Source organism: Paramisgurnus dabryanus, chromosome 5 (assembly GCF_030506205.2).
Source record: "Paramisgurnus dabryanus chromosome 5, PD_genome_1.1, whole genome shotgun sequence".
Taxonomy (NCBI): domain Eukaryota; kingdom Metazoa; phylum Chordata; class Actinopteri; order Cypriniformes; family Cobitidae; genus Paramisgurnus; species Paramisgurnus dabryanus.
In genome coordinates this window covers 25,282,148-25,498,330 of record NC_133341.1, presented here as the reverse complement: position 1 = coordinate 25,498,330, position 216,183 = coordinate 25,282,148, and the positions used below count along the sequence as shown (strand labels likewise).

Sequence of the window (216,183 nt, the reverse complement as noted above, 5' to 3'; positions counted from 1 at the left end):
GAGAAGCCTTTGATTTTTCTGACTCCTATTCATTTTGGTCTCTGCTGATGAAATGTCCTGTAGTGTGATGTGGCGCTCTGATCTAGGACCAGCTGTTCGGTCTAAACACTATCAGAGAAACCACATGTCCGCTCCTAGACCAGCAGACACGGGTAGTCACTAAAAACAATGCAGTAGGTGGGGAGAAAGAGGACCACAGAATTTTCTGTATCAAAGGTAAGTATCGAACTGCCAGAAAAGGTATGCAAAAAAGAAAGAAAGAAAGAAAAAGACCTGAGTCACTCTTAAAAAAGTTTTTTATAATATATAATATAATATAATAATAATTTGAATAATAATGTAAGTACACACCCATCTCTCCATGATATATATTTGAATAACTCTTCCTACTGTACAATAGGCCTACAATAGCATTACATTGCAGTGTAAAAACAGCTTAATTTAGGCAAATCTTACCAGATTTTTTACTGGCTCAGAATTCAAAGGCAGCTGTGTGGGTGATGCATACGGCCTTATCAGGTTTGTCTTGGGAGACTTGTGTGGTTTCACTCGCTCTTTCCTGCAATCCATCTGTGGGACCGCTGATTTATCGATCATCTGTGCAGGACCAGACAACTCTACAAAGAAAATGTCGAACAAACTTCTCAAGAAAAGTTTCCAACAAGTGATTTACAGCAAACGATTCTTAGTGAGCGCTTGACAAAAACTGAATAAAAACATATTCACTATTCATTTCAATTCAGTCATAGGAAGTAAGCTGCATCCATGGCAACCGACTAAAATATGTGTTCGGTCCGCTCATTCTGCTTAGAGAGACGTTGTGTTCCTGTGGCACGCCTGTGTTTTTATTTGTACAGCTGGATAAACAAATTACTCCAGGCCAATTAGCACGATTTGTTAACAGTGGCGGTTCTACAGTAGGTCGTGTTACATTAGCTGTATTGCAAAATTAATACTTACTATCAGCATGAATGACCTTAAAGTGTTTTTACACAAAAATAACTAATGTTGTATGATAATTTTAAGGAAAGGCATGTTGGGAAGCGGGCAAACCTGATGATCTCCCCCTAGTGACTGTGGCTGGAAATGCAGTGTCAGCGCTTGAGTAATGATCGGAAAATGCAACCGTTCTGTTCATCTAATCAGTTTTTTTTTCTGTGAAATAATCAGTACTATTTCTCTTTGCTAATAAAAGCTTACAATTACTTTTTAGGTTTGTGTGTACAGGTTTTTAGACATTGTTGGTTCTGCATGCACCTGTGTATATAGCATACCAGAGCAAAAAAACAAATAGAAAAGCAGCATCATTAAATTAGCATACAATTACAAAAAATTGTGGCTATAGAGTGCCGCAGGAATTATCTAATATTGTAGACCAATCCGGAATTTAGTGGGACATTGGTTCCCTCGCAAAAAAAAAAAAACATAATACAAAAGTATATGGGGAAAATAAAGGGGCTTTTTTAGTAATGGAACCAGTATCCTGCTTACTTCCAGGTTAGCCTACAAAAATATGTCATCCCTGCGGCACTCTTTAATTTCCAGGACATGGGTATTCAACAGGGGGTCCAGGGAGCTATTGGGGAGTCTGTGGTGGAGCTAGATTCCTTCAAATATTATTTGAATTCATTTTTTTTTTTTTTTAGAAAAAAAGGAAATTAGGCATCAAACAAAAATGCATTAATAGATTAATAATACAAAATTAAACCTGATTTGAAAGTTCCCATGTTAAATCTATTTAGTAAATGTAAAATGTTATGAAGTATATGTTAACAATATGTGACTGAGCTTTGTAAGATCATAAAGTATGTAACTTAAATCCAGTCTTAATATGATACATGTACTGGGAGTCCCTGCTACTCCTCTCTACTCATTAACTCATTCCCTTCCAGACATTTTTTTTAAGTTGCCGGCCAGCTTTTTTTTGATTTTCACAAAAGTTTCACAAAATGCCCTTCAGAAAAATGTTCTTCTAAAAATATATAAACATATAAATATATCAAATGAAAGAACAGATCATCTGCTTTCAAACAAACAATAAACAAACAAACGTGACATTTTTTTCATCCTATCGACATTTTTTCTCTGCTTATAAACTCTTAAATATGGGTATTTTTCTTTAAAAATATTTCTTTAGCAAAAAGCTGAAATAATTGCATTTTTCTGAAGGAATTTTGTTAAAGATCAGATTCAGAACGATTATCAAAACATAGACAAAGTTTAAAATGATTAAATAACGTTTTTGCTTCAGATTTTTAATACATTTTATAAATCTAGTGGACAATCGCGGTATTGCAGATTAAATTAATCAGGAACATGTTTTTTATTCAAATGTTTTCTCGTCAATGGCAGGAAAAGAGTTAAAGGTATGGTGCACAATCTCTGAAAGCCAATAGGTGTGTTTGAGATCATCCGGCGCTGCGCAGACCGAAACCTTTTCGAGGTTTGCCGCTTGCAGTCGAGGGAGGAGCTGAAGACAGAGCCGTTAAGCCGGACACCTGCTGCTTGCCGTAGTTACGTGTATGCTTGTTTCCTTTTTTTATTGCGAATGAAGTGAATTAGATGGTGAATTTTTGTTAAAAGAAACATTTTAATAAAAAGTTGCAATCAGAAACATTTAATATTTAATATTTTAATTGCCGTTTATACTGTATGCCCGAAAATAACGGGAAACAAGCCTATATTATTTCAATACCAATAGAGCTTGGTATTTTCATTTTTATTTTATTACACGACACAATAAAACATATGTATGCATATTAACATGTTTTACCTGTTAGAAAAACTTGAATTTATAATGTTTATTAGTGGAACAATTTTTTTTGGATTAAAATTGAAACGCACCTGATCGTTGTCATCAGTGATTTACTAACCGGCACGCACTGCTTCAAGTCAGCCGCCGATCGGTCTGCGCAGCAACGAACACACCTAATGTTGACATTTGAAATAACCTAAACAAACATGCCAATAGAATCTTGCCCTTCTTTTAGACCCGCCTCACACATATGCAACCCAGGCAACAATGCCGTAAATAAGTGAAAGCATTACTACGGTAATCCAAGTCGAATGTGTTTTGATAAAACTGCATGTTTTAACATGAATAGTTTTGCTTCGTTTCACACGGAAGGTGACGTTAAATGCTTGGCACAAGGCGAAGGTCAGAATTTTGCCATGGACCAACAGCTGCAGGAGACATAGATTGCATTCACATGCTGCAGGCTCAAAGACTTCCATAACACAAGTAAGTGTACCAGCTTGACTCAATTTTTTCAACAGTATTTGCTTAAACCCCCTAGAGGTTTGATAGAACTGAGCGCTCTATCTTCCGTGTCATTAGTAGACATGCCGCTTACTGCCGATTGGCCACAAGTTTGTTTTGGTAGTCGGCAAGACTCCCTCTTCCAAATCGTTTTTCAAAAGTCGTGCACCCCGCCTTTAAGAGTTTCTTGGCCTGAAAAAGGTTGAAGACCTCTGTTCTAGGCCAAGACCTCTGTTCTAGGTCTGAGTAAAAACAAGACATATTTATAATCTCACTTGAGCTACAAACAAGTTGTTTTCAAACTTGCCACTCCAGTTACTAAATGCATGAACCCATGTCTTATGGCTTCATAGATGTCAAACTTGGTATACAAGTGATATAAAAACAGCACTACATGACACTACATGAAATGACAGATTTTTGTCATTTCATGTAGTGTCAGTGGCAGTAGCTAATAAAATTTTGCTCTAGGCCAAACTAGCAGCAGTCGGTAAAAAACTATACAGCTCTTGTCAGTATGGGGCTGCAAAATCTTGTGGTAAACAGTCTCTATTAAACTTCTAAACGCTAATTTCTATCGTCTCATATTATCTTGTGAAGATTAAGACATTATGTTCACATTTACAATTTTATTTTGTCCCCAGTGAAACAGAGTTAATATTTCAGTCAGTGTACACCCCCCCCCCACCCCTTCTGAGCAGCATATGTTTTATGTAGTGTGTTTGGTTGAGAGAGATAAGGCACAAAACACATTAACACCTGCATTCAGATGCGCTTACACACACACGCAGAGATGGATGATGGGGGAGATTGGATTTCTGGGCCAGTGAGCAGGAAGCAGAAAGCAAGAGTGTGACTGCAGTTCTGTCACAGCAGGTCATTTGGGTACTAATGACTGTGTGTGAATGCTTGCGTGTGCCCTGCATAAACCCTATAGGTGTGATTGAGATGTGCGTGCGCGCACACCTACCAGCTGCAAATTTAATTTAGCAAACCCCAATTTCTATATAAAGCAATTTAAAACCTGCAAGCGGAAAGTGAAAATGGCAGAGAGACCTGCCCTTCGTCCCAATTCGTATCCTATCCATCCTTAATAGTATTCAAAATTAGAATTAGCATGTCTCAAACAGTATGTTGAAGTTTTCCTAAAGTACCGAGGTGGTATACTCCCCCTGCATCCCAATTTACATACTATCCATTCTAAACATCGTACGAAATTGGAATTAGTATCTCGTTCATTGTAGTGTGACTGAAATGAGTATCTCGGTGGTCTGTTGTTTCCGGTTAAAACTGGAAGTGCAGATCCATGAACATCTTAATGGCTGATATTCCCCACAACTCATTAAAAGAGGGAGGAGTTTAGTGATGCTACACTGAATAAATAAATGAAATAAGTGATGCTTCACTGAATTGATAAATTAAATGATATAGTAAGCCTTACATAAAAATAATGAATAAAGAAAAGCGTTGTATTCTGACTTTGTTTTGCCACTTATTCAAATGTTCATACTTTTCCATGACAAAAACAGCACATACTTTTATGATTTTACCCATAAGTCATTGCGAGGGGGGATTAGTAACGCCTTACGAATTAATACATTGAAATATACAATTGACATTACATATGTCCATACCAAATATTTAAGAAGCTGTTGTTGTATTTTCATGTGTGTGATTGTTAACGACCACAGCCTTCATCTAGGTAGGCAGCAACGGTCTCTTCTGTTCCATGCAAGTTTTTCTTAGTTCTTGCAAACTTATTTACTACACACTTAAATGTGTTTATCTTTTTAATACATACTTTTACGGCATATAAGGCGAATTGAAACGCAGCAATAGTGTTGTTTGGTGCTGTCTCACCAAACCTCTCCCCAGATTGTACAGACCTCTTTTCTTGTCATCTGTCGTCGCGCTTTAATAAGATGTCATCAGTGTTCCGCGGTAACGGTTGTCACAAGAACTGATGATGTGCTCAGAGCAAAACCTTAGTCAGACACCGGCTAGGAGCTCATCTCTACTACTTGTTCAAGTGTTTCTTCGTGCCTTTAAGACAACCGGTGTCTGTACTCACGTTGTCTGATTGTGTGAGGTATACATTAAACGGCGAAAGAGAACGGACTGTGCCAGTCAGAGTAAAAGCGCAACAGCGACCCCGTGTGGCTGAACACGCGATACATACTGAACCTGAGGTATGGGCTACTGTTGCCGTGGGTTAACATATTGCATAAATTACATTACATTTATTATAACAATGGTAAGACTGTTACGAGAAAGTGAACACATTTTTGTGAGGGAGGGGAACTGTTTGGAAGCCTGTAATTCGACACCAGGATTTTATTCATCAACTGTCAGATTAAGGGTAAAATTATTTGTATTGCTATTAGACAGTGATCTTCATGAGTAAATGGTTTGCAATGAATAACAGTGAATTAGTTAATTATTTATTAATGTATGGTATAGCACTTTTTTGTCATTGAGTTTTGATTGGCTATTGTTACGCATATCTGGCAACCCTAACCATTAACGCCACGCGGACGTTTAAAGAGCACCAATGGTCCGTTTCACAATTTTACATTTCCTTTGGTGTGTAAGTGTGTATTAGCACATGTTAACGATATGCAAAAGGTACATAGGCCTAGTAAACTCTTTTCTTGGACTACAACAAACACAGATTGTAGGCAACTGATTACTTTCTGGGATTTGTGATGTAGACAAGACCGACTATCATAATTCCTCACGCTTCGGACTCACATCCTGTAAGGTAACTTCTGTCAGCACTGCATTGTGCGCGAATCTTTCAAACATGGTAAGGAACATCACATTTCCGGCTGATGTTAGATGTATTCAGGTCAATCACAACATACAGATTAGCTGCCCAATCAGGGACACAGAGCTTTCAAATCCATGGCTGCGTCCGAAACCGCATACTGTATAGTAGGTACTGAATAAGACGAAGTACCTACTTACTTTCCGTTAAAACAGTAGGTACTGTACAGTATGAATTCTGGTAATATGAATGAGATTCGGACGTACTACATCCGCCATGTTGCTACTTCACGTGACATACGTCGTCATCACGTCATGTCATTCCAGTGCGAAAACAGCCGCATGCCTTTCTTCTTCGTTGGATAACTCCTATGCCTGGGCATCATGGGATGGTGAAGTGTCTATCGTATGCACACTGCAAAATCTAACCGGAAGTAGTAGGTCATCCGGGTACTTTTCGCATACTGTTTTTCAAATACTATGTATTCGGACATACTACTCGCCTCACCTACTGCATTTCACCATATATATAGTATGAAGTAGGCGGTTTCGGACGCAGCACATGTGTTTCATCAAGAGAGTGAAATCTGGAGCTACAAAAATGTACGGTATGTGCAAAATTATGTGTTTTTTAACCATTAACCCTCAACAACACATTGTATTATACCAAATACACAAAATAACATTGTTTTTCAGCAATGAAATAAGTGCTCTTTAAAGTCGGCATGAAACTGAAGTAGTGATTGTCTTATTTTCACCGTGGTCACGAGAGAAACGGCTTCTGAAATTTAAAAAAGGTAGGGCGGGACTTCTATTGATTGGAACGTTTGAAGTTGGATCATGTTGCTAATTGCTGCGATCATTTCTTTAATCCCGCCCACCTGAATACTATGGCTGTGTTCAAAACCGCATACTGTGACAGTACGTACTGAATAAGATGAAGTACCTACTTACTGAACGTTAAAACAGTAGGTACTGTATACAAGTACCTACAAGCAATTTACAAGTGGGTAATTAATAAAAAGAAATTAAAAGCCACAACACTATCGTCGTGGTCTTTCTTGCAAAATCTAAAATGCTTCCATAACTCTGACTTTTTATGTGAAGGTGGCATCAACGTCAATGAAGCACCTGAAACCGCCATTTTAAGCACTGAATGAATGAATGACAGGCTCACCTCTTGCTCCTTGGTAACAACGTGCAAGGCAAAAAAAGAAGGTGACATCTAGTGAAGAAAACTAGAAATTAGATTAACGTTAATCTTACGTTCAATTTTTGCGAAAATAAATATGAAAAAAAAAAAATTCTGCTCTTTGAGAATCGATTTTGAGTCGACCATGTAAAAAAACGATTAATCGAAAAATCTTTTTTTGCACAACCCTATACATCACGTGACATACGTCGTCATCATGTCATACCAGCGCGAATACAGCCGCATCGCCACTTTCTGCCATTTCCTAATATGATAAAGCCTCTTCTTCGTTGGATAACACCTCTCCCGTGGCATCATGGGATAGTGAAGTGTCCGTTGTATGCACACTTCAAAATCTAACCGAAAGTAGTAGGTTATCCGGGTACTTTTCACCTACTGTTTTTGGAATACTATGAATTCGGACATACGGCTCGCCTACTGCTATTCGCTTACTATAAAGTATGGAAGCTTAATTATAAAAAAAAAACTACAATATTCCCCCCAAAAATTACTAATTATTTTCATTTTAATTTCATTTAGACTTTAAAACCAACAGTCTCAATTTGTTTGAGCAAATAAATACTGAAAGTTATGTTTCTGTCATTGGCTAGGCTTTATGGTTCAGTCTTTTGTCAACCGGCACAAGTTTGACCAATTTCGATAAATCTTTCTTTTTGTCGGCCATGACATTAATACTTCACACAGTACAGCAGATTGTAATATCACCACACTGACAAGACATTTGTCACAGTGTTCATTTTTTCTCAATACAAGGGATTTGTTATTTCTAACTGAAATAAGTGTCACCACACTTGAGTTCGGTTTGGTTTATAGTTTAGTAGACCTATTACTGCCCTCGATTTAGTCATATTCTTGCCCCTAAGTTACTAAACTAAATCAAGTCCTGCTATGTTCTGTCGTAACCGTAGCCTCAAATCCTATCAACAAGTAATCTGTCAACCCACACTTAACCAATTTTATAAAAACTGGAGAGACATGGTTTGTGACATGCTATTCATCTCAGTCGCAGTTGACTCCTATTGAAGAATGTGATTTAAATTTTTTACATCTTTGCTTGTGAACGTTCAGATTGACAAACACCAATATTAAAGTGTTAAAGAAATAGTTACACTAAAATTAAAATAAGCCTATATTTTACTTACATTGAAGCCACCCTAGGTGTATATGACTTTCTTTTTCAGCTAAACACAGTATGAGTTATGTTCAATAATACCGTCTCAGCTGGCCCCGTTTTTAAAGCTACAATAAGCTTTAAAAACCATCCATCCATCAAAAACTAATCCATAAGGTTATTAGATGTCTTCCAAAGTGAAGCAATGGCCTTTTGTAATTTTAGGTCAAAGGTCAGCTTTCCACCTGATCTCAATTCTCTCATGAATGCGCGTAGAGCAAAAGTTAATAAAGTCTGAAATAAAAATGATTCCTTACAAAAACCCATCCCTTAACGTCAGAAGACATTTAAAAATCATATTGATTAGTTTTTGATGAATACATTTTTGGTGCTTTAAAAATGGGGCACTATCCAGTGCCATTATAAAGCTCAAAAGAGACATTATAACTCAGCCTGTTTGGCTGACAGAAGAAAGTCACACACACCTAGAATGAAATGAGGCTGATGATTTGAGCTGCTTTGCAAAATTATGAGAGGAGCTACAGCAGCACATTTAAAATGAATAAAAAGAAACCGGAATAAACATGCCCACTTCATATCGCCATGTAATTCAATAGATTTTGGGACACTTTATATAGAAAAAACAACTGACAAAACATACATTTTAACATAATTAACTATTTTTGATTAATGTCGGATACAAATAATAGTGATGATAAATTTGTCCCAATACACAGCTAATTTTGATTGACCCTTAATGGCGAAATGTGCTTTTTTGCCTAAGAAGGGTGTAATTATACAGCATCAGTACAAAACTGGACCATGCTTACTAGTCAAACCCTGTCATGTTGGTCTGCAAAATACATTTCTGTGTAAACCATTCAGGCATAAATTGTCAATTTACTTTAGAACAGTTTTTAGAAAAATAATTTATACAAAAACTCAGTCTGCTTGGGTTTCATTAATAGCAAAACCCTGCAGCACAACCCAATAATAGCCAATCAGAACATACTTGAGTTTGAGTCAAAGTGCAAGAAGGAAAATCCACACAGCAAGCAGAAGAAGAACAATGTAAACAACCAGCCAATTTTCTTTTTTAATATCAATGGACTTGTACATATAAAGATCAAAAACGGGTTTAAAAGTTCAAACGAGAATCTTTAAAACAGCTTAAATGCAACATTAAATGCCACATGACTGTAGAAAAGAGCTTAAGAAGACTGGATGTGCAAAGCTACAGATCACATGGATTAAGGTGCAGATCACAGAGACCTTTACTGAACAATAACAGAGTCTCAGGCAAAAAGCTTTTCATTTATAAAACACACAGATGAGATCAGAACAGTCTAGAGCTGTCCCTTTCGGCATGCTAAATAAATGGCACTTACTCAAAAAATGTTTTGGAAAGAAAAATGTAGCTGCCAATCTGGATGCAGCCCATGGGATGAGACTTACGGCGGAGAAGTGTTTGTATGCTCAAACCGCTTTTGTTTTATTATTATTTACATGTTTATTTTTTTTTAAATCTGGCATTGACTTGCAGATAAAACCGAACGATTCAGTAGAGAGGCGTATGACTATCGTAGTGCTTTGTAATATAAAATGAAAACCAGCAGGCAAAGCCCTCAGGTTCGAGATTTCTTCTCTTTCCTGTCCGAGGTCACCTCAGCTTTCCGCTTTTGAGCCTGCAACACATAACACAGAAAACATCAGGTTCATAATTCATTTAATGTTGAAAGACAAAAAAATTACCATATGTACCACTGCATCGCCATAGCTCACATCACTCAAAAGTTAAGTTTTTGCAGGGTGGGAATGTCGGAGTAACCCAGTACTTTCCACACTACATCTTCTATTTAATGTCACTGCTGAGTAAACTGAGGTTATAATTAAACCGCTCTCCTGAAATGTCTACTCCTTTGAATATGACCATATTATCTAAAGCGGTTTGAAAAACCAATTCACCAATTTGTCCTTGTGCAGAGGCTTGTCTGGAATGTTATATTAAGTGCTGCTGTTTATTGTTTATTATGACCTGTCTCCAATGTTTTAGTCTATTAATGTTGATATTTAGTGTAAACCAATCTGATCAAATCATGTTCGATGCTTTCCTCATTGTTTTTGCAGCAGATGTAATGTTTAGGAATAACAGTTTTCCCCTTGTATTGTAGTTAAACACTTTTTAGCGTCTCCAACACTGATAAATAGTCGGACAAACAGACAATTTTGAATCATCAGTATGATATACTATTCTTGACTGCAAACAATAAATCAGAAGGGAATTTTGATCATTTGCATGTTTTTCCTGTTCAGTTGTTCGAGCGTAAGTCTAAACTAGAGGGAACGTCTCTGGGGAGGAAGAGCGTGGAGCACAACAACAGATGGAGTGAAAAGAAAGAAGACAGGAGGTATTACTGATTGTCCTTTGGGTGTTCGTTTCTTCTTTTCAGCTCGTTCTTTCTCCTCTATCTCCATGTTTTCTTTCTCAATGAGAGAAATTAGCGTGTTGCAGCGACGCTGCAGTTCCTGAAAGCCACACGAAACACATGGATGAACACCTTTTATCATTTCTGAAAAACAGCTACACATCAGATGGTTGTGCGTCATACATGCATCCACACCCACACGCTTTCAAACATGCACACTAATGCGAGCTGATGTAGGATGAGAAGAGAAATTTTGTATTACTGTGTGTAATTGTGTAATAATAGTGTGTATTTTTGCAGAATAACCCTAAAGATAACAGCTTGCATTTTTAGTATAATAATTTTTTTTTATTTCACTTACAAATTGGTTTCTTGTTTTAAAGAGCCCCTATTTCCATTTCATGATATTACATATTTTCTGCTGTGTAAGTGTAGGTTTTTTAGGAGCGACCCTAATTTAAAAAAATAAAAATTATGCGACCCACACTCTACCCCCCCCCCCCCCCTTAGTAGCATGAAGCAGGGCGGGGCCGAAAGCCGGAGTGAGCCCGGTGAAATGTGCACGCGCGCATCTGTATGTATATAACTTACCTAATGAGCAGACCCGAAGCCAGACACAAATTCACGGACAGGCATTTCATTTTTTAAGGTGGCACAAATGAGATCAACCTCACTGCAATTTATAATATCATTAATTATGATAATGGACAAAAAACGAGGAAGAAGTTGACATACGCAACACAACGGAGGAGTCGTAAAGATTGGACCTAGCCTATACTGAAGCAGTCTTATCAGGGACAAGTAACGTTAGATTAAAACGCCAATAACAATCACCAAAACACGATAATGATTCTGCATCTGTTAGTCTCAATGGCAACCAAAAGTGTATAATCTAATAAAGCTAAGTTAAACAAATAAGCGCAGCAAACACAAAGTGAGCTAACAGTGGGTTAAACATACTGCGGTAAAAATGTGAAGTTTTTAATAACATGATACAGCAGTGTTTCCCATACATAGGCTCTACTTGGGCGCTGCGCCCAGGTAAATTGCGACCCGCCCAGGTAAAAAAAATCACTTTACGAATTTCCGTATTTTCTGAACTCGACTGGATGACCCGTGTTTTGGAGAGAGAGAGAGAGAGAGAGAGAGAGAGAGAGAGAGCGCGAAAGAGAGAGCGCGAGAGAGAGGTGGGGGTCGGGTGACCGTGAAGATGATGCACGCGTCATAAACTCATCATCCAGCGCGGCAAACTGGATCAACTGCAGCAGCACATACGGAGCAGCCAGGGAACACACTGCGACCAAAATGGTCGCGTATGCTTATGTGCATATGTGTTTATAGCATCTAAGTTGGCTTCATTTTGCGTGCAAGCACGTTGTGTCTCTCCGGTTGAGTGTCCGTTCACGTGCTCTCTGTTTATCAATGAATTGGGCGCGACGCGAAGCAACCTCAGTGTCACATTGTATCCTTTCATGTTTCTGAACTTGAGCAGAGTTTTACCATTAGAGGTCTTTCTTCACTGAGGACGCGGGACCCGTACGGTTCCGGGTTTATATTGTATATTGTATCCTTTCATGTTTCTGAACTTGAGCAGAGTTTTACCATTAGAGGTCTTTCTTCACTGAGGACGCGGCGGCGGGACCCGTACGGTTCCGGGTTTATATTTTAAATGGTCAGATGGGTCCGGGTCGGTCCTAGTTCATTACTTCGGGTCCCAAGTCTGATTAATATTATGTGTAAAACCCGAGTCGATCGGAGAACGGCCGTGAGCGCTACCGTGCTAAAGCTCGAGTGCTGTTTTAGCGTGCCTCCGGTTTCTATGGCGATAGCAACTGGCTCTTGTCACGACCACGCGCCGCTTCATTTTCTTTATCCCATTTTTTAATCTTACTATTAATAGACAATATCTTTACTAAAATCTAAACAGTTAGCACAGAGATTGTAGCAAAAAGCAGTGCTAATACTGAATGAGCAAAGCTCTAGCTGACTCAGGATATAAAAAACGCAAAGCTGTAATGTAAAGTCTGTCATCGGGACAGCAAGTAGACTTTTTTAAATCTGAAATAATGAGTGGATTAAGCTTTTTTTAATTGGCAAAAGAGAAATAGAAAGCAGAAGCAGTAAAAGTGCCTATATAGAAGTTATTAACATTATAACATCAGTCACATTTATAATCTATAGACCTGCACTGTCTATATAGGCTATAGTATACATAGTATTGTATATAATTGAGTTTGATAAAAGGGGTCATCAAATTGCTTCATATATCAGTGCAAAAACAAAGTGTTTTCGTGGTGCTTTGACAAACAGTGTCAGCTTTGTTTATGGCAAAAAAAGTTTGGGGTGGTTAGATTAATGAACTATAATGTGAAATTAATATGAATGTTTTATAAATCAAAGTATTGTGTTGTGTCACACATTATTAGTTCTTTGTTACATGTATAGTAGACCATTTTTTGTCGGTGGATAATAATGATCGCCCTTTTCACCAGCTACCACCACAAGTAAATTTCAGATCTGTGGGAAACACTGTACAGTTAAGCAGCATCACATCATGGTTGAAAATTTACGTTTCATATGACAGTTCACTAAACAAGTAATTAATATTTAGTCACATACATTATAGATGCAATGTTGACTGTTTTTGTTGTTTCAGCAGCGAAAATAGTTCAAAGATAACAGCAGAACCATAACGTGTCAGTCTTACTGCAACACTCAACCATGTCTTAACGGTAGCGCTATGCTTAGCAAACAACTAAACACTATCGACAAACCAATCAAACACATTTAAAATATATATTTTTTTAAATCAGACCAAACACATTTTTATTTTTATTTAGGAGTTTTTATTTCCCCTTGCATCATTTAAAAAATGGCTGTGACGCCACGCGCAATTTAATCTACTGTCTATAAATTTAATACAGTAAGCTGCACACGCACATGGGTCATGTGACACAGTGGTTGAGTATTTTTTTTATTTCGTGTATTTAAAAGATTTTACTGTGTTTTTATTCAAGTATGTTGTAATTATTATAGTTTTTATAATAAAATTGAATACATTTTTTTAGTTAAATTTTTAAATCTTTCTGGCGACCCAGTTTTTAGTTTCCAGGGTTTGAAAACCACTGGTGTAGGTTATTACATATTATATCAAAGATCTGCAAAGTTACAAATTTCAAAGTCTACGATTTTACCGTTTTGGAATCCATTCAGCCGATCTCCGGGTCTGGCGGTACCACTTTTAGCATAGCTTAGCATAATCTATTGAATCTGATTAGACCATTAGCATCACGCTCAAAAATTACCAGAGTTTCGATATTTTTCCTATTTAAAACTTGACTCTTCTGTGGTTACATTGTGTATTAAAGGAGCATTTCACCCATAGAAACATTGATATTCATTGAAAGTGTGTCCTATATGTAGCCAAAATGTAACATACATTTCGAATTTAGTGCCTATTTGACCGAGAAAAGGGGTGTTTGTAGTCTCACCCCCTCAACAAAGATATTGGACTTCCTGCTTTCAATGATGCAAAATGATGATTTTTACATCATTGAAAGAAGGAAGTGCAACACTGAAATCTATATTTCTCCTGTCTCAGGGGAAACTGAGGGAATGATGCACGACCATTAAAAAACATGACTGGGGTTCTAACTATACAAAGCTTAATGCAAATGGGTGAAGTGTCCCTTTAAGACAGACAGAAAATTAAAGTTGTGATTTTCTAGGCCGATATGGCTAGGAACTATACTCTCATTTTGGCGTAATAATCAAGGACTTTGCTGCCGTATCATGGCTGCAGCAGGCGCAATGATATTAAGCAGCGCATGAAAATAGTCCCCTTGGTAACTTTCAATAGCAGGGAACTATTTTCGGGCACTGGGTCATATCATCGCTAGAAAATCGCAAGTCTAAATGTTCCGTCTGTCTTAGTACACGATGTAACTACAGAGGGGTCAAGATTTAAATAGGAAAAAATACTGATACTCTTTGGTCATTTTTTAGCGCGATGCTAATGGTCTAATCAGATTCAATGGATTATGCTAAGCTATGTTAAAAGTGGTACCGCCTGACCCAGAGATCGGCTGAATGGATTCCAACGCACTGGATAGCTGGCCAATCGGAACACACCACTTTTGTGTAAATAATGTGTTTTTTTATCCATAAATCACGTTGTTTTACACCAAATATACCAAATAACGTTCATTTGAGCAATGTAATAGGGGCTCTTTAGGTTAAGGATATCCCCAGATGATTTTCTGTCAGATTATGTTCTAGGGGATAATTTTGTCTCTAAGGTACAGCTAAGTAAACCAACACATGCTCACACACAACTATGTAAATATCTCAATATAGCATCTTGCCATTCACATGTAATTGAAGCTAATTAAAATTGACAGACTAATCCTAAAATGATTTATAAGGCACAACTAATCCCTTCATCAGTCTTTTCCCCCTGTGGGGACGTCTCTGAAAGGTCGCATGGACATGCTTTGCTTTTGTTTAAGGGCTAATATGTTTTCCTCATGAGAAATACACACACACACACAGTCTTACCATTGCAGTCCTGGACTTGATGAACCAGTCAAATCTGAACTGTGGGGCATTTCGTACACACTGTCGAAGTTCTTCATATACATACTCTTTATCAAATCCCATTTTATGAAGCATACAGATCAGAAACCTGTCCTCCTCCTGCAAACACGCATGAAGACAGACACAGATGTGAAAAGTGATTCTGCTTTAATAAGTTAACACACTACACTCATAAAATTAACGATTTTATCTATCACACAAATACACTAAACTCAAAGACTAACAACACACAACCTTTTGTTTATTTCTGTCCGACACACACAAACCCACCTCTGTGTAGTTTTTTCCTTTGTTGGTGCCATACTGGATGCGGAGCTGGTGGAATGGAGCCTTGTAACGTGCTATCTACAAGTACACAAACCATCAAACAAGAAATATTTATTAATTATTATTGCATCAAAAAATGAAATTTTCTCTGAAATATATTCACTTTGTATGATAAGGCTGTGACTTCACTGCATGAATATTGAGGGTGTGAAACATCAAAAGCGAGAAAAATTAAAACTGCCACACAATCATTATTCAGCAGCCATTAAATAGACTCTCAGTCGTCAACAATGTAATTCAATTTTATTTCATTCGCACGCTAATAACTCCTGAAGCTTCGTAATTAGTTCTAACACAAGATGTAAGGCGCTTTCACACAACAACCTTTTCCATGTATATTTTGCAGTTTAAATGCATATGTGAACGAAGCCATTGTTGCATGTGAACAAAGTCATGAGATTCATGAGAATGTGCAAGGTTTAGATGCTCGGATGTAAGGAGGCTGCTGTCAAAGCGACTGAGCTCATTAAAAGAAACTAATTAACCCATGGCTTTGACACAGGTAAAAAAAATCATGATTATCTACTTTGTGAAAAGAAATGAAAAACTTCTCTCATTCGAGCAAGATGAAAAAATTAGTCGACAGATTACTGTACCCGTTAGAGATTTTCTTATAACTAGCTCACTGGGAAAGGAAACGGTGCAGCTGTTTAAAGGTCACATCAGGCAATTTGCATTTAGGTGCTAATGTTGTAATGGTAGCAATACGGATAAAAAACGGACACATTTTCTGTAAAAGGTAATCTGGCAACTTTGTTTCGATTTAACAGGTTTAATGTGTGAAAGTGGCCATAGAGAGGTTTAATGTGTAAGTATTGAACATTTGACCTTAGCGTCCAGGGCTTTTTTGATGCTGATGCGCCTCTGGATACGAGCTTCCCCTCGCTCTATCTGAGCCATGATCTTCTCAATGTCCTGCAGCTCATTACATCGTTCCCAAAACACAGCTGTAAGAATACAACAAACAAGCAGTATAGTAAGGAAGGGTTTGTTTTGTAAGTCTGCGGCTTGAAAAGCAAAGTGTATTTGTGTAAGTGAGACAAGTACAAGGTGGTTCAAGTATTTTGTGTCAGCTTTGTTCATAATAGTGTTTGTGTGTACTGTAGTAATGAGTAAATATGGGTGTGTGCAGGTATAAGGTGTTTTATGTCTACTGGGGCTGTCAAATTAATGTGTTAATTTACCAAACTAATTGACGCATTTAATTATTCTGCCAGAGCCATATGTAAATTCTCTAACTCCGTGAGGGATTTTTCCAGTATCAGAGCAATTCAAGTTTGATTTACCACCTTCACGGTGTTGCAGTCATCAGTACACCCAGCCGTAGCTGCTATTGTTAGTAATGCACCTCCCTAAACTGCAGGAACCAAAAGCCTGCAGAGTCGTTCAGAGGGGACACTTTCTTGCATTTGAAAACAGCTTGTATGAAACAGAAATCAGAGGTCTTGAGCGATCAAAAGTAAAATGTTGTAAATTTTCTTCTTAGCAATTTCAGACAAACAGCAACAAACACCGAGATCGGTGTGAATTAGCCTCTAAATATATGGTGCTTATGGTGTAAACCGGGGCTAATCAACTGGCAGCCCGCGGGCCAAATGCGGCCCTACAGTCATGTTTATCTGGCCCTCAGGTCATCTTTGTCTGATTTAAAATCAGCGTGGTTACTTTAAAGCCTCCTTTCATGACAAATGACGGCCAATAAACTGGAAGGAGAGTCGAAAAGGGGCTGCGTGGGGTGCCAACCATCTGCGGATGCATAATTTTCGGATCCAATTTGAGCTTTGGATGCATTCAAATAAATAAACTTGTTTGACTACACCGTTTGCATGTGACATGCCGACCGGAAGTGATGTATTTCAGTGTGTTCCAATCAAAACATTGTGTCCAAGGTGAAAATTATTAATCCTTTTTTGTTTAACTTTATCAGTAACACTTGAATTAGTGATAGACCGATATATCGGCCGGCCGATATATGCGAGTTGTATGTGTACCAACCAGCCAACCTTTCCATGACAACATCAAAACATGGTTCCATAGCACCCTCACCTGTTTTTACTATTTGTTAAATATAGTTTTTTAACTTCAATAAATGTTACTTTTTTAAAATTGAGACTTGTAACATTTGGCATCATCATTGTGTCATTTTTATGATGTAAAATGAGTGAGAAAAAGCAGTATCGGCTCCAAATATCGGCTCAAGAACATCGGCAGCCTGTATCGGTCATCGGCTAAGGCTGATTAAACAAAAATCGGCATCGGCACTGAAAAATCCATATTGGTCGATCCCTAACTTGAATCCTTTTAAAAGATTACATTTAAATGCGACAAGCATAAATATATTCGTAGATTGAAGGCTATTGCGCTGGAATTAGCTTCTTTCCTATGTTGACATGAATTTACGGTTAAACGGAGATTTCATTATGACTGCAACTATGGAGCAAACTAGGGGGAGTTCACCCCCTGGTGGCAATCATAATGAAATCTCAGTTTAAGCCTATCTTTACAATTTAAATATTATATATATATATATATATATATATATATATATATATATATATATATATATATATATATATATATATATATATATATATATATATATATATATATATATATATATATATATATATATATATATATATATATATATATATATATATATATATATATATATATATATATAAATAGGGGTGTGTGTGTGTATATATATATACACACACACACACCCCTATTGTATATATAAACATCCCTATTTTATAATTTCTATATATTTATATACATTTTATATATATTTAGCCCTATTTTTTTACCTTTTATATATTTCTTACCTATTATATATGTAATAGGTAAGAAATATATAAAAGGTAAAAAATAGCGGTAAAAGTTTGGCTCGCATCATATTTACATCTTTTAATTTGGCCCTCGAAGAAGAGTAGTTAAAGACCCCTGGTGTAAACAAATGTGACTCTGAACCACAAAAAATTTGCTATTTGAACTTTGCAGAAATTAAGGGTAAGTTTTTGTGATGTTTGGCTGAGATAAACTATTTGAAAATCTGGACTCTGAGGGTGTAACATTTTTTTAAATACCGGTATTAAGAAAAATCACCTTTAAATTTGTCCAAATTAATTCCTAAGCAATACATATTAGTAATGATAAATATTTTTTTATATATTAACGTAGGAAATTTACAAAACATCTTCGTGAAGCATAATCTTTACTTAATATACTAATGATGTTCGACATAAAAAATACCATTTTGACCCATTCAATGTATTGTTGGCAAATAGACCCATACCCCTTATGACTGGTTTTGTGGTCCAGGGTCACAAATCAGGTAAATAATAAATAAAATGTTTACGGGTGTGCATCATACCAGAGTACTCCATGACCTCTTCAGGGGTCTTGCCCTCCACCTCTCTGGCGATGTTGTCAATATCATCACGACCGTACTTCTCATTGGCTTTAATAAACTGATTGAAATCACGCTTGTTCCAGTTCGTGAAACCCTGTAAACGAAACAGATGAATTTTGTTGCATCATTGCAGCTAATTAGCACATTTAGTTTGTGTGAATGTGTGAGTGAAGGAAAGCTGATAAAGTGTGTGCACTTGTGTGAGTAGCTTCTCTTTCTCCTCTGTTTCTTCGGGTGACAGGGGCTCAGCCTCGTCTATCTTTGCTTGTTCCTCTTTCTGGGCCTGTGCTGAATTTGGAATTTCAGGATTACGTGGAACCTACAATACACATAAACCAGATGCTCTTGCGAGTGAACACTTGAGTGCATCAAAATAGAAATATTTTAAAGAAAACAAACCTTTAAAAATATATTTTTAAGAGTCCAGAAACCAGTTTTATCTCAAACCATCTATCTAAGCTTTTCTTAACCTTTTTATATTTTTATGCTCCCCCAAAGTCCCATCAGTAAGGCTCAAGTATCTCTTCATCTCCATTAAACCAGAAATGTGCTCATATAATTTCACATTAAACCAAATAAAAATGATCATTATCTTAAATATTATTAAATGTGAATTATTATACAGAGATTGACTTTTTAACTATTTAAATATAATATTATACACTGTAATACAGGTTTGAACAACAGAAACACAGATTGGCTTGCATTATTACATTTTCTTTCTTTAACATAAGTAACAAATGTTTTATCACCTGCTCATGCATCAGGATGGAGATCACTGATCTAGGCTACATATCATCCTCACCTTGTATCCAATGGTTTTCCTGTAGTAAAGAATCTCCATCTCCAAAAGCTCAAAGAGCCGTGGAGGAAAAAACTGAAAGTCCTGGATGTTGGGCTGCTTTGGAGGCCGTGGTGCCTAAATCACACACACACAAACTCTCTTAATGACTTAAATCCATGTGCATATTTCTATGCAAATGTGTTTGATAGTTGATGTATATAATGACAAAGCATTGTAATGCTCCTGGCATTTTTTTTAATCTGTTATGAACTTTCTGTCTTAAAGGTCCACTGTGTAGATTTTTAGTGGTTAGATTGTGAATTGCAACCAACGGCTCAGTCCACAGCTCACCCCTTCCTTTTGAAACACATCGAGAAGCTACAGTAGCCGCCACAGGACAAGCACGTCATTGTCTGAGACAATGTAGTCACAAAATGTGCCCCGGGTATATCAAATTCAACCAATGGTGAGGCTTAACGACAAAGACAGGGTGACGCGGGAGCCAGGAAGTATATCGCTATCTTAACTATTAGCGGTGTTACAGGGATGCAGGAAGTATGGCAAGGGAGACGCAGCGTCTCGTTCCCTTCTCAAGGAACAACAGTTACATACGTAACACAAGACGTTTTCATTTGTCAAACACAACTATGCAAAAAGCATTTTGGTATGAATCAACATTCGCATACAGAAGATATAAGCATTTAAAGTGAACAGTTTAGCACGTGTGCTTAAAAGTCTAGAATTTTTATGATATCCTATACTACACAGGGAATAATATGGATTTTTTTTCAGAAAACTTCATGCATAAAATGGATTTAAGCACTTTCAATGACCTGTATCTATGTATGTATATTTTCAAAAATTTCCCAGGGCCTTGAATTTTCCGATTGTTATTCAGATTCACAAACTTTCAAGGATTTTAAGGACCCGTGGGAACCCTGCATATGGCATCTGATACAGCGTCTAAGCTTTTCTCAGCATTAAACAGCATTTACTCCTTATTTAGCAGCATTTTTTCATTATTACTGAAGTTTTTATGACTTGCATTGGACTATTTGATCAAACCGTCACACTGGAGCGATCGAGTGTTAAGTGTCTCTCAAGGGCACGGCATTGACAGGACAGGAGAAGAAGAATGTCCAGTTCATGAGGTCATTTCCTGAGTCAGCGTTTGAACCTGCAACCTTTGTGTTTCAAGCCTAACTCTTTATCCATTACACAACCCCCAATATCTGATGATACAGCACCCTTCAGCTGAGTTACTCTATTCACTGACTCCAATGCGACTGTCAGTCTGCTGAAAACAGCGATGCAAGTGCATTATTTATTGTGTAGTAGGTTGTGTACACACTTGCATTATGGTGCGCTTATGCGCTCTTGAGTAGCGTTGGCAAATATAATTTCAGTGTTTATACTGTGTGAGCTACCTTTGGGGCTCTTGGCTCGCTGACTCGCAGCGCTTCTCTGAAGTAAGCATCTACAGCATAATTGGCCTTCCTTTCTCTCTTCGGAGGCTCAATCCATTCGATCAAACTCAGCTGCAGAAAATAGATAGCAAATACACACACATTTCAGCTACAAACCTCTCATAAACATTGCTAATCTATGGCTTATACAGTACAAGTACACAACTTTGGGGAAAAACCTCACAAAAGCATGCATGCATATTTTATCTCTTTAAAACTATGAACAACTATGAAAAAATCTATTTGACTCACTTTCTGTTTCTCTCTGTAATCTTCTCCCTCAAAGTTGTAAAGGCTGGTCTCCGTTGCGGCCGTGTCCATTGTGAAGTTTCTCAGCGAGCTCTCGCCAAGATTTTGCATGCGTTCGTTCATCTCGGCCGTCTGAGAGAAACAGGAATCAATCAGACTTAAATGAAATCACAAAGCGAAATCTCACTTTTAGAGTTTTCTAGTGAATGTCAGCACATGTGTTGGTTGTGATCACCTTCTTGGCACCTCTTTCCAGAATGGTGTTGATATCTTCATCTGTGAGTTCACTGTCTTTAGAGGCAAACACGTGCGTGGCTCCATGTCGGATCATTTGTAGCATTTCATCCTTCCCCAATTTATTCTGCTGGTCGATCAGTCGTCCTATGAACAAAGCACAAATAACAGCATGTGATAAACACAAAGCAGATGTACATAAACACTTATGTTGTAGCCTAAATGCTGTTCTTAAAGGAATATTCCATTTTCTTAAAAGAAAAATCCAGATAATTTACAAAGTGAGTTTGTGGGCGGATCTTGGGCGCTGTTGCTATTTTCCCGGCGTGAGAAATAACTCTTGCACCGGGCGCAAATCAATAAGGGGTTGGTCTGAAGTAGGTTCATTATTCATAGGTCTGGTTTGGGCGTAACGTCAAATAAACCAATCAGAACGCTATCCAACATTCCCTTTAAACGCAAGGGCGCAAGTTCCATGGCGGGTTGCTATTATTATGACGGATTTACCAGGCGCACGCCAGGAGCGGTTCACAGCCGAGGAGACCCACGTTCTTGTAAGAGCAGTCAAAGACAGAGAAGTTATTTTGTATGGGGATAGGAGAAACCCGCCCAAATCAGCGTAGGTTAAACAGGCGTTAGAGGAAATAGCCACAATTGTCTCATCAGCTGGCATATCGTTGCGCCAAGCGCTACAATGATGTCAGGAGACGGGGGAATCCCAAGCTTGCCAGCATAAATCGGGCACGCCGTGTAACGGGAGGTGGATCTGCCTCTACACAGACGCCAGCAGAGGACATCGCTGCGTCCACCCTCACCGCTGAAAGGGTTTGGGGGCTTTGAAATCGGACCCAAGAAACGCAAGCAAGGTCCAACCCCAAAGTACACTTACAAATCAAGTTCACATACATTAAGGTTTCTTGTGAAAACATTTTAATTATTATTTACATAAAATAAACGTAATACAGCCACACAACAAACTTATTATATTAACTTATGAAAATATTTTAATCGTTATTTACATGATAATTTTTTAACGCAGCCACACAATAAATAAAAACTATCACCACAATGCTCACCACTATGATTCCCCATATCTCGTGTATTAATATTTTTTTGTGTAACAATTTATGATTTGCAAAAATAACTGTGTAGATTACATGCAAAGTGTATGCGCGTTGTGCAGGCTATACATTATGGTCAAGCATGCGCCCTTAAAATAGCATAATGAACCAAGCGCAACGCGCCACTGACTTTAAACTTTTTTTTTCTGGTCAGTGGCGCAATTGTTTTTTGAAACTGCAAAATAGCACCAGGGATGGTTTGCGCCGGAACACGCCTCTCTTTTTGCGCTGAACCGCCCAGGGAGCGCAAGTTCATTCCCTAGTTTGCCGACGTGCGTTTGTGGAGGGAAAAACCAGCTGTGCACCGGTGCAAAATACAAATGATACATGCGTCACTGACAAAGTCAATTGCGCTGGGTGCAAGATAGGGCCCTTTGTGTCAGTTTATTGTTTACAATGGTCCGCAAATGTGCGTTTTATATATGTAACACGTGACCTCCCTACGTCACTACGCATTTACGTTAGGTCACGCTGGACCGGACCTAGACGAAAAGTTGTGGTTTAAAAGAGCATATTTTTTATTTTTCTTGTCAAAAATGACAATCATTTCGCTAGATAAGACCCTTATGCCTCGTTTGGGATCGTTTATAGTCCTTTGAAACTCCGTTGAAAAAAACTGTTAAGTGTTGAGTTAAGTATTAAATGTTGGGCTCTATTAAAGTCCATTAAAATGAGAAAAATCCTGCAATGTTTTCCTCAAAAAACATAATTTCTTCTCGACTGAACAAAGAAAGACAACAACATTTTGGATGACATGGTGGTGAGTAAATTATCTGGATTTTTCTTTTAAGACAATGGACTATTCCTTTAAGGTCTCTGTAAAGTCAATCTTGAAAAGTGTATATATATAGTAGAAAAGTTAGATCGTTCAAAAGTTTTTCACAATTCGAGTATCCAAAAATGTGAGCACCTCTCATAATTAATATATGCCTATATTTATATTTTATCCACATCCGAAAGCAGATAACAGGTATAGTGTTTTGTCTCCGGCTGCGAGCTCTGAGGTGATTATACACGAAATGGTAAAATACAATGGCTTTACGCTTTTCTTACTGATATTTAGCTCCAGTTTGACATGAAGTGATGATTTTGCTCTCTTCAATTCTCTTTAACGCATGCTTTATTCGCAAAAGTTTAATGCGATATTCCAGTTATGTGCATAAGTTTAATACTTATGGATGGAAACATAGCTAATGTTGCTTTATCACATCATGTCACACACTGTGTTACCTATGCTTGTGTGCACACACCTTGCTGAATGACTATGGAGTCCAGGCGTAGTTTCATCTCAGCTCTCTCCACGATTCGTTCCTCTACTGTGTTTTCTGTTATCAATCTGAACACTTTAACTGGTTTCCTTTGTCCAATTCGATGGGCGCGGTCCTAAAACACAACATATGTGTACCAATAAGCCTCACTTTTTTATTTGAATACTATAAGCTCAGTTGTGTGATTTTGGTGATGCTGTTTCTCACCATGGCCTGTAAGTCCACCTGTGGGTTCCAGTCCGAGTCGTACAGAATCACCACATCAGCTGTAGCCAAATTAATCCCCAGCCCACCAGCCCTTGTGCTCAGCATGAAGATAAACTTGCTGCTGTTTGGGGCGTTAAAACCATCTATGGCTATCTGTTGCACAACAACAGATAAAGAAGGAAAGAGGCATAAATGAAGACTTTTCATGTCATGTTAATGGTTAAATGAGAAGTTCCCTTTAAGAAAGAAAATACAGTTAATAATGAAAAATAAGGCATGAACAAAATAGCTGAAATAAACAAACACTTATGTTACACAATGAGATTAACTAATTGCCCATCAAATGTCATTAATTGATCTGCAGATATTGATTCGCTTATAATTCAGGTTACAGTATGTGACGCTCATAATCTAATTATGAGGTTAGGAGCATCCAAGTTTGATTTCAATCAATAATTTCAAATTGATTTCAATGACTTTGAAACCTTACTCAGTCCATGTTTTCACAGAATGTTCTTTACAGACAGTGTCACATATTATATAAGCTTATATTGTAAGCTTTTGTGTGTGCCTAACATAAAACCACCAGAGTTTGCTTTCACCCCAGGCCTGATCAGCAGTTTCAGGCTGGTTAATCAGTGTCTTTATATAAACTCTGCTGAGACTTCATGAGCAGCATCTGTATTAGTCTAATAATTTTTCAAAGCCTAGTAATTTTGTTTTATTCCCAAGTGAACTTGTTTATTTCTTTGCATGTCCCTCAACTGTTCTTTTTCATTTTGTTTATTGGATTTGTATTTACTAAATTACTTTTGTTGTAATATTTTTAATCATGCACTAAATATGTTAAAAACTGAAAACAGATAGATGTACTACAGCTTGATGTGTATGCCTGTGGGTGTGCATTTAATGGGTACCCCGACTACAAACATGATGAACACTGGGATTGCCTATATGAATGTGAAATTAAAACAGTAGAAATGTCATCGTTTTAATAATATCGGTTTTGTTTACAGCACAACAACAACGTCTTCTGTTCAGCCCTTTCAATATGAACCAGAGAGTAACATAAATGATGAACAATACAGAAAACATATAAATGAAAGATGATGAAAATAAAGAGGATCTGAGAGGAAAGAAGGAAGTGGGGAGTAAACATTCTCACATGAAAAACTTTAGTAGACACCATAGTATTTACTACACTAAACTTTAGTAATATTTCACGACAACCTTTACACATAATTGATCCAGAATGCACTATGCAGAATTTTTTGAAGTAGTGAACATATTTAATGTGTCTGATGCTCCGATATATCGGTCAATAATTGGTATCGATCAATAAAAGCAATTTTTCACACTATCGGCTGATCGTTTAAAGGAAAAATAAAAATTCTGTCATCAATTACTAAGCCTCAAGTTTGGTACAAATCTGTATACATTTTGTTGTTTTGATGAACACAAAGGAATATATTTGTATATCAAACCGTTTGTGGACCCCATTCACATCTAGGAAAAAAGACTACTATGGAAGTAAGTAGGGTCCACAAATTGTTTGGTTACAAACATTTCATAAATGATCTTCCTTTGTGTTCACCAAAACAACAAAATGTATACAGGTTTGTAACAACGTTTTTTTGGGTGAATTATCCCTTTAAAAACAGACGATAGTCATGGCTGACATATACTGTCAATCAAAAGAGAACAGGAAAATGCAATAAATTCTGTGTATAGAAAGTGTAAAGAAACATTACCAGTTCAATATTAATGATCATTATATAAATAAATAAAATTCAGAATCGGTATCTGTGGAAAAATTTAATATCTGTGCTTCTCTATCAATGGATTTTATTAGCAGAATGCAAATATAAAAATGTTAAAGCATAAGTAAGTAAATGTACCTCTCTGTCCTCATGTGGTGTGTTGCCATCGAGTCTGCAGTACTCGAACCCTCTCCACATACAGTAATCTTCCAGAATATCCAAAACACGTGTCATCTGGCTGAATATTAATACTCTGGAACCTATCCCAAAACAAACAAACATTGTCAAAATCATTCAGTTAAATGGACACAAAAATATGCACATTTTTCAGCTCCCCTAGAGTTAAAAATTAGATTTTTATCCATTCAGTTGATCTCCGGGTCTGGCAGTACCACTTTTAGCCTAGCTTAGCATAATCCATTGAATCTAATAAGATCATTAGCATCGCGCAAAAATAACCAAAGCGTTTCAATATTTTTCCTATTTAAAACCTGACTTCTCTGTAGTTACGCAATGATATTACGCAGGGCCTGAAAATAGTCCCCTGCCATTGAAAGTTACTAAGGGGACTATTTTCTGCTGCTCCGTAATATCATTCCGCCTCCTGCAGTCACGTACGGCAGCAAAGTCCTTGATTATAATGCCAGAATGAGAGTATAGTTCCTAGCCATATCTGCCTAGAAAATCGCAACTTTTAATTTTCTGTCAGTCTTAGTACACAATGTAACTACAGAAGAGTCAAGTTTTAAATAGGAAAATTATCGAAACTCTTTGATTATTTTTTAACGCAATGCTAATGGTCTATTTAGATTCAATGGATTATGCTAAGCTATGCTAAAAGTTGTAGCGCCAGACCCGCCCGGAGATCAGCTGAATGGATTCCAAAACTGTAAAAATCCAATTTTTAACTCTAGGGGAGCTGGAAAATGAGCATATTTTCAAAAAGTGGAGTGTCCCTTTAAAGATGATTAAATTCTAATTTAAAGCAAGACAGAATAACTGCTTTATCAGATGCCGTCAACCTTGTTCTTGTACTTTAGGAAGAAGTTTATCAAGCGCAACCATCTTGCCACTGTTGGTGACCAGGTGTGTGTCCGTGGTGTACGGGGGACCAGGCTCTGCCCCATCAAATAGGTACGGATGGTTACAGCACTTCCGAAGCTGCATCAAAATATTCAGAAGGCGCATCTTATCCATCTTCCCAGCGGAGTTTAGTATGTCAATATCCTTCATCAGGATACGTGTGTACCTGTTAACATAAAACAAACTCATTTACTTCCTCTTGCTGGTCATCAGTCACCATCATCATAATTTTTTAGGAAGGACTGTCATACACAGCAATGAGTAACAGTCTCTGTGATTTTTCAAATCTCTTCTTTGCACAGTGCATACAGTACCATGAATAATCATCGAAAGCGTTTTTCAAACCAGATGGCTCTACTTGATTCAAAATTCAACACAGTTTAACTCACTCATCAAACTCAAGTGAACACAAACAAACAATTCATTATAGTCTCTGTTTAGACAAATGTGCTTTATTATCCTTGTTTTATATGAATTATATTAGTTTTGAGTTTGATCTTACCATTCTCTCTGCATTTTACTGAGTCCCAGGTAAATCTTAACCTCTTTCTTGGGCGGAAGACTCTTTTCCACATCCGCTTTAATACGACGCAGCAGGAACGGCCGCAGAACCTGTAAACAGCCACTTCATACTGTAGCTCAATAGCCTCCATATTCAACATCAACAAAAGCTATTTCAATTCCTAACAAAAATGTTAAATATGCTCAAAATCTGTTGAGTGAATAAGAGAGAGAATCAGACTTACAGCATGAAGTCTCTCAACAAGCTTTTGGTCACCCAGACAGTTATTTGTGTCGAACCATGAATCAAAATCCTAAAAATTCACACACACAAAGAAAGGACTTAGGAATCTCAAGGACTCAGGGCTCCAGACAGAAAATAAAATGGTTTCGAAAAGTAGGTTTGAGATTAATGGTGATATGCAGTACGATAAATTAATATCTCTGCATTTTCTACCAAGGGATATAAACGTTTACATGCACGATTACCTTTGTTACAACCGGCATATGATTAAAATGTCCTCCCTGTTTGAAAATATACAGCTGCACAACATGTTTGACCTCAGGGTACATTTTTGGCTTCTGTTGCAAATGAGGGTCATATCAGACCATACCAATATACAGTAGACAGTATTGTGTCATCCCATATCTTGCTGGGGAAAAATACCAATATACTGTATTTCCAAAACTCAATATACTGTCCAGTCCTACATACCACAGTCTACGGCAACTGTATATGCTTGCAAATAGTATTTTTTGTAAACTGTGTTCTCCAATCACAGCAGCTCTTTATGATGGAAATTGAGCATTGGCGACAGCCATCTGGCTATATCAAAACTAAAAAAGTCATCTGGCTTCAAAGTGTTCGATTTAAAAGCCAATGGTTCTTTGTGATTTGTTTCATAGGCTTGGGACGTCTTACTCGTCCTTGGATTTATGATGAACTTCAACTTCAAAAGCGCAACCGTGCCAACACACACATAGCCAGTCAAAACTTTGGCTTATAATCTAGAATGCAGACTTCCAACAGTATTCTGACAGATACAGCTGGGAAACACGTGTGTGAGTGGAAAGAGATAAAACCGGATGCAATATCTGAAAAATTGTGACTCACACTGGCAGAGTTGAACACATCAGGCAGCAGGAAGTTCAAAAGCGACCAGAGTTCATGTAAATTATTCTGCAGTGGGGTGCCAGTCAACAGCAGACGATTGGTTGTCTTAAACTCTCGCACAATCTCTGACAACTGAGAGCCACAAACAGATAAAAGAGAGAAAGAGCAAAGGGTAGTTTAAAGATAGTTGTTTTATCGTTATCACATCATAAAGTGTAAAATGACAGATTTTTTGCTTTATAGTCACTTTTTCATTAATTCACCCTTAGTGGTTTTATCTGGGTTGCGATACCTTTGATTTCTCGTTTTTGATGCGGTGGGCCTCGTCAATAACCAGATACCGCCAGTTAAACTTCTTAAAGACGGATTTCTCCCGAATCACCATTTCGTAGGACGTCACGCACACATCCCACTCCCCGGGCATCATCACGTCGCGTATAAACGCTGCCTATAATAAACACAAACAAAATAATTAGGGTTGATTCATTATCTTGCAAGCGTTATGAAAGACCTCCTGGTAAGATTAAAGTAGGGAAACGGGCAGGAAGAACAGAAAAAGAGAAAAACAACAGAAGGACGAATGCAGGGTCTCACTCTTTCATCTTTATCCCCGATGAGACAGACAGCCTTTAGGGTGGGTACCCAGCGCTTGAATTCATTCATCCAGTTGTGGAGGGTGGATTTTGGCACTAGGACCATGTGGGGGCCTGGAATGTTCCTGTAGTGTTTCAGGTAGCCTAGCAACGCGATTGTCTGCAAGGTTTTGCCCAGACCCTGAACCAATCAGAACACACAAATCCAATGCGTCACAGTCAAGACATCAACAAGACAGACTCAGAAAAAAAACAGTCGAATTAAACCAATGAATAGATGATGGTCATGAGTCTATGTGGTTCCACAATGACGTATTTTCATTACTAATGATTATTTCTGAAAATGTAGATGTTCCATTATCTATAAATTAAAAAACGAGGACAAAACCTTTTTAAATGTTTTCAAATTTTTACTGTTGTGAGATTGTGAAGGACAGAACACCATAAAAGGGGACTTTCCCCAAAAAATGGCGACATTTGGTCACCTTAATCTATAGAAAATAAAGTATATATATTTTTTAATTATCAATCATTTATTACAGCTGAGATTCTTAAAAATAAGGATTCATGTTCCTACAATATTTCTATTACTGTTGTATGTTTGACATGCATCAAATAATTGTGTTTGCACTGCGTCACCCTGCTTTTTCTGCATGCCATGAGTGTTGCATCTTTAAGACTTTGTATTACATAAATGCCTGGACCACAAAACCATAAGGGGTGATTTCTTTGAAATTATGATTTATACATCATCTGAAAGATTAATAAATAAGCTTTCCATTGATGTATGGTTTGTTAGGATAGGACAATATTTGGCAGAAACTGACTATTTGAAAATGTGAAATCTAAGGGTGCAAAAAAATTGAAATATTGAGTAAATCTCCTTTAAAGTTGTCCAAATTAAGTCATTAGCAACACATATTATTACTAATGATAAATACATGTTTTAATATATTTACTGGAGGAAATAATTACATTTTGACACATCCAATATATTGTTGGCTATTGCTATAAATATACCTGTGCGACTTATGACGGTCCAGGGTCACAAATGTTTTTGAATGCAAAAATACAAAGTGTTCACCACCCCCTTGCCCTTTTCCCTTTTTGCTGTCTTATGGTTATCCTTAACTTGCTCAGTCTGAAGATATTGCATAAATGCAACACTGGCAATGATGTGTTTTTGAAGTAATGTTAAGCATAATTGATTTGCATTACCATTTCATCAGCCAGGATACCATTGATGCCGTTCTCATATAGAGAAATCATCCAGTTCAAACCTCTGATCTGATAATCTCTCAGGGCTCCGTTCTTAACATCTATGAATCAAAAAACAACAATCAGTCAATAATATCACATCATTACTAATGACTTTTTATTTAGACAGGTAAATGGACTATAAATTGGAGAAGGGACATGGTGAAAGTGATTTAATATAACTGAATTACATGGACACATTTTCCTAAAAATCAATAAATAATGATTGTTTTCAAACACACTAAAGCCCACAGAGGACATAAATGCAAAAGCAATAAAATACTGACACAGAAGAATAATAACAATATCGCATGTGAACTTGCCCATGTTTGGAAATTACCATTATTTTTGTAATACTGTTTGGTGCCACTAGTGGCCAACAAATTACACACTTCACACCTTTAGATTTTCAATTTTACAACATAATTATAAATGTGTTTAACAATCACTTTAGTGTACATAAAAATACACAGACTGTTCATAAGCTCAATAAACATTGATTCATACATGAAGGGGACTCCTCAAATCGAACAAGAACATTAGACGCCTTCCTGCTCTCAGATAAGAGCTCCTCATCTTCCTCCTGCTCCGTTCGACGATGGCGGTTACTAAAACACACAACCACGAGCAGAAATAAATCAAACCAGATCACCATGACGACCCGGGTCTGACCGACAGCTTAGGGACTAATCGCTAACTTCATGCATCTTAAGTGTGATGTGTGTGTGTGTGTGCGTGTGTGTGACTTACTCTCCAACAGAGAGCAGGTTCTGTTTTTCATCCTGTTTGATTCGGGGTCTCCCCACTTTCACCTTTAGGGGTGAGGTAGGGGATTTCTGACTGGAAGGCTGAATGAAATGAGCAAAAAGTTCTGTTTGCTTCAGCAGGAACTCGAACCGGTTTGCACGGTCCGTTTTCTGTAGACGAGAAATAAAGTTTCTGATTAAATTACAACAAGCTGAAGAAAAACCAATCATTGTACACTACATTTGGTGTGCAATGCTAAAAAACTCCATGTTGGTTGAGAGAAAAAGACACTTAAATTCTGTGTATTATGTATTTTTGTGACATTTTCATACTTAATAATAACTGGTTGATTAACTGATTGGTATATTACACATCATTATTTCTAAAAAAAAATATTTGTCTAAAGTACCCTTTTCGAAAATGTAGTCCATATATTGCTGCCTGTGTCATTCCTCACAAATGTGCACATAAGCCTCTGTGTAGAATTTTTAATACGTGTTGCACGCATTGATTATTTTCTATTTATGACACATTTAGTTACACATTCAGTAACTACCTAAAACCCTAAAGCACACCTACCCTTTTCTCCTCATACTCCACCAAGCTCTCCTTTGCTGCCGCTTTGGGAGGGGGGGCCAGAAGGAAAGGTGGATCCTCAAAGAAACATACACAGATTAGACATTAAAACTTACAGACAAACCTTCTATACAGCATATAGTACCTACTAAATTATATAAACAGTACACATCAAAAGTTAAGAAATTAAAACATAAAATAATAATAAAAAGGAAAGTGTTGACCAGCATAGAAAAACTTAATAGAATGAAGCGGATACAATAGTTTTTTAATACTTACTGCGCAATTTAATACTTCCAACTGTGTTATTATTACATAGTCATAATAACTTTAATACTATTCTACAACATGAAAAAATATTAACACTAAAAAAGAATGATATGTGTGTGCAAATTGCAAATAAGTGCTGGGCATAGATTAATCTAGATTAATCTCATACAAAATAAAATTACTTTTTTGCATAACATGAGTTTGTGCTGTGTGTTACGTATATTTAAACACATACACATACACATACACATACACATACACACACACACACACACACACACACACACACACACACACACACACACATATATATATATACATACATACATTTAAGACATTTTTATTAGAAATCATTTGTATTTATAAAAATGTAAATAAATATATATACACATCACATGTAAATGTTTCTTAAATACATACATGAATGCTTTTGTATTTATTTATACATAATAATTACAGATAGCACAAACGTAATACTTTTATATGGTATGAGATTAATCTAGATTAATCTATGCCAAGCACTAGTACTTTTGCCTGGTAGGCCTGGTAAGGTCACACAATAACGTTATTAAACTATAATTGCTCAGTTTTACTCAATTACATAATAAAAGTGTAAACGCACAGTGACGTAGAAAAACGTCACCTCTAAGCAAATCCAATTTCTAACTTACATATGTTGTTAACACTACGTTATATTGCTGCGTAAAACTTATTGACTTTCCTTAACAAATAAAGTACCTTTATTAAATGATTTAGACCGCAGCTTTGAACACATTATACATTACAAACCAAACTTCCCACTAACACACAATATGGCTCTTATTAGGTTACAGTAACATGACATAAGGCATTTCAGATGACAGTAATAGTAAGCATGTGATTATTTGTTAGGTAGTTGCTGTTGTGTTAAAAAGACTTGCACGCGGTTCCTTCTTTTCAAAAAAGTGGCGCAGCCAACGCAAACCTCTCACATCTACGTAACGTTAAGTAAATAAGTGGCCATGCAACGCAGTAGTAAATATCTAAGGCTCTGCAGATGTTAAGTAAACGCCTTCCCGCCATGTTTCGTTGCAGATAAACTACAAACTTCTGCATCCTGTTTTTCATGCCAGTCTGTAAACAAATTATGTACAGTTCTTCTGTATGTCTCTCTTTACCTCATCTTTCTCCGTGTGCGCCTCACGCGAAGTGGACGGCAGCTCTTCGTCGGACATGTTGGTCAGTGTACCAAGCTTTTCATGAGTTAGTTATTGGTGACCAGACAGTAAGTTGTAATGCATAGATTTGTCGTATGCGTCATGACAGGACTGTACACAGCGCGCGCACACGCCCCTTTTAGTGGTTCATACCAGATCTCGCGATGTTAGAGCGATCAGTAGCCCCTGTCAGGGCTTCGCTTCACATCTCGCGATGGTAGAGCGCCGAAAAGCAAACTGTCAAACGTAGCATGAAATTGAGACATATGCTACTAAACTGTTTTATTTTTAACCCTCCGAGACACAAAAGTTAGATAAGTTAAATTATATACTATTTATATCACTATTTAAACTAAATGTTCAAACGGTGTTATGGCTTAACGTAATTGTTGTACTAAACACTGAAAGTACCATGTGTGTTGTATTCGTTATATATTTCTTGCGCAAATGGTTATACTGCGCCATATTTTGATAGGTAAGTGATTAATGTTATGTTTAAAATGCTTTTTTAAAAAGCGCACTGGTCATTTTAAAGTCAGACAAAACTAAACTTGTTGTTGTGTTTTGGTCAAAAACAGACGCTAGATGGCGCTTAAATACTACAGGGTTTCTTAATGCAGCACAACCTGCTATGTCTAGATAAGAAAAAATTGTGCTTTTTGTTTACTGATCAATATTTTTAAGACAGATTAGGACATAAATAATCAAAATCATAAACTAAATGAACAAACATTTGATATGGACATTTTTATATTTATCAAATTAAATTTCCCTGGCTTTGGTACAGAAATAGCCAATCAAAACAACTTATAACACTGAATATTTTGTTAAAAAATTTAAATATGTTAAAAAAATTCAAGACACTATTTCTCTTTCGAATTCTCTTTGAGAATTCAACGACAGATGGCCAAGTAAACCCGTTAAAATTCCCTTCACAGCATTTTTCTAACTGACCTTGGGTTTCTCACACACACACACAAACATACACACACACACACACACACAAGGTCATGTGCTGGTTTGCTACGAGATACTGGAGGGAGGAACATCTTCCTCCACCCAGAACACACAAACACACACCACAGATGTACACTTGTACATACATGTCCTCTCTAAAATTACATACAAATACAAAACACACACGCTTTCCCCTCCCTCCTCTCTCTCTCTCTCTCTCTCTCTCTCTCTCTCTCTCTCTCTCTCTCTCTCTCTCTCTCTCTCTCTCTCTCTCTCTCTCTCTCTCTCTCTCTCTCTCTCTCTCTCTCTCTCTCTCTCTCTCTCTCTCTCTGATGCTGTGAGTTCCTCCTCTCTATGGTTGGGGGGGTTGAACACAGGATTCTCGCTGCTTTCCTTTCAGTCTGCATTCAGACACACACACATAGACGCAGCCATGAGCGCAGGCGATGTGGTGTGCACAGGATGGCTCATAAAATCCCCTCCGGAGAAGAAGCTAAAAAGATTTGTGAGTAAAAGTCCCGTCTCTTTCTCTCTGTGTACATGTGATGTATTGAGCATTAGAAGGAGGTACTGCAGTATGAGGATCGGCTGTCATTTCAGTGGTGGAGTATCTATGTTGTTATAACACAGGGTTTCCTTGCATCTCCATGCTGTGTTTTTCTGTGCTGCAGATCTTAAATGCTACATCTCTGTGCACAACTGTGCCTTAAATTGTGTGTTTCTGTGCTATATTGTTTACACTTGCGTGCCCTGTGCTGGTCTCCATCTCTGTCAGTGTTTAATACTATTTAACTACTCTATAAAGCTCTGCTTGGCTGTTTTTTAATTTCTGTCACCTGTGGACTTTGGATTTTTGTAATGTGATGCTTTACACTTTAATGCTCAGCTGTGTTTGTGCAGCATTTGTTTGCCTTTCTGCACGTGGCTGTGCTGTTTTGCATTCCCTCATGCCTGTGTCAGATTCAATGCTGTGCTCTGTGACATAGTAATTTGCCTGTGCTATATTGCTTGCACAGCGTGTTACTCTTTTAGTGTAAATTAAATCCTATATGTTTTTTGCACTGTATGACAACTCTATAACTGCAGGATATTTGTTATTTGTTTGTTGCAGAAATGCAAAGCACTCAGTTGACCTGTGCTGTACCCATTTCTTAGTTCACCGCTACAGTGTATCTGCACTTTTGACACTTGCTTCTGCATTCACTGAGTTGGTGTTTTTGTTTAGCTGTTTTTTGACTAATGCTGTGTTAAGATATATGTGTAACCTGTATGTAAAACCCAGGTTAAGTCATAATCTTTTTTTTCAATCTTTGACATGACCTTAGTCAATATTAATTATCAAGGTTATATTTTCACAGCGTTTTTCTTTTTCATTATGTAGGATGATTTTATGTAGAAAACAGCAAATCACTCACAATGACTTGAGCTGGGTTTTCACATACAGGTTGACATATTTGGCAAATTTCTTTCTTAGATAAAACGCAAGTATATAATACTTGTTTAAAGTTGCTTTACATACTGAAGCACACTGTTTACTTTAATAACTGTACAACCGGATTACTCGCGCTACATGTTTTTTTGCATGAATGTAGAGGTCTCGGTTGTTTGGCCGAGAAAATTTAGGGCAGGGAGGACCACCCGTCATAAGATGGGTGTACAAAGTGTTAGCCTGACACCACAAACATGTTTTCTCCCACACCTCTCTTTCTCTCTAGCCCGCTTTCTGTTTCTGTGAAATTTGGGTGTGTTGCAAAACATGGGAAGCCAGGGTGCCAGGCAGTTGAAAGTGACCCTGCATTCAGAAATGGGTTGTGCTATCAGAGACCACACAGGCAAAAATGGGAGGACTACTATTAGGACTTGACTGACAAGCCAGTGCACATGTGTAAACAACAAGTGTGTCTGGAGGCTAAGAGAAGTAGGCCAGTGTTTGTCCATAGTCTATATGTTTTAATAGTTAAAGAGGCATGTGCATGACATGAAGAACAAGCATTTGCTTTCTCCGTCTGCATTGCTGGTTTTGTGGTTTTAACTGGTAGTAAAATGTCAGACAGTGGGAAGAAGTGTTTGTTGTGTGCTACCAGGGTGATCTTTCTTTTTTTTTTTTTTTTTTGAAAAAGAATGCCTCTTTTTTATTCTTCCTTTTTTATTTATTTTGTTCAAAAGGAGGAAGTGCTGGGTCACTTAGTTTAAATAATAATGATGGCAAAGCATAAACTGTTTGGTGAAAACACACAGACGCACAAACTTATGCATGTTCCACAGATGTATATTGTGTCTGTTTCTTTTTAGTTTAAAAGTGTACAGTTGTAGGTCTGTGTGTAATAGCACTAAAGCATACAGTTTGTTGTTGGTCTAATAGAGACACACGTTGTTGAACATTAGCTTATATTTACATATAGAGGACACTGTTATTATCCTGCTTCCCCTTCTAAGAGGAACTATTGACCAAACAGGCCAAGCCAGCATAGCTGCAAAGAGCTGTGCACTTTTAGGAACGCAAATTCAGAACACAGTTTACATGCAGATTAACACATATAAACACATACATATAAACAGAACATTTGTATAGTTCTTTGTCGCAGACAAACTTTAGGCCAGTTTCAGACTTCCCTTCTGTGAAGAGTTCTGGGAAAATATGGCGCTAGTTCCTCTCTTTGAACCAGAACACACACACACAAACACATGCATAAGGGGAACAAATGTATCTATCCAAAAGAAAGAATAGAGAGAAGGTCTTTGTTTGAGAGAGAGAGAGGTAAATCAAGGTTAAGCTTTGACCCTGCAGCTCTGAGCATGCTCAGAACATGTGGTCACAATGGCAAATTCTGCAGAAAACAATTTAGATAGGAAAGGGTAACACGTGTTGCTAGTTATGTGAAATGTACATGTTGTAACAGTTGAAAAAAAAATAATGTACCCTATCAAAAGTTCGTTAGCACTTACTCATTATTTATTACACATTATAGAGTAATAGTTATGGAATAACATAAATGTTACTATGTTGTGACTAAAAGCATCCAAAATGAACCAAAATTATGTTATATTTTATCATCTGAAGTGTAGTTAGATTTCCTAGAATTTGCTAATTTGAACTTGTGACATTTTATAAAAATATTTTTTGAGGACTCACCCCGAGATGCATTTGAAACAATATTGAAGTTGTTAACATTTATTCTGGGCTCATATTTGCAGTTTAATGTATTTTTTTAGAGTCAATCATCATTAAAAAAATTTTTTTTAAGTTTTCTAATGAAAGAAAGAAATATGCAGGCACAATTATATTTTGTCTTCAAAAGTATTTTCAAACATTAGAAAAAAAATTTCAACCCCGGGAGTCAGACGACATTGGCTTAACTTAGCACCCTCTTCTATACGTTACATCATTAACACGCTCGCTTGTAAAGTTTATTCATAGGCCGCTGTATTTTGCTACTTATGTTGTCTGTCGATTTTTCTGTGTTTTCCCATGCTTCTTTTAATGTAAAGCTGCTTTGAAACACTTACCAATTGTGAAAAGCGCAGTATAAATAAAATTTGATTGAATTGAATTTAAACTTCCATCTTCAGATTAAAGACTTTTAAGAAACATTTCATTCATGTGTTTACAAACTTTTTGACTGGTACTAAAACAGCAAAACAAATCTTATACAGATATATAGTTTTGTGTCCTTTCAGAAAAAAAGGTACAAAAGTTCCTTTAAAAAGGTCATATTTGATACAGATATGTACCTGTGAGGTACCAGTATGCACCTTTAGGTACAAAAGTACTTTTTGAAAATGCACCGCCGTAGACAACTTTTGTACCTTCTTGTACCTTTATTCTAAGAGTATACCTGATTTCATAATAATCTAAATTCATGTTACCCTTTACAATGAAGGTTAGGGAGATTTTTTCCTCTGAGTGGTATTTGTTCTATTTAACAAAATATTAAAATGTTGCATATAAACTTTATCAGTTAAGATGACATTTTTAGGAAGTTTTTTTGCACATTTCCCCTCTTTAACTGTAATTCTATTTTTGTAAGTGTAACATGATACCAAACACATGATGGTATTTCGTGCAGTTCCTTTCTGTTTACTTTAAACTCCCATAAATATAGAAAACTATTTTGCATGTACTTCACAAATTTACTGTAGGGTGAAACCACCAGAAAATCTGTAAAATGGATTTAAATTGTACAATGTTTAAATTAAGCTGATAGTACTAGCTGCTAACAGCATGATTTTGTTAGATGAACTCTTTTTTAAACAAATATGCCAATGTAGCTTTTTTGTTTACAGTAGACAATGCATGCACAGATTCAATTTAGGCAGATGTCATATGTACCTACTGTACAATAAAGAACCTTATCTTGATCTAAAGTTTGCCTATTCAACATCTAAGATTGCTCTAGAGAAATTTTAGTTCTGTAGAAGGTGTCTTTTTTGATAGTTACTGATGAACAAAATATCATCTGATAAATGACCATTTATGTAAATTGAGAAGTTTCGAGACTTCTCTGATCTCATCTTGCTTAATCTGGCTCTCAGGGCTCATGTTTTAGTACTTGGTCTTAGCCTACAAGAAGAGGAAGAAACTTTGGCTTGTGACGCCACAGGGACAGAAATCATGCAGCTTTGTGGCTTTCTTACCCACAATGCATTTGTTGAGCTCATTTGTGACATCTGTAAAACGACCTCAAGGGAGGAACTTGTCGGATGATACAAGTGAGACAGTATGACCTTTTATTCAATATTACTGAACGTCCTGTGAAATCTTGCTTACGAAAATAAAGAAAATAACAGCCAGTTAAGCAAAGACAGTTTTCCTCGAAATGAGTGAACTGAATGATCTCAAATAAGCAAAATACACAAAGACATTCAGGGTTGTGGTCATTATGTTTTAAATGTGTGCATGTTCAAGGACAAGTTAAAATAGAAAAGCTTATCTTCTTTATTCACTGCAATTACATATTCTTATAGCAGTACATTACTACTAAATGTAAGCAGGACATAGCTAAAGTTAATGGAAGTGATGGCTGATATTTGTTTGAATTGTAAGTTTTATTGGAGTATATATGGTCAGTTGGACAGTAGTGTCTCCTTTACAGTACTGTATGTGACCCTGCCTGTGTTTTACTGGTTTTTACATAAAATCTTATATTCATATTTGAAAAATAAAAAACAAGTTATCTCGCTTTGAACTCTAAAACTTTTCATACATTTCTTCCACAAATTGTGCCATATTTTGATATGTAAGTGATTAATGTTGTTATAATGTGCAAAAACGTGTACTTGCCGCCAGACAAAACTAAACTTGTTGTTGTGTTTAGTAACAGTCAAATCATCCTACATAAAGAACATTCAAAGAAAATCTAACCTTGATATCTTTAATATTAACTCAGACCATGTCAAAGATTGAAAATGTTACTTTATAGCCTACTTAAAATTCTTGTACTTTTGTGTTGCCGTTTCTGTTATCTGCAATGCAATTATTGTTATTTGCAATGCACAACCTGAAGAAGGAATAAAGTAATTTTGGTTCTGAAAAAGAGAAACTAAGTTAACCTGGGACTGAAGGAACTGCTTCTCTCACAATCTCATTTAGCTGAGAAAAGTATTTTTGCCCTGTAGTTTCTGTAACAGTAATTAACTTCTTAACTTCTTTGTGAGAATTTATTAGATAAAAATGTACAAATTTCCTAAGGCAGGTACAGCATGCACCTTTAAGTGCAGAGAAAATAGAATATAATGCATAAAATCTAATAATAATAATTACCTAAGAGTAATGCAGTAACTCTGTAAACTAACATTAACTTAATTACTTAAGACCATAATAACCTCTTAATAACCTATAATAATCTAAAACAACTAACAGACATATTTTAGCAGAAGATTACACTGTCGAAATGGAATTAAAGGAGTCAAAGATGAAACCAAAGGATTTGTACTGATTGACCGCTGTGTGTTGATTATTTACTTTTGGTAACAATATGTGCAACCTGTTTATGCTCTTAAGATTTTTTTTTTTTTTTTTTGAGAAGTTAGTTTGCAAGTCATCTTTGACTGTCTCTGTTTCATTATCAGGCCCTATTTTTTTGTATCTGCATACAAGTAATTCACAAGGGCAGGTCACAAAATATTTCAAACCCAAAAAGTGATGCAAATCAAAAGTCATTTGTTAAAAACAGACTTGAACCTTGCTTGAAGAATCTTGAGGGACGGTAGCAGACCCTGTATACTGTAACAGGTCCTTTAACAAACACATTTACTGCCTCTACCTCCTTTTTGTCCCTTAAAGGGATAGTTTACCCAAAGAATGAAAATTGTGTTAATTTTTACTCATTGCCATTTTGTTCCAAACCCATGTGATTTTTCTTTGTTATAATACAGGGTTTCCTTTTCCTTTGGTTCCCATATTTTTTTTGGAACACAAAGTAATAATTTTCAAGAAACTTTCTAATCTTCAGATTTTTTTTCAATACAACACAAAGGAAAATCCATATGTCTGTTAAACTTCAAAAAGAATGAACCAGCACTATAAATTAACCGTAGGTTATTTCACGTAAAGTTTCTATATTTCTATTCCTGAAAGGTTTCATTTAATGTTTCTGTGTCACAGGACGAGTAAATTGTTGTTTATTGAAATCAAATAGATCCAATAAGACATTTAACTTTATTGCTCAATCCTCATTGAGTGTATTTGTCTCTCCAGAGCCATAATGCTAATAAAATTTTCTTCTAATCTCATTACTGTGTTTTCTCTTTTATTTCTTAGTCATGGCGAAAGAGATGGTTTGTTCTGCGGAGGGGTCGGATGAGCGGGAATCCCGACGTTTTGGAATACTATCGTAGCAAGAGCTCCCGTAAGCCAATCAGAACTATCGACCTTCAAGAATGCGAGGTAACCATTGAGGCCGAGGTGCGACCGACCAAACGCCAGTACCAGAATCAGCACCTTTTTGTAGTTAAGACCGCCACACGCATCTTTTACCTGCTGGCTAAAACAGCAGAGGAGATGAACAGCTGGGTGCAGAATATCGGACAGATTTGTACGTTTGGAGGTCTGGATGGACATGCAGGTGAGTAAAGAAGAATATAATTATATACAAGAATTTAAGTGCTCCCACAGCAATGCAAAAGGTCATGGGTTCAATTACAAGGGAGCACACATTCTGATAATATATATACAGTACAGCAGCTTGCATGCACTGCGTGCCTTCCAAATGCATAAATCTAAACATACTACTAATATACTTAAAAAATATATATATTTATTGTGGTCAGCTGTTCTCTTAATATTTGGATATTAATGCATAAAATAGGAATTGAGCTTGGCAAAAAGTATTTGACACATTAAGGCGTTGTACTGTAGGTAATGTTTTTTGAGTCAAGCTTGTAATATTTCTGAATATACACACATATATATTATATGATACAACATAAGATTGTGTGAAAGACATTATACTATAAATAGCAAGATGCAAATGCGTATGTTGCTGTTAGGAAAATCATAACTGAACAGGTTACGTGATACTACCGAAAGAGAAGATTATACATATTTATGTTGAAACCTTGGCATGGTATGTCATACAGGACATATAGGTTTGAATCTGTCCTCTTCACTATCTAATGAATAGCAAAAGCCCCTCAAAATTAAAATCCAGTCACACTTTAGTTTAGGGTTTAACTTTCACCAACTATTAATTATGACTCCTAATTATTGCTTATAAGATCAGCTGTTAAATTTAGGGATTGGGTAGGATTAAGGGTTATATACAATAAGATCATGCTTTCTGAGTACTAATAAACATGCAAATAAGCAACTAGTTAATAGTGAAAATTGGACTAAAGGGTTGCTTAAATTCTTCTTTAAAACAAGCACATCTGTTTTCCTTTTGCAGTAACCACCATGAGTGTGGGATTGCCACAGATGAACTTAAACAAGAATAAAAAACCTTGATCGGAAAAATCCTCCTACAAAACAGCCCACGATCATTAGAATAAATAGACTTACACAGGAAGATAATTAGACACAAGATTTTTCTCCATAGAGATATGCAGAGACGGAGAGATTGAGAGAGGCTGTGATCTAGGCGAGGTGTTATTTTAATATTCTGTTCCATCTCTCTCTTTCCAATAGTCTGCAGAGCAACAGCTGCGTCACAGAGAAGTGTTCAAACAGACATTAAACACACACGTTTGTCATACCGTAGACAGCCCATAAGCAGGCAGCAGTTAACATCCCACATCAAACAGAATAGCAAGCAGTATGATCAAAATCTCAACTTATGGCTGCTGATAGGGAAATAACCTGTTTATGTTCCAAAAATGATTATTTTATTTAAAGGTGCTCTCATCATTCATGTTTTATGTTATATGGCCAATACAACAGGCACCTTTAACTCATACTGACGTACAGCATCAAATAAAAGCAACACTGTTTGGCTACACTGTCAGAAAAATGGTACTGTGTGTACCTATGAGAAACTATTCATGCATTCTTTGGTACCACTATGCAGCTCGAAGTTACCAATATGACCTCTTTAGGTGCAAGGTGTACCTTTTGAAAGGTTACTGCCATAGTAACAGCTGTGTTTACGATTTTACCATTCTTTCTAACAATGCACCAATTTATCAGCCATTATAAAATTATTCTGTAAGTAATTCCCCTTTATTATTAAACACAAAAAATAGTAAATGCATCTTTCAAGGGAGTGTGAGAAAAAGAAGTTACACATTCCTGGAAAAGATAACAGAAAGATGAGTGATACAGCAGGGCGGGAGGGTGGTTATTACACAAACAGACACACCAGTTACCACCAGACACGTCAGTCCCATGATCTGAATTTCACAATTTTTGATTTTTTTTATTGATTGATTGTTAGTTTTGAGATCAAAATTACTGGTAATTTCCAGAAATATGCAAAGAAATTTGAGAAAGTTGTGAACAGTCAGTAATAAACAAAGAACAAAGAAACGAATGGAAATATGACTAATAAATACAACATCAAGATAGAAACGGTACTTTAAGTCTTCGTAGGATACTGTTTGTTTTTTGAGGTTGCTTGCTGTCACTTTAAAGGTCACATATTGTCAAAACTGAAATTCTGTGGCTTTTTCATGATACCTGAGGTCTAGGGGCTTTGTAAGTACCGTATAAGTTTAAGAGTCAAATTCACACAGCCTGCTTGAAGTAGTTTTGAGTTAAAACTGTTCGTTTTCCTCCTGTAAAGTTGCTATGTCACCAATACACAGTCGCCTCCTACAGTCTCCACCCCGCACTGTCCCGTTTTGCCAAAAAAAAACCCTAAAGCAGTGGTTCCCAACCTTTTTCACTTCAAGGCCCCCTAGTTCCCCACAACAATATTTGAAGGCCCCCCACTCACTCAATTTTTCCACATAAAATGAAATAGAGCTTGGAATGACTAGACAGATGTATAATTGCTACTAAAATGGCCAAAAAAATAAGAAACATCTTCATTTTTACTTGTTTTTTAATGCTTGTTTTGTCCAATTTTTAATAATTTTAAGTCATCTTGAGGCCCCCTTGGAAATCTTCCCTGGCCCCCAGGTTGGGAAACACTGCCCTAAGTTATATCACACCTTGTGAGAAAATGCTGTTCAATCGATGAATGTCAGGAAACTAAATCATTGCACAGGTTTCTGAAAAACATTTATATACGAGACCAATGGCTAATGTTCATTTAATCAGAAATTCCTCAAAAATTAGATCGACTTTAGCCGTCCGTCCTACATATCACAAGTGACTGCTTCAATATGGCAGAGTTCAATGCTGGTTTCTCCAAGAATCTACTCATCAAAGATCTTGCAGTCCTTAAGTTTGTTGGGTCCGACTTTAAATCCACAACCCATAAGTAAAAACATTTTAAGTAGGGCTGCACGATAACTTGCACGCGATTGTCATACCCATCTAAAGTGGTAAAGTGGTACGTAGTAAAGTGGCATTGCCTGCTTTCAGAACCGGCTGCCAGTTTTCGCTTCTGAACGCAGCTGATGGTGATTTACTGCTAATCAATTAACCGGATTTACTAACTAGGTGCGCGAGACAATCGCATGCGATTTATCAAGCAGTCCTAACTTTTAAGTTACATTATGGAGCCAGAGAAAACTGAAATGATGTAAACAGTTATGCTACGCTAACGTGATGGTAACTTAATGCTTACGTGTTGCTTTTTAATGTTAAAGTCTTTGGTAGTCACACGTTTTGATAGAATATCTGTTAGAAAGATGTTGTTTGTTTTCTTAATTAACATACACCGGCCCTGTTAGTAGGGCTGTGACGGTGGCGAATTTTTACCACCGCGGTGGAACCATCAACAACAACCGCCGGTGTTGCGGTGGTGGGGTCCGTGGGGGGGAGTTAGGGTGAATTAAATGGAAAGAAAGAAAATAGCGTTTCACTAAATGCACTTCCTGATGCGCGCGACTTTAACCTGGTAAAATTTTTATTTCACAACAAAAGACAAACGTGATGTGTATTTCACTGTCACTGGAGACCAAAAGAAACTAACGCAGACGCACAACACAGTGACATGGCTAAACTCCAACGTGCTGAGTTATGCTAAAATCCACCAATGTAGTGGAAACGCCATACATGGTAATGTAGCGGATATTTGTGTATTAACATAAAACAATGTTATAAATTTGTATCTTAGGCTATAAATTACTGTACAACTTTTGTTATTATTATTTCACGTGTACAAAAAACTGCAATTTTTACTTATTATTTTGTTTAATCATTCACCTGATATGTTACGTCACACAACCGCCAGGGGCACTTCACCACTGCGGTGGTCATGACAAAAGTCCCACCCCTACCTGTTAGTGTCTGTTTGTTTATTGATTTTAACCTGGTAAGGTTAAAATCCAACATGATCTCACAAAGTTCCGTGGGATAGTCACGGTTACTCAACTGCTTTTTCCTATTTTTAAACCATTGTTGCTTCGGTTTAGGGTTAGATGGTGTTTGTGTTAGTATGTCACTTTAAGTATTGGTTTATACTATTTTTTCTGATACATTCTTTTATATTTACAACTTTAAACAATTGTCACCTGGCTTGGGGTTAGAGTTGGGTTTGGGTAAGGGTGCCATTTTATGTAAATCTTACCCTAAACCGAAGCGACAATGGTAAGAAAATAGGACAAAACATTTGAGTAAACAATCAGTGAGAATGCCACGGAAAATGCGGAGATCTGTGAGAATGCCACAGAACAATGAGCAAAAAATTTGTGAGATCAGGTTGTTAAAATCTCTTAGTCTCTGTGTCTGTTGGTTTACTAACAAAACATTTAGTGTACAGAAACCAACATTTCAGTGTACTTCCATGAATAACGTTATTTCAACTGCGCATTTCACTCATTAAACAACAGGCCAATCAGAAGAGAGGCTCATGAATTTACTAATTACAGGCCAAAACGACCTGTTTTTAGCAGAGCTCCTGAAAGAGGAGCTGTAAAAATATATAGAGATTTTTTTGGATGTTTTTGGTACTTAAACTGCAAATACATATTCTTAAGGACATCATAACCTAAAATAAAACTCTTGAAAGCCTAGAAATATGGGACCTTTAAGACATACTAATCGATAGATGGATCTAATAAACGCACATCTAAAATGGCCTTTTTTCCAACTGTTTGAAAACTTACAACATGATAGACATTTGACATCATATGTGACCGTTAAGTGCAATAAGTCTAGAATGTGAACACAGTTCGGTCTTCAGGTGCGAACGGGCGGCATGTGTGCATGTTTGTTGTGTGCAACTTGTTATACATAATTATATTGGCTACATCCGAAAGTTCTAAAATGATTCCAAGCATCGAGGCATGTCCGAATCCAATGTTCCTGAGATATCTTCATCATCTTTGTCCCACAATTCTATGCCTAGGCGTGCATGGGGAATGAGACTGGTCGAACCTGGTCGAGTTCGGAAAAACATAATTAGGGCCAAAAAAGCGGCTGGAGCACAAATTTAGTGTGTAAATTTTTTTTATTGCCACATTTTGATTTTAGCGAGAAATTGTATATTGTAGTTTATAAAATATGGGATTAGTTTTCACAAATGTGCTCCCTATTTATATTTCAAACAGAATTCCATTATGTTGCCTATGAAGGCTGTCCGAAAGCGTTTCTCTGAGCTGTCTTCATGCCGCCGAAGTCATTGCCTCATTAGGCAGCGAGGCAACAAGTCAGCTGCATAAGCTTTTCCGACAAAGCAATTGTTTCCCCCGATCCTTGGCCTTTTACTGTATGTGAGATGACAGGTTTGACACAGACCCGTCACGTGTGTATAACTGAAAACTTTGCAATTAAAGCAAGGATAATGTGGTGTTGTGTGTACTCAGCTGATTGTGATTGACTCAAGGTTGCTACAGTAACGGAGTGCTGCGTGCCAGAGAGAGAGGGATTGTTTCTGTGCGTTAATTTGTAAAAGTCAAGGCTGTGAGTTCACCAAGCTGTCTCCTCTTTGTATCATGACAGATTATTGGATCGTTTTATTTGTTTTATGTGGACCTTTTTAATTTTTGCGATTATTTTGCGATGCAAGATCTATAGTTGATTTTGTGCTGCGTTAAAATTTTAGATACATTTTTTTTTGTTTAATAGACAAGACATAGACGGTTGTACACGCCTCTAAACTGTGTAAAGTTTGTGAAAGATAAATCTAGTATATACACAACCCCATGCACGTGTGCACTGTTCTACAGATATGAGAGAAGCCTATTCACCACCTTCACATTGTTTATGCCTTGCATTGTTCAAAAGGGAGTGAAGTTTGGAACAAAAAGTCTCAGTCCTTGCTCATCACTAAGCCCTGCGGGACATTGTTGACTGGGACTTTGGCTTTATTATTTGCAGACAGACTGTTTTACAATGAGACAGATGGACAGCATATTGAAAGATAAACAGATCAGAGAGATTTGATTCACACCTGGAGGCCTGCAGTTTCAGATCCTGCTTTGGGTCGTGCATCAAAAAGACACTCAAAACAAAGGTTGGACTAAACACTGTGGGGTCCTCTTAAAGGGATAGTTCACAAAAAAAATGAACATTTGCTCTGAATTTAATCAACTTCAGGCCATCAACTTTTTTTTGTAAAGGGGACTTTTTCTGTGTTTAAGTGCTATAATTGGCAATTGGGTCCCCAGTATTAACCTAAAATGTGAAAAAGATCAACCCAGTAACTTAGTTTTGGTAAACCATTCTCTGTAAGCATGTGAAAAATAAGGCTATTGAAATTTCGCTCCCCCTGTGATGTCAGAAGGGGATAAAACCCCCTCTTAATCTGCACTATCCAACCACGACACTGCCATTTAGTGCAGAGATAAGCTCATTTGCATTTAAAAGGACACAAAAACTGTAAATTTTTGCTCACACCTACAAAGTGGAAATTTTAAAATGTTATTATAAATTATCTATATGATTTTTTTGAGCTAAAACGTCACATACGTACTCTGGAGACACAAAATATTTATTTTACATCTTAAAGAAGTCTTGTGAAATGTCCCCTTTAAGTAAGAAACCCTGGAAAATATATTTTATAAAATGCAAGCAAGTCCCCAAAAGGAACCATATCTATTGTATAGTCTTGGATGCAGACACAGACAACACAAAATTAAAGATGGAGTTGATGATTTGGAAAATGCTAATTTTAGCCTCATAGCATTGAAGGCATACAATCCTACCCTCCCTGCAAATATCCGCCAAAACCACGGCCCCTTCAAAATGCATGAAAGCACTGCAGACTAAACCAAACCAAAAGTGCGATAAAGAAGAGAAAGAAAGTTATAGGTAGTTGCTGTTTGCCTGCTATCCTCGCTTTGTCTGCACAGCGTAAGTTCAAACAAAACTTTTATAAACTTTCCTGTCAGTTATTTCGCCATTGCTACAGTATGTCTACCACATCACTATGACAACTGTTGTACTTCCACCAACCTCCATGTCTTATGGTCCTCCTGTCACCATGACAACCACTCACTGTAAGTATCCTCCCTGTGGCCGTGTAATCATAACAGCCGCTCTTTATATCGCTTCTCTCCCTGTGCCTCTGTCACCATGACAACCACTTGGCTTTTCCCCGCTCTTTCTCCCTATGACTTCGCCATGACAACTGATCATTGTATTTCGACTCTACCTTTGACTCCATCACCACTTATTGTATCTTTTCCTTGGCCCATTTACATTACATCCAATTATTGCATTTTTGCTATGCATCTGATGCCATTACTATAAGAGGCGCTCACTGTGTTCTTGCTGCTGACCCATCACCAGGGCAACCGCTTACTGTATTACCGCTGACACTTTAACCTTATCACCATGACAACTGCTCGCTACAGCTCTGTTTCCACAATCCCTTGCAAAGCATAGTTTGACTCGCACGTGTACACAGACGTTCGACGCATGCGCATTGCGACAAAATGCAATGAATTACCTGGGCTACATATTACATTACACACATGCGCAACCTACACGTACAAAGTACGCATAGTTACAAAAATCCAGCGGTGTGCGTACAGTGTGCTCGTATAATTCTGGATTATTAAATTTGCGTCACGCGCACTTTACGTGGACCTTGTGCTTTTTAAGACAAATAGATATATGTTTTAACCTCACTACAGATGTTTTAAGTAAAAATAGATATTAAAAATAAATAAATACAACCACAAGCCTGAAATCTGTAATAATTTTTTTATATTGTCAGTTATTCGAAAAATTCTGTGATTCTACAAAATTAACCTCAGATTTTCTTGCCTTGTGTGTGATCGAAAGCAGGTTTTTGATTACCCACAATATTACCTCAACATTCTCTTTCAAGTACCAGCAGGTTAGATTCATCTGATATCAGACGTGCAAATCATACCAGCAATGAGTCAACACTGTACACGTCTGTTTATAGGCAATTAAAACTATTGCGTTATTAGATTAGTCTGTAAAAATAATATTTCCCAAAATAAAAGATGTGGCACACAAATACAAATGAATGATCTTATATGACAGAATAAACAGCTACTGTAAACACACATACACACACATCTACAGATACAGTACTGTGCAAAATACAGGAAATGTCTATGCATTATTAAAATAATAGTAATATTAAACCTACATTTTAATCTAATTGGTCTCCTCAAAAGAGTTCACTAAACATTGACTTTTGCCTGAAGAAGACATTTTGTTACAAATTTGTTTTTGTTTTTTTATTTGTGTACATTTTTCCTAATAGGCTGTATGTTTGTAAGCTATATCACCTACAGTAGCCCTACTATCTGCAATGTTCTTGCATTTATTTATTTAAATGCAGTAGTTCCACCTTCCAAAAGCATTTTTGCCTACTACTTACTAAAAAATGATTACACCCCCCAAAAAATCAGCCTTGAACTAGTCATGCGCTCGCCTCGTAGCGCGTGTAACAGGCGTGAGCTTCACGTGCTTGAGTCATCTGTGGGACCGAGATGTTTAGAAATGTCTGCCCACTAACACGCTGTTCAGTCTAAACAGGAAGAGAAAGAGAGATTTGTATGTGTGTGGGTTCTTGTGGGTGGCTGATAAAAAAGCGGGTGATGTGGTCTGCCACCTTCTGGTAATTAAAAGCAAAGTTACCATATGAAGTTGAATTATTGCTCCATTTATTTATTTGTCATTTTTTGCTTGGAAAATGAAAAGTATAAACACTGTTGACAAATCTTTGTCTCTCTCTCTCTCTGGTAGAATCAATGGACAGTCTTAATCGAACTCCATCTTCCCAGCAGCCCTCTCCAGCCCTCTCTCCTCATGTTTCTCTGGTGGCCAATCAGGACACAGTTACCGTCGAAAACCATGCCATCCAAGACAGGCCCAGCGAATCAGATATTAGCCCTCCACTTGACTACCTCTTCCTTTCTCAATGTGAGACCGGCACGAAGAGCATCGTCAGGCAAGGCCCACTCCATTATGATCACACGTTATGTGAATAATAATTACGTATTAATCTCAATACGGAAATGAGATTCATTCCATATAGCAAGAGGCTATCTGCTTTTCCTCTAATCTGATTTAATAAATGGTGACTGATAGAAGAAATGAGAATATAGCTCGCGCTTTTCGCTTCGGTGAAATCTTTTGATCTCGGTCATTGCAGCATAACACGCTGTGATTAGTTTCAAATAAGAGCTTAGTGAGCCTACATGTAAAATAGGGACACACCATGACATGTACCACTAGTGTTATGAATACTAAGACCTCATTATGCAGGTTATAGATGATTAATGAAAACCAATGTAGGTTTCTGTGAGCAAAATCTTTCTTGGAAATCTGAAATTAGCAGTGGTGGCCGGTGACTTCTTTATTCAAGGGCGCTCGATGCAAAGTTCGTCACACAACATATATGTAGCCCGTCATGTGTGTGGTTCCTTTTTTCAAAATATGTGTGCTGCGCTTCGAGAGATTGTGTGTGCATCACGTGTCTTGTCAAAATAAGTGCCTGCTGCAGATGAGTCTAAAGGGTTTATGATAAAAGAGATGCTCGCGTTTGCCAGATACTTGCATAATCTCATGTGTATTCTGAGAATGTCTTGCATGTATTTTGTCTCCTTATCATAAACGGTTTTGATGCGTGTGCAGCAGGCACTTATTTTGACAAAACACGTGATGCACATGGTTCACATGACGCAACAAACACATATTTTGAAAACGCAAGCAACACACATGACACTCCGAACACTTATTTTGAATAATGCCCCTCGGATGAGCAGTCACGAGCCGCCACTGAAAATAAGTATTCTTAATGGTCTGCATTCGTTAAAAATGAGTAAATAAAGTATTTCAAATCAATATTAAATGTTTCATACATTAACTTATGAGGTAAATAGCCATGTAAGAAGCGGGATAATGTACAGGCAGCAGGTTGTTATCGCAAAATAAACCCCTTTAATGTGATACAAGACCTGTGGCCTATACATTATTCCTTACTTATTGCATTTATTGAATAAACTAAATAGGGGCAATAATCTAAATTGAGCATACGTTATTTTTTATGCATTTCTTTGTGTTTGTTTTCTCACAGGTGTGACAGCGTCTCCAACTCAGAACGTTCCTTTGAGCAAAGCTCATCTGAGTACACAGAGGATGTGTTTAGCCCCGCCCCACGCATTGACTCCTCCCCCTCTCCTTTCCTTTTGGGCGGGGCGCCCGAACCTCCCTTCAGTGCCCCCTGTGGCCCACTCTCTCTCTCGGTCTCCTCCTCACTCTCTTCTTGTCTCTCCTCTCCCGTTTCGTCACGGCAGCCGTCTGACATTTTCAGATTCGATCGGCCCTTCTGCGTTGCATCAGAGTCACAGACACCTCCTCCTCTCCCGCCCAAACCCACGCATCTGTCGGATTCCCACTCCAATGACGATACGGGGCGTAATCAGGTGCAACCGGTCCTCCTCCCTCGCAGGACATCACTGTCAGGAGTAGACCATTTCAGGAGAGGTGACCATACGTCTGCACAAAAAAAAACACTTATGTGACCCAGTCTATGAAAAACCCAAGTATTTTTTTTGTGATTTACTGTTTCTATTATTTCTTTAATATTGACTGAGTAAGGTCATAAAATAGGGTCACATATATCCATATGTGTGTTACTTCATGCATGAGTCTTTCTGCCTAAAATCAAGTACCCCTTTTCTAACTTCACTTGTTTCAGCAGAGTTTGACCATCCTGGAAGAAACTGGAACAAACGACTGAGCCTGAACCTGGTAAAGAAATATTCAAATACAAAATAGTCAAATGAACCAGGAGAAAGTTAAACAGGAGCTCTAAACTAGCATCTACTTTGAATATTCAGTTCTAGACACCAGATGTAACACAGTGCTTTTCTTCCCCCCAAACAACTTTCTTTTCTAGCCCATATTTATGAACAGTGCAGTTACTGAAAACCACTCATTAATATGTGAAGATTCGTATGTGCCCATGGCCTCCCCACCTATCAGCAGCTCTGACGCTACTTTGGACGGGTACATACCCATGAGCCCCACCAGCTTGCCTGTCTCCTTACTGTCCAATGGGAAAACAGAGCTACCCTCACCTTCAAATCCTGACCTTGAACCCCCTCCAGTTGACCGCAACCTGAAACCAAGAAGGCGAGGTAAATGTTTTGGTTAAAAATGCAATAAAAGCTAAAAATTATTCAAATCACGTAAAAGCACTTAAAAATATACTGTGTGTGTATTTGCAGCATCAGCATTGCACATCTTGAGTGATATTTCTGCAAAGCCTACAAAATTAAAGGCTTTGCATAAAACAAAATTTTTACATTATTCCTTGAAGATGATTTCTAGGATATTTGTATAAATGAATATAAATAGTGCCCAGAATATATATATATAGTGTACAGTATATTGCCAATGACTCATGTAGCTCAAATAAATGATGCGATGTCATAATTGTACTAACATAAAGTTATTTTAGAACGTTTTGTTCTGAAGTGGGTAGAAACTGGTTTATCTACATGAAGGTCATGTGATACTGGCCTTGTGGGTTGTGTTAGATGTAACTGCTCAGCAACTAGAATAAAACAGGTTAGAAAAAACAGAGAAGTGGAATAGATGATCTCATAAAAGGAGAGGTAAAAAAATTGATGACGCACGTAAAAGATAATTTTGAGGAAGATGATACACAGAACAGGCTAAATAAAGCAGAGGGAAAGTGATGTCATGATCACACACACAAATCTCGTGCGCTAACTTTACTCTATACAATACTGCATACTGCTTACTTTGTTTATAGTAGTGTATGTGTAATAGGGGTGTCACAATATACCGCTTTCGTCAATAGATGTTTGCATTTTCGCGCTAACGGTACATTCACACAGGGCAAAAACGTTCACGCTTGCTTTTCTGAAGCATGGCCAACAGCCAATCACAGTGGCCGCAACACAAGCTCCGGTCTTGCATAGACGTAATCTAAAAAGTTATTTGCATAAGGCCATCTGATTGGCTGACGCACGCGTTGGTGCTTGAAAAGTTGAGAAAGTTCAACTTCTGCCGCGAGCAACGGCAGTGACGCAACGTTGACGGATCCACAATTCAGTTCGGCAACGCATGATGTCACCCATTAAAAGTAAGTCAAGAGAGCCTTCTATAAGTTACATATTGGACCTTTAAAGGGACACTCAATTTTCCAGCTCCCCTAGAGTTAAACATTTGATTTTTACAGTTTTGGAATCCATTCAGCTGATCTCCGCGTCTGGCAGTACCACTTTTAGCATATTTTAGCATAATCCACTTAATCGGATTAGACCATTAGCATTGCGCTAAAATGTGCGCTTGATATTTTTCCTATTTAAAACTCTTTTTAAGACTCTTCTGTAGTTACATCGTGTACTAAGACTGATAGAAAATTAAAGCTGCGATTTTCTAGGCCGATATGCTAGGGACTATTTTCAGGCGCTGCGTAATATCATTGCGTCTGCTGCAGCCATGTTACGGCAGCAAAGTCCTTGATAATTACGCCAGAATGAGAGTATAGTCTTAGCCATAACGGCCTAGAAAATTGGTAACTTTCAATAGCAGGGACTATTTACTGCGTAATATCAATGCTCATCTTATTACTACACGTTTGATGTTGTTTAACATTTTACCTTCGGCCAAAAATGATATTAAACCCATGATTTACTCAACCCCAAGCTGTCCGAGTTGCATATGTCCATCGATTTTCACACAAACACATTTTCGGATATTTTAGAAAATGTTTTAGATCTTTCAGTTGATTAAATGTAATGTTACGGGGTCCACGACCTTCAAGTCCAAAAAAACTGCATCCATCCTTCACAAATTAAATCCAAACGGCTCCAGGATGATAAACAAAGCCCTTCTGAGGGTAATCCGCGCGGTGTTGTTGTAGAAATATCCATATTTAAAACTTTATTAACGAAAATGTATACCTTCCGGTAGCGCCGCCATCTTAAACTCCTCTGTATTCAGGAGAGAGTATTAGCGTAGTGTACGCACTTTTCTTAGTGACGTATGACAAATTTGGAGGGGCGGGGGCACAGAGCAGCAGCAGAGTAGCCTCCGTAGGCTGCGTAAGCTCTCATCCTGAATGCGGACACGACTAAGATGGCGGCGCTACCGGAAGGTATTTATTTACGTTAATAACATTTTAAATATGGATATTTCTACAACAACACAGCGCGGATTACCCTCAGAAGACCTTTGTTTATCATCCTGGAGGTCGTGGACCCCGTAACATTACATTTAATCAACTGAAAGATCTAAAACATTTTCTAAAATATCCGAAAATGTGTTTGTCTGAAAAACGATGGACATATGTAACTCGGACAGCTTGGGGGTGAGTAAATCATGGGTTTAATGTTGTTTTTGGCCGAACTATCCCTTTAACAGCCACAAGGGTTACAAACTCTTTTTCTGCCTCCCTACTCTTTTCTTTTGGGTATAATAAATTGGCCAAAATCAAATAAAACAAAATAACCAATACTAAAGATAAATTTGACTGATAATATTGTTCATATTGGCACTGTGACTCCTTTAGGCCAAGACATTTGTGTAGTGAATGCCTGATATCAACAGCCCTAATATGTTGAATATTTATTTATGGGCATTAATAGCATAAATTGTATACATACATATATACATACACCCACCAAAAAATTGTATAAGTCAGGAAGCGCATAATTCTGTTACAGACAGAGCAGGAAACTGCTTAAGTGGAGACACAAAGCACATACAGGTCATGCACCTTCATACAAAGGAAATGCCTCATTAAACTAAAAGTGTGTGTTTGGCTATAGTTTGTGAAGGCCAAATTTCTTGTGAGCACAATTTAGATGTCTTTATTTACAAAAAAGGCTACAAAAATGAAAGTTTTTCTTTTAATCGTGTGATGTCAAAAGGTTTGTGTGATGGGTACGTTTAAGGGAAAGGATAGGGGTTAGAAATTAATTATCATTGGTATAATATAAAATGTCTTGCAGATGCTGTTACTAATATATAGAGAAACAAACTTGTATCTGTATTTGTGTAATCCACGGTTTGAGTAATTCACATTCTGTTTGGTCTTACAGTACGACCGCCACCCTTAGACCTGCGGGGTTTGTCCACTATCTCTGAATGTCCGTTCCACGTTCCTCTTACACGCACCATGACCGAACCCAAGTGAGATATGCACAACACAAGATCACTAAATCCTAAACTGATTCTCTGCACTTTGTTCTTTTCTATACCACTTCATTTCTGTGTCTTAATCAGTCTGGACTCTTCTGCTCCTAGTCACCTGACCTCTCTTTCCTGTCTGCATGACCCCTTCCGCACAAGTGTTTTCTCATTCATGTCTGTCATTTGTTTTATTTGTTAATCGTAAGACTGGCAGACCGTGTCGATATTCATATGGTTGTATTTGACCGTTCACGTGTTTTGTTTTGTCTCTAGCGCATCGTTTCAGTGTGTTCCTTTGGACAGGCGGCGGGGGTGGGGCCTAAACGGTCCTGAACAGGAAGAGAGCCTAACGCCGACGGTAATGTAACTTCCTGTTTAACTCGTCCTCTCTCGTGAATAATTTATTGCTCCATTTTTCTTTAAATTTAGAAGAGTGAAAGGGCAATAGGGAGAACAGGAGGAAAAAAACTGATGAAGAAAACACAACTATAAATCTTTAGGTGTGTCTGAAACTGCACACTTATAGTATGCACTATTCCATGCTGTTTTGTATAAACAGTGTGTTCAAAATGAAAAAACAAGAAGTGCACTTAAAGTACCTATGAAAAATGTTATTGTGTAAAACTGGGCATTTCGGGTTTCAGTCAAGCCAATTTTGGGTGCTCTCTCAATTGCAAAATGTTTTCAGTGTGCTAAAACGTTAGCTCTATAAAAACTCCCATAATGCAATGGAAAAACCACAGAGAATTGCTGCACCCAATGTTCGTTTATTGAAAATCACATGACCTTTTCTGAAGCTCTTCAATCAAACTTGTACAAGCCACCTCAAAAACATAATAAAGCTTTATTTTAGGTAATTTTTTTAAGTAATCCTAAAGACCACGACTAGCTTGCAGTGGCCATCAGGGATTGAAGGCGATCCTTAAGTGATATACTGTACGTGGTGAATATGATCATTTTTATGTGTTAAAGTAACAGTTTGTGTTTCTTCAGGACTCACGGCAGGTTTTGTTCCCAGCTTGCGATTCCACCCCCTGGATGGGACGTTCACAGCTGGATTACTTGTCACTAGACTTCAACTCCGCCTCACCTTCACCTGTCCAAAAGGTTAGTGCATGAAACAAAAAGCTCAAAATCTTAATGTTCAGTTGATGAATGAAACTAATTTCTTGAGGATTCATCGCAAACACATTTGTAGGCACCGGTGTCTTATGTGTGATGATCTTTCTGGGGCTCTTTTGGCAGCAGTAACAATGACTTGGCTTTAAACGTGAAATGTTGTAAATCTCCCTTTATGACGCTCATTTTGTCTTATTCAGTTTGTCTTATTAGTGCTTTTTGTAATTTTTTTATCGTTGAAAAGCAGCCTTATAGCAAATACATATCGGTACAGGAAGTAGAGACATAAAGAGAAACAGAAGCTTGTTGGTGTTGATAGCCCAGTTAGTGCGCCGATATGTAGCAGCAGTTTACTCACACCGACCAGAGTTCGATTCCCGTCTCTGAGGTCCTTTGTCAGTGCGCTCCCCTATCTCAACCCAACAATTTCTAGTTTACTCTCCATTATACTGTCTGAATAAAGACCAAAACATATCTTAAAATATATTGAAGAAAAAAAGTCAGCTTATGAAATATAGTATTTTACAAAAGTCTTATGTGAGCACCAGTGTTGGGTAAGTTACTCAAAAAAAGTAATCAATTACTTGTTTCTAATTACATGTTGAATCATGTAATTAGATTACTGTACAAATTTCTCTCTCAAAAAAAGTATTTCATTACTTATTACTAATAACTTTTTAAATCCTATTTAGTACAAGAATACTTTAAGGTCCAATTCTCACTATTAACTAGGGGTGTGCAAAAAAATCGATTCACATTTGAATCGCGATTCAAGCTTTGCCGATTCAGAATCGATTCATAGAATTCCAAAAATCGATTCATACATTTTTTTTGTAATGCCGTGTTACTATTGTCATGAAATTAGTTTATCTCAGTATTCCCATAGATGCCGCTGCGTCGTATTCACTCTGACTCCTGCAGACTCTTGTCACAGTGTTTCCCACACATTGACTTTACTTGGGCACGCTGCCCAGTTATATTAACAAGTGCCCAATATATCTGGCATCAAATTTTGTCTTTTTTTGTTTTTCTGTGATGATGACACTCTTTAATAATGACATTTTGTGTACGACATGATGAGTTCGATATGCGTTCACGTGCTCTACGTGTATCTTATAGAAATAATAACCATTATAACACCAGTCACATTTCTAATCTGTAGACCTGCACTGTCTATCATTAATATACTATATTATTGTATTTAATAGAGTTTGATAAAAGGGGTCATCTAATTGCTTCATAACAGTTTTTATTTTTTGCAAAAAGACATAAAGTAACTACATTTAATTTGTTGTGTTTCTTTTCTTTAAAATTGTACTACAATCAGTCACATAGGAAAAATGAAATGACATTTATATACTGTGAATTGTTTTTTAAAACCGAGAATCGTTTTTGAATCGAAAATCGATTTTGAATCAAATCTTGAGCCTAAAAATCGAAATCAAATCGAATCATGAAATTTTCTGAATCGTGCACCCCTACTATTAACTAACTATTACTTTTGCCTTAATATACTCTAACTACTGCTTATAAATACTTAGTAAAGTAGTTGTTAATTTGAAGTAGGCCTATTGGTTGAAATGGGGAGGGGTTATGGATGTAGAATAAGGTTTTGCAGAATAAGGTATTAATATGCTATTGAAGTAGGGGAGAGCGAGGCACAACCTAACGCTTTTTGGTTTTGGCTCAATCATTCAAAAAATATTTGAGTTTGATTAATTATATTTTTACACAAGCAACACACACATCTCTGCTACAAATGAACATTTGAAGTTTGTTTCTAGAACTTACCATTCTTGGACAATTACACCAAACATGACAGAAGTGCAAACATTACAACTTACCCAAAAAGTTTGCAATACTTCAATACTATTTTGTCTATATACTTGAAGTGGATATTGTTTATATATCTGTCTATAATAGTTTCAAAAATCACATTCTGAGATAATGAGCATCCAAGTCTGATTTTAGCCATTCATTTCATTATGATTTCAATCTTTGACGTGACCTTATTCAATCAATATTAAAGATATGAACAAAAATAAATTTGACACACGATTTTTGATAAGACAGGCACATTTATTTTGTTGGCAGCCAGCAATCATTCGTGTGGCTATTTAAACCAACGACGAGAATTACGCTAACGTGAGCGGTTTTCATATCATAAGTGCTGAGGGGTTAGTTCTAACACAGCGTTACAATTAACCCCGCTGGGTGAAAATATTTTCAAGCCCACCAAAAAAGTTGCTAAGAGCTGCAGACATATTTCAAAAAAAGATTACGTAGAAATTACAGTATTACTGGCAGCTGGTTGCCAGTAACTTACTGTAGATTTAAATTTATGTTAATTACCTGCAACAGTTTGTTCAAAGTTAAATGAAAATTAAACATTAACAAGTCTTTATCTTTACAGAATAAAACTAAAATAACATCCTTAAGTAAAGCATTCTGGGAAACAAAATCTGAAGGAAAAAACTGAAAAAGGTTGAAGAGGATTTTTGGTTCCCAGAATGCTTTGCATGAGACTGTTATTTTATAGTTTTATTCTGTATAGACAAAGACTTGTTAATGTTTAATGTTCATTTAACTTTGAACAAACTGTTGCCAGTAAATAACATACATTTAAATTTACAGTAAGTTACTGGCAACCAGCTGCCAGTAATACTGTCATTTCTACGGAATCTTTTTACATTGTACATAAAAAAACATGCATTTTAATGCTAGACTTTAAATTTTGATGTTAAAGAACACCCCTTATGGATTACCAAAATTTGGACATAATGTGTGTTGGCAGTGTGTGAACACAAACACCCGACGATGAAAAAATCCACCCACTTTTGTTTTTTTAATCCCCATTAACTTAAATCAGTCTCATTAGACATGGCGTTTTAATTCTCTTATCAATGTGAGGTCACATTGATAAAGCCCCGCCCACTAACAGTCCTACATTACCATAGTTTCCACTCTCAGCGAGTTGTACTCTGTGAACTAGATACTATTGTCTCAGACTGTATTAATCAGATCTATTTTAACTGAAAGCGCTCACTGTCTGTCTGTTTGTAAGGAAGTGAGGAGTTGTAGCTCATTTGCATTTAAAGGTGCAGATATTAAAATAGCTCGTTTCTACTCCCACACAAATAGGGGCATTTTGGGCATGCTATAATAAATGATCTGTGGGGTATTTTGAGATGAAACTTCACAGACACATTCTAGGCACACCTGAGACTTCTTTAGTTACTAACAGAACTAACAGAAAGAAAAAAAACTCTGAACAAAATTGCTTCTTTAGGCAAAAGTCGGTATTTAGTGTGACATCTCTTGGCATTAAGCACATCTTAAATTCTTCTGAAGAAACTGAAGTCCTTGAAGGTCATTAGATTGGAATAAGAAATCAGGGTTTCATTTAAGAGATCCTGCAGGTCCCTGCCATATTTTCTGGTTGTCTCTAATAAAGAGACTGAGAAATAATTATTCTATTATATCACTGTTACATTGCAAAACCAACAAATCCAATGGTGGCCTAAGATGTTTGCACAGTACTGTTTATAAAATACATGGTAAAACATAATTATAATAATAAAAAACATAGAACTGTCTGTAACTTGGTAGGTTCATATTGTTGACATGGTTTTGTTGATGCTTTCAGAAACCATTGCTGGCAGATGAGTACAGGGTGGATTATGTGAAGGTAGATGAGAAGAAGACGCAGGCTTTACAAAGCACCAAAATGGAGTGGAAGGACAATCGTCAGTCAAAAGCCTAAAGCCTTTTGGGAAAACAATCAATTTAAATTATTAATGGTTCAACACTTGACTTGTTTCATCTACGATATCAGGTACTTTTTGTTCTTTTACACTGCTGTGAAGGGTCAGCCGGCAAGGAGATGAAAATGAAACCTTCAGCAAGAAGGAAATTATTCCAGAATAAAAGACCTCCAAGACGACGCAGGAACTGAAATCTTGTAGTCGGTAGTTGCATTGGCAAGAAAATCCAAACTGTGCTTGAATCTCATCTAAAAAGATTGCTCCTCAAATTTTCAAGCTGAACAAAATTGCACAAACGCAGTCCATCGGGGAGTTCTAGGAAAAATTCAGACTATGGAGTATTTTTTGCACCACTTATTTTGAAATAATTTCCTAAATATAAAAGCACATCGATCATTGATGTATGCGACACATACAGTCTATGGACACAAATGATGCGTTGCCTCTTTATAAATATTATTCTGAAATAATGTGTTATGAAGTCTCTATGTGGATATTATGAATTTGTTACATATTTATGATGTGTACAATCACTGAAGAGAAGGATTATAGCAATGAATTTCTTTTGCACTGGTTTAAACACCCTGAAGATCATGTTTTACATGGACACCTTATGCTACGATGTTTAATGAGAGTTGAACCACTGGAACCAAACACTGTGATTGGACGCTGGAAAAAAAGATTTGGTAATACATCAGAACTTTGAAGGAAATTTTTGTAAAAGGGAATTTTCTTTGCCTTTTTTTAACATTGAATGGCAAGTGAATATAATTGAATGTTGAATATGTGAGACTACTACTGTCATATTATTGACCTGCCAGGGTTATGAAGGGCTGTCAGAATGTATTTCTCCGATTACTTTGACCGGTTTACCATTATGAGGCATTACGAATGTATTTCTCGGCTGTTCGCGAATTCTTGCGCCATGTCATGCTACGATTATGACACTGTTTTGCCATTTTTCTATTGGTCACATTGCACCTTTGCCATACTGGCAAGAACACAAAGATCTCATGGGAAACAATCACTGTGACATCATCAGTTTTATCCTGATATTCTTCAGTGCTCTATGTCTCATGAAGTGAGTGAGTGAGTGAGTGAGTGAGTGAGTGAGTGAGTGAGTGAGTGAGTGAGTGAGTGAGTGAGTGAGTGAGTGAGTGAAATGTAGAGACCTTACTAACCTGTGTGAATGAATGGATGTCTTTACGTAAGCAGATAAATTATTGTGATGCTGTTCAGCTCAATAAACTCGAACAAAAAAATGACAGACTCTTCTTTTATCTGTTGATTGCATTGAGTAGTGAATATATGACATTATTTGATGATCGGCGATCATTGATCGCACATTTTCTCAAGAAACATAACATTTTCTGAAGAAAATGTGGAAGATGCTTGATCATCCAAACCACCACACTACAAAAGAAGATTGTCCTGGATAGTTTCTAAGGTATTTATTCACAGAAAGTTGTTAAAGTTGTTGAAGTTTGTAAAACTGTGAACCCAGTCTCACGGAGTTGCATATAAATTGGCGTGCATATGATACGCCAGTCCTTCCCATTCACTTAAACGGTGCATCTTTTTATGTTGTTTTATTTATTGCTTTCTCAATGTTTTTGCTCTTTTTTTTTTAATTTTCGCTTGGGTTTAGGGTTAGAACAACTTTTTAGGGATGCACCGATACTGGTATCGGGTATCGGCCTCGATACCACATTTTCTAAAGTACTCGTTAAAAGTCCCCCGATACCTGGAATCGATACCACGGTTTGAGAAATGTCGATGTTTGAGCGGCGTGTAAGGGGTTAATGCCTCTTGTGTTGTCCAAAGAGGCAGAGTTTACAACAAACTGGAAAACTAGTCCTTTGTTTTTTTGTTAAATTATATGACTAAAGCTGTTACCTGTAAATCTAAATCACGTTTTTTTATTAAGTACTCGGTATCGGTATCGGCAAGTACTGAAATGCAAGTACTCGTATTCCAAAAAAGTGGTATTGGTGCATCACTAATAAAAATGACATCCTAACCCAAACCCCAATTCTAACCCCAACTCCATGCGACCATGGCTTAAATATAGACAAAAACATGGAGAAACCTGTATATTAAATAACATCCTTAAGCAAGTCTAACCCTAAACCCAAGGGAAAATGGTTTAAAAAAACAGAAAAAAATGGAGAAACCAATAAATAAAACGACAAAAAAAGATGCGCCGTTTAAGTGGATGGGAAGGACTGGCGTATCATATGCACACCAAATTGGAATTTGACATATGTATTGCACAATTTTCACACTTTGTGCTATTGATACGCATCTACGTGACACTGGGCAGAAAACTGCATGTACCTAAGCATAAATGAATAATAAGAGTTCTGTACATGGTAATGACATATTGTGAGCGTCAAACATGATTGTTTCCTCCTTCTTATGTAAACCTTGTGCATGCAAAAGACTGCTGGAAAACAGGCCAATCTCAACATTAAACCAACGTCGAGATGTATGCCCCCAACATAAAATTACACATTACATTAAAGAGGCCTTAGCATGAAAATCAGACTTTTTCCATATTTAAGTGTTATAGTTAGTGCTTCTATCAACCTAAAAAAGGTGAAAAAGAACAAACAAGTAACTTAGTTTTGGTAAACTATTCTCTGCAAGCACGTTCAAAATTAGGTCATTGAAATTTGGCTCCCCTTATGATCTCACAAGGAGATCTTATTATAATAATACCACCCCTTGATCTGGACTTTCCAACCACGGCACTGCCATTTAGTGCAAAGACAGAGAAAAAAAATCACAATTGAGTGATTTGTGATCAGTGTTTGCATTTCATTAGCTTATTTGCATATTAAAGGACACACCCAAAATGGCAAAATTTTGCTGGCACCTAAAAAGTGGCAATTTTTATATGTTATAATAAATTATCTATATGGAATTTTGAGCTAAAACTTCACATGTGTAATGGGGACACCAAAGGTTTAGTTTACATCTTAAAAAAGTCTTGTGACATGGCCCCTTTAATAAGTACAATGTTGTTACAATGCTAAAAACAAAGTTGTGACTGGTGAGTTAGCGCTACAGGCTAGTTAATGCTATATAGCTGCGCTTAGGCTGCCAACTTCTACTATTGATATTACAGTTATGTTTTGCAGGTCCATACTGAAACAAATAGAAACTTACCACTCAGAAATGTCCATTAATTAATTCCATATCTTCGTCTGACACAGGCTCAAACATAAGGTCTGTTTACTCACACACAGGCTCTGAGAAACAGCCAATCAGAGCAGAGCTCAACATTATTATTCATGACCCTTTAAAATAAGGTAATAATAGACCATTTTATTCAAATCCTAGGGTTGGAAATGGACATGTCAAACCGTCTCTGGATCATTTTTGCACTTAATTAAGCCCCATACCTTCTATGTAGATTATTTTTAAAATATTGTATCAATGAATTCTTTGGCACCTTTAAGGGGCAGTCGATTAAGAGTATCACAAGTCTCTCTTTTAATTCAAGACAATGTTCCTATTTTATCACCTAACAGGTGAAAATTGTAGGTCTTATGGCTTAGATAGCATATCGTGTTTTAACAAGCCATGTGATTTACAACCTTCATTGGCAATTCAGGTTTTTATGCTCTCCTTAATGGAACATTACTGCAACCAAACTTTAGTTACACATTTTTATTGTAAATGATTCAGTTAAAGTACCCCCTAAATATATCCATACATAAAACTGGCATGATATCCCATTCATTCTGCAAATAGACAGCAGCAATACGATCCGAGAAAGCATATATTCAGTGCAACTCTGTTGTATCCATAATGAAGTTTATTATGAAATAATGATATAATGTTCTTATTTTAATCAGATCACCGAATCAAAAATATTAAACTGATATTTTCCTTTGTAACATAATAATAGTTTCATGTGGCACTTAGTACACATGTGTGACATATTTCTTCCATACGGTCCTCTTACATTTTTTTCTTGCCCTAAAGGGTCTTTAACATCTCAGCAGAAACTCTAAAATATATAAAGAGGATCAAGATGGAAAAAATATCACACTATAATAGAATAAATAATGTTTTATAGCAATACTTTAAATATTGTGATTGGACTAAATACTATCTTGAATCAGACAAAACCGGAATATACCATAAATTAAATTTTGCACAAAGTCCCTTAAATAAAGTCCCTTAAATAAATACTATATATATATATATATATATATATATATAAAACCAAACAAACAAAAATAAATGTTATGTCATGCTAACCTTAGCAGCGATAACCAAATTTGCTGATTTAATTTTCGCCTGAGAAGTCACATGGCGGGGTACCAGCTCATGGGGTTGGCATTAGCACATGCCAGTGTACCTGTTAGAGGACAATTTGGCAACCAGACTATTTTGGCACATTAGAGATTGGCACATCACTAAGAGGTTGATCGGCGGGATTACAGTCATCCGTTCAATGGATAATTCCTCGTCCAAACAGCAGATATCCGGAGAATTCTTCAAATGAAAACAGGGCTTGTTTTCACATTGCCAGAAATAAAATGTGTTACCAGTCATGTAAATGTAAAAAGTAGTACCAGTCTGATCAGGTTCTCAGACTGTACTCATGATGTCAGTGCGAGAAAGCAGTGGTGGCGGAAAGATTAACAAGGGCTCAGTGGTCCGCAACAGGCTACAGTGGTCCACGATCCAATTGACCGTTCTCTTTCCAAGGTGTCTCCCAGGACTTTAAAGCTCTTGGGAACCGAATGACTTTAAGGTTGACTGATTAAAACTGATTGTAAGTTGATGTGTTAAAATCTCCATATTTCCAGTAGACCGCGATCAGCGTGAGCAACTTGTATTTGTAAAGATTTTGCAGACCGTGATACACTTTGACCCGTACAGATAGAGTAACACAAATAAAAATACCTGTAATGACCTGTGCAGAATTACATGCAAAACTCAAGAATGCAGCAAAGAGAAATCATCCAGGAAAATGACGACTTGAGGGTTTGCCCAGGCTTGAAATGTAGGAAAATCACATGAAGCATGAGATCGAGAGAGAAAAGAGATATTGGGTGAGACAGAATGCCCTGAATAGTCACAGTGCACGGAGGAACACCAGGGCGGCGCAAGAGAGAGCAGAGTCATTACGGTGTTGTAGTGCTTCGAAAGGTGAAAATTCTCTTTCCGTCGATTTGTGTGTACAGAAGAAGAAACAACAGAAGATTATCCTTATTTTATCATTTAAAACCTCTCTATAAGAAGAGTGCTGAGGAATAAAATATCGGGTTTTCCGCGTGTGTGTGTTTTATTTTTAGTGAATTACAGTATACAGTGTGCAGAATTCAGTGCAACCAGCCCAGCAAGATGTCCTTTGAACCCCAAATACAACTGGTAAACCCCGAGTAAAGCGAGGTCCATCCTCTCTCCGGTAGTTTGTGTCGTGTCGGTCCTCCTAACGTCCGTAGATATAACTTAAGTAGAATAGTGCTTTTTCAGATATACAGAGGCTGGTGTCTTTAACCCCTGGTGGATGTGTGGTCTATTTTTTAAAGGGAGCTAACCGACTGAAGTTCTGCCAAAAAGGAGATGTGCTGCGTTTGGGCTCGTATTCGTATCCGTCGGCCTGCCCGTAGCCGTCAGGGAGGAGGAACTGCCCGGGGTTCATGGGGTCCACAGGAGGGGGGTATGCTGGAGGTACTGACCGGCCTGTACCTCAGAAGACAAAAACACACAAGAGCGATGCATGTGAATGCACACATTTAACAACATGTGTTCCTCTAGCTCAGTGGTTCTCAAGTCCAATCCTCGGGCCCCCCCTCCCAGAACATTTTAGATGTCTCCATATATAAAAACACCTGATTCAGTTCATCAGTTTGTTAGTGTTTTAATTAAGGAGCCTGATGAGTGAAATCCATAAGGATTTTCATATAAGGAGACATCTAAAACATTGTGGAAGGGGGGGCCTGAGGACTGGAATTGAGAACCACTTCGTCTAGCTCAATTGGTAAAGCAGTCCAAAGTGTCATGGGTTTGATCCCATGCTGATAAAAAAATTAAGCAATGGTTAAAAAACGTCTGCCAAATGGACAAAACGTAATGTAAAGCAAAACTCAAATTGTCATGGTCAAGTTTATTATCAACCGAATACACTGAAAAAAATTATTCATTCAATTTTCTAAATTTTTTAAGGTAAGTGGTCACAATCAATTTATTTAAGCTACATAAAAAAAAAAGGAAAAACAAAACAACACACAAAACTTTTGTTTAAATGCAGGGTAAATAAATAGATTGTACCGAGCCCCTAAGGTGACATTAGATTAAAAAAAATCTAAAGTTTAGTTTCATGTGCTCACGCGAAATCTTCATGTGCAGAATTTTTTTTAAAGTTTAGTTACACGTGAAACTATCCCATGCGCACGTGAAAAGCGAAAGTTTTACGTGCACAAGTGAAAGTTTCACGTGAGCACTCGATAGTTTCACGTGCGCACACTTTAGTTTTATGTGCGCACGCGAAACTAAACTTTATATAATTTTTGCTCCATGTTCCCTTAGGGGCTTCGTATGATTGCAACCACTTACCTTAAAAAAATGTTGTTAATGTAATGAATAATTTTTTTTCAATGTATCATTGGTGTTTAACTCTTTCCCCGCCATTGACGAGATATCTCGTCAATCAAGAGAAAACGCTTCCCCGCCAATGACGAGTTTTTCTGTCTTTCCGCAATACCGCTATTATCCACTAGGTGGATAACTTTTAGGTCCGCAACTTTTTAAACCCGGAAGTATTGCCCTATGGCAAGCTGCTGCATGTCCGTGTCTGTTTTAAAGATCGCTCTGAATGGGATCTCCATGAAAAGTCCGTCATAAAAATGGAATTATCTCTGCTTTTTGCTCAAAATGTGGTGTTTTTGCAGAAACCTACCCATATTTAAAAGCTGATTACAAAAGAACTACTGAATGTAGGATGAAACGTTTTTTTTTTTTTTTTGAAAGCAGAGGGTCTGTTCTTTCATTTGGTATATTGTATGTTTATATATCTGAAGAAGAACATTTTCTGGAAGACATTAAACTTTTGTGAAAATCATGAAAAACTCTGGCGCTGGCTGGCAACTTTTTTAAAAATGCTGGTGGTGAAAGAGTTAATGTTGCTGATATATTTCTTTGTGATTTGTGTCATTTTAGAAAAACCTATAAGGAAGACGGTATCATCTTTAAGCCATTACTTTTAAATGCACCATTTACATTAAAAACAAAACTATTTAAATTGAAATCTCACAACTACCGTATTTTTCGGTCTATAAGCCGCATTTTTATTATGACTTGGCTGGCTCTGCGTCTTATAGTCAGGTGCGCCTTGTAAGTCAGTATGAATTAATTTTGACATTTATGTGGCAAGAGACAACATTACCGTCTACAGCCGCGAGAGTCCGCCATATGCTGCTTCTGTACTTTTGTAATTCGGTGGATTCAGTAACACTAGTTGGCTTGTTCGGTTAATTTAGCCTATTCGACCTTCCAGGAAAGTTCTGTATACTATAGTTTATCGTTTAAATAACTGATAATATTACTTTAACATACAGACATCTATTCAGCTTGCTGTTCTGTCTGCTATTGTTTAGTTGAATAACTTGCCTTTCCAGATTAAACATCTGTTCTTCGGCTTGGATTTTGTGAAATAATTTTCTGAATAAACGCCACGGATAGTCTACTGTGAAATATATGTTATTTGCGGCTTATACTCCGGTGCAGCTTATAGTCCGGAAAGTATGGTATATAAGCTTTATTCTAGTTGGCAAGCAATGTAGCAACATGGTGCATTAATGTAAATATGAGAACATAGGTGTGTTTTAGTCATTTTACAATACATCATCCAACCAGGGTGAGGTTAAAACTATCTGTTTTATTATTACCCTTATTGGTTACACTTTTTTTGATAGTCCACTTTAGACATTCTCCTAACTTTGCATCTACATGTTAACTAACTCTCATTACAGTATTAGTAGATTGAAATGGGTAAGGTTAGAGAAGGGGTTAAAATTATTACAATAAGTTGACATGAAGTTGCAGAGATGCTTTTAGTAATAATAATTTGTTACATTTATATAACGCTTTTCTGCAGCACTCAAAGTACTTTACATATGAATGGGGTAATCTTCTCAACCACCACTAATGTAGTTAGTCAAAAGTTAGTAAAATCTATCGAAATAAAGTGTTACCCAATTTTACGTCAACTGGAATCCACTGCTATATCATATCAGGTGAAAAGCAACAGGCTTAAAAGATCTCACACCTTTCTGTTTGGTCGCTCTTCTGACGGTCATAGCAGCTTGCCTCTTCTGATATTCCGAGATTTCAAACCCTATTGTGATAAATTGACAGACAAAATTGAAAAAATATAAAAATTCTGAAGTGGAAAACAAGATTTGGCTGTTTCTTGATAGTGTATTGACTACATAATGAATTCAGAGTTGGTTCCTACCAATCTTTTCATCTTCCTGTACCATTTTCCTTTCTTCCTGAAACGCTCGAAGCCAGCGAATCTTCTCCTCCAGCTTTTTAGGCAGGAACAGATGAATTTCGTCCGTGTCTTTGTTGGCCAGTTTGAAGGCGTTCTTTACGCTGACGTTAAAATCGTCATCTCGACCGTCGATTGCGTCGATGACCTCATACCGATCCATTTCAATCCGGCCTTTATAATACAAAATATCACGTCGAATGAGATCCTGTGGAAGTCAGAGACATAGTTAGTGAATGATCCTTGCACTGACAAATCATCAAGACAAACGACTACTTCTATAGAATAATGGATTTTTAATACAACATCAGATACAAGCTATGGTGCCTTCACTACCTGTAATAAATCACAATTCATGACAATCGCTGCACCAACCCAACCTCACCCCGGCCCCTTTAAGGGGGTGTGTTAGGTTTATTAATGCCATCAAAATTACTATTTTGTTTTTGTTTGTTTGTTGATCACAAAGTACAAAGTAGATGAGGAAATCTAGAAAGCCATGTGTATTCAAAGCACCGCCATTATTGTTTACAATGCGTAAAATGGTGCGCTGCAATTTGTTGAGCAGATTTATTGCATTTTGCAGAGAAGGAGGACTGCCGTTTGTTGCAGTTTGGAAAAAAGGGAGAAAAGATGACAGAATAACATGCCGGATATCGGATTTTCCGTAAAATGAACTTTTTAATACTGACCTGATACAATACTGATTTTGACCGAAACTAATAATTTTTTTAATGGCGTTTATCGTGTTTTGAAACCAAACTTTGTGATTCGAAATTGAGGCTGGTTGCAATTCACAATCTTACCACTAAAGACCCCACACTGGATCTTTAAAAACTGTCGAGTCTAAATCAAGACAAGGTCCAGATAAAGTTGTATCTAAAAACTGTCTTTCTCAACATTTTTTGGTCTTGTTCTAGACTCCGACTGGAATAAGCAGGACTTGACTACAGCACTGCTAATTTGTGTTATGTGATTCCAACATTATGTTCAGGAAAAAATGTTATGAAACATTTAGCAACCGAGACTAAAAATGGGTCACATGCTTTGAGGTTAGGGATGTTTAGAAGACAAAAACAACGAGTTATACAGTACTTCCAAATGAAATCTTATACAACATCTCTCTCTCTCTCTCTCTCTCTCTCTCTCTCTCTCTCTCTCTCTCTCTCTCTCTCTCTCTCTCTCTCTCTCTCTCTCTCTCTCTCTCTCTCTCTCTCTCTCTCTCTCTCTCTCTCTCTCTCTCTCTCTCTCTCCTTTCAGGCTTTACATCCCTTATTTCTACTCCCATGTGTCCCACTTAAAACACTCTTGCTTTATCACTTTACCAGCGGTTGTATCTTACAGCACTGCTTCTGTCGTCTCTCTCTCTTTCACTTACCTTCTTGCAGAGTACCATCTGATGATCAAACAGAAAGAAGATTCTGCTTTGGCTGCGCCCGTATGGTTGATATATCCAGGACATCTCCCCAGTGTACACAAGCTCTGAGCTCCTGTCCAGAATATCCTCACCCTGCACGAACACAAACACAGGTAATAACACATTAATCATAACTGAAATCTAAGACCACATAGACTCTGTGATGTGCACAAACAAAATCGTATAAAGGAAACACTGTTATACCTTATTCTCCTGATTATAAGACGACCCTGATTATAAGGGGTTGTGTACACCAAAACTTTTACGCCCGCGGCCGGCGCATGTTTTCAATTGTTTCCAATGGAAGCTCGGCGTTTTTCAAATAAGCCAGCAGCTAGCGGGTTTTTTCCGCGCTGAAAACCGGCGCTCGGCGGTTTTTTCCGCGCTCGGCGCTGAGCTTCGAGAGTTGAAAGAGATTCAACTTTGGGAGAAAAGCTCCGCTCGTCAATGTCAGTTCTCACACGGCCGCCCAATCACAGTGGAGGAGGGGCGGGACATTACCACAGCAACCAACCGGCTCGCAGCTGAAGCTGAAAAACAGCTGGCATTCAGTGTCCTCAAGGCGTTTTCAGCCGCGTTTAAAAGTTTTGGTGTGTCCAGCCCCTTAGACAGTTGACTCATGCACAAAAAGTCATGCCCCTTTCAAAATTTACCATTTGGGAAAAAAAAAAACGGCAACTCTCTTGTGTTTTATAAAGAAAATGCTTTCATTTGAAAATAATTGTTGACCAGTTTGGTTCCCCACATTCTTGAATATTTTTCATATGGGATAAAGTACCCAGGGCTCAACATAAACCACTGCCCGGTGGCCCGGGGCCAGCGTGCAAGACATTCGGGCCAGAAAACAGTATTGTTACTTTCCCGATCGGGCCAGTGCTTCGTCCTCAGTCACTAAAATATATTTTCTGTTAACTTCTCAGCAATGTCATGAGGTTTTTCCTACCTTATTGGTTGTTGTAAGCAACAACGTGTGTGATTCTTGTGAAATTAGAGGTGTCATGGAACATTTTGATAAAAAAAAGTAAATGCAAATTAAAGGGCTCGTTATAGATGTGCGTAGGTCCTAAGGCATAGGTTCCGCATCGGTTTTCATTTATACTTTTGCGTCGTCGTCCGCGTTGACGTGCAAACACATGCGCAGACCGCTGGTAGGCATTAACTCTTTCCCCGCCATTGACGAGATATCTCGTCAATTAAGAGAAAACGCTTCCCCGCCAATGACGAGATTTTCCGTCTTTCCGCAATACCGCTATTATCCACCAGGTGGCGTACCAGGTACCCTTCCGCAACTTTTTAAATCCGGAAGTATTGCCCTATGGCAAGCGGCTGCATGTCCGTGTCTGTTTTAAAGATCGCTCTGAATGGGATCTCTATGAAAAGTCCGTCACAAAAATGGAATTATCTCTGCTTTTTGCTCAAAATGTGGTGTTTTTGCAGAAACCTACCCATATTCAAAAGCTGATTACAAAAGAACCACTGAAGGTAGGATGAAACGTTTTTTTTTTTTTGAAAGCAGAGGGTCTGTTCTTTCATTTGGTATATTGTATGTTTATATATTTAAAGAAGAACATTTTCTGGGAGGCATTAAACTTTGGTGAAAATCATGAAAAACGCTGGCGCTGGCTGACAACTTTTTTAAAAAACGCTGGCGGTGAAAGAGTTAACCATGCGTGTAACCACAATAGCAGCGCAACTGTCAAAGAAGAAGAAGCTTAGCAAGTTAACCCACAAACGAAGAAGAAACAGCAACTTGTGTATAATTTGAGAAGACCAGCAATGATGGAAGTAAATAAACAACGACTTTTGTTGCATTTTGAGTTAAATCATTCCTCAACTTGGCTCATCTTTGTTTTCACTTTCACAAATGGAAATACCTATGGCGCAGTTTTTTTACCTGATGGGAGGGGTTCTGGTGGACCAATCACAGCTTTTGCGGTCCGCGTAGATGTGACGCGCTGTTAAAATTTTTGCGAGGTGCATGTCAGGCTACGCAGAGCTAGGCACGGCTATAAATTGGGCTTAAGAGTATCAAAATAAGAAGCATACAGTTACAAATCTCTTCATGTACTATTTTGCACACGATTTCAAATGACATCATACAAACCAATTTTTTTTTTTTTCATATTTAAGGGGAAAATTTTCATTACCGTAACGTGTCCATGACTGGATTTGGTTTATTTGACATGGAAATATGTATAATTAAAAAATCTAAAAAAATTAAAAGCTTGAGTGCATGTTATACTATAAACATTTACAGTAAAGAAACATGTGGTATTTGGTGATCATTGTTAAATGTAGAGACAATAATAAGGAATATAAATGTGCCCAAGAAAAAAAATGTCATCCTCCGCAACAATTTTCTATCATTGTTTGAATCCTCAAGGAACTAACATTTAAAGAAAAAAAAAAGGTTGGAAGGGACATAATTGACTGTGACACTCAAGATGGCTACCAGGTTCTTATTTTTTCTCTCCAGATAAAAGTTGAAATTTTGTTTGTCATAGTACCTAGACAACTTTTTAGTTCTCATTACCGAAACATGGGTTTTTAAATGCATATATTTAATGTAATATCATGTTGCGGTAATGATAATTTTTTAAAATAAAAATCTAAAAATTATAAATAATTCTATAGGATTTTTTTTTAATCCTCTAAAAATAATGGTTATAGTAAGTTCAGACCTTAATCTTATATGTGCAAATAAAATTGGCTTCAAGGGCTTTTTAAAAATTCTGATGCTGGACACCTTCTAAATCTGGATTTCGCGAGAATCACCCACGTGTGCTGCTTATTACGTCATCTGGTATAGAAAAGAGATGTAAAGATGGTGGGGGCGCCTGTAAACGACAGTAGTTTATCAGGTTGTTTCAGTCTAGGTGAGCTTTTGGCACCACCTACCGCATTTTTTCGGGTGTAGGTGGTGCCAATATAACTCGAATATAGCTCGAATATAACATGACATTGTTTACTGAGAGGTATTTCTGTGAAAAAAATCATTGTCTTATATTCAGGACAATATGGTACTAAATATCAGCACTGCTGTTAATACCTGTGTCACTCACATCTCTAAATTTAATACAACAGCTCAATTGCAGGTGTGATATTGCTTAATTGTAATCTGTTATTAAATCGATGTTCAATTTTTCTTGTCTGTTTTATTTTAAAATACCAATTGCATACCTCCCAGTCCAGTACGGAGGCCTGCCACTGGGCGATTTTGTCGATGTTCTCAAGTCTTCGTTTACGTTCGTTGATTTGCTGAGTGACATTTCTCATTACAGCCAGAGCTGCGGCCACATACCGATAATCGCTAAAAAGAGACAGAGGAAACAAGGATAAATGGAAAGCAGATATGTCATGCTATGTCATTACAAAATTTGTCATTTGCGAAACTATGCCTTATTATCGGCAAGATACATCTGGTGTTGTGTATCTGTGTGTCGTGTAGCTGAGCATCTACATGTGTGTACCTGTGTTCTTGTACTGTGTACTTCAGTAACTCCGCCAACTGTAGAGGGTATTTGCAGATTTTCTGGACCGGTGTGAGCAGGTAGCCGTCGATGGCGATGTCGATCATCTGCTGGACCAATCGGCACGCTTCGAAGAAGTGCTGGTAACGTGCATCTCTCATGAGACGTGTGAGCTCCATGCAGGCGTCGATGTGGTTGTTACAGTATTCCGAGTAGATCCAGAATCCGTCTTGCTGCAGACACACAAAATGTTAAACGTTGACTACGAGATGGTGTTTGTTAAAAAAAAAAGTTGGTTTAAAGTTGGTTTGTGTACTGACGTGTTCTAAGAAGCAGGGTCCGATCTCGCTGAGATGAGGCTCCTCCGTGTTAAACTGTTTCTCTAGATCTCTGACGAAGCTCAACTGGAATCTGTAAATGTCTTCGATATTCCCGAAAATCACCTTTAGCTGATCATCATTAAACATGTCTCTTCTTTTTTTACACTGACGGAGATACCCCTAAAACACACACACATAGAGTTGAGCTATAAGTCATATTTGACACCATACATCTAATCCATTACGTTTCTATGTGCCTTGCCAGGGACCCATCCCATTCAAATTATTAGATTAGATGGACATTACCGGTAGTTGTATTTGATGTAATGAAAAAAAATCACAAATCAGATATCTTAAATATTTTGACAGGAGTGAGATTAAATGGAAAGTAAATTGAAACATTTGTCATTCGCCTCTTAAAGATCTTAGTAACCTCACAAGCCTCTTCTAGTTTAAAAGATCACCGTAACAACATGTGCTCACGTTGGCAAAGACAAAATCTCATCTGAGATTTTTATATGAACTCATCAAACATTTCTCATAATGAGAATTTTTTTTCAGTCTGTTCCTTACACAAGGCTTTCATACTGGCCTCAGATTACTTGCAACATATGACAAATGAAATTTAATATCTGAATTTCTCCTAAACATCAATAAGAACAATGTAGTAAAGAAACTAACGTTTTTCTTTTGCATTTTTGACAAATTTCACGTACATACAACAATGCTGTCAAAAAGATCCACATTTACCCGGATTCGTAAAAATGACTTTGCTGAATTACATTTGCCAGGCCAGTAGATGGCGATGTAACTTCGTAAAGGAGCACTAAACACCTGAACACATACATATTCTACTACAGAGTGTTAAATACAAACATTCAAGATGGCAAAAGCATCAAGAAGTTTTGTTTAGATAAACGAAGAGGTAGGATTCTTACTACAAATCACCCTCACTGCAAAAAATGACTTTCTTACTTAGTATTTTTGTTTGGTTTTTAGTAAAAATATAAAAAAAATTCTTAAATTAAGATGCATTTTCTTGATGAGCAAAATGACCTAGACAAAAAACAAGAACTGCGGACGGAATAAAAAAATTCTTGAAATAAGTGTTTATGAAAAAAGTTAACTTATTTCAAGAAACTTTTCTTATTCCATTGGCAGATTTTTTTGCTTGTTTTAAGCACTCATTTACTTAAAGTTTATATTTTTTGACTAAAAACTAGACTTATTTTCCTATGTCATTTTGCTCATCAAGAAAATACAACTTAATTTAAGAATTTTTTTATATTTTTGTTACTGAAAACAAGACAAAAATACTAAGTAAGAAAGTCATTTTTTGTAGTGCTGGACTACACTGCAAAAAATTATTTTCAAGAAAAAAAATTCTTAGAATTTTTGTCTTGTTTTCAGTAAAAATATGAAAAAATGTATATTAAGATGCTTTTTCTTGATGAGCAAAACGACCCAAAAAAGTCTAGTTTTTAGACCAAAAATATCAAATTTAAGTGATTTTGTGCATAAAACAAGCAAAAAAATCTGCCAATGGGGTAGGCTAATTTTTCTTCAATTTTTTTATTTATTTAGTGTTTAAGAAAAATATTCAAGATTAAAATCAGTTAAATTTGATATTTTTTGGTCTTATCTTCTTGGGTCGTTTTGCTCATCAAGAAAAAGCATCTTAATTTAAGAATTTTTATATATTTTTACTGAAAACAAGACAAAAATACTAAGTAAGAAATTCATTTTTTGCAGTGCTGGACTACACTGCAAAAAAATATTTTCAAGAAAAAATTCTTAGTATTTTTGTCTTGTTTTCAGTAAAAATATATTTAAAAATGTATATTAAGATGCTTTTTCTTAATGAGCAAAACGACCCAAGAAAATAAGTCTTTAGACCAAAAATATCAAATTTAAGTGACTTTGTGCATAAAACAAGCAAAAAAATCGGCCAATGGGGTAAGTAAAACGCCAAAATTTCGTAAACATTGTTGGGGAAGTGTAAATTATCCTTAAAAAAGTCTCTTGAGCAGCACATGCACAGTCCTGCAGGACACCTTTTTTGTTTTGGTTATACTTAAGCATGCTATCGACTAAATTATTAATCATACCCATAATCGTTATCACAGATTCGCGTTTATGTAGTTTACACAAGGCGCTGTGTTTAAAACTTGCCATTTGAAACCCATCTTTTGCCGTTTTCAGTATCCCATTTAAACGTACAGTCAAACCCCATAAAAACTTCTGTATTTATGGTTGAAAACATTGTTGAGTAAACGGCCCTTAAAGGGGACATATCATGAAAATCTGACTTTTTCATGTTTAAGTGCTATAATTGGGTCCTCTGTGCTTCTATCAACCTAGAAAATGTAAAAAAAACAACCTAGTAACTTAGTTTTGGTAAACCATTCTCTGCAAGCATGTGAAAAAATAAGTAATGAAAATTACGCTCCCCTTGTGATGTCAGAAGGGGATAAAACGGTCCCTTAATCTGCACTATCCAACCACAGCACTGCCATGTAGTGCAGAGATCAGCTCATTTGCATTTAAAGGGACACACCCAAATGACACATTTTTGCTCACACCTACAAAGTGGCAATTTTAACATATTATAATAAATTATCTATATGATATTTTGAGCTAGAACTTCACATACGTAATCTCTAGGCACACAAAATATTTATTTGACATTTTTTGTGACTTCACAAAAAGTCTTGTGAAATGTCCCCTTTAAGATATCTAGAAATGTCACAAATGTCTCCATTACAGTTTCGAAAGAGAAACAATGTCACAAACTGAGCTCAAATTTGCCAACTCTGCAATCAAAAGTCAATATCATTAAAGATTTCAATATGAACTCATCAACATTTCTCATTAAACTTACCCAAATCCAGATTATTTAACTTTACAGCTCCATACTTTTAATGCAATTTAACAATTGTCTTATTTGTTTCCATTTTATTTCTCCTACGCAATGGCAGAAGAAACATCTGAGACCAAGTGTTTCTTTAAATCAGAGGACTTTAATCTCCCTTAATGAATAGAGGAGGAGCAGGGACCCCATTACATTCACAAACTTTGTTATGATGGTTACGTTACCAAAATATAAAAGTAATCATTTCTGGAATAAAAATTTTTTCACATAATGTTAACATACTACATAAACTTTTAATTTCACTAAATAGATTTTAAACTGGAAACGTTATTTCTGTGTTATTTCATTTTTCAAAATAATAATAATAATCAAACAATATTTGGATGACCCCCTGTAATACCACCATGGACCCCCAAGGGGCCCTGGACCCCCTGTTAAAGACCCATTCCTTTAATGAACCACAAGTGAGAAATCCATCAAACTTCTAAGCTATGAAATAGCAACATCTGAGCAACATCTTCCTCTAGGTTGGTTCAAAAATCAAACAAATTTTTGTCTTTCTTTTATCAACAGAGATCAGTCTGTTACTCACACACAAAGCTATCATACTGGCCTCGCATCACTTGAAACAGTGACATATGGTTCTCACTCTTATGAATCTCTATTCCATTTGAAGCTTGAAATCTTCATGCCTTATTCATTACATGGGCTTGAAAAACAGCATCCAGTTTTTGGAATTTCCCCTTCGTGTGTTCCACAGAAGAAAGGAAGTCAAACAAGTTTGAAATAATATTTCATTTTTGGGCCAACTATTTCGTTAAATGAACCATAACTGAGAACCGATGTCTCCAGAGCTAAAATATTTCTTCAGATATGCGTGTGCATGCGAGCTTGTTACCTCACAGATGTCCTTTAAGTGTTTGATGTAATGCCGTTCTGTGCTCATGATCTCATTGATGACATTGGCTCTCATCTGATCTCGGTTCTGGGTGGATTGGCCCAGACACAGGCAGTCGGTGCTGGGGTTCGGACTGGCCTCGGCGTGGCCGTTCTGCACCTCGCTGGAGCTTTCGGCAGCCTCGACCACGTTGTTTTCCTCTTGATTTACCCATAACTAAAACACACATTAGGACAAAGATGATTTGATCCACGAGCCCTGCTATTATCAATTCAAGTAATCACAATAATTGTGCTCTCATCTAATGCTCATTTGGCTCAGAGCACACCGAGTTAACAGCTTGACTGCATTCATAAAAGGTTATTAAAGTTGAGGTTAAGGCTACATTGCTCTCAACTATAAAGAGTCACAGTGCGCCCTCTGGTGGCCCCAATATGAACTGCGTTTAAACACTTAAGAGGTTTTGCACTTAAAATAAATGGTTTTCATAAAGTCATACATGAATCTGTGTTTAGACCGGTTATATAGCTAGAAAGATACACACAAATAATCCAGGAGGGTGATACAGATGTGTGTAGTTGCGAGCACAGAATGCCTGTATATGCATGGCTGGAAGAATCTTTTTTTTATTTGTCCTGATTACGTAACAGATCATTTGCTTTCCCAGGTGACTCAACTGATGTGAGCACACATGCATGCACTAACAGACACTCGCTCGCTCACTCTCACTCCCTCTCATACACAGCAGCCTGCGTGTCACGACATAAATACTAAAAGATTAACATGCCCGCAGACCTATACACACACAATAAAACACAACTACACAATAACACACATTAAAATACACACTTGGACTTAGATACTCTATTGACTAATGTTGAATAATGAGTTATATGAAATAATCTGTTATATATATATTAATAAAGGTGCCAAAGAATGCATTTAAATTAGCTGTTAAATTGTTATCTACATAGAAGGTTTGTGGCTTTATTAAGTGCAAAAATATCCAAAAATGTTTTTACATGTCCATTTGCAACCCTAGGATTTTGCCTTTAGAATGAAATGGTTTATTATTACCTTATTTAAAAGGGTCATGAATAATAATGTTGAGCTCTGCTCTGATTGGCTGTTTCTCAGAGCAGTTCAGCTCTCTGTTTGTGTAAACAGACCTTAGATGTTTGAGCCTGTTTCAAGAGATACATAAGAAACATGATTTGAGGATAAATAATTGTTTGGAGATTGTTAACTCATTCCCCGCCAGCCTTTTATTTATTTATTTTTAAAGTTGCCACAAGCATTTTTTGTGATTTTCACAAAAGTTTCACAAAATACCATACAGGAAAATTTTCTTCTAAAAATATATAAAAATACAGATATATCAAATAAGAGAACAGACCCTCTGCTTTTAAACAAACAATCATCAAACAAAATTTTTTTTTTATTATATCTATATTTTTTCTCTGCTTATAAACTCTTAAATATGGGTATTTTTCTACGAAAATCAAATTTTTTGCAAAATTGCCTTTTTGCAAAGGAATTGTGTTAGAGATCAGAATCAGGACGATTATCAAAACATACACAGGGTGAAAAATTAATAATACTTTTTGCTTCAGTTTTTTTATAAATTGGGTAATCCAGTGGATCCAGTAGCCATCTAGTGAATAATTGTGGTATTACAGATAATCATAAAAACTCATCAGGAACACTTTTTTTGGCAAATGTTTTCTCTTAATCGACGAGATAACTTGTCAATTGTGGGGAAAGAGTTAATGGAAATTTCTGAGTGATAAGTTTGTGTTTTTTCAGTATTGACCTTTAAACGTAACTATAACATCAATAGTTTAACTTCAGCCTAAAACCTAGCATATAACGCTAACTCAGCAGTAACAACCTAAGCATTGTAAACACATTGTACTTGTTTTAATGTGTAACTTACAACCTGATCTCACGAAAATCTGTGTTATAGTCATTAAATATTTGATCACTTTATCCGTGTCCATGTCACGGAATTCAGCTTTTTTCCGTGACGGAAGCACTGATGTCTTTTCTGTGTCACTCCCACAGATTTCTTAAGTCATTTTATGAATTGTTTTCTCGTTGTTGTTTTTTTCCTATTTTCTTACCATTGTCACTTGGGGTTGGGGTTAGAATCACTTTCTGTTACATTTTGAGACATCCTAACCCCAACTCCAGGCGAGAATAGTTTTAAAAGCGGAAGAAAAACATGTAGAAACCAATACATAAAAGTACATCCTAACCCAAACCCCAAATCTAACCCCAAGCGACAATGATTTGGAAAAGGGAATAGGAAAAAACAATGAGAAAACAATACATAAAATGACACGAGAAATCCGTGGGAGTGACACGGAAAAGACGTCCATGCTCCGGTCACGGCAAAAAGCTGAATTATGTTATATGGACAAGGATAAAGTGATAAAATTGTCTGTGACTATAACACGAATTTCCATGAGACCATGTTGGTAATTTAATTTTGGGGGCGTACATCTCGACTGTAACATCACAGTCGGTGTTATGTTGAGATTGGCACATGCTTTTTTGCATGCACAAGGTTCACATAAGGAGGAAACAGTCATGTTTGAGGCTCACGATATGTCATTACCATGTACAGAAATCTTATTATTTATCTATGCCTAGGTAAATACAGTTTTACACTTTACAGCACCTTTAATGTATTCTGTCTCCAAACCTATTGCTACACCTCAAACAAACCTTTGCAATTTTATATGAGAAATATGATTAATGTGACATATATTCAAATGAGATGAAAACTCCAGTTAAAACAGTAACATAACAAAAGCAGTGTTTTACATGGAAATGGGTTACTGTGGCTTAGTTGGTTGAACAATGACTTGCAACTCAAAAGCTATGGGTTCAATATGCATAAAATGAATGCATTGTGAGTCTATTTAAATTAAGACATGATCTGCCAAAAGCATAAATGATGATGGTTGACCATGAACAGCACATTTCCACAATCATATCAGTAAAGGAACAATATATGCTTGACGTTACATCCAAGCTGCGAACTGTCAGTGTATGGTCCAAGTTGAACGTATTGGTCAAAGCAACATAAACCAAAAATGACATCAATCGAAATTATTTTGTTAGTCAGTTAAGCAATTTTTTGTTGTTGTTGCAATTTTCATGCTTTTCCTGTTGGTAAATTTACACAATGTACCAAATGGTACAAATGCTTGCAAAAAAATCATATATACTCTTTCTCCTCCTCCTCCTCCTCCTCCTCTCTCAGACGCACAGTGTGACTCTTTGTTACTAAATAAAGTGATGGATATGATGTCTAACCTCTTGTAGGATGTTCCTCATATTAAGATCTCATTAAAATCTCAAGTTATAATTGTACACTCAGAAATCTTTGCCTCAGTTGAACTTCTCAGTGCATTAGCCCTGGGCTAGCTGTCCTTCCTCATCCTCATCAAAACAAAGGCTTTGTGCAGTGATCCCGCTGTCCAGGTACACACAACAGAGTGTGTGTTTGTGCGCGAGATGCCACGGTTGTCTGTTTCAAGTAGTTGAGGGATTACAAGAACAATAATGACGCAGATGTTGCACCTGCGCACACACATATTTACACGGATATACACTTCCATCTTCTATTCCCTTCCTCTTAGCGGCCAATCTATTTTAGCCTCACTCTTTCTCTCTCACCCTCTCTCCGAGAGCAATCTGCTTTTTTGTCTGTTCTTGTCTTCTGTCCCCTAATGAAAAGTGACGTCTCATTTTATGCTTCGTGACTCAACCTCGCTGAGCAGTGAAGAGAAACACAGGACGCAGTGGAAGAGTTTACAGTGTTAAGGTGTCAGTATCTTACAGCAACAATCAGATATCCTCTTGTAGGTTACATAAATACAGCATTTCTTCATCTCTTTTCCTTGCGTATGTCTGTGTGGCTACGTTTACGCTGTCATTTTTTTACGATTGACGGAAATGTTCATTCGCAGCTCTTAAACTCTTAAAAATATTATTATATAATATATTATACTGTATTATAACTGTAGTAAAACCTGCATTCTATTCGCACGTGACCCCTGTAACCATAGCAACAGATGTAATGATGAAAGATGTGCTTTTCTTATCGACAGAAAGTACTATTTTCACAATATACTTGTGCTGTACAACAACAAGGTGCAGTATTTCTACACAAGAGCGCTGGGGTTGTACTATGGTGTCTATGAACATGTATGAATTAAGGCATTACAGTGCAGCCTTCTGATGTCAGAAGATCAGCTGTGCATAACATTACAAGCAATTCTGTACCACGGTTTGCCGTCATCTTCATGCACCCTGTATGTTAACACAACGACAGAAAGTGAACTGTGATGTTTCGTTCACACTGCAAGGCTTCTCTATAAATGCAGTTGTAAGACAAAACATTATAGTCTGGGACTAGGATAAGCACTGTCCAAGAAACAGCACCATACAGTTTTATTTTATAGAAAGTGAAACATTATATTAAAAGAGGTCAAAACCAGCAACCCCTAATGTTACCCCATTGTACAATTTTTTTAGTTCCTTAAATAATAAGTTAAAGGATTAGTCCATTTCATAAAAAAAAATCCAGATTACCCACCACCATGTCATCCAAAATATTGATGTATTTCTTTGTTCAGTCGAGAAGAAATTATGTTTTTTGAGGAAAACATTCCAGGATTTTTCTCATTTTAATGGACTTTAATGGACACCAACACTTAACACTTAACTTAACACTTAACAGAGTTTCTAAACGATCCCAAACGAGGCATAAGGGTCTTATCTAGTAAAAAGATTGTCATTTTTGACAAGAAAAATAAAAAAATATGCACTTCTAAAGCACAACTTCTCTTTTTCCTCCGGCTGTGTGACGAGCCAGCGCCACCTCACGTAATTGCGTAGTGACGTAGAAAGGTCACGTGTTACATATATGAAACGCACATTTGCACACCATTTTAAACAATAAACTGACACAAAGACATTAATTATTATCATTCGACATACAACAACGTCGGAACGGTCCTCTTTCAACACACTTGTAAACACTGGGGCGTAGTTTCGCATATCATCCGTGACCTCTTGACGTGATGATGTAATTGTGTGAGGTCGCGCTGGGGCATCACAGGACCAGAGGAAGAAGAGAAGTTGTGCATATTTTTTATTTTTCTTGTCAAAAATGACAATCGTTTCGCTAGATAAGACCCTTATGTCTCGTTTGGGATCATTTAGAGTCCTTTAAAACTCCGTTGAAAAAACTGTTACGTGTTGAGTTAAGTGTTAAGTCTTGGTGTCCATTAAAGTTCATTAAAATGAGAAAAATCCTGCAATGTTTTCCTCAAAAAACATGATTTCTTCTCGACTGAACAAAGAAAGACATAACATTTTGGATGACATGGTGGTGGGTAAATTATCTGGATTTTTTATATAAAATGGACTATTCCTTAAAATCAAATTGGCTGTGCAAGTAATTTCTTTACCTACTATTATAAATTTTGGGTTTACTGTAGATTAAGCAATTTTAGCTTGTTTTTATATATTATAGCAACTCAGAAAACAAGTTAAAATAGCTTACTCTAACCTGACAAGTTAAATTGAAGTTAAAATTTTAAATTAGAAGTCAAAATGAGTCTGAACAATTTGATTCAACCTAAAAACATATAAATAAGTCAACATTAAAGAGCAACTATGGTCCAATTCACGATTTTACATTTCCTTTGCTGTGTAAGTATGTATTAATACATGTTAACCATATGCAAAAGGTGCCCTAAACCTTGATGTGAGTCTCCAACATAAATATCTTTTCTTGGACTACAACAAACAAAAAGATTGTAGCCAACTATTTGGACACGATGGTCATTATCATAATTTCCCCCACTTGGACTCACAGCCTGTAAGTTAACTCCTGTTAGCATTGCATTATGAGCAAATCTTTCAAACATGGTAAGGAGCGTCACATCTCCCGCTGACATCAGAGATATTCAGGCCAATCACAATGTACAGATTAGCTGGCCAATCAGGGACACAGAGCTTTTCAAATCGATGAGCTTTGTACAAAATCAGAGCGATTTAAGGAAGCCAGGATATCTGGAGCTACCAAAATGTACTGTATGTGGAAAATAACCATTAACCACGCAAACACATTATATTATACCAAATACACAAAATAACGTTATTTTTCAGCAATGAAATAGGTGCCCTTTAATGTCAAAAACAGCAACTCAATGTGCTTATACATTTTGTTACTGTAATGTTACTGTTTACAATTTAGTCTAAATGAAGTAAATACTCTACTACCTCTGTATCAATACATTACATAGACTATTAATCCAAGGCCAAGCATTAAAAGATCCCGTTAAATTATTTGTGCATAATTCAATCCTTCCCATTTCATAAACCAACACAGTCTGTGCAACACAGTAATTCAAACAAAGTGATTCCCATAATGACAAAACAACTAGAAATATTAACTTAAAATATTTCTAGCTTGCTAGCTAAGTAAACCGTGCCATGTGAAGTAACACATTTTCAACAAGATCATCTTGTTTAGGGTTTCCCGCAAGACTGCACCACTACTAAATCTACAACACCCTGCAAGAAATTGGATTTTTTCTTGGGGAAGCCTGCTGACAAATAATACAACAGTAAGAAAACATCCAAATGTGTTGCCTGCACGTAAAAACAAACATATAGTCTAATTTACAGACAGACGGCATTGGAATTAGCGACATAAGTGGCATAAAGTCACTCCGAATGAAGAAGCGTCAGTCTAAATTGTTTACTATTACTCAAGATTCTGTAGCTTTTCATTATAAAAACACCATCGGTCCCGCCGTACGTTGCTGTGTTTCCTGTTTTGGCACAGTTTGTGCTTTGCGTGTGTACTGCGAGTAAACAGTGAGCAATGATTTCTGATGACACGAGAGCTCCACGTCTCAGCAGGAGAGAGATGCCAAACCTGCAGGCCAGCGCCACCAACTGGTGTGACATAACACCCTCAGACACTACTGCTCTCTCTCTCTCTCTCTCTCTCTCTCTCTCTCTCTTTCACACAAACACATTATTTTTCGGACTACTTCCCAATATACATATCTATACTGACTGTGTATGTCTGTGTACGTGTACGTGTGTGTGTGTGAGAGAGAGAGAGAGAGAGAGAGAGAGAGAGAGAGAGAGACTGATGAGAGAGGTGTGGACTGTATGGACACAGGTGATATTCTCTAAACAGAGACTTTCTCACACCTGTCATGCCCGAGAGGCTTACACAACCTGTGTGAATGTGTTTGGAGAGGGACGGAGGAAAGATGACTCTTAGCAAAGAAAAAAAATAGATAGAAAAAGCAAAAGAACTGAGGAATGCACTTAGGAAAGCTATACGTATATAACTAAAAGTTACCAAGTTACATAAAAGTCCCATTAAAAAGCACTCCACCTTTACCAGCGCGCTCCTTTCTACACACATCTCTATCCTACATCTGCTTCTATCTTTGCAGCTGTGACCCCAACTAAAAGGGTTTATCTTCATATTTTAGTGCTAAAAGTTGGATATATCAGAGAAGAGCAAACCGATGGACCACACAGACTCTGTAGCTATTTGCTATTAATATACTAATATAGCACATAACACATACCACCTTTAACAATGTGATAGCAGTTTTAATTCTCAGTTACGTGCAGGGAGTCACAGCAGGTGGCTTGTGGCATATTGCACGTAAAAATATTATTACCTGTTCTCACACACTGTTATACAATGTATTTTTACAGCGCAGTGTGTCTATAAACGTTATATTACGAATATTTCTAAGTATTTTGATGATTTTATGTCTCTATTTTGTTAGAAATACAGCATGAAAGGAATATTCCATATAATCCAGATAATTTACTCACCACCATGTCATCCAAAATGTTGATGTCTTTCTTTGTTCAGTCAAGAAGAAGTTATGTTTTTTGAGGAAAACATTGCAGGATTTTTCTCATTTTAATGGACTTTAATAGAGCCCAACAATTAACACTTAACTCAACACGTAACAGTTTTTTTCAACTGAGTTTCAAAGGACTCTAAACGATCCCAAATGAGGCATAAGGGTCTTATCTAGCAAAACGATTGTCATTTTTGACAATAAAAATAACAAATATACACTTTTAAACCACAACTTCTCGTCCAGATCCGGTAGTGATGTGTCAGCGTGAGCCCACGCAATACGTCATGACGTCAAGAGGTCACAGAGGACGAACGCGAAACTCCGCCCCAGTGTTTACAAGTGTTGAGAAAGAGGACCGTTCCTACGTTGTTGTATGTCAACTGATACTAATTAATGTCTTTGTGTCAGTTTATTGTTTACAATGGTCCGCAAATGTGCGTTTTATATATGTAACACGTGACCTCCCTACGTCACTACGCATTTACGTTCTAGACGAGAAGTTGTGCTTTAAAAGTGTATATTTGTTATTTTTATTGTCAAAAATGACAATCGTTTCGCTAGATAAGACCCTTATGCCTCGCTTGGGATCGTTTATAGTCCGTTGAAACTCCGTTGAAAAAAACTGTTAAGTGTTGAGTTAAGTGTTAATTGTTGGTGTCTATTAAAGGGACACAAGGCAGCATTTTTATGTTAATAAATCATCTTCGTAAGTCGGTATATGGTTAAATGACTCATTACATGACGAATGAAGACTCTCTCGCCCGCCCCTACCGTCTGTAGGAAGAATACCCCACTTGCAAGTTCGCGGTATCCGACCCGGTGTCCTTCAGTCTCGTATAGTCTTAGATATAGAACGCATTTACTCCCAGACACTAGGGGGAGCTAGTAGACAAATAATACTCAGACTTGCCTTGTGTGGCTTTAAAGTCCATTAAAATGAGAAAAATCCTGCAATGTTTTCCTCAAAAAACATAATTTCTTCTCGACTGAACAAAGAAAGACATCAACATTTTGGATGACATGGTGGTGAGAAAATTATCAGGATTTTTATTTTAAGAAAATTGAATATTCCTTTAATATTCAAAATAGACAGACAATCTTTTCACATGTTTATGTATAAGACGGGTTTGTCATGAGACTCAAGCTTAAGTTCTATCCCCATATTCATTGTTGTTATTTTTTATCATATCAATTCATAAAAATTATCCACATGGTATTATAATAATATACTCCCGTAAGATCAGGTTGTCCCACCACAAACAGTACATCATTGCATGTCCACAAATACTATCATTGCATGGAAATGCTTATTATTTTATGATTATAAAGAAATAGTCGTTACATATATAAATTCAGAATTTTCAGACAAACCTAACCTGTCATCGGCATAGAGAAATGTTGGCATGAATGCGAAGCTTTGCGACTGTGGCGGGTACGAAACGTTTGAACACAGCGACAGCATGTGAGCAGTAAGCGATGGGATGCATTCGACGGTCAAACGGTAAGCAGTGGTTTTGAAATAAACGCACCTTAGCCGTGGCGTTTGTGAGGCGTGATGCGGCGACAGGGTTGATATAAAAAAGCTGTTTGGTTTGAGAGGGGTGGGACTTCACCTTAGAGAAACAACAACATTAACACAAAAAAGAGTTTGGGTTTAAGCTGAAGAGTTAAAGGGAAGAATGTGACCTCTTCTGACTGATGTGTGAGAATATAAAAGCAACATCTGTTTTTATTAATGTGTCAACTTGAGTATTAAAATACGTATTTCTTCGACTATAATTGATCTGTATGTCTTATTCATATCAGACTACTATTTAGTTCCTTAGAAACAGTACTACATTTAAACAGCTACAGGTGTGATCATGTAGGTGCAGATGTTATACAGGTGAGTATGTTTGTTAGACAGGTATGTTGAGCAGGTGTTTGTTAGACAGGTGGCATATGTTAGATAGGTAAATGTTAAAGGGATAGTTCACCCAAAAAATGAAAATTCTGTCATCATTTACTCACCCTTGTGTTGTTCTTCAATCCATTGACTTCCATAGTATTTGTTTTTCCTATCATGGAAGTCAATGGGTACCGTCAACTGTGTGGTTACCATCATTTATCAAACTATCTTCTTCTGTGTTCAACAGCATAAAGAAACTTATACAGGTTAAGAACAACATGAGGGTAAGTAAATGACACAATTTTTATTTTTGGGTGACCTATCCCTTAAATGCCGAAACTGGACTCACCCTGACAAAGCTGGCAGGAAACCAGCCTTCTTCATCATCGATTTGACCCCACCACCAGTCCTTATTGGAGGCGTCCAAAACCTTGATGACATCACCAGCCTTGAAGGCCAGCTCCCGGTCAGCCATGGTCACATGGTCCCATACTGCCTCAGCATTCACTATAGAGCCCCCACTGACCAACTACAGAAAGAGAGAGACAGAAAGAAAGAGAGAAGACAGGGATAAGATACACCAAGACATCTGAAACATTTTGAATTAACATCAAATGGTCACGTACTGCTTTTAACTTTAGAGTCAACTCTCTTAAACCGAAACCGACGGGGGTGTTGAGATATATCACGATGCTACATCGCATTTGGGTTTGCCATGTTTGTTTAATTGATTTGACTTGGACCTCAGTTTTGAAAATGGCGCAAAAAAGCTTTGGCACTGTGTAGGCAATGATAAATATTCATTCGTTTAGCCCCTCCCCCTGCAGAAGGGCGTGTTCCAGTTTGGAATGTCCAAAATTCCATACTCTTACAGTATTCAAGACAAAAGGCTTTATGCCCAGCTGCACTACTTCCTGAAATTCCGCCAGCTCCTTGTTTCCTGTCTGCCATTATTGGACAAACTGATTAATCCAGGTGTGCCTGACCCCAGTAGTCACAACAACAATAATCAGACACACCTGAATTAATCAGTTTGTCCAATAATGGCAGACAGGAAAGAAGGAGCTGGCTGACGTTCAGGAAGTAGTGCAGCTGGGCATAAAGCCTATTGAGCAATTCAGATGCAAATACCAACCTTACCAACCTTACCTAAGTTTCAACCAATTGTTTTTTAAACTATTAACTATTATCTCAGATGTCAATATTTGGTGGCTTTAATACCCATGCGAGGTCTCTGTTTAATTTTTTTCATATATATAGTTAGGTGAGCACATTCATAATTGTCATGTCCATAACAGAGAAATTTATAATTTGGTCCAGAAATGTAGAAATTTGGTTTGTATTTTAAAATAGGGGGATTTAGGTGTAATATAAAGATATAGACTATATAGAAAATATATGAAATATAATAGAATTTTGAATGGCTCTTTAAAGGGTGGGAAAAAAACAAGCTTTTGCTTCATCCCGCTCTTTTTCGGACACATGAAGTTAATGGATTTTTTTCATGTGGTAACACAATTATTGTATTTTCAATTATTGTATTTTCATATTTTATTTTATTTTAAATTTGTTTGTTTTTTGTTCGAAATAAAAAGAAAGAAAGAAAGAACAGAGAAATGTCTCATTCATAGTGCTGTTTTTCCTTCCTTATATAAAAAAATAAATATTTTTGTTCTTTAAAGAGTCAACACTTCTCCATTTGTTGAGTTTTTTTCACAGCATTCTTACAAAAATGTTTGTCTTTTTTGTCACATCCATAACTCATTTTTATTTCCCTCATCTAAAATAGAAAGCATGTGCATAAACTGATATTTTTCTGATGTCTAGACTTTATCTTTAGTGGTTTATGAAAACATAAACAGATGGTTCAATATATTGGCAATAAAAACATTCTTTGATTCTCTAATTATATTTGAATTTTTTGACTAAAAAGCATCACATCCATAACGCTGGAATCGCTCAATTGCATTTTGCAAATTATCTCTTACAAAGATGTTTCAAAGTCTACCAATTTGCTTCTTTTTTAATAACTAAATATCTGTTCCACATACACAGTCACTAAAATCATCTTCTGAGTAATTTCTAATGACATGTTTTCATACTGACACGCCCCCAACTGAAAGAAAAGTTTCCCACTCGTAATTACAACTTTGTGTTGGCGTTCATGTGCGTAAATATAATATTCCCGACATGACTCGAACACACTCGAACGCAACACTATAAAAAATGTTGCTAAATAGCACTAAAAGTGGTTAATTGGTTCATAATCAGAAAACACTTTAATTGCTATATTAGCACCTATGCAGAAGCATATAGCACCACTATAGCACTCTATATGGTTCTACATAGCACTATTTGATTAAAGACAGGTTCTATAGTGACCACAAAAACAGTCATAAAGTCAATTTTCTGAAATTAAAATGTGTTTTCCATTGATGTATGGTTTGTTAGGGAAGGACAATATTTGGCAGATATACAACTTTTTAAAAATCTGAGTGCAAAAAAATCAAAATACTGAGATAATAAAAAGTTTGTCCATATGAAGACCTTAGCAAACACATATTACTAATGATAAATACATTTTTTTTATATATATATATTAACGGTAGGAAATTTACAAAATATCGTGAAGGAACATGATCTTTACTTGATTTTTGGCTCAAATATACCCATGCAACTTATGACCGTTTTTTTTTTTTTTAGGTCCAGGTTCACATATAGCACTTAAAATGGTTCCCCTATGATTACAAGCCAATGAACCACTTTTTAACATCATTCCTATTTAGGTAAGCAAATCAGTTAAACAACCCAGATGAAAAACATCGATTATTCGCTGATACTATAGTATATCAGTTTGCTTTGGGCAGCTATTAGGCATATATCACCCATTCTTATACAGTATGTGACCCTGCTTTTTTCCCAAAACGCAATAAACGCCAGTCCCCCTTCTCTGCAGAATGCAATTAATTCGCTGCGCACCATTCCACACATTGTAAACACAATGGCGGCACTCTGAATACACACGAAATCTTACTTCTACTTTCTACACATCTACTTTGTACTTCATTTTTAAAGGGATAGTTCGGCCAAAAATGATATTAAACCCATGATTTACTCACCCCCAAGCTTTCCGAGTTGCATATGTCCATCGTTTTTCAGACAAACACATTTTCGGATATTTTAGAAATTGTTTTAGATCTTTCAGTTTATTAAATGTAATGTTACGGGGTCCACCCATAGTCTTTATTAACTTTATTTACTTTATTAACGAAAGTAAATACCTTCCGGTAGCGCCGCCATCTTAGTCACGTCCGCATTCAGGAGAGAGTATTAGCGTAGTGTACGCACTTTTCTTAGTGACGTATGACAAATTCGGAGGGCGGGGGCACAGAGCAGCAGCAGAGTAGCCTCCGTAGGCTGTGTAAGCTCTCATCCTGAATGCGGACGCGACTAAGATGGCGGCGCTACCTGAAGGTATTTATTTTCGTTAATAAAGTATTAAATATGGATATTTCTACAACAACAAGGTCCGATACTGTGATTAGTCGGTGACGATTGTCTGATGTGATTGGTCTATGAATTTTTAAATACGTTGTGATACCATTATCATGTTCATATGCCTGAAGAAGATCTTACGATCGAAACGTCGCAATAAATTATTTTTATATTTTGCAAGTTATTAGTGTGCGGGATATCTATTTTGTATACATGTTTGGTGGACTATTATTGTCTCTTTATCCAACGCACCTAACCGGAACCTACAGGTGTGCGACATTGGTCTTTCATATAATAAATCTTTGAAAATCTAATTATGGATTGGAATTTTTTATGTTTTTATAACCTAAAGATGATATGTGAAAGTTTGTAACAGAAAAAAGTGTTTTTCATCTTGTCACTTTCTTTGTATAGAACACTTTACTGAAATTAGTCAAAATGTATTTATTGCGTTTTGAAACCAAACTCTTCATTTGTTACAATAGCAAACAATACACTGAATGCAAAATTATAATTTTTTATGCCAAAAATCATATGATATTAGATAAAGATCTTGTTCAATGAAGATACTTTATAAATTCTTTGTAAAATAACGTTATCATTACTAATATGTGTTTTAAGGACTTTGGACATTTGGACAACTTTAAAGTCGATTTCCTCCATATTTAGATTTTTTCCACCCTCAGATTCCAGATTTACAAATAATTGTCTCTCGGCCAAATATTGTCCTATCCAAACCAACCCTACACTGATGGAAAGCTGTATAAAATACAGTTATAAATGATCTATACAATTATTCACAGCTTGATTTTGGTAATATCACCCAACTTTAAGGTTCAGAAGAAAGTCCCACGACTATGTATGAAGTCACAGAACTATAGTGAGTCTGTGCTCGAGTAACCATGTCTTCTACACTCGAGTACTGATGAGCTGTCTTGCTGTGTTGTTTCTTGCTGACTTACACATTCACAAGCCCATGATGGCCGGGTAATCCTCTTCAAAGAAACACTCATACATAATCACTTCCAAGGTTTTACCCCCTCAATTTCACACACTCTCTGCCTCTTTTCTTCATTCTCTCTTACGTGCTCTTTCTTTCTTGCATTGAAAGGAAAACCCAAAATTTGTTATTTTGAAGAAGCCAATCTGTTCGATTTAAATAAAACAAGTGCCTTTTCTACACACAGTGTGTTGTTATCTTGTCGTCAATGCGCACTCTGGGTAAACAGAAGACTTCTCTGGTGAACTGATATCTGGACTAAGACAAACATTTGTGTATGCACACATCCCGATACACACAGCCTTAAAGCTTTGAATTATCACTACATCGTTGCTTCGCTTATCTACTGTACAGAATCTACACCAGGGGCTATGTGCATCTCAGTGTATAAAATGCATTATCGTTGTGCTGGACACTGTGTCACTGTTAAAAAAACAGTTTGCCCAAAAATGAAAATAGTTCTCTGTGACTTGTAATCTAAAATTGGTTCGCTCAGAGCCCAAGGGCAGGTGAACTTGTGAAAGGTATCATAAAAGTAATCCACATGAATGCAAATGTAAATAACTTTTTTTTAAAGTTGGATTTAGAAGACTTGAAATATAATGCACACGTTGCAAGGATCATTCTTTTGGAGCTTGGTCAGGCACGTCATTCTGCCAAATATCTTCTATTTAAAATGTATACCTTGTAATATAATGCTTTGGATAAGTGTCTGTCAAATGCATAAATGTATAAGCCGTATTCAAAAGTTAGCTGTCATCTATTCTTAAAGGTAGGGTAGGCAATTTCGGAAGGGCTAGCAACAGCAAGCTAGATTTAAAAGCATGGGATCGTGAACTCTGACCTGCCAATTTGCATCACGTAGAGATATGTGACCAGTAGAAAACCAGTATGTCACGGCGTGACCTTTCGCACTGAAAAGAAAAGATGGACGAAGCCAACATACTTATATTGACTTATATTCTTCCCGAATATATTCACAGGAATATCTATAAAATATTTGCATGCTCAAAGTTTAGTGTGACCGCCACTTTATGCAAATACATAGCTGTGACAGGCATTAGGACATCCTTTCATTGCATTAGGACCGAATGCAATGATTGGACAAACATTTTATGCTAAGAGATTTTTAACCAGCATAACCAAAGATGTTTCTGGGAAATAAACACCTACCCTGCCTTTAACATCGCCCTAAGATGCAACCCTCCATATGAAATATTATTACACTACTCGTATGTCATCCAGAGTCATTATTTAACAAACATATTTCAAAGAACAACTTTTAGTGAAAACTTTTAATGAGGAAAAATCACTGCGCGCACCTTTAAGGCAGTGTCTCTCTCTCTCTCTCAGTGTTGCAATGTACTTTCTTTCTCTCTCTAAAGGGAACAGTAGGCAGTAGGATTATGCAAATCAGTCAGAAAAACTGCAGTGAAAAACCCGTGTTCCTGTCCCATCCACATCAGATCACACCGAAACGAGAGAACACCTGACGAGGATCATGTCCAACCCTTAAACATCACAATTCATCCGCAGCTAATTCTTGTGTGAGACATTAATGCTGAAGGTGGCACTGGATGTACACGAGCTGCAGGCTATCAAGCACACACTGAAATGATTATACACCACACAAACACGGTTAAAATGATGTAACAGCCCGTGAGATTATCTGATTGGATAAAGATGAATTTAGCGGGATGAAACTGTGTCTCTACCAGCTAAACCTAACCAATCTGTTCATAAACAACAATGTGGTAACACTAACACTAGAGATGTGTGTGTGCGCTCCTGCGTATCATTCTTCTCTCAGTTTTTCTTGCCTTTATTCCTGCATGAATGAACTCATGTACTCAGGAACATTCTTTCTTTTCCTAGTGCTCTTTTGGCTCAGTCACTCTTTCTCCATGTGAATGCACACATCTACACCACTCTTCTCCAGGCAGACCTCATACTCATTAAATGGATTATGTCTTCTAACAGGTTAATTGAGTGGGCAGCTCTTAAACCTTTGACCCAAATCATTTAGATTTCACTTAAATAGTCATTTGACCAGATCTGACAGGGTTTGAGACTAGATGGACATCTAGAATTAAGGAGCTCAGATGCAAAAGTCGTCAAAAATGAGATAATGATATTAACCGAATGCCCAGGGGATGTATTATGCATTTCTTCAAATACTTTAGCTTCAAATCCACTTAATCCGGGCCATTCAGAGGTACCAGTTGGCTGGCAGAATCTGTTAAACGCCACATGAATTTTTCAGCAAAGTCCTCTAAGTGCATGAAACTACAGTGTTTTACATTCATGAGTACTTGGACCTGAATACAACCAGAATGTGACAGTCACATGCATCACAGCGCTCCCTAATGTGTGGTTCCATTTCTTCATTTTTACATTCTGACTTTTAAGTAGAGGATTTGCCAAAAAGGCTTGCATGCACTTAAGAGGGTTTTGCAGAAAAAGAAACATATTTGTTAAATACCAAGTGATATTTGGAAAGTAAGGCAGTTTCAGTTACTGATTAATAACCTTTTCATTGCAGTAAAGTGAAATAACTGAAGCTAAATATAAGAGCCTGATAAAAAATGCTCATTTACAAAAAAATTGCGGATGCACTTAGAGGGTTTTGCACTTGAAATGTTCAATAACACACTGGTACACCATCAGGTCTCAAAGCCCCTAAAGGAATAATTCACTCAAATATGACAATCTTCTTACAATTTATTCCCCCTCATGCCATCTCAGATGTATATGACTTCCTTTCTTCAGTTGAACAAAAATAAATCATTTTATATTAATGAATTATTTCATAGCCAATGTGCATATGCATTCATCAATAAAAAAAAATCAATTTGACTCTATTTTGCTTAATAAATGTTTTCTGAGGTGAAGCTTATTTAGCTTTCAATATGTCACGTATCTGTGGAAAAATACCTTACATGCCAATTTGCTTACTATATCCTAAACATATGTAGCCTACTGTTTTTTATGGGAATTTGAGTGCTTCGAAAGAGATGGGACATACTAAATCAAATTTCGACTACTATTTAGAACTGATAGTATGCGAATTTGGAAGCAAGATACAGATCAGCACGATAAGTTAAAACATGGAAGCACGTCGATAACACTGAATCCCACTGGTTCTCATAACTACCGTATTTTCCGGACTATAAGTCGCTCCGGAGTATAAGTCGCATCAATCAAAAATTCGTCATGAAGACGAAAATACATATATAAGTCGCAGTGGACTATATGTCACGTTTATTTAGAAAATGATTTCACAAAATCCAAACCGAAGAACAGACATTTAAACAATAGCACACAGAACAGCAGGCTAAATAGGTGTCCACGTGTTAACGTAATACAAACAGTTATTTACACGATACACAATAGCATACAGAACATACCTGAAAGGCTAAATAGGCTAAATGAGCAGAACAAGTCAACATCAAGTTCGTCATTCCACATCACTGAATTTATTGAGTTACATAAATACAGGAGCAGCATATAGCGGACTCTCACGACTGTTTACGGTAATGAATTCCTACTGACTTACGAGTTGCACCTGACTATGAGTCGGAGGACCAGCCAAACTATGAAAAAAGTGTGCCTTATAGTCCAGAAAATAGTTGCGTTTCATCACAATATATGCAAGAACCAATGAGATTTGCCACTATTTACTTATTTAAATATACAGTGTTTACCTGATTGGATATGCAAAGTATCTGTTACATAAATGCATTTTAAAATAAAATTTTGTTTGTTTTCAAATGAAAATGAAGTCATATATCTGAGATGGCATGATGGTAAATGCCCTGCGCTTTAGGAAAGAGCAATCTTCTGGCCAAACAACAAAGCATAGTCTTCCCTGCACGTGCCCTATATGTAGAAAATACCTGAGGTAATTCTCACGGCAAACAGGCAGTGTTCACCCCAGCGTCTAGCCTAAAACACCCATTAGGCCCTTAAACAGGCTTTGATGTCCAATAATTCCTTGACCCACCCAACAGAACAGCTGCTGCAGGTCAGCACCCCACTTCATGCTGACCGCCATCACTCCATCCAGGTGCCGCTACACGCTGGAGGTGGCCCACTTGAGTTCCCATTAACAAAGAGCTTCGGATGTCTAGACAGAAAGGTGTGACACAAATGAATCGCCTGCTTCTTTCAGGATCTTCATTGCTGTTGCACCGACAGAGAACTACAGCACGGCATTCTTCTCCAATGAGGGGGGAAATAGGAAATAGAGAGATCCGAGAATGCCGCCTCACCATAGACACACACGCGCACACACCTGACTGGGGAGGACGATTATGTAATCGCAATACAGTGGGCTAGGAGTCTAGGAGAGAGCACGTGGAGAGAGAGAAAGAGATCGAGAGCGCATAATAACCACACACGTTAACTCGTATAACCATTAATTCTCGTAATATCTTGCAAGAGGAGATGATAAGGAAAAAACGAGCCGGATGTTTTAAGGAACTATCCGAGCCTGAGCTGCTTAGCGGTACGATGCCGCTTAAGCCTGTTATTCTCTCCACGTTCTGATATGAATCATCTCGATAAAACATTTTGCGCTTTCTTGAGATCTAATTTTAGATCATAAATGCTTTAAATCCATGCAGCATCGCCTGCCCACACGGTCCCTAAAACAAACACAAGCAGAGAAAAAGCACAAAAGCCTTTCAGGCATAAAAGATGCAAAAGATATGTGTGTGTGTGTGATACAGCTCATATCAAGACACTGCGTGTCTATGTGTGCATGTGTGTGGGTGAGTGGATTCCCAGCCTATGCTCCATCATGTGCAGATGTTTCTAAATCTAGCCATTCTCTTGGTTTTCCCACACTTGCGTAGTAATATTTTTGGATGCACATGCCTCTCCATGTGAATGTACACAAGCGCTGTGGAACACTCCCGAAACTTACCCCCTTCACCACCAGATCGGAACCTTCGTATAATCTACAGAACCCCTGTATGTCACTTGGTCACTTGTTCTGCAGTCATCTTTTTACAAAAGATTTTTAAGTTTCAGAGCTGATTAGTGCATTTTTGAATACTGCTTGTATATAGAGACAATGATGGAAAATCAATCCGTAACCTGATATTTAACACAAATACGGACATACATATTTGCGTTATATTTTAAGTGCATATATCTATCATAAGGGGTTTTACAGTTTTAAAAAACTTTTTGAATACGAAGAATGTTTTGTGCAATGGTTCCTTTTGTGTTACACAGCTTCACAAATGGGTTGGATAAGCCTTTATTTTAACCAACACTTTAAAGGAAAACACCACTGTTTTTCAATATTTTACTATTTTCCTACCTCATCTTAGATTAATTAATACATACCTATCTTTTTTCAATGCGTGCACCTTTAATCTTTGCACAGCGCTTCTTGAATGTGTTAGTATTTAACCTAGCCCCATTCATTCCTATGGCTCCAAACAAAAGTTTTATTTTGTGCCACCATACTTGTGTCTTTAAATAGGGAAACCATGGAAGTGTTTGTTGGCTTCTAAATTCATTCCTGTTTGGATCCTAAGGAATAAATGGGGCGAGGCTAAATGCTAACACATTCACGAGGCGCTGACAAATATTGAAAGTGCACGCATTGAAAAAAGTTAAATATGTATTAATTTGTCTAAACTGAGGTAAGAACATAGTAAAATATTGAAAAACGATGGCGTTTTCCTTTAAAATTTCCAGCTCAGGATGCTTTGCTTTCTATGATACCATACGTATTTAACTTGTTGGTAGAGAATAAGTACTGCTGGCAACAGCAATATTGAATGTCAGCATTTACAGTTTTCCCAGTTGCTTTGTAGCATTATCAGATCCACATCACATAGTCTACGTTGCGCACAACATAAAAGCGAATTCTTATTGTTTTGGACAAATTGCAAATGCTTGGTACAGTCAAGGGGTCAATTATGTACAATTGTCTGCCGTTTAAGTTTCATCAAAAAACATTACACTGGTTTTCTGTTGAATAGTCCCTTCAAAACATCTAGGAACTATTTTGTTGCATAAGTCAGTAAATGTAAACTTTTTGACATTTGCATTATACTCTTGTAAGCACATTTTCTTTTAGACTTTTGTCAATGTGAACTGAATTCATAAATCGCTCTCAAGTGTATCTTGTTCTTTTCCTATTGAAGGTGAATGAAAAGTTTACAGAACCTTTCTAATTGTGTTGTTTTTATTTGTAATGTAAAATAGGCTTTGTATCACAGTGTCACTGTATTTCGTTTACGGAAGAAAAGTAAAGGTGTATTTGTGAAATCTGATCCCTGGCAATCAATTTTCATGTGCACTAATGTAAAAAGTCATACTGTTAAAAATAAAAAAGTGCAACCTTGTTCATTTACAATCATCATCAAACTAGTTCAAATCAGAAAATACTCACAACTAAAACTGTGCACTTTATTGACAAAATGGCTAAACATTTTGACTGTCTTGTTCATGAACAATGGGATGAATGGCAAGGACTTTTTGATGGCACTGACGTAAAAATGTACTTTAGAGAGATTTTGAACAAGTTACAGGCTTATGCATTGCATGATGTTGTGTTGTTTGCATTAATTGTTTAGAAAAACGCACTATTTTGCACATTTTAAGGATGAGTCGAAAATTGCTTCAAAGTGACTGGGAAAAACTTTAACATCCCACACCGGTGCAAACTGATGTCTTAAAGCTTAATTGCATTGCAATGTGTTCATATAACCTCTTCCCATGACAATCTGTTAAAATTTTTGTCTGGTATTTTAAATTTTGTTATAATCAAAAAGAAAGATGTGACGTAACATAGCACATGTTCAGAATATATGGTGTGCTAAAGGTTTCATATCACATACAGAAGCAGTCCCAGCCAAATGCATTGCTTACTTATGCTTTGACGGAAAACAGAGCTGCTAATGTGTAACAAGCATTAACAGGGTCATTGGTACTGCAGTACTTTTTCTTTTAAAAGCAATACCCTTGTTACTGCTAAAACATTCAACAGAGGTTGCCGAATGCATAGAGATCAGATACTGTAAGCAACTTTATGCTGGTCAGCTGGCAAAAACATGAAAAGTGGTTTTGAGTGTCCACGTTTCATAAGCTGCACAACATCAGTGCAGTTTCAGGGCTAAAATTGTTTCTCCGTAGAGACAGTGAGTCAACGGCTTCTACACTTCAATGTGATGCATCCAAACCATTATGCTCCAACGCACAACAAAATCCCAGACCTGCAAATATGTGCGCCCAGGGTGAACACGCAAAACACCAAAGACATGAGTTCAAGTGGGTGATTCATTTTAAATTCAGCTGATTCATGTTTTAGCTGATGGCAATACTTTCAAAATCATCTTTATAAGAGAAACCAAATGTTTGTGTTCTTAATGGAGTCCCGTTAATGTGTGTGTTAACACACAAATTCTTTAGTTACCTTAAAAGCCCATATTTGTATCGGGTCTACAGATATTTCATGGGTTGTCCACAAGGAAAACTCTTTAAGTTAAGAGAAATCCAAAATCTAGTGTGATGGTGCATTGGAAACGTCAAAGGCACATAGAGCACCCAGAGTGAGTAAACATTGTGTCCCCTGTCTCTATTCACCTGTGATCACCTGCAATCAACTCAGCCGAAATGAAAACGTGAACAATGTGAAAAGAAAACAAAATACGCGAGTGTCCTTTCACGTGCGCATGCTGGACGCTGCACAAGGCCTCGAGTGCGTTGTGCGCGAGCTTCACCGTCAACGCATCTACATCCAAAATGAAATGTTTTAGCGGCCTCCGTCGCATCTCTTCTCGGTTTCAACGGTTTTTTTTGTCCTCTCAAACGCCAAAGACGCTTAAACGCCGGCCTAAATGTAGAAGTGTCGTTGACGACCGCGAACGAATGAGACAAAAACGGCGCTTGCGTTTTGGCACAGATAAAACTGCGTACGGTCGTGTGTGTAAAATAAATAAAGGGGACGCAGGCGCGCGCTCCGGCAATTGACTACAGAATGCCGGTGCGCTCCGGTCGTTCATAATCAATAAACGAGAAAACGCTTCAGAATTAACCTCGAAGCGTTGGACGGGAGTAAAAAGCTGCTCGCTGCAGCGAACCCAGCGAATTTTACGCAAACCCAAAAACCACTGAATTGAAATGTGAACGGTTCTAAGGGTTCGCATCAAAGTAACGGACACCGTGACACATTTAGGAGCTTAAAATACACCAACGTCATTGACGAGCCCGAGGCAGCACGGAGATGCTGGGTATCCCCCTCTGTCGCGCGCTCGCTCCTTGTCTCCCGTTTCCATAGCACTGGAACGGTGCGAGTCTCTCTGTGCGCGCGGGCGTACGGGCAGCGAGCATCCATTCGCCGTTCACGCAACCTCTCCAGTGTACAGGTAAATAAACGTCAATACTTCTCTATGCGGAGATGTCACCCTCGCGCTTTGCCGTTGATAGCGACCTCGTTTCAGAATGTGCACATCCATCATCGCAAAAATAAGACTTAGCACCCCCCAACACCCCCTCCCCCTTTTTTCTAGCCGTTAACGGAGAACGTCGGTGAGCATGAAGAATGGCGCTCGTGGGAGCATCACCCTCACCTTCATCATCCTCAGGGTCAGTCCCGGTACTGGATCCGTGTCCTTTCCGCAGGTTCGAGCCCCCGATGCCAGCTGCGCCCCTGGATCCGCGCCCCCGTGAGCAACGCGCGGCGTATGGAAGAGAAACGCACGTCCGGTTAAGCACTGTTCTGTTCTCACGGCGAGGTGGGAGTCTGCGTCTCTCTCTCTCTCTCTCTCTCTCTCTCTCTCTCTCTCTCTCTCTCTCTCTCTCTCACTCTCTGTGAATAGAATAGAGCTGAAACATGGGCGGCGCTTACTGGACACGCAAGGTGTGTTCGACTTCATACAGTGCCGCGCAAACAGATCAGCCTATGACGCCAAAGCCTCGAGAGCGATTCTACATTCGCTCTTCTTTTAAATAGCTCTCGCGGTATCGTGACATCATAACAAGGTCTGTCTGCGCATCACCGCATTAAGTCGAACACACCTACATCCACGTAGGACCCAACCATCAGTTAATAGAAGGGGTGCTCTGCTATTGAGGCTACAAACATTACATAATCATAAAAAAACAGCAGAGGATACAAAATTATGGTGAACTATTGGCTCTCGGGGACTCGCATCATCATCTCAGTGCTGAAAAGAAAATGTCTAATAAGCAGAAAACAAAGACCTGGACAAAAATTGCATAGTGCTTTCCATCATCCAGAGGCAAGCAGGAAGAACAATAAACAATATCTGTTTAACACAACCTGAGAAAAATATACAACCCACTATTGTGTTTAGGTAAAGACTATATTGGGAAATGCCTAAAATAGCCATTAACAAAAGGCCTTAGTACTTGCAGGAACTTAAAGTGGGTTTCTCAAAGGAATAAATAAGCATAATGGTTCTTCGGGTTTATGCCCGTGTGACATATAAGGAACCCTAAATTAGTTTTAGGAAAATAATTTTACAGTGTATATTCAGACCAGTTGTACACAGGCAGCTGACAAACTATATATCCCTGAAGTTGGCTTTGAAAATTTTGAGTGAAAGGTGACTGGAACTGTGCTTTGGTTTCTCTAGTTGACTTTCACATATATTTTGGAACCATTATGCAATAAGGCAGGATGACGTAACATGCATTCTGTGTCCTGAGGTATTCTGTGATGTACTGCAGCTCTTCCATATGTAAGAAGTGTATTCTTAGCTTAAAAACAAGACAGGACAGAGTGTGTGTGAGTGGGAAAGTCACTAATGGATGAATGTTTGGGGGCATCTATCTATGTGTGTGTGTCAAAGAGAGAAATTTAGAGTGGGTGTGTAAAAGCTTTTTGTGACAATGTGTTCATGCAGTTTTAACCTTTGGGCATCTTATGCACCATGCACACACTATCCTCCTTTAAGGTTTACTGCAGGGCAGTATTTAGATTAGGGACAGCGGAATAGGAAATTTGTGGCGTATGTGTTTTAAAACATGAATAAATCAGAAGTAGAAAGCGTGTACCCTTACAAATAAAACATGATGCTTTATTTTCTATTATTATATGTGAGTCCTTCCATATACAGGAAGAGGAGGATGAAAGAAGTTTTCTGGTTTTGAGCTCTGTGCTCATTGGGTTTTTTCAGGGTTGGAGTGATTTTTACTCCTGAAATATAATGCAGATGAGTACAAAGAAATTACACTATCATGTTTACATGGTTATTTGCATTTAAATGGCACTCCAAACAACTTCAAAGAATGCAGGAATTGTTAACAATCAAAATGTATCTCATTCAAATACAGTTTTGGGGCAATACACTCCTATTCAAAATGTGGTACATCAGCATGAGAGTCGTTCCCTCTCAAAGCATAGAGGGAAAAAAATCTGAATGTTTAAAGTGCTGAGCTGGGCAGTAAATAAACTGAGTAATGTAGCATTATCCTACTACCTAATAAAATATTGCTAAACACACCTGTGTGTGCATTCTGCAGTAATCCAATAGAATGCAGTGTGCTGATTGGCTGATGCAAAAGTCAATAGAGGGGTCCAAAGCTGGATACTCATGTAGGTTTTTTATCAAAGAGTATAAAGCCTTGCTTTAACAGAGGATGGGTCGTTATTTAAAGTTTTTTTTGTTTTAACATTCTTTATTCTATATAAGCTAGTTGCTGTTAGCACTGTGAATCACCTGCTTTCATGAAACAATTTATAGGTCACCAGTAAACACATTATTAATACAGCCTGACCTTAGTAATCTTAATAATAACAACCTTATTTCAGTTTTTTTCTTTCATTTTAGGGGTATGGCAATAGGAACTCAGTTTGATCTGTATTTCATGATGAAAGTGCCCCCTGGTGGCCTGGCAGTCTAGCAAGGGAATATCGGGAGGTCTATGATGTCTATTTTAAGCATCATTTGTTTGGCATGCTTTCCCCCCAAAGGCTAACCCAAACATAGCTTATTGTATGTTGCATATTTCTTTTAAAATAAAAGCATATGCTAAACTACAGCATGTAAACTATATATTAATGTGTCATTGCACAGTAGTTTTAATTCAATTTATTAATTATAAAACATAAAAAATATTTTGCATTTTAGGATTGATGTATTGTATTTAAGACACATTTTAACCAACAGATGGAGACAAAACTGAGATTTACAGCATTGCACTAGTTTACAAGCACAGATCAACTAAAGTGATGGATGGCGGATTAATTCCTATTTATGATGTAGGCGTGTACTGACAAGTATGGGGGAAGAAAAGTGAACCAGTGGGTGGAGAAAAACAATGGCATTCCAAATTGCTGTCAATCACGAATTGCTTGCATTTATTTTGTTCTCCACCGCTTATGATGGCAAGATGTGCAACGACAGCCTAAACCAGTTTCCATGACAACTGGAGCCTCCTTGACTTTAGAGTGGAGACCACCTGTCAATCAAATAAGAGTATCAGCAACACTAATCGGGTAATGCTGTACAGATCCGAAACTAATAGACAATACGTTGTCTCCTATATAAGTATCAAATAAGATACAATAGCATACACTTAAAACATACATCACTACATTACACATATAAATAGGGACACCAAGGCACCTTGTCCACACAAGACATGCCTAATGTTTCCTGTCATTAAAACAGACAAGGGTGACACAAAGGTCCAGATAAGTTTTACGTATCGGTCTTGCACTCTCACAAAGTTGAAGCTTTTCTTGCAAAAGATTAATGCAAATGTACATAAAGAAAAACATCTATATCAGAATATAAGAACAAAGTTGTTTAATACTTTTCTTAAAGTATAAACATCAGTGTAAATGGTTGTAAGGGCTTGCGTACAAGAAAACAGGTCAATGCATGAAATAATTGATCTGTATGCTCATAAACCAAATAGAGAAATCTACAAAGCTTCAGATGGCATTAAAAAAACCTTCACAAACATCCAATACTTATGTCTCTGAGATTTATTTACAGTTAAGGATTGACTAATTCTTGTGTGTTTGATATGCATTTTAACCCTGTTGTCAAGTGATTACAATAACACTGAGGGTAAAGACTGTCAGTCATGTTTTGATGAAGACAATTTAACATTCTGTGTATGCTTTTACTAATGTCTGTAAAAAAGAACATTCATTTCCAATCACACAAATGCAATACCTAAAAAAGCTTAAATAAAAAAAGGACAACACGGCACTGACTCAGCTTTAGGGATTGATTCATTCTTAAAAGATGAATCAAAGCAGTGGCTAAAACAGTAAGAGCATAAAACAGACTTTGGCATTGTGATGGGGATAAATGACCATGACAACAGCAGAGACAATCACATGTCATCATTTAAGGCTTTTCTGATTATTGTGTCTCAAATGACTCAATACAGTACCTTCTGATTATCAACTACATGGATGATATTTACTAAAGACTACAGCAAATTTGACTTGAACGTATATGGAGAATACTTAAATAAAGGGTTAATACTTGGAGTAAGCAGTGTAGGGCTGCATAACAACTAATCGCTTGCAGAATAAAAGTTTTTGTTTACATCATATATGTGTGTGTATTGTTTATAAGTATTATGTATATATAAATACACACACATGCATGTATATATTTAAGAAATATTTACATGTGTATATACATTTTGATTTTTATGTATAATTTATATTATACATAAATATTAATTATTATACACAATACACACATATATAATGTAAACAAAAACTTTTATTTTGCATACAATTACTTGCGATTAGTTTTTATGCAGCCCTAAAGCAGTGTACCTTCAAACAACCCTATACATAAAAAAATTGCTGGGTTATTTTCAACCCAGCATTGGGTCAAAAAGGGATGGACCCAACCCATCGAGTTGTAAATTTAACTTAAGCTGGGTTGTTTCAACCCAGATTGCTGGGTTGTTTCAACCCATTGTTAGATCAAATTTAAAAAGGTTAATTTAAAACAGTGTCTGGGTTTGTCCTTCTTTTGGGCCAACGCTGGGTTGACAATAACTCAGCATTTTTTAAGAGTGTACTGTTTGGCAGCAAGTGACAGCACTTTGTAAGTAATTCCTTCTTAAAGATGAATTACAAAATGCTTTGTTTCTGTCCTTTTTTTTTATAGCATAGCAATTTACACAAATTATTATAGGTAATCTTCATCAAATATTAGGTACAAAAGTATTTCAAGGTTTTGACATTATCAAAAAAAAAAAAAAAAAAAAAAAAAAATTTGACGACTTTCCTCTAAATGTAGTGTCTTGTCTATGGTAAGAAAAACTAGTGACTAGCTAGCTGAACAATGTTTAAAACGTTTCAATATGAAAACACTGAAAGCTTGAAATGTACAATATGCTATCATATGCAAAAGGCCCTGTATTTAAAGGGTTTGTTCATTAAACAAAATACAATATTTTAACAGGGTCACCAGATATGCTGTTTTGATCTTTGCTCTTTTGATATGCTAATACATTTTTACCATTTTAGCCCCAAAATATGTAAATTATACGATTGTTGTCATTTTGCAAATACAATTAAAACATCTTGGAATAATTTTGGATGGCGATTCCTGGCTACATTTATGCAAAGCAATATGGCATCTGTATATGGACAGCACCAGCTGATTAATGCTGTAACACACAAGATACAAATGCAAATCCTCCTAAAGTCACAGAAACTAGAATGCAGCTCAAAAACTACACAGTACATCACAAAATAATACAATAGCTTATCCGGCAGTAACAGCAACTATAGTGAAAGTGTGTGTGTGTGTGTGATACAATTCAAGCGTGTCAGTAAACATCCAGCATCGTCTTTGGTGACGAGACGTATCTATCAGTATTATTTTTAGTTTATATGAGCAGGAGAGCTTTAGTTTTTTTTTGTGGTGCTTATTGTTTAGGCGGTGCAGTGGGAAAGCCCCCGTCAAGCTCCGCCCTCCTGCTTTTCACTGTAATTTCTCTCTGCTCTGTTGATTGGTCCGATCGAGGATGTGGCACACCCAGAGTGACCCCAACAGGTCGATTTTTCCAATGCGCGCCATCAGGAGGATAACTGCAGGGGTAAAGCGCATCCCCTCCACCAAATAAAATCTCCCCCTCGCCTTCCACTTGAGTGACACCAGCAAGGCGGCAGTTGTTCTGTAGGGGGAGATGTGAAGGTCTGAGAGCCGATTGACTCACATGTGGCAACTTCGAGTTAGGATGCTGGGAGGAGCTGTTGCCCCAACCATAGGCTCGCCTCCAACCATCCCCAGTAACCCTGCAGGGTTGTCGTGGTAATGCCATGTCACTACATTCCGCCTTCCTGTGCTTAAAAAATGGATCTCCCTTTGAGTCATAAGTAGTTGCGGTTGTGTAAATCTCACTAGTTTGAAATTCCAAACTGTCTGTGTCAAGAGAGCGGCTACGCCGATTTAGTGCTAACGGGGCAGGGACTGGTGGACAAGGCCGACCCAAACTGAGATGCCGTGGAAGGCTCGCAATGCCCCATGCATTACTGAGCAACAGACTCTGTTCGTAGGCATCAAAAGTACGTTGGTCACATTCCGCAAAGGCATCCTGCTGCAAGTAACAGCCATCATCCTCAAAGGGCTCATAAGGGGACGCCAACACCTCCTCTTCCTCAACAAGCTCAGTCTGGTGCTCACATTCACCCTCGTTCTCCATGTCAACCACATCGAATGTGACAATTGCAGGAAGGGCACTGAGACTCGGGCCGAAAGGAGAACTCGACTCAGAGCCGTCAAGACTCTCGGTTGAGTTACAGTAAAGCCGGGAGTTCTTAGTAAAATCTACAAGCGCTTGGGAAAAACAGACCATCAGCTCTTCCTGGGTGTGGGTGTGGCCTCTGGTGGGTACTAAAAAACTTTGATCCTCAGGTTGATGCTCTGTGTACACTGCTGACTTCTGCGATCTGGGTGTCTCTGGGACACGTGGGCTAAACCCTGAATCCTGTTTGTGATCCCTGCTGACAGGTTTGTCTTTTAAAGCCTGGGATCTCTGTGGTGACTGGGGATAACGCTGACTAATAACTTCTGAGGACGTCTTACCATTGGCTTCGGTAAGGATTGAATCATCATAGAAGCAGTCAGTATGAAACAGAAGCTGATCTTTAGATGGGCTTCTGAGATTTTGAAGCTCACAGCACAAAAGGGCATGCTGGATCTTGCTCAGGCGCTCCTCCTCCGTCTCCATGGAGCCTGTCTCTGGGGCAGTGGATGCCAAGGCATAAAGAGAGTTTGTTGGACTCTTATCACCAACAAATGGATGGCCATCCTTGGTTGGAAGACCAGGACTTAGCAAGTGATCATCAGGTTCAAAAAGTTCATAAAGGGCATCGCCACTGTAGCTGTCCCTTGGAAGCCTTTCCTGGTGTGGACGTTCCCTATTCTCATCCTCCATTCCTGGCGTGGTGGAGTCATAGTATCCTTCATCGCTGTTGGGCACTGATTCTTGCCGATCGCTCTGTGGGCTTAAAAGTTCTGCAGGGGTAAGGGCAGTTTCCGTGACTCCCAGTGTGCTGCTGTTGGAATGTGCAAGTATAGAGCTGATTTGCTGATCAGGAGTGAGGGAAAGGCTATCTGAGCCTCGGTCTGAGGGGAGGTAGCAGACCTCATTACTAGTTTCAGATTCCCATAAGCTCTGAAGGTAATCGGTATCCACCTCATCAGGTGTTGCCATCTCTTCCCCTCCTCCTTGATATGTGACGAAACAGGAGCTCCTTTTTCCTGCATTTCGACTGCCTCTTTCAGCAGACGCCGAACTTTCTGCCACACTGTCATCGTCTTGGTCTGCAATGATGTCTCCGCAACCTGTCAGCGAATCAAAGCTCTTCAATGATGAAACATCACCAAACATCATGTTCACACTGTCAGATGTACAGGATGCAGCAGGAAGATCTTCATCGGTTATGTCAATATTTTGCTCAGCCAATCGATCCAGTTCAGACTCTGCAGACAAGGGTTGATGATATGTAGTCAACACTTCCTGTCTCTTATTTTGGTTCTCTTCTCCGTTCTCCTCTTCTTCTCCTCTCGTCCTCTTATCAGTCTCTACCCTGCTTCTTCGTTTCTCAGGCACTAGCGATGGATCTTTTGTACATTCATGGGCAGCCAACGGCTGTTCACATTTACGGTCTACGGTTTGATTAGGCACATCTGGCACCAACTCTTTGCCCTGACTATCGCCATGGTTATCGCTACGGTCACTGATGCTCGACAGGTTTCCAGGCACTGTTTGGGCACGAAAGCTCGAGGACATTTCAAGTGTCTCACGTTTCTCCAATTCAACATTTTTGTTTTTCCTGTGTCTTCGTATGCTGTTAAACAGACCACGAAGACCCCTCCGCTGTCTTGGTAGTGACTGAAACTTCCCATGGTCCTCTGGTGTTTTCTGAGTGTCACAAGGGCTGCAGAACTCAAAGTCTCCTGAAGCTGCTTCACTGCTGCCTTTGCCCAAATCTTCCCAGCATGCTCTGCTTACCCCATCATATGTTTGGCTCTTTGTTACCCCTGATTTAGATGACCCCTTGCTTTGATTTTTGCCACGGCCACCAAAAAAGCTCGGAAGAACACAAATGCTCTTCCGACCACCAAAAAACTTGAAAGCGGACCTCCGTGTTTTTACAGAGGGGGGTGACTGAGGTTGTGGAGGATCATGGGTAGCAGAGACTGATTGTTGCCCTCCTGCTGCACCAACAGCATCACTTCCTCTGGTCTCCATGGTGTAACGGATGACTGTAGCTAATGCAGCATGCTTGTGGCAAGTACGCCACCCTGTGTGACAGGCTGGAAGGTTCGGGGACTGTGTTTATCAGGCATGTTATATCTGTACAAGAAACAGAAATTAAGACACGCCATTAGGAACTATGAAAATTCACTTTGCTTATATGCATATTCCAGAAATTTATTTTCAGTATCAAGTCAGGTAAGGTGCTAGTTCAAAGGACACATAATAGACATTATTTTATTAAATGAGCGACATTGAATATCAATTTTTTTCACAGGTTTGTAACACAACATCCACCATCTTAAATTACGCAATGGTACAGATTATGTTATGGTACAAGTCACCAGATCAAATTACACCAACACCAAAAAATAAATAGTCTAGTATTAAAATCATAGCCCACACCTTTTTAAATAATTTTGTATCAAGCCATAAGAAACAAATACTCTAATTAATACTCTCTAAACACAATAAACTCTAAGGATAATCATAAAAGGAATAAGGGGATTGACTGACATGAAATTAAGTAAATAAAGACAAATTTTTCAGTTTGGGCAGAACTATTACCCTTAGATTGCAGTTTGTTAATTGTATTTTTCTTACTACTTTGTGCGCACTTTTTTGTACTTTATAATATGTAAGAATTCATGTTCAATGCATTTCCAATCTCCCATTATTTCCATTTACTCTTTTTAGCATTAAACCACCTGAAGCGAGCGTAAAAACATTTTTCCGAATTAAGGGATTTTATTCGAAATTTGGCGTTTTGATCACTCGTTTCTAATGCGATACTTCAACATGTACATAAAAGTGTGATGTAAACCCAGCTAGTGACCATTGGTGACCGGATGGGTCATGAACAACAACGAAATAAAGTTGAAAAACCCTTGACTTCATGCAAATGATAAGCAACTTTCGAAAGTGACTACCACTGGGAGTTAAGCGTGAAGTTTACGCCATCCAGTCAGTTACTGGATTGGATAGTTACTTATTTGTATATAATTGTAACTAGGACAACAAGAATTAGGAATGCCTCCTAACGACCTTATTGAAAGAGCGACACACAGCAACAAAGCCACTGGTAGTGTGCACGCAGCATAACTCCTAAACCATGAATATAATTTTACCTTTTTCTTTACAACCACATATGCACACAGACTAAAACGATGACAAGACCACAAACTCATGGTAGGGTTGACTTTTGTACTTTAACTCACATTAGTTTAAACCAGTTTGTTTTTCAACCAGGGGACTGGGGCCCACTAGAGGGCCTCGTGATGACGTATAATAGGAATAAACAAGCATTAAAATAAACTAAAACAACAACAAAAATAGGTATTCCTTAGTGTTTTCAAGAAATGTACACCTCTAGAGCATTTTATTTCGTAGAAATTGTGAGTGGAAGCTTAAAATATTGTCGAGGACAATGGGGGGAACTGAAGACAAAACGGTTAAGATCCACTGGATCTAAAATGAAGATCAAATCAAAACAAAAGCTGACTGAACCCAACGGGCCTCAATACTAACTGCCCTTACCACATAAACAAAGGAAAGGCAGACATATGTCATGCGTTTAAAATAACCAACAAGCCGTAGACAAACTGCACCCAAAACTATATTAAAAACAATTCAAGTAAATACTACAAAAAACTTGTATCAACAGATTGCACACAGTGTCCCCAGCTGGACACCATCACTGGCGCGCGTTAGCCCAGACGCTAACCAGCTGTCCACTTGCTATCGTTTTACGCATACTAGAGTACCTTCAGCAGCGGTTCACTGTGTGCGATTGTTTTACGCACATTCATAGAAAATAAGCAAATAATACAGGTAAGATGCTTACGTGAGGTGACTCGACTTATTTTTGCATCTTTTATGTCCGCACGTGCAGTGATCCGTTTTCTCCTGGCGCAGCGCTGCAGGAGCTCGCGACTGATTCACTTTGTTCAGAGAACGCTGGATCGACTGTCGACTTTCCGCTCCAGGTGCATTTTGGGAAGCGTAGTGTGTTTGGATTGTGTCAGTTATTTCTATAAAGTAACACTATTTAATTAATTTATTTGCTATCCCTTACGAAAATTAACCATGGTTTTACTACAGTTAAAAAAAACATGGTAACTATGGTGGACGAAGAGTGCAGAAATTATAAATAAATAAATAAATACATGTACAAATATATAAATATATTAATAAATAAATGTAAAAATGTGAAATAAATAGAAAATAAATGAATAAATGTAAAAATAAATAAATATATTAATAAATAAATGTAATAATGTGAAAAAAATAGAAAATAAATTAATAAATGTAAAAATAAATAAATATATTAATAAATAAATGTAATAATGTGAACAAAAATCAATTTGATAAAACAAAAGTTTTTACTTTTTAAGTCCTAATTTTGTGTTTATTATTATTTATTTCTTAATTTATTTATTTTCTGCATTTATTTTTTATTTAATTTCAATCATTTAACTTATATATATATATATATATTTCTTTTGACTTTTTATATTTACATTTATTTATTTATTTATTTTTACATTTATTTATTATGGCATGCATTTATTTCCAAATTTATTTATTTATTCTTGTATTTCTTCTTATATTTCCTTGTCTTGTATGATAATTAAATGGGCTGGGCTAAGCATAGATCGAAAGTTTGCTCGATTACTCTAGACTTGTTTTGCAACATTCATTAATCTTACTTCATGTAAATTTCCATATTTACTAATACATTTATAAAATCAAGCTTAAGGGTCTGTTAATATTAATTAAGGCTTTGATTGAGAAATGTTCCACGGGTGCTGATTATTTTTCTGTAAAACGCAAACATTGTCAAATGTCTTAAAATAACCATCAGAGCAATGTTTGTGGTAACCATAGTATATGCAGAATAATTGACTCTAGTCATCTGAAATACTTTTAAAAAATGCACATCTACAATGTAACCGCACCGCTTTGTGTCTTGCCGCATTACCACCTTGGGTGTGCATTATTTTCTAATAATTCAACGTCCAGTCGTCAATTATTCCTTGCATATTGTACAAATATGCCCTCTGTTGTATACCTTACATCAGCCTATAAATGAAAACAACCAGGGATAAACATTCTAGTGTTCTGCTGATTTTATGGAAAAAAAAAACAGATGTTAGAAGGCATATATAAACTGATATTTTGCAATAGTCAAATGGTTATGCTTTAATTTCATATAAACTTCAATTTGTGCGCAAAAACTTTTTGAAAATATGATGTACGTTTTTCTTTTTTAAGAACTTTCATAACTTTATGGTTATTGCAGCTGCTCAAGAGATTTATAGACACAAATACATTACAATAGAGATTTCATACGATATTTAGATTTTAATGTTACATCTTTCATCATGCTATTACTATTTTACAAAACACTTCTGGTTATTGCATGATGTTATAAAAGGCCTCTATTGATCACACTGACTTACAAGAAACCTTCTAAAAACAATTTACAACTGTTTTATTTAGTATGAGAAATAAAATCTCAAAAAAATGCATAGTTTCAGAACATTAACTCTTAATTACAACAACACTTCTGACAATGTTCTATATTACACCCTTTGTGTAATTTAAATCACATTTAATCAAATTAATGTATAATGTTTTATCCACAGAGGTAAACCGGGCTTGATAGCATAGTATATCGGTCTTTGATATATTGCATACACGTGAGTTCACATCTGTCTAACTGTACTGTTGTATGCAGGTCTCATCATGGGTCTGTAACGTCTGTCTGAATCCAAATAGAAGTGCGTTTGAGCCCATCCTTTGATATAGGCACAGTTGAGTATGCACCATCAGTCAACCAATGCACTATTCATAGGCTTGTGTTTAAGATAGCTGATGAGCCTGGGTGGAATATCCAGTGTATCTATAAACTGCATCCTGTTCACTTGTTTCAGATGTCTACGGATGATCAGCCTACACTGAGATGCCAAAGGCTTGGGACACCCTGTGAGACAGAAAGGCAAAATTATTCTGTTGAAAAGTTCACAATATTCACATCCTCCCTGAAAGTCCCTCTCTCCTTACCTCGTTCTTTTAGTAGCAGCTCGACAGCTTCATTCTGTTTGGTGCTCTTCTCTATAATGAGGGTGGGCAGGTAGACATTGGCCCCAAAGTCAATAAGCAGTTGGATGTATTCGACTCCACAGCCGTGTCTCAAGCACAATTCCAGCACCGTCTTCTGCTGCGTGGCTTTGCCGATGACTTGTTCATCTGGGCTGTTATAGTTCGGCTCTGCTCCGTACAACAGCAACATTTTAAAACAATCCAGGTGTCCATATATGGCAGACAGGTAAAGCGGCCCACTGCACACCGCAACCCCCGATGCCCACAGCGTCACCTTTGATCTGGCGTTGACCTCCGCTCCATGCCGAAGCAGCTGCTGGAGGATCTCTGGGTCGCCCTCCCGGGCGGCGGTGAGCACAGGTGAGCTGTTGTTCAAGTGACTTCCATTAGGGTTAGCCCCAGCACGAAGCAGGGCAAGCACACAACTCAAATACCGCCCGCACACGGCGGTAAAAAGAGGAGTCTGGGCCTTCACATCCAGGCGATCTACCTCTGCTCCATGGGCCAGGAGCACCTGCAGGCACTTTAGGTGACCTGCGATGGAAAACAGTTGCATTGTTGTACTGATGATGTGACATCAGAAGGTGTGTGCAAGGGTGTCGCTCATACCTTTGGATGCAGCCATGCGTAAAGGGGTAACTGGGATGCCCCAACCGCTCTGCTGATTGATGCACTTCTTGAAGCGTTCTTGTGACAGCAGCTCGGCCAATAGGAAGCTGTCATTATTTGCCACCGCTCGGTTCAGCTCTAGACTTTCAGAAGCTGATTCATCCTCTTCCACCGGCCTCAGCTGGAGCATAGAGGAAAACTGCAGGGAAGGGAAAGATGATTTTGCATTGAGTTTTGGTTCTTCCCAAATACATGACTGTATATAACACACATACAGAACAAACACACAAGCTGTGTATTAAACAGTTAACTTCCTACCTAAAGAAAGACTCCTGCTGTCTTAAAAATATGTCTGTTCAGGTTATCAACTAGGATTTGAACCACAGATTCTGTAAACTGTCTGTTAACATTTGCAAAACATCAAACGCATAGACAGGGCAGCCCACAGAATAAAAAACTGTGTGGTAGTTACTACAGTACATACTACAATTTACTATAGTAAACACTACAGTATTTTTATGTGCAGGTTAATTATTAAACTTTTTATATTGAGACCTGTTTCTGTAACAGCCATTTAAACATTTTAAACAAGACACTCATATCTCACTTTTACTTCCATCCCTATTATTTAGCTATTGAGCACCGCTAGCATACACGGCTAGTGAACTTAGCAGACTGGCAAATTAGTTGAAAATCACAAAAGAATCAGTAAAATAACACAACATTTTTAAAGGCATTTACATGAGAATAAAGTAAGCACACAGTAAAACTGATCGCTGAACGTTACGTACATAAAAATATTCTAGCTCATGTAGTTACATCTAGCTCTTAGCGGTTGGTAATGTTTGTAAATAAAGCAGTTTACAATCGCAGATTTACTTTTAACACTACGCTGTCAAACAAGCACACATTTAACGGCACAAACAAATGTGTAAAATCACTGTAAGATAAAGATATTTACAGCTTGTCAAGGACGCTTACCTAGCTAAAAATAAGACCCAACAGAGCCACCAGCAATAATAAGCAAATGATGTTCCGCGATTTTCCAAAGGGGGCGCTGTGGGCGCTCATCACACCACCAGACACAACACTTGTGTTTGTCAAAAACCTCTTTGCTTACTTTGAGTTTAAAGGGACAGTTCACCCAAAAAATACACATTCGTCATCATTTACTCACTCTTATGTTGTTAGAAGCCTGTATACATTTCTTTGTTCTGATGAACACGAAGGAAGATAATTCGAAGAATGTTTGTAATCAAACCAATCGGAAGCCCCAATGACTTCCACTGTAGGAATAAAGAATACTGTGAACGTCAAAGGGGCCTCTGAACGGTTTGGTTACAAACATTCCTCAATATATCTCTCATATTTTACATTTACACAGGTTTGTAACAATATAAGAGTAAGTAAATGATCTTTTTTTGGTGAACTATCCCTTTAAGTTGGGTAATGACTGGATTCAGTGTATTACACAAACAAATCAATAAAGCAACCAACAATGCACAATGTTATAGAAAAGGTATATTTATTTAAAGAAAATATCCATTTAAATTCAATGGTGAACGTATGAAAAAATATAAAACAGTGCAGTAATCAAAACAAGCATTGAGTCTTTGTTTGGTTAAACTTTAGAAAGGATGAATGTTATCACAGCCTATCACAGAGTTTCTGTATCAGTGGTACACTTGGTTTCACTTGGCTTATTTTTACAAATTCCCTTTTAACTATTGCTGCCCTGTACTATACTATAGTACTGTCTCTGCTATTGCTTTCAACTTAATCAGTACAAAATAAGGTAAACAAATCAAAGGATTTGATAAACAAGTTCTCTATAAAGGAAGCATTTTCAAATATATTGATTTTTCAGCTAACACAACATAAAAATATTTTTAGATCATGGACTTACTCTGTAGCAGCCAGATCTACAAATAAAGCTTTCAAATCCTTTACACATACAGAAGACAAACTTAAAAAAAAAAACACTTAAAAAAATATATTGTTCCACAAAAGTATATGCATTGTATTCAAAAGGTTTGGTCAAACTGACATATTCTGAATCTAAGTCTGCCCTCCGGCACATTTCTGTACATCAGATCATTTTGGCATTAAATCTAGGCTTAAACAATGCAAAATCTTATTGCATTCAATCTCAAGAGCTCAGTAAACACACAATTTCCCTTTTCTTTAAACACTTAAAAGTTTCAGTTTGTGTCTTTTAGTCAAGAAGGCTGCAGAATGCCTCAGAAAACAAATAAGTTTGTGCAAAAATGATAATTTAATAACATTTTTTATAGTGTGTTCCCTTTATCTACCTAAATCTCACAACAGCTGCTCGAATATCTAAATCAATGAGTATTATGGTTTAAACCTCACATTTATACAAGTAAATTGTTTGTATGGCTTAATGATCTGACAGTCATTTTTATATCAAGCGTGAAATTAAAACAAAGACATTAAAACGTCTAACACATGATATTTCTACAACATCAGATTTGATCATAATGGCAAATTTGAAGAGTCCACTTGTCCTGACAAACTTGTTTACGGTATATAGAAAGTGTAACAATCATGATCTGTCTTTAATGAATAGTTCACCCAAAAATTAAAATTCTGTCATTTACTCGCCATCAGGTTTTCCTGTATTATTTTCTTTATTCTGTTAAACACACAAAAAAAGATTTTTGGATCATAGATGGGAAGCACACAGTTGACGGTACCCACTGACTTCCATAGTATTTGTTTTTTCTACTATGGAAGTCAATGGGCACCATGAATCATTTCTCTAAATAACTTGGTTTGGGTTTAACAGAATAAAACACACACAGGTTAAAAACTATTTTTGGGTGAACCACCCATTTAAAGTCAACAAACACTAGAAAACAAACTCAGACTCTAAACATCAAACTTAAAAACAGTGCTGCATAACTAATGAACACTACAGACTCACAGTGAGCTGTGTGAATGTGTTGTTGTATTAGCACAACATGTAGAGATTTCTGTGGCACTATACACATCTTACACACTTGACATTTGTTCTTTGGGGTTTCAGTCGAAAAGTCTCTCCTGTTACTATGGAGACTCATGAGGATTCTTGAACCTCCTCATTGGAATGTTCTGTTTCCACAGAAACAGGGTTTTCCTTTAAGGAGGTCACAGAATGTTGGGTGGCAGCTGGCTCCGCCCCTTCTTCCCCATTGCATTGTTTAGAGTCCGGCCTGGCCTCCTCCGCAGCACCGTTAATCAAAGGGCTTTGGCTTCCGTTCGATTGGTTAACAGTAGCAGTAGGCGTCTTCTCGCTTTGACTGTCCCGCTTTACAGGTGTTCTGATTGGTCCAGATGGGTCAGGGAGAACTCCGTCTGCAACGGCCAGCTGCTGTATATGGAAGAGAGGGAGACCGCGTAACATTATTTAAATACCTCCCCAAGCTTGCAAAAACTACAACACCCACTTACCCTCTGTAAGTCAGTCATGGTTTTCTCTCCATCTACCTGCTTCTGCATAAGAGACAGCAGCTGGCCTAGAACAGATTGTTTTGGGTGCATGCCTTTGTCATAGTGGTTATACATCCCACACCAAAACCTAGGAAAAACAGGCATGAGGGCAAAAAAAAATTCACTTTGTTATGTGAATCACCTGATGTTTTCTTTTTAGTTTTTTAGAGTGAACACAAGACTTTAAAGAAAGACAATCTTAGATTTATTATTAAATCTCAGTTCAATTATATGTAAAGTATATCATTAAGTATTTATGAAACTAATCTTTAATTAATCTTTAAATTGTTATCTGGTTTGTGGTGAACACAATTCAGTGTAAATTTAGCAAATCTGGTGCATGTAGTTATGTTGTGTGTGTATGGGAGCTTATTCTTACTTGAAGTGAAGGGGTAAAGTGCTGGGTCTGAGCACCGTGTTCTTTAATGAACGCCGATACAAGGGGTTCCGATACTGATCGTGGTTTTTCAGAAGATGAGGCCACAAGGAAAACGTCTTCTCTTTCAATCTAAAATCAAAGTTCTATAAATAAACATATAGGGGCGAATTCCAAGACAGGGTTTAGATGAATCCAGGACTAGGCCTTAGTTGTATTAGGACAATAAAGTAATTTTTACAAACATACTTTTCAAAAAACATAACTGGTGTGCATCTTGAGACAAAACAATGGCACTGATATACTTGCAAGCTTTTTTTTGTTTTAGACGATTCAAACATGCATCTTGGTCTTGTACTAGACTTAAACCCTGTCCGGGAAACCGCCCCATATTTTTTACTTGGCACATACAATAAATATTTGAAGAGTTTGGCTCAAAAATGACAAAAAAATCTTGTTTTTTGATTGTGCATTCCAATTAATATCAATCAAACTGCCGTTGGTTGGTTTTGTTAAGCCTTTATAACTTAAAGAGCACATATTTCATTGCTAAAAAAAACATGTTTTTTGTGTATTTGATATTATATAATGTGTTCGCGTAGTTTATGGTTTAAAAAAAATCCTGTCCTGTACATTTTTGTAGCTCCAGATTTCACTCTCTTCCTGAAACGCACAGATTTAAAAAACTCTGTGTCCCTGATTGGCCAGCTAATCTGATTGCTGCTCCTTACCATGTTTGAGAGATTCGCTCACAATGCAATACTAACAGGAGATAACTTACAGGCTGTGAGTGCGAAGCGGGAGGAATCATGATAATGTCGGTCTCTACTACCTCACCAATCCTGGGAAATAAACTGTTGCCTACAATCCGTGTGTTTGTTGTATTCCAAGAAAAGAGATTTATGTTGGAGAAGATAACTCGCGTCATTGTTTACTTGGGGTATGTACCTTTTGCATATCGTTAACATGAACTAAAACTCACTTACACACCAAAAGGAAATGTTAAATCGTGAATTGGACAAAAGTTTCTCTTTAAAAGAAATACAGCCAAGTAGCACAATAAAACACAATAAAAACATAATAACAAACATATTTTGACAAAAAATTAAGTTTTCTCGTTTTGGAACCAAACTCTTCATTTGGAAATATGCAGCTTGTTTTTTCACCTCATTTCCTGTCGCTCTCTCTGACAGTTGCCGATGAAGTTTCCATACTGGCAGGCATAGACCTGGTTGTGGATTTCTATGAGATAGGATTCATTGAATTCAAACGCACAGGGAAACTGCTCTGACAGCTGCCACACGCACTCTAGGAACTGGGTCAACACAGGAGACACTTCCTTCGGGTCGCCATCCAAATGGCCACACCTATGGCAACAAATGAACACGCTGTCACAAACAGCTCCAACAAAAGTAACAATCTGCTTACGGCATTGGTGATACTGGCTATAGTGAGTTTTATTTGTCTACCATTTTTAAGCATTTACTGTCTCTATAATGTCTCATGACGAAAATGTGACCCTACCTGTGAAAACATTTTTTTTGTGATTTAGCATTTTCTACATACAATCATCCTACATAATGTAAAAAACTTTATGTGAAAATATAAACTTGATATCTTTCATATTGACTGAGTAAGGTCATGTCAAATATTGAGAGTTTGATGCTCCTATTAGATTATGAGACTGTATCCTAGATTTTACAGGCAGGGTCACAAATGAGCATACTAGATTACAGTTTGGCATTATTTGTCAATTTAAAGGTGACATAGAATGATTTAACGGAGTATTTATCCTTGTTCTGTGATGTGACATGTAGACAAAAAATGTTTTGTTTGGGTCTGTAATGCCTTGGAAGCTTCCTAAAAACCTCTCTCAGATAGCTCTATTAGGGTGGGGGATTTTAAACAAGTGGTTTTGCACCTATTTGGCTCCCCCTACTGGCTTAACTTGCAATCTCATTACTGATTGGCGGACTTTGCTGCCACTCAAAAAATGTAGCCAATTATTTTAAAGTGGAGAGGCAGTGAGATGCCTGTGATGTCATAAGCATCAGTTTTTCAGATTGGGCTGTTTTCTGGCTGACATTTCTAAAAGAGGAATTTCTATGAGACTGAGATGTTTAGCATGTTTACCACTTTTTGTATGTTTGTGAATGTGGGTAGACTACCATTATTCAACAAAGACAAGGTAAAAATGGTTTTCATTCTCTGTCCCCTTTAAGAGGAACATTCATTCGTTTAATCTTTTGGTTAGTTTAAAGTCCCTGTAAAGTCAGATATTAAATGTTCTGAGTTTGTCACACCACAGAAAAATTTGTTATTAACCAGCCAACAAAATATGAATGATGGAAAAAATAGCAAGTAAATAAAATAAGTTATCAAAATCTTGGAAAAATAGGCAGCAGGTGGGGGAGTGTCAGCTGTTAGCGCTGAAACCATACCCACCTGCAGGAAAGGTGCCGTCTCAACTTTCAAATATCATTACAACCTAAATGGATGCTTGGACCATGCGTGGTGGCTCAAGTGCATCATTTTTATGCCCGCCTAAGAAATCCTGAACTCAGAAATGACTTAGTTTAACAATCTAACCATTCCGTACAACATAGTTTCTAGTTTTTTTGTGCCATGTCAGCAATACATTTCTAACATTTATAATGTGTTTTAAAAAAAATAACTTAAGATTGACTTATCATAAAGGTAATCATTTGTTTAAATACCGAAAGTTATGTTATGTTACTAAAAGCTATGACATCTATATATACACATTATTAAGAGACTATATTTGGTTGCTTTGATTTAAATAGTGACTTTATCAAATGAGAGTGATGATTTTTTACCTGTGATTGAATTTATGACCAAAAGAGATCCACTCTTTTTCTATCAGAACCTGTAAATAAAAAGCAATTTAAAAAAATAAGGCTTCTCTTATATTAAAGGATTACTCCAATTTAAAAAAAAAATTCTGATAGTTTACTCACCCCCATGTCATCCAAGATGTTTATGTCTTTCTTTGTTCAGTTGAGAAGAAATTAAGTTTTTTGAGGAAAACATTTCAGGTTTTTTCTCCATGTAGTGGACTTTAGAGGACCTCAACAGTTTGCAGTTTCAATGCAGTTTCAAACTATCCCAACCTAGGCATAAGGGTCATTTTCGGGAAAGAAAAGTACTTTTAAACATCTCATCTTGCACTAGCCTTGTGATTTTATGTAATCATGTTGAAAGGTCACACATGACGTATGCCAAAGTACAGCTCTAGTACAAGTGTGGGGAAAGAGGACCGTTCCGATGTTGTTGTATGTGAAATTATGCTAATTAATCTCTTTGAGTCAGTTTATTGTTTAAAATGATCTGCAAGTGTGCGTTTCACATACATGTGACATTTCAATGTGATTACGTAATACGTAAGGTCACGCTGGGGGGGTGTCACACGACTAGTTCAAGACGAGAAGTTTAGGTTTAAAAGTACATATTTTCTTTTGGCGAAAATGATGATTGTTTCACTAGATAAGACCCTTATCCTTCAGTTGAGTTTGTTTAGAGCAATTTTAAACTGCATTGAAACTGCAAACCATTGAGGTCCACTATATGGAGAAAAATCCTGGAATGTTTTTTTCAAAAAAGTCATTTCTTCTCGACTGAACAAAGAAAGACATAAACATCTTGGATGACATGGGGGTGAGTAAATAATCAAGATTTTTTATGAAAGTAAAGTAATCCTTTAACGTATTCATGGACAAATAAAATAAAATCCCTTCATTTTTATAGCTAAAAGTCACGTTTATGAATATCTGACATGTTTATCAGTAATGCCATGACCAGTGTGATGTAAAAGTTTACATGCACTGTAAGTTACGTTGAGGGTAAAGGTTATGTTACCGGGTCATTACCATGAGCCCTTTTAAGGTTCTGTAGTATGGGTCCAGCAGTATGCAAGCCAAAGAGCAAACCTGGGCTGTTCTATCCCAACCATCTGAACAATGTACTAACACACTTGCTTTCTCGTCACAGACAGCCTATAACACAAAAACAAAATGCTGAGTAAATCTGTATATGCGATCTCTCTCTCTCTCTCTCTCTCTCTCTCTCTCTCTCTCTCTCTCTCTCTCTCTCTCTCGATCAAAGTCAATACCTTGGCGAGGAACACACCCGCATCCATAACAGATTTGATGTGCCTCAGCCAGCCGGAGTTCTCCAGTCCTGTCAGATAGTCACTCATGGATGGGGACTTCATAGAGCACACTGTAAATACAAAAGAAAAACTGTTCCTTGTAACATAGTGTATATAATATAATTGTAACGTGTCTGTTATATACAGTTCTTTGTTATTTTAATATATCATGTTTCAGGTTTTTGTGCGTAAATGTTTAAATATGTTTCTATATGAATAAAATTGAATTTAAATATTTTTAGTACAACCTACACTTACTTAACCACAAAAGTACAATGAATAATCATCTTACACCGAGCTCATATTGCACATCATTATTGCAGCAGCAGCGTGTCATCTTACCCTCCAGCAGTTTTTGCAAGCTGTTTCTCATGACATGGATGTTTTCAATCCCTTGGAATTGGAATCTGATATTGGAATAGTTGTCCTCATTCTCGTAGCCTTTTCCTGCCGCGCGGTTTGCCATTGCATTCAACTAACAAACACAAAAGACTTTTGTAAGTGTGCGCACACATATGGTTGCTGAATCTGCAGAAGGTCAACTCAAGTCAAGGTTTATAGTCATTGTTTTTCAACAGAATGGAACAGAAATATCCAGTTAAAACATGAGGCAGGAAACCTTAACTAGGACAGTATACACACTTTTCATTCATTAAATATGAAACAGATATGAAATATATCATGCAATACAGTGCATTATGTTGCATCAACTAAAGAGACACAATAGTAGGGCTGCACGATTTGGGTAATTTTTCCCATTGCGGTTATTCATGCTAATATTGCGATGTGCGATTGCGATTATAATAAATGGTATCATGAGTCAACTTGATGGGTTTTAAGGAAAATCCACACACAGTTTAGTGATAATGCTAAAATGTGTATTTGTAAAACTAGAAATGTTTTCTTATTGCCACGTGATGTAGCAACTGCTCAGTGTCAGTAATCCTAAATCCAAAATACCGCCATACAACAGACGTAGAGTTTTTTTTTAGCTACCAGATCACTGTCAATCTCCTCTGCATCCATCTTCGCTCTGGTATTTCCGCGCTGCGCACACACAAGTGACGACGCACACACCACACAGGTGCATGTCACACATGCACTACCTTTTTTGTTCGTTTTTCTTTCTTTTTTTTTAAACAGCAAGGAAAATCATCAAACTGTTATCAGAAAGTTGGTGTTAACAAGTCCACACATGGATTTATTTAATATAATTGCAACATTTTGCTGTCATATAATTGCACAGGCTGACATTGCGATTGCGATTGCGATGCGATTAATTGTGCAGCACTACACAATAGTTATGCGTTTACTACACAAATAGCATGACATTTGGGGTCAGTGGTCACAGAGTAAAAGATTTACATCACACTACTCCTATGTGCTACATATATGAAGGAGCAGTTGAGTATAAAAGTTTAAAGATAAACATTTACATGTCTCATCCTGGACTTAGGCACGCTTATGTATATAGAAAGGTTAAGGTTAAAGGTCGCACCTTAGGCCTTGTGTCAACTACGTATATAAAAGGGCAGTTGGGGTTTGCCTGGCAGATGGCCTGAAGCATCTGCTCGTCTTCCATGCAGCGAGAGTTCAAACCAGACAAAGGCTGACTGCAGCGACAGATCGCAGCCTGCAGCAGGAAATGCAAAAATAAAACATTACCATCGTCATGCAATGTTTATACTTTGCAGTATTAAAAATAGAAATTGGTAACCTCACAACATAACTACAACACAAAAAGCGTACATATGAGGGCTTAAAATACTTTTTAGACAAGAGCTATTGTGTGCTTTTCTGCAGTCTGTGCATCTATATACCTTTGTGTCTTTGTAAAAGTAAGACAGAGCAGGCAGTCGCCCACGGCTCCTAAACTTGGCGCTGCCAGTTACCGTGGGAACACTGACATTTTTGGGTAGTCCTAGGACAGGCGGATAAGTGCTACAGATCTGTATAAGAGAAAATAAAATACCCATGGAAGATCCATGGAAATGCCAGCATACAAAACAACAACACTCCTATTCATAAGAAATGCGTCTCATTGATCAAGAAAATTTTGTTTTATCTTTGTGTGTGTCAGGTTCAAACAGTTGCTGGGTGTGGTGAAATGATCATAAACAGGAAGTATGTTTATAAGATTGTTGAGTCACAGGAAGATGCTACCTCAAAGTTGTCGTTAAGAAGGCTGATTTCCCAGTGATCATTGGGGAGGCTCATCCTCCTGAAGTCATTTGAAACATCAATAAGTTCCCAACCCTGCTTTCTGTCGTCCTCATTTTGGCTCGGGTTATAGAGAAATGCATACAGCTCCTCCTCTTTGACTACAATAGCACAAAAGCACAGTTAGTTTAATCTGATTTAGGTGTTCAGTGGCCCAATGAATCTGGAGTACAGTTTTAAAACAGTAAAAGAAATTGATCATGTACTTGTGTTTTTAGGCCTAAATTAATCAATACTGTTATATATCAATTCTACTGATTTAATATAGATCATTTTACTTGAGATGGGAATACACAGAACTTAAAGGGACACTCCACTTTTTTTTCTAGAGTTAAACATTTGATTTTTACCGTTTTGAAATCCATTCAGGTGATCTCCGGGTCTGTCAGTACGACTTTTAGCATAGCTTAGCATAATCCATTGAATCTGATTAGACTATTAGCATCGCGCAAAAAAATAACCAAAGAGTTTCGATATTGTTCCTATTTAAAAAAGACTGCGCCGAGTCGAAGTACTCCCAAAAGTGCTTTTCTGCCATACATTATAGTAACCCTTTTTAACCTGCTTTTAAAAGCGCCACGTTTTATTTTGTGCCACCATATTTGATCGTATAACTACTCGTTTCAAATAGGGAAAACGTTGATGTGTTTGGTCATTTCTAACTTCATCTCTGTTTGGTACCATTGAATGAACTGGGCTAAGCTAAGTGCTACCAAAGTGTCGCCGTGCGCCACAGCGCTTCAGTGCACGCACGAAGATGATAGAGGTATGTGTCAACTCTTCTTAGTTAAAGGACAAGTTCGGTATTTTATACTTAAAACTCTTTTTTTAGATTGTTTATGATGAAATAGAACGGTTTTGACTGAAATTTCGACATATGCGTCTGCCCCGAGAATTTTCGGGTGTTTGTTTTTCACCTCCCACCTCTACAATGGGTGTATAGGTGCACTGGAACAATCCTTCCTAAAATGCATTAAACTTTCGTTTAAAAAGACGTGAAACTCACCGAGTGGTCAGGGGTGTTCACTGATATGCTCACACAAAATCGCTGCAAAAGATGCTTTCCAACAGGTGTTTTAGCATTCGTTGTAAACTTGTGGACCTATTTTTTTAAACGCCTCAAAACCGTATATTCTTCCGTTGAGAGTTGGAATAATAGACACTCCAGCCCAGTTGGTGGCGATAATCCGCCTTTGCCAATTGCAAGAATAGAAACAAAGTTCCCGGCGCGGAGTAATACTGTACCTCACAGCACATCTAATACAAGTCAATGGAGTTGGACAAAACTTCGATAAAACCTGTTGGAATGCGTCTTTTGCAGCGATTTTTGTGTGAGCATATCAGTGAACACCCCTGACCACTCGGTGAGTTTCACGTCTTTGTAAATGAAAGTTTAATGCATTTTAGGAAGAATTGTTCCTGTGCACCTATAAAGGCATTATAGAGGTGGGAGGTGATACAAGAAACACCCAAAAGTTCTCCGGCCAGCATCATATTTCGAAATTTCAGTCAAAACCGTTCTATTTCATCATAAACAATCTGAAAACAGGACTTTAAGTGTAAAATACCGAACTAAGGTAATAACATAGTTTAATATGACAAAACGATGGAGTATCCCTTTAAGGCTTTTGCGCAGGACAAATATTCATTCAATAAACATCATCTATCATAAACCTTTAATGATTCTCCTGAACATTACAATCTTGCCAGCACAGTAAAGCATTTTGTTTGCATACCTGGTTGAGACAGGCGCAGTAGTGACTGGTAAACGTCCTGACAATCTTTTTCTCTTTGGAAAACCAGGTGGAGCAGCTGAAAGGTTTTGCAGTGGATCAGGAGCGGACAGCCAGACGCACTTAATGGCAGCTTCTCCACAGACGCGATGTGATGATGTAGCACCTACAAACACACAGAAACACAAAGTTTGATAAAGCCACTCCTGTCAGACTTACCTACATGCAGATTTCCAGAAACAGTTTTACATGTCCATTTACAACCCTAGGATCTGTCTGCAGAATTAAATGATATATCATTTCCTTAATTGAAAGTAGTGTTGGGCGATAATTCGATAAAGATAATTCTCGTGATTTAATTCAGGGAAATAAATTATTCAATGATTGGAAATTAATGTTTCAGAGTGGTAAGTTTGTGTGTTTATTTCAGTATGTAATACAAAACGCAAGCATATAACGCTAGCATTTAACGCTAACTTAGCAGTCACAACTTTGTTTTTAGCATTGTAACAACATTGAAATTAATTGAATGTGTAATTTAATCTTGGGGGGCGTACATCTCAACTGTAACATCACAGTCTGTTTTATGTTGAGATTGGCCTGTTTATCAGCAGTCTTTTGAATTGCATAAGGTTTACATAGTAAGGCTTATGATATGTCATTACCATGGCATGTACAGAACTGTTATTATTCATCAATGCCTAGGTAAATACAGTTTTAGATTATACGGTAAAACCTGTCTGGACTGGACGCAAGTGGCAAGTTTTGTTAAAGCGCTACAGAGCTAATCCAGACATTTTATTTAATTGGTGCATCTCAAATTATTTTACTTACAAATATCATGTGTAATTATTATCTGCTATGGACAATAAAGTCACTGTTATTTTTATAAAACTCCTAAAACTCAGAGTGTTTAGACAGACTCAATTTGCCATGATGTGCAATAGTAACAGAGCAACATAGTAAGAGAGCAATAAACCCAACAGTTGACCTTTCTCTTTTGATGACAAAAAAAACATCAGCAAATGGCACCTAACGTATAGCATCAGTAAAACATTAAAATTCTCTGTGTTACTGCTTATTTATCTTTGCAGGTGCACGATCATTAGTGATGCACCGATGTATCGGCCGCCAATATTTATCGGCCGATTTTTATGATTTTGAAACTATCGGCATATCGGCAATAGCATGAGAACAGCCGATACCGATTGTTTATTAATTAACCGCATAAAGGCAATGAATTGCATGTCTGTTGTTCAATTAAAATGATTAAATGTTCTGGTGTGCACTATACTTGGCTTAAAGGCACACAAGGCAAGTCTGAGTATTATTTCTCTACTAGCTCCCCCTAGTGTCTGGGAGTAAATGCGTTCTATATCTAAGACTATACGAGACTGAAGGACACCGGGTCGGATACAGCGAACTTGCAAGTGGGGTATTCTTCCTACAGACGGTAGGGGCGGGCGAGAGAGTCTTCATTCGTCATGTAATGAGTCATTTAACCATATACCGACTTACGAAGATGATTTATTAACATAAAAATGCTGCCTTGTGTCCCTTTAAATGTCTTAGACAATAAAAGAAAGAGACTGCACTTTAGTGGGGGAAAATAAGTCCAACTTTTTTTTGAAGTAGCAATATTTATGCTCTGTTTAAAGCAATAGCACTGGCATTATTTATGTTTATTAAAGAAATACATTATATGTAAAAAAAAAAATAGTTAATGTTGTTAATAAAAGAAATGCTGAATAGCAAAAACCACCTTTAAAGGTTGTCATGTTGTCTTATCATATTTGTTTTAGCTTAATTTGTGCCTCTCTAATTATGTTGGTCAGTTGAATGTTAGATCCAATCCATGTTCAGTAAAAATAATTTGATGCAGAAATAAACTAGCTAACAGACCAACCGTATAGTTTTTAAGTTTAATATCGGTATCGGCCAGAAGTTGTCTGTTTAAATCGGCATCGGCCCAAAAAAAACCTATTGGTGCATCCCTAACGATCATGTCACCTATGTCCACTGGTCTACCTTACCCATGTTTCTTTGCGCGTGTTGTTGGTTTGCTCCACGTAGATAAAGTGAGTAGGGGTCAGGTACAGAGTTCCCTGAGTGGACTTCTTGTCTGTGTACCTGTCCAGTAGTTTCACATTCTCCACCTGCATAAAAGCCAAAGAGAAATGTAATAAAGAGTCATTTTTGTGTGATGTACTATTATCTATATAAAATCATCCTACGTAATGTAAAGAATGTTCTGTAAAAATAAAACCTTGATATATTTAATATTGAGACTGAGCAAGGCCATGTCAAAAATTGAAATAAAGTAAAAAGAATGAGTGAAATCAAACTTTAATGCTCATAATCTCATAATTATGAGACTTGATTTCACAGGCAAGGTCACAAGTAAGTAAGGTTGTAAGGTTTGGGGATTTTTGGAAATTTTCCAAGTTGGAAACTTTAGGAATTAAAGGGGACATATCATGAAAATCTGACTTTTTTTAGTGCTATAATTGGATCCCCAGTGCTTCTATCAACCTAGAAAATGTGAAAAATACCCACCCATTAACTTAATTTTGGTAAACAATTCTCTGCAAGCATGTGAAAAAATAGTTCATTGAAATTTGGGTCCCCCTGTGATGTCAGAAGGGGATAATACCGTCCGCCCCTTAATCTGCACTATCCCACCACAACACTGCCACACACATACTCTGGATACACCACAGATTTATTTTTTATCTTTAAAAGTCTTGTAAAATGTCCCCTTTAAAGAAAATTATTTGTAAAATGTCTGTAATTTTTACAAGCTGCATCGCATACAAACATTAGCTTCCTTGACATCTGACTCGTCTTCATCTGTGTGCCACAATTCCCATATATTCCTGTTCAATTTCCATATAAAGTTTCCAAAATGTTGCTAACCCTACGAGTAAGTCCATACGTACTTGCTCAAATGTCTGTGCTATACTAGAAAAAAACTACCGTATACTTGAAAATGACTGTAGGGTTTAATCACAATCAAGCCTATAGGGATTTGAATGTCAGAACCCAGTCTATGTTTAACACAATAACTAAAAAAAAAAAACGTTTACTAACTTAACATACTGTCAGCATGTAACTTTCCTCTGGTTACAGTGCAACCCATGTCCCAGGTTATTAAATAACAGGCAATGAAACATCATTATAGTAGTAGAAGATGCCTCTTCAGCACAAACGTCAAAGTCTGATTTGCTTGCTTATCAGTTTTTTATTCTGACTCTTTGAAATTGAATTACAGATAACATAAGAAAACAGGTTATTCTGTCACTTGTGACTCGTGAGTTGTGGTAAATCAGCCCCTTGATCACCATAAATGGCAATGAAGAGTCTCTTTATAAAAAGTTTTGTTACACCATGACAGCCAGACCAAGCTCAACCAAGAAAGATTCATTTCAGCTTGTAGTTGACTCTGGTCAAGGATCAAAAATATAACCCCCTGTGTGTTTTTAGTGGGCATAAGATGGTGCAAACTGCTGATCAAGTTCCTGCAGAACTGCTGATTTAACATCCTGACTAACTTACTCTGAACTAACACAAGCACTCACCTAAAATCAAAAGGACAGCATCCACCAATTTATTTTGCAGTATGATTTTATAATGTTATGTAACAGATTAAGTTACGTACGGTTAAGGTCCTTAATATATTTTCAACAAAGTGTCATGCATTTCCCCATTGCCTACAGTTCCACTTTAAGAAACCTGCACCAACTTGATTTCGGGAGGTCTCTTCAAACTCAAACTTGGAAACTCCTCTCAGTCCATTCACACTCACTTAAATAGTGTGACATTTAGCAACCAACACGAAACACTTTCGAAACAAGACTAATTTAAAGTGAAACACATTTGCTTCATCCAAAAACGCATCTAGAGAGAGTTTGAAATTGATATCATAGCTTTCACGAGAGTCTGTTATAAAAGCACGAGCTCGACCACCTGTTGACTCTGTCATACCTTTGGCGTTATGATGTGCTCCATTTTTTTCTTTAGGTTATCATCGAACTGTCCACCAAGCACCACTTTCGCTGTTTGTGTGTTGTTTAGCAGGTATCATATTTTTCAGGAAATCGTACTCTGTCGCTGCGTTCCTCCCTGACACGAGAACTACAGTCATGTCAGCTGACAGAAATATCGCGAGAAGAAAAGCGACGTGACTTCGCCTTGTTCGTCTTTTTGTTTGGTAGCCTAGCTTGCTTCACTATAGCGAAAAATTAATTATTTTTTTTTGTTTATTACATAAATGTTTAACCCTCCTGTTATTCAAATTTTAGCAAAACTTTTAATGTTTGGGCTCAACTTGACCCGGTACTAAATAGTTAAATATATGCAAAATAACTTTTTTATTTTTTATACATTTCTACAAAAACGAATCTTTTGTAGAACATACATTTTGTGTATATTTCGTAAAAAATAAAAGTAGTAATGAAAATAATATCTTTTATTTAATAATAGAACATTAATTTTATTTGAGAACAGTTTTTCCAGTTTTTCACATTTTAATAGTAAAAAACACTCATTAGATCAGTTTTACAGGAACACTTCGTGTACTGTATGCACATTTATACTTGGCAGACACTTTTATCCAAAGTAACTTCGTCAAAAAGTATCAAGATAAAGTCGAATGCTAGGTTTAAAGGTTTAAAAATACAATTAGCATATTTTCAGAGATGTCAAAGTTGTGTTGTGGTCAATTTACATTATAGGTGAGCTAACTAAAACTGTTTAGGTGAGTTCTTGTCATATCAAATTGTTTGTAGATGGTTCATCGTGGTATCAAAAGACGTCTATGGTTTCTATGTAGCTACTTATCTTCTGCATTTAAGTTAGATTAATTTAGTACAGGGGTCTTCAACCTTTTTGTGAGCAAGGGTTACCACAATGGATAAAAAAATCTGGAGGGCTACTGATATAGTCTACTCAAAACATTTTTGTTTTACTTGTTGATTTTATTTTGTTTTACTTGTTGATATGTTTTAGTATTGTTTAAAATTTTAACATATGTAAACCAAACCAAGCTAATATAAAAATACGCAATAAATAAATATTACAATTGAGGCTATTAATAGAATGTGCTTTGGCGGGCACCTCACAGACTCTGGGGCACCACGTTGGAGACCCCTGTAGATGCTGTTACCCAAACCAATTTTCAATTGATACAATAAAAACAAAGAGCAATATAACTAAAATAAATACATTTTTTTTTTCATTATTTTTTTACCGAAATTTTTGCCGATATCCTTTTTAACATTATATTATAGGTGAAATGGGCATAGAGTTAATGTCATGTCCTCTAAGACAAATATCCTGCAAAAAAAGATGCTAAAGGTACATCATAGCGGTGCTTTAGGAACCTTTATTTTCAAACATGTGTGTATATAACAAAGATACACATACAACTCACACATTATTTGCATTTATGCACTTAGCAGATGCTTTATTTCAATGTGACTTAACTGCATTTAAAGGGATAGTTCCCCCAAAAATGAAAATTCTGTCATCATTTACTCACTCTCATATTGTTACAACCCCGTAAAAATCTCTTTGTTCTGAGCAACACGAAGGAAGCTATTTTGAGGAATGTTTGTAACCAAACTCTTTGTGAGCCCCATCCACTTCCATAGTAGGAAAAAGATGTATGAAAGTGAATGGGGCTTAAGAATGATTTGGAATACCTCATACAGTGCTCAAAAAATATCTTACTTTGTGTTCATGAGAACATAGAAATTTATACATGTTTGTAACAACATGAGAGTGATGACAGATTTTTCATTTTTGGGTGAACTATCCCTTTAAGATATACACTCTTTGTCATTATGTGCATTCATAGAATTGAACCAATGCTAGCACAATGATCTACCAACAAAACTACAGGAATTAAAAGTGCAGTGTAATGCCAGACAAAAAAGTTACTATTTTTTGTGACTTTAGATGTGCTTAAACAAATCTGGATATTTCATTAATCCCCATATGCATCCAGACACACACATGGGGGTTATTCCTGCAGGGTGGCCCAAACAGATTTACCTAATTGCTGGGGAGGACCCCCATCGCTCGAGTCATTGTCACTGTAACGACCCCCGATCCTTAAGACTCAGTTATCTGATAACAGACATACTAATGAAACACATTAACATACAGCTCATCAAGCTTAAGACAAATTCCCTCTCAAATACCTGCCAATGTCCTGCACACACAAAAGCACAAAATACACATTTCGCTGTAGAACCTAAACAATGGCAACAAATGAACTCAATTAAATATTACATAACAATAACAACAGCTAAAATTACCATTTGCTCTTGCTGACCTATTGCTACATTTATACGATAGGTAGGCCTTCAGGTGCTAAATAAGCAAACAGGAATCTCTACCTGAAGCAGAGAATCAGATAAAGAAAACAGACCCTTCAAGATAATGACAGAATCTAAAGATGGATCTTTGCACACAGATTTTAACAGTATCTAAATGCTTAACTCAGCTATTTGACTATAGTATCATGTCACATATCTCATACCTGCACTCAGTCAATGTAAGCTCTGCTGGGTTTGGGCATGTTAAGAAAGTTGTACAAAATGACAAAGATGTTTGCCTGATTCTACAGATACTTTATGCCTTAGCGTGGATGGTTATGGAAAGTGGTGGTATTGAATTAACAGTATGCATAAAACTAAGTTTAATGCATGTGTAAATTTTTAAATGGGTTTCAAAGTGTGAAATAATTTAAATATTTAGCATGGTCATATCTGCAATATTACGTGAAAATTAGGTGTGAATGTTGACGATGTTTCAGATGAAACCTGAAACTGGAACCCATTCTCTCTCGTTCTCAGTCGCCCATTCCCACTCGCTATTACCTTTCCTCTCTTTCACTTTCAATCTCTATTCCTTCTCTTTCAGGATTCTCTTGTCTCTTTTTTCATAATTATTCCACAAATTCCACCAAATGGTGTTACAGTACCAGTTATTTTGGTTTTCAGATAATACATTTACCATCTGGAGCACATGCACACATACAAACACACACCCAACGTTCCTCATGGTCACAGTCTCCGAGATGCATGTAATCCTAAAGTAGCTAGTTAAAGTTAATGACTCAGTCATATTCAATAAGCCCGCCATGTCACACCCTCAATGAGACAGTCTTTGTTGACCTCATGCTAATGTGTTAGTTCTCAGACAATGGCAATTTACTGTCTTTTGTGTTAAGACTAATCTCTGTTAATAGCTTGACACAATCAGGTCTGCCCAGCTGCATCGGTTGAACAAGATTTTTTGTGAACGACCATGTGTGTTGTTTTTGGGGATAAAGCCAGAGAGAGGTAAAATCTGAATGGGGGTAAAATGTGTTTCAGAAGGCCACAGACTCATGAGGAGAAGAACACACACTACAGACAAAGCTATTGTCATATACTCTGTAGCTCTTGTAAAATTATACAAGAATTTAAGTGGAATACTGAACAGAATAAACATATGTTAATAGCTTTAAGGTTTAGCGAATAGTCAATTAGAATTACATTAATGTCACTAAAGAGATTAAAACAAATGGTTGTGATACATAAGGTTGAGCATCATATATGTGCGTTAAATAATTTTTTCCTAACAGCATGTGTCCGTTTTATTAGAGTCAAAATATGATAATAGTGTAGACATATAATAGAAATGACATAAAAATAGATATTTCACTATTGACTTTTAAAAGATTTTATACTTTTTTATATCTGTGTTTGACGTCAACAGGCTATGCCGTCCAATGCAAGAAGATAAACAACAAGATTTAACAAGGTTAAAATATGACGCAGGCTCCATTAAATGCAAGTTAACATGAATCATACAAATGTGTATGTTGCATGTTTACCGTATTTTTTTTTGTGCTGACAAGAGCATAAAAATTGTGAAACTTTTAAACTCGTTTTTCCGTAAACGATTTTGCTTTTTTTGCGCCTGGCCACAGTTCCTGGTCTTTAATGTTTGATTTTAGGGACATTTGCTTGCAATTTGGATGCAAACAAATAATCCTAGTAAACTAATGCAATAAAGAAAGTGTTTCATGGGTTGTAGTTGGTAACTAATGACGGTGTATGCTTAGATGTCTTGATAATGAATTGACCTCCCCGTCACAGATAAAGTAAACAGAGACAGACAAGCAAAGTCTGTAACCTTTAACCTTTCTCTCTCACATACACTCACATGCACGGCTCCATCCGTCTCCAGACATGAATAGGCGTGCTATTTGTATATCTTCAGCAATGTAGCTGACATGCTGGGTGTGGATGTATATTTTGATTAAAAATGTGGCATACATACCCCAACATCAAGACATGTGTAAAAAAACCACATACTGTAACAGTATACATACTGAATTAAAAGAAGTATTTACTTCTTGACCATTAAATGTGCAGTATGCATGCATACAACGTATCTACAGTATGGTGCACCAATGACTAACCATGAATGTGTTGTTAAACAAGTACAATTTAATCATTAGGAATACATTTCTTGATACACTTAAAAAGTTTTACAGTATTTTTAATCTCTTAATTTACTTTGGCACCTTTCTGCTCCTCACTTGGTAGGATAGAAAGTGTCCATCTGATGCATACTGAGAAATCTCAGCGGAAGCACTGTAGACCATCTGGGTATTTCTTGCATACTGAGGGTTTGGACATACTACTTATTTTGCATACTAATTTGATTAATAAAATATATTGCACTGTAAATCTCTTCAAAGTTTTTTGAACAAAAGGTAAATCCAAAGATGTCGTATAATGTACTTTTCTTTATACAGTAAGTAAAGTTTTTTTTAGTGAATGTATAGTATCTACTTACTCTCACTCGAACAGATTTTTTGATCTAATTAAAGTTTCACTGACTGACTTCATCACTGCTTGTCATATAAGTAATTAGCATCGCAAACACACAAATAAACAACCCTGCCCATCACCAAACTCCTCTCCAACTTTACATACAGATAACAGTGCGTCGATAAGAGGAGGAGTCGTGAAGGGGGCCCGGGGGAGGGACAGGGGCCAAACAGATAAATCGCGACTCCAAACAATCACCTCAGATCAGATGCCTTCGAGTTGCACGACTCACCTCTAGGATCAATTTTCTTACCAAAGGATTTAAACAAACGCAATTATGTATTCATTCGTGTTCCGCGCGCTTTTTCTGTGGGTCTCTGTTGTTTTCCCCGTCTCTTTTGCGCTATCGGGAGAATATTGTCACGGCTGGACGGATTCCTTTAACACTTGGCACCGGGGATTTCAGTGTCCCGAGCGCTTTGACGGCCAGGACGCGCGCTACTGCTGCGGTACCTGCGCGCTCAGGTATTGCTGCACCTATGCTGAGGCGCGCCTCGATCAAAGCACGTGCGAGACGGGCTCCGAGTCTGAAAACACGAACGATATAAGGATGATGACAGAAAGTGGTGAGTATTTTTTGTAGTATGTATATATTTAATCTGCTTTATGCGAATTACTTTGAATTCGGCATAATTCCACAGCATCCCTGCTGAAAAAATATGTACAAACGCTTAAAGTGATAGTTCTGTCATAATTTTCTCACTCTCATGTTGTTACAAACCTGAATGAATTTCTTTTTGTGAAATTTTTGTGACCAAATCAATTATGAGCCCCATTCACTTCCATGGTAACGTTAGGAAAAAAAAATACTATGGAAGTGAATGGATCTCATGAACGCTTTGGTAACAAACATTCCTCAAAATATCTTTCTTCGTGTTCATCAAAATAAAATAAAAAATTAATACAGGTTTGTAAAAACACGAGGGTGAGTAAATATTTAGAGAATGTTCGTATTTGGGTGAACTATCCCTTCAATGGTTTCCAGTGCAAATAACATTATTAACTATACGCTATTTACCATTTTATCTAATATAATAAAATTACTTTATATGTAGTGAGTTTTGTGCATTATTACAGCAGGATTTGTTGGTTAGCCTACTGGTTCCCACTCACCAGATTACATTTATCCAACAGAACCCAACACATTACCAGGACAGAGACCACTAATAAAACCATTAAACCATCAAATATGTCTGTAATAGTTTCTATTGTTATAGGAAATTATTAGTTAATGTACTACTTACAAGTGAATTTAAACTCTTGTAGTGTTATCTTAAATTGTATAATTCTGTCTAATTTTAAATCTCTCATTTATCTTCCTTTCCAGTTCCAACCTATCTCCCTTTTGTGATTGTGGTGAGCGCGTTCCTGTCATTCGTACTGGTTGGGTCAGTGGTGTCTATCTGCTGCTGTCAGTGTGTTAAACCCAAAGCGAGTGATCGGCCGACCGGACCATCTGCTGTTCAGACCAGCCTGTTGGAGTCGGGTGGACCTTCTGTGGACAGCTCGACCCCATCCCGCACCTCCACTTCAGGCTCTTCCACTGCAAACCCTCGACCTCCACCATCTGAGCTCAGTGTTAATGTCTATGGAAAGTCATTTCCCACTTCTCAGTCACAGCAGTATGTTCCTCCAATCCCCCAGGGGGCGCCACAGTTCTACCAGCCCTACATGAACTATGGTTTTCCTCCAGAACGCAGCATGTTGGTGGCCCCTGCGTTCCTGGACAGCCGTCAGGTTTACGGGCAGCCTTTTCCTCAGGCCCCTATGCACACAGAACCCATATATCCAACAGTCACCATCTGAGAATGCATATGACTTTTTACGAAATCAAATGGGACCACACAAGGGATAATAGGGTGGTCATGGGATGTCTCAGGGATATGTTGTTTTGCTACCTTGGGTGGCTTCTACAGACAGTATTGATGTGCATTTAAAATGGAGAGTGCATACTTCATATGATTTATATGTACTCGTGTACACGATTGATATCATGCGTTTTACTCATGGTGTATTACTGCTTCTCATAGGAGTGTATTTGCATGAACAGATTGTGATGTTATTTATAACAGATTAGAGAATAAATTTATTTTCTTAGGCACCTGTTGGTCTCACTTCTCATTCTTACAAAAATAATAGGAGCTATTTATGTCATATAACACATTCAGTTGAATAAAATAAGCAAAATACTTCCTCTTTATAGGACTAACAAAAAACTCACTTAATGAACAAGAACTCAATGTATAGAAATGCTGTATTTAGCAGAAAATGGGTTCTTGTGTCCCTTTTTTGAGTCTTAGGATGTTCTGACTCTTCTAAGTGCTGATCTGAATCTGAGAGCTTCTTTGTCCTGCAAAGCGCTTTGGGTTTTTTCTTTACAGTACATTGTGATTGTAAAGCTCTCCAGCCGTTCCAGCTGTTTGTGTGTGTGGCTGAGCAGGTTTTGTGCGTATGTGAATGGTTTTGTGATTGTGTGTGTGGAAGCAGCAGGAGGCGAGGGGACAATAGATGCAGATCTCCTCACGCCCCTGAGAGTGGGATTAGAGCAGGTAAAGAGGGGTGTGTGCAGAGATTAAACTCTGGATGGCCCAGCTGGAGTTTAAGCAGATGCATATGAGGTCATAAACGAGCTTCAGATGAACCAACTTTGTTTCAGCCCAAATCCTGTTATGATGTAAAAATGTCATTTGAAACACCAAAAGCCAATGCCTGCTTAAATTTCATCAGGTACCTTATTTTAAATACAAGCAATGGTTTTCACTAAAAATTTTAATTAGCCCATTTTTTTTTTTACCTTAAAGCTACAGGTATATGACTTTCTTTTTTCAGCCAAACACAATCAGAGTTGTAAGAAATAATATAAAAAACTCTTTGCTGCCTTAAATATTTTTGTTTAATCAACTCAGATTTCCAAGTCATTTCAACTTACTATTATTTATCTTGACATGAAATATGTCAACATCATTTTTAAGTTGTAGTAACTCATCTCTTGTCAAGATAAATGATAGTAAGTCAAGGCAGCCAAAAAATTATTACAGTGTGGCTATTTTCAGCTTTATAATGGCATTGGATAGTGCCCCATTTTTAAAGCTCCAAAAAGTGCTTGAAAAGTTATGAAATGTTTTCTAATGTGAAGCAATAGGTTTTTGTAATGTTGGGTCAGAGGTCACCAACTCTCTGGTGAACACACATACGGGCATATGGGTTTTAAAAGTTAGAAATATTAATGAAGAGCTCAGATGCAAAACCCTCTAAGTGCATCTGACATGTTTTCCTGTATAAAAGTAATTTAATCAGGTTCATATGTTTAACTTCAGTAATTTCACTTAAATAATATTATTGAATAATTCTGAATAAATGTAAAAAGGTTTAAAAATTAGTCAGTCAATATCCTATTTATTCGGTAAACCTGCTTTAAACAAATTAAAAACTATTGAACGTTGACATAGACACATGATCGTATATCCAATTCTTCTTCAATGCATTTATAGGACTTGCTCTACACATTTCACTTTAAAGAAACATAATTTTTTATCATCAACAAACCAATTTTTCTGAGTGTCCTGCGGCCAGGATTAAGTATATTTGAAGCGAAAGTATTTAATAAATATGTGCCGAGAGCATTTGCTCATTATTATTATCTTATTTTGGATGAAGGTGGCGTTTAGCGGCTTTTGCAATTGAGCTTCTCAAATGTTTGCTTACAAGACATAATTGTATTGAAAACTATGGCTTAAGGGTAAGATGTATTTTGTGGTGAACTATTCCTTTAACTCTCATAAACACAGATTAAAAGATCTGAAAGAAGTATGTGCCTTGTATTTTTTTTATTTAATAATAAAGGAGACAGAAACACTATCAAAAGCTACATTATATGGAAAAGACCAAGTTTTCATAAAATCCTAATCATTATTGGTCTTTAAATTGATATGATGTCCATAAACCGAGAAAAAAAAACGTTTTGGGTTAAAAACAACTATACAGATATACAAATAAACTATACATACTGCACCAGTAGCACTGAAGATTTATTGATTACCATGACATTTTTTTTTACTAATTTACTAATTTGTAAATTATAGACTTCCAATTGAAGTCAAAGCTATCCCAGTCATTTTTATTTGGTGAATTTCTGTCAACATCCCTGTTTTGAAAACTGAAGCAACTGCAAAAAATACTCTTTGTGGTAAACAACACTGTAAACAGAGCACATATTGTATTTTATCTAGATTACTTGAGGGTTTCACTTGGAGTGTATATCGCCCCCTTTTAGTATGCAAAGCAAAACAATGTAAAACCACATACTGGTAAAGAGATTAGCAAAACCAGAATGATCATTGCATTGTTAGGGGTCATGGGTGAAAGGTCAGATAACACGTACATATCAACCACTGACAACTACTAGTGACAGAAAATAAACAATCAGATCACATGACCAACTGAAAGAAACTATTGTAAGAATGAATCATGACATCAAGAGTTCCACAGTTTATTAGTTTCACAGGTTTTAATTATATAAAAAACTGAATCTCAGAAAAGATGAGACATAAACACAATGATTCAATAACAAAGAATCTAACATTAATGTTCCTATCTCAGGACTTTCAGCTTTGCCAAAATAACAGCTTACACAACTTTTTGTACATCTAAAGGGCAGTTCACACAGAACATATTTTTGCGTTATTATTTTGTTTGCGAGTGCTATTTTCATAGTAAGGTAATGTTTAAGACGCATGTTTTTGGTCTTCCATCGCATCTCACCGTTTCATCTTGCACCATTTGCAACATGCTTTTAAGACAAGCAAGTTAAAACCCATGCATCATTTTCCGTTCCATTGCGATCTATCTGGCTGTTTCTGAACGCAAGAAAACGTTACGTGTGAATGGTCCTTAAGACGATACAGAACACTGAGGTGGTCAGGAACAGGCCATGGTTACACAACACAAGAAAAACTATTTGTACTTTGATCATAAGAAACAACACTGAACAGCATTAAATCATAAAAAATCATACCATTATTAATAAAAAATATTAAAGATCAGTTTAAGCATTAACTGAATCCCGTACAAACTGCTCTATTGACTAAAGCCATCAGACAATTTAGTTCAAACTAATGCACTATAATTAAACCCCACAGAGAATGGTACGCTTCGATATTTCTAAACCAGCATCCATTACAACTACGTACTAAATACAGACACAGTACAAACACAATACCAAAGATTCACTTATATAAAAATGAAATGAAAAATTGAGATCCACTGAAGCAGGAAGACTAACTACAGGATGAGTATCACTATGAAAGGTCAAGTTATCAGATTGCAGATAGGTCTATTTGATCAGAACGTGTGTGTTTATTTGTTAATTTGTAGATACTGGCATCCAGTATTTTGGTGACTGGCCTCCTTTGAGTTAAGTAACGTTCAAATGTGAATGGGTGTGTTTATGCAGATAAATATGCAAGTAAACGGCTCTCTGTTGGGGTCGCGTGTATGTTATTCCTACATTGGGTTTTTGGAGCTGCGGGTGTGTATGTGTTACTCGTCCGGTTTTCTCTTGGGTTTTTTGGGGTTGCGTGAGCGACTTTTGGCTTTGCACAAAGGACAGATCGGTGCATTCCGATGGATTTGTTGATGGCAGGAAAGACAAGCCTGAAACATAGACAACCATTTACATCAATATACTGCCTTTATGACTTTATGCTGTATTTGTTCATTTGATTCAAAACACTACTATATAATTGTGCAGGAAACACTAGTATTGACTGAGGAAATGTGAAAAGCCCAACTGAAGTCATTTTCTACATAACACCATATATAACTTTGTATCTTTAAAGGGACACTCCACTTTTTTTAAAATAGGCTCATTTCCAGCTCCCCTAGATTTAAACATTAGATTTTTACCATTTTGGAATCCATTCAGCTGATCTCCAGGTCTGGCGGTACCACTTTTAGCATAGCTTAGCATAATTCATTGAGTCTGATTAGACTATTAGCATCACGCTTAAAAATAACCAAAGAGTTTCAATATTTTTCCTATTTAAAATTTGACTCTTCTGTAGTTACATCGTGTACTAAGACCGACAGAAAATTAAAAGTTGCGATTTTCTACGCCGATATGGCTAAGAACTATACTCTCATTCTGGTGTAATAATCAAGGCTATAGCAGGCGTACTGCCCGAAAATAGTCCCCTTGGTAACTTTCAATGGCAGGGGACTATTTTTAGGTGCTGCGTAATATCATTGCGCCTGCTGCAGCCATGTTACAGCAGAAAGTCTTTGATTATTACGCCAGAATGAGAGTATAGTTCTTAGCCGTATCGGTGTAGAAAACTGCAACTTTTAATTTACCGTCAGTCTTAGTACACAATGTAACTACAGAAGAGTCAAGTTTTAAATAGGAAAAATATCAAAAACTCTTTGTTAATTTATGAACGCGATGCTAATGGTCTAATTCGTTTCAATGAATTATGCTAAGCTATGCTAAAAATGGTACCGCCAGACCCGGAGATCAGCGGAATGGATTCCAAAACGGTAAAAATCAAATGCTTATCTCTAGGGGAGCTGGAAAAGTAGCATATTTTCAAAAAAGTGGAGTGTCCCTTTAATATTGACCGAGAAAGATCATATCAAAGACGGAAATTAAAGTAAAATCAATAAGGGAAATCCAACTTTGATGCTCCTTATCTCATAAATATGCTCCACATATGATATTTATGGCAAGAAGATGTATAATAGTATCAGTTAAGCTTTTTCACATGTGACAGCTGAGGTCTGAGTTTGTACATGTGTGTAGAAGAGGAGTGAATCCGAATACAGACAAACATAGATGAGTAATGTAAAAGTGTTAGTGTAAAGCACCTTCATAGGTGGAGGCTGCTGACGGAAGGTCGCTGTCTGCCTGGCGTCCTGTTTCCGTGCAGCCTGAAGCTGCTGGGCCGCAGCGGCCGCAGCTGCAAGGGATTCTGGGATAGGAGGCTCCTGGGGTTCCGTCTGCCACTCTGCCTTTTGCTTTTCGAAGTAGCTAAATAAGTAAAATAGAGTACACAGACAAACACGGCAAGCAATGAAACACCCACCAATGCATCGATATACACACACAAACACACTCTTGGTCTCTGTCACAACTCTCTGACTCAGCATTAAGAATTATTCTGCTACAATCGCGCACTCCTACATTGCAATGACTCATTTTGAGGAGTTCCCAAATTGAACACACAGTAACATTGTTACTAACTCCAAAGAGAGCTTCTCTTCTTCCTGGCTGAGGTCAGGGAGTCTCTGTAAGCCGAGGGTCATCCTCAGGGCATCCACGTGTTCTTTTAGGGGTTTGTATTCATCGTGGAGACGTCTGGTTGACTCCAGCAGTTTGTTCAAGTCACTCTCAGACTGTTTGATTGTGTTTTCCATCTGGAGGAAGAAATAAAGACTCTCCATAAATCACAATAGTAGTAACCTGACCCAGTAACACTGCAGACTTCTTGTACTCGCTTATACGGATACTGTAGATGGATTAATGGATGGACAGTGTGTTTGGTGATTTATCTACCTACCACGTTAATATCTGCATGTATGAGTCGCAGCTCCTCCACGTGAGCCATTTTCTCCTGCAGCAAAAGATCCATCTCCTGCTTGTACTCTCTGAGATGTTTCTCCTCCGATTCCAGAGCTTCAAACTCACTCCTGAGTCGAGATTTGATCTTCTCCATCTGAACAGTTTTATTTCTACAAAACCACACAATACATTTAGTCGGTGCATGAAGAATATGGCATGGTGGGGCACGTGTTGCCAATGAATAACATATTCGTGTGTGTGTGAACGTAAACGCTTAAAACTATACAATGCTTTATGTTTGAGGGCTATTTAAACGCTTTGTCACAGTGTTAACTGTTCTGTGGGAAATGTACCGTTTGCTATGCATCACAATAGGATGCTTTTGCACACTTTCCGCAATAAAATGACGATGTGATCGTAGATTTGTCATAAGAACTGAAGTAAAGGCAGATTTAGCTTGCCGTTTCGGTGCATATCTGTGCGTTTTCTTTTTTTTATGATTTATCTTTTTAAATTAGCAACACCGCCGACACGATGTCAAACAATGATTTTTCCACGCATAATTTTCAGATAAAATATATGTGATAATCCTGGATGTTTAATGGAACGAATGATTAAAGTTACATCTACCGGTTTCCATTGTAAAAAATAACCAGATGTTTAGCACAGGCTAGCATCGCTTTCATATCAAGAACAGAATTTCTTACCGTATTTCTTTGATGTTTTCCAGCTTGCACATTATTTCTTGCTCCTCCGACATGGTGGCTTGTGAACCTGTAGGACTTTTGTGGGAAAAATAAGGAGAGTTGCGGATATCACTCTCATAAAAAAGACAATGGAAATGCTAAGCAGCTGTAGACAACAGCAACGCGCGGTAAACTACATTTCCCAAAAGCCACCGCGATCCTTAAAGGGCCAGTGACTGTAATAACGCGCGCGTCTGTTATTTTCAGAGTTAACAGGTTGTTATAAATGATATACAATATAATAACTACTCAGCACAAAGACGTTATAACAGTGAAGTTATAATAGTCGGTTATTTTGTCCAGCGCGTTCATCTCTTCCCGTTAACGCTCAACTTTGCCGATATATTTTTAACCCTCGGTTGCTGCATTACCGGAGTCCCGTCCACCCACGTGCCTCAGAAGCCCAACACAGCAAAAGCTGATACCGAGGCGGTAAACACACGCACTTTCTGCGGATCGGATCGCAGCGACAGGGGGCGTCCGACGTGTTGCCGTAGCGCAGGCGGTGGGTGCAGTCGGGGCCGCTGTAGGGAGGGAGGAAGAAAAGGAAGGGAGGGAGGGCGAGAGGAGAGAGAGAGAGAGAGGGAGGGAGGGATGGAGATGGATGATAGATGCTTATGTAGCGCGTCCCGTACGTTTGCCGTTATGCTCGGCCGCGGACAAACTTTCATCCTCTCGTGACTTGCTTTCTTTTCCCGCCGCTCCATCCATGAAGCGGGACGCGGGGCGAATGCGTGCCAGTGTTCCGGAGCGCGTCGTGATCGCTTCTTTATTTGTCTGATAAATGGTTTTGGAGCTCGCCGCGCCCGCCGGTGCAGGCCCTGCGCTCCAGCGCTGCATCCCGCACATCCAGCGGGTTTTCCGAGTCAAAGTGAGCTGCAGCACCGCCGAGTCCAGCTGCGACAACCCCGACGTCAGCTCCAGTATCATTGTAAACATCGAGGACGGCAAGGAAGAAGATTGCACTAAAGCTAAAGTGAGTATGTGTGTGTGTCGCAGAGCAAACACGACTCACGGTGGCGTGATGCAAGCTGTTTATTTAACGGCACGTTTTCTCGCTATGGCGCGAAATAATCTCTTTCTTTATTATCAGCGTAATGATTTAAATACGCGGTATGGAATTGTTTGCCCGCGGGGCGAATTGATCTCTAAATCACGGGGACAACAGATGCTCACGACTCTCGTTTTACTCAGATCTGCGAGTGGAATTTAAACAGTCAACATTTTTAAAGTTAGTGTGTTTAGGGTTAGCATTTAACGTGAAACTTTTGTCTGCTCTTTGTCCACTTGTTTCGCGAGCATCAGGTGGCGTTGCACGTGTAGAATTCTATGAGCACAAGTGGCCTTACTAGGGGACCAATCTATACAAAGAGTCAAGACGGTTGCATTGTTCAAACTCGCGCACACTTGTTTGCCATTCTCTTTTGAACGCTGACGTATCTAGACACCGTTACTCACGTTGGAGCATCCCACAGTATTTCAGCTCTGTTGCACTTATGGGAATTAAAGTTTTTAAAAGAGTGTATCCCCAAAAACTTTGTTATAAGAAGCCTCCCTTTGTGTTTGCATCCCTTCACCTCCTGCTGGCTGTTTTTGTCATATCTGCACTACAAGATGCTGCCACCCACTGGGTCTCTGGTCTGAGGGCCTGAGCTCGGAGCTGCACCGTGGGCCTCAAATTGGCTTCATGAGCTCCATGGAAGAGACTAGCTCCACTTGTTGCTATGAGACAAACCAGCATAAACCTGCGTACGTGTGTGTGCTCGAGTGCATGGTGGCCTTGCTGATTGTAAGCCTGTGTTGTGGAGGAGGTGAGGAGAAGAGAAAGCAAAAAGAGAAGGAAAACAAGGCAGAAACGAAAGGGGAAGAGCGACGAAAGAAAAGGAGAAGGAGGGAGATTCTTTAAAAGGAGGACAGATCCTGTTGTTTGCGGTGTGTCATTTGAGCGTACTTCAGCTGTTTTGCTGCCGGCCGTTTGAGTCACAGCGTATCGTGTGAATCCTAGTACATTAGGTCTGAAACGCTGAGGTCCGGTCGTGTTCGGCTCCTGAAAGCTGCCCCCATATGACGGGCCTCTTGTTTGTCCATGAGGTGGGCATTATTGGTAGCTATGCTGCAGTTGTCTCTCCCTGCAGTGAAAAAAGTGTTTGGCATGGACCCTCACTGTGTTTGTTCATTGACTTCTTTATGATTTATAGGATTTATTTTTGCAAAGACTGGTTGTAACCAACCTCTGCTCTCTTACAGAGGGGTGGACTCAAACCTTTTCACCCAAAGAAGAACATTTTGGCTCTTTCCTTTTATTGTTTTCATGTTCACCAGACCTCTCCCACCCACTCAGCAGCAGTTCCCAGATCTGTTCTAGATATTTACATAGAAAGCGCAAATTTACGTCAGATGTAATGAATATGGGCGTATTAATAAGCCGAGTTTAGATATTTCCTTATGATTTAAGAGTTCAACTGTTTTTAGATCAGTCCTTTCATCATCTTATTTCCATTTGTATTCTACTATGGCCAGCTATGTTTGAACTTAAACTACGTTGTTTCAGCTAAAAATAATACCCCTTATCCACTCACCCATGTCATTCCAATCCCAAGAAACAAAGTCTTATGGGTTTGGAATGACATGGACATAAAACGATACAGTTTTCCCTTTAACCTGAAGTTGTAAACATTTCATTTCTTAGCTTTATTGCTGGTCATTTGTGGATATTGGTGTATCTAATCTCAAAACAGTTTCTCAATCTGCAGTGGTGGATTCCTGACACTGTGATGCATCTGATCTGTTGTTAAAGATGTGATCCCAGGCCCGTGGCTTGCAAGTGCAGACGATGCGGTTCAGTGCCCAGGGGAACATGCTGCTGGAGTCAGCGTCACGACTCATAGCGGCAGCTATGTCACGTTGGGGAGGAAACTCTTCAATACGGCACATCTGCAGAGAGAGAGAGAGAGAGGAAGATTGTATACTCTGTCATTATAAAGTGATGTTATTTGACTTTGATGTCTTTAATGCAAACAAACACCAATAATACTCAGTCTGCTCGGATCATCACTCTCTTTCTAGCATGTTTGAGGATGCGTGTGTAGGTGTTTGCTAGTTAAGCATGCATGGTTGTTCGCACATGCATTGCAGGTTTGGAGATAAAGCACCGTATGGTTTCGAGCAGTTTGAATGTAATATGTGTGCTGTGCGTATGCATGCGTGTGCATGTTTTAGGCTTTCCCAGAGAACACTGCGTTGTGTTAGTCGTGACTGCTAAAAAGCAGTTAGCCGATGACAGGGCTGCGTTGCTAGGCAACCGGTGTCATGAGCGCAGAGGAGCCTCTCGTAGCAGGATGGTGCTATCGGTTTTCGCTGTACACACGCATACATGCGTACATACATACACAAAGTCAACCTACACATGCACATCCCTCTTACCCTAGATAAAACAAATGATATACACATGCATGCATATTTACATACTCTTTACTAAAGACTTGCATACACATACTATATATTTACATACAATACTGAATTAGTTTACGAAAAAATACGTTTTATTGAAAAAAAACCCCCAATATTTTAGAAGACGTGCGTTTATTCTCTCTTAAAATGTTCTCAAGTTTGATAGGCTAGATGTTGTAATAATGATCAGTTTTTCATACATGCTGGTTCGAAAATGTTTGTGTAGGTGTTATCATAATTGAGTAAACTATTACAGTTAAACGTTTATTGGCACGGCTATTAGCGGTAATGTGAAATTCCAGGGTTATAAATGTTATTAGTGCGTGTTTGTGTTTGTGCTTCAAAACAAGTTCATTAGCCACAGTATCATTTCCCCTTGGGGATGTCCAGCCGTGGTCCCACCCAAAAGTAGGTTCTCTTTTTGTCGTAATTACATTGTTAACATTACTGAAACTTCTCTCTCTCGAGCATTATATTCTAAGTGCGATGGAATTGGGTTCGTGTCTTCTCTTTCAAATGTTACGTGTGTACACCTTATACTTGGCATGACTCATAACGTGCGACAGTTTGGTGCATAAGGGCACTTGTGTCATGGCAATGATCTACTAAGAATATTCTCACCTCTGTAAACTGGCTGACGTTACAATAGTGAGAAACAAACATGAAAAAGTATCACAGATGAACATGTCCTTTTTAAAGGATGGGCATGTATGGTATTGATGATATAAACACACCATTTAGAACTGTTATGTTTAACTATATTTATTTATGAATTTTGATGCTAATAACATTAATGCAAACTGTGCATTAAAAGTTTGGTAGTGCTGCACTATATACATTTGACACTTGTTATTAGAAAATAAGTAGTATTGGATCGTTAAACTGTCTTTCTTGCATAAAACAAACAACAGCTGATAAACCAGAAGTCATTCATCGGGTCACACAAGGGTAATTTTCAGATGTGAGCTGTGGATGCATTAAAAAAAATTGAACTTTAGCGCCTACACCGCATGGGACCTGCTGACAGGAACTGATCACTTTATCAGTAACACCTCAATCCTCAAAAAAGTATTGGTTACTGATAGATAAGTAATAAATTATTAATTTAAAATGTATATGTTATTTTTAATCTTGCCTCCATATGTTATCCCCAAAAATATTGTTGGTCTTTTGTGAAATATGCATAGCTATAGATATAGTATATCGTTATATTTATTTGCATTCAATTATTCATTGCACTTTGGTGAATATTCTCTTTACTGAAAGGAGCTTCCTCCCATGTTATCGCGGATTTATGTTTAAACAAAGTAATTACGCATGCCTCTAGGGGGCGAACTCTGCCAGTCGTGTTCGAATGTCACGTGAAGTAGAAAGGAGGCTTTAAGCCTGGTGTATAGTTTTTTACGTGTACGCAAACATATGCAAAGCATGGTTTATGTAACTTGTACATCTACACAGACGTTTGATGCATGTGCATTGCGACAAAATGCAATGCATCTTCCTTTTATGGGGATGTAAAGACGTGTCGTTAGGACTGGAGCGTGTCCTCATAGCAAATACACATATCACTGTAATGGCAAAGAGAGAAATTCAAATTTGCATGTAGCACATGAGCAATGGGTTATAAAAATGTTCACATTGCATAAAAATGGTCTGTAGTTGCAGTCGCAGTCTGGAGCCCTATGATGACAAAGGTAAATAGAAAGATCGGTTCATGAGATCGGCAAATTTAGCGAGTATTAATTGAGTCATTTAATGCCGTTATCGGCTGATACCGATCTGTGGCCGATCAATCGGAGCATCCCTAGCAAAAACTGAACTATACTTTTAGCTTTAGTGTGATTTTGCTGCTCTTTGTCAACACCAGTCAGGTCCAACTTAATGGACTGGTCCAGACTGTTCTATTCAGCCAATTACATTGCGAGGACAGTGAGGTATCCCAGCATCCATTGCATTATATTAATTGTAAAATTATTACTTAATGAATGAAGTGATATAACGTTCTTGTCTCACAGTTGGATCAAGCATGATCTGAGATCATTATCTGACCATATTTTCTCTTTCTCTCAGGACTACATTGTGTCCCTGATCAGTCCTGTACATAAGCACAGAGAGCGCTTGACGCTTTGGCTTCAGCGACGTCTACATTCCCTACGTGCAGCTATTGAGTATGAAAGTTGTGCCGTGGTGCAGGTGAGGGACCATGCACTGGAGCTTCAGGGAGGTCATGCGCAGGTAACGGCTGCATGCGCTATGCTGCAGCGCCTCAAGATGGAGCACCGCGGCTGCCGCGACCCCCAGCCCTCGCCTGCCGTTGCCGGCCACGACACTCCAGAAGAAGAGGAAGAGGAGGACGAAGAAGCTGGAGAAGAGGGAAGCAGTTCGGAGAGCGAAGGAGACCCGAGGCAACAGAGTGGGGATTCGAGCGGAGGGTTCGGCACAGCAGGGTCAGGAGAAGGAGGAACAGGAAGGAGACGAGATCCGCTCATCGCAACCAAACCTCACCGACAGCTATGTCGCTCACCCTGTTTGGACCGCCCTAGCTTCAGCCAGAGCAGCACCTTCCAGGAGTTACGCTCGGATGACACGCGCAACGAACCCTCGCAGAAGGCGCCCTCGCTCGCACCATTTACATCTGCAGCCCTGCCATCCACGCGACAAACCAGCGATCGAGACTACCAAACCAAAATGGACTTTGCTCTGAAACTGGGCTACTCTGGAGATCAAGTAGAGTCTGTGCTGGGTAAACTGGGGTCCAGTGCGTTAATCAATGACGTGTTGGCCGAACTGGTGCGGCTGGGGAATAAAGGAGAACCAGAGAGCCAGGGAGGAGCGGGCACTGCCAGTTTAGTACCGCGGTCAACGGGAGCCAAAGAAGCCGTGAGCCCTGAGGCATCGCTGGAGGAAGACACACCAGACACGTATGACAACCTCCGACCAATTGTGATTGATGGATCCAATGTTGCCATGAGGTAAAAGCTAATGAGAATTAAACGCATATTACATCTAATGTTTGGGTATATAAAATTTCTGTACCTGCTAACAATGCTTGTGAATATCTGTACAGTGTATATAGACATGCTCACATCTCGATTTAGCAAGTTAAACAGGACATTTAACACAGAAAAATGCATTTGTGACAGCTATAAAAGAATATGGCTTTAGAGCCAAAACAACTTTTTTGTTTGCAATAACGCAATGATGAATTGTGCACTGTAAACACCAACAATGCGCATTAAGAAAGTAAACAGGGTCAAATTGTTTTTATGTTGACTTTGAGACTCTGGACAGTTACAGGCAGTTTCAGTGTTGTAAATGCTGAATTTTAATTGTTGCAAGAAGTCTTTTGTGAAATGGGTAAATTTCCTCTTTTGAAATGCTCTCAGTGTGCTCTCAATATCCAATCAGTGTGTGTGTGTGTGTGTGTGTGTGCAAATTGATAATATATTTTGTAGCCATGGAAACAAAGAGGTGTTCTCATGCCTGGGCATCCAACTTGCTGTTGATTGGTTCCTGGAGAAGGGCCACAAAGACATCACAGTCTTCGTCCCAGCATGGCGGAAAGAACAGTCAAGACCTGACGCACCTATCAAAGGTACCGTGTGAAATAAACTGTCGAAAATGACGCACATGCGACATGTTTCTCTTTCCCAAAAGTAGGATGGTGTGTGTTTGCTTATACATTGGGGCAATAAAGCCTGAGGCCACTAGTTAAAATGATTATATTTTACTTTCTCTAGTTTAATAAAAACAGTAGTATTATTTCATCAATTCAAGACTGGAAAAAGTTGCATGCAATTATTTTTGCTAGCACATTTTCTAACATCAGTTAATGCATAAGTTAACATTATTTTTGTCAAAAAACAATACATCTACAGCATTTATTAATTGTAGTTCATGTTATTATTTTTGGCTAACATTAGCTAATGCTAACATGTATTGGCATTAACAAACATGAACAAATGTTAATAAATGCAGAACAATTGGTTATTGTTACTCCACGTTGGCTAATGTAAAAAAATACAACCCTAAATTTCTAAAACTTGAGCATTTAAGCATGAATTTTGTTGTCCTTTTGCTTTAATGCATAGTCTTCGCGAAAACCTAATCTATTTTATCTCTGCATAATTTAATAATGTTTCAAAAAGCATTTTGTCAATTTGTCCATGTCATGTATTTATTAAATGAACTAATGACTTAGAAATAGCTTTCACATTTATAAAAAAAAGATTATGATATAAACTGATTAGGACTAAACAGATTTTCTAGATTTCCAAGATTTTGGAAGGGCCTCATTATGGATCTTGATATGTCAGATGAGTGTGATTCCGTTAAATAGGGTGCACAGCTTCGAAATCTATCCAGTCTCTTACAGATATAACAAAGCATGTGTTACCATAAAGAGCTGTTTTTATGTGCCAGTATGAGCTACCATGTGTCAAGTGAGATCGTCCGTCTGTGCTGCGATGTTTATACAAGTTTGCGTATGTCTGTGCGTGAGGTCACAGGAAGTGATGATGTGTGATGTCACCCTCAGATCAGGAGATCCTACGGAAGTTAGAGAAGGAAAAGATCCTGGTATTCACTCCGTCTCGCAGAGTCCAGGGCCGACGAGTGGTTTGCTACGACGACCGCTTCATTGTTAAGCTAGCCTGCGATTCGGATGGAATCATTGTGTCCAATGATAACTACAGAGACCTGCAGAACGAAAAGCCGGAGTGGAAGAAATTTATAGAGGAGCGACTTCTTATGTACAGCTTCGTCAACGACAAGTATGCTTGCTCACAGTTACCGTGGTGACAGGGTTTTCTCTCTTCACTCATTCGTGTCTTCTGCTCTCCACCCTCGCACCCTTATGGCATCGCTCTCTCTCTTCTTTTTCACTCCTTTTTGCTTTCTCATATGTGTCAACTCTTAAGTCACTGGTTGTATTTTGTAAATAAGCCTTAGTTTATTTCTTGTTTTGTTTGTGTATGTTTGGTTTCTGGTGATAAAGAATGAGATCCCTATAATATAGTTTTGAAACTGGATTTTTAACCTCTGCTTATCAAATGAACTTACAGTTATTCTTGTATTTATCTGCGGGCATTGTTTCACAGGTTCATGCCTCCTGACGATCCTTTAGGCAGACATGGACCCAGTCTGGAAAATTTCCTTCGCAAGCGACCAGTCGTTCCAGAACATAAGAAGCAGCCGTGTCCTTATGGTCAGTACAGCAAAAGTAGGATACTATTTATGTCTTTCAGAACCACACAGCATATTACAATAATCCAAAAACTAATATTGTAATATAAACATTGTATAACCTAAATTGACTTTCTGAATTTTTTATAGTGAATTGTAATAAAAAAAAAAAATGCACCTACTGACATTTTTGAAAGTATTAAGGGGAACACTTTTATCTCAACCAGCCATTATTTTTTTCCTCACAGGTAAAAAGTGCACATACGGTCACAAGTGTAAATACTACCATCCTGAGAGAGCCAATCAACCACAACGGGCAGTCGCAGACGAGCTTCGAGCCTTCGCCAAACTCTCTGCTGTAAAGACAATGAGCGAAGGAGCGCTTGTGAAATGTGGCACCTTGGGTGCGGCTTCCAAGGGTGACACTAGTTCGGAAGCGAAGCGAGTGGCACCCAAACGCCAGTCTGACCCCAGTATTCGGTCCGTCGCATGTGAACAGGAAGAGAGACTCTGCCCTGCGCGGAAGGCCGAGGCAAACTCGGTTCCGTCTTTGGTGTCAGCACTTAGCGTTCCGACCATGCCACCGACAAAAAGTCACGCGGCGGGAGCTCTGAACACACGTTCGGCAAGCAGCCCTGTTCCAGGGTCTCTGCACTTTACCCACAGCTCATTGGAGCATGCGGGCAGCGTCCAGTACCCCCCCATCCTGGTCACCAATAGCCAGGGTGCCTCAGTGGCATACGGTGAGCCTTTCCCCAAGTATGACTCTGTGGTAAGTGACCACGGCTACTATTCCATGCTCAGTGACTTTTCCACCATCAGCCTCCAAGACAGTTTCTGCAGTCTGGAGCAGCCAGAACCCGTGGGGGTCAGTGGAGGATATCCCGGCAGAGCCCCCAGCATGTGCCCGGAACCCAGCCGAAGCCATTCGTCAGATTCCTTCTCGTCTTACAGCGGAGAGATGTACCTCAACTCAATGGAGGGGAGCCTGGATGACAGCATGAAAGGGCCACAGACGCAACCTTCTGCGCAAACGCGCCTTCAAGCCTTTGCTCACGGTTTCCATCACGAGGGCTTGACGCGTGTGCAGAGCTACGGTACGGATGAACCCAAACCAGGACCTCGCAAACAGTCGTCGGCTCACCTGGCACCCCACTCCCAGCATCCAGTTGTCGGAGCCCGATCTAGTTGCCCTGGAGACTACCCTCCGCTTTCTCAGAACGTGTTGCCTTCAGCCAGCCCTGCACAACCGGGACGCTCTTTAGGCATGACTCGCATGGACAGCATCTCTGACTCAAGACTCTACGAGAGCAACCCGCTGCGGCAACGCAGACCACCTCTTTGCAGAGAGCAGCATGCTAGCTGGGACCCTCTGCCATTCAGTAACGAACCGTACGGTTACGGAGGTTACGGTTTAACAGGAGGCCTTATGCCTTGCTGCGAGAGGGTGATGGTCCGCAGCATGCCAGAGAAGATGGAACAGATATGGAGGTCCCCATGGGATAGCTTGCCACCTTTAACGCCCTCCACTCGTGGGCTAATGGGGGACCCCCAAGAGCGGCACCCTATTCCAGAACACCAGTATCAAACGTACCGAAATCTCTGTAACATCTTCCCTGCATATGTGGTCCATTCAGTCATGGAGAAGAACCCTCACATGACCGATCCCCAGCAGCTGGCTGCCGTCATAGTCACTAAACTACGTTCGTGCCACTAAGCACATCACGAAAGGCTGCTAACGAAAACACAGAACACAGAATATACTAATAGATAGGTGAATAGGTGAATGAGAAATGCTTTGAATGCCTTGAGTCGTTTGTTTTAGGTCTGAAGAACCATCCACCTCCAATACTTAAAGGAGTAGTTCACAAAAATAATTTATTCGTAATACTGTCAACACTTTGAAAATGTAAAGAACGTGTTGATTTTTTCAGTGCAATTACAATGCATGGGTACTGAGGGTTTCATATTTCCAAACAGGTAATTTGGTACTAAATTGTGTTCTTTGAAGCTAAATTACCTCAATCCATATGCATTCTAATTGCATAAAAAATATATTCAGGACAAATTATTTATTTGGTTTTCCCACTGGAGACAGACAGTCTTAGAGGACATAAGTAAATTAATTTAAATGTTCAAATTTAGGTAATTTATTATTACTATGTTAACTTTTGGATTAGACATGGAAAACGCTGCTTGTACCTCGATTCTGCGCATTAGCAAGTTGACCAGCATGATGGCATTAATGCTGCATTGGCTGTAATCTTATTTGTTAAGCCATATAAGAGCCGGAATCTTGTATGAAAACAGAATTTGTGAGAGATGAGATGAGCCAGAATGGTGAAAATGTTATTTATGTCAGGCTAATGAAATCCTTGTGCATAAATCTACCAAAAAAAGCAGCGGTCGCAATTTAGATTGTTTTGGGGGTGATGATAACATTTATCTTTGGAAAAGGAGTTCCAATAGGGTAATCTTTTTGGTTAAACTATCCTGCACAATATGAACAGTATTGTGTCTGTACATGTGTACAGATTCACTTTCGTATAAATACGATGTGACGCTGTTATGCGTGTTTTATTTTTTGTGTGTGTGATGAAAGGATTGAATGGTTGCGACCTCAAAGCATGAACTTTGAACTTTAATGGCCTTACATCGGAGTGACCTCACCTCTTATATTATAATTATATTATAATGTGAATAGTGCTTAATAGTGGAGGTCACTGTTTTGCATTTATTTTATAAGATAACAGAACTGGAACAGGAAGGTTTAGGTTCGCCAGAGCAAGGGTTTAATTTCAACCTATTCATTGGCTGGACTTTAAACTGCAAAGAATCAAGCCTGCTCGTTGTAACGTGACGTCTGTTCGCTTTCAAAGTGTTTTACGTAAAAGGTGGAGCCATTTTAAAAGATACGACAATGAGCCAAAAAGATAAGGTAGGTTATTTTCTATTTAGAAAGCACTAGGTTGTACCTAGTTTGAATGTATTCCTTAGATGTAGATGTTGTTGTGTAGAATAAAGATTTTAAGAGAGATTTTTCAAGAGCTTAGTAAGCATGGGCTTTGGTATATCCAAGACAGCATGTTAGCACTATGCTCGACAGAGAGCAACACTTAACGTTTGGCTCATTAGTCAGTCACTTCGGTATTTACAAACTGGGGAGAAGAATGCGTCTCTACAGCAAAATGCTCACACGCGGCATCTATTTCCTGATTGATGCTGAGAGACCACACCCCGTTTAATCTGCTCCGCCCTGTAAATTAGCATATCTCGAGGAGAGTGTGAATGTTTCTAGTCCAGAGATGCTCTGGGTGTTTTCAAAAAAAATTGCTCCTCCATTTTTTTCACGAGCACAGGTGTGGCCCTGTAGGGCCTCTGTTATTGCTCGTGGGAAGGTGTGACACACTGCCTATCTGTCTCTTCCTGTGCGACACACATGGAACACCAGGCTGTCGTTGGGTTGTTTCTGACATTTGGTTGACAGTTCGCTTGCTGCCTTTCCACCCCTCGACCACCACCCAAACCGAACCTCTTCGCTCTCTAGTACAAACATCATAGTTATTTCCCTTCCAACAGGCCAGCATTGATTTAACTTTTATAGTACGACCGTCTTGTTTATAGCACATATCTTTCGTAAATTAATATTTTTTTACCTGTGTTAGGAAGGAGACGTAGTCTATGCAAGTATGCAAATTCACATGCGAATGAGCAAAGCTTGTGGGTCCGTGAGGCAATGCTGTAAATGGAATTTATACTTGTATTTGGGCTGTGCTCCCTATGCTAGGTTCAGACTCCCTTACAAGCAGTTGAGCAGCAAGCAACCACACATCAAATGTCCAGAAACGACCTTTTGCTTGTTGATACAAATTGTATCTATTTCTTGATTGTAAAATATATTTCTGAGCTGTACAGTATCACTTATGAGTATAATATATATATCTATATATATTTAAAAAAAGCTTAGTTTTGTTTAAAAAAGGATAAAGAAATATAATGCCATAATGTCAGTGATACCGTGTGTCACTTGAGTAGCCCATAGAGATGGCTTATTTCCTGCCGGGCAGACCACTACAGACAGGGATCTCTCTTTCGTTTCTTTATATTTTCTCACATATGCTCTACTTTCCCACAATATGACCTGTAATGTGCATCACTACAAATGCAGATTACAAGCATCCGTAGATTATTTTGTAGATTATCTATAGATTAATGTTCATCTCAGTGAAGGATTTAAGGGTGTGCTAAATATATCATAATTTACTCTCTTTTAGCATCTCTGTTAAAGGTATAGATTCAGGGGAGATGCATTGTGACACTTATCAGTGCGCTTCTAATATATTTTCCTCTTTGTAAATATTGAAAATTAATGTCAAACCTCTTATATTTGCACAGTGTAAGTGCATTTACATACATACATACATACAGACTCATTTAAATCTACCAGCTTATCTGAGCAGGAGCTCTTTTACACACACACACACACACACACACACACACACACACACACACACACACACACACACACACACACGCGCTCACTTAGACTCAGTGGGTTGCATTGACAACCACAGTCATCTTAAGTGATCACATGCTATCGTTATTGATATAACTAATGTAATAATGTTGACTATTGTGTGTGCACTAGTGTGAATTTACAGTAATTCACAAATGTTTCACCTGTAACATAGTTTACCTGCTACAGTAAAGCTACAGTCATGGAAATTGGAAACTTTAGATTGGTGAAATTTGCACAATGATGTAAAAAAAAAATGATTTAGCAAATAGGGAAGATTGATCAACTGGATTTGACTGATCACACACACACAGATACATCTCACGAGTAATATGTTAGATTTTTCAGCCTTGTACTGAAAGATGTCTACAAAAACACACCCAGCATACCCATGTCGTACATGCCTTACAATTGTACTACTTTTTGATTGTGAGAGTTAAGCATATTTTTCAGGCTGTACTGAGAACCACGTTACTTGTCTTTTTTATCAGAATGCTAAAAGGTGTTAATAAAAAAAGGATTATTTTGTTTTTTGCTGTCCAGCAAAATAACATTAAGGTGTTATGCTGTCCAGCACAATTGGTGTCGTTTTAAAATCAGTAAATGAACACTGAACCTGATTTTGAAATTGATGCACTTGCACGGGCTGCCTGGTTTTAAATTAAAAATGTGCAAAGGACAATTTCGACTGGAAACAACTAGTTCCCTGTGCATGGTCTGAAAAGTGATGAGAAGAGATGGTTTTTCACATCACTGCTTACAGAGCTGATGTAATCTGTACATTTAAATGTGTGTTTTCAATATTAAATACACCAGCTATAACTCACACAAACACACTTTCACCAACAGATTGATTCTCAGGAATTAACAGATGTATTATTATTTACGATCCTTTATGAAAGACGGTATCCTTGATGTTTGCTCTTATAAAATGCTTATTGCGGCGATTTGTGAAGTAGTGTGGATGATCTTGAAAATGTGTTTATAAATTCAAGTTTTGCTGTTCGGTTAACATTTTACCCCCTCGTATTGTGGGTCTTTCGCGCCTTTGCAGGTCGACCGAGTGGTCACTTTTGAGTCTCGTGCTGTGATGACGACATACATTAGTATGTTTTACTCTACTGAATGAAACATGTTGCTTATAAACTTGTTTTAAATATGACAAAAACATGAACCAAAAAAGAAAGAAAAAGCAAGTGAAAAGGGTGGTAATACTTTATAATGCTTTGGGTCTCTGGACTCAAACAAAATGTAAGTCTCAATGACAAAAGGTGTTTGTTTCTCTTAATAAAGCCAGACTCTATTTGGTTAACTGTTATGATGCCTGTGTTTCTGTTGGATGTTTGCATGTTACTGTCTGATGTGTGCCGGCTTCTTTCAACTAAAATATGGGTTGTTAAACAATTTGGCATGTCTGTGAGGCAGAAGAGATTGTTTAATCTCTTCAGATGAAACATGTTTTGTGATCAATAGTTAACACTATAGTATAGATATGATCAATTTATTATCAAGCTAGCCATAATTTGAGTTAAAAAAACACAATACTGGTCCTATTATTTGTTATATTAATTGTCACCATTTTTGGGGGGGGGGAGGAGGATTTACAACTCTAAAACCACTGTCAAACGAGAAAAGAATGACCTAGCGTTTTGTGCTGTGATGGTAACAAACCCAGCTGTGGGGTTAAATAAACACAGATTTTTTTTATATTTGACCCCATTGGTTAAAACATCCCAGCATAGGTTTAATTATAACTCAATGGGTTAGGGTTTGTCCCTTTTTGACCCAACGCTGGGTTGAAAATAACTTTAATAATTTTTTTAGTCTACTGTTGTTTTCACAGTGGGACAAATGGCATTATAAAATGGTGACCTCTTCTTGGTTCCTTTCCTAAGATTTAATGCGCTTTAACATATATTTCAACTGAAAAGCGGGTATGTGATTTTGTGCCAGTACGCTTTAAAAAGTGAAAGTTGGATCAACTTAAAAATTACTTCAATTGGTTACCTAAAAATAGATTTTTTCAACTTAACTTTCAACTTCTTTTTGTAGGTGTAACCAATTGAAGTAATTCGTAGATCCAACTTTTACTTTTTACAGTGTTTTTTTACACAGCTGCACAAGTTGGGCAACCATGGGCTTCTGGAGGGCTCATGCCACCCCAGTGTAAATGTTTAATTACAGCTTTTATATCCCTTATTAAAAGTGAAGTATTTGCATTAGTAAACCAGAGTAAACACAAATGTACTATTATCTTACTACAGAAACCATACCTTAATATTTGTAATATAAATACGCAAAAATCCATCCACTATTTACAACAAACCATGGTTAATTTTTTTAAAGTATGCAAAAATTATTGTTTATTTATTGTACCCTAATTTCATACATTTGATTATCGAGAAATTAGGTAAAGCAGAGCAAAAAGTGACTATTTACAAGCAACTCACTTATTTCTGGTCATCATCCTTAACGTTATTTAAATTCATATCTTGGTGGATTTTCGACGGTTAAACATTTTTTTCGTTTATGTTCTGAACTGTTGATTTTTCATTAGTTTTTCATTATTAAGAAACATCGTTATATTTTGTTATTGAAAGAGATTCCTTATTTTAAATGTACTTACTTGTTGTTTGTGTGAAAACCACCTGCCTGTTGAGCCATTACCGCGAACCGATAGGTGAGAAAGGTGGATTAGTTCCAAACGGTATATTTCTCCTATCTAGTCTCCGGACAGCACTTCTGAGTGAAAACAATCATGGCCTCGATATTGAAGACCGAAGTGCTCAAAATTGGCCACTTCAAAGGGCCCTTTGGAGTGACGAAGGATTCAACTCAGGGTTGTTCGACTTCGTATGGCGCCGCAAGAACTGACAAGCGGATGACATCAAAATACCGCGAGAGCGATTCGAGAAATCATAAGAGGAGGCGGCTGTCGTATCGCTCTCGCGGTACTGTGATGTCATCCGCCTGAAGGTTCTTGAGGTGCACCATAAAGTCAAACAGACATTTGTCCCCCCATAATTCTTTACGCAGATATACTCGTATACAATATCCCAATAAATTAAATAAATAAATTGCTCATTATATAGAAGGTTTAAGCAGCAACAACATAAACAGCTTTTGTGGACTAAATGCAACTTCCGGTAGACTTCCACATAGAACCAAAACCAACAAAGTCCTTTCAGTAGTTTAAAGTGTTTTTACAAGTAGTTTCTGAAAACAAGGGAAATAAATGATAAGTAAATTACCTTTGTATATCAACTGGTATTGTGTAAAATGAATGTATAATATATTACAGGTCCTTGAATTCTTTCCTGGCTGCCAAACCTCTCTGCACAGTGTGATCTATGCTCACTATCTCTTCTATTCTTTAACAAAACATTTTATTTTTGAAAAAGGTATTTGTTTCAGAGATCAGTTTATCCACTAGTCTGTTCACAAATTGAATATATGCGACTTTGTAAAAGCTCAACTAAAGTTTTTATTTGAGATTTACTCTTTTCAACGTATTATCCTCCTATATAATATAAAAAAAACATTGTGTGTAAACATAACCTTAATATCTTAAATATTGACTAAGGCCATGTCAAAGATTAAAATTAAATAGTCAGTGAAATCAAACTTTTATGGTTCAAATCTCATAAGACAAAATTTTAGCCTGGATTGCACAAGCTAGGTCACTTAAGACCTGCTCCCCCCACACACGTTAGTGTTTATCAAATGGTGATATTAAAAATGTAGGATAAACATTATACTTAAACACAAGAACGCTGTAATTTCATAAACAATAACTCAAAATTTGGAGGAAAGCTGCGGTTTCTTAGTGTTTTAATCTAGCTGAAATTTGCCTTTTAATAAAAACACCTTAAAAAGTACTTTTTGGAAGATCTGTGGTCACATCAGTTCAATTTTAAGTTTGTGTGGAATGTAAGCATTTGTTTACTGAAACTGAAAGCTTTCCAAAGAAGAGGCTCTTAAGTTGTTTGGAGTTTCAGGGCTTCGGGTAAAAACCTCAACCACATAAAAATCTGCATCAACAAAACTAGAACTTGTCACAGACATTTTTAGAATCAAAAACTGGAAAACACAATATAAAATAAACTTTATTTTGGCATGTTTCAAAGTTCGAAAACCTTGCGTTCAAAAATGTTCACGCTATTGTCATTTAGTTGTTTTAACATTCTCAAACAGCACCAAAATTAGAAACACTAGAAGTGGCAAATATTAAATGTTATGCAAGCAAGAGGTGTAGAATCGGTCTTGGTTTTGAGAGGCAGAGTGGACTGAAGGGAGGACAGACAGCTGATATTCTTCTCAGTAACAACATGGACATGAATTATAAAACAAGCATGTTTTAAACCAAAGGACACAACAGCATCACATCCAAGAAAAGGGATGAGGAGAAAGAGGGATGTGTGTATATTTAGAAGAGCATCAGTCCAGCTTAGCCCCCGGAGGTTTTTGTATGATATGGTTCCAGGTTCAGAGTAGGCCATAATTTCAGACATCCGCACATCTGAGCTAAATCAAGTGTTAGAATAGTTGGAGTCCAGCTTTAAGTTTGCCGAGGTCACTGTGAGTCCAAAGCAGTCCCTCTGATCCAGTCGAACCTCTGCTCTGTAGTGGAACACTGTGGATAAAGATGCAATTTTATGACACCCTTTTGAAAAAAGTAATTAAAAATACCAGCTTTACATTACTGCTCTTAAAGACCCCATGAAATTAACATGAACGTTTTTTTCCTTTTAGTATAAATATAAAGGGGTATGGTCCAAAACACTGACAAAATTCTCATGGAGATGTAAGCATTTAAAACCTACAGTTTGGCACATGCATTAAAAAAAGTCTAGAATTGTTATGACATCACCTACATCAACTTCCTGTCCAATCAAATGCTCTTTAGATGCTGAAGCATCCCCCCTTTAAATTTTGTTACACTACGTCTTGCACATTGGCATAAATGAAACGCTATTGGTTGATTTAAAAAGGGGGAGGGTCTTCTCAATAGTTTCTTTGTTTCAGTTAAACTGACATCACCACATCAAATAATGCTGCTCATTCCAAGGCTACATTTTAAAGGTGAGTGCTTTCAACTACTGTACAGATATTATTTTCCACAAACTGATGGATATGCCTGTATAATTTTCTGTCGTAAACGAAAGCAGACCAGGGATAAAACTGCATTTAACCAGAAGTATTGCTTTAACTACTGTACATGAAGGCATACACCTCTCACCTCCTGTTGCCATGGTGCTGGGGAAGTTGATCTAGCTCCACCTGCTGGTCGAACACATTTAATGTCGAATAAGACTCCACCATGAAATAGGATGTGTCTTCTGATTGTCCTGGAACCTTCCCTAAAGGATAATGTTTCCAGGGGACCTTATCTGTTTGGAAACAAAAATGTAAGTCACCACCATGTCAAGTAATGAAAATGCCACACAATAAAGAAAGGGATTCTGGTAACATGCAAAAACACAACATACAATCTTCTAGTACTGTATGGCTCTGTATAACTTTTTTACTCTATACATTTTTCTATTGATTTTCTATACATTTTTCATTTTCAAAAATTCAAAGGTGATGCACGTAATGTGTCGTAATGTTAAAAGTTATAACAAATAATCAAAGCCATTCATAGGTTGACTTATATCCCTGTGGTGCATTTAACATCTTTCTGTTTGTTTTAAAGGGTTAAACACAGCAACAATTTTGTTTGGACCACCCGGATAAAAAACCTGCAGACGAAGGAGTTTTGTGGGAAGTTTGGACATTAGCATTATTTCTGCAATTCAATTCAGTAGTGGTCCAAAATGTCATGATGCACCTGAGGCATCATTGTGCACGTTTCCCATCCTGTGCATTTTTTGGTGTGTGTTACCTGTGCATACGCTCCATGCTGATCCTCGCAATGCAGAGTTTCTCTCCTGTACATCATCTGCGCTCAATTTTTCCTGGAGCTCTTCTGTGGGCGGAGCCTGCAGAGATCCAGGGATGTGGTTAGACGCGTGGGTGTCCCTGTTCTGTGATGCGTTGAGTCTTTCCTGAAGGCTCTGTAGGGTGTATACTGGCTGAGCATGGTCCGAGGGTTCCGGAGAGGAGTTTCCATGGTAACCCTGCGTGTAGATGCTGCAGAGCTGAAGCAGGTTTTGCTGCGTGTCTGGTGGGAGGGGCTTATCCATGTCACTGAAAATCCTTAAAAGGAATTAAGGAAGTTAGTTTTATTACTTCCCAAGCTACGCGTTTTTCTCTGTATATGCACTTACTGTTTAAGTAAGAACGGTGTAGCAGGACATGGTGCATCTACACAAGCAGAGATAAGAGTCTGCCACGGAAACTGCAATCTCTTCACGAAGATCCTGTCCTTTGATGTTTTCAGACGCTTGTGGGCTTTCAATTCACCTGACACACAAAATTTTACACTTTCATTCTCACTTGCAATGCAAATATGGTGGCCACCTAAAGTATGCACTTTTTTAAATTTAGCAAGCGCTTTAAGCATTTCAGAAACGAATGTCCGGTTCAAAGTGATAAAACAATAGATTAACTATTAAAACAAAACTATTTAGACACTTTCTGATTTGTTCTTCTGTGAACCGGAGGAAACTGACATGAGACATCTACAGAAAATGACTTATTTGCATCATTAAATTGCATTTTTAATGTACTGCTGTTATTTGAACATTCGTAGGTACTAAACACTTAAAGGAATATTCAATTTTCTTAAAAGAAAAATCCAGATAATTTACTCACCACCATGTCATCCAAATGTTGATGTCTTTCTTTGTTCAGTTGAGAAGAAATTATGTTTCTTGAGGAAAACATTGCAGGATTTTTCTCATTTTAATGGACTTTAATAGAGCCCAACATTTAATGGTGGTGAGCAAATTATCTGGATTTTTCTTTTAAGAAAATGGAATATTCCTTTAATATAACCAATATATATATGCAATTATAGACAAAGGACATTATAGGTTCTTACTTGTTCTGTTGCAAAGTAAAATCTCTGAGATCCAGGAGGCAATGTAGTACATTCTGTTACTGGACGGCTCATTCGAGAGCTCTGTGAACAGTTTGTCCAGAATGAGAATTATAAAGTCGAACGAATTCAGGTCCTTCAACAAAGGCAACCAGAACTGGAAAAACACTCGAGGAAGGCACGGGGCGCTGACATCAACAGAGTCCTCTGTAGAGAGACAGAGATTTAAATTTGTGTGACTAATTACTTTGTATTTTGCTGCTTTGTTTGTGTGAATTTACAAATAAAATTGAAGACAATCTATCATAAAAACAAAGAAATTGCTATTTAGGCACGATTAGTCTTGATTGGGTGTATACAGTAACTGCATTAGCCCATAGTATAGCTTATGCAAATATGTGTACCTGAAGCATCAATATCTAGAGACTCTAGTTGTTCTGCAGTGGGAATAAGGAATCCATCCTGCACTAAAACATCAACGAGGATCTCACTAAAACAAATAAAAACACAGCAGATGTTCAGTTTCATAACGCTTTGACATTATTGATAATAAATACCTGCTTCAGATAAAAAACACCCACCTGGAGTCTGCTGCAAAGTGTTTGGTTTGTGTCAGGATCCAGCTTAGATCAGCGCTAGCATCCGGCCACACGCCACGCTGCCCTCCTTGCTTTACCAGCTCTTCATAAGTCTAACATTATTACATCAAAAAAAATAAGCACAATGTTAACCATATCTCAACATAAAAACTACATGATGTTGCCCATTTAAACAGAAAAGTTCTTCCATTGCGTTTTTAAAGGGACACTCCACTTTTTTGTGTAAAAAGTGTCCCCCTTCACGATGCACTGTAAAAATATTAAGTGCACTCATTGAAAAAAGATAGGTATGCATTCATTCATCCAAGGTAAGAACATAGTAAAATATTGACTATAATATTGAATATAGCCAAACGGCACACAACTTTCCCAAGTTAAAGCATTGTCATGTAAACATCCCCTCAATCACAAGTCATCCAGTTTCTGAGATCAAAATCATGGAAGAGTGTAACAGCTCATGTCTCACAAAAACAGGCTTATACTGATCTCTGGTGGTCAGAGATGGGAAGTTACGCATAACTTAAAAGCGCACAGGAATGCAAGATTTCAGCAGTGCTTATGGAAAGACTTACCTGAAACTGTTCTCTTTCATAAGATATGAGCAGTTCTCTGACTTTCTCTAAAAAATAAAAAAAATAAAATTAAATATATAACTGTCTGCTACTGCCTGTAGGTTTATAACATCATGAAATACAAATTAAACTAGTAACAATGCTAATGCATTTTTTAATTATATGAAATACATTTTATCTATGGTAGATTTTATGCCTCAAACATACAAACCCACTGCATTTTTATATTCGTATACAATTGTGCAATTATGTTTTTCTGGCTTGACCTCATTAATACTCACTGTGTCCCTCGATCTCTCTCTGTCTGTTGATCAGGATTTCCTCCTGTCTTTTAGCACACGTCTCTTCATCCTCCTCTTCTGATGAAGATTTCCAATCCTCTGCCAGCTGACTGCCCAGCTGTTGAGACCAATACTTCTGATGCAACCATTCAAGCACAAACCCACAACCTTAGGAAAACAAATATACACACAGTGACCTACGTGCAAACAGATTCAAATAGAGACAGCTGAGTTTTACACCTGCAGCTTATGAAAAAAACTTAACACATGCATGTGTGATGATCTAAACTTACACATCTTTGTGTTAATTTTGTCTAGCCGCAGACAGGCCGCCCACAATCCATTGATTTACCATATGACCAATAATGATAAAATTTGAAAGCTGTAATCTGACTATCATACTTAATGCACTTAAAGGGGACATTTCCCTTTTTTTTTTTTTAATGTGCTCTTTTTTTGGATGTGTCTTTTAAAATGCAAAAGAGCTGAGGAAAATGCAAACACTGATGGTGGTTTGATGAAATTTAAACTCAATTGTGCGGTCAATTATTTTTTAGCGCTCTCTTTTCTGTCTCTGCACTAAATGGCGGTGCCGTGGTTGGATAGTGCACATTAAAGGGATAGTTCACCCTAAAATAAAAATTCTGTCATCATTTGTTCATCCTCACATTGTTCTAAACCTGTTTCAATTTCTATTTTCTGATGAACACAAAAAGAGATATTTTGATAAATGATGGTAAGCACACCACTGACTGTAACCATTGAATTTCATTGTATTTGTTTTTCTGTATGCTGTGTGCATCATTTATCAAAATATCTTTTTTGTGTTAATCAGAAAAATAAATTCATACATGTTTAGAACAACATGAGGATGAAAAAATGATGACAGAATTTTCATTTTTGGGTAAACTATCCCTTTAAGGGGCGATATTATAATGAGATCCCCTTTTGACATCACAAATTTGGAGAGCCAAATTTCAATGACCTATTTTTTCACATGCTTGCAGAGAATGCTGTACCAAAACTAAGTTACGGGGTTGATATTTTTCACATTTTGTAGGTTGATAGAAGCACTGGGGACCCAATTATAGCACTTAAACATGAAAATATTCAAATTTTCATGATATGTCCCCTTTAAAAAGAGGGTCAGTGATGCGCGGGTTACCAGTCATCCATAAATATTTTTAATGATATTCGGGTCGCAGTCGGGTCGTTTGAAATAAAGATGCCAATCAACGATTTTAAACAACTACAACTTTTAAAAACTGCGGGCCAGGAAGTGGGTCGGGTACTATATACACATATATACATGAGGAATCCCAGTGTCATCTTAATGGATTCAGCCAACAAATCTGTATTTCTGAATGACCTGAGGTCAGGATTACGTGGATTTTAAGCATTAATTATTTAATGAACGCATCATTAAATCTATTATCATTATCTAATTTTTGACATGTGTGGCGTTTAGTGGTTTTTGCATCAAAGCTCCACATATCTTCCTTTGTGTTCTGCAGAACAAAGCAATGTATACAGGATTGGAACAACTTGAGGGTGGAGTAATATTTTAGGGTGAACTGTAGAGCAAACTTTTTGCTGTCTGTTCATAGGTCAGCCTACACAAAACTAAACTACACTATAATTTGATCAGATTAGACATGGTTGTGTGTAATGTTGTCTACAGGTTCGTCTCTCACCTTTTCTGCACCACTTTAAAGAAGGGAGCCTGTGGTGTGTAAACTCATGTCTGAGGTTTACCACCCACTCTGGGATATTTAACTGGCAGAAAAAAATACTGTAGTTAGAACAGTTAATCGGACATCAATATCTCAATGTGAATTGATGTGTAACTTACATTTCTGGCTAAGAATCGTAAAGGTCTGGCGATTTTTGTCTGTTTTCGTTCTGTGATGAGATTTACAAACCTGAAACACACAATCACACTTATTTAAAAATGTGACCTTCAGTAAAGTCAACACAACGTGCAAAATTGGGGATGGGAAACATACCGGACCAGTGCCATGCCATAGAGCAGCACCAGATCACTGGCCTCCAGCTGGCCTGTGCTATCCAATACCTGACACCGGACAAGATCTGCTGTGGCTTCCACGGCCACTGGAGTGTTTTGTCCAAACCTGCGCAATAGACAGACAGCTAATTTAATTCAATTATATTTGCAAGTACTTTTAACCCATTGGTACCAAATGGACATGACTCAAACACAGGGACCTAGAAGAATAAACTATTTTTTTTTATCAAATTTGACAAAATGTTAATACTTTTGTAATCATGTTAACAATATATTTTCTATTTATTAAACACAACAAACGTTTGGTTGTAAAACTTTCTTAAAAACTGCACAATTTTTTTTTACATGTCACATACTGTTATTGGCAGTGACATTAATACAGACATTGTCGCTTAAGTCTGTGTATATACTTTATATGTAACTTTTTATCCATCACGCTTTCGCAGCATCTACAAAGTTTTACTCAAGAAATCAACGTCATATTAAATCCACCCATGACCATGCATACCTGCCCTTCCACGCAGAGATCCTATGCAGTGCGTGTTTCTGCAGCACAGGGTCTCTGGAGTACAGATGCTCCAACACATGATCATACTCCGCTTTGTTCAACCAGGCCACGACGTGACGCGTCTTTCCCGCCGATCTCCTCCTCATCTTCTGACCTTAGGCTGTCTGTTTACTGCTAATGAGTATTAAGACAACGCTGCTGTTAAATAAAACTACTCAATAGATTCGTAAAAGAAGAAAATATACGTTTCACATGTATATATTTTTTCTAAACACGCCCCGCCGGCGGTGTAGCAGGTTGAACGGTCCCCCTTGCACTCTGTATTATTGCAGTGGTTCCGGATGAGACGTTTTCCGTTTTCTTTATTTCAAGATAAATAGTTAATATACTTGGACCCAGTTTTCATGGTAACATCGTGGGTTTTAGGGTGCCATGAGTTTATTCATACATTTAAAATAAACAAATTAAAATCTAAACAGCGGCACGCCAACGCAAAACATAACTAAATACTCTTGAATTATACTTTATTCATCTTAATTCTATATTTTCCTGGTCTTATCAAAATCCAATTCCTTTGCCTAATTATATTTGCACATATTATTACACATATGTGCAATTGTTTGGATTTTGACTTTGAAAACATGGTGATCTTGTTAATGAGTTTGTAATTTCAAGTATTTCTTCTTTAAACATTTTTTTTTCTTTTAAAATATCAATAACTACAAACCTTTAATGTTGGTGATAGTGCTATCTATCACGGTTACCTATTTTTTCCCAAAATAATCTCGGGACGTCCCTCGTTTCCCGTATCATACGTAAGCCATTCGCTCTGGGAATTCAAGAAAAGCTTGGAATTTCTGCAAGTGGTACTGGGGAAAATTACGTCACTGCTGGAATTGTGTGGGATACCCCCTCCTCACATTCTCAGAGCGCGCGCAGTGGAGCTGCGTGTGGGACACAAAGCAGCACATAACGGGGCCTGTGCAGATCGGGCGGAGTTTAGCAAAACGCGCTTTGCTGTGCCTCCATCGGCAGGGCTGGGTGTGGTTTTCAAAAACTCAGTTCCGTTAGCAGGAAATCGACTCTAGGACCGCTAGTACTTCTGTGAGCGACAAAGACGCATACAAAAGTGAAATTTGTTCGGAATCTAGGAGAGATCCGAGGAGAAGCTTTTTCCAGAAGGCCCGTGACGGTGGTTCGCTCTCTAGCGTGGACATCAGCCGATGGGAAAAAGTTTGTCTGTCTGCTAACTTCATTGTATCAGCTCAGTTTGTGACATCCGCGAGAGAAGAGATCAAATACAGTCAAAATGCCGAAAACGGTGAGTACCCGTAGATTACCTAAACAATCGACTTGACTTAATGGTATAGGAAGCAAATCCAGCATATTTCACGATAGTTTTAAACGCTGCGCATTTGGGGTGAAATAGGAGACGATAGCGACGCGTCGGCGCTCAGAAGGGGCGAGGATGGTCTTTCACTTGCTGGAAACCAATTGGCATGTTTGCCAACCAATTCCCGCGGGTGAACGGTAGGCCGTTCGCTATGCGCTATTTAGGGCAATAATTCATTAAATTAACAGTAACGACCTTTCATTTTAACTTCCTAAAGAATAACTTGTTGCTTGTCAAATGTAAGAGACAGTTACTTAAATATTATCGCTGTATGTTGCATTTTGAACGTAACTGTATACCATTACAAATGTGCTGAATGTTTTTGTACTGTTTGATCAAAAAAGACACGCAATTATTTATTGCCCGTTAGCCAGTTTTGTTTAGCCATGTCGTTTTGTGTTGTATATGGGTTGAACCGTTACTCGGTGACAACATGTTAACCCCCCACTATCGCCACATCTGATTGGCCTCCCGTCAAGCTGCAGTGAATAATCTGCGTCCAGTTAATTTTAGCGCCTCTGTGCTGCCGGTAATGGCGCGGATTTGATCTGCCTGATAACGGATTCGGGACTGGAAAGTATGAGACTCGTCGGAGGCGTTGGGTCCAGTTTGCCCGTCACTATGGGAGGACCCGGACTAGCTCGTGGCGCAATCTTAGACAATTTTCCATACCGAGGCGTGGTGTTCACACAAATAGCTACACAACTGCTATTTTTTGGTGTACGAGAATTTTCTTTTTTTCGGTCACACCTCGCAATTAATGAATCATTTTAAGTAGATTACATTTAAAACCACAAACAAACAGGATGGACCGACACTTCTTTTCTGATCACGTGGGTCACATGTAGCACGTCACGTTCTTAACTTTATCAGTGACGTGCCAGTGTTTAAACAAAACCCATTTAAATTCGCTTTTGATGTTTTATCTCAAGGTTGTCATACTTTTAAAATATGTACTTTGTGTCAGACACACTACTGTTATAAAAGTCATATATTAACATCATTTCAAGCAACAACTACTAAAATGAGTAACAAGAGGTACCATGACATTCTTTAAACTAAATCATGTTGTAAATAATACAATGATTGTTTGTGTTTTTTTGTAAGGACATGCATGAAAAAAAGTTCAACACTTTTGTTCTTCCACATCCCTTAAAGGGATAGTTTATCCAAAAATAAAAATTCTGTCATCATTTTCTCACTCTATCATGTTGTTACAAACCTCCATACAGTTCCTTGTTCTGATGAACACGAAGGAAGATATTTTGTGGAATGTTTGCAACCAAACCGATCATGAGCACCATTCACTTTCATTCCTCAAAATATCTTACTTTGTGTATATCAGAACAAAGAAATGTATAAAGGTTTGTAACGACACGAGAGTGAGAGAATGATGACAGAATTTTCATTTTTGGGTGAACTGTCCCTTTAAGATTATTATTCAGAGTAGCCTATATACATTCATACTTATTCAATTTATGTGGTGTGTTAAACATACTTAAGTTTGGAGACACATAGATATGAAATGTAACACAACTGTCTCATGATACACATGACAGGCTGATTCTACATAGTCGCAATTTTAGGAATTAAGTGCTGATAACAAGGTTCAAGTGTATTTTAAAATAACATGACGTGTTAACTGGTTGTTCATCCTCTCAAAACAGCTAAAACACACGCATACGGAATAGCTTACACTTAACATGTAGGTTTTGTATGGTAGACTCAAATGGTAAGACCTTTCACTAGACCACACATGTTGCAGAGTAAAGACAAGTTTAGCTCAAGGCCAGACAGAGTCTGGACATAAATTAGTTTGCTTACTATGATGTCAGAGGTGCAAAATCACACTTGGCACATTATGTTATACAATGAAGAGTGCCAGTGAAAGTTGTGTGGGTGATTCCCATTATTGTATCTGGAAGTGAAGAACGGATGGGATGCATATTACTCTGGTGCTACAACTAGGCCTTTGCATGTGTCTTAGGGATGTAATGTTTTGGGAGGTTCCTTGTAACTTTTTGTCTCAATGAAGACTTGCAAGTCTCTTTCCGATAATTACTCACGGTTTCTGTGCTTTGACTGTGCTTACATCACTTCCTGTTTGAACGTTTCCTGTTCGGGGCCAGCTAGGCTTGACGCTGCCACTCCGTACCATATTTGGAGTTTCACAGAAGTGCAGCGTGCACACGCACACATACAGCTTTGTGTAGTGAGCTCGGGCCCCTTTTCCGGCTGCAGATCTCGGTTGCTCCGTATGCAGCTGTTTATCAGAGCTGATGTACTAAAATGGCCTCTTTTAGTCTCAACACACTCCTTTTTCGCTTTCTCTCAAACTCGCCCTTTTTTCACGCTCATTCATTTATCTCTAGTCATCAGTTCCTCTCAGTTTAACAAGTGGGAGTTACGTGACCTCTGTAGGTTGAGGTCAGAAGAAGTGAGCAGGCGAGAAAGTGAGCGACTTATAAAAGTCGCATTGACATTGTAATCCTTGTGCGATTATTTTAACTCTTTAAAATGTAGAGTTTATTTAAATTTAGTCTTTGTCATATATCTCTAACAACAGGACTGTACAATTCAGTAAATGGCTCACTGCTGCTGTACATCCCCAATGTGCAGTGCTATGGGTCATGATTGGAGTCTAGCCTTTATGTGTATATTAGTATGTATATTTTACATATTTAAGAAGAGGATTCAATAAACACAATAGTGGTACGTACTTCAGTGCTGTAGTGTTATTCATGAACTGCTTATACATCATACCGTTGTGAGAGATTTAAAATCTTTGGTATGTGCGAGTTTGGTGGATTAACTATGACCACACATACACCCAGGGAAAGATTAAGATCTTTAATAAGGTAAAACTCCAGGGGTTTCAAAGAAAGTTTTTGAGTTTGTTGAACACTTCACATCTTCATGGAGGAAAACAGCAGAATTGAACTACATCTCGCTTCAAAACTCGTGAGTTCAGTTTGTGCATAAAATAAGTGGTGAATTATAGAATAGATTTGTGTTTTTCTTTAACTAATGCATTTTCTTTTTCATTTTATTGATGGCGTGTTTAGCTGCTTACCCTATAGAATTGTTTGTTTACTGGCAGAAGCCTTTGGTTTAACTTTGATATATTGGATTAGTTAACCAACTGAAGGCATCTTCTATTCAAATGTGTTTTTGTAAGCCCAGCTCATGCAAACAGAAACCAAGTTCTGCATTTGCATTTGAAATTCACATTTGATTGCGTTGTGGTGGCTCATGGCATATTTGGACAAAACTATAGCATTTTAAGTTCTTCAAGACATTTCTGTGAATGTATAGCATTGTGTCTGTAAATAGGATTTTGAAGAGCGAGATTTGGCCCTGAAGGAATGCATTGGTTGAGTAATTCATGCAAATCCTTTTGTTTTCTACAAGATGGATTTTCTGAACAATTCTTGTTGAAATAAATGCTTGTACTGATCATATATGTTGGTTTATACTTTATTTACTCTTTAAATATAATACTATGTGCTATACACTGGCATTTAAATTTAATGTACTGTGTGTATATATGGAGTTAAATATTTGTATAATAGTCTCTTGAGAGACTATGTTAGCATGATTAGCATGAAGCTAGCATGATGTTAGCATGAAGCTAGCATGATGTTAGCATGATTAGCATGAAGCTAGTATGATTAGCATGAAGCTAGCATGATGCTAGCATAATTAGCATGAAGCTAGCATGAAGTTAGCATGATTAGCATGAAGCTAGTATGATTAGCATGAAGCTAGCATGAAGCTAGCATGATGTTAGCATGAAGCTAGCATGATGTTAGCATGATTAGCATGAAGCTAGTATGATTAGCATGAAGCTAGCATGATGCTAGCATAATTAGCATGAAGCTAGCATGAAGTTAGCATGATTAACATGAAGCTAGCATGAAGCTAGCATGATGTTAGCATGATTAGCATGAAGCTAGCATGATGTTAGCATGATTAGCATGAAGCTAGCTTGATGCTAGCATGATTAGCATGAAGCTAGCATGAAGCTAGCATGATTAGCATGAAGCTAGCATGATGCTAGCATGATTAGCATGAAGCTAGCATGAAGCTAGCATGATTAGCAGGAAGCTAGCATGAAGCTAACATTTATTGTGTTGCTAGGGTACTAAGTTTGGTTGCTAGGGAGAAAATTGGCATCCCATAATGATCACCCTTCAAGCCACAAGTAAAACGGTCCAACATCCCTGGCTCTACAATGTTCTGATGCGGAGATATAAGGCTTTGTTTATTCCGTTGCTAGGGTACTAAGTTTGGTTGCTAGGGAGAAAATTGGCATCCCATAATGATCACACTTCAAGCCACAAGTAAAACGGTCCAACCCCCGTGTCTCTACAATGTTCTGATGCGGAGATATAAGGCTTTGTTTATTCCGTTGCTAGGGTACTACGTTTGGTTGCTAGGGAGAAAATTGGCATCCCATAATGATCACACTTCAAGCCAGAAGTAAAACGGTCCAACCCCTGTGTCTCTATGATGTTCTGAAGCGGAGATATAAGGCTTTGTTTATTCCGTTGCTAGGGTACTAAGTTTGGTTGCTAGGGAGAAAATTGGTATCCCATAATGATTACACTTCAAGCCACAAGTAAAACGGTCCAACGTCTGTGTCTCTACGATGTTCAGATCCAGAGATATAAGGCTTTGTTTATTATGTTGCTAGGGTCTTCATATTTTGTTGCTAGGGGCGTGGCTTAATACCTCAATAAGAATCCCAAGAGACTGATTGGATGCCTGAGTAAAATGAGCCCACCCCTATGTCTCTATGTCACTCTGGTGCAAAGATATCCATCTGGGCTTTTTATAATGGTAGTCTATGGGAGATGTTGCTAGGGTACCCAAAATGGTTGCTAGGGGCGTGGCTTAATAGCTCTGGGGTGATCCTAAGAGACTGATTGGATGCTTGAGTAAAATTAGCCCACCCCCATGTCTCTAAGACACTCTAAAGTGAAGATATTCCATCTGGGACGCTTTTATTCCCTTTTATGGGCATGTTTCCTGCCCCATTATAAGTCAATGGGAAATTTTGGGGGCCCCTTACACCCCAGGGGTACAGCTTACACCCCATTGTGAGGTATGTTCTTACACAGCCTGTCAGCCTCCTTAAATGTGGTAAGCCACAAGTTTCTACAAGTTTCTCACTCGCAGCTATGACCTGTCAAAGTTTGTCTCAATGTTAAGTCAATGGAAATTTTGGGGTGTTTCAGCGCCCCGTTTAGGAATTCGGAAGGTCCCATCAGTTAGAAAAGATATAGCAACTCGAGTCAGATCAGACCGAAGGTATGTCCAAAGTTTGATGGCTGTAGCTTGAAAGCTCTAGGACGAGTTAGAGTTAGAAATTTTAGTCTCAGAAGAAAAAGAATAATAACTAGATAGTAAAGTTTGAAGACAAACTTTATGTTGGCTTGAGAAAGCGTAGCCTGAACGTTTAAAACGGTTTGACATAAGTTTAGTTTAGTAGGCTATCTGGCTGTTAGTATGTTTAAGTATGAAGGTAGCATGATTTACCATGAAGCTAGCATGATGTTAGCATGATTAGCATGAAGCTAGCATGATGCTAGCATGATTTACCATGAAGCTAGCATGATGTTAGCATGATTAGCATGAAGCTAGCATGATGCTAGCATGATTAGCATGAAGCTAGCATGATTAGCATGAAGCTAGCATGATTAGCATGAAGCTAGTATGATGCTAGCATGATTAGCATGAAGCTAGCATGATGCTAGCATGATTTACCATGAAGCTAGCATGATGTTAGCATGATTAGCATGAAGCTAGCATAATGCTAGCATGATTAGCATGAAGCTAGCATGATTAGCATGAAGCTAGCATGATTAGCATGAAGCTAGTATGATGCTAGCATGATTAGCATGAAGCTAGCATGATGCTAGCATGATTAGCATGAAGCTAGCATGATGCTAGCATGATTAGCATGAAGCTAGCATGATGCTAGCCTGATTAGCATGAAGCTAGCATGATGCTAGCATGATTAGCATGAAGCTAGCATGATGTTAGCATGATTAGCATGAAGCTAGCATGATGCTAACATGATTAGCATGAAGCTAGCATGATGCTAGCATGATAAGCATGAAGCTAGCATGATGTTAGCATGATTAGCATGAAGCTAGCATGAAGTTAGCATGATTAGCATGAAGCTAGCATGAAGTTAGCATAATTAGCATGAAGCTAGCATGAAGTTAGCATGATTAGCATGAAGCTAGCATGATGTTAGCATGATTAACATGAAGCTAGCATGAAGCTAGCATTATTAGCAGGAAGCTAGCATGAAGCTAACATTTATTGCGTTGCTAGGGTACTAAGTTTGGTTGCTAGGGAGAAAATTGGCATCCCATAATGATCACCCTTCAAGCCACAAGTAAAACGGTCCAACCCCCGTGTCTCTACAATGTTCTGATGCGGAGATATAAGGCTTTGTTTATTCCGTTGCTAGGGTACTAAGTTTGGTTGCTAGGGAGAAAATTGGCATCCCATAATGATCACCCTTCAAGCCACAAGTAAAACGGTCCAACCCCCGTGTCTCTACAATGTTCTGATGCGGAGATATAAGGCTTTGTTTATTCCGTTGCTAGGGTACTAAGTTTGGTTGCTAGGGAGAAAATTGGCATCCCATAATGATCACCCTTCAAGCCACAAGTAAAACGGTCCAACCCCCGTGTCTCTACAATGTTCTGATGCGGAGATATAAGGCTTTGTTTATTCCGTTGCTAGGGTACTAAGTTTGGTTGCTAGGGAGAAAATTGGCATCCCATAATGATCACACTTCAAGCCACAAGTAAAACGGTCCAACCCCCGTGTCTCTATGATGTTCTGAAGCGGAGATATAAGGCTTTGTTTATTCCGTTGCTAGGGTACTAAGTTTGGTTGCTAGGGAGAAAATTGGCATCCCATAATGATTACACGTCAAACCACAAGAAAAACGGTCCAACCCCTGTGTCTCTACGATGTTCAGATCCAGAGATATAAGGCTTTGTTTATTATGTTGCTAGGGTCTTCATATTTTGTTGCTAGGGGCGTGGCTTAATACCTCAATAAGAATCCTAAGAGACTGATTGGATGCCTGAGTAAAATGAGCCCACCCCTATGTCTCTATGACACTCTGGTGCAAAGATATCCATCTGGGCTTTTTATAATGGTAGTCTATGGGAGATGTTGCTAGGGTACCCAAAATTGTTGCTAGGGGCGTGGCTTAATAGCTCTGGGGTGATCCTAAGAGACTGATTGGATGCTTGAGTAAAATGAGCCCACCCCCATGTCTCTAAGACCCTCTAAAGTGAAGATATTCCATCTGGGACGCTTTTATTCCCTTTTATGGGCATGTTTCCTGCCCCATTATAAGTCAATGGGAAATTTTGGGGGCCTCTTACACCCCAGGGGTACAGCTTACACCCCATTGTGAGGTATGTTCTTACACAGCCTGTCAGCCTCCTTAAATGTGGTAAGCCACAAGTTTCTACAAGTTTCTCACTCGCAGCTTTGACCCGTCAAAGTTTGTCTCAATGTTAAGTCAATGGAAATTTTGGGGTGTTTCAGCGCCCCGTTTAGGAATTCGGAAGGTCCCATCAGTTAGAAAAGATATAGCACACCTCGTCAGATCAGACCGAAAGTCTGTCCAAAGTTTGATGGCTGTAGCTTGAAAGCTCTAGGACGAGTTAGAGTTAGAAATTTTAGTCTCAGAAGAAAAGAAGAGGGAATAATAATAAGTTTAAGTGCAACAACAGTATGTTGGCTTTCTCAAGCCAACATAATAATAATAACTAGATAGGTACATTTCCAGAAGAAAATGTGAAGTGGTGCTTGCCGTGGCAAATTTCGGGGGACAAAATATTCTAAGAGTGATTTTACACGCAGTCAAAAGTAAAATGATCAAACCCCTGTGTCTCTACAATGTTCTGATGCAGAGATATAAGGCTTTGTTTACTCTGTTGCTACGGTACTGTATTTGGTTGCTAGGGAAAAATTTGGCATCCCATAGTGATTACACACTGAGTCACGAGTCAAACGGTCCAACCCCCGTGTCTCTACGATGTTCTGATGCGGAGATATAAGGCTTTGTTTACTCTGTTGCTAGGGTACTGTATTTGGTTGCTAGGGAAAAAAATGGCATCCCATAGTGATTACACGCCGAGTCACGAGTGAAACGGTCCAACCCCCGTGTCTCTACGATGTTCTGATGCGGAGATATAAGGCTTTGTTTACTCTGTTGCTAGGGTACTGTATTTGGTTGCTAGGGAAAAAATTGGCATCCCATAGTGATTACACGCCGAGTCACGAGTCAAACGGTCCAACCCCCGTGTCTCTACGATGTTCTGATGCTGAGATATAAGGCTTTGTTTACTCTGTTGCTAGGGTACTGTATTTGGTTGCTAGGGAAAAAATTGGCATCCCATAGTGATTACACTCTGAGTCACGAGTCAAACGGTCCAACCCCCGTGTCTCTACGATGTTCTGATGCGGAGATATAAGGCTTTGTTTACTCTGTTGCTAGGGTACTGTATTTGGTTGCTAGGGAAAAAATTGGCATCCCATAATGATTACACTCTGAGTCATGAGTCAAACGGTCCAACCCCCGTGTCTCTACGATGTTCAGATGCCGAGATATAACTGTTTGAATTTTATGTTGCTAGGGTGCTCAAAAGTGGTTGCTAGGGGCGTGGCTTATATCTATGTAAGTATCCTGAGAGACTGATTGGATGCCTGAGTAAAATGAGCCCATCCCCATGTCTCTATGACACTGTGGTGCAAAGATATCCATTTGGGCATTTTATAATGGCAGTCTATGGGAGATGTTGCTAGGGTGCCCAAAATTGTTGCTAGGGGCGTGGCTTAATAGCTCTGGGATGATCCTGAGAGACTGATTGGATGCCCGAGTAAAATGAGCCCACCCACTTATCTCTACGACACTGTAAAGCAAAGATATCCCATCAGGAACGATTTTATTCCCTTATATGGGCGTGTTCCCTGCCCCATTATAAGTCAATGGGGAATTTCGGGTGCCTCTTACACCCCAGGGGTACAACTTACACCCCAATGTGATGTATGTTCTTACAGAGTCTACCACCCTCTTCAAATGTTGTAACCTACATGTTTTTACAAAATCCTCGAACGGAGCTATGACCCGTCAAAGTTGGGCGCAATGTTAAGTCAATGGGATTTTTCGGGTGGTTTTTCGCCCCCCTTTCGAAAATCTTGCACCCGATCCCTTATAAAAGTCATAGCACACCTCTCCTCAATAAACCGGTCAATTTGAGCCCTCTTTCATGGGACTACGGCAAACCGTGCGGGACAAGTTAGGTGCCGAAAAAGTGTCCAGATATAAGAAGAAGAATAATAATAACCGAAAGCAATAATAATAGTGATGCTTTGCATAAATGCAAGCACCACTAATAATAAGTTTAAGTGCAACAACAGTATGTTGGCTTTCTCAAGCCAACATAATAAGGTATTCGTTGAAGGCATGCTTGCCGAATCGTAGTCTCATGTAACCAGACCTTCAGACTGACAGAGGAGTGTTTGAATTCAATAGCAGCTTTCATTGGTCAATGACTGCACAAGAGCCCATCTGACTGACACGTAAAGCAACAAATCACAGTTCTTTTTGCTCAGTGGAATGTTTGAAAGGTGAAAATGTAAAGTTTATGTCCCTTAACCAATCAAATTCCAGTTTGCTTATTTCACTATACTTATTTCTGGCCCTTTGATGGCAACATTTCAAATGCTCCCTTATTTGAAGTCGCTTTAGATAAAAGCGTCCGCTAAAATAATTTATGTTAATACCAACTATGAGTTTTTCACATCCAAGTTTAATTACTTGGTTAGTTTCTGTGGGAATTCGTCCATTTGGTCTAAGAATAAAACCTCATCTGGAAAATCTCAAATTAGATTTAAACATCCTGGAACAAACCCACTAAAAATGAAGAAAATTCAAAATTCCTCCTTGGGATATCAAAAAAAACCTTTATTTTGTTGGATTTATCAAAGAATCAAAAATCTGTAACGCACCCAAATGATTATCAGCTACAATTTTTAGAAATAAGAGCTTTTTATCCCCAGTATACTCCAATATGCACAGATGGATCCAAATCTGGAAACCAGGTAGCGGCAGCTTTTGCTATGAATGAAGTACATAAAGGAATACGTATTTCAGATCAAAGTTCAATCTTCACAGCAGAAGCAAATGCTTTATTGTTGGCATTAAAATTTACTGAAACATTTTCACAGAAGAAATTCTTAATAACGACTGACTCAAAATCATACCTGGATTCACTGGAAAATATGAAAACTGATCATCCAACAATAGTCAAAATCTTCATTGCTGAAAACAAAGGCTTTTAACATCTAATTTTGCTGGGTACCTGTACACTTAGGAATTGCTGAAAATGAGAAAGTGGACAATGCAGCAAAAGAAGCACTAAACACAGAACCAATAAAGTGTGATTTACCTTTCACAGACTTAAAACAAATGATAAATGAATACATCAGAAATAAATGGCAATCAGAATGGGATCAATGTCTAAATAATAAGTTGCATGAAATAAATCCTGATGTGAAGGGAAAACATAATTCCTGTTTTGATGAACGTTGGAATCAAGTTATTTATACAAGATGTAGAATAGGACATTCTTAAATGGCACACCAATTTTTACTCTCAGGAGAAAACCATCCAAAATGTTAATCTTGTCAAAATCCATTGTCCATTAAACGTATCCTTTTAGACTGTAATACTTTTACCCCTTGGAGAAACCGTTTTTACTCTGTTGATACTTTTGAAAAGCTTTTTAATCAAGTGAGCCCAAACATGGTTTTAAGATTTCTAGAGGAAATAAATTTTAAACATCTTTTTTAATCTTCCTTTGATTTAATTATACTTTATTCTCGCCATGAATATAGCCTTAGAAGCTGGTATGGCGTTAAAAAAGAAAGAAAGAAATAAAGAAAGTTTCTGTGGGAACATTCATGACAACAAATTGATTTTTTTCTAAAATGATTTAGCGAAATCGTGAAAGTTCGTCTTAGCTACAATAAAAGCCAAACAGAAATGAGAAACTAAATAAGAGCTTTCACATAGCATATTTAGGTTATTAAGACATAAAAAAATTCAAATCCATAATTTTATTTTCAAAGATTTATTATAAAACTGATAATTGTTTCCACAAAATGCAATAAATCCATGGCAAGATTTTTTTTGTTTGACTAGTTGTATACAATGATTAAAAATAAAAAAATTAACCGCCTTAATCAAAATTGGGACGTCGACTCGTCGCTAAACTTTTTTTGACAGCAATCAGCTGTAAAATGTTTTGGTCCTGCTCGATTTTCGTTGGCTTTGAGTAAAATAATGGATTTCTTAGATCCCCTGGGGTCAATGTGTTAGCATGATAGAAGCTTGATGCTGTCGGGAGAACAAGCAACACCTGGCATTTTTCCTTCGCCCAAGTGCCTCTCGTGTAAATAATTACATTTTGTTGGCTTACGTTTCTTCCCCGCCACAGAAAACCACCACAGGTTTAGCAATCTCATCAAAAGTATTATTTTGTTTTTGTTTGTTTGTTGATCACGAAGTACAAAGTAGATGAGGAAAACTAGGATTTCGTCTGTATTCAAAGCGCCGCCATTGTTGTTTACAATGCGTGAAATGGTGCGCTGTGATTGGTTGAGTGGATTTATTGGATTCTGCAGAAAAGGAGGACTGGCGTTTATTGCGTTTTGGGAGAAAAGGAAGAAAAGGTGACAGAATAACAAGGCGGATATTGGATTTTGTGTAAAATTAAGAATTTACTTTTTAACTAACTAAAATTGGTTATTATAACAGAAATCAATACATTGAGGATGAATGCTGCATTTCCCCTATGAGTCAGAATTACCGTAATTATGCGATTCCTACTAGTAACAACTCTTAAAACTCATAACTACAAGTCAACGCCTCAGCCACTCGATCGTTTTAATGTCATGTAAAAACAAACTTCGACCTCTTGATCAAATGTGTGACGCAATGTAAAAAAAGGCAAAATTGTGGCAGTTCCTAAAATGAACAATGATATGAAGAGTTTGGTTCCAAAGCGCAATAAACGTCATTTATAAAAAAAGTTCAAAACGATCGAGTGGTTGAGGCGTTGACTTGTAGTTATGAGTTTTAAGAGTTGTTACGAGTAGGAATGGCATAATTACGGTAATTCTGACTCTTAGGCTAGCTAAATGCAGCATTCATCCTCAATTTATTCATTTCTGTTATAATAACCATTTTTACACAATATGTATACATTGTAAAGATAGCACTTAATAGAAATAAGTATATTTACTATCTTTAGCCTATTCTTTACTGGTTGTATGTGTCATTGTGTAAGTGTCATTGTTCTGGGTGTGTGTGTGTGAGCATGAAAGTGCGTCTTGAGTAAAGCCAGGACGATTGTTCTAAGAATAGCGGCAGAGAAACTCTAGAATGGCGGGTCCACTGCGAAGACCACACCCATATCACACACACCCTGACCAGGCAGAATTACAAATTCTTGGTTCCTGTTTCATGAAGCAATGAACTATTTTTACCCTGTGAAACATCCAAGAGTCAGAGAGTCCATTAACCTACCGATACTGTTCCACACTTCCACCCAAACTTGCCATTACTGAGAGAGAGAAAGGGTGTATTATATTAGCACTTGCGCACATGAAATGAACTCTTCTAGAATCGGAGTGGAAAAAGAAAGGACAGAAAAACGCTACAGCTGAGAAAGTTCGTCTTGTTCTCTTTCTGTTCCAACTGGCTGATGTAAGCCTGTGAAACAGTAGAACTAGGCCTTACACACACTCATCCACGAAGAAAGACTATAACCAGAGGTGGACACTACTTAACTATTTTTACTTTCTACATAAAAGTACATTTTTAAGTGTTCGTATTTTATCAGTGTTTTTTCAAATTTTTCCCAAGATAAACACTCTGATAAAGCATTACTTAAAATACTCAAGTAGTGTCGGCCTCTGATGATAACCAAATGAATCACCCCATGTTAAAGTCATTCCCAGAGTGCATAAGAGTTACCAACCGTTAACACACACACACACACGGGTTTAGATAGCTATTTCGCAATGAATATGACTCATTTCAAAATGTGAATATCATTTATCGCATCGCTAAATGCATATGTGAATATGAGGAAGTGTGTGAATGTGGAGGAAACAAGGCAGCTATGAGGTGATGTGTTGGCACAAGGCAGTAGGGTGGTTTTAAGGTAGATCGATTTTTAATTTGGGACACTACTTATGTAAGTGAAGTAAGTAGATGTAGTTAAAAGCATTTAAAGCAGAGCGATAAATCTGCACTTTTACTTACCCTGAAAGCTCAAGCATCGTAAAGACTTCTGAAGCCATATGACAACTTTGTGTGAGCTTCTTCAGGAGCCAGGTTTGAATATATGCAAACAGATTAAACTGTTAAACGTCTGAGCACATGGCAGTGATCTACTTCACAGCTGCTAGGTAAAGCAGAGCATTATGGGTACAGCTGAGTGTGGAAGTACAGGCCTTAACAGAGTTGTTTATCTAGAGCGCACATGGGTTTGTTTTATTACACAGTACAAAAGCTGTCACTGTGGTGGTACCCTTTCCAAAGGTTCACCTTTGTAACTAAAGGGTGCAGATTAGTACCTCAAAGGTACATATTGGTATTACAAAGGTACGTATTGGTACCACAAAGGTAGATATCTGTTAGGGATGGGCGATATGGCCTAAAATCCATATTGCGTTATACATTGCAGCCTCTTGCGATAGCGATATGTATTGCAATATAATAATTTCAATAGACTTATTCCAGAACAGGTTATATAGACCCTTACAAAAGCCAAACTGCTAAAAAAGTAAGTAAAAGTAAACCGTTATGGCCAGATTAGTCTTGTTACCTCTCTTAGCTGGAACTTTTGCCTGACACACTCTACAGCAGGGGTGTCCAGACTTTTTTGTGTGGTGATCTACTTTTAAAATGATAAAGCCGACAAGATCTATTTGCTAAAAAACACAGTTAATTATTTTTATAACACTAAACACTTTAAATGCTTTTGAGGACTATACTGCATATATATATATATATATATATATATCATACCGCCAGAATCTTATACCGGCCCATGCCTAATATATATATATATATATATATATATATATATATATATATATATATATATATATATATATATATATATATATATATATATATATTAGGGCCGGGACTCGATTAAAAAAATTAATCTAATTAATTAGAGGCTTTGTAATTAATTAATCTAAATTAATCGCATTTTAATCGCATATAAATATTTGACCTGAGAACATTAAGAAGTACTTTTTTACATGGATTTTAGTATACACTCTTAGAAAGGATGTGTTAATTTTATACACATCATTGTGCTGTAAGCTTTTAACACATTATGTGTAATTTTAACACATTATGAGTCATTTTGTCTTGATTTTGTGTTCAAGTATAACAAAATGTGTTGTTTCAATAATAACACAGAGATGGGTGGATTCCAGGACGACGCAGTTAGTGTGTTGTCCCAGAATCAACACTAATGTGTTGTTTTTAACACATTCGTTCTTAGAGTGTACCATGAATAATGACTGAATACATAAGCTTAAGCAACAAAATATTGTTTATTGAGCCCTATTCGGACAGGATTAGTTTTACAGGGGTAGATGGCGTAATGTAATTTTACCACAGGACGTCGGTAATATTAATGGTCAATTCGGACGGGATTAGAAATCTCTGTAAAACATTCAGAAGTGGGAGGGGTAACTCGTTGGCGCAGCGCGTCACCTCTCGTCTTCACGTGCACGTTACCTTGCTTCCAGATATCAGATGTGCAAACAACATGACACAGACAAGGAAAACGCGAAACACTGTGTTTAATTTCAGTTTGGGGAGAACGTCAGTTTCATAAACAGTTCCATGCCTCTGAGAAGTAAATTTGACTTTTTTTTTTAAAGTTTGTGTCGTGTTTTATTCAGAAACTGACTTGTAACTGACTTGTTTCTCCGTCTAGAACGCAAGTAAATGCTTCTTTAAGCGCTTTTATATTTAAAAGAAACCCGCAAATTAAAAGGAAATGACGCGATTTACGTGTATATTTACAGCTGGTCTATTCGCACTGGATTTGTATTACCTGAGGTAATTTCTCCGGACCTTTTTACAGAAGGTAAAAGACGCCGTAATCTTTACTGACATTGTCCGTAATGATTACTGACATGGAGCATTCGGACTGGACTAAAATCACCGAGAAGCTCTGATAAAAACTTGCTTTACCCCACATCCCTATGTAAAACTAATCCCGTCCGAATAGGTCGTTGTGCCGGAGTCGGGCTAATGTCCACGCTAGCGGCTGTATGTTTTGCATTGAGATGCTCGATGTGCTGCGGTGATATGTGAATTCCTTGTTGCATAGCTTACACACAACCATGCTTTTATCGACGCTTACATCCGTTCGTTTTTTATAAAAAAAATTCCCATCCACGGGGCCAACCAAAGCGATCTCATCAGCCTCTTGGTTCATGTTCACTATGGTTTGTTGTGAAGTCATGAACGCTAGTTGGTGCTCCAGTATAATCGGTCCGCCGAAACTCATGAGAAATGTTCCGCGGTGCAAAAATAAGTGCGATTAAAATGCGTTAAAAATGTTTAACGCGTTATTTTTGTGTAATTAATTAATCTTAATTAACGCGTTAAAGTCCCGGCCCTAATATATATATATATATATATATATATATATATATATATATATATATATATATATATATATATATATATATATATATATATATATATATATATATATATATATATATATATATATTAGGCATGGGCCGGTATAATATTCTGGCGGTATGATAACCTTTAGCAAAAATACCACGGTTTCACGGTGTTGCGGTATTGCCATTGCAAAACTAAAATGTGTTATTTTCAAATGCCAGGTACAATAAAGCCTTTAAATTATAATATGCTTTCAAAACATATATAATATTTTCGTAATATATATTAAATGTAAACATCAAATCAATCACATGACTTCATGATTTAATGAATTTTGTATAAACACAGCTCATACCTTGGAGACGGTATCACAGAACATTTTAGTGGTTTTGAAACCTTGACTGTTTTAAACCTCGGTATACCTTGAAACCGGTAATCGGCCCATGCCTAATATATATATATATATATATATTGCATGTTTCACAATTACTAGACCATAATGCCAATTTCGCGCGTGGAGCAGCAGTTAACTTATGGCTTAAATCCCAATAATAGATGTTGCATCAGTCTTTCTCACGAGTTCCAATGTTTCGCTGACGCTTTCATCCATGTTTTTGCAGCTTGTGGCTCTAAAGTTCGCGGGTAGATTGTGTCATCAACACGCAGTATCGCGATAGTGCAATAGATTTAAAATCTCTATCGTATGCCAATTTTCTATCGTTTATATTGCATATCGTTTATATTGCCCATCCCTAATATCTGTACCTAAATGGTACATATAATAACCATTTTAAGAGATCGTTCACCCCAAAATGACAATTTTTTTTTTAATCAGAAATCCCTTTTTCTTGTGAGTTTGACTGGGGCGGGGCCACAGCAAAAGTCACAGTCTTTTATTTTGTAGTTCCCTATGTAGTGAATTGGTACAGTATTGTGAACATGAATTGCAGCAGTAGCAATGGTCATTATTCTTGAATTTATCTGTGGAAAATCGGAAATGGTTACTCTAAAGTTTACACATTATAAAATTGTAATTTTTGCAACTATTATTTTAACTATTGTGCATCTTCAGAAAAATTGTGCCATTTTATATGCATTGCATATGTAAATATGCATGCCTTGTTTCTTGTAAATTGTTAAAAGTAATTTGCATACATAATGCAATTGAACACATATGACAAAAATAAAATTGCAGAACATAGGGAGCTGATATAAAAAAACCTTAGGTTATCATCTGCTGAATAATCTGTTATTAATGGGAACTGTGCTCTGATTGGTTGTAATTGTACAGCTAAGAGGAAGTGGGCATTGCTCAGTGATTTTTCTGTGGTTACTGGAGGTGTGGTCATCCGTATCCTGTGGGTTGGAGGCAGGGATATGATTGGAAAAGAGAGAAGGGGGATCTTTTCCATTCTTCCCGCTTGCTGTTTCCTTCTATTGTTTCTATCTTATCGAGACTTCCAGAGTGTGATCAATCATGTTAAAAAATAGCAAGCCACGCTTAAGAGTTAAGATTGAAACAGAGACATTGTGCATATCAATGGGAATGCTCATGCACAATTAAACACACACACATACACACAATGACTCTTGCATTGTGATCTCTGATAGGAGTATAGATATTTTCCAGATAGTTGAAGGTGCTAAAGCTATCTATCGCAATGGCTAAATTTAGCTGTTTCCATTGCACATTCAGTCTTGTTAAATGAACTGTTTACACACATAATTTTTTTTTTATAATTTGCTTACCCACAAACCATACCAGATGTATGTGACTTCCTTTAGTTGAACACACATGAATGAATGAATGATAATTTTATTTTAAAATGCTGTCATACTTCTTGCATGTCCCATGACGAAATATATATGACAACTAATTACGAGGCATGCAAGAACCAATGCGATTCAAAGTTACCAATGAGATTACAATTTTCCCAGAATATTATACCCTCATTTCACAATCTAGATAAACTAGACCCGATAAAATCCAGCTATGAATAACCCACTTCTTGCCAAAATAAACTTGAATTTGGTCATTTACCATCATGTAAACAAAGTCAACAGTGATTACAATTGGTTTAATTACTTTATTTATTTAATTCGTTTTTGGACTTTGTTTAGACATCTATTAAATTTTCACTGACAGCCCAAATTTGCCTTGTATTAGCTTAGACATCAGGGCTGAATTTGGTCGGCTATTGGCCGTCTTTTAAAGGCAAAATTGCTTGCTGGGTTACTGCACTGATGCCATAAATACACAACATATCCATCATGCATGAATTATGAAATGTGTACTTTCAATTTTGTTATTTTGCCTTGTTTTAATCAATGACAAGATTACATATCGATTGATTTAAAACTGATCAAAGGCTAAGAAATGATGACAGCAAAGTGTCAGGTAATATCTGTCTCTTATAAATGCATGGTGCGGAGGAGGTTTTAAAACTCTTCAGAAAGAAGTCATCATTTTTTTAAAAATACTTGGGCTGAAATAGTGACATTTCGATTATTATGTACAAACAGAAAATCGGCATCATGTATCGTCCATCGGCTGCCCTGATTTCTAAACGTCTGCATCGGCCAGAGAAAAAACCATATCGGTCGACCTCTAGACAAGATGCAATTGAGATCTCACCATCATTTTGAGAATGTCTTGAGAACATATATATCTATCTGACCTGTGTGTTGTACAAAGCAGATCATGTTTAAATCATTCTCCCATGTGTTGTGCTTGGGGGTTATAAATAATATATTTTACTTTTTTTTTTACAGATCAGCGTTCGCGTGACTACGATGGATGCGGAGTTGGAGTTTGCCATCCAGCCCAGCACCACTGGGAAACAGTTATTTGATCAGGTGTGTGTGTGTGTACCTTTTTGATTTCACTACAATTTTATAACTTTTTTTCTGGCTTTCCTTCACTTTTTTTTAACGCTGACTCTCAGAAAAGCTGTGTGTGTATTTGGTGTTAGTTAAGGAAATCCCCCCTCTCTCTTACTTTCTCTTTTTCTCTCTTACGGTTTAATCCTCAGGCTGTAGTCTTTTATAGTCCTGTCGTCCTTGCTTTTGCTCATTGTGTTCAGGAAGACCCCTCTTATAAGAATATAAAATATAGCTTTATTCCTGAGCAACCTTTACTTTCTTATGCGAACACACAAAGCATGCTTTAGGCAGTTGTGTAGGTTGCAATATTTTCCAATATTTCCAATATAATAGAGTCCAATATTTTCATCAGGAGTTTGAGTTTAATCTGAGCTTTTAAGATCAGTGCGGGTCTTCATGAATGGGTCTTTATACAGTAGTTCAGCACAACATTTAGAAATGTTTAGTGCTGGGCAAAGATTAATCGCGATTAATCGCATACAAAATAAAAGTGATTTTTGGCATAATATATAAGTATGTGCTGTGTGTAATTATTATGTATAAATAAATACAGACACAATCATGTATGTATTTAAGAAACATTTACATGTTTATATATATTTATTTATATTTTTATATATTCTATATTAAAAATAAATTAAAAACAATTATATATAAGTAAAACAATTCTGAAATGAATATATGAATGTGTGTGTGGTTAAACATACACAATTATTAGACACAGAACACGCACATATATTATGCAAAAAATCACTTTTATTTTGTATGCGATTAATCGCGATTAATCTTTGCCGAGCACTAGAAATTTTACACATGTATGCTACAGACCAAGCGTGCCGCACAAGCCCTGAAAAGTGAAGCCAAAACGTCTCGATCGCCCCCCAGTGACTAGTCCCAGTACAGGTCATAAACCCCGCCTCCCCATGTTATTCAATGGGACTTGAGACCAACTAAAAAAATTAATTACACTTCAATTATCTTTTTTTCGAACCTGGTTTCTGTCATTTACTGTAGCTTTTATCACGCTGATGTAAATTCAAATGTTTGTTTTTAAAATAAGTTTGTGTTTAGTTAGTCATTTAATGATATAAAAACGGTGGTGTCACGTCATGATTGACAGCTGTGATATCGTGTAATATGCGCATTCTGCGAGAGCGAGGGCGGGGTTTTGATTTTGCGGCTTCAATTCCTGCTCACTACTGCGCATGACTGGTCCCGAAATCACTACTGCGCAGACTCAAGACCCAAGATGTCAGTGCCATATCGGGACACTGGCGGCTTCACTTTTCACCAATAGAAGGGAGCGAACAGGCGTCGTCCATCTTTTTTTACAGTCTATGCTAAAGACATTGACGTAATGTGATGATAAAAATATGCAACTCTTGCTGTACAATGACAGTAAAGGTCATAATTGACATAAAAACAAATTTAAAATAAAATAAAATGTCATTTTATTTATATAGCACTTTTAAAGCAATGCATGTGTTTTACATAACTTAATTTCAATATATGATATACAGGACGTACAGGATACACTTAATCACTTAAGCAGTTAGTCACTGTTTCAAGGTCCCGTTTTTCCTGATCCCATTTTTTAAACTTAAGTTAGTGTGTAATGTTACTGTTACAGCATAAATAATACCTTCAAAATTATAAAGCTCCGGAAAAATGACGTCAATATAAGAGTTTTTGCCTAACCTCCACCCATAGGAATAGGTCAGTTGCCAGCTAAACTCAAATGGCTCTGGCTAAGCTAAGCTGCTGTCGAATCATAACACTTAATCAAGCTACACAATCAGAACTCGTTATGTATTTCTGAAGGAGGGACTTCCTAGAACAAGGAAGACATCAGCCCAGTTTTTAGGACAGTCAAATAGCGATATAGAGATAAATAAGTTGTGTGAAAAAAAAATGTACAAACAAAACATGAGCATGTTATATTGCACACCCTCCACACAACCATAACTTCAAAAACCCAGGAAAAAGCCATCCATAACAAATAAGTTGTGAAGCTGTATAACAATTCTTTGAAAATGTCTTTTGAAAATCAAACAAAATCAATATATGAATTTATCATGATATGAGGGAAAATAATGATGTAAAGGGTGTACTGTCCCTTTAAAGAGATGTAGTTTGTGTCAGTTTCTGTTAACAAATCATATATGAACACAGCTGTACCCCTCTACTTCCCTTTATCGATCACTTCTTTTCTTTTCTCTTTAATTGCTTATCATTCTCTTACTTCCTCTGTCGAACTGCCTTGCCTAATATTAAGGCACACCACTGTCTAGTTGGCTCAGTTGCAAACTCGGGTCTCAAAACAACTCTTATTTTTAACATCGTAAGGGACAAGTTCGGTATTTTACACTTAAAGCCCTGTTTTCAGATTGTTTATGATGAAATAGAACGGTTTTGATTGAAATTTGGACATATGATGCTGGCCCGAGTACCTCTAGAATGGCTGTATAGGTGCATGGGAACAATCCTTCCTAAAATGCATTAAACTTTCGTTTACAAAAAACGTGAAACTCACCGAGTGGTCAGGGGTGTTCACTGATATGCTCACACAAAAATCGCTGCAAAAGATGCTTTCCAACAGCTTTTATTAGTAGTTTTTGTCCAACTCCATAGACTTGTATTAGATTTGCTGTGAGGTACGGTATTACTCCACGCCGGGAACGTTGTTTGTATTCCTGCAATTGGCAAAGGCGGATTATCGCCACCAACTGGGCTAGAGTGTCTATTATTTAAGCTCTCAGCGGAAGAATGTTCGGGTGTGAGGCGTTTGGTAAAATAGGTCCACAAGTTTACAACGAATGCTAAAACACCTGTTGGAAAGCATCTTTTGAAGCGATTTTTGTGTGAGCATATCAGTGAACACCCCTGACCACTTGGTGAGTTTCACGTTTTTTTGTAAACGAAAGTTTACAATTGTAGAGGTGGTGGCTGATACAACAGAAACCGAAAATTTTCGGGCCAGCATCATATGTACAAATTTCAGTCAAAACCATTCTATTTCATCATAAACCATCTGAAAACAAGGCTTTAAGTGTAAAATACCAAACTTGTCCTTCAAATCCACAAACTCACACACCCTCCTGAATTATTTTGCTTTGAAGCTAAATCGCCAATAAGGAGTTGGGTAGAGAGGGAAGAAACAGAATATGAATATGTTGCAAGCCTAAAGGGCTATTTATAGTCGTGCGTAGGTCCTACGGCGTAGCAGCGACGGCGTAGGTTCCGCGTCGGTTTTCATTTATACTTGTGCGTCGCCGTCCGCGTCGAAGTGCAAACACACGCGAAACCGCTGGTTGGCAGTAATCACGCATGTAACCACAGTAGCAGCAGAAGTCGTCACAGAAGAAGAAGCTAAGCAAGTTAACCCACAAACGAAGACGAAATAGCAACTTGTTGTGTATAATTTGAGAAGACCAGCAATGATGGAAGTAAATAAACAGCGACTTATGTTGCAGTTTGAGTTAAATCACTCCTCAACTTGGCTCATCTTTGTTTTCACCGTCTCAAACGGAAATACCTATGACGCAGTTTTTTTTACCTGACGGGAGGGGTTCTGGTGGACCAATCACAGAGCTTGCGGTCCGCGTAGAGCCGACGCGCTGTTAGAAATTTTGTGAGGTGCGCGTCAGGCTACGCAGAGCTACGCACAGGCTACGGATAGCCTACGCCGTAGCTACGCCGTAGGACCTACGCACGACTATAAATCACCCTTTATTCAACATGAGGAGCTCAGATGCAAAAGTCACTAAACACCACCTCTGTCATAAATTAGATAATGATATTGACTGAATTATTGAGCCCTTTCAGAATAAAGGTAAAGGACAGTGAAGAGTGACTTGAGACTTTTTTTGGAATTTGATATTTTTGTATGTACTTAGAGGTTTTTGCAGCGAAAGCTAGTCAAATTGGTGAAATAACATTTAATGACTAAAGTGACAAATTTGTGAAAATTAAGGCATTTCAATTACTGACCATACAATACAATTATTCAACCTACACATAAGAGCCTAATAAAAAATGCTCATTTACAAGAAAACATGTCAGACGTACATAAATGTTTTGCTTAACATTTAAGACAACTTCATTTCACCCACCACACAAAAGTGAAAATCATTGACTATTTTATTGTTAGCGGAAAGCCATGCTGATCCATCAGCAGGACCAGCCCCAAACCAGCTCAAACCAGTCTGGATCAGCATAGCTATTCATAATGGGCTGTGCTGCTCTTCCTGGCAGAGTATTACAGATTGCAAGTTTCTTTCAGCATCATACAAACTTATAAAATCTTGAATGAGTCTTCTGTGGGTGTGATTTTGTTTTTTAAATGCTCATTTTGTTTAAAGATGTGTTAATTGATGGTGTAATGCGTGTGTTTATAGGTGGTGAAAACCATCGGTTTGAGAGAGGTTTGGTTCTTTGGGCTGCAGTACCAGGACACCAAAGGCTTTTCCACTTGGCTTAAACTCAACAAGAAGGTATGTATGTGTTCAGAAAATCAATGCTGTTGATGTTTCAGAATGCCTATGAATACTTTCGTAGGTCTTTTAAGTAAAATCAGTTTTCAGTTTTTCAGTGAATTAGAAACAGGTATCACGTTGATTAAACCAAATATCTTAAAGAGGGGAAAACATAATAGAGAGTATGGATGAAATATCTGTTGTTTATTTTTACTGTAGATGATGGAGGAGGACAGGCAGGTAGAATGAATGGCTTTGTGAACCCCTGGTGACCAATTCAGTTTTATTTTCTTGTTGCCTAGGTTACAGCTCAGGATGTTCGTAAGGAAAGTCCTCTGCTGTTTAAATTCCGGGCCAAGTTTTATCCCGAAGATGTTTCAGAGGAGCTGATTCAAGAGGCCACTCAAAGACTTTTCTTCCTTCAGGTGTGTGTGTGTGTGTGTGTGTGTGTGTGTGCGCGTGGGTATATTGTATATGTGGTTTACGGGCACATGAATAGTGTATAATAACATGTTTATTATGCTATTAGCATGGTTACGGGGACACAGGAAGTTTCCCCGGAAACTGAATGGTTTAAAAAACATATTAAATGGTACTTTTTCATAGATTAAAGACTGGCAACAGATTTTTATGAAGGTTGGTGTTAGATAAAATATACAGTTTGTACAGTAGAAAATTCATTGCATCTATGAAATTGTTTCTGTAAACAACATATGCCTGTGTGTGTGTGTGTGTGTGTGTGTGTGTGTGTCTGCTGTTCAGGATGGGAAGTATATTTTTCATAGCTTTGCACTAACATTTTTACAATTGATATTGACTGACCATCATTCACAGGAAGACTGTGTGCAATCTGAACTAATATTGTAGTGCTTTGTATACTCACTTATTTCGTCTAAACTAGAATCCAAACTTTTAACAATTTAGCAAAAGCTCAAAGAGACACTCCACTTTTTTTGAAAATATCCTTATTTTCCAGCTCCCACTTTGATTTTTACCATTTTGGAATCCATTCAGCTGATCTCCGTGTCTGGCTGTACCACTTTTAGCATAGCTTAGCACAATCCATTGAATCTGATTAAACCATTTAGCATTGTGCTAAAAAAAAAAACCAAAGAGTTTCTATATTTTTCCTATTTAAAACTTGACTCTTCTATAGTTACATCGTATACTAAGACCGACAGAAATGTAAAAGTTGCGATTTTCTAGTCAGATATGGAGTTATACTCTCATTCTGGCGTAATAATAAAAATAAACTTTGCTGCTGTAACATGGCTGCAGGAGGCGCAATGATTTTACGCAGCAGCCGAAAATAGTCCCCTCAGTAACTTTTAATACCTGGGGCCTCATTAATCAAGCGTGCGCACGAACAGAAGTGTGCGTAAAGTGTGCGTAGGAACAGTTTTACGCAAAGTGTGGAATTTATCAAATTGCACTTATACGTAGAAATGTGTGTAAATATACGCACACCTCGGAGTATGCGTACGCAGAGCATCTAGTGGCAGAATAGCGATACTACACAGGACCGTCCATCCCCAGCGTTAAAAGAACACTTTGTCTATTTATTATCCACCCCAAGGTGTTAAAAATTATTACTGTTAATAAAGTAACTGCAAATCAGTGTTGAAGTTAATTAATGAAATTAGTGTCTAACCCTATATTAGAAAGCTCAGTCAAATGCTTGACACAGTGCAATGGCTTATCTTGCATTATTGGAAGACTTGGTAAATCATCCATTCCGCCGGGAGCGCGTTTTCAAAGATCGCGCCGATGATGATGATGATGGTTATGCGGCTGTCCAAGGAAAGTTCTGTTATTGTCTGTCCTCCTACAGATTTCACGTCGGTGTGCTGTGACGCGTTTTTTTTTTTTTTTTTTGGCTGATAATTTAATGTCAAACCACTTTTTTTATTCCTAGAAGTGTTCTCATACCCAACGGAATTAAACTCACTGGTAACATGTTCCCATGCAGATTTGTTTTCTTTTGTTAGTCATTCCTCCCGTACTAAGTGAACCAAACAGATGTGTTATTAACCTCATCCACCAGTAACTCAATTTCTGTGTCTGTAAAGTTCCTCTTTTTCGTGGGAAAAAGCACAACCACGTGACTTGTAACGGGAGGTGTTGTGACCATATATGGTTCATTGGAGGCGTTTCGGAATGCAAATGACCATGAACGTGCACGAGCATGGTGCTTAAGAACAAGTGGGATTTATCATCAAGGGTTACTTACTAATGTGCGTACGAACCCCGTGCGCACGTTTGATAAACCCTGATTTTTTTGTACTTAGGCACATTCTAAATTTCATTCGTAGGTACAAATATAGAACATTTTCTACGCACTGTTGATAAATGAGGCCCCAGGGGACTACTTCTGTGCTCTGCATAATATCATTGTGCCTCCTGCAGCCATGTTACGGCAGCAAAGTCCTTGATTATTACACCAGAATGAGAGTATAGTTCCTAGCCATATCTGCCTAGAAAATCTCTCTTTTAATTTTCTCTCGATCTTAGTACGTGATGTAACTACAGAAGAGTCAAGTTTTAAATAGGAAAAATATCCAAACTCTTGGTAGAAGTGGTAGCACCGAACCCGGAAATCCAAAATGGTAAAAATCAAATGTTTAACTCTAGGGGAGCTGGAAAATTTGTACATTTTCAAAGAAAGTGGAGTGTCAATTTAAGCTAGGATCAGTGCTTATAGAAAAATAATAGGAACACAAATAATGATAAAATGTATATTTTGTAATGCACTGTAAATAGCTCAGAATAAAGTGATAGTTCACCCAAAAATTTAATTTCTGTCATTAACTCACCCGCATGTTGTTACAAACCTGCATAAATGTCTTTGTTCTGATAAAAACTTAGGAAGATATTTTAAGAAATGTTTGTAAACAACCGCATCCACTTTCATAGTAGGAAAAAAGAGTACCATGGAAGTAAATGGGATCCACGAACGGTTTTGGTTACAAACATTTCTTAAAATATCTTCCATTGCGTTTATCAGAACAATAAAATGTGCTACTAAACATTGACATATTAACTTAAAATCTTAGGGGGTACTTTGAGTAAAAAATTTAGGTCAATGGGGTTTGGTTACAAAAAGTTTGAAAAGCCCTGTATCAAAGCATCTGCCAAATGCCTAAATGTTATGTAAATGTGAGATTGTACTGGACTGTAATACTCCTACTCCTATGATAAACGTTTAAAAACTGAGGTAATAAAAAATCTTTATAAGCTTTATATTTACCTTTTTTAATGTCATCCCAGCTTCAATAGCTTTTATTGTTATAAACTAAGTATATTCTAAACTAAGTATATTCAATACAGGCAAGTAAAAGACAGAAATATATTTCCATCACTAACTACACACTAAATATTAAAAACAACGTCATATTTGTGTCACATGACCCAGATATCAATATAATGCTGTGTCACAAAATCCCTGCTCATTTCCACACTGTTATAGCACACTTCCTACTGTTTTGTATCCTCCTGAGACCAGATCATACACATCTCTGCACTGTCCGAGGTTGAACATGCGATGTGGTCTTTTATGTATTTACAGGGAACATGCAGTATATCAAATAGAGATGACTCAATTAAATGCTGAGTCCTGTTGATAAAAATCAGTTATAGCACAATTTGGTGGTCAGCAGGGAACTTACACTGAATACCTCATTTACAAGGTCATGGTTTGTGTTTCAGGTGAAAGAGGCAATTCTCAACGACGACATCTATTGTCCCCCTGAGACCGCAGTGCTGTTGGCGTCTTACGCAGTGCAGGCCAAATATACTGACTACAACAAAGAAGCTCACACGCCAGGATACCTGTCCAGTGAGAAACTGCTCCCACAGAGGTGCGTATGTGGATATCTTAATACTTGACAATGCATTTGTGGTACAAAAGTGTTTGAGAACACCCCACAATCTTTTCTTCTGCAGGGTTCTTGAGCAACACAAGCTGAGTAAAGAGCAGTGGGAGGAAAGAATTCAGGTCTGGCACGAGGAGCACAAGGGCATGTTGAGGTACACGCACATATACACAATGCAGATGGAATGTGTTCTTGCCCTTTTTCAGCGGGTTATCGGTGATTGCAGTGACCCTGACGGTCAAACACGACCGGTTGGGTGATAACACGTATCTGTGTGTTTCAGAGAGGACTCGATGATGGAATATCTGAAGATAGCTCAAGATCTGGAGATGTACGGGGTGAACTATTTCAGTATTAAGAATAAGAAAGGGTCAGAGCTCTGGCTGGGAGTCGATGCCCTGGGACTCAACATCTATGAGCAGAACGACAAGTACGTTTATATGAACATTTTTGAGTTTGAAACGTCTCAAGACGTATTTAGTAGCGCAGCTTTCGGATCAACAATGCAGAAATATGTCCAAACTTTAAAGGTCACATGTCATGCCCATTTTATAAGATTTAACTCTTTCACCGCCAGCGTTTTAAAAAAAAGTTGCCAGCCAGCGCCAGCGTTTTTCATGATTTTCACAAAAGTTTAATGTCTTCCAGAAAATTTTCTTCTTCAAATATATAAACATACAATATACCAAATGAAAGAACAGACCCTCTGCTTTCAAACAAAAAAAAACCTTTTCATCCTACCTTCAGTAGTTCTTTTGTAATCAGCTTTTGAATATGGGTAGGTTTCTGCAAAAACACCACATTTTGAGATAATTCCATTTTTGTGACGGACTTTTCATAGAGATCCCATTCAGAGCGATCTTTAAAACAGACACGGACATGCAGCAGCTTGCCATAGGGCAATACTTCCGGGTTTAAAAAGTTGCGCACCTAGTGGATAATAGCGGTATTGCCTAAAGACGGAAAAACTCGTCATTGGCGGGGAAGCGTTTTCTCTTGATTGACGAGATATCTCGTCAATGGCGGGGAAAGAGTTAATATAAGTACCTAGAATGTGTCTGTGAAGTTTCAGCTCAAAATACCCCACAAATCATTTGATATAGCATCTCCCACATACCCCTTTTTGGGTGGGAGCAAAAAGTGCTTTTTGCAAATGAGCTACTGCTCCTTATTCTCTTACCAGCAGACAATAAGCGCTTTTAGTTAAACCTGATTCCTGGGAATACAGTCTGAAACAATAGTATATTTAGCCGCATTAGCGCTACAATCAGTGGCGGGCCCGCTCATGACGCAAATTCAAAATATGTGTTCGGAGTGTTGTGTGTTGCTCGTGTTTTCAAAATATGTGTTTGTTGCGTCATGTGAACCATGTGCATCACGTGTTTTGTCAAAATAAGTGCCTGCTGTACAAGCGTCAAAACCGTTTATGATAAAAGAGACGTTCACGTTCACAAAATACAGGCAAGACACTCCCTTAAAGGTAAACTCTGATTACGCATGAGATTATGCGAGTATCTGGCAAGCAGGAACGTCTCTTATCATAAACCCTTTAGACGCGTCTGCAGCAGGCACTAATTTTGACAAGTTTTTGTAGCACTTTGAGGTCCTTGAGTTGATGTAAAGTGCGCTATGAATAAAATGTTTTATTATTATTATTATTATTATTATTATTATTACAGAACACATATTTTGAAATTGCGAACCACACACATGATGGGCTACATACATGCTGTGACAAACTTTGCATCCTTTTTAAAAGAAGGACCGACCGCCACTGGCTACAATGTGCTAACAAATACATTTAGAAAAGCTTTTGGGTAAAATTAAGCAGTCAGGCTGTGGGCGGGTTTTTGTTTTTGTGATGTCACTAACAATAGAATCAAACCACATGTCTAATTAAACTGCTTTGGTGTAATGAGGATTAAGGAAGAAGTAGAGGGTAGATTTTCTTCATTGTAGGGTTGTTTTCACATTCTGCCAACTCACATTTATGTCCATAAAAGTGGATTTTGCGTAATTTGTGCCTTTTAATGAATATTTACCTAAGCTGGCATTTTTACGGTGCTAAAACTGAGGTCTGATTTTTTCTTTTTTCTTTCAGGATGACACCAAAAATTGGTTTCCCCTGGAGCGAGATCAGAAACATTTCTTTCAATGATAAGAAATTTGTCATCAAACCCATTGATAAAAAAGCCCCGGTAGGTGACGCAAAGACTTTCTTTTTGCTTTGTTAACAAAAAACTGCTTTGAACCGTACATAAGCTAGTTGGCTGGTCTTGAACGGTATCATAGGCTGGTCTTGTTGTTGTTTTAGAAAGTTTTTTCTGCGCTTCGCAGTTGGTTTGGCTGGGAGACCACCTGGCCAACCAGCTAAACTTGCTAAACACCATCTTGACCAGATTGGCAGACTAGCAAGACCGGTTTAAACCAGTTAGGAACGGATTTAGCTTTTTGCAGTGATCAGGTTTCCTGTCTTATTTCTGTGTCCAGACAAAAGCCATTTCTAGATAAGAAATACTTTTTATTGTGTGTGTGTATACAGTAGAAAAAAACGAGTAATGTTTTATCATTGCATTTGACAATGTTATACATTATAGCAGCACACTTGTCTGTGTCTTTATCAAAGACACACATAAGAGTCTAGATGTGAATGTTTGTCTCATATCAGTGGTCAAACTGCAGGCATTCAGCACTCACGTTCACGATTGTTTCCTATTATGTCTGTGTACTTCAATGTTTTCGGGGTTGGGGTTTTGGAAAAAGAGTTTGTGTCTAATTCAGTGGCTAAGTCTAAAACTTCATCCCGTTCCAGGACCTTCAAAATAGAATATTTTCCATAATTTGTGTGGCCGCTCTATAATTTTGTGCTTAGCAACTCATTTTCCCTCTTTGTCCCTGCAGGACTTTGTCTTCTATGCCCAGCGTTTGCGCATTAATAAGCGAATTCTGGCCTTGTGCATGGGCAATCACGAGCTTTACATGAGACGCCGTAAACCAGACACCATTGAGGTCCAGCAGATGAAGGCACAGGCCAAAGAAGAGAAGAACCACAAGAAGATGGAAAGGTAAGGAGATGAGTACAATTCCATGGAAATGACAACCTTATCATGAACATATCAAATGTACTGATATCTTATGGCGCTTTTCCATCGCATAGTACCCTGCGGTTTGGTTTGGGTCATGTCGGGTCAGCTCACCTCACCTCACTTTGGCTTGGTTAGCTTTTCCATTGAGTTTAGTAACACTTCGGAGTGGGAGGGATTATAGGTGTGTCGTTATATTTGCGCTGCCTACTGCTGTGACATCATACATGTGAGAGCGTTTTTGTACATTCCCATACCTTTATTTATTTCTCAGCCTGCCACAAAATTAAAATTGACCACCACAAATAGATGTTTGCACATTGCATTTATCGCTACCTCTGTCTCACATGATAGTTTCTGTACAAACACCAGTGGCGTCAGTCGATGCGCTCCCCTGAGCCTCATTTAAGTTGCATTTAAGCATTTAAGCACAAATGTGCCGCCACAAACTGCAAGTCTGGAAAAAAATGGTATGGTGTTCCTGATTCTCAACCTGTGGATGTTTTTCATCGCTAAAAGGGAGTTTGGGAACTTATAGCAGAGCACAGATGACAACATGTTTGCTCGAGACCGCGCAAGCTAGCAGTAAGATAAAGCTAATCTTTTACATTATAGCCATGACGCTGGTAGTGACGATTCTCTCAGACCAATCAGTGATAAGCAGTGTTTTCACATCATGTCTTTGTTTCTGCTCGGGTCGCTTGGAACCTCGACCGAGGTGGTACTAAAAAAAGTGCTACGTACTGCACCCAGTGGAAAAGCTCACAAAAGTAAGCTGACCCGACCCAAACCAAACCGTGGGGTACTATGCAATAGAAAAGCACCACTAGATGTCAATATTTGGTGCCTTAAATACCAGTGTGAGGTTTCTGTTTAAGTTTCAAGCATTTTTTGTTTTTTGTTTTTTTGTTTTTCATAGTTAGGTAAGTGAAGCTTTGACAAATGTCGCATGCATAACGTTGTTTCTTTCTCATAAATCCGCTCATGAAAATTAAGATCTATATTATTTGTTTTTTGAAAAGCCGTACCTTCTCCATTTTTTTTTTGTATTATTGCTTCACAAAATATTTACAAAAGTATGTTGTCTCCAAAAAACTTGTGTTCTTTGTTTGTCACTTTCATAACACTCGTATACATGAGTATAGACTGATATTTTTCTAATGTCTGGACTCTTATCATCAAGGATTTAGGAAAATATAAACAAATGGTTCAATTTATTGGTAATACGGGTGACAATTGTATATTTTTTGTTTTGCTGGTTGATGTATTGAAGGATATGTTCTTCTAATAAATCTGCCTGTTTGCGTGTTTAGCCTAACATACGCATGTTCATGTCATAGGGCTTTGCTGGAGGATGAAAGAAAAAAGAGGGAACAAGCAGAAAAGGAGAAGGAAAAGATTGAAAAAGAAAAAGAGGAGCTGATGGAGAGACTCAAAATGATTGAGGAACAGACCAGAAAAGCTCAGCAAGGTGAAGGGGATGGATTGAGTCTTGCTGCTTTTGTTCTTCAGTTCTTCATTTATGATCTATAAATAATCCCTCATTATTTTATGTGTGTGTGTGCAGAGCTGGAGGAACAGACCCGCAGGGCACTGGAGCTGGATCAGGAGCGTAAACGTGCTCAAGAGGAGGCGGAGCGTCTGGAGCGGGAGCGCCGCATGGCGGAGGAGGCCAAAACGACTCTGCTGCAGCAATCTGAGAACCAGATGAAGAACCAGGAGCACCTGGTCAGTTACCATGACAACCACGTTATACACTGTCCCATCACCATGACAGCTTCACAATAACACCTATACAATAGGTCCACATGCAGAAAAGATTGCTGTGGTAACCCCACAGAGCAAAATTGGCAGTAACCATAGTAACAAAAAATACATTTCTGAAGTTTCCACTGAAAACAAACATCACCCAACCACAGAATGTAAGACAACCACAATTACATGCGTTCCCCTTGCAAGTCTGAGAATGTGTGTGTTTATGTGTTCGGACAGGCCACTGAACTGGCAGAGTTAACCTCGAAGATCTCATTGCTTGAGGACGCCAAAAAGAAGAAAGAGGAAGAAGCATCAGAATGGCAGATGAAGGTAAACACGGTTACTTGCCATTCAAGACAGATAGTCCACACTTATTTTTCGATTTGTGCACTAAAAAAATGGCAAAATTTGATAATGCTTGATTTCTTAAATCTGCAATCCGTACAATTTTTGAGGAGGGAAAATAAATGAAAATCAGTACCTAATCAAACAGTTCACAGCGGTTTATGATGCATTTATGATGTTGCGCCTTTTCACAAAATATTGCTTTAAAAGTTTTTTTTACTTTACTTTTTCTTCTTTTTTACTTTCGAATCAAAAATGATGTTGATTGAAGTGCACAGTAGTTAGTTAGCAAACTATGCATTTATATTTCATCAAATAAATCAAAATAATTCATTCATATGTATAACAAAACAGCAATATTTGACTACATATACATGTATTATGCCATATAAGATCTTGGTGGCCAAAAGTTTAAAGATTTTTCAAAAATGACTTTGCATTGCATTAAAGTTGTAATAGTTTTTTTAGTTGATGGATTACCAAGGGAAACAAACCCATGAACCTAACCCTTTTTTGCGAACCACTAGTGGCTTTGCAGGTGGTTCATGAGTTGATTAAAAAAAATTCAAATTAAATCATTTAATCATTTATATTAAAGGATTAGTCCATTTTCTCACCACCATGTCATCTAAAATGTTGATGTCTTTCTTTGTTCAGTCAAGAAGAAATTATGTTTTTTGAGGAAAACATTCCAGGATGTTTCTCGTTTGAATGGACTTGAATGGACCCCAACACTTAACAGTTGTAATGTAGTAAAAATTGCAGTGTCAAAGGACTGTAAATGATCTCAAACGAGGCATAAGGGTCTTATTTAGCGAAACCATTGTCATTTTTGGCAAGAAAATTTAAAATATGCACTTTTACTTCCTCCAGCTGGGGGCGACCTCACATAATTGCATAATGCCGTGGAAAGGTCACATGTTACATATATGAAACGCACATTTGCGGACCATTTTAAACAATAAACTGACACAAAGACATTAATTAGTATCATTCGACATACAACAACGTCGGAACGTTCTCTACACGTGTAAAACCGGTTCGTAGTCTAAGCATACGTCATTCGCGTTACACGACCGGAGGAAGATGAGAAGTTGTGGTTTAAAAGTGCGTATTTTGTATTTTTCTTGACAATTGTTTCACTAGATCAGACCCTTATGCCTTGTTTGGGATCGTTTAGAGTCCTTTTAAACTGCATTAACACTATTAAGTGTTGGGGTCCATTAAAGTCCATTAAATGAGAAAAATTCTGGAATGTTTTCCTCAAAAAACATAATTTCTTCTCGACTCCACAAAGAAAGACATTAACATTTCGGATGACATGGTGGGGAGGAATTTATATGGATTTTTTTTTAAGAAAATGTACTAATCCTTTAACTAAAATGGACATGTAGTTTTATGTACTAAAAATAGAAAATTATCAAATGAAGGTCTAATAACGGGTATTAATAACAATAACTATGTAAATACTACTAAAGGGTACATTTCACAAGATGTAAGATAAATTTTTGGTGTCCCCATGTGTGAATTTTAAGCTGAAAATACCATATAGATAACTTATTTTAACATGTTCAAATTGCAACTTTGTAGGTGTGAGAAAAAATTTGTCGCTTTTGGGTGTGTCCCTTTAAAATGCAAATGAGCTGATGAAATGCATCTCTCTCTCTCTCCACTACCGCAGGGCCGTGGTTGGATAGTGCATATTATGGGCCAGTATTATTTTAATAAGATCCCCTTTTGACATCAAATGTCAATGACCTATTCTTTTACATGCTTGCAGAGAATGCTTTACCAAAACTAAGTTACTGGGTTGTTCTTTTTAACATTTTCTAGGTTGATAAAAGCACTGAAGACCAAATTATAGCACTTAAACATGGAAAAAGTTAGACTTTTATTATATGTCCCATTTAAAATAAATTAAAGTGAAACATTTACTTAAAATCCTAAATAAGTAATTTAGGTCAAGTGGGTTCGGCTGACAAAAAAGTTTGAAAACCCCTTGTCTACAGGGACGCTGTATTGGGTGTTTGTCTTGTGATTTCATGTGTTGATACGATTCTGTTCATCTCCTGCAGGCCATGGTAGTGCAGGAGGACCTGGAGAAGACTAAAGAGGAGCTGAGAAATAAAGTGATCGCGACCCATGTGCAAGAACCTGTGCATGGTGAAAACGACAATGATGAGGGCGACGAGAGTAGCGCAGAGGCCAGCGCTGAACTGACCACCGCAGCGGATTATAAAGACAGGAGCGAGGAGGAACGCATGACGGAAGCAGAGAAGAACGAACGAGTGCAGAAACATCTGCTGGTGAGAGAGCAATCTGCTTCGCATATACACAAACAAACCGATTGAACTCTCAGAAGTAGTCAAAGCACTCTTTCTCTTTTTACAGGCTCTGACTTCTGAGCTCGCCAACGCTCGGGATGAAACCAAGAAGACCCAGAACGACATGATCCACGCAGAGAATGTACGAGCGGGACGCGACAAGTACAAGACGCTTCGCCAGATCCGCTCCGGAAACACCAAACAGCGAATCGATGAGTTTGAGTGCATGTAATGTACCACAGTAGGCCAGCAGGGGGCACTGCAGCCTGCCTTATGCATCATATCTGCAGAGAAACTTCAGTACCCACAATGCATCACTCCATCAGCCAAACAGGCAAACAAAATAAAGCCAAATATATAGAATAATCCTGCACAATTCACAATCCCTTTAATTTAGGAGTATTGTTTGGGTTACTGCATTATAATAGGGGAGATTTATTTTTTGCTTCTTGTTTTCACCTAGGTGTAGCTCTTTTAATAGTAAACACATTAACGGTTTACTGAGTAGTTGAACTAAAGGGTTTTAATTTCGGAAAGAGCAAGACGGGATTTCGGAAGAATTCAAAGTATAAAGACATTCCAGTGTTGGGAATAAACGAAAGCACACTCCAGAGAGAAAGGACCAATCGTATGCCAGCGTGCCAAGACCGTAATTCAACGTAGCTGATAGTTTATCAGACTACACAGTGCCATTGTGATGGTGTAATAGCCTAGCTATGATAAGTCGCATTAACATTGCATCTCCCTTACTTTTCTAATTGGATGACTATAGTACCGATTAAACACATGCTTATGATCTGCTACCTGCTGCCAGTCAACCAGCCTGCCAAAACAGGTGGCTTATGAGAGCAAAAAAATGTGCGTGTGTGTGTGTGAATGAGAGAGAGCGAGAGAGAAAGCGTGTCTGTGTGTCATCCCTGTTGAAAATAACTTTAGTTATAGTTTCTCACTGCTGCAGGTTTGTGGCTGCTCCCTGTTTGAGCCTTTTCACTGAAGAAAGACAGAAAATATCAAACTGTATTTTTAGTTTAGTTTTTAATCATTATTCTTATTTTAAGCTTTTTTCTTTTGAAGGACAAGAGACTGTTTTGTTGTTTTTGAGGCATTTGAATCCTTTTTGCAGTATTATTTTGAAGATTCCTTTAGTAGACACATCTTCTGGGATTAAATTTCTTCCTTTATGTCTGAGCAGTATTTACCCAGAGTGTACACAGTTTTGAGTAGCCCCGCACCTGTAGGCAGTGCCTTAGTTGTTTTTGTAATCTCTATTCATTTTTATTTCATGTAGCAATATGCTGCACTGAAGCAATACGACGTCCCCGGCTGCTTTTGAAGAGTTTATTCTTTATTTGGTTCTTACACTTGAATGATCTGAGCTGTTTTGATACATAAGAACATAGATCTCTTTTACGCTTGTTCTTATTATATATAAAACTTTCTTGCTACCTGGGTGACGTGACCGTTCAGAATTCGACGTTTCCTGCCCTTGGGCCGCAGGTGGCTTTTTGTCAGCCAATCGCAGAACAGATTGCTGCTTAAAATGTTTCCATTGCAACTGTCAATAAAATATTAAAATCATTACATGGCCATTGTTGTTTTCTCATGCATTCTGATGCCGCTGTGTTTTAACATCTCAAATATGACACTAATCTATTTTTTGTGATTACTTTTTGTGCAAGAGAAATATCTCAATCAAACAAAATCAAGAGCATACAGAAACTAATAAGACCCTGATGCATGTGATTGAGCAAACCTGAAGCCAACATTAATCTTCAGATATGTCTATGCCAGTGATGACAGATGCTGTTTGTAGGGGCAGTTTTCCAGACAGGGTTAAGATTAATCCAGTATTAGGCCTTAGTTATATTAGGACATTTAAGTGGTTTTCATAAACATACTTTACAAAAACAATACTGGCGTGCATACGGAGAAAAAAAATGATGGCACTGCTATATGTTAAGATATGTCCGTGCAAGATGTTTTAATTTGGGATTAGGATAAGCCCTGTCTGGGAATCCACCCCACTAAATATTATATTCTGTGGGGTGTGGTATGCATTTGTACATTATGTAAATTATTTGCATGCATAGAATGCCACGTTAAAATTTTAAACTGACAAAATGTACAGTAGACAATTGTATCCCCAGATCCATTGCTCCTGACTTGATGCTTTATTTTCAGCGTGACAAATCCTTGTTGAGACATTTTAGAAAACGTTAGATAAAAAAACATTTTTATTAAGGGATTAGCAGATTATACTTCATTATAAAATGATGTTCAAGAAAATAAGTGCCTTTCCCACAACCAAAATTTCATTTTAAAAGCATTAAGTAATTTAAAACTTAGATGTTTACCAAGATCTTTCTATTATGTTTGAAACATGTATTAATATTTAAAATATTATAATTTATGTACTTTTATTCTGAGGTGACTGTCTTGAACCCTAACCCCTAAATTTCAACTTTTAGAAATGATATTGAAATAATTTTTGCATTATCTTATTCATATTATTTAAGCATCATATCGTTGTCTGTAAATATATATATTTTTGATAAAAAAATAACTAAAAAATATATATTTTTTCTTTGGAAATTGTATGCTGTATTTTTATGTCACTACGGAAACAGAATGGGGTGGTTTGCACTTACATATCTTAAAATATATCAGTATCATTGTTTTGTCTCAAGATGCACACAAGTTACTTTTTTGGTATATGTGTAAAAACTCCTTAAATGTTTATTATAATAAGGCAAAGTCCTTACTGAATCTAAACCCTGTTTGAGGAAAAAAAAGAAAAAGTAGTAGACTTCCATAAGTGCTTTATTTGTGTACTTCATGTAATGTATAATATAAGATTATTTTAAGAACATCTGTACTTATCTGTGCTATTTTGTGACGACATGAATATATGAACTTAAATGTGCTTTCAAACAAAGATGGGTGTCTCTGTATAAAAAGTTTTAATTTACAACTTATGTTATACAAAGATGGGTTTAAATTTACTGGTGGTAACTAAATATAGTTTTAAAATAAATGTTTAGCACATTTTAGTTCATATTCATGTCGTCACAAAGTAGCACAGATAAGAACACTATGTTCTTTGTACACTATTGTCTTAATATACTTAAAATTATTCTTTAGTACTTCTTACGTACAAAATTAGTATGTGAAAATAAAGGACTTTAAGTATGGAAGTATATCACCCGGGTTTTGGTCTGATTTTAACCACACCCTACATTTTTGATCAGGAAATACTTTGTGTCCCTCCCTCACTTATAATCACATTGTGCATAGGCACCATTGAGGTTAATAAATGTTTTAAAATGATGTAAAACGGTTTCCTAAACCTAAGGAACATCACTAACAAACACTTTTTTTGGGTGTAATTCAATCAAATGTAGTTTTAATGTGTTAACTGTTCAGAAATGTGCTAGCTAACCATGTGTTGATGCTAATCTAAAATTGTCACGACCAAAATGTGGTTTTATAGTATTGTATAATGTGTTTTAGTGGGACACCAATTTTGGCGTGTATATAGTTAGGCTGTTATAAGTGATTTCAGCTTCATTTTGTCTGAGACCTCATGCTTTAAAAACCGCACCCTCAAAAGACAAGTCAGCAAACCACTTAATGATAAACAGGAAGATAGTGTTTCTGAATGCCTGGTTTCAACGCCAGAGGGAGATATTTAGCATTTTTCATCAGTTCTGAGGTCAAGAACAAAAGGGGGGTCTACTGTGAATAGAGTATAGGCATACTGTTATGACTTTTGTTAAAGTCGCCATGAAACGGTGTCGTGAGCAATCCAGTCCCCCCGAGCAATTCTGCCCCCCTAGGACCCCAATTGGTACCTAGCAGTAATGCCTGGTCAAAAACTTGTCATCGCGATATCTTGATGCTAATGGCTAATCGAAGCTGCGTTAGTGGTGTAGCAAGCTAGGTACTTTTTACAAAATAGAAGCATACAAAATATTTTTTAAAATAAAAGCTTACAAAAATAATATAATTAATGAACTAATATTCATGTTGCAAACACGTGAGCAGCACGTAATGACACACGTAATCGCCTAAAAACCCAATTAATTGCCTTACACAACAAAAACACATTTCAATTTTATGTTATTGATTACTAAGTTATCTGAACGTGAAACATATTTTTTTAAACCTCAGGATTAAAAAAATGACATTACGTTATTACGGTGAGTGCAACTGGTGTTTGTGTTAAGCTATTTTACCCGATAGCTGTATGCTAAGCTGGTACGTCACGTTAAGCTAATTAAAAAAAATCTAAGAACGAGATTTGGTAGATCTCACCACCTAGAGCATCAGTTATATACTACTATATTAAACGGATAATTTAAAATGGACCAGTTGTAATTTTAACAACATTCTAACGATATAAATCATCACGAAATTTTGAAGGAATTGTAATAAGGCGCTACAAAGGCTACCCATGAGGAGTTTTTTCAGCCAATGGAATTACGCGGGGTCCTAGGGGGGCAGAATTGCTCGGGGGGACTGGATTGCTCATGACAACGGAAGTAGCGATTGCCTTATTTTCCCCGTGGTGACGTATATCCGAATGAAACGGCTTTTGAGATGAAATAAGGCAGGGCTGGATTTGAATTTGTCCATCGAGATCTGATTGGATCGTTTGAAGTTGGGTCGTGTTGCTAATTGCTAATCACTGCGATCTTCTCCCGGACCCCGCCCACCTGCCATACTTTTGACCGGAAGTGAAGAGAGATCGTTTTGAGGAGGGGAGGAGATTTGCATTTTTGATTAAAGATTATGAGCACACACGAATTTTTAAAAAATAATGAAGCTCACAGATAAGTCATTTGTTAATAATACCACACTATTAAAAATACATATATAGTTTTTCATTTCAATTTCATTGCGACTTTAAATCTACAGCAAACAAATCACTTTTTTTTTTTTGTTAATTTCGTTTATGGATTTGGCACAGTTCTGTCTAAAGCAACTAGACTAATGTGCTTACTGCTCATTAAGTCTATACTTGTTCCCTGGGATAAAGCATCCTTTGCGTGTTAATGCTATCCTACCAATTGAGCTACAGGAACATCTACAGTAGTTGCTGTAGCTATAATCTATCATGTAAAATGCTGCATTAATACACAAAATTAATGCTGTGTGTGAGCTAAACTTTTAGACAAAATTGGTAAAGGTAGGCAATCATTATATTTTTTATGTGAGCAGGGCACAAACTAATGCAGGGTTTATTGTAACACAGCTACTTATAGTATTTATACATATAGATAGGCCTATAGTATTTTTCCCTTACTGTCAGAAGATGATCTTTTGTGAATTTGTGAAAAGGTTTGATGTCTTTTGGTTACGATATTGAACAAAGAGTGTTTTGGTTGTATGGAAGTAAATTTCTTCATCTTATGTTTTTTTTTTTTTCGATTTCTGAATTGGATGTGTAAGTCACCAAATCCAACATTATATTATTTTAATCACTGTATTGTTACCTAAACCATAACACCTTTTGAAACATCTCAGCAACTCCTAGTAACTGATAGCTGGGATTGTTATAGTTATAGTAATCAAAACTATAAAAATTACAATTATAATTTTTCGTCTTAACTGTGCAGCCCTTTCAAAAAATCTATTTAAATGCATTAATGCATAATACAGCGATGGTTAGATGAAGGATCATGGATGGATGAATTTGTGAATATCTATTATAGGCAGATATATAAACACTATCCACCTTTAGTATATAGACAGAATTTTATTGAATTATTTTTTGTGTTTTTTCTAGGAAGTGTTACAAAACCCCTCTGTTTGTTACAATTAATGGGGTAATTTGTAACTTTTGTAATATATTTATAATTTGCTGGGCAAAGATTAATCCTGATTAATCGCATACAAAATAAAAGTGACTTTTTGCATAATATATGCATAACACACACATCCATGTATATATTTAAGAAACAGTTGTGTGTGTATATATATATATATATATATATATATATATATATATATATATATTTATATTTTTTTTTTTTCATATATTCTATATGATATATAACTAAAAAAGAAATTATATGTATGTTTGTGTGTGTGTGGTTAAATATACATTATAATTACACACAGCACTCACACATATATTATGCAAAAAATCACTTTTATTTTGTATGCGATTAATCGCGATTAACCTTGGCCCACCACTATGTTAACACATGCACGGTTTCACATGTGTTTCAAAATGTAACAATGAAAAGAAAACAGCAGGGTTAACAGTTAACAGTTTACTATTCATTCACATAAATACATACAGATATGAATACAGTTCTTTACTAAAGATGATTCTTTTTTATTATTTTGATATATATATTGTCCATTTCTTCCCAGAATGTCTTAAACGACTTTTGTAATCTCATTTTAAATGACCGTCATTCCATGATATACATCCTCTGATTTCTCATTGTGACAGGTTGTTAAAGCCAAATATTAGTTTATCTTTTTTGTTTTGCGGCTATCCTCAGTATATATTTATTGCTGTTGTTAATCGAATCAAGAATGTTGCCAAGATCGAATATAACAGGTTTTCTCACTCTGCACTTGAGTGTATTTCTGTCCAAAGCAATATATGTATGAACAGCTAATGATGTAACACATTGCTTTTTAACAAGTGCCTTGATTTGTTCCTCCAGTTTGGTTGGCCTTCATTTTGGGTGTGATATAAAGTGACTACTATTTTTCTAGCAGAATCCCTTAAAAAGCCTGAATGAATGCACATTTTGTAAATGCCATTCATCATTGAATATTCATCTTTTTATTTTATTTTCACACTTTTCTTTGATATAATTTATAAAGTGCCCTTTTTGTGTTTTGGATGCATGTATGGCCTTGTACACTGCGGAATGAAAAATATTATTTCTCTTAAATATTGGAAAAAAAAGCTTTAATGTGATAGGTAGGCTTGTTCATTTTCTGTGTCAAGTGTTACAGTATAAAAAAGCAATTTTATTAAACACATTTTAATTATATTTAAAAAGAATATACTTTAGAAAGGGTACCAGCCTATGAATTTGATATCACAGCCAAAATGCATGCAAGTTGGAGGCGGTTAAATGTAAATTCATTGCAGAGGTCAGGTGGTGCAACCAGAAAGTCAAAGGGTGCAACTGCTATGAATGCCCCTAAGAAATAAAATAACATTAACCTCCTAAGACCTGGATGTCCACATACGTGGACATCACATTTTTTGTTGTTTGCACCATAACACTTAATTCTGTGTAACTGGAACCTGTTGTACAAAATTGTGGACAATTCCAATGCTTCATGAAAAATATTTGGTTATTATATTTATTGGTTCTTCCAAACTCCAAAATAGCTGGAAGAAATCTTGGGTCTTTGGAGGTTAAGCTGAAAATTGTAATAAGCTAATAATTTAGCTAATAGTTTTAGTTTAAATAAATGTAAGCTAAGGTTGTCTATTGTTGTTATACTTTCCTAAAAGATATTGTATAGCTCTCAAATGTTAAGTTAATAGAAAAGTTGTTTTACACTTTCAAACTATTTTCAGGATTATTATTTTAAATGCCACTTTCAAATAAACAAACAATCATCATGACAGAGGAAGCGCATTAAAACTTATCTGGCAAACTGACAATGATTGGTTTTACCAACTGATGTTTTTGAATAGGGATATCAAAAATATTTTGAAAAAATCATTAAAATGTACTGAAATGTTGTTCAATAATTTTTGTTTTACTTTTTAATAAACAAAACACATTGTTCCCGATTCAAATTATTTTTTTATACGTTTTTAGGAGCTTGTTTTGTCATTTATAATCCCATTTATAATCTTTTTAATGGGCACATAATTGCTTTCATAGATTGAAGAAGTGTCACTTAATTAGCGAGTACTTTGATTTGAGAGTCCCAATTAATATGAAATATCTTATTTAGAATCTGAGTGGGTGAAAAATTTAAAGTCAAGATTTGTGCTTGATTAATATTTGATGAATACAAAAGTTCCCAAATGCCCTGAGGGAAGCCCATAATCTTGCTGTACTATCTTCAGGTTTGTTCAAATGAACAAGAATATCATCAGCGTGAAGACTTTTCTCCTCCTCTTCGCCTTTACTTTTTATAATTTATTCTAAATGTTTGAGTCAGAGGTTTAATAAATAGCTCAAATAGAGATGGGGATAGTGGGCAACACTGTCAAACTCCCATCTACAATATTATTGTCAGCTAACTGTTCATTTTTATCTTGCGGGCTTTGGGGCTGAATGCAGTGTTTTAATACATTTAAGAAATTATTTTAAGCCACATCTGTTTATTATTTGATACAGGTATATATAGTTTACTGAATCAAATTAATTCTCTAAACAGGGTTACTTACTTTACTTACTTACATTTGGAGTACATGGCTCACTATCTGAAGTGAATGCCTATGTCTAACGTGTATTATCATGAACTTGTCCGTTTAAAAACAAAACCTTTTTGATGTAATTCTATCACTTCAGGAGGAGTTGTTTCTATTCTTTTTGACAGGATTGATGCAGAAATTGTAATCTATGTTGCTGTTTCTGTGTGTCTCTTTAAATGCAAATGAGCTGCTGCTACCCCCCCATTTACTGTTATCTATTCTGAAAATATACACCGCTTTTGCAAATGTAAAAGAAAAACTTTATATTAATGCAAATTCGTCTCTTAAAAAACATCTCTCTCTCTCTCTTACCTGATTATAACCACTCCTGGCAACCTGTTATTTCCACAGAGATCAAGTAAACATATTTGTCAAAAAACTGTCATTATGAAAAATGGTCTGGTGGTGACATTTTAAGAAGTAATCCGATCTGGGAAATACATCAGCAGGACTTTACTTAAAAAGGATTGTTTGGTGTCAAAGTGATTTCAGCCACTTACATAAAAATATTTTTTCCTCCCCATTTGATGGTGACTGTTTTAAGAAGAATGGCCTAAATTGAAGCTGAGTGTTTTTCTCCTTCATACCCTGTGGGAAAATGCTTTGCTCAGATGTCCTGCTTTCAAAGCTCAGGCTTAATTTAGGTATAAATTCAGTCTCAGATCAATTCTTCAAACATTCTTTAATGAAGAATATACACAAATAAGACAACAGTTTGCACACAGCAAGACCAGATTTTTACTCTAAGATATACTAAGATTCTGGTAGTGATGTGGGATTGGGATTGCTCTTTTAGTCTTGTGTCAAGTTATTATCTGGCGTGTCATGTTTTTTCCTGGATTGGCTTAAGTCTACTCTGTTTTTTAAATTTTCTAAAGGAACACAATGCTTCTGCACAGTGTTTATTTCTGCTAGAATTATTATTATTTTTTTTTTGTTTAATAATATATATCCAAATTCCTCAACAGTTTACAGTTTCAACGCAGTTCAATAGCAGTTTCAATGCAGCTTCAAAGGGCTCTAAAAGGTCCCCAATGAGGCATAAGGGTGTTGTCTAACAAAACGATAATAATTTTCGCCCCCAAAAATAAAAATATGTACTTATGTTTTTTGTGATCACATTGAATGTTCGCACATGATGTATGCAAACTACCGCTCCAGTGTTAATCCTCAAGAGATCCTTAAAAAAAGTATGTATGTGTTCCTGAGGCCAAAAACTGACACCTTTGTGTAAATGGGCCCTTATGCTGTGCGCCCCATACAGTAGGTGACGTTATGCACCTATGAAGTTGTTTCGCAACCCGCCATTAAACATGACTTTTATTCATTTAGTTGACGCTTTTAACCAATGCGACTTACAATTGCTATATTTGTCAGAGGTCGCACGCCTCTGGAGCAACTAGGGGTTAAGTGTCTTGCTCAGGTACACAATGGTGTGTCACAGTGGATTTAAACCCAAGTCTCTCACACCAAAAGCATGTGTCTTATTCACTGCGCCATCACCACATTACAAGAATAAAATGGTGACATGAACGTGCATATTGCTTTGGGGATAGTGTTTTATTAGAGGTAGAAAATGACATACCGTAAATATTGTTCGGTTTCTTGCACAGACCGATCGTTTCGTGTCTTAGGAGATTGATGTGTCGTCACAAGATTTGGATTTGTCTGTGCATGAGGGGCGCATGCCGAAAATGTTTGAGAAGCACTGGACTAGGGCTGTGCAAAAATATCAATACAGCTAACTATCGTTATATTTTTTCCCACGATAGTGAATCTATATTTCAGTCTCTAGATATTTTAAAACCCATCAAATCCCTCTTTGTGCGTCAAACGACCTCCTCCGCCGCTGCTGTGGTTGTTGCTGTCCAGTTTTCTGCCATTCGGCCAATGTCTCAGAAGTTAGCGGGAGTGAGAAAATGTCAGAAAAAAACGCCTGCAGCTTTGAAAGCCAATGTGTGGAAGCACTTTTTCTTTAAAAAAGTAAAAAAAATCTCTATGATCTGTGCTAAAAAAAGAAAAGCATTGCAATGTATCGCAATATGCAGCGTACTGCATCGTACCGCGATACATTGTATCTCGCAACATGTATTGTGATATGTATCGTATCGTGAGGCCCTTGCCAATACCCAGCCCTATGGACTAAAAAACAGCTGTGGTTTCTCTAGACTGAAGGCCACTGTTATCAGCTGAAGGTTAAAATGATTTATTTTGGCCTTCAAAAAGATTCTAGGCCTACCAACAAACATTTCTTCTCACAGCTTTTATGCTGGAGATTAAGCAATACCTAAAAATTTTCTGGATTTGCTAAAAAAGGGAAATATGTAATTATACCCATGAGAAGCCCATTGTGCTGCATTTCACATGTACATTTTTTGAACATGATTTGTTTCCTACTAGAGCAGATTGACATGATCTTGTTTGGTTTCCATAGCAACACTTGTAACATCAATTGTAATTTCATTTGTAAAAAATCTACAAAACTAAATTTCAAGCATTTTTGTAATGTGCTAGTCAAATTGCTTTTGTTCAATATGATTTAAAAGTGTGCACCTGAGCCCTAAACTTGATGTACAAAAGCTCCAGATGAGACTGTCCTCCAAAAATTACAACCTTATTGTTTGGTTTGTGCAAGTAGCTTATATCTGTCAGAATTATAACTCGGTATATTAAGTTTCACTTGCTGCCAGTAGCGGCGCTAATTTAGTAAACGCATCTTTGTGTGGTATTTTGGGGAATGAACCTAAACAGTTGTTGGAGGATAGGTTGCTGCTGATGTAGAAATGTTTTGTCATAAATTGCAGCCCAGGAAACATTTTTGAAGAAATATGATCAAGAAATGAACTGATGTATAAACATGTGAATAAGCAAGCAATCGAGAGGCTGTGCTCTATTGTGGAATATGTCAGTGCTAAAGGGTGTTGTTACACACAACACGAAGCCTTGAGTTATGACTTAATGGTGAAGCAGGTCCTCATACAATGCTCAGGACAAAATTTTCCTCATCAGAAGAGTGCGCTCGTACTACGCACATTGCCGGAATTTTGAAACCCTGCATATAGGTTGCATATGCGTGTACAGGAGAATGTAATATGTAGCCCAGAAGATGCATTTCATTTTGCATACACCGTCATAAAGGACTTGGTGTACACGTCCCCTTAGAATGGTTCGGCCAAACTGTGGAAAAGCTCTTATGTATTTATTTACCTTGCTAAAGGGTGCTGCGCAGTGATACACAGAATCCTTGCATCAGCCATAGCTGTGTTGTAAAAAAAACTCAGCTATTCATGATTATCAGTCACATGACCTTTTACGTCATCTGCTCTTTTTACAGTTGCCTGCCGCCATCTTGAGTACCTACTGAGTACTGTCTATAACTAGCTTGCTATGATTTACAGCATATATTCCCCCACATATCTTATTTTCTTGTTTTTAGTTTGTATATTTTATGCATTAGATTCATATAGCCATAAATATGATGCATTTACATTTCATGTCATAGAAAAATGAGCCAATGTGTCTCGTGTCTTGGTCATCTCCACTGTTATTGCTATAATCAAAAACAGCTAACATGAAACAAAAACTATATATGATGACATGACAATACAAACTTACTCGATCCGAGGCGAGCGCAGCTCCACATTCGGATGGAACTCTGCAACGCGATTTCATTTTTATACAGTCTGGTATTTTTGCTCCTCGATTGTGCTCCTTATCACCTTTTCCGAAACACTCTCAACACAAAAAGTCATCTGCAGTCGACGATCCACAATGGAGATGTTTATATCTAACCTCTGGAGAGGTTTCTCAGCGGGTCTGTGAGAGGCTAGCCGACCTGCTATGCTACCAAAACAACATTTGGGTGTGCGAGTACATTTTACTGACTTAGGTTGAATCCTTGTTATCGTTTCATGATTGGTTACTTCCCCTATCAATCAAAACTTTACTGGATAGGTAATGGCTGGTTTCATTTAGGCTTCATCTAGTCAAAAGCAAAGGTGCGCAAAATGACACCTCGCTTACCCAATGTGCGCTTCCAGGATATTTTAAGTTCTCAAACCTTATCTGATTTGAAAAACAGAAAAAATAGGCCAAAATTCCTCGGAACAGTCTAACGAAGTAGGAAGAGATGCATTTTCAGTGATAAGAATCGATATTTTATAGAAAATAAACATAATTGATCCCACTAACCGCAAGTGCGCATGTAAACAAAGGAGGATCTTGCTGGATTTTCCCTATTTTTTATTGTTTTGGATTAAAATGTGGGATGCACATGATCAGAACCATATGGCAAGAAATGTGAGTATTAATTCATATTAATATGTGGCCCATTTGCATTTTATTTAATCCTTTTCACTCCGGTGTATTGATGGCAAAAACAAGCTCAGAACAAGAATCTTGAGTGTTTTAGCTTTCAAATAATGCAAGGTTTTTGATTGTGGACTGAATATTTGATATTTGAAAACAAAGTTCAGAAACAAATACACTGATGTATCAATCTTGCCGATTCAGGTACTCAAAATGGCGGCAAACAAGTTTGCAAGATGTGAGTGACGTCAGTTGTGACATCATCTGATTATCATGAATTGACCAAACAGAATAAAGGTCCAGAACTAACCTTTTTATATTGAGAGATAACACTTGCAGGAGCATCTCATCTGTTGAGTGTGTGATAAATTTAAGCAATTATTTTCAAGCCACGAACTGACATAAACCTCAGAGACTTCATGAGATCTCCATGACCTTTAAAAACAAAGGCTTTCACCCAACATGACTTTAGAATAACATAAAT

The 216,183-nt window shown here is 37.5% G+C and overlaps 11 protein-coding genes across 17 annotated transcripts; 4 read left to right on the top strand and 7 right to left on the bottom strand.

Moving 5' to 3' along the window:
• Positions 1–9,426: 9,426 nt before the first annotated feature.
• Positions 9,427–33,680, bottom strand: smarca1 (SNF2 related chromatin remodeling ATPase 1). The gene is made up of 25 exons (XM_065250594.2): positions 33,501–33,680; positions 32,077–32,151; positions 31,501–31,667; positions 31,258–31,358; positions 30,712–30,812; positions 29,495–29,674; positions 29,193–29,348; positions 28,901–29,032; positions 28,032–28,100; positions 27,788–27,897; positions 27,225–27,451; positions 26,341–26,462; positions 24,443–24,595; positions 24,218–24,350; positions 21,848–21,993; positions 21,616–21,744; positions 21,325–21,435; positions 19,919–20,032; positions 19,310–19,432; positions 19,075–19,207; positions 16,527–16,645; positions 15,642–15,716; positions 15,333–15,470; positions 10,765–10,875; positions 9,427–10,034 (listed from the first exon to the last, which is right to left on the bottom strand). Exons 1-25 carry the CDS (start codon positions 33,555–33,557, stop codon positions 9,975–9,977), a joined length of 3,042 nt encoding a protein of 1,013 aa, XP_065106666.1. The 5' UTR covers positions 33,558–33,680; the 3' UTR covers positions 9,427–9,974.
• A 1,142-nt stretch (positions 33,681–34,822) lies between these two features.
• On the top strand, positions 34,823–61,786 carry gab3 (GRB2 associated binding protein 3). 2 transcript variants are annotated; one of them, XM_065250595.2, is made up of 10 exons: positions 34,823–35,001; positions 41,257–41,560; positions 50,212–50,416; positions 51,545–51,954; positions 52,169–52,221; positions 52,370–52,610; positions 55,548–55,638; positions 55,912–55,996; positions 56,632–56,745; positions 60,404–61,786. In XM_065250595.2, the coding sequence occupies exons 1-10, from the start codon at positions 34,930–34,932 to the stop codon at positions 60,518–60,520; spliced, it is 1,692 nt and encodes a 563-aa protein (XP_065106667.1). In that variant the 5' UTR covers positions 34,823–34,929; the 3' UTR covers positions 60,521–61,786. The 2 variants fall into 2 exon arrangements, with proteins under 2 accessions (XP_065106667.1, XP_065106668.2); XM_065250596.2 differs by having other exon boundaries at positions 34,824–35,001; positions 52,172–52,221.
• A 2,540-nt stretch (positions 61,787–64,326) lies between these two features.
• Positions 64,327–101,112, bottom strand: arhgef9a (Cdc42 guanine nucleotide exchange factor (GEF) 9a). 4 transcript variants are annotated; one of them, XM_065250591.2, is made up of 11 exons: positions 100,916–101,112; positions 88,179–88,358; positions 87,471–87,554; positions 78,014–78,229; positions 74,244–74,423; positions 73,924–74,156; positions 73,634–73,763; positions 70,415–70,546; positions 69,001–69,244; positions 68,812–68,880; positions 64,327–66,227 (listed from the first exon to the last, which is right to left on the bottom strand). In XM_065250591.2, the coding sequence occupies exons 1-11, from the start codon at positions 100,922–100,924 to the stop codon at positions 66,061–66,063; spliced, it is 1,644 nt and encodes a 547-aa protein (XP_065106663.1). In that variant the 5' UTR covers positions 100,925–101,112; the 3' UTR covers positions 64,327–66,060. The 4 variants fall into 4 exon arrangements, with proteins under 4 accessions (XP_065106663.1, XP_065106662.1, XP_065106664.1 ...); XM_065250590.2 differs by lacking the exon at positions 100,916–101,112 and adding an exon at positions 100,541–100,765; XM_065250592.2 differs by lacking the exons at positions 87,471–87,554; positions 100,916–101,112 and adding an exon at positions 100,541–100,766.
• Positions 101,113–103,662: 2,550 nt separating this feature from the next.
• amer1 (APC membrane recruitment protein 1) lies at positions 103,663–111,008 on the bottom strand. The gene is made up of 2 exons (XM_065250589.2): positions 110,905–111,008; positions 103,663–109,160 (listed from the first exon to the last, which is right to left on the bottom strand). The coding sequence occupies exon 2, from the start codon at positions 109,053–109,055 to the stop codon at positions 106,224–106,226; it is 2,832 nt and encodes a 943-aa protein (XP_065106661.2). The 5' UTR covers positions 109,056–109,160; positions 110,905–111,008; the 3' UTR covers positions 103,663–106,223.
• Positions 111,009–112,202: 1,194 nt separating this feature from the next.
• On the bottom strand, positions 112,203–114,834 carry asb12a (ankyrin repeat and SOCS box-containing 12a). Of its 2 annotated transcripts, XM_065250587.2 has the most exons (4): positions 114,756–114,834; positions 113,775–113,973; positions 113,127–113,699; positions 112,204–113,046 (listed from the first exon to the last, which is right to left on the bottom strand). In XM_065250587.2, exons 2-4 carry the CDS (start codon positions 113,962–113,964, stop codon positions 112,892–112,894), a joined length of 918 nt encoding a protein of 305 aa, XP_065106659.1. In that variant the 5' UTR covers positions 113,965–113,973; positions 114,756–114,834; the 3' UTR covers positions 112,204–112,891. The 2 variants fall into 2 exon arrangements, with proteins under 2 accessions (XP_065106660.1, XP_065106659.1); XM_065250588.2 differs by lacking the exon at positions 114,756–114,834 and having other exon boundaries at positions 112,203–113,046.
• Positions 114,835–115,282: 448 nt separating this feature from the next.
• mtmr8 (myotubularin related protein 8) lies at positions 115,283–129,902 on the bottom strand. Its single transcript, XM_065250586.2, has 14 exons — positions 129,748–129,902; positions 127,797–127,919; positions 125,767–125,929; positions 123,974–124,131; positions 123,631–123,759; positions 123,309–123,443; positions 122,153–122,285; positions 121,772–121,881; positions 121,530–121,655; positions 120,480–120,529; positions 118,809–119,009; positions 117,646–117,774; positions 117,228–117,354; positions 115,283–117,147 (listed from the first exon to the last, which is right to left on the bottom strand). The coding sequence occupies exons 1-14, from the start codon at positions 129,769–129,771 to the stop codon at positions 116,854–116,856; spliced, it is 1,902 nt and encodes a 633-aa protein (XP_065106658.2). The 5' UTR covers positions 129,772–129,902; the 3' UTR covers positions 115,283–116,853.
• Positions 129,903–134,887: 4,985 nt separating this feature from the next.
• Positions 134,888–136,601, top strand: shisa2a (shisa family member 2a). The gene is made up of 2 exons (XM_065250027.2): positions 134,888–135,220; positions 135,982–136,601. The coding sequence occupies exons 1-2, from the start codon at positions 134,932–134,934 to the stop codon at positions 136,458–136,460; spliced, it is 768 nt and encodes a 255-aa protein (XP_065106099.2). The 5' UTR covers positions 134,888–134,931; the 3' UTR covers positions 136,461–136,601.
• A 2,528-nt stretch (positions 136,602–139,129) lies between these two features.
• zc4h2 (zinc finger, C4H2 domain containing) lies at positions 139,130–143,516 on the bottom strand. The gene is made up of 6 exons (XM_065250584.2): positions 143,327–143,516; positions 142,917–142,991; positions 142,208–142,379; positions 141,892–142,064; positions 141,516–141,678; positions 139,130–140,306 (listed from the first exon to the last, which is right to left on the bottom strand). The coding sequence occupies exons 2-6, from the start codon at positions 142,967–142,969 to the stop codon at positions 140,193–140,195; spliced, it is 675 nt and encodes a 224-aa protein (XP_065106656.1). The 5' UTR covers positions 142,970–142,991; positions 143,327–143,516; the 3' UTR covers positions 139,130–140,192.
• A 74-nt stretch (positions 143,517–143,590) lies between these two features.
• Positions 143,591–157,423, top strand: zc3h12b (zinc finger CCCH-type containing 12B). Of its 2 annotated transcripts, none has more exons than XM_065250583.2 (6): positions 143,591–143,931; positions 148,476–149,377; positions 149,861–150,000; positions 150,943–151,177; positions 151,505–151,611; positions 151,838–157,423. In XM_065250583.2, the coding sequence occupies exons 1-6, from the start codon at positions 143,740–143,742 to the stop codon at positions 153,304–153,306; spliced, it is 3,045 nt and encodes a 1,014-aa protein (XP_065106655.2). In that variant the 5' UTR covers positions 143,591–143,739; the 3' UTR covers positions 153,307–157,423. The 2 variants fall into 2 exon arrangements, with proteins under 2 accessions (XP_065106655.2, XP_065106654.2); XM_065250582.2 differs by having other exon boundaries at positions 151,505–151,626.
• Positions 157,424–160,193: 2,770 nt separating this feature from the next.
• On the bottom strand, positions 160,194–167,370 carry las1l (LAS1 like ribosome biogenesis factor). Its single transcript, XM_065250581.2, has 13 exons — positions 167,074–167,370; positions 166,546–166,671; positions 166,392–166,461; positions 166,234–166,315; positions 164,540–164,707; positions 164,259–164,305; positions 163,669–163,778; positions 163,492–163,577; positions 163,091–163,294; positions 162,375–162,510; positions 161,990–162,303; positions 161,345–161,495; positions 160,194–160,738 (listed from the first exon to the last, which is right to left on the bottom strand). The coding sequence occupies exons 1-13, from the start codon at positions 167,217–167,219 to the stop codon at positions 160,642–160,644; spliced, it is 1,737 nt and encodes a 578-aa protein (XP_065106653.2). The 5' UTR covers positions 167,220–167,370; the 3' UTR covers positions 160,194–160,641.
• Positions 167,371–168,015: 645 nt separating this feature from the next.
• msna (moesin a) lies at positions 168,016–204,562 on the top strand. The gene is made up of 14 exons (XM_065250580.2): positions 168,016–168,394; positions 187,017–187,100; positions 191,525–191,620; positions 191,905–192,027; positions 195,308–195,459; positions 195,545–195,628; positions 195,758–195,904; positions 197,576–197,672; positions 198,376–198,539; positions 199,898–200,028; positions 200,125–200,285; positions 200,550–200,642; positions 202,733–202,963; positions 203,049–204,562. Exons 1-14 carry the CDS (start codon positions 168,383–168,385, stop codon positions 203,211–203,213), a joined length of 1,740 nt encoding a protein of 579 aa, XP_065106652.2. The 5' UTR covers positions 168,016–168,382; the 3' UTR covers positions 203,214–204,562.
• Positions 204,563–216,183: the final 11,621 nt, after the last annotated feature.

What these genes read in the sequence shown, in the direction of transcription:
- smarca1 (XM_065250594.2), bottom strand. Translation starts at nt 33,557, where the DNA reads ATGTCCGACGAAGAGCTGCCGTCCACTTCGCGTGAGGCGCACACGGAG. An exon ending in AGGTGGACTTACAGGCCATG is followed by an intron (nt 24,351 to 24,442) that starts GTGAGAAACAGC and finishes GTTGTGTTTTAG; the next exon opens with GACCGCGCCCATCGAATTGG. An exon ending in CTCCATAGTCATTCAGCAAG is followed by an intron (nt 21,994 to 24,217) that starts GTGTGTGCACAC and finishes CTTTGTTCATAG; the next exon opens with GACGACTGATCGACCAGCAG.
- gab3 (XM_065250595.2), top strand. Translation starts at nt 34,930, where the DNA reads ATGAGCGCAGGCGATGTGGTGTGCACAGGATGGCTCATAAAATCCCCT. An exon ending in AACGACTGAGCCTGAACCTG is followed by an intron (nt 52,222 to 52,369) that starts GTAAAGAAATAT and finishes TTTCTTTTCTAG; the next exon opens with CCCATATTTATGAACAGTGC. An exon ending in CACCTTCACCTGTCCAAAAG is followed by an intron (nt 56,746 to 60,403) that starts GTTAGTGCATGA and finishes TGATGCTTTCAG; the next exon opens with AAACCATTGCTGGCAGATGA.
- arhgef9a (XM_065250590.2), bottom strand. Translation starts at nt 100,621, where the DNA reads ATGGAAACGGGAGACAAGGAGCGAGCGCGCGACAGAGGGGGATACCCA. An exon ending in ACTTAAAGGACATCTGTGAG is followed by an intron (nt 74,424 to 78,013) that starts GTAACAAGCTCG and finishes TGTGTGTTTTAG; the next exon opens with GGGTATCTCCGTCAGTGTAA. An exon ending in GACCCTGCTTCTTAGAACAC is followed by an intron (nt 74,157 to 74,243) that starts GTCAGTACACAA and finishes GTGTGTCTGCAG; the next exon opens with CAAGACGGATTCTGGATCTA.
- amer1 (XM_065250589.2), bottom strand. Translation starts at nt 109,055, where the DNA reads ATGGAGACCAGAGGAAGTGATGCTGTTGGTGCAGCAGGAGGGCAACAA.
- asb12a (XM_065250587.2), bottom strand. Translation starts at nt 113,964, where the DNA reads ATGCTCCAGCTGAGGCCGGTGGAAGAGGATGAATCAGCTTCTGAAAGT. An exon ending in ACGCATGGCTGCATCCAAAG is followed by an intron (nt 113,700 to 113,774) that starts GTATGAGCGACA and finishes TTTCCATCGCAG; the next exon opens with GTCACCTAAAGTGCCTGCAG. An exon ending in GCTGCTACTAAAAGAACGAG is followed by an intron (nt 113,047 to 113,126) that starts GTAAGGAGAGAG and finishes TCTGTCTCACAG; the next exon opens with GGTGTCCCAAGCCTTTGGCA.
- mtmr8 (XM_065250586.2), bottom strand. Translation starts at nt 129,771, where the DNA reads ATGGAGCACATCATAACGCCAAAG. An exon ending in TAGTTGACACAAGGCCTAAG is followed by an intron (nt 122,286 to 123,308) that starts GTGCGACCTTTA and finishes TGTGTTTGTTAG; the next exon opens with TTGAATGCAATGGCAAACCG. An exon ending in CCATGACTGACTTACAGAGG is followed by an intron (nt 117,148 to 117,227) that starts GTAAGTGGGTGT and finishes TTCCATATACAG; the next exon opens with CAGCTGGCCGTTGCAGACGG.
- shisa2a (XM_065250027.2), top strand. Translation starts at nt 134,932, where the DNA reads ATGTATTCATTCGTGTTCCGCGCGCTTTTTCTGTGGGTCTCTGTTGTT. An exon ending in AAGGATGATGACAGAAAGTG is followed by an intron (nt 135,221 to 135,981) that starts GTGAGTATTTTT and finishes CTTCCTTTCCAG; the next exon opens with TTCCAACCTATCTCCCTTTT.
- zc4h2 (XM_065250584.2), bottom strand. Translation starts at nt 142,969, where the DNA reads ATGTCGGAGGAGCAAGAAATAATGTGCAAGCTGGAAAACATCAAAGAA. An exon ending in GAAAACATCAAAGAAATACG is followed by an intron (nt 142,380 to 142,916) that starts GTAAGAAATTCT and finishes GTGGTTTTGTAG; the next exon opens with AAATAAAACTGTTCAGATGG. An exon ending in AGCAGCCTCCACCTATGAAG is followed by an intron (nt 140,307 to 141,515) that starts GTGCTTTACACT and finishes TCTATGTTTCAG; the next exon opens with GCTTGTCTTTCCTGCCATCA.
- zc3h12b (XM_065250582.2), top strand. Translation starts at nt 143,740, where the DNA reads ATGGTTTTGGAGCTCGCCGCGCCCGCCGGTGCAGGCCCTGCGCTCCAG. An exon ending in ACCTGACGCACCTATCAAAG is followed by an intron (nt 150,001 to 150,942) that starts GTACCGTGTGAA and finishes TGTCACCCTCAG; the next exon opens with ATCAGGAGATCCTACGGAAG. An exon ending in TTATGGTCAGTACAGCAAAA is followed by an intron (nt 151,627 to 151,837) that starts GTAGGATACTAT and finishes TTTTCCTCACAG; the next exon opens with GTAAAAAGTGCACATACGGT.
- las1l (XM_065250581.2), bottom strand. Translation starts at nt 167,219, where the DNA reads ATGAGGAGGAGATCGGCGGGAAAGACGCGTCACGTCGTGGCCTGGTTG. An exon ending in GAGAGAGATCGAGGGACACA is followed by an intron (nt 164,306 to 164,539) that starts GTGAGTATTAAT and finishes TTTATTTTTTAG; the next exon opens with AGAAAGTCAGAGAACTGCTC. An exon ending in CACTTTGCAGCAGACTCCAG is followed by an intron (nt 163,578 to 163,668) that starts GTGGGTGTTTTT and finishes TATTTGTTTTAG; the next exon opens with TGAGATCCTCGTTGATGTTT.
- msna (XM_065250580.2), top strand. An exon ending in GGCTTAAACTCAACAAGAAG is followed by an intron (nt 191,621 to 191,904) that starts GTATGTATGTGT and finishes CTTGTTGCCTAG; the next exon opens with GTTACAGCTCAGGATGTTCG. An exon ending in CATCAGAATGGCAGATGAAG is followed by an intron (nt 200,643 to 202,732) that starts GTAAACACGGTT and finishes CATCTCCTGCAG; the next exon opens with GCCATGGTAGTGCAGGAGGA.